The sequence below is a fragment of the Theropithecus gelada genome, chromosome 14 (genome assembly GCF_003255815.1).
Source record: "Theropithecus gelada isolate Dixy chromosome 14, Tgel_1.0, whole genome shotgun sequence".
Classification (NCBI taxonomy): domain Eukaryota; kingdom Metazoa; phylum Chordata; class Mammalia; order Primates; family Cercopithecidae; genus Theropithecus; species Theropithecus gelada.
The window spans coordinates 78,490,095-78,778,452 of NC_037682.1; the positions used below are offsets into that span (position 1 = coordinate 78,490,095).

The 288,358-nt window shown below is 41.9% G+C and overlaps 2 protein-coding genes across 6 annotated transcripts; one reads left to right on the top strand and one right to left on the bottom strand.

The window, feature by feature from the left end:
* The first annotated feature begins 7,252 nt into the window (after positions 1-7,252).
* LOC112606940 (protein tyrosine phosphatase type IVA 1-like) lies at positions 7,253-7,774 on the top strand. 3 transcript variants are annotated; one of them, XM_025357914.1, is made up of 2 exons: positions 7,253-7,588; positions 7,646-7,774. In XM_025357914.1, the coding sequence occupies exons 1-2, from the start codon at positions 7,253-7,255 to the stop codon at positions 7,772-7,774; spliced, it is 465 nt and encodes a 154-aa protein (XP_025213699.1). The 3 variants fall into 3 exon arrangements, with proteins under 3 accessions (XP_025213699.1, XP_025213697.1, XP_025213700.1); XM_025357915.1 differs by having other exon boundaries at positions 7,262-7,375; positions 7,445-7,774; XM_025357912.1 differs by having other exon boundaries at positions 7,253-7,774.
* A 6,984-nt stretch (positions 7,775-14,758) lies between these two features.
* ME3 (malic enzyme 3) lies at positions 14,759-232,470 on the bottom strand. 3 transcript variants are annotated; one of them, XM_025358506.1, is made up of 15 exons: positions 232,177-232,470; positions 231,614-231,811; positions 133,601-133,734; positions 130,470-130,619; positions 87,809-87,884; positions 76,943-77,104; positions 66,278-66,381; positions 37,960-38,069; positions 23,073-23,170; positions 22,659-22,772; positions 20,912-21,017; positions 19,817-19,959; positions 19,067-19,240; positions 16,464-16,562; positions 14,759-15,091 (listed from the first exon to the last, which is right to left on the bottom strand). In XM_025358506.1, the coding sequence occupies exons 2-15, from the start codon at positions 231,794-231,796 to the stop codon at positions 14,930-14,932; spliced, it is 1,815 nt and encodes a 604-aa protein (XP_025214291.1). In that variant the 5' UTR covers positions 231,797-231,811; positions 232,177-232,470; the 3' UTR covers positions 14,759-14,929. The 3 variants fall into 3 exon arrangements, with proteins under 3 accessions (XP_025214291.1, XP_025214292.1, XP_025214293.1); XM_025358507.1 differs by having other exon boundaries at positions 232,127-232,470; XM_025358508.1 differs by having other exon boundaries at positions 232,151-232,446.
* Between the last annotated feature and the right edge of the window lie 55,888 nt (positions 232,471-288,358).

Consider the following 288,358-nt stretch of genomic DNA (forward strand, 5'->3'; position numbering starts at 1 on the left):
TAGAGACATTGACACGTAAAGTGCTCATTATATTCACCACACTGTGCAACAGATCTCAAAACGATATCAAACTTGGCTGGGCGTGGTGGCTCACACCTGTAAACTCAGCACTTTGGGAGGCCAAGGCAGGCGGATCACCTGAGGTCAGGAGTTCAAGACCAGCCTAGACAACATGGTGAAACTCTGTCTCTACTAAAGATACAAAAAATTAGCTGGGCATTGTGGCACACACCTGTAGTCCCAGCTACTCAAGAAGCTGAGGCAGGAAAATCGCTTGAATCCAGGAGGCGGAGGTTGCAGTGAGCTGAGATCGTGCCACCACACTTCAACCTGAGTGACAGAGCAAGACTGTCTCACTCTCACACACACACACACACACACACACACAATCAAACTTATTTTTCCTATCTGAGGCTTTGTACACTTCAACTATCATCTCCCCATTCCTCCCATCCCCCACCCTCTGGGAACTATCATTCTACTCTCTGCTTATATGAGTTTTAGATTCCACATACGAGAAGATCTGGCATTTGTTTGTGTTTGGTGTACTTCACTTAGCATAATGTTCTCCAGTGCTATCCACAATACCTTTAGTTTTTATTTCTATGAGATCAACTTTTTTTTTGTTTTTTTTTGAGACAGAGTCTCGCTCTGTTGTCCAGGCTGGAGTGCAGTGGTGCAATCTTGGCTCACTGCAAGCTCTACCTCCTGGGTTCATGCCATTTTCCTGCCTCAGCCTCCCAAGTAGCTGGGACTACAGGCGCCCACCACCACGCCCGGCTCATTTTTTGTATTTTTAGTAGAGACAGGGTTTCACTGTGTTAGCCAGGATGGTCTCGATCTCCTGACCTCGTGATCTGCCTGCCTCAGCCTCCCAAAGTGCTGGGATTACAGGCATGAGCCACCATGCCCAGCCAAGATCAACTATTTTTTAGCTTCCACATATGAGTGAGAACATTCAGCGTTTAACTTTCTGTTCTTGGCTTACTTCACTAAATTCCAGTTCCATCCATGTTGCCATAAATGACAGCATTTCATTCTTTTTCATGGCTAAATATTATTCCATTATGTATATATAACACATTTTCTTTATTCATTCATCTATTGTTGGACACTTGGGTTGATTCCACATCCTGGCTATTGTGAATAGTGCTGCAAAGAACATCTCTTTTGACATATTCATATTTGACTTCAAATCTTTGGGACAAATAACAAGAAGTGAGAGTGCTGAGTCATATGGTAACTGGGGTCATATGGTAACTGTATTTTTAGTTTTTTGAGGAATCTTCATACAGTGTTTCATAATGGCTATACTAATTTATATTTCCCACCAACAGTGTACAAGGTTTTTCCCATATCTTAGCCAACACTTGTTATCTTTTCTTTTTGATAATAGCCTTTCTAATAGGTGTGAAGTCATAGCTCATTGTAGTTTTAATTTTCATCTCTCCAATGACTAGTGATGTTGAACATTTTTTCATGTATTTGTTAGCCATTCATATATCTTCCTTTGAGAAATGTTTATTCAGGTTCCTTGCCCATGTCTCTCTTTTTTTTTTTTTTTTTTAATAGAGTTGAGTTCCTTATATATTTTGGATATTAATCCCTTATCATATGTATGGGTTGCAAATATTTTTCTCCCAATCTGTAGGTTGTCTCTTCACTCTATTAATTGCTCTCTTTGTTGTGTAGGAATTTTTTATTTTGATGTAATCCCATTTGTTTACTGCATATGTTGCCTGTAGTTTTGGGTCAAACCTAAAAAATCATTGCCCAGACCAATGTCATGTAGTTTTCCCTGTGTCTTCTTCTAGTAGTTTTACAGTTTCCGGTTTTATGTTTATGTCTTTAATTCATTTTGGGTTGATTTTTGTATATGGTGTGAGATAAGGGTCCAATTTCATTCTCTTGTGTATGGATATCCAGTTTTCCCAGCACCATATATAGAATAGCCTGTCCTTTTCCCATTGTATATTCTTGGCACTTTTGGTGAGTATCAATTGACTGTAGATACATGGGTTCATTTCTGGGTTCTTTATTCTGTCCATTGGTTCGTATGTCTATTTTAATGCCAGTACCATGCTGTTCAGTTACCATCAGTTTGTAGTATAGTTTGAAATTAGGTAGTGTGATACCTCAAGCTTTGTTCTTTTTGGTCACAATTGCCTTGGCTATTTGTTTGTTTGTTTTGTAGTTCCGTATGAATTTTAGGATTCTTTTTTCTATATCTATGAAAAATAACATTGGAATTTTGATAGATATTGAACTGAAATCTGCAGATCATTCATGTAGTATGGACATTTTAACGATATTAATTCTTCCAGTCCATGAACATGGGATCTATTTCAATTTATTTGTCTTCTTCAATTTCTTTTGTTAATGTTTTATAGTTTTCTTTATATAAATCTTTTGCCTAATTGGTTAAACATATTCCTCAGTAATTTATTTCTAGTAGCAACTATAAATGATAGTTCTCTTGATTTCTTTTTTGGAAAGTTCCTTGTTAATGTAAAGAAATGTTACTGACTTTCGTGTGTTGATTTCGTGTCCTGCAAGTTTCCTGAATTTGTTGATCAATTCTAATGGCTTTTTGTTAGAATCTTAAGGGTTTTTTCTTTTTTTTTTTTTGTAGAAATGGGGGTCTCATTATGTTGACCAGGCTGGTTTCTAACTCCTGGCCTTAAGTGATCCTCCTGCCTTGGCTTCCCAAAGGGTTGGGATTACAGGCTTGAGCCACCACACTTGGCCTAAGGTTTTCTGTATGCAAAATTATGTTGTCAGCAAATAACAATAGTTTTATTTCTTCATTTCCTATTTGGATGTCTTTTCTTTCTTCTGCTTTATTGCTCTAAGGACTTTCAATATAACATTGAACAGAAGTGGCAAGAGTGTACATCCTTGGTCCAGATCTTAGAAGAAAGAGTTCCAAGTTTTTACTGTTGAGTATAATGTTAGCTGTAGGCTTATTATATATGGCCTTTGTTGTGCTGAAGTATATTCATTCTGCAATTAATTTGTTGAGTGTTTTTGTCATGAAAGGATGCTGAGTTTGTCAAATGCTTTTTCTGCATTTAATGAGATGGTCATATGATTTTTGTCCTTCATTCTGTTCATGTGATATCACATTTATTGATTTGAGAATATTGAACCATTCTTGCAACCCAGGGATAAATCCCACTTGATCATGGTGAATAATCCTATTAATGTGTTGTTGGATTTGGTTTGCTAGTATTTTGTTGAGGATTTTTGCATCTATGCTCATCAAGGATATTGGCCTGTAGTTTTCATTTCTTGTGATGTGCCTGTGTGGCTTTGGTATTAGGGTAATACTGGTCCTAAAAAGACCAGTATTGAAAGTATTATCTCCCATTCTTTTTGTTTGTTTGTTTTCGTTTTTGTTTTTGTTTTTGTTTTTTCCTGAGACAGTTTGTAGAGAATTGGTATTAGTTCTTCTTTAAATGTTTGGTAGAATTCAGCAGTGAAGCCATCTGTTCTTGGGCTTTTCTTTGGTGAGATACTTTTTACTACTGATTCAATTTCCTTACTCATTATTGGTTTGCTCAGATTTTTCTATTTCTTCATGATTCAGTCTTGGCAGTTTGTATGTGTGTAGGAATACATCCATTTCTTCTAGGGTACACAAGTTTTTGGTAAATAATTATTCATAATAGTCTCTCATGATCCATTGTACTTCTGTGTTGTCAACTGTAACATCTCTTTATTTCTGATTTTATTTGAATCTTTTCTCTTTTTCTTTTCTTGGTTAGTCTAGCTAAAGGCTGGTTGATTTTATCTTTTCAAAAAATGACCTTTTAGTTTCTTTTGTATCGTTTTTCTAATCTCCAGAGCAGAAATAAAATAGAGATTAGATTATTTCTGGTCTGATCTTTATTATCTCTTTCCTTCCACTAACCTGGGCTTAGGGTTTTTAAAAAAATTCCTTGAGGTGTAACTTTCAGTTATTTGTAATTTTCTTTCTTGGTGTAGGCATTTATTGCTATAAACTTTCCTCTTAGAACTGCTTTTGCTGCATTCCATAAAGTTTGGTATATTGTGTTTTTCTTTTTGTCTCAAGATATTTTTAGATTTCCCTTTTATTTTCTTCACTGGCACACTGATTGTTCATGAGCATGTTTAATTTCCATGTATTTGTGAATTTTCCAAAATTCCTCCTGTTAATGATTTCTAGTTTCATACCATTGTGAAACCTCTGGTATAACAAGGTAAAAACTAGAAAACCCCTGTATAACAAGGTAAAAACCTAATAGCATTGTGCATTGGTTGTTAGAAGAACAAGGTAGATTCCTTCTGGTAAGTTTACCATGGCACAGAGCGGAAAGCTTTTTGAGGAGGTGAAGCCCAAACTGAATTTTAAGGATAAACAGGAAAAAGCCAGGTGAAGAGAAGAAGGGGTCATGACAACAGATGTCAAGGCTGTGTGCTCCAGTCTATCAAGACTGAGATAGAGGCATGGTTATATGAATTATATGAATTATATAGACATAAGGTCTAAAATGTTTTCTATCATTCAACCGTTTTAAGAATCAAACTTTTTTATAGTCCTTCACTAAACAGCAGATTTCTGAGCAAGTCTTTCTAATTTGGATCTTCTTCAATGATCCTCATTGTTAACTACTATTCTTGTATTAGTCTAACTCTGTAATTAGCCCCAACTTGCTATCATCAAGTTCTGTCTTTTCCAGAAATACAGCACAGCCAGACCAATTAATGTATCAAAGGATTTCCTATTTCAGTGGTTTTCAATGTTTTGGGCAGTCATGGAGTCTTCTAAGAATCTGATGAAAAATATATACCCTTCTCCTAAAAACAGGTACATATTCCTATACAACATTCTGCACGCAGTTACAAGTTTCCTAGGCCCCCTGGACCACAGGCCAAGAATCCCTGTTCTAGATGGCTTTCCTTCACCATTTTTACAAGCTTAGGCTATCAAAAGTAAAGGATTTAATTTGCTCTTGAAACTTCCCTTTCACTTTTCTTTTTTGGCTTTTTCTCTCCTAAAATTCTGTTACTTTGCCTTGATTTTTACATAGTTTTGCTGGGTACACAATTCTATACTGACATTTTTTCTCAGCCCTCTGAAGATATTCTTATTCTCAGGTTTCTTCTCTAACAACTGTTAGAATTTTCTAAAATGTCTAGACTTTGCTTCCTGGCCTTCACATGGCCCCTTTCTTCCTTCCTTCAAAGGGCTGAGAGAAAATGTCAAGGTAGAATTGTGTACCCAGCAAAACTTTTAACAATGAAGGGAAAGTAAAAGAATTTTAGAAAAAAGCCAAAAAAGAAACCTAAAGAAAAAAACAAAATACGGTTTACTAACAATAAGGGAAATGGATTCAACAGTGAGAGATTTTCTAGCATATATAAAACATTTATCAAAGTTGATCAGATATTCAAAGGAACCTCCAAAAAAATGCTTCTGGATAAAAGAAAGTAACCTCAGAAAGAATCGAGCTGCAAGAAGGAATAGTGAGCAAAGAAACTGATAATATGAATAAACGTAAACAAACATTGATTTGTACAAACAATAACGTCCAATTTGTGGCGTTAAAAGATTAAGATGCTTGACAACGTTAATAGTTAAAGCATACTGAACTCCTTCAAGAGACAGGAAAAGATTCTGAACCATGTTTGACTTTTTCTAAGTTATTTAAGCACTAAAAGAACAGAAATAGGGTATATAATAGACCATATGTATTAGAGAGGCAGACTCCAGAGCCAAAATTCCGGGATTCAGATCTTAGCCTTGCAAAACTACCTATTGGGTACTATGCTCACTATCTGGGTGACAGAATCATCATTCATAATCTGGGTCACGCAATATACCCATGTAACAAATGTGCACGTGCACCCTCTGAATTTATAATAAAAGTAAAAATTAGGTTTTTTTAAAAGAGTCTCATCCCTGCCATTTACTAGCTGTGTGACCTTAGGCAAATTACCGTTCTATCCCTAGGTTTTTAAAGACAGGACAGTAGAAATGACACTAGTATCTAATTCATAGGGATTTTGTATTACATTTAGATTAAGCTTCGAACAGCGCTTACCCTAAAATAAGTGCTACGGAAGTATTAGCCCCAATGAAAACTTCCAAAAAGAGTAGAGGGAAAACCTTAATCCAAGACAAGTCAAGAAAGGGTAAAAAATATAGAAATATAGGTCAAATAGCACAAAATAAGAGGGCAAAAATGCATACGTGCTTTTTCAGCTAAAAAAGTTTGTCAGACTGGATTTATGCGGGAAAAAAAAGCGCCAAATATTATGTTGTTCCCAAGAGACACAAACATGAAACAGGTAGGAAAAGATACACTAGTCAGAGTCAACGGCTGGGAAATCTTCCGCAACCTTACCTTGTCTTCCTGCAGTTTCTGTCCAGCCTCTTCCACGCTTCCTATCCCACCACCCGCGCGTCGCTCCTCAGTCCCTCTCCTCTCCAGTGGGAGACAAGGAAACTCTGGATTCATCCAGCGCTTCTTCGCTTCAGCAACGGGCTCACGTCGGCGGCGGCAGTGATGACGTCCTCACTGGTCCGCCCAACCGCGATTAGTGAAGGGGTTCGCGCGTCGCGCGCCGTCTACGAAAGAGAGGGCTTGTGACGCAACGGCACCTCGGCGTGCGCGTGTTGGCTCAGTGGAGGCGCTCAGCTGGTCCTCCTAGAGTTTGGTATCCCACCGCAGCTTCACCGCGAAGACTGCGGCTGCTCCAGGCAGTGCTGCGGCCGCCGCGGGCCCAGCTGTATGGTTAGGCCACCATTGTTCTGAGTAAACATATTCCTTTCTGTGGTGTTCTTGATCGTGTGTTTATGGAGTTTCTGAAGGGCCCTGGAGATTACTGCCAGGTTCAGCACGACCTTTATGAGGACAAATGAATGGTGGAGAGAGTCGTTACTGCCCCACCAAGAAGTCCCCGCAAAGCAGGTCACCTGGACACAGAAGTGTAGAACTGAGATCATCAGAGCATTTTACAAGAGTTCTGACCTAGATGGGGTAACCCTTGGCACACTTCCTTTCCATTGGCTGAGAATTACTGAATTGAAGAACCGCGGCTTCTTGTTGGAAGGTTCATTTCATTTCCTGTCAGTATCAACTTCATATTCAAAGCTCTGTAAATTTCAAGTGGAGTATATTGGCATAGACTTCAGTTTCTTGACATCATTTCTGTATTCAAAAATTTTTAATTTTTTTCATAACTATATCAGTGTCTTTTTTTTTTTTTTTTTAACTAAATTAACATGGCTCCAATGAATCACCCAGCTCCAGTGGAAGTCACATACGGGAACATGAGATTTCTAATCATACACAACCCAACCAATTCGACCTTAAACAGATTTATAGAAGAACTTAAGAAATACGGGGTTACCACAATGGTAAGAGTATGTGAAACAACTTATGACCCTGCTCTTGTGGAGAAAGAAGGCATCCAGTTTCTGGATTGGCCTTTTGATGATGGTTCATCACCATCCAACCAGATTGTTGATGACTGGTTAAGTCTTGTAGACGTTAAGTTTCGTGAAGAACCTGGTTGTTGTATTGCCATTCACTGTGTTGCAGGTCTTGGGAGGACTCCGGTGCTTGTTGCTCTAGCATTAATTGAAAGTGGAATGAAAAACGAAGATGCAGTACAGTTTATAAGAGAAAAACGGCGCGGCGCTTTTAACAGCAAGCAACTTTTGTATTTGGAGAAATATCATTCTCAAATGCGGCTTTGCTTCAAAGACTCCACTGGTCACAGAAACAACTGTTGTATTCAATAAACCTGACTGCCTGATGCTATTGCCTTGAAAGTGGGACTTCAGACAAGACCTAATTTATTGTACATTTTAGCCAACATATGGGCTTAGTGAATAAGTCTGATGAAGCTTCCACAGGGATATTGAAAAGCCACGAATTTAACAGAAATGCAACTTCTATGTTTGGCTTAGTGCTATTCCCATGCCAGAAAAAATACATAAGAAATCTGCAGATTAGATGCCAAGATCCCCAGTACAAAATTTGTTTATTTTTAGTGTCATACAGAATTAAAACTCCAGGAACTATAACTTTATGTAGTTCATGCCTTATAGTCATATCAAACACTGCAAGTAGGGCCTATATGATTATTTGCCTGCTTCATGTTTACCATCCCACATGGGTCTCAGTATACATCAAGTTTGTCCAACAGGTGATTTTGTTGGAGTCTTTACACATCTTGTGATTATCTGATGTCTTTCTCTAATCTCATTTTGTTATGAAAACCTCCATTTTGAAAAATCAACGTCTGATTGAAAGTTCATGCAAAATCCACGTTGTACAGAAGCATATGTGTTGAATGTCTTCAGATAAAAAGGCCTTATCATTGATGTTTATGGTTGGGGTGTAACTTAACAGGGAGGGCCCTGAAGACAAAATGAGAGGAGACTATGAAATATTTCTAGTAAAATGTTGTTTTGATCTTGTGCAGAACATATGAACTAGGACTTTTAATTTAGTAAATGTGTTTTAAAAGGTAAATATGCATTGGTCCAAGGTAAATAGAGCAAATATGGACAGAATTACAAGGAAAATTGACAAGTTTACTATAGCAGTGGGAAATTTTATTGTCCCTCTTTCAGAAGCAGATCAAGTACACAAAATCAAGATTCTGGATATAGATCTACACAAAACAGTCAACAAACTCAATCCCATGAACATACAAAGGGCATTGCATCCAACACTGGGAGAATACGTATTTATGAGAGTACATGAACTATTACATTTGACCATATATTTGACTATAAACCCATTTCAGCACATTTTAAGCTATTTGAAAAATACAGAACACCTTTTATCACCACAATTCAATTAAATTAGGAAAGAAGTTAATATCCACACATCTGTAATTTTGAAAATCTCTCTAGAGCCTTCCACTTCTAAATAGGATGTAGTAGGTCATGGCAGCCTAAAACTTTTCCTGCAACAACTAGAAAAAGATGGAAAAATTATAAAGATCATATTTAAAGATATGTGAGAGCTATGAAAGCAATAAGGACTAGGTGAATGGGAATTCCAGAGAGGGAGGAGGCCTCCTGAGGTAAGTGACCATTTTATTTTCTAGGGACATTTACTGATTCTGGACATGGACTAATAAGGATCAAGCTTGGTCCATGAAGAGGGTCTGTCCTGAGGGAAAGGGAAACCCAGAAAAGCCTTTGGTGGTCACGTGGGGCTGGTGCAACAAATTGGAAAATTAAGAACTTTGGCCAGTTTCCTCTACCTGTTATAAGTTGAGTTCCCCAGGAAACAGACACTGAATCTGAGATTGGCATCCAAAGGATTACTAGGGTGTCTTCTCAGGGAACCACACCTATGGGGGAGCAAGAGAAATAGGATAGGGCATAAGAAGTTGAATGGTGATACATAGCAGTTGCAACAGTAGCCTCAGGCAGTCTCATAGGGAGCTCTGAGGATGGGATGGCTATTTAGAGGTGTTCTCAATTGAGGCTAGGAAGCTGGGCCTTTGGGCCCTTGAATCAACCAGTCATTGCCTGTAGGCTTCCCTTGGGGATGACGGCATAATCTTGGGTGAAGCATTCACCTTCTGTTGAGGGCAATGCCTAGAGAGCAATGCAGCTGTGGGCCCTCAGCTGATAATGGCATCTGGAGGAATGAGTGTTTCAGACCCAAGGCAGGATCTAGGTGGTGCAACCACAGCATCCCCTCTCTTAAATGATACTTGCTGAATACTGGGGCTATGTATGGGAGGCTGGGGAGTTAGAGTGAAGACTTAAAAGGCAAAGGAACTCCCCCTCAATCTAATAGTGCTTAGGAGACAAAGTTCTCCACATTCTTACCAACACATCTCTTTTTTATTATAGCCATTCTGGTGAGCGTAGTTATACCATTGTGGTTTTAATTTTCATATTACTAATAATGTTAAGCATTTTTTCATGTGCTTGTTAGCCATTCACCTATCTTTTTGGATAAAATGCTGATTTAAATATTTTCCTCATTTTAAAATTTGAATTGTCATCTTCTTATTAAGTTGAAGTAGTTCTTTATATATTCTGGATCCAATGTCTTTATCAGATGTATGATTTGCAATTATTTTCTCCCAGTCTGCTGCTTGTCTTTTTTCCTCCCCAAAAAAGTGTTTCAAAGTGCAAAATTTTAAATTTTAATGAAACACAATTTATTTCTTTCATGAATCATGCTTTTAAAGTTGTATCTCAGAACTCCCCTCAACCTAAGTCATAAAGATTTTCTGCTATATTTTCTCCTAGAAATTTTACAGTTTTAGCTCTCACATTTAGGTCTGTGATCCGTTTCAGGTTAGTTTTTGTTTGTTTTGAGATGTGTAAAGGTTAATTTTTGTGTTTAGTGTGAGGTGGCTAGGTTAACTTTATTTTGCATGTGGATATTCAATTGTTTCAGCACAATTTGTTCAAAAGACTCTCTTTTCCCCAATGAATTACCTTAGTAATTCTGATTAAAAGCCAATTTACGTAAATGTAAAAACTTATTTGTGAACTCTCAGTTCTGCTTCATTTATTTATATGACCACACAGTCTTTTTTTGGTATAAATTTAAGGTGTACAAGTGCAGTTTTGTTACATGCATATATTGCATAGTGGTGAAGTATGGGCTTTTAGTGTAATCATTACTCAAATAGTGCACATTATACCCATTAAGTAAATTCTTATGCCTCGCTCCTCTTCCACCCTCCCATCCTTCCAGGTCTCCAGTGAGATTCCACATTCTTTGTTCCTGTGTATGCGTTATTTAGTTCCCAATTATGAGAACATATGGCATTTCACTTTCTGTTTCTGAATTGTTTCACGTAAGGGCCTCCAGTTCTATTTATGTTACTGCAAAACACATGATTTTATTCCTTTTTTATGGCTGAATAGTATTCCATTGTACATATATATTCATTTTCTTCTCCATTTTCTTTATCCAACCATCGACTGATGGAAACTTAGATTGATTTCACGGCTCTGCTATTGGACCACACAGTCTTGATCATTGTATCTTTATGGAAGGTTCTTGACATTGAATAGGGCACTTTGTTCTTCTTTATACTTTTTTTTGACTATTTGAGATCCTTTACATTTCCGTATACATTTTAGAATCAGCCTGTAAGTTTCCACCAAAAAAGCCTACAAGGGTTTTGATAGGTATAGTGTTGACTTTATAGATCAATATGAAGAGAATTGCAATTTTGACAATATTAAGTCTTCGAATCCATGAACAAAGAATCTCTCTCAATTTATTTAGATCTTTAATTTCTATCAGCAATGTTTTGTAGTGTTCGGTATACTATACTTGCACTTCTAAAATTTATTCCTAAGTATCTTTTCTTTTTGATGCAGTTGTAAATGAAATTGTTTTCTTAATTTTATTTTTAGATCATTTGCTGCCAGCATATAGAAATACAACTGGTTTTTGTATGTTAACCTTGTGTTTGGTGACCTTTCAAAACTAATTTATTAGTTCCAGTAAACAGAGAGAGAGAGAGAGAGAGAGAGAGGAGAGAGAGAATGAATGAATGAATGAATGTGTATGTGTTCTTTAGCATTTTTTACATGCAGGATTAGGTCCTCTGTGAATCAAGGCAGTATTAACTCTGTTTCCAGTCTTGACACCTTTAGCTTCTCTTTCTTGCTTTGTTGCACTGGCTGAACACCCTCCGTGTTGACTAGAAGTGGTAAATACAACATCCTTGCCTTGTTCCAGATCTTAGGGAGAAAGTGTTCATTCTTTTACCATTAAATATTATCTTTGGCTCTTTATAGATGTCCTTTGTTGAGGATGTTCTTTTCTATTTCTACTTTGTTTAGAGTTTTTTCATAAACAGGCGTTGATGTTTTTCAAATGCTTTCTTCATATCTATTGGCATGATTGTATGATTTTTTGTCTTTCGTTCTATTAATATTATTGAACAACCATACTGAACAATTTTTGAATGTTAAAAAACTATATTTCTGAGGATAAAGCCCACTTGTTTGTTGTATGTAATTTTTAAATTTCATGTTGCTGAATTTGGTTTGCTAATATTTTGTTTAGGATTTTTGCATCTATATTCATGAAGGATATTGGCCTGTACTTTTCTTGTGCTACCTTTATCTGGCTTTGATATGGCAATACAAGTATCATAGAATGATTTGGGAAGTGTTCCCTCCCCTATTTTCTGAAAGAGTTTCTGAATAATTGGTGTTATTACTTAAGTATTTGATAAATTCCAGCAAATGAAGCCATCTGGACATGGCTTTTCTTGGGGGAAAGATTTTTTAATTACTAATTTCATTACTTATTATAGATATATTGATTTGTGCTCTAATCATTACTTGCTTTGAATTTTGTTTGCTGTCCCCCAACCCCAGTTTCTTAAGGAGGAAGTTTAAATTATTCACTTGAGACTTTTGTTCTTTCCTTTCTTTCTTTCTTTCTCTTCTGATATAGGAATTTGCATTAGTCAGGGTAACTCCAGAGAAACAGAATCAATAGGATCTTTCTCTCTCTCTCTGTTGATTTATTATAAGGAATTGGCTTGGCTCACATGATTATGGAAGCTGTCGAATTCTAAGATCTATAGGGTGAGTCAGCAAGCTGGAGACCTAGGAGAGATGATGGTATAGTTCCTGTCTAAACGCAGGAAAAAGCCAATATCCCAGTTAGAAGGGCATCAGGTAGGAGTAAGTCTCTCTTACTCAAGGGAGGGTCAATCCATTTTTTCTATTCAGGCCTTCAACTAATTGGATGAGGGCAATTAGTGGAGGGCAATCTACTTTACTTAGTTTAATGATTTAAATGTTAATCTCATCCAAAGATACCCTCACAGAAACACCCAGAATAACATTTGATCAAATATCTGGGCACCCTGTGGTGCCGTAAAATTAACCATGACAACCTTTAAAGCTATAAAGTTTCTTTCTAAATACTGCTTTAGCTATATCTTATTAATTTTCATATGATTTTAAAAATTCAGTTCAACATATATAACTTGGCTTGTGATTTCTTCTTTGATCTGTGGGTTATTTTGAAATGTACTGTTTTCCAGTATTTTGGAATTTCCCATAGTTTTCTGTTTATTGATTTCTAATTTAGTTATTGATTCTGTTACTCTATAGAGCCAATTGCATTTGAATTGTAAGGGTGAATGCTGTTTCCAGGCAGAAAGTTAGAGTGAACTAAAATTTAATCGGTAAAGAGGAAAAAGGGGAAGGGAAGGACTTCCCAGAAGGAGAGACCAAGCATGGATAATATCAGCACAGGCTTGAAAGCACATGTGCTTAGTGCTGGCAAGACGGTCAGTGTGGCTGGAACAAAGGAAGTGTAATTTGTATCTTCTTTCTTTTTGTCTTGTTTAGTATAGTGGAAGTTTGTTTATTTAATCATTTCAAAAAACCTATTTTGCTTTCACTGATTTTCTCTACGATCGCTTTTCTTTTCTACTATATTGATTATAAAGGATATGTAGCAGAGGTACAGAAGAAGTTGTGGGACATGATGTTAAAAGATAGTGCCAAAAATTCCATGGTGTTCAGATTCCAGCTTCGCTCTTCAAACTCTCTTCTGAATAGTTTTTCATTCTCTATGAGCCCAAGGATCGTAGAGGAGGGATGTTTTCTCAGGATATTCTTCATCAGCACCGAGGAAATATCAGCACCAAGGAAGTAGTTCTTGGAAGAATAAGACTTGAGCAAGAGGTGAGTGGTATCTCTGCTAATTACTCCTCTATAAGTCTAATAGTCCATCTAGTCTGTCCTTGAGAGTTGGTCATATAGGACCTATTCGTTGCTGGCAGTGGAGATCCTGAGGCTGAGGTGGCAGCAGGAGTAGGGCCCTAAGCATGATTTATTGATTCCTTTATTATACAATGAAATTAGAGGCTGGAAGCTGCCATCTCAACATGTCTTAACATCTTAGTAGTATCTAATTTCAGGGGGCTGCAAGCTCTCTCCCGCCCCCACCCCTATGATATGGGCTCTGCTGAACATGAGAGAGATGAAGGCTAGCACTGAACTTGGTCTAAGAAACACCCAGGATGGACTGATATTACTCACTAAGAAAACTGCTTTGGATTGCTCAACTACTTCAGAGAGTGAAGGATGGAAGCCAGAGTGTGTTCCAGAGCCAGGAAAATGAAATGAAGTCTTCCCTAGAACTCCCTGTGGTGCTCTTCCTCTCACTGCCTCTCTTCCTCCTCACTCCTTGGCAGGCTGACCATCCCCACCCACATTTCTCTGGTTTTCCTTTTAGAAAAAAGAATGTCTAAGACTCAGCAACCTAAGGGCAGTGACCTGAATAGTTAGCGAGCTGCCCCTAGCCACTCTTAATTTCACGCACTGCCGAGTCTTGAAGGGCGTGTGTTGCTGACATGGACTAAACTCCCTGATGGGTGGACTGTGCTTTCTGGCTAGTGGCTGTGCTCACATTATTCATCTCCCCATGACTCCCACCCATCTTTTCCTCTTGGGACTCAGTGCAAACACTGCTGTCCCTGAAGCCTTCTCTTACATTTCCATAGGAAGCATCCTCTCCCTTTTCTGACTGCCCTCAGTTTTTATCGGCTCTTCTTTCATGAACTTACCACTTTCTCCCTTATGGCAAAATGAATTGTGTCCAGTTTTCTCCACTAGAGCCAGAGCTCTGTAAAGGCAGGATTCTAGGTGAGATTCTGCATTTCCCGCAAGGCCTGGCCAATAGTTGGTGATTAATGGATGAAGAAATGCTTAGGAAGGAACTCAGAGGAGGGTTCAGAAAAGTGAACTCCCAGGGCCTTCAGAGACAAGGCTTTTATTCACTGTATGCCTTGGCATCTCCTCTCATACCAGAAAGTTTAAAAGAAAAAACACAGCGACAAGGATTCACTTGGGCCATTTTGGAACCCATTTATATTGTGGGTGTTACTCTGGGCTTCATCTAGCCCCATACCAGGCTCTGAGACTGCATCAGACCGTCTGAACATTCATGGCTTCCTTGGGCCAAGTATAGCTGTCCAGTGTAAAGGAGTCATAGTCTGGAGTGTAGACCAGGGATCTTACAAAAGCCTCCTTGTCCTTAGGCTCCGGGTAGTAGGAAGCCAGGTTGTGTTTGTACGCGTAGTCGAGAACCTAGAGAAAAACACGTTTGGCTAAGGAACCGGATCTAAGGGGAAACCTGCGTAAGGATCCTTGCTTGGGGTCATGCGGGAGGGGAATACACCTTAAGGAACCAGATTTGTTCCTTTCATGAGTATCACTCATGAAACAACTGGGTAGGAAGGATTTTAAGCTTTCTTTCTGAACAGGCAGCTTCAACATAGTGGAATAAATACTGAGCCAGGATCAAGAGGCTTCAGCATAAATTCTGCCTGCTTCCAAAGGCCTGTGGGTCCTCAGAGGTGATATTATCCTTGGTGAGCCTCAGTTTCCTCATCTGTAAAATGGGAGTAAAGAGACTTTTCTCTGGAGCAGTGTTGATAAAATTAGACGACAGGCAAATGTGTCCAGAACCTGACTTTTTTTTCCCACTAGAATATGGGTTAAATTGGATGAACAGCCTGGACACTGTTCTCTGGGTATTAGATTTGGCTTCAGGAGAATGTGAATCTAAATATCGCCCAAAGGAAGAAACTGACAGGGTGAAGCTGGACCCTGAGCTGGACTGTTAATCTTGAGGCTTGATTCTGAATTCTGACAACTTGTGAGTAGTGTGTGCTGTTGTACAATGCATTTTCTGAAATTATTTTTAAACTTATAGAAAATGTAAAACATGCACACTAATAGAAATAATAGTATGATAAACCCTCATGTATCTATTATCCAGCTTTAACAGTTATCAATGTTGGGCCAGTCTTTATTGCACCATGTTCTGATTCTTTGAAAACCCATCATCTCTGCACAGTTTTATAGTTTGGAATATTCCATGAAACTGATCACCCCATAGCCAGGCATTCTGAGAAAAAGGGGAAGAAAGAGATTTACCCTGGCCGAGAGAGCACTGGGTATGGAGCTTTTTCACTGTTCTCTGCCAATCTCCAGAATTCTGGGAGAGGAACTACTGGCCCTTTGAAGGAGGAGGAAACTGAGGCTCAGGGAAGTGAAGTGATTGGGCCAATGTTATACCATTGCTGATTGGCAGAGCTGGGACCCCAAAGTCTGAGCTTTTTCCATGATGCTATGCAAGCTGACCTTTCTTATAAATGGGCGCTTATGAGTCATTTCTAAAATATTCCCATATTCTGGTCCATGGACTTTGATGACCTTTCTGCTTAGTGTATTAGGGGAAATCCAGGAGCTTTCCCAGAACTGGCCTGGGTGGCTGTTTGGGGTGGAGCTCAAGCTGCAAACAAGAGTTTGTCACCCAGCCTCTGGGTTACGTGTAGTGCAGCTCAAGAAGATCCAATATCTCCACAGTTTCCATCCCCTTAACCCTCCTAAAGTCACAGACAGACAAAGTGTTTGAGCCTCACTACCCATATTACAGGGGTAGGATGCCCCTTACTTTGATGGCAATTCTCAAAGACACGTCTCGGATGGTGCTCAGTGGTGGGTACAGTCTCCCCTGGGACAGATGCTGCTCAGAGACTTCCTGGGCAATTTGCTGGGGAGAAGGAGAGAACGGAGAAGAATAAGCTGAGTCTCAGCCTTCCCAAAACAAGCCCAACCCGTTACCCTAGAGACTTACCCCACCCTGCATAGTTAGTCAAACACTGCAGTTCCAACTGTTGGCTCTGTTACCAGGGAAGCTTAATGCTTGGGCTTAAGAGAGGACACAGCCTTTCTGTACTGTAAGACTGGCTGAGGCTTAAAACAACATTAAGTGTCTCTGAATTCCAAAAGAAAATCACTAAAGCCAAGATGAATAAATTTGTGGCCTGCAAAGCAAAGGCTATGAGATCTCCTCTTGGCTGGTCCAGCCTGTTGCATGGGGATCCCTGGGTCCCTCGCTTCCTGGGTCCCAGCCTCCTTCCACGTGCTTGGTACCATCTTGAGTGACCATCTAGCCTATGTTATATCTTTTTGTTCAGTCTCCTGGAGCTCTTCCTTCCAGCCCTGGTCTCAGTCTGAGGAAGGCCTCTCCTCCAGTGAGTGACTGAGCCTCATACCTTATTGGAATAAATGTCCTAAGCACATCATCCTGAGAACAGAGCCTCCCATAGCTTCCCTTCCAGGTTCAGAGCTTGCCTCTGAGGGTTAAGCCTCATCTGCCACAGGCCCTCATCCTCCAGGCTAAGACGCTGGAGTTTGTTCAGCCTTGCAAATCAACCTCTTTAATGTGGTGGCTCTGAATCTACTCCCACCCAGTCTTCTGGTGTTAAATTTAAACTTGGGAAATGCCACTTGTGCTCTCTGAGAACTGTGTGTCTTAGAAGTGACAAGACTGAGAAGTTGGTCTCTCCTCAATGTTTTCAGATATGAGGGAAGTGAGCCTCCCCCTCTACCTCCTTCTCACACTTCCATCTTTCTTTTCCATTCATTCAGTCAAATGCTCACTGGTCATAGGTCAAACTTGACCTATTTTACAGAGTCGTTACAATGAAATGAGGTGGTGCATGCACATCTCCTTAAAGCCTATATTAATTGAAAATCAAATTCAACTTAAATTATCTTCACTAAAAATACCCTTTTCAGAAATATAACTTGCCAGGCCTTTGAAGACCGTAATGTGAGCTCCTATAGGGGAGGGGCTTTATCTTCCTCACAGTGGGTGATGATAAGTAGATCCAGGAGAGATTCCTGTATAATTGATGGACACTGTTCATGAAATGATGGAGCTGAACTGTCTCACTGTACTGGAGGTAGTGGGGCAGATGTGTGGATGTCTCATGGTATTGCACAGGAAGGGCTCTAGCAATTGTGTTTCTACTCAACAGGGGACGTTGCTTTCAGGCTGACTTCAAGCAGAAAGTGACTCTTTCCATCCAATGGGGGCTTCACACAGCTCTGCTCACAGCTACAGGACAAGAACACCCACCATAGCAATGAGAAGAAAAACAGAGTACTCAGACAAGATGAAGAGAGAACTGTAACACAAAGTCATAAGTAGTGTGCATGGGGCAGGGGGCAGCTGAAGAGCCTTTAGGAGACATTATTTGCACAGCCTTGGAGAGCCAGGTCTCAAAGACTAGACATAGTAAGAAGGGACCTGGTGCATGAGGTTAGCTCCCTGTGGGACTCACAGAAATGGATCCAGACAGGGCTGTGTGGAAGCCATACACATGTCTCATTGGCTTCAGGCTTTCACCAGTGCCTCAGTGAGGAGGAAATGCAGAAGGATGTTAGAAGTTACAGGAGAGCCTTTGGAGCTTGTTATGTGTAAATATGTTTAATATTTATATATGGCTTTGATTAGCTTAACCTCCCAACAGAGACATTTCTGTGCCTTGCTTTTGTCAGGGCGAGGATAAATGTCAGGTGCCTGGCACTTGGTAACCACCTGGTAATTTCAGCCACTGTAACTGTTATCAATAACCATTAGTGTGAATATAGGTTGTCATTCTTAATTAATTATTTCATGGTTTTCATCATGTCTAGTGAAGAACTCTTTTGTGCTCTTTTCTAGTAAAATACCTGGAACAGGTACATCTCCAACACTCATATCAGTGTTCAAGATCTGGGTCTTCCAAGGAGAAAAAACCAGGTATGACACCCACCCCCTCCCTCACAGAAAACTGTCCTAGTGGGGCTTACTCCCGCCAGTTACTCTAGTGATTTGATTAAGGCCTGTGGCTGGAAGAAGCCATCACCTATCATAGTCCACAAGCCCTCAGTTTTAGGTGGCTTTGATGGCATCTCCTCTGTCTAGGCATCTAGATGGCATTGCTAGGAGGCAGGGGGCAGAATGAGGCATGTCTCCTCCTCTGTTAGTGCCTCTTGCTAATACCCTTCACCACTATTCCTCATTCCCTGTCAAAAGCCCCATGTGTGATTGAAGAGGTCAAGCTTCAGGGTGGCCATGAGAGATGCTTGAGGTTTAAGCACTTTGGGAATCCACTGGCAACGTTGGGGCAGATGGGCAGAAGAGATAAGAGAGATTCAGTATAGGACCCAGTGTTAACCCACAAACCCTACTGCAAGCATTTGAAGGAGCAAGGACAGTGATACCTCTGCTGTCAGGAGGAAGATCTCATCTGGGATGTGCCGGATCCCGCCGGCGATGACTCCCAGTGCCACCCCAGGGAACACGTAAGCATTGTTTCCCTGCCCAGGAATGAAGGTCTTGCCATCTTCCAGAGTCACACTCTTAAAAGGACTTCCACTGGCAAAAATCCCCCGGCCCTGGAGGCAGGAAGAAAACCAGAGATGAACTTGGAGATTGGTTTGGGGTAATAATCGTGGCCCCCTATTCTTATTTTCCAAATGTTGGACCCTTCTTCATCCTCTCCCAAATGCCCAGCACCGTGCTGAGAACATGGCAGGTATTTAAAGCACATTTGTTCATTTGACCAGAAAGCTCAGCCCTCACCTGCTATTTAGCAGCCAAGAAACTGCTGAAAGGTGATGGTGTTCACAGTAACATTTTTGTCACCTCCTGGCAGGGCCAACCCAGGACATGACAGAATGTGGCCTAGAGTGTACAAGTGCCTCAGGTTCTGGGTTCTGGTCAAACCTCTGTGTTATTAAGAGTGAACCTTAAGCAGCATAGCACAAAGAGCTTGGGCTTTGGAGTCAGACCTGGGTTTGACAGCCAGCTCCACTCCTTATTAGTTCTGTGACCTTGGGCATGTTACTTCATCTTTCTGAAACTCAGTTTGCTCATCAGCAATGTACGAATATTTTTCACCCTCATGGGGTTACTCATAGTAATTGTTACTATGTCCTCTCAGCCGGGGGAAGGAAGGACTCCCCGCTGACCTCGGTGACCCGGTAGCACTTCTCAGCCGTGCACTCGGCCTTGCTGGTGGGGTTGCTCAGGGCAAAGATGATAGGGCGCTCGTGGAAGGAGGCCATGTCCCTCAGAATCTGCTCCGTGAAGGCTCCTGCGATGGCAGCAACACCTACAGGGAAAAGGGGGGTAGTGGGGATGCCTACTCTTTAAAAACAACCTATTCCTCTTCTGCCGGTGGTGGGGGGGGAACTAGGAACACCATGAAAGACTTGGTCTTGGGCCCAGCATTTGCCACAAGGACTGAGAGAGCAGAACGGAAAATAATCTTCCTGCTTGAGCTGCCTGAGACCTCCTTTTCATCTCTAAGGGACTACTGGTACACCTCAGGTCCCTGCCAGTTAAGCTGCTCCTGTGAAGGCATTCCTGGGCATTTCCATGGACAGTGAGCTGCTCCTCAGGACACAGGGAGATGCCAGGGTCTGCTTTGGGAGAGGAATGCCCATCTCATTGTGGTTAGAGAGACCAGGCTGGGTGTGGTGGCTCATGCCTGAAATCCTAGCACTTTGGGAGGCCGGGGGGCAGTGGGGCAGGGGCAGTTCACCTGAGGTCAGGAGTTTGAGACCAGCCTGGCCCAAATGGTGAAAACCAGTCTCTACTAAAAATACAAAAATTAGCTGGGCATGGTAGCGGGCACCTATAATGCCAGCTACTTTGGAGGCTGAGGCAGGAGAATCAGTTGAACCTAGGGGGCAGAGGTTGCAGTGACCTGAGATTGCACCATTGTGCTCCAGCCTGGATGAAAGAGCAAAACTCTGTCTCAAAAAAAAAAAAAAAAAGAAAAGAAAAAAAAAGAGAGAGAAAGAGAAAGAGAGAGACCAGCCTTGCACTTTTTCATTGTATTGTATATTTCTGCATCATTGAGCCCTAACTCTGGTGCCTTAGTTCTATGGTTTCTATATAGTAGCCACTCAATAACAGTTTGTGGCATTGAATTGCACTTGGGATAGGGGAAATAGCTGTTTCCATGGGTTACTTAGGCTTCCTGGCTGAGCTTCTGTCTCTCCATCTGCAAGTCAAGAGGGTTAGCTGGGCTGGGCAGTGGGTACCCTCCCTCCTCCTACCTATGATGGCTGTGGGCTTCACCAGCCTCACCACCTCCTCCAGGGAGTTCACTTCAGGATGGTCTTGGGCAAACATCTCCTTTTCATGGTTCAGGTGGCTCCTCCCCTATAGGAAAAGAACACAGAGCAGCTGTGGTCATGATGGCCTGTTGGGCAGGAGTACAGATGCATTTGGAAACTCTGAGAGCATTTCCTGCTGATCCCCATGCTTTGGTCTGAGCTGTCAGATGTTTTGGGGCCCATCTTCTTGACTACATTTCCTGGCAGAACCCATGGTGGGACCTAAGTGTGAGAGTGGGGTATGTGTGTGTGTGTGCACGTTTCTTTAACCCAAACCACATATGGAGAATCCATAAAGAATTTCTTTGAGCTGTTAGGATTCTGGCTTCCTGGGCCAGGAGAGAAAGGCTTTCGGGCAATGCCTGAGTCTCACCGAGACCCTTTGGCCCAAGGCACCCACCACCCAAGCTCAGTTGAGGGATGGGGACCTGTGCCACCCAGGGTCAGGGAGCTTATTTGAATATGCTTATAAAAGCCATTAATTCCTCTGTGAATAATACTAAACTAAGCTCCAGGAAGGTCTTAGAATGACTGGCCATGCCCAAACAGCTCCAGTTCTTCACATTTCTTCAAATGGAAGTGGGTGGGTGACAGGCTGGCATAAGTGCTGGTAAATGGGTTCAGATGCTTCTGATGACTTCTTTGGGTTAGCTGGCCTCATGGGAACCAGTGCAAAGATGTCAGCTTTGAGAGCTCCTTGGCTAGGGTTGAGCTTGATGGAGTGAGAAGAATGATGTTGAAAGATGGATAAGAGGGAAGAGTGGCAGTCTCTGGCAGCCTACACCTGTGGCCAGATTATGCTCTGGAAAGACGTGGGAGTAGGAAGAGGAATCTGCAAGGCTAAGTTCCTTCCAGAAGAAATCTGGCCCCATATGGAACAATAAGAAGGTCAGTTATGCTGAGGATCTCTGCCATTCTTGGTCAATGTCCTTATGTACTTCCCCTTTTCCCATCTCTGCCATAATTTTTTGTCTCTCACTGACACTCTATGTTAGTGAAATTCTGGGAATTAAAGCACCGAGTATAGCTCTAACGGAGGGGTCCTTCAGTTGTGTCTCTCAACACATGCTAGCTGGAAGCTGGACTATTTCTCTCTCATTCATTCTTTCATTCATGCCTCACACATTAATTATGCACTTACTATGTGCCAGGCATTGATATCAAGACTGTAGTCTAGTGGGGAAACTGGAAAGGGACAACTTCTGTACAGTGTGGTGAGTACAATGTATGGAGCATAGATGCAGGAAATAAGCTTTTTGGAGGAGGTAACATTTGAGCACTATCAGAAGATAAGGAGGAAACTGGGAAGGGGTTAAGGGTTGAGAGTTGGCATGTGGAAAAACGGAGGAAAGCAATTCAGGCAGAATAACAAGATGTGTAAAGATGTGAAAGACAGAGAGCAGGCTGCTTTTGGAAACTATGATTTAATGTGGCTGGAGGCTAGTGCAAGTCAGGAAGTGGTGGGGGACAAGACTAAAGGGGCACACATCTACACACTTGCACAAACTTTTGGACAGAAACAATTAAGGCTACTTAGGGATGAATCTTCTGCTTTGGAGTTTAGGCCATTGTCCTCGTTTTGCTCTCTATTCTGATTGAGCAGTTTACTTCTTGGGGACCTCTTCCAGTCCAGTTCCTGGAAGCTGTAAGGTGTCAGGAAACCTCCAGGTCTCCAGACTGACAGTACCTTGACAATGAGCCCTTTAGAGTCCACCATCCAGATCTTTCTTGTGGCCTCTGCCTTCGGTACACCTTCTTTCTCTAGGGCCATGACAAGGAGGTGGGCAATGCCCATAGCTGCCTGGAAGGTACCATAGGGTGGATGTTCAGACACAGGGCAAACAGCTGCTGAACATTTTTATCTGATGTCTCACCATAATGACCCCCTCTTCTTTCCCCCACCTCCATGACTCCCAGGAGGCCCAATTAAGTCCTTGTCTTGAGACACCCAATTGTCAGAGCCTAGGCAGCTGCAATGATCACAATATGTCTGTTCTGCTTCCTCTCTTCAGAACCCCAGAAGGCCTCCCTTTTTTGATATACTTCCATCCATTCTTATTCTCTTCCTGGAGCAACAAAAGAAACCCTTAATGCCACCTACCTCGCCTGCACCTTGGAAAACAAACACGTGATTGGAAAGCTTGTTCTTGGTGATTCGCAGAGCAGCCAGGATCCCTGCCACAGCAACGGAGGCTGTGCCTGAAACAGAGTGGCCTGAGATCAACCTCTGGCCACAGGCCCCCAGCTCCCAAGAGAAGACCCTTGGCAGAGTTCCCCACACCTTGGACCTGTGGAGGAACAGGCAACTTTTCTTAGCCCTTATGCCCTGTAGGCATGCAAGTTTTAGTGCAAATCCATGCTCTTTTTTGCAGATAACTTTTTTTGTTGTTGAAGTTGAGAAACAGCTCCTGGTTTGTTACTTGACCCCATAAGATGGGATCAGATAGCCAGGTGCTGCTACCACCATCATTCATAAAGAAAATGATAAATATAATGGAAGACAAAAAAAAGCACGAGCCTCTCAGAATTATATAAGGGCTAAATGCATAAAAACATTTAAAAAAATGAGAACACAACCTGGCCATGTGACATTAAATGACCATACGGCCTGAGCTGCGTATCTTATCCACCAAGTCATAAGGTTGGGTGTGTCTGGTCACACACCATCATCAAATGGCTTGAGTATGTCTGGAAGGAATAAGTAAGTCGTATGAGTAGGTGGCTCAGATTCATTTGAACCACTGCTACATGACTTTTCCCTGAATCCACATCTAAGGCCTCACTGGGGATTCCTTAAGAGTAGCTGACCAAGGAGAAAAAACTTGGGCTTGGTTTACAAGTTGTTGTGAATAATATGCTGATACCAACTAGAAGTGTAAGGTGGTGGCAGCTTCACAGCCCCAGTAAAAGGTAGCCTTCAAAGGTAATGGTGAAGGACAGTGGACATGACTTCATGTGGTAAATTTAGTTGTATGCTTTCGTCCAAGGGATGGTTAGCACAACATTGATTCATGAGCAGTTGCTAATGGTTTAGCTGGATGGTCAGGGACTTGGAAAGAACAAAATAGTAAGATTGGTGATAAGGAGGTCTGGGGAAAAGGTAGGTGATGGACCTCTTGGGATAGATACAGAGTAAGAGGATATTTGTGCCCCATGTGAGAGTTTATCAAAGGACATGATGAAAACAGTCTTTCAATAATCAGGTGAACAAAATGGCATGGCCTGGGTATGTTAGACAGCATCTTTCTTTAGTCACCCAGGGTTTGCTTAATGGACTTATGCATAAAACAGCCATGGTGGTAAGGATGGAGGCTATGCATGGGCTTCATCTTACCAAGCTGGCCTGTTACTGTTGAATGATTAACCTGTCAAACACAGAGAACAATGCTGAGCTCCTGATGGGCACCGTTCCCTGGGGGGACCATCCACCTGGTGGCAGGATGATTACACTAGACTGCTCCCATCATGGACAGGAAAGAAATCTGTCCTAACTGGAGCAGATATACATTCTGGATATGGATTTCTTTCCTTGTCTATAATGCTTCTGCCAGCACCATCATTTATGGATGTTTGAAATACCTGTTTGTCATCCAGATATATTACAGACAGCAAGGCTTTAATCAAGGAGTTTACTTCACAGTAAAAGATGGGCAGCTATATGCTCATGCTATGAAATTCACTGGTCTTAACTTGTGCTCAGCCACTCAGGAGCAGCAGGCTTAGTAGATCAGTAGAATGGCCTACTGAAGAATTACTTAAGACTTAAGTGGAAGCAACACCTTATGGAGATAATGAGCTTCTCTTTTATGGGATGCAATGCATGATGACTTAGCAAGCAAGACATTGTGTTTTTCTCTCATAGCCAAAATGTATGGGTCTAGAAATTGCGAGGTGGAAATGGGAGTGGCTCTTCTCACCATTTCACCTAATAATCCACATACAGAATTTTTGCTTCCTGTCTCTTTAATTTTGTGCCCTGCTGGATTGGAGGTCTTAGTTGCCAAGAAGGAAATACTTCCATTAGGATTTATGACATGGTTCTATTGAATTGGGAGTTGAAACAGCTCCCTGGCTAGCTGGGGCTCTTCATGCCGCTAAATAAGTGGGCAAAGAAGGGGATTACTTTTCTGGCTGTTGTGATTCATCTTGATAATCAAAGGGACAGTGAGGACAAGGAGGGCTATGTCTGAAGCCTAGGGGAGTCTTCTAGGGGAGTATCTTCATATTTCCATGCTCAATAGCAAATATTAATAAATATTATTGCAACTAAGGAGATTCAGGCCTATGGAGGATTCAGATCCTTCAGAAATGAAGGTTTGGGTCACTCTACTGGGTAAAGAATCCCGGCCACCTGAGGTCCTGTCTGAGGACAAGAAAACATGGAACGGAAGGTTGAAGAAAAAATTTACAAAAGTCATCTTTGACATCATGACTGGTTACAGAAACAAGGAATATAGCAGCCATGCATATTTTTCTTCCTTGATCATAATGTGACTATATGTAATGGTATACATGAGCTACTTTCTTCTCCCTTCTCCTCCCTATTATTTTATATAAGTTCTGTTGGAGGTTAATTCCACATGTTAGTCTTTAGATAACAGAGTTTTCAAATGTGACTGAATTTTATGAGCTATTAATTCTGCTTTGAGGTGGATAGCGTGACTATCTTCCAGAGCTGACTAAAATGTCTGTTGGGACATTGTCTATCCCCATGTCGGAGAGAAGGTGAGAATGTCTTCATTTGTTGGAAAACTAGTTAAATGTTGTGAGGCATTTTGTTAGAAGTTTTTTTTTTTTTTTTTAAATTTTAGACAGAATCTCACTCTGTCACCCAGGCTGAAGTGCAATGGCATGATCTCAGCTCACTGCAACCTCTGCCTCCTGGATTCAAGCAATTCTCCTGCCTCAGCCTTCCAAGTAGCTGGGATTACAGGCAGCCACCAACATGCCAAGCTAATTTTTTGTATTTTTAGTAAAGACAAGGTTTTGGCATGTTGGCCAGGCTGGTCTCAAACTCCTGACCTGAGGTGATCTGCCAGCCTTGACCTCCCAAACTGCTGGGATTACAGGCATCAGCCACCACACCTGGCCAGAGTTGTTTTTGTTATGTGGAAGTACATATGTGCCAGACAGTGTATGTGGATGCTGAATAGCCAGAAGGGTGGACTGTACCAATTATTGGGTAATTGTTTCTCAGCTTCTTTACACTGCTTTGTCTGCAAACCACTTTTCAGCTTTGCCAACTTGCTCTATGCTGGGCTCTGCCAATAGTAGGTGCTAGAGGGAGACAAAGGCTAGATGAGGGGGATAATGTGTTCCCCCCTCCCCCAGCATCATCCGTCTTGTTAGGATTGCAAGGTAAAATGTAGGACACTTTGTAAAATTTGATTTTTAGATAAACAACAAGTTTTTTTTAGTATAAGTATGTCCTATGCAATATGAGCATAAACACACTAAAAATTATTTGTTTCTATCACCGAAATTTAACTTGAGTGTTCTGCATTTGGTTTTGCTAAATCTGCCAGCCCCACAGCCTTAGTTCTTCAACTCCCCGGCAGCAGTTTGTTCTTGAAGCAGAAGTTGAACGCAGTTTGCAGTTTGGCCATCACTGAGAGAACTAGCCTCATAGCTGCCACTAAGTGGCACCAATGCCACTAACTGCCACCTCCTCTTTCCTTTGTTCCCTTAGCCTCAGGAGTCGTAGCAGGTCCTTAGTGTTTCTTTTTTGGCTTTTGAATTCTTTAATAGACAATTAACATTTTTAAAAATATTAAGTGTTCTCTGTTAAAGCAAGTGGTATAGACTGATACAGAGAGCTCACAATAAAGTAATCACAATCAGCAACGCTAAGCCCCCACGATGGTGAAACCAAACCAAAACAAAACAAAAGGAAATTAAAGTAGGACTATTTATGGCTTATTACATTTGGATAATTAAAAAAAAAGTTGTCATCTATGACTGGTGAGGGAGGAATGAAAAGTAAAATGTCCCAATATCCTTTGTGTTTTGAAGTGCTACAATCTTTTGTGGAGAACTGTTTCCCCATCTAGAGCAAAGGCATAAAATATATTTGCCCTTTGACCTTATACTTCTACTTTTGAGAATCTATATATGGAAAAATCCAAAATGTATATACTAGGATATTTATGACAGTGTTATTTTTAATACAGAATGGCTGGAAATAACCTACACATCTAACAAAGGAGTAATGATTAAGTAAAGTAGCCAGGGTAGACACAGTAGACTGTTTTATAGCTATTAAAAATGATCATCATGAATATTATGCAGCAACATGGAAAATGCTATGAAGCTAGTCACTAACATCAGATATTGTTCCAAGTACTTGATATGTCTTAACATGAAGACAGTTATTTATTTAATCCTCATTGTTGCCATCTTCATTTTACAGATTGGGAAAATAAGGTATGGTTTGCTGAACTGTACAAGATCATATAAGAGAGCCAGGATGTGAATCCAGGGACTCAAGCTCTAGGACCTGTGTGCTTAAGCACTAACCTATGTTCCATTGAGTTGGCTGGAAGGAAGAGAACATTAAATGGTATGCATGTGATGATTCTAATTGTAATGTATCACACACATAGAATCCAGAAGGAACTTACAAAATACTAATGGTTGCAGGGTGGGAGTATGAGTGAATTTTCTATATTCTCTGTTTCCAGTTTTCTAGGTGGCTTATTTTTTGCTAGCTCTGGGGTGGGCCTTCTCCTAGATTTATACTTGGCTCAGTGGCTGAGATGGGGGTACAGCAAACAGTTGGTGGCCAATAAGTGCACATTCATCATTGTGGACATCAGAAGGTGGGACTCTATGCAGGATCATACTTGTCAGAAGATGGGGTGCAGGCACCCCTATCTTCACACAGCTGTTACCTAGAGGGAGTGTTGAACTGTTGGCAGTGTCACAGGGACAGGGCTGAGGATACTGGGACTTCCTAACATCCTTCCCATGGTCCCAAAAGTATGCATTGTGCACCTTCTGAGGGCCTAGAAAGTGACAGGCACCATGCCAGGCACTGTGGAAGACGGAGATGAATCAGACATGATCCCTGCCATCAGGGAACTCCCAGTTTATGAAAATTTGGGCACAAAACAGTAGAACACAGTGGGTAGTCTGGGTAGTCAGAGATCACTGGAAATTGTTACATTCATTTATTTTTTGAGCATTAGTTATGAACCAGGCTCAGGTACTGAGGATACCATAGTAACAAAATAGACCAAGCTCATTTCTGTTTGTAAGGAAAGAAATTACTAAATGATTGCAAGTGTGATGGCTATTATAAAACAGTTGTTCATTACACACTTTTTGTTAGTTTATGTACAGAAAAGTAACTTATCAGTATCAACTTACCTCTGCAGTGCCTCCCCGTGTACTCCATGTACCAGTAGCATTATTCCTTGTTGCCTAAACATACCATGCATGTTTATGCTTATGTACATTTCCCTGCTATTCTCCCTATCTAGAAGACCCTTTTGCAGTTCATTATTCCTTAAGACTCAGCCCAAATGATCAGCAAGACATTCCTTGCTACCCCAGGCATCCTTAACCACCCCTCCTTTTCCCATATCTACTTTTTCATCTAACCTGAATGTAACCTGAATGAAGGTGGGCTGTATCATGGTGAGGCTCAGGACTGTACTGCATTCACAAGAAACACCAAGCTGACATCCAAGAAAGTATCAACAAGCAATTTAAATAAGTATTTAAATCACTTAAAGAGAGGGTGAGGAGAAATGAATTGTATTACCCTCTCCTGAAATCTCCACATCCCCTTTGTCCTTAATTTTCTCCAAAGTTCATTTATTATGTCGAACTCCCCATTTTCTCTGCCTCCCTGCAAATAACTCCATACTTCTTACTCTCTGCCCATAAAACCCTCTTTCATTTCAGTTCTACGGAGTCAGAATTTGTATTCGAAAAGATCTCCAGATGATTTGTATGCCATTCAAGTTTGAGATGCACTGAACTAGATGGCCTCTCTAGGTGAGGTACTAGTTTCCTGCCATTGGCTAGAGGGAGTTTTCTGCGCTTCGGAGTCTGTTTCAGGACAGCCTTTTGCCTCCCTGAAAGGAGGTGTTGCACAAAGCATATGCCACCAGATGGCGCCAAAGGCATTCCATCAGAGATGATCCCCCAGACACTACACTCTGGATGGGTCTTTTTCTTTTTGGATGTCAACTGTCTTCTGGGGTTATTTGCAGGTTGAATAACTGGGGTTACTCACAGAAATTCAGTGCTGGATGGGGATTGGAGATAATGGCATTTAACAGCTGTACAAATGAGGAAACTGACAGAGAAAGGTGGCTTGGCCCTGTCAGTCACCCAAAGCAGGGAGACCTGGGGGTTTCCTTCCTAGGTTTGCTTCCATCCCTTCCCGATCTCTGCTGCTCGGACAGCCCTTCCTGACTATAGTTGAAGGCAGCAGGAGCGGTGTTATGGGGTTTCTCTGGGGAAGGACGGAGCAGGGTGTTAGCAGAGGCAGAGGGAAGTGAACTTAGGCAGTAGATGTCAACATTCAGCTGTACCTCTGGAAGGGGAGGGGAACTCCAAACAATGGGAAATCTGATGGGAAACAGTCACACATTACAATAAAAGGATGCAAGGTCAGCTGCCATTTATTGATCACTCTTACTGTGGCCTTGGCTCTGTGCTGTGTGCTTACCAGCACAGCATTGGCTCAATTAATCTTCCCAACAACTCCATGAAGTAGGGACTACTGTGCTCCTATTTTTTGCCCTTAAAAGTGGAGAGTGAGGCTCAAAGGAAATAGAACTAATCAGGACAGAACTTCTGAATCCTATCACCACCAAGTCTTCAGACCCACTGCCTCCATGTCCACGTACTTGCCTTTCCCCATTACCATCGATGCCTCCCTGCTCCTAGCTAAAGCACCACTTGTCTACTGGATCCCATCATTCTTGCCTACTTTTCCTGTTATTCCCAGTCCTATTGCCTGCATATTCAATTTTGCCCTCTCTACTGTATCATTCTCATCAGCATACAAATACACTGTAAAACTTCCATCTTTAAAAAGCCCTCCCTTGGCCCTATGTGTCCCACCCTATTTCTCACTCTCCTTTATAGCCAAACTCTTCTAAAGAGCGGAATATATTAACTACATCTAGTTCCTTCCTCCTTGGTCCCCATGAAACCCAGTCCAATCAAATGACTGACCCACCTCTTGTCAGGGTCCCCAAGTACCTCCAGGTGACCAAATTCAGTAATCAGTTCTCAGCCTTCTTCTTTCTTGATCTCTTAGCAGCATTTGGTACTGTTGCCCATTCTTTCCTTTGGGAAACTATTTCTGCACTTGGCTTCTGGAACCCCACACTCATTGGGTACTTCACTGGCTAATTCTCCCTGCTCTCCTCCCTGGCATCCTGCTCTGAGGCCATCCTCTGAGGTAGCAAGCTGTTCTAACTACAGGCTAGAACTCAAGAGGAGAAACAGTGGTTCTTAAGCTCCAAATTACAAAGTTTGGCAAATAAAGTTATCTGCATTTTTGGGGTGCTCTTGGGCTGTGCACTAGGGATTTAAAACTGGAGAGAAAGCTACTTAGCTGTTTCAAGGTAAGCACTTTGAGAAGCCCATGGGTCCAGGGATATGCTGGAACATGGCTTGTGCCCATAAATGCCATGGGCAGCTGAAAGTGTGACTGGTTGTTCCTATTCATGATGAAAGAAAAAGTTTTCTTTTCAGAGGGAGCTTTCTATAATTACATTTCCTGCCAACTGAGTACTTGAGGTTGTAGGTTCAGGAAATAGCACAAAAGGACATGCTGAAAATGTAGTTTCTGCTTTTAATAGTCAGATTTGACAACGTTAAAGGAGTTTCCATGCTGAACAACAGATTATTGGAGGAAAGAATTTACTCTTTATCAGATAAGGGAAGACTTCTGACCCAGGCAGCAAGAAGGATAGAGTTAGGCTCTGTCAGGGTGTGGCCACGGTGGCTTTGGAGGTCTGGGTTCCTATTGGGACAGAACAACCTCTGCTATGAGGCCACACCTGCTTCCACGATCCATAAGAATTACATTTCTACGGTAGCTACTGCCATTCATTTATTCATTAGTATGTGCTGAGTGTTTGTTCTGGGCCTTCTCTGGACTAGGCTTTGAATAAATACAGACAAATAAAAGTCTTGTTCTCAAATAAAACTCTCAAGGAGTTGCCAGCACAAGTGTTCCAAAAATTCAGGTTCCCCTTTATTGGACACCAAGCAAAGGCCTTCTAGACTACTTCTCTGCAATTTCTGTGTCATAAGGGAATTTTCTGGAGCTCCTGGACTCTCTAGAGGGCAGTTCCCTGGCCCATGGAGAAGGTAGGGTTAGGCGTATTTTGCCACAATTTGGAAGGAACCCGAAGGAATAATGATCATCTTCTTGACTTCTCTGAAGTTTTGACTGTTGCAGCAGCTAACAGGGGAGGTCTCGGAGGAGCCAGATACACGAGATCCACATGAACTTCAGGACTAGGGACAGCCCTGGAAGTGAAGAACAGCCTCAGAACACAGGACTTAGTGAAAAGGAAGGCTTTGGGAACAGGGGAGAGAAAAGGTTAAAGAGACCAGGAGAAGTTTCACTGCAGGAGGAGAGATCAAGGAAAGGCCTAGAACTGCTACTCAGTGTGTGTAGTGGTGGTGGTGGGTGACAGAGAGGGCAGGTGACCCCCGACAGCTGGAAATAATCCCTGGCATCTTGTAAACAAGACAAACGAGCTGCACGAAGTCTTCAGAGATGAGCCATTCCTGCCTGTCTGCCTCTTCCTTATTGTGGCATCTGAAGCCTATGCAAAGTCCCCCACACCTTCCCGCTCCAACAAGGTCATCATCTTCCAGGGATGTATTTTGCATTTCTTGGCTGAGAGCCCCACCCCTCTCCCTGGGGAACTTTGAAGCATTCTGTAAAGTGGGTGACCACCATCCAGTGTCACTCCTAGATCCTGGGGAAGAGTGGGATCATTTAGAGTCTGTGGCTTAGCCCTGGGTGCATTATCCTGGGGAAAGTGAAATGAGCCTTTAGGGACAAACAGAAAGTAGTGAAGAACAGAAAGAGAATTCTAGGCAGAGGGACCAGCACATTCAAAATCATGGAGTTGGCAGAAAACTCACAGAAGAGTGACTAATACAATGGGCTGGAATAATAGGGTATATGGGGAAAAGGGGAGAAAAGTGAGGTGGCCTCTCTTCTCCCCAGAGTTCCCCAGTCCTGTGCTCACATGTGGCCCTCTCCTCACCTGCACCAAATTCTCTGCCTTAAGTCTCCTCTTTCCTTCTTCCCTCCCATACCTATGTGTCAGGAGCCTATTAGGCATCAGAGATTTTAGTAATAGGTACCATGAACTGAGTACTGCTACGTGCCTATCCCTATCTGTACATCACTGCAATCCTTACAACAATTCAGTGCCATAAATGGGTGCTGGAAATACTTATCAAGGAATTGGCATATACTACAACCAACCATAACAGATACTGGCCTTATAAAAGCACCCTGACCATTCTGGTGGTACTAGCTGATGAGCAGTTATGGCTGTTAAAACTGTTAAGTCCATTTTACAGATAAGGAAAGGAAGGCACTGAGAATTTCAGCCACTTGGCCAAAGCCACAAAACAGGAAAATGGGGATTCAGACCTAGGCTTGTCTTGGTGCAATGCCTGATTGTTAAGCATTGGGCTCACAGAGGGTGCTACTAGCCTAACATAACACACAGGAACCTTGATGTGCTGTCTGGCCTGGAGATTTAGCAGGATTGGTGGGCAAGGCAGGTCCAGTGAAGGCTGGCCAGGTGGAGGATGCTGCAGAGCTGAAGAGCCAGTGGGGCTTTCCTGGCTCCAGCCATGCTGTGTGGTCAGCTTGCACGTGGAGGCCAGAGACCCACAGAAACTGGGCCAGCAGCACCCTGGACCTGGCCCTTTGTGTGGCTCTTCCTCCTTCCCCTGTCCCCAGCGTGACCATTCCCACTTCCTTTCCCCTTCTAGGCCTTTCTTTCCTCCCTAAGAGCAGAGATGCTTCTCTGGTCCCAGCTGAAACAACAAAAGTCACCTGAGCCTCCGCCTTTTCCAAAATTCCTGAGAGGCTGCCAGCAACAAGTCAGTGCATTGGCGGCTCTGATCACCAAGGACCAGCCTGGGCCTGGGCCGAGGCTTTATGTGGGTCTGAGCTGGGGCGGGAGGCAAAGATGATCAGAAGCCCTGGCGATCTCTCTTTCCTTCAAGTACTGGGGCTCCAGAGGCCCAGCCCTGTGGGGTCAGTGATTCTGAGCACATGGTACAATGGGACTGGTTGGGAGACAGTCAAATAATGTGCCCTGGGCTCCTGATCTGCACCAGGCATGGCCCTGCCCTCTGGGAGGTCAGTAGAGTGGAGCTTTCGAGGATTTAATTCTATCTATCCACTGAGGATGTAAGGCTAGGCTGGTGTCAGAGTAGGTAGCATGACCCTAGTCTCATTTTCATGTGGGTCGCTCGGTTCCAGCCCCCTCCATGTGTGGTTCCCAAGAAGATTCTGAGAATCTGTCTCCAGCTCCTACGTGTGGTGTGATTTGGTTTCTGTTTATGACTGTGATTCCGCATTGCTTCCTCCTCCCTCCCACACTCCCTCTCGCCCCTTCACTCCCAACTTTCTGTGGTTCTGTGCATGGAGGTGCTCCTCTCCCATTATGAGCATGGCTTGTAGTCTTAAGTGGCATTGCTCCTTACTCTGTATTTGGAGATACAGGGGGACAATTCCAGCATGGGCTGTATCTTCCGTGTTGGCTCATTAGTACTGGAATTCCTTACTAGTCTTCTCATTGTCCATTTAACAATGAGAACACACATCACAGGCTTCTGGTCTGGACTCATCCCTAACCAGCTTGGGACCGTGGGTCTCATCTTCAGGTCTGCATTCTGTAGGAGTTAGAGGAAGGAATGGGAACGATAGGGAGGACAGGATGAGAGCAGCAGGATGCCAGGGAGCAGCAACACCCGCACTGTTCCAGCAGGGTCTGGAATTTCATCCTTAACGAGAAGATACCCTCCACCACCTCACACGTGCAGGAGCAACAGGCAGCCTGATGCCATGGAGAGAGTGAGAATTCCAAGTCAGACATAATGGGGTTCCAGTTCCAGCTTTGTGTCTGTCTGTGTGGCCGTGAGCAACCTTTAACCCCCAGGCTTCAGTTTCCTCATTAGTGACATGGGACAGCTGTGTTTGTCCCCCAGTGAGGGAGGGGGAGATGTTGCCAGACACTTGTAAGATAGTGAGGATGAAAAGCACTTTCAACCTAAAGTTCTATGTGCATACAAAATGTTACTTGGTACAGTTTGGGTCCCCTGGACGCAGATTCTGAGAAATACTGGAGTGTTCAGGATGTTTTTAGGAATTGCCCTTGTGGGAAGGAAGGGAAGGAAGCAGAATGGGTTGAGGGGAAGCTGAGCTGTGATGCAGGCCCCAAAGCCTCAGTCAACTCCATGGGGAGCTTGAGTTGTCCTGCACTGGGCTAAAATAGTTAAGCCTTTATATTCCCTCATCACTGGTGAGGCCAGCTCCTGGTGGGGTGGCGAGGTGGCTCTCTCTCTCTGAGGCTCTGCAGATTGTGCTGACAGCCTGCTGTCAGTCGGGCAACAAGTCTTTCCTTGAAGGAGGATCTGGGTGGTGCATGCCCATGCCCACCTCTTTATGGTTGTTAATGATATGGTCACACCTAAACATCAGGCTGAGCTGATCAAAGGCTGGTTCTTATAGGGCTCCTGCCATTCCAGCACTATTTGCCAGCTGTCCTCATGAGTTCTAGATTGAGGGCTTTAGTCTTGAATTTCTGACAAAAGAATGGTAAATCCCTCTTCTCTTTGCTCTGGGACCCAGAAAACTATCCCACTTGGTTTTGCCTGGGAGCAAAATTGACTGTGGAGGCAAGATGCAAAAACCAATGAATGTAAACAAATGAATTGATTTAATTAAAAACAAACAGCTCCCTGTGTCTGCATGTGGGGTTACACATGTGATTATGTATGAGCACGTGCAGAGGTGCATTTATGTGTGAGCACAATCAGTCGTTGAACAACATGGGGTTGAGCTGCGTGAGTCCACTTATATGCAGATTTTTTCAATACATATATTTTTAAAAATTTTGGAGGTTTCTAACAATTTGAAAAAACTCACAGATGAACTGTGTAGCCTAGAAATATCAAAAAAATTAAGAAGTATGTCATGCACACATAAAATAGCGGTAGATACTAGTCTATTTATGTGTTAATCCACTATTTTTATGTTATTAGTAAGCCTTCTGGTCAACAGTAGGCTCTTAGTAGCTAAGTTTCTGGAGAGGCAAAAGTTATGCATATTTTTGACTGTGTGGAGTGTTGGCACCTGTAACCATCACCTTGTTCAAGGGTCAGCTGTACATGAATGATGACCTGGACAACAGAGAGGCTGCAGGGGCAGGCATCCAGTGTAGACACACCCACATGAACAGGTGAGTGTGCTTATGAGGATGTCAGTTTGTGTGTGTAGACATCATTCGTATATTCTTTAAACATTTATTAGGTGTCTATCATGTAGCAAGCGCAGCGCTGGGAGTTGGGGAACAAGAATGGATAAGGCAATTGTTCCTGCCTCCAGAAGCTTATTATCTTCTGGGAAGGCAGACAATGCATTACAGGCTTTTGGGGTGCAATGAGGTAAGAGAACTGACAGAGGGGAACACCTGAGGGACACCCAAATCAGACTGATGGGCCTTCCCTGGGCAGGAGACCCTGGAGCTGAGTCTTTAAGGGTGAGTAGGAGTTACTCAGGTAAAGATGATGGGAAAGGGCGAGAAGGGCTTTCAAACACAGAAAGAAATGGCAGGTAAGGAGGTAAGAGGAGTAAAATAAAAGGAAGGGCAGAGAGCAGAGGAGAGATCCCGAAGTCTTATATTTTCATTGAAGGGGTGCGAACTTTCTCATGAAGAGAGGGTGGCATGGTGACTGATACTTTCATCTCCGAGGCACATTCTGGCAGCAGTGCAGGGGCGGATGGGGGCTGGGGGGCTGCAGGGCCTGGCTGTGTTCCTGTGCCTGTGTTTAGGAGGATGTATACACATGTGGCTGTCTGTGTGTCTATACAGCTGGAGGCTGTGCACCAGGTGTGCCGCCTGCATGGACTTGTTTTCCACTTCCACCCTCTGGCCTTGGCAGCCCGGTGGGCTCAGGGGACTGGCTGTCCTTCTGCTGATTCATGGGTGAATTCATGCTGGGGAGCCGGTCAGGGTCTAGCAGGCAGGTGCTTCCTCAGGGCCACAGGCACACTCCCACCTGCTGGTCTGACACTGAGGTAAATGAGGGCAGTGAGAAAATGCTTCCCTCTACCAGCGCATCTTCCTGGACTGCACAGTCCCATCTGTGCTGTGTCCTGGCTTATGTGGGTGAGGCTGGCCTAGCTCAGCCAATGCCTGTCCCAGGTCTATACAGCAGGGTAAAGGAGAGACAGAATGGAGACAGGCTGGCAGGGAGTGCCATGTCCCAGCTTTCTCCTTTTGTGTCTCCCCTCTCTCTGGATACCCACTCTTCAGGCACTGAAGTCATATATTTTAAACTCAATTTTCTAATAGTGTGTTCTAACTGTACTATCTTGCCTCTTGAAAATTTATGACAAATACAAAAAATCATCTATCACATTTCTTATACTTTGTAATATGGACCATAATGGGGAGAAAAAGGCAACTTAGTTTGTAATATAAGACCTGGGAATGGCATGGTGAATGGTTATAGACTGCAATTTAGAGTCTGAATGCCTGGGCTCAAATCTCAACTCTATGCTTAATGGCTATAAAAGTTACTTACTCTTTTTCTGTTTCAGTGTCTTCATTCATAAGACAGAGATGCTAATGTCTCATCGGTTTAAAAGTGTAGAGTGCTTAGAACAGAGCCCGATATACAATAACCATTCAGTGATTAATCTTAGCTATTATTACCTGAGTTTGAGTTCTCTGAGATCTATCCCTGACTCACTTGAAGAAAAGTTATGACCTCTTCAGGCCTCTGGAGAAGTCATCTGTAAAATGAGAAGTTGGCCAACCTTTAACAATCCAGGGCCAATACCTGTGTCTTGCCAACTTATTTCCACCTGACATGGATCTTTGGTTTAAAAAGATTGCTTTGCAAACTTCATTTGTTAAAAAATCATCAAGGTTTCTCTTGGACTTTACAAAATGCTAGGAACAGCTCACAATGCTCCTTCCTGTGCACTCCTAGATCAAGTGAGATGAATCCCTTTCCACTCCAGCTTCCGACACTGGTAACTCCACAGTAAGAAGCAAGCACCTTCAGATATTTCTGGGTCACAGAATAGATGACCAAAGGGAACCTGAACTAGAAGCTGCTTCATGTTGACTTTGGAAGGCTCTGGGTTCCTGGTGTCAGTGTCTCTCTCAGGGTCATTATGAGCAACAAACACTTCAGTCAAAACCAGAGAAGGAATTGTCCTGACTTCCCGACTGAGACACGCCTTATATTTGGAAAGCCTAAAAGCAAGTTATTATGGCTGAGGAAGGCCATTTTTATGGTGATTGATGCTTTGTCTGATGAGTTTTATGGGTTAGTACTTTCTATAGTATTCGCTTTGTAAATTTTCACCATGCTCTTTCAAGGCAGTTGTTATCCTCTCTATTGACTAGATGATGAAACTGTGGTCAGAGAATTGACTGGTTCACATTTAACTTGCTAGTAAATTACAATATTGTTTAGAATTTCTTACGTACATTAAATTACATAATTCTTACCTACCTCTGAAGTAGTAATGATCTTTATTTTGTAAAAAAGGAAACTGAATTCAAAGAATTAAGAATTAGCCAAGTAGGAGTTGAATCTAAGTTGAATGTTCTTTCTTCAACAGCTGCTGGCAGCAAACCAGCTATGAGGTGACAGCCCTTCCCCACCCCTTTGGCATCCCAGTGAGGTTTGAGAATATAAGGTAGTCCCCTGTGGCTTCATCAGGTGGGGTGGAAACCTACCTTGGATATCATCATTGAACATGCAGTACTTGTTGCGGTATTTGTTGAGCAGGCGGAAGGCATTGGCATTGGCAAAGTCTTCAAATTGGATGAGGCAATTTATTCCAAACCTGTGTGAAGGGAGAGGAAGAAACCCATGATTGCCTCCCTGAGGCAGATCCCTGACAGATCCCAGCTTGCACCGTGGGGTGGGGAGGAGCAGGCCAGGGGGTGGGAAGTGGCATGACTCCTTCATCTGTGTTTTTGCCACTGGACTCCTGGGCTTGGAGCTCTGCCTGCCCTATCATGGATGAGCATGGTGAAGGGAGAGAGTAGGACCCTGGGTTTGGTGGCCAGCCAAGCCAGCGTCACTGTAGCTAAGCTGTGCTGGTGGCTCCCATGGCTTCCATGACCAGCCCTGGGAGTGACAAGAGGGCCAAGGAGGGGCCTGCCCTCTCTGTAGCCTGTGGCCACCTGAGATCCCAGAAGAAAGCTCACTCCACATCCAAGTGCATGCAGACAGACCAGCTTCCCCACCACAAGTAGGTGGGGAGCCCCTGCATCCTCCAAATATCTCTCTTGCTGGACTCTGACACCTGGAGTTCCTCCAGTAGAGACTCCTCTGGCACCAGGCATTGTTCTCTGGTAAGATGAAAAGATGGTTAGGAAAGGCTACTACAATAAGACACTGTCATCTACTAACATCTTGGTGAAGTTGTTCTCCAACTTGCAGGTGTAGAAGAGTCAGTGACTGACCTTGTTTAAAAAGCAGGTCACCAGGCCCATCTCACAGAGTCTCACTCAGTGAGTGTGGGATGGGGTCAGGAACCTGCATTTTGAACAAACACCCCAGATGGTTCTGATTCTGAGAGCCCAGAGAACCCTGAGAAACAATGCCTTGTGGGTGAAGACAATGGCCATTAAGATGCTTGATATGCCTTATTTAAAATCCATGCTAGCATTGCCTCCTAGATTTTATGGCCTTCCCTTAAAAATGACTGAGTTCGTTAGAGTTTTGTAACCTATGTTTCCTTTTAACATTGCCTGAAAGGAAGCTGAGAGTGAAGTTTTTGCTCATTTGCAACAGGCCACCTCAGCCTGGGCTTCTGCACACAGATTTCCCCTTTACTCCATTCTTGCTCTTTGATCCTGGTGTTTGGTAGTTTTGTTTGTGTTTCTTAGTCTTTCTGGAAGCAAATGTAGTATGGATTATTAAAAACTACTTAATACATGGATAAAAATAGGCTTCATCTCATGGGTCAATTTGTGACTGAGTAACAGCATCTGAGGTCATGTCATCAAGAAAAAAAAGTCCTGATTGATCCATAAGAGGTGTCAGGGCATGTAACAGGTAGAAGTGGTCTGCCCTTCCAACTGAGTGTGACTTACAGGCTTGGAACCAGCTTGGGACCAGCTGTGGAAAGATTTATTACCTTGTTAGAGAGGGTGGGTGGGGCACATGCTCAGTGAGCTTCCTGTGCTCTCGGGGTATCTTTCTGATGAGGTTGGTGGCTATGAAGGCGTGAGGAGCACTGAAATGGCCCACAAAACATTTTTTCCAACCTTATAATTTTGTGCATGACTTACGCCATCCAGCAGAAATACCAATGGGTGGGCAAATATTTGTTCCTGTCATGGTCCTTCCAGAACCTTAGTTAGTCAAGGCTGTTGGTGGAAGGACTGGGAGATGGATTCACATTACAGGGGCGGAAACACAGGGGCAGTGACTTGCCACAGCCCAGTGCTTAGAGTGCTGGGCGTGGGTCAGAAGGCCATAGGCCAGACCTGGCTCTCCACATTCAACTGAGTTACCTGCACATGTCACTTCACCTCTCTATTCTACCTCAGTTTCCCATCCGTCAATGGGCACAACAATATCTGCCTGGCCAACATCTGTGAACTGTTGTGAGGGTTAAAAGCTGAGGGTAAAGTTTTCCTCCAGCTTTACTGAGGCATAATTAACAAATACAAATTGCATATATTTAAGGTATACAATGTGATGATTTGATATATGTGTACAATGTGAAATGATAACCACAACCATGCTAATTACCATATCCGTCACCTCACATAGTTACTATTTTGTGTGTGGTAAGAAAACTCAAGATCTACTTTCTTAGCAAATTTCGACTATACAATACAGTATTACTAACTGAAGCCTGAGGGTAATTTTTAGACCGTAAAATGCTAAACACAAATGCCATTCTGGCCACAATTCTTATTCACAATCACAGAATAAATGCTAATGGAGGTCGGGTGGGGGACTCACTGTGTCTCCCCACCCACCATCCAGCCCTCTTTTCCTTGCACTATGAATAGAAATGATAAATAAAACTTCCCATGCACAAATATAATGCCATGCTCACCAAGCCAAAATGTATTGTGAATTTCAAGTATTTGGACTGGGTGGGGAGGAACAGAATGTCTTTGGTTGCTGGTGACATTTTGCTATATATAATTTCTACAAGATTCCCAGTGTTGCCCCACAACTGGCCTGGAGCTAAAACGCTGAAAAGGTCAGACAACAAAACAATGTGATGAACGTTTTGTCTCTCTCTCTCTCTCTCTCAATCTCTCTCTCTCTCTGTGTGTGTGTGTGTGTGTGTGTGTGTCTGTCTCTCTCTCTCTCACATACACACACACACATGCACACCCCTTTAAGCAACACCACCATTCACTCACTGAGGTAAAAATAAGGCAACAATTATAAATAAATACCTTTGTTCAGTGCATGATTATTATTTATATTTAATTCAGTTTTAGATAAGAAACCCCCCCTCCCTTCCATGGAGCAATTTGATGGAATAGAGAATAAAACCTCATTAATTGAGGTCACTTTAATCCTAGCTTGGAATTGCATAAAAGACCATGTGAATCACCCATCCAATAATCTGGACTCAGAGTTCCTAGAACTCACTGGATTTAAGGACCCCCAGAACTCCTCTCTGTCTTAGGTACCCATCCCCTGGCTGCTTCCTGAACCTTTTATCACCAGGAACTACTCCTACTCTAGGATTTCACACTATCCCATCTCAGTCTCTGACCACAACCTTTCCTTCTATGTCCTTTCCTTCCACTGCACCTGCTGTTTGTCTGCACCAAGACCTCTAGGCCCTTCACCGTATTATTCTAGTCCCTCAGACTCTCCATTATGGCTTTTCATGAAACCAGACCACTACCCAGTCTGAGCCAAAGGTGGTTACTTCATGGTGCTACTGTCTTAGCACCATCCATTCAACCATCATCCACCTATTCATCTATCATCATCCAACCATCCATTATCCATCCATCCATCCATCCATCCATCCATCCATCCATCCATCCATTCATCATTCATTTAGCCATGCATCCATCCATCCATCCATCCATCCATTAACTCATCCATAAATTCATGCATCCAAAAACATTTATTGAGCACCTATGATGATCTGTACTATAGTTTAATGTTTTAGGAAGGGGTGGATCTATGAAAGAGTTGGTGGAAGCTTAGTGTTTGGAGTTTGCCTGCCAACTCTTAAACTAATTAAAAACCAATTAAGAACAGAAAATTTCAAAGTGGAAATTTAAATGGCTTAGTGGATAAAAAAACATTTTTCAGTTCATCCCTGTATATCCAAATACAGGTAATGAGCTTTCACTGTAACACTAATCTAAATGTTAATTATCAATTGCCTTACATATTCATTAAAATACTAACAACAACGATAAAAAAAAAAAAGCTAGCTTTTATCAAGTGTTTGTTACCTGCTGGGCACCATGCAGAGCTCTTTACATACATTATTTTAATTTATCTTCACATCACTTTATGATGTAGGTGCTGTTTCCAGAGAAGGCATCTAGAGCTACAGATTGCCAATTATTTGCCCACAGGCTATTTACTCTATTGTGCTTGGTAAGTGGTGGAGATAGAATTTAAATCTGGTTCTATCTGACTCAAGAACCAGCCTCAGTTTAATTTTAATAGCCTTACAGGTTCTTAAAAAAATAAAGCTAAATAGGTAATAAAGCTGGATTTCTTTCTCCACTGAGAAAGATCATAGGTGCGGTGAAGAAAACATTGACCAGGGAGACAGAGAAAACGCAGGCGTCTTGGCTGAGTCCCCTCTCTCTGTCTGGGTCTCAGTTTGCTGGTCTGAGAGCATTGGAGGAGTAGCACAACCTACTTAATATTTGGGACTGGAATTGAATACTAGAAGCTTCACTCAGATATTTCTACAAGTCCAGAGCAGGGAGGTCAGACATTTCTCTATGAGAGCAACATGTGAGGAACATATGGGGGGTCAGTGTCTTAGAGCCCTTTATGCTTACACAAACCGGACCAGCTGAGTGACCTGGGCGAGGCAGCCACCCTCCAGGTCATACTGTGGAACAGAGGCAGGACCCCTCCCAAGAAGTCCTGCTCTCAGCTCCCTCCTCAGGGCTCTGGGCAGCTTCCTGATTCTAGTGCTGGCAGCAGCCTGTCCTGTGAGACTTTCTGACTTTCTGTCCTGTGAGAAGCTCCCCCGTACCAAAGAGGGTCCTGCTCATCTGCCCCCGTTTTGCAATTTTGAACTCTTCACCCTCCAACCCTGGCAGGGGCCGAAGAACACTGATGCTTCTCCAGTGGAGAATTCCTGCAATGGAGAAAGAGGCACCTTCCCAAGCCACACAGATAGCTTCCTAGACTTCCCAACCCTGGGGGCTCAGCTGGGAAATGGCCTTGGAGCAGCCAGGGAAGGCATTCCAAAGCCAGGGCTCACTTAGAGACACAAGGCTAATGAGTGGATGTTTGATTCTTTTTTTCCTCAGTACTCAGGCAAGGGGAAGCCAGCAAACAGTGACCTGTGCCTGGGAGTCCTGGTGAGCTGTGTGTGACAGTGTGATGATACCCAGGCCACGACCAACAGTGCCAGCACTTGCCACCTGGGACACATCCTTCCATGGGTAGGAGGGTCTGAGGTGGCTGTTCTGCCCTTCTCCCCGACGTGTGAACCAAATGCAGAGTGAGGGATGTTGGTGGTGCAGAACATTCCAGGGACTGCAGACCTAGTTTCTCTTTTCCATAGGTCAGGACCTGCCATTTTTTCAAACACCTGGGTCTGACATCTTTCAGGCCTGAACAAACATGAGGGACTGGGAAGAACAGGTGAACTTGCTCAACCTGCCTCTAAATAGAATGACTAAAAGCTACCTCTCGTATTTCCATGGGAGTTCATTCTGCTCCCCTCCCCGCAGAAAAAACGCACATGCAAGACTTCCACAGCAGAGTGTTCAGTGAGATTATCAGTTGTCACCCAGTGGAAAACTATTTCTTCTTTTATTTCCTTCCAGGAACTAGATCTGACAGAATCATTAAAACTCTTGGTCTTTTTTTTTTTTTTTTTTTCTATTTTACATAGTCCATTAAACTCTAGTCCCTTGAGATGGTCACAGAGAGAGGTTCTGTGGTTAAGTAAATTTGGAAAACTCTGTGTGTTACACATAGTATATACAATGTATATTAAAAGCTCTGAGAAATCTTGCAGTAAGAAACCTTTTTAACCCAACATGTTCAACACTTATTTGACCAGAGACCTTACCCTATTGCATCCCACCCTCACCACCTATGGTGGAACACACTTTGGGAGACATGGCTCTGCAGGAAGAACTTTGTGCAGGTGGGACTGGGTGGATTCAGGGCAAGGCCATCCCTCCCCAGGATTACTGCCATTGCTGCTTCTGTCCAGAACCCTGCAGTGACTGATCTCATCTCCTTCAAGTTTATTTCCCCTCCCCCAATCCATCTTCCACATATTTCTAAACACAAGTTTATGTCGGCTACCTATTTTCTGAAAATCCTAAGAGGGCTTCCACTGCCTGTGGGGTTATATCCAAATTCCTTAGGTGGTGTTTGCTTTGGCCCCAGCTCTATTGCTGAACACCTACTCAGGTCTGCTGACACTCTAGGCACATTTTGATGCTTCTTAACCACTGTGGGCCCTTGCACGGTCCCCTGTCTTTGCTCAAGTTTCTGGTTCTTTCCATCTAGAAGGCCTCTTTTTGTCCAGGCCAACCCCTACTTAAACTGTAAGGCCCAGAACCAGTTTTTTTTTTTTTTTTTTTTTGAGACAGAATCTTGCTCTGTCACCAGGCTGGAGTGCAGTGGCGCAATCTTGGCTCGCTGCAACCGGCACATCCCGGGTTCAAGCAATTCCCCTGCCTCAGTCTCCTGAGTAGCTGGGACTACAGGTGCGCACCACCATGCCCAGCTAAGTTTTGTATTTTTAGTAGAGACGGGATTTCACCACGTTGGTCAGGATGGTCTTGATTTCTCGACCTCATGATCCACCCGCCTTAGCCTCCCAAAGTGCTGGGATTACAGATGTAGGCCCAGATCTTAAACTGTAACCTTTTCTAAGAAGGCTTCCTTGACATATCTCTTTCCCCACCCTTAAAATAGTGCTAATTCTTCTCTTCTCTGGGCTCCCACGATATTCTGGACACATCTGTAACAATATATGTCACATTGTATTACAACTATTTATTAACATTTCTGTTTCAATTCAAGAAATGTATTGGGCAAGTTATCTTCTTTGTGCCAGAAACTATACTAAGTATGACATAATAAAAATTCAATTCAACAAACGTTTTATTTTATTTTTTATTGCACTTTAAGTTCTAGGGTACATGTGCACAATGTGCAGGTTTGTTACATATGTATACATGTGCCATGTTGGTGTGCTGCACCCATTAACTCATCATTTACATTAAGTATATCTCCTAATGCTATCCGTCCCCACTACCCCCATCCCCACAATAGGACCCAGTGTGTGATGCTCCCCTTCCTGTGTCCAAGTGATCTCATTGTTTAATTCCCATCTATGAGTGAGAACATGCAGTATTTGGTTTTCTGTTCTTGTGACAGTTTGCTGAGAATGATGGTTTCTAGCTGTATCCATGTCCCTGCAAAGGACACGAACTCATCCTTTTTAATGGCTGCATAGTATTCCATGGTGTATATGTGCCATGTTTTCTTAATCCAGTCTGTCACTGATGGACATTTGGGTTGATTCCAAGTCTTTGCTATTGTGAATAGTGCCACAATAAACATACATGTGCATGTGTCTCTATAGCAGCATGACTTATAATCCTTTGGGTATATCCCCAGTAATGGGATGGCTGAGTCAAATGGTATTTCTAGTCTAGATCCTTGAGAATCGCCACACTGTTTTCCACAATGGTTGAACTAGTTTACAGTCCCACCAACAGTGTAAAAGTGCTCCTATTTCTCCACATCCTTTCCAGCACCTGTTGTTTCCTGATTTTTTAATGATTGCCATTCTAACTGGTGTGAGATGGTATCTCATTGTGGTTTTGATTTGCATTTCTCTGATGGCAAGTGATGATGAGCATTTTTTCAAGTGTCTGTTGGCTGTATGAATGTCTTCTTTTGAGAAGTGTCTGTTCATATCCTTTGCCCACTTTTTGATGGGGTTGTTTGTTTTTTTCTTGTAAATTTGATTGAGTTCTTCATAGGTTCTGGATATTAGCCCTTTGTCAGATGAGTAGATTGCAAAAATGTTCTCCCATTCTGTAGGTTGCCTGTTCACTCTGATGGTAGTTTCTTTTGCTGTGCAGAAGTTCTTTAGTTTAATTAGATCCCATTTGTCAATGTTGGCTTTTGTTGCCGTTGCTTTTGGTGTTTTAGACATGAAGTCCTTTCCCATGCCTATGTCCTGAATGGTATTACCTAGGTTTTCTTCTGGTTTTTATGGTTTTAGTTCTAACATTTAAGTCTCTAATTCATCTTGAATTAATTTTCGTATAAGGAGTAAGGAAAGGATCCAGTTTCAGCTTTCTACTTATGGCTAGCCAATTTTCCCAGCACCATTTATTAAATAGGGAATCCTTTCCCCATTTCTTGTTTTTGTCAGGTTTGTCAAAGATCAGATGGCTGTAGATGTGTGGTATTATTTCTGAGGGCTCTATTCTGTTCCATTGGTCTATATCTCTGTTTTGGTACCAGTATCATGCTGTTTTGGTTACTGTAGACTTGTAGTATAGTTTGAAGTCAGGGAGCGTGATGCCTCCAGCTTTGTTCTTTTGGCTTAGGATTGTCTTGGCAATGCGGGGTCTGTTTTGGTTCCACATGAACTTTAAAGCAGTTTTTTTCCAATTCTGTGAAGAAAGTCATTGGTAGCTCAATGGGAATGGCATTGAATCTATAAATTACCTTGGGCAGTATGACCATTTTCACAATATTGTTTCTTCCTATCCATGAGCATGGTACGTTCTTCTATTTGTTTGTGTCCTCTTTTATTTCACTGAGCAGTGGTTTGTAGTTCTCCTTGAAGAGATCCTTTACATCCCTTGTAAGTTGGATTCCTAGGTATTTTATTCTCTTTGAAGCTATTGTGAATGGGAGTTCATTCATGATTTGGCTCTCTGTTTGTCTGTTACTGGTGTATAAAAATGCTTGTGATTTTTGCACATTGATTTTATATCCTGAGACCTTGCTGAAGTTGCTTATCAGCTTAAGGAGATTTTGGGCTGAGACAATGGGGTTTTCTAAATACACAATCATGTCATCTGCAAACAGGGACAATTTGACTTCTTCTTTTCTTAACTGAATACCCTTTATTTCTTTCTCTTGCCTGATTGCCCTAGCCAGAACTTCCAACACTGTGTTGAATAGGAGTGGTGAGAGAGGGCATCCCTGTCTTGTTCCAGTTTTCAAAGGGAATGCTTCCAGTTTTTGCCCATTCAGTATGATATTAACTATGGGTTTGTCATAAATAGCTCTTATTATTTTGAGATACGTTCCGTCAATACCTAGTTTATTGAGAGTTTTTAGCATGAAGGGCTGTTGAATTTTGTTAAAGGCCTTTTCTGCATCTATTGAGATAATCATGTGGTGTTTGTCTTTGGTTCTGTATATATGCTGGATTACGTTTATTGATTTGCATATGTTGAACCAGCCTTGCATCCCAGGGATGAAGCCCACTTGATCATGGTGGATAAGCTTTTTGATGTGCTGCTGGATTCGGTTTGCCAGTTGTTTATTGAGGATTTTTGCATCGATGTTCATCAGGGATATTGGTCTAAAATTCTCTTTTTTTGTTGTATCTCTGTCAGGCTTTGGTATCAGGATGATGTTGGCCTAGTAAAACGAGTTAGGGAGGATTCCCTCTTTTTCTATTGATTGGAATAGTTTCAGAAGGAATGGTACCAACTCCTCCTCGTACCTCTGGTAGAATTCGCCTGTGAATCCGTCTGGTCCTGGACTTTTTTTCGTTGGTAGGCTATTAATTATTGCCTCAATTTCAGAGCCTGCTATTGGTCTATTCAGGGATTCAACTTCTTCCTGGTTTAGTCTTGGGACAGTGTAAGTGTCCAGGAAATTATCCATTTCTTCTAGGTTTTCTAGTTTATTTGCGTAGAGGTGTTTATAGTATTCTCTGATGGTAGTTTGTATTTCTGTGGGGTCGGTGGTGATATCCCCTTTCTCATTTTTTATTGCATCTATTTGATTTTTCTCTCTTTTCTTCTTTATTAGTCTTGCTAGCAGTCTATCAATTTTGTTGATCTTTTCAAAAAACCAGCTCCTGGATTCATTGATTTTTTTGGAGGGTTTTTTGTGTCTCTATCTCCTTCAGTTCTGCTCTGATCTTAGTTATTTCTTGCCTTCTGCTAGCTTTTGAATGTGTTTGCTCTTGCTTCTCTAGTTCTTTTAATTGTGATGTTAGGGTGTCAATTTTAGATCTTTCCTGCTTTCTCTTGTGGGCATTTAGTGCTATAAATTTCCCTCTACACACTGCTTTAAGTGTGTCCCAGAGATTCTGGTATGTTGTATCTTTGTTCTCATTGGTTTCAAAGAATATCTTTATTTCTGCCTTCATTTCATTATGTACCCAGTAGTCACTCAGGAGCAGGTTGTTCAGTTTACATGTAGTTGAGCAGTTTTGGTTGAGTTTCTTAGTCCCGAGTTCTAGTTTAATTGCACTGTGGTCTGAGAGACAGTTTGTTATAATTTCTGTTCTTTTACATTTGCTGAGGAGTGTTTTGCTTCCAACTATGTGGTCAATTTTGGAATAAGTGTGATGTGGTGCTGAGAAGAATGTATATTCTGTTGATTTGGGGTGGAGAGTTCTGTAGATGTCTATTAGGTCTGCTTGCTGCAGGGATGAGTTCAATTCCTGGATATCCTTGTTAACTTTCTGTCTCATTGATCTGTATAATGTTGACAGTGGGGTGTTAAAGTCTCTCATTATTATTGTATGGGAGTCTAAGTCTCTTTGTAAGTCTCTAAGGACTTGCTTTATGAATCTAGGTGCTTCTGTATTGGGTGCATATATATTTAGGATACTTAGCTCTTCCTGATGAACTGATCCCTTTACCATTATGTAATGGCCTTCTTCGTCTCTTTTGATCTTTGATGGTTTAAAGTCTGTTTTATCAGAGACTAGGATTGCAACCCCTGCTTTTTTTTTGTTCTCCATTTGCTTGGTAAATCTTCCTCCATCCCTTTATTTTGAGCCTATGTGTGTCTCTGCATGTGAGGTGGGTCTCCTGAATACAGCAAACTGATGGGTCTTGACTCTTTATCCAATTTGCCAGTCTGTGTCTTTTAATTGGACCATTTAGTCCATTTACATTTAAGGTTAATATTGTTATGTGTGAACTTTAACTAGTCATTATGATATTAGCTGGATTTGCTCGCTAGTTGATGCAGTTTCTTCCTAGCATTGATGGACTTTACATTTTGGCATGTTTTTGCAATGGCTGGTACCGGTTGTTCCTTTCCATGTTTAGTGCTTCCTTCAGGATCTCTTGTAGGGCAGGCCTGGTGGTGACAAAATCTCTAAGCATTTGCTTGTCCATAAAGGATTTTATTTCTCCTTCACTTATGAAACTTAGTTTGGCTGGATATGAAATTCTGGGTTGAAAATTCTTTTCTTTAAGAATGTTGAATATTGGCCCCCACTCTCTTCTGGCTTGGAGAGTTTCTGCCGAGAGATCTGCTGTTAGTCTGATGGGCTTCCCTTTGTGTGTAACCTGACCTTTCTCTCTGGCTGCCCTTAAGATTTTTTTCCTTCATTTCAACTTTGGTGAATCTGACAATTATGTGTCTTGGAGTTGCTCTTCTCGAAGAGTATCTTTGTGGCGTTCTCTGTATTTCCTGAATTTGCATGTTGGCTTGCCTTACTAGGTTGGAGAAGTTCTCCTGGATGATATCCTACAGAGTGTTTTCCAACTTGGTTCCATTTTCCCCATCACTTTCAGGCACACCAATCAGATGTAGATTTGGTCTTTTCACATAATCCCATACTTCTTAGAGGCTTTGTTCATTTCTTTTTACTCTTTTTTCTTCACACTTCTCTTCTCACTTCATTTCATTCATTTGATCTTCAATCGCTGATACTCTTTCTTCCAGTTGATCAGGTCAGTTACTGAAGCTTGTGCATTTGTCACGTATTTCTCGTGTTATGGTTCTCATCTCTATCAGTTCTTTTAAGGTCTTCTCTGCATTGATTATTCTAGTTATCCATTCATCCATTCTTTTTTCAAGGTTTTTGGTTTCTTTGAGTTGGTTACGTAGTTCCTCCTTTAGCTCTGAGAAGTTTGATCGACTGAAGCCTTCTTCTCTCAACTCGTCAAAGTCATTCTCCGTCCAGCTTTGTTCCATTGCTGGCAATGAGCTGCATTCCTTTGGAGGGGCAGATGTGCTCTGATTTTTTGAATTTCCAGCTTTTCTGCACTGCTTTTTCCCCATCTTTATGGTTTTATCTGCCTTTGGTCTTTGATGATGGTGACGTACTAATGGGGTTTTGGTGTGCGTGTCCTTTCTGTTTGTTAGTTTTCCTTCTAACAGTCAGGACCCTCAGCTGTAGGTCTGTTGGAGTTTGCTTGAGGTTCACTCCAGACTCTGTTTGCCTGGGTATCAGCAGCGGAGGCTGCAGAAGATAGAATATTGCTGCACAGTGAGTGTTGCTGTCTGATTCTTGCTCTGGAAGCTTCGTCTCAGGGGTGTACCCCACCATGTGAGGTGTGAGGTGTCAGTCTGCACCTAGTGGGGGATGTCTCCCAGTTAGGCTACTCAGGGGTCAGGGACCCACTTGAGCAGGCAGTCTGTCCATTCTCAGATCTCAACCTCCATGCTGGGAGATCCACTGCTCTCTTCAAAGCTATCAGACAGTAGCATTTACTTGTGCTGAAGTTTCTGCTGCTTTTTGTTTAGCTATGCCCTGTCCCCAGAGGAGGAGTCTACAGAGGCAGGCCGGCCTCCTTGAGCTGCGGTGGGTTCCACCCAATTTGAGCTTCCCGGTGGCTTTGTTTACCCATTTAAGCCTCAGCAATGGCGGGCGCCCCTCCCCCAGCCTTGCTGCTGCCTTGCAGTTGGATCTCAGACTGCTGTGCTAGCAATGAGGGAGGCTCCGTGGGCGTGGGACCCTCCGGGCCAGGTGTGGGATATAATCTCCTAGTGTGCCGTTTGCTAAGACCCTTGGTAAAGTGCAGTATTAGGGTGGAAGTTACCCGATTTTCCAGGTGTTGTGTGTCTCAGTTTCCCTTGGCTAGGAAAAGGGATTCCCTTCCTCCTTGCGCTTCCCAGGTGAGGCGATGCCTCACCCTGCTTCAGCTCTTGCTGGTCGGGCTGCACCAGGTGACCAGCACCGATTGTCCAGCACTCCCCAGTGAGTTGAACCCGGTACCTCAGTTGAAAATGCAGAAATCACCCGTCTTCTGTGTCACTCACGCTGGGAGCTGGAGGCTGGAGCTGTTCCTATTTGGCCATCTTGTATGCACCCTCAACAAACATTATGCTTGATGTGGTGCCACATACCAGTCATCCCTGCTACTCAAGAGGCTAAGGTGGAAAGACCATTTGAACCCAGAAGTTCAAGGCCAGCCTGGGTAACATAGTGAGACCCATCTCTTAGAAAAACAAAGCAAAACAAAACAAACATTTCAAAGTGTCCACTATGAACAAGGGACTGTACTACTCGCTAAAACCTCACATATTTCACAGTTGAATGGGGACACAAGAAAACAAAAAAGCAGTTGCAATACTCTGTGGCAGCAGTAATAATAAAGATATGTGCCAGGTACATGGGAATCCTCAAAGAGGGCAGGCAACTCTGCAGTGGGGAGAGGCAGTGAGGGCTTCACAGGGCAGGAGATTAGGAGGTGGGGCTTGAAGGAAGAGCAGAGGTTCCCAGACAGACTGTGAATGGGTGGGGATGGAAGGAGGGAGAACGGCATCTCAAGGAGAGGGAACAGCATATGCAAGAGGACTGACTATGGTGCCTTCCTGGAGGTGCAGGAAAACACAGAGTTGGATCTTGCCAGAGGAGGCTGAAGATGGGGAGAGATGAGCCTTGGTGGAATCCAGGAGCCACCCCTTTCCATGTCCATGTAAAGAGCCTAAGCAATCTGGAGGGCAAGGGGGACCGACTGAGGGCTTTAGACAGGAAGGTGGCATGTGTTTTAGGGAGTTCATTCTGGCAGCAGAGTGGATGATGGGATGGACAGCTGGGAGGACAGACTGGAGACAAGGAGGCATGGAACTGCAGTGAGAGATTGTGAAGTCCTGGTATTAATATAAGGCAATGTAGACACGTAGGCAGAGAAGCAGCTGGGTAAAAGATGTTAAGGAATTGAAAAGAGTAGCCTGGAGGAAAGGCAGAGTGTGGCAGAGCAGAGAGAACTTTGAGATCAAACAGGCGTGGCTCCATCACTTACTAAATGCATGACCTAAGGAAAGGTACTTGATACAAATTGCAGTCTTCACTGATAATAGTGGGCTAATAATACCTCTCTTGCAGTCCCGTTGTGCAAATTAAATGAGATAATGTATATAAAAATCCTGCGCACTGTAGGCACTGAGTCCACAGATGCAATGATTATTAAGGACAGGATTTAATAATAGGCCAGATGTAAAGATGAATGAGGAGGAGGAGCCCAGGAAGGGCAGAGGATAGAGGATGGAGTCCTTTACTTATCAAGGCTGGGGATAGGGAAAGAAAGGCAAACTTACTCGATAAGGCGGGGTTGGCACATGAAGAGTCCCAGGTTCTGTGGAATGTCCTAATGAACATGTTCATGAAGCACTGGGCTATACATGAGGTCAGGGGAGGGGAATAGGCAGCTCAGGGCACTGTGAGCAGTTGAAGCCATGGCACTGGATGAGGGTTCTCAGGCAGCACCTGTGCATGGAGCAGGGAGCAGGGCAAGGACACAACCCCGGGACACCCTGCATCCATGGAGCAGAGAGAGGCAGTGGAAGAAAGTCCAGCCATGGAGAGTGAGCAGGTTGGGCCTACACAGCAGCTGCTACCAGAGCCACACAATGGGCCGTGGTCAGGAGCATCAAATACTGCCAATATGTCAAGTGAAACAGGGACCACAAAGTGTCCATTGGAGTCATTGTTTAGAGGATCATTGGTGACCTTCACAGACCACTTTTGGTGGAGTGGAAGGGAGGAAACCATCTGGCATGGGGTTAAACTGAAAATGGAAGGGGAGGAAATGTCAGTCATCACAAATTTCAAGAAGCTTGGCTGTGAAGTAGGTAGGGTGACAGCCATTGGGGGAAGTGGGACTGAAGGGTGAATTTATTTTGGGGATGGGAGGTGTACATATGAGATACAAGAGTCAGGATGGAGGGGAGATGAGAGATGACAGGGCTGGCGAGATCCTGAGGAGCTGGGAGGAGGTAGGGGCTAGAGCGCAGTTAGAATGGGAAGAAGACACAGATACCATAGGACAGATAAAAGGCCATCACTGCGCAACTCTGCCACAGACTTTCATGAGGAGTGACTTATTCTACTGGGGGTGGGAATGAGAAGAGGGGGTCAGGGTTTGGGGAGGGATTCACAAGGATGACAGGGAATCTATTCCATGGGTGAAAAAGCTGGATACCGTGGATTGGAGAAAGAGGGAATACGGAGCCTGAGAAGGGCAAGTGGAATTGGGCATAATGGTTATCTTCAGTCATAGGAACGATCGTCTGTGGACAAGGACTTAAGCAGATTGATTTTGTATGGCTTTGAGGCAAAAGCAGAGCCAATGGGTGGAAGTCAGAAGGACACAGATTCCAGTGCCATATAAGGCAGCGATTTCAAACACTGGTTGGAAAGAGATTGCTGGTCACTGGAGGTGAGTCCATGGTCACCGGAGCTCCACTTGGCACGGAAGTCGTGGAAGGGATTTCAGCCCACGATGTGAGGGTGGACCGCCGAGGAGGCCCTTCCCTTCCCACCTCCCAGACTGGGAGATTCCCTGGTGTGCTGGGGTCTGGCAGCCAGACTGGCGGGCTCCTGTGACTGGGATTCTGGCCTAAGGGGGAAAACTCCCATTGACTCGCAACATAGTCACAGGAAGCAGTAACTTCTAAGGAAAAGTCCCGGGATAATGTGGCCATTCCTCAGTCACGGCTCTGACGGCAAGTCCTGGCCAGACAGAAAACACTCAGGAACAGCTTGGCTTTCCTCCTGATTTTCCCTGTTTGTCTGAGTTCCGGGGCAAGTACACCAAATGGCGCCAGAAATCTCAGTGCTGGGGAGGGGATGGTGGCTGACCTGCTGACCTCTCAACCTCCCAAAGGTCAGTGGCAGCAGAGAGGTTTTCCTCTAGGGCATGGCAACTCACTCCTTAACCTCCTGCTTATAAAGCCCATGCACTTTTCTTGGCCACCAACCCACTGGTCGGCTTGGGGGCTTCAGCATTTATGTCAGCCCATATTTGTCCTTAGATTGTGCATATCAGGTTGGCATGAGGCCACGGGTGTCCTCCATGAAGGTTCTTTGATTAATGAGGCCCACTCTGAGTGTTCTTTTCAGTTGCTAGTGCTTTCCTGGGAATAAAGTCATGACTTTTAAAGTCCAAGTAAATGTCTCAGATCTTTTGACCACCTTATGCCCTTTATCAGCCTTGATTAACACTGCAGGCAGGACCATTGGCTGCATACACATTAAATCTATGCAAACCCAGCCGTAATTATTTGGGAATTTCCCTTGTAGTTTATAAATTCCTTGACAGCAAAGTCTATTTCTGACTTCCTGCCATGTTCAATAAATGAGTGAATAAATTGATGGATGAATACGTGAATAAATAGGAAAACAAATAACTGAATGTGGTCTTAAATTATTTTTCTGGTGACTTTATGTGTCCATGTTATAATCACAGGGAAAATTGAATTCTTCAGGACAAGTCTTTTCTTTGTTGATAGAGTTTGGATTTGTGTTGCCACCTAACTCTCATATTGAAATGTAATTCCCAATGTTGGAGTTGGGGCCTGCGGGGAAGTGATTGGATTATGGGGGCAGAGTTCTCATGAATGGTTTAGCACCATCCCTCTGGGTACTGTCCTCGTGATAGTGAGTTGTCATGAGATCTGGTTGTTCAAAAGCGCATAGTACCTCCCCTCTCGCTCTCCTGTTTCTGTTTTCACCATGTGATATACCTTCTCCCGCTTTGCCTTCTGCCATTATTGTAAGCTTCCTGAGGCCTCCCTAGAAGCTGAGCAGATGTTGACACCATGCTTCCTGTAAAGCCTGCAGAACCATGAGCCAATTACACCTCTTTTCTTTGTAAATTACCCAGTCTCAGGTATTTCTTTATAATAATGTGAGAAGGAACTAATACATTTGTATTGGCCACATTGTGGGGCACAGGGAAGGCACATGATAAATATAGCCTGAATGAAAATTTGGAGGAAATTTCACGAATTACGTGAAGGAGGGCACATAATTGGATAGGTTTTCCTTAATTTCCCACAGCTTTTCTCATTATCTGGCCTTGGGGAAATAATGTTCTCTTTGAGTCTCAGTTTCCTCATCTAAAAAGTGAGGAAACTGAACCAAATGAGTGGATTGTTTCTTGCTCAGATATTCCAAGAATGCGAGATTCAAGTCCTAGGCTGAATCCAGTGGGAAAATGAGAATGCTGATACAGATTGAACCACAGAAGGCATTCCTAATTTTTAGTATATATATAAAGAAAACTGAGCAGTGACCCTCTATGCTGAGAGGGACTCAGAATGTGAACACCCCTGTGAAACATTGCAGTCAGGGCTTAGAGCTAACAGCTTTTCACAATCTTTTAAAATTAAAATAAAATCCTCAAACTTCCTTTGTAGTCTGGATGCTATGTGCCTAGGGGTTTTTCTTTGCGTCCGTTGTGTTAAAACCAACAGGAGAAGCTTGGAGCTACAGAGTCTCAGCTAAGCTTTTGGCAGGACACTTGGTTCTAACATCCTGTCTTGTACGGACTTCCACACTTGACCTTGCCTGCTGTGGAGATAGCTGCAGGCCTGAATGATGAGATGGAAACAACCCTGAAAATGAAAGGACATTCAAGGCTGGGGAAATAGCAAGCACGAAGCCTCTGCCACTGTAATAAAGACAACACATTTAAGGAGCAGCAGGAAGAGGGGTGGGAGTTGGAGCCATCAAAGGCATCCTTCCAGCTCTGAGGGCAAAGTACAAGGCTGCTATATGCGGAGCCTCTGAATAGGTCCGTATTAGTAGGTGATCTCAGAGCAATTTTGCAGCTTTCTGTTGGGCAAGCTTCTGTTTCTCATTTCTATACTGAGAAATGTGTCTCATGAAAAGATGTTTGGTTACTTGAGGGGGTGACTCCCTCTGAGTGGTGAGTTTGAAAGGCCCAAGTAACACTCAGCTTCAAACAGCTGCAAAACAATATAAGAACACCTCAACCCCAGGAACGCACGGACCATACTGCTCACCTCTATGTACACATGAATCCACACAACACCGCCCACTGGAGGAGGGAGAACCAAACTGAATAGGTGTATGTTGGGGGTGGGGATGAAGACCAAGCATTTACTAATTGCACATAGCAGGGATCTAAAATGGAAATGGATCACACCTAGGGCTGTTTTGTTTTTGTTTTTGTTTTTCCTTCCTAGGTTTAGCACTGGGGAAGAGAAGAAAGTAATATTGGAATGAAGGGGAGGGATGGGTGAGGGATTGCGGACAGCAGTGGTTGACGTGTGAATGGATATATTAACTCAAACATGAATGCAGGAATGTGGGCACACTGAAGCGCTGCCTAAAGGAGGGTGGCTTTGGAAACTGCCTAAATTAATAATAATAGCAAACATGATTTTTTTACTATCACTCAGGTGTATGTTAAACATTTTACATGGATGGCCTCATTTATCCATCATAAATGCTCTACCAGTCTTAAAAATGCATTTTAGAGAGGAGGAAACTGAGGCACAGATGAATTAAGTCGCTTGTTGAGAAGTGTGAGTAAGTAGCTTGTTAATAAAAGGTTGGAACTCAGGCAGTCTAGCTCTAGAATTCATGCTTTTAACAACTGCATTTAGTGGGTAGGGTCTTAATTAGAGTCCCCTTAGATGAGGTACTTGTTCTTTCAGTTTCTTCATCTCTTAAAATAAAGCGAATAATAGTACCCATCTCATACAGTTGTTGTGAGAATTAGACAAGTTAATATTGTGTGAAGTGCTTATATTAGTGTCTGCTTATGGTAAACAATTAAATAAATAAGGGTTATTATTGTTATTATTGGTACTTATTCATTAAGAGAAATCAGATCCCCACTCCCTGCCACCATAAGACCCTTATATTCCTTCATCTCTTCTGCCACAATCTAAAAGCTTCAGGTCTGGGAATGATTTTGTTCCTATTCTTGATACCAAGCGATAAAATCAGGCTGCTAAGAGAAAATGAAAAGGAAATAGCCAGCTAGTGTCGTTGAATCATATCCCCAGGCGGTGAGCTTCTTCCAGCACATTTTGGCCTCAGTCCTGAGCCAGACCTTAGCTAGTGAACTGCAAACTCACTCAATTATGCAGTCTGCTTGGTGCGATGGAAGTGAAAAGGTCCTAGAGAGTTGGGTGCTAGTATGCATTTTGATACAGTCTCCTAGCCTGTGACCCAGGACAGATTCCTTGCACACATAGGAGTTTGTCACCATGCAAAACCTGGCTCTTGTTCTGCTGAGAACATGGAGGAGTTTGACTGTCAACAATGAGCCATATCAGGCTGAAACTGGGAAACTATTCAGCTTCTTCAGGGTCAAGACAAGCCAGAATGAGTTCCAAAGTTCCTTCCTCTGTGCTTCCTCCGATGTGGTCAGATTCACAGCCTTCAGTCTATTCTAATTGGTAGCTAGCTTGGTGTGGACTTTTGACCACCCACCAATCAACCAACTCCCACCTTCACCATTTACTCCATGAGTAAAGCCACGCTTCCTAGGAACTACCATTGGTAGAGATGTTACTGAGTCATAGGACCTGAGGTAGGAATGATCTATAAAGGCCATCCATGCTGGTTCTTGAACCTTTCTACAACAGTCCAGACACATCTTTGCCCAATCTCTGCTCTGACAATGAAAGCCTAAAGACCAAAAAAAAAAAGTTTAAAGAAAAGCAATAGACCATTTGAGAAGCAGTGTCACAAAGCAGAGCATGATTAATTAGCAAATGAATTATACAGCCAGTAAGATTACAGTCAGGGCAAGAGTTTAAGGCCAGGCTGGTCAGAGTAGATTTCCCTAGGGAAGGCAGAATTTGAATTGGGGCATTGTTATGGGTTCTGCTTCTAATCTCTTCCCACATCTTGTCAATTTTAATACAATACTGTTGTTACTCAAGAACCTACCATGGCTCCCTGTTGCTCACTACATCAAGTCCCAATAGTGGATTGGTAATTTTCAAACATTTTTAGCAGAATAATTATTTAATAAAATATTGAGCAGAAACCAGATATAGAAGGCAATGAAAAACAATAAAGTGTTTCTTCAAGTGGTTTAAATTTTTTATGGTTGGTGGAAAGTATTTCATTTCTAGCACTCCTGATATGCTTCTTTGGAGTCCTGGGACCCAGGGAAGCTTGGTTGAAAAACCACTGGATTAGATGACTGTAGCTCTTCCCACTTTTGAGCTCTAATAATCATGACCTTTTGCCTGGATTTCAAGGCCTATCATAGTGTGATGGTTAATTTTAGGTGTCAACTTGGCTGGTTTAGGGGACACTTGCTGGTAAAGCATTATTTCTGGGTATGTCTGTGAGGGTGCTTCTGGAAGACACTGGCATTTGTATTAGTGAATTGAATAAGGAAGATTCACCCTCACCCAATATGGGCAGGCACCATCCAATTGATTGGTGACTCAGATAGAACAAAAAGGCAGAGGAAGGGTGAATTCGTTCTCTCTTCTGAATTTGGAACACCCATCTTCTCTGGCCCTTGGGCATCAGAACTCCAGACTCTTTAGCCTTCTGACTCCAGGATGTGCACCAATGACCCCACTTTGGATTTATACTGAGCTATGCCACCGGCTTCCCTGGTTCTCACTTGCAGATACCGTATCATGGGATTTCTTTGCCTCCATAATCATGTTAGCCAATTCTCATAATAAATCCACTCTCATCTATCTAAATACCTGATATCCGATTAGTTCTGTTACTCTGGAGAAACCTAAATAATAGATGTAGCCAGCACCATTCTTATTTAACCTTATTTCAAACCACTAAACATTCATCTCTAGTTGGGCCATTCTTCTAGATACTCATTGCCTTCCCTGCATATTCATTGCTTTTCTTGTGTTCTTGCTTTTCTCATGATATACCTTCTCTATGGAACATCATTTTTTCTCCTGCTGCTTACTTGAATTAGGCCCTAAATTTATACAACTTTCATTTCTTCCCAATCATCCCTGATTGCCCCATCTCTGAATTTCCATTGAACTGAGGGTCAACACCAAATAGTTGGGTACTTAACTCTTCCCTAATTATTTTCTATTCAAAAATGTCTTCTTGGAAGGATGGTAAGGTTGTTGAGGACACAGCTGATGTCATTTTTTTTTTCTTTTTTTTTGTGATGGAGTTGCACTCTGTCGCCCAGGCTGGAGTGTAGTGGTGCCATCTCGGCTCACTGCAACCTCCACCTCCTGGGTTCAAGCAATTCTTGTGCCTCAGTCTCCTGAGTAGCTGAGACTACAGGTGTATGCCACCATACCTGGCTAATTATTTTTTGTATTTTTGGTAAAGATGGGGTTTTGCCATGTTGGCCAGGCTGGTCTTGAACTCTTGACCTCAAGTGATGCACCTGCCTCAGCCTCCCAAATTGCTGGGATCATAGGCATGAGCCATCGTGCCTGGCCTAGCTGATGTCTTTTATTTTTTTTGAATCTCATTACAGTGCCTAGTAGAATGCTGGATATGTAGTCATTATTCAGAAGCACTGGAAATGTATGATCAGATACATGCTTTGTTAGTGCTGCTTCAAGCTTCTATGATGAGTTTTCTCACCTCAGTTATGAAAATAAAGTTAGTTCCCAGAGTTCTGGTTGTAGTACCTACTGTTTCTATCTCTTTGCTGGCAAAATGCATTCCCTCATGGGATAAGTATACCCTTTCCAGTTTGAAGAGTCAAATTCCCAAATAGGCATATTTTTTGGAAAGGTGATATGATTTGTGTACTTTCACAGGAAGCCTTTTAGAAGAAATTCCCCAAACAAGGCAGTCACCACTGTCTTTACCTAACTAATGAATTTGCCATCTCCCTCTTCCAAGCTCACTGTCCAGAAACTTCTCAAGCAGGAAGTTTCACTGTCATGAAGTCAAGGCACTTTGTGGGGAATCGGGCCCAGCATGTGCCTGCTTGTGGGGAAAGGCAGGCCTGATTCTTGCTCATGACGTGTCTTCGGGGCGGGGCTATCTGGATGTGTGAGTGCTTTCCCCACTTGTAGAACTGCAATTATTCTCCACATGAAAGCAGCTGAAATTCCTCAGGGCAAAGGCGATTCCAGCAGAAACAATGGGCACAGCCTTGCTTGGGAAGTTTCCAGACTAACAGGAAGCTGCCACAGCTGTAGGTAGGTGTATTGCAAGGTAGACCTCCATGGCAGGGTGAGCCCAGAGAACATGCTGGGTCTTTCCTAATGTAGGTCCCTGCTGATAAAACTGTGGAAAGTCTCCGTGTACTGGTCCTTACACCCTCACCTTGGGTTTCAGTCTGGCTCTGAAAGTGGGAGGAGCTGGGGCCACACAAGATGCCTTTTCTGGGGATGTGGTCCATTAGTTTCTCTTTTTATTTTATTTTCTTTAAGAGACGGGGTATCATTCTGTTGCCTACGCTGGAGTGCAGTGGTATCATCATAGCTCACTGCAGCTTTGAACCCCTGGGCTTAAGTGATCCTCTTGCTTCAGCTTTCTAAGTAGCTGGCAATAAAAGGGAGTGCCACCACACCCAGCTGATTTCTTTTTTCTTTATGTTTTTTGGAGAGACGGAGGTATCACTATGTTGCCTGGGCTGGTCTTGAACTCCTGGCCTCAAATAATCCTCCCACCTTGGCCCCCAAAAGTGCTGAGATTATAGGTGTGAGCCACTGCTCAGCCAAAGAGTTTCTCAAATTTCAGTCTTTGCACAGCCCTATGAGAATCATTAGGACAGCTTCAAAAATACAGATGTCCGGGTCTCAACCCAGGCCTTCTGTGGCATAGGAGCCTGAAGTCGGTATTCTTGACAAGTTTCCTTGATGACTCAGAAGCAAAGCCAGATTTAGGAACCATAGGTCAGTATTAGCATGCCTACTTTTATTAGACCCACTGCTTTGCCCCAGAGTGGATTGGGAGTGGGTGTGGGGGTGGAGTGTACCCAAGAGAGCATATTCCTGCATGTTTTTGTAACTCAGAAGAAGCAGCTGCAGCTTCATGTGGACTAAAATAGAGGCCTACTTTAGCTCTTGAAATATCCTGAACACCTGGAGAAAAATAACCCAGAGGCTCCTTTAGCCTTGGAGTTGCTATTTAGCTGTGGGAGTCGCAGGACCAGCCGGCATGAGTGTTCACAGAGTCACAGATACTTAGGTCACAAGGCTCCTCACAGCTCCAAGGAGGGTAAAGGATAGCACAGTGCTGCCACCCCTTATTCCCTGCTCAGGGCAGACATTGCTAATCAACCATGACACTCATCCCTGTTGAACCCAGAGAGGTTCAGAGTCCTAAGCAATCAGAGCTGGCACAAGGAATGAAACCTTTTACCCTCCTTGCCATTCTTACCAACAATATCCTAGTCTAGTCCTAAAATTTGTTGGGCACTTTGACTTGCAATTATCCATAGGACACAGTTCAGAAAACCATGGTGAGTCATATTCTTTTCTCTTCTCTTTGGGGAAACTCGATCATTCCCTTGATATTAATACTATCTACGGGTTGGCAACTCCCAACTTTATGTTTCTGCCCCAGAACTCTTCTTGAGCTCCAGACTTACATGGACACTTAGAGGCTAAGAAAGTGTAGAGTCTCAGGTTATCTAAACTTCAATAGATACATACGAAATATTTTTGACTATTTAGCTCTTTGAGAGGAGGACTGCTTATTTCTGTGTGTATTGCTCACTATGCCTGGCTTAGTGTCTGGTATACAGCAGGTACTAGGTAGATATGCTTATTGATTTTATACACCATTCCCCTGCTTATCTGCATAACTGAGTTATTCTTTTCTCATGCCCTCCTATAGTGAGGGCTGCCCCATTCCTTAACCCCCCCAGTCTAGATGGGGCGTGGCAGTCTCTGACACTGGTGGCCCCCAATGCACCATGCCTCCTAGTATTTATTTCCTTGTATAACCTCCTCCCTTGGAATCTAGTATGGACCTATGATTTTCTTCAACCAGTATAATGTGGTGGAAGTTAGACTGTGCCAGTTCCAGGTCTCATCCTTAAGAAGGCCTGGCAGCTTCCACTCTTGTGTTCTTAGGAACCCTAGACTGTCACATAAAAAGTTCAGCTATCCTGTGAAGAGAAGAGGCCATGTGAAAGAGAGACCCTAAGACTCAATGGAGAGACAGAGGAGCCCAACCTTTCCAGTGTCCAAGCTGAGCCCGCTCCCAGCTAGTTAGCCAGCTGAAAGCAGCAGTATGTGTGACTATTGGCAAGAACAGGAGAAGAACCACTCCAGCTGAGTCAGTTCAGCTTCCAAGAATCAAGAGCAAATAAAATGTTAAGCCACTAAGATTTGGGATGGTTTGTTATACAGCAAAAGAAACAGTAGATGTGTTCCTTGACACCACAGATCAAGAGGCAAGTGAACAGTCTTGGAATTTCATCTCCTTGTTTTTAGCTTTAACTCTGGTGCTCTGCTCTGCACAAAGGCCTGACAAGTAACAATTCCTTTGATCCCTGTAAATCTGATCAGGGTGCAGTAGAGACATCTAGTCATTTTGACAGCACATATATTTGAACAGAAACCTTTAGGGTAGCCCTCCAAATGTAAGGGTAGAAACAAGTGGGATGAGTAGCAGAGGAGAGATGGAATGGGAGGAGTCTCATTTAGGTTGACGTGACACAGAGAATGAATGCTGGAGCAAGCGGGGTTGGCTCCGGAAGGACAGGGATTCACATCAAGTGTGGAAGGTAACATTAAGGGGTGGGCCTGTGTTAACTGGCTCCAGATATCAGAGAGGCCCATGGCTGTCTGAATTTCTCTGAAAACTAGAACTTTCTACAAAGAGCACTAATAGTGAAATTGTGACTTCCAATATGGTATGTATCTCAGGGATTATGTGTGTGTGTGTGATTATGGTGAGAGGAGAGAAAGAGGGAGAGAGAATGAATAAATGCACGGAGATAAAAAAATGGAGAGACTGAAAAAAAAAAGAATTTTTCCTAGAGCTAAAAAGTAGATGACTTTTTAAAAAGTAAGCTTTTTTATTATTTCCCTTCTTTAACACTCTAATCTAATCAGCTTAAGAATCCCTGTATTTAGGGTTTGGGAACTAGGGAAGGAGCAGGTGGTTTCCTTTCCTGGTCTGCCTAAAGGTCAAAGCTGCTGATGACATCAAGCTTCTGTCCAGCCCAGGACATTTATCAGACAGAACTAGGGCTCCAGGTGCAAACTTAAAATACAGTCAATTCCCATCCATTCTACTGTAAGTAACAGAAATGAAAAATGTGAATGGAAGCTGTCAGGGAAAACTTGTGGCAGCAGGAGGTGGTGCTTGGGTACAATGCACCCATCCACTGCATGGCAGGAAGAGTGGGGCAGTCAGTCCTTGCCATCAGTCTTTGTCTCTGCTTTGAGAAGGACACTCCCAGCTGTCTGTTGCTGTGGTTCACAGACTTAAATTGAGATTCCTTCTGTCCTGGAAGGTTCTTCTCAGTGGCCAAGCTCCATGACAGGAACTGAGCCATAGTAAGTTTATTTCAGGCCAAAAAAATCTTAACATACACCCCATTAGTGGGTAGGGGTAGGAAGGTGGAGCTTTTTATTAGCAGGATGTTTGGACAGAGATGAAGATGTTGAAAGCAGGAGTCAACATTTCCCAAGGTTCTTTCTTAAAATACGTTGTGTTTGACTTTGGAACTCCTGACTCATCCCCAGGCCGGGCATTCTGTCCTGGAGCTACTGTATTCCCAAGAGTGCTTGGGCAGACCAGCTCATTCCTCACCTACAGTATCCACAGAAACATCTGCTATAGCTTATTAGAAAGTCAAAACAACCACCATCAATCCATCATCTTTTCTGTTTAAGGACACATTTCTGTTGGCTGACGCATGCCCCTCCCCAAGGATCCCCCCTCCCCACCCCAGACTGCCTGTGTGTGTCTGTAAAACTGTGAGCTGATTTTGATGATAATTTGCACAGCTTCTTACATCCTAGTTTATTTAACCTTCTCACACGAATAGCAATACTTTTCTTTGGGGAATCACAGAATGATTACTGACTCATTAGATAAGCAGTGAACCCTGGAAACAGGAAGCAAAAAGTGGGCTTTCAAAGCCAATTTCATTCCCTTCTCTTTTCATCCACAGGTGACACAGCATTGTAGAAAGAGTCTGTACTTGGAGTCAGTAGTCCTGGGTTCAGCTTGTAGTCCCGACAGGTACTGTGAGACCTGAGATAGCTAACTTGGCCTCTCTGAGTCTCAGTTTTCTCTTGCATAAAATGGGAATAATAATACCTATCCGGCTGGCTACAGAGGATTTTTTAAGAGGTTAGAATAGAATACTGGGGTGGGAAGGCACTTTAAAGAACATCTGATGCTTGAATTCCTTCCTACAATATCACCACAAATAAGCCATGCAACCTATCCTTGAACTCTTCTGTGACAGGGAACTCATTCCCACAGACGGTCCAGTGCAATGTGAGACAGCTCTGATTTATTTTGAGCTGAAAACTGCTTCCTTTAGCATTCCACCAATTGGTTCTTCTCCAAGTAAATATATACAAACAAGTCCAATTCTCTTCTGAAAGAAGAGCTTTTAGAATCTGGAGGTGCTAGCACGTCCCTGATATAGACAGAGCAGTCTCTGAGTCTTCTCTCTACCAGGCTCAGCTTTTGGTTCTCTTCACTATCATGGTTATTGCACGCTCCAGAGGCATTTTAGGTAATTTTTAAGCCTCAGTGTAGCTTCTCTAGCACTGGATGTGGTATTCAGGATTTCTGAAAGGGAGAGAATGAAGTGCGACATTCGTCTGCCTTGTCCTAGATGCTATGCTTCTATTAATGCAGCTGACCCTTGAATTTGCTTTATTTAGTGGCCACATCCCAATAGCAGCCCTTCCTCCATAATCTTAGCTGCAAACATCTAACTTTCTGATCACCACTTCCTTTCTTTCCAGCTTATTCCAGCTATCATCCAATTCAACAGTTTCTAAACCTCACCAGGACTTACTATCCATTGCTCACCCTTTCACTGTCCCTTGTCCCTCCCCTCTACCACATCTTCCCATTCTCTCCCCTTTTACCCAGCCTGGAGCTCATGACACAATTATAACCATTCCCTCTCAACTCCTTGCTCTTTCCCATTTTCTCTTGCCTGGCAAAATCCCCAACCCTGATTACACCCTGCTCTCTTTGTCTTCCTGCCCTTGGACCAAGACAGTTGAACTTGGCTTCAGAAAACACAGAAACAGGTTAACTAGCTTAAGTCAAATTCATAAACAGTAACCCCAAGGGGGCCCAGAGAGCTGCCTGGTGATCATGATCCAGCTTCCCAGTCCGGACATTCTCCCAGTCTCATAGATAACTAGGTCCCACTTCCTCTATCCTTAAACCTCCCCATCCTCACTCTATGCCAATGACCTTGTCTTCAAGCAGATGGGACTCCTCCCTCACTCCCACCACGCATCTACCCACCTGCCCCATCAGTGACCAGTACTCTGCCTTCCCTTTCTCCCTGTGGATGATTTTCTGTGCTCCCAGACTAAGCTCTTCAGGTGTGCACTGGATCCTTTTTCCTGCTTGCTTACTTAAGGACTTTTGCCCCCCATCCTACAGTCCACCATTCATTTCCTCTTGCGACGGGATCATTTCCACCTTATATAACCACAATATTATTTTGCTCTCATCTTAAAAAACAAAACACAACACCAAAAAAACTCTTTTCTTATCTCCAGATAAGGAAACTAGATAAAGAGACTCAGAAAAGTTTAGTAACCTGCCCAAGGTCACATATCTGAAAAGTGGAAGGGTCAGAGGTCAAATTACAGTTTGCCCACCCCTAAAGCCCACCCAGATGAGACTTTGTGCAGTTTATGGGCTCCAGCCCGCTGCTCTGGTTGGAGAGGCTGAGCTTGGGCAAGGGAGCACTTCGCCAAGGATGGGCAGGTCATCTCTGCCAAACCTGTGCAATCTTGGGGCAGCAAGAAGGCTGGAGCTTTGCAAGTGAGAAGGGAACCTGCTTTGTCTTCAGAGGCCCACTGAGCTGCTGAAACTCTGGCCTGATCAGCTTTTCTCTCAGAGTAAACATGGGTGCGTGAGGGCTGTCATCAGGCCTCCATTCCAGTGGCACGTCAGCCACAGCAGTGTGAGCGGGTGGCCACGATGGCAGACAGATGGGGCAGGCAAGCGGGGTGGAAGCTGCCAGCATTGTGGAGCTTCCCCAGTGAAGACATGACACCTCATAAATCTTGCAGGCCCAGAGCCCATGTGGTCTGCCACAGTGCCTCATTAACACTTCCTTGTTCTCACATAGAGGTGGAAAATAACCAAATGTGACAAGCTGTCTTCCAAAACCATTTCATCAGAAGGGCACACATCTTTCCTCCATCACTTGCAACAACCCTACTTGTGCTGAGAACCCTAAACAGCTCAGGCTAAGGGGTTTTTTCTCCTGGGAAAACGATACTTAACTACCTCCAGATCACAACCTTCAGCCATCAACTCTCTCATTCCCTCCCCTCTCTGCTCCCAGAGATTCTCTCAGAGAATGAGCCCATTTGGCTTCCAGTCTTATCACTCCAAGGGGTCAAGTTAGAATTTTCAGAATACCTGGGAAAGCATGCATCTACTGCCTTTGCTTTGTGTATCGGCCAAAACCAGTGTTGGCTTTAGTCATGGCATCTCTTAAAAGTCCTCTTTCAAAAGGGACAGACTGGTCCACTTACTTGTCTGTCACAGCCTGCATGAACTCGTCCAGCAAGTCATCGTACGCCTTCCCGCGCACACGCTGGTGTTTCAGGCCGATGTACAGAGGGTCTCTGAGCAGCTCCTGGAACAGACAGCACCCATTGACTAAGCCTACTCCCAGTGTTCCTGTTTTTTTTTTTTTTTTTTTTTTTCCCCAACAAGTATCCAGGATTATTGGGAAGAACCAGAAGGTGGGAGGAGAGGGAGGAGTAGGAAGCTGACTGGATCTTCACCCCCGAAGGTGTCATTTCTGAAAGGGTCTGGAGGCTAAGCCAGTGATTGAGGTTGGACCCTCAGATGATCCTCATTTGGAAACCATGGATGCTTTGAACCAGGCAAGCCTCTCTCAGACACAGTCTTTCAACCTCCGTCTACAGGCTTTAGGGTTATTTCAGGATTTCTCAACAGTGGCATTACTGACATTTTGGCTGGGATAATTCTTTAACGTGAGGCCTGATGTGCACACTGTAGGATATTTATCAGCATCTCTGGCCTCTGGCCACTAGATGCCAGTGACACTCGCAGTTGTGGCCATCAAAAATGACGTCAAGGCCTGATGTGGTGGCTCACGCCTGTAATCTCAGCACTTTGGGAGGCCAAGGTGGAAGGATTGCTTGAGCCCAGGAGTTTGAGGCTGTCCTGGCCAACACAGTGAGACCCCATCTCTACAAAAAATTTTAAAAAGTTAGCTGGGCATGGTGGTGTGTGCCTTTGGTCCCAGCTTCTCAGGAGGCTGAGGTGGGAGGGTCACTTGACCTTGGGAGGTCAAGGCTGCAGTGAGCCATGATTGTGCCACTGCACTCTAGCCGGGGCAACAGATTGAGACCCTTTCTCAAACAAACAAACAAACAAACAAACACAAAAACAAAAAAGAAAAAATGAATGTTTTGAGACATTGCCAAAGGTCTTCTTAGGGACAAAACTGTCACTGGTTGAAAACCACTGTAGCTGACTTCAGGCAGCATCTGCATTGAAATATTGGGTCGCATCCAGAGTCCCTGGTCTGGACTCGTTAGAAAACCAACCCACCCTCCTTTCCTTTCCATTCCTCTCTTTTCCTCTCCCTTCTTCTCTTCTTTACTTCTCTCCCTCCCTCCTTGAAATCTTACTGAATACTTACCATGTGCCTCACATTGTACTGGGCCCTGGGGATACAAGCATAGAATGAAACAACCAGGAATTTCAATTCAATAGAGATGGTCACCTTAACACCTAGCCTGTGTTCAGGGCCCCTCCACCTGACCTTCTGCAGCTCTTTCCATCACAGCAGTCATATGCTATTGGGTTATCTGTGTCTGCATTGGTGTGAATGACCACTCCTGCTGGCCGACTTGCCACATCTTCCATTCCTCCCACCCCTACACAGAGTCAGTGGACTCATTCATGCATGACATATTTATTTCTCATCTACTATTGCTGACACTGGACCCAGTGGGGGATTTGTAGAGGAGCAAGAAATGGTTGTTGCCTTGTAGGTGCTGACAGGTGGCTGCTGAGTAAACAAACACATTCTATTGCAGGGCAGAGTGGCACTGTTTTGGGACAAAGTATGGCACATGGAGGGACAGTGATGAGTGAAGAAATTCCCCTTGGGGGTCAGATTGGGATTGTGTCATGGAGAAAATGGTCAGGTAGGAAGAGATAGGCAGATTTCAGCAGGTGGGCCTCAAGGCTGAGAAGTCAGCACAAAGAAAAGTTGAGGGCTGGAGGCAAGAGGAGGAAATACTTGGTGTGTTTGGGAAATGGGAGGTAATTCCATGTGTTAGAGTTTCCTGGAATTATCTACTTTTTTGTCTAACTCACCAAAAATATAAATTCCTAGAGGACAAGGTTTTGTGTTATCTTCATCTCCATCTGAACTGCTGCTGCACACAAAGATACAAAGATAAGGACCAGTGGGCCTACACTCTGACCCTCAGCCCTTGGGGGCTTACAGTCAAGTCTCACCTCCATCACTGTGAGCTGTGTGACTTTGGGCAAGTCATGGGGCCTCTTGATGCCTTATTCTCATCTATCAAGTGGGGATAAAATATGGGCTGCATGGGGATGATTGTGATGATCAAGTGGAAAAATATATATGAAAGAGCTTGGTGAATTATAATATATGCTATAAAACAGTGGTAGCAATTTTAGCTTTCACAGTGCCTCCAATGTGGCACGTACTGCCCTGAGTGCTTTACTTAACCCAGTGAGGACGTATCAGCCATGGAGATGTGTGGCTCCGAACTATCTTAAGGGAACCTGCTGACGGAGGGCAATTGGTGGACAGCCTTCAGCTTGTACACTCTCCTTGGATTGCTTAATGATTGAGCATGGAGGGGGGCTGGGGGAAACCATTCCTGCCTAACTGAGACTCTGCTGGGGCAGGAACTTCCCATTGGCCTGAGGGAGCTGGGGAGACTCTCCCTGGGCTCTCTTACTCAGTCCTCACTCCCTCCTGCCCTCCCTTCACAGGTGTCTGACCTGTACTACAGTCTGAAGGCCCCACTCCCTCCCCCTTTATTCTTCACAGGTGTCTACCCAGCACCTCTCTCACACATCTATTTCCCCCATTTTTAAAGAGGCAACAAGACTCAGAGAGGTGAAGCAGCCTGCTTAAGACCTTGGACTCGTAAGTGCAGGCGTCAGGATTCAAAGCTAGGCTGTTGGGTCCAGAGTCTATGGTCTTAAGCACTCAGTCGTGCTGCATGGGTGGCTCTTCTGCATACCAACAAGAATCAATTTTTCTTTTTAAGGACACTGCTCTGGGTCCATACTGCTTTGATATCACTGTAGTAGGTGTGGGGGAGGGTGTAGTTTAAGGGACAGAAAAGAACAGGAAATATCTGTTAATCCTTCACCCCAAATCTTGGGTACACATAAGATCTGAGGTGGATTTAGCACTTTGTCAAAGATACCACAGGTTTACGTTTAGAAAGATGGTGGATCCTGGCCTCCTCTCTCCCTCTCCTAATCCCCTGGATTGGACACCCTTGAAACTGTTTAGGATTCTTCACTGGTAGCGGTATGTGCATGTGTGTGTCAGTGGGGGGGACCTAAAGGGTGAAAGTGGTGTATACATGGTGCCCACCCTTCCACATGCTACCTTCAAAGTGACCATCAAAAGCCACTTAGAAGCATCAAACATCCAGAAAGAAGAAATGATAAATGATAGTAGAGTAACAGGATGAACAGCTGGGCAGTAATTAAAATTGGTGGTTTTAAGACTTTGCAATCACCTGGACAAATTCGTAAGAGATTATTTAAAGTGGAAAAAGCAGGATACAAAATTACACAGATATCATAATTATAACTCTCTGAAACACACACATACAGAGCTTAGAAGGACATACATAAAAAATGACTGAAAATAGTGTTACTCTTGGCACTGGCAGAAAACATTCACTTTGCCAGTTCTTACAAAGATTAAAAGGGTCCGTGGTGAGTTATAATTTGGAATGTTGCCAACTCACAGATTTGAATCTTAGTGCATCAGGCAGCATAGAGTGAATTTCTCAATCCTGCATATGCAGTTTCTAGGGTAAGTTAAGTTCCCCAGTGGTGCTAAGGGATTTTTAGATTTTCAAAAAATTTCTCAGTATACTGCAGTAAAGATCAAAGGTCAACCATAATGAGATACTGCTGAGATACAAGAGCAACTATAAAAAGCTTTTTAAAAGTCCTTATATTTTGCTTCCATAATAAAATGTTCTATGTCTCAGATACTTTAACCACAAAACATGAAAAAAGTTCCCTTATGGATATGACATTAAAAAATAGCTTATGTTTATATAGAGCTCTCAAGTAATGCACTAATTCGTTCCTTCTAATAGTCTGACCTCTTCTCATCCCATTTTAGAGGAAGTTGGAGTTCAAGGGTTTAAATAAACTGCCCAAGCTCACAGAGCCAGAAAGTAGCTATGCTGAGATTGAGCTTTGTCTGGGTCTCATGATGAAGCGTCCTCTTTGTCCCATCCCTTGGCATTGTGGGGGCCAGGGAGCCAGGGAGCCAAGGGGCAGCTCCTTACCCTCTGCCTGGTCCTCCTGGAAGAGGTCAGTAGTGGCTGGGAAGGTCCAGGCTCTTGACCTGCAGACCAGGCTGGGGAACGGGGAGAGCTGGAATGAATTCAGAGGAAAGGCTGTGTCCACATCTCTAGTCAACTGGTTCTCCTTTAGCAGGAGTGGAAATGGCTTCTCTAAAAGAGTAGTGGGCAGAGCTCCCACGGCTGACTTGGCACAACATGGAACAAACAGCCCACATTCTGCTCTGTATCCGCCAACTGATTCAGACATAAGAATGCCTGCCAGTAAGGGGTAGGAGTAGTAACTTGCCTGGACCCCCTCCTTGCAGCCCTCCTCTATCTTGACTTCTTCATATGATTTAGAAGAGAAGAGAATATTTCATCAGATAGTATTGCCAGATAAAATATGGGATGCCCAGTTAAATTTGAATTTCAGACAGGCAATAATTAAAAAGAAATGTTTAGAATTAAGTGTGACCTATGTATTACGTGGAACACACTTACGCTAAAAAAAAGTTGAATTGCTTATCTGAAATTTAAATGTCACTGGTGTCCAGTATTTTTATTTGCTAAATCTGGTAACCCTATCAATAGAGGCAGAGGAATCTTCAAGTTTGGAGGCAACATGCCGTGGGGGAAAGGACGCTGCTGGACCTGGTGGCTGTGGTCAGGATGCTCCCCTCTGAGCGTCCTCGGTAGGGCCCAAAGGGGCTCTAGGCTTTCAAATCAGATAGATCTGGGTTTGAATTGAGGCTTTGTCACTTGACTAGCTCTGTGGCTTTGGGGAAGGTATTTAACTTTTCTCTGCTCTCTGTTAAATGGGGATAATAATGATTTCTATCACACAATGCAAGCTCTTTGAGCTCCTCATTCATCTGCATCTCCCCAGCTAATTGTACAGTGATGGAACACATAAGCCCTTGAGAAGCATTTAGTGATATGATTGCCAGAGTCCTGGGACTGGGCTAAGGAGATGCTGAATTAAAAACTAGGAAGGTCTTAGAAATAACTTGGTTCAGCTTCCTCCAAATGAGTTTTTGAAAGTTGGAAAGAATAAACGAGCTGCCCAAAGTCACAAAACACATTGGTGGAAACGACACAGCAGAAATCATGGTTTCTAGACCAGGACTCTTCCCAGGGTGGGAACCAGGTTTATTCACTTCCAAACTTTAGTGTTCAGCAGGGTGCCTGGCACCTAAATATTGAGTGATGAAATCTTTCCCCTCTGTTAGTTACTAAGTCCCCTTTGGAACCAAGTAAGTCAATGATTATAATTTTAGGTGAAGGCCTTTATTCAAAGTGGGTGAAGCAGAACTTTCTCCTCTGCCATGGGAGTTAGAGGGTTGAATGTGCTCTCTGTGGCTATTTGCCCAGCTCTGCCTCCCGTAAGGTTTGTCTTGGAGACAAAATGTCATGGAAAACGAAACAGTTTCCTCCTCTTCACTGCCCATATCAGTGAGCATTGCATTTCAGCTGGAAGACAGATAAACCTCCTGATTGAAAAAATATTTATCTTGCATAGCAACAGGCATGCTGTGATGTTACTCAGGGAACCTGGGGGTCTGGGAGGTCACGGGATTGGATTCATGATGTGGGCACAGCATGCTTTCTCCTCACAGTGGCAGTCCCACCTACCACTCATTCCTTGGGAAGCTCAGCTAAGCCTGGGGTAAGCTACAAAGATCCTAGCAAGGGTATCCTCATAGGTTACACATGTGTAGAGAGTGATCTCTATGATGGCACCACATGGTGAAGGCTAAATAATGATAATCTTGCAAGGTAGAAGAAACCCTGCAACACCCAGCCTGGTTGTCAACTCCATGCTTCCTTGGCAATCCAATAACACCCAAAGCAGTATTTACCAGGCTCTGCTGATGCTCTGCTCCCATGTTTGTTCCCCTAAGCAGACATGACTCCCCTCCCTCCTCCCATTCTTCAGTTCCAGAAGATCACACAGCATCTCCTTCTGAGGTGAATTCATAGAGGCTCAAGACTTCTGCCAGGAGAAGACCTCCAAGGCTCAGCAGGGTCATTTTAAAGCCAAGCCCCATCCCCCGGGATTCCCCGACCCTGCCTTAGCACAGGGTGGGATGAGTGCTGGGTTTAGAGTCAAACCTTGGGGAAGCACTTTCTGCTCTGCGTCTCTTTTCCCATGTAAAACAAGGGGGTTGAACAAGATGGTACTCAGGCGCCTTCTAACCTGAATAGTCTGTGACTGGCTGCGTATGGATGAAACAAAATAAATCCAATTCACACGCAGCCACGATGGAAGGTTGAGCAGGCACTCCCTCCCCCTACCCCCTTGGAACTTAATCATGGGATGTCCTTTCTTCATGGGATCACGGCCCCATGTATTTATTTTTCCAAATCTCCTTGTTGTCGGCAGGTAAAAGTGACGCAGAGTTTCAGGGCTGTGGACAGCAGATGTTTTCCTTCAACAGGAAACCTGGACGGGTGTTGTCTTTGACTGTGATTAAAGCTCCTGTTGCCTCAGGAGTTTTTATGGAGACATACACACAGATGGTCAAGTTATTCTGACACTAAAAACCCCCATGACAGCTTCCTCCCTGCGTGGACATGTGAGATGAAAATGGTAAAAGGCCAAGCTTCCCTCTGTTACATCTCAGGCTTGCTCTGAGCAAAAGGTGTGCCCTGGGACTTCTTGGGGGAATGTCTTGCAAATGGATTCATTGAAAAAAAAAAAAGGAACTGTAGTTGGGAGATCACATAGTAAATCCATTTGGAAAGAGAAAAATCACCATCTTGCTAATGTTGGTCACTTTATAACTTTGAAAATTTTGTGTCCTGAGTTTCCTCAAATGGGTCTGGAGGGGGGCCCACCATGCCCTGGAGGGAATGGTGTAAACAGTATTGCTATCCTCTGACTTGATTCTGAATGTCCGTGGGATCCTGCCTGTGTGAAACACCCATTCTCGGCCCCCATTTCCCAGTCTATAATGCAAACACCAGACCCCTTGGAGCAGTGCACCATGTTGGGCAAGGCAGCTGTGGAGCCAGACAGCTGGGTTCCAATCCCAGCTCTGACACTTAGAGCTGTGGGACCTGAGGTAAGTAGTTGACATGTTTCAGTCTCAGTTTCCTTATCTGAAAATGGGGAGAATAATATACTGGGGAAGAACGGCTTCCTCTCACCCGCGGGGCACATACAGAGGGCAGATCAGGGCATGTTCCCTCCTCCCAGATGGGGGTACTCTGGTCCCTCCCTGACATAAGATGCAGACCCAAGGGAGGTTCTCTCCCCTCCACATCCAGGAGGGAGAGGTGATTCTAGAGGCCTAAAGCACCAGAAGAAGTAGACGCTTTGAGTGGATGTGACACACGACTCATTCAAGTGACCAATTAGGTGACAGTGTTGAAACACTGACAAGTAGAATATTCTATTCAGGCTGACCCGCATTTATCTCCTTCAGGCTCAGCAGGGTGCCTGACACCCACTAAACACTCAATAAACTTTTATTAACTAAGGCAAAGTGTTCACAAAAGAATCTTAATTGAAGAAATTAGAACAAAATTACATTATGATTACACCTAGGTAATAACTACCTTTATGTATAGGCATAGAAAAATATTGAGAAGAAACACAAATGCAGCATTGTGGGAGAAATACCATTTCCTTTTTCTTTAAAATTTTGAATAATGTTCTAAATTTATTTTAGCAATAAAAATTCTGAAAATCAAGAAAAAAAATCTTTACTTATAAAGCAACAGAAACTAGGCACAGGTGTAACATGGGGAACGGAGCACAAACTTGGATTTGGCTCCTAGCCCTGCATCTTCTAGCAGATCTTCTTGGGCAAATAAAACTCTCTGGACCTCAGTTTCCTATGCTGTAAAAAACAGGGTAATGACAGATACTCCACTCACAGGGTTATTGCAAGGCTTAAACTGAGTGGTCCATAAAAAGGGCCTGATCCACAATTACTGCTACCTTCCAGTCATTTTTTTCTGGTGGGTTTGTTACAAGTTAGAGCCAGCTCTAAACTTCAGCATATCATTGCTGTGTGCTGGACCTTCAATGACAAAAGGATCCCAATGCATCAGCACAGCCAGCACCCTTCCAGTGGATGCAGTGGCCTCAGAATCAGACTCAATCTGTTCTAATTCTTGCCTAAAGCCAGCTTGTAGAAGGAATGAAGGTCTCAATTAAATCCAGTTGGAACACAGCAGGAGGTGTTCGAGAGGAAGAATAAAGCAAAGTTTGCTGCACTCATCCACGTCTGCAAAGAAGCATTCTGTGAGGCCAAAAGAATTTCAGCAAAACTCAGATATCTGGCTGGGGGTAGGGCATCACTGTGCAGAGCAAAACTTGAAGACTGGTTTTGATGAGCAGCTGTAAAGCATGTATCCTGATCCAACCTCCTGTCTCCTGAGCTGGTGAGGAGACACATGGAGACCAGGCAGTTTTAGAGGTTGAAGGATGCTTAGTAACTTTCTGGTCTAGTCTCTCAATAAACTGAAAGGGAATTAAGTCTAAGGAGGTGCAGTGACTTATCTGGCTCATCATGGTACTGGAACCAAGGTCCCTGGCTTGTCATGGTACTGGAACCAAGGTCCCTGGCTCGTCATGGTACTGGGAACCAAGGTCCCAAACCAATAGTTTTCCCACTTTCTTGCCCTCCCTCATCTCATTCCCACCCCCAGGATTTCCCAGCAAGGTCTGCCCATCATTCCATCATTTGATCGTATCTGCAGATGAAGTCTGAATAAGCATCATTCCTTACTAGGATCTAAAGTGCTTGCTTTTGTTTGAAATGCGGATGCCTGGGCTGGGCATGGTGGCTCATGTCTGCAATCCCAGCATTTTGGGAGGCCGAGGCCAGCAGATCACTTGAGGTCAGGAGTTTGAGACCAGCCTGGCCAACATGGTGAAACCCCATCTCTACTAAAAATACAAAAATTAGCTGAGCCTGGTGGCGCATGCCTGTAATCCCTGCTACTCAGGAGGCTGAGACAGGAGAATTGCTTGAACCAGGAAAGCAGAGGTTACAGCGAGCCAAGATCACACCACTGCATTCTAGCCTGGGCAACACAGAGAGAGTCCGTCTCAAAAAAAGAAAAGAAATGGGGATGCACTGTGTTTAGGGAAGAGGAAGGCCATGTAAAGAGTCTTGGCAAATTTTCTTAAGAGAGATCACTGCAGAATGCAAATAAGAATAACTTTTTGACAATGTGAATCAAGAATTTAAAAAATGACCATTCCTTTTGCTTCAATACTTACATTTCTAGAAATTTATCCTAAGGAAATACTCAAAGATAGTAACAAAGACTCATCTGCAAAAATGGGTTTCAGAGCACAATTTATATTTTAAAAAGACTAGAAACAACCTAAGTGCCCAACTGTGGGGGTTTTCTTATGTAAATTATGATACACCAGGTAGCTATTAAACAGACACTATGGAAGAATGGTTAATGACCTGAAAGAAAACTCATGACAGATAATTAAATTTGAAAAAGAAATATAAAATACTGTATATATAATAAGAACACAACTTTTGTTTTATAAGTTCATGGGGAAAAAAAAAGGCTGGGAGAAAATATACCAATGTATAAACAACGATTAGCACTTGTTGTGTGGCTGATACCTTATTTTTAACACTTCTCTGAATTGTCTCTATTTATTTATTTGTTTATTTATTTATTTATTTAAGACAGAGTCTTGCTCTGTCACCCAGGCTGGAGTGCAGTGGTGTGATCTCAGCTCACTGCAAGCTCTGCTTCCCAGGTTCTCCTGGGATTCTCCTGTCTCAGCCTCCCCGGTAGCTGGGATTACAGGTGTGTGCCACCACACCCAGCTAATTTTTGTATTTTTAGTAGAGATGGGATTTCACCATGTTGGTCAGGCTGGTCTCAAACTCCTGGCCTCAGGTGATCCCGCCCCGATCAGCCTCCCAAAGTGCTGGGAATACAGGCGTGAGTGACTGTGCCTGGCCTCAATTTTGAAAAGATGAACATGCACTGATCTCAAAGATAAATATCATTAAGAGGGAATCCTTGGATATTTTTTCATGTTTTCTGACACAGAGACAGACCTGCGAATCACAGACGTGCCCATGATGGTTCCCAGAGCAGAGAAACTCTTGGCTGGGGCCTGAACTCCTTAAACCACAAACTGCTAGGAATCGTGCAGATGGATCTCACCTATAGCTTGACTCGGTTTCTCTCAGTGGGTTTGCAGGACACTAATCTGTCTGAGTCAGACATTTTGGCCCCTGGTACTTTGAATTCTAATCCTTCCACTGGGGCAGACTGCCTTGAAAATGCTAAAAAACACAGCCCAGGGGTCACTCCCACCTCAAGGGAAATGGAAACTGCATGGGGTAATGGGGGTCAAAGAGGAAGGAAGCCGAGGCAGGGGTCATTGTGGGTCTAGAGGGCCTCATAGAGGTAGAGGATCAAGGGGACCCAGGAGTGGGAGAGGGAACAGAATGGAGCTAGGGGTGGGCAACCAGGGAAGAAGGTCCTGTACTCCACAACTGTGTAGGAGGAGTGCCCTGGTCAAGGAGATGCCAAGAAAGAAATGGCCCATTGCTGTGTAGATATAACCACCCACAAACATGCTCCTCACCCTGTCCCAGTTGCCACCTTCTGGCCCCAGAGCTTCTGGCCTGGGCAGTGTGTTACCTCATTGTTGGTGCCAACATCCAGCAGCACAGGGAGGCACTGCTGTGGGTTCACTCCTCCGCACGCTGTGTACAGGGCCAGCTTGCCCACAGGGATGCCCATGCCGTAGCAGCCCAGGTCTCCCAGGCCCAGGATGCGCTCCCCATCAGTCACCACCACGGCCTGAAAAACAGCAGGGCACCATCAATCAGGGACAGCACTTCCAAGGACAGAGTGCTCATTTTAGCAGCCCCAGCCCATCAGGCTTGGCGACTGGATGCCCACCGACTTTGCCGGTGTGGAAGAGTTTGTCTGGGATAAGGCCAGAGCATTTATTCACCTGTGGGTGGCTGGTCCTTCCTGGCAGGCTGGTGAGAAACCTTACTGAGAGGAGATGACAGAAAGATGCCTGCCTTGCATTCTGAGCTTCAGGTGGGGGCTGCAGAAACAGCTAGAGGGAAACCACATCAAGTCACTTCACTCTTCCTCAAGGAAACTAAACAGACACTCTCAGCCTGAGACTTGGGGTGGTGGGGAGGGAAGGGCATAATTAAAGGAGAAAATGAAAAATAAGTGTTCGTGCTGCTGCTACAGCTCCAGGATTTAGAGGCTAATCTAAATGCTCTCCGACCTACTCCTGGATTATGAAAAATCCGATTTGCAAAGAACAGGACTCCTTGTGACATCTTCTAGGATCATTATTGCACACGAAATCAGGAAGAGTTTCAAGCTGCACTGGGATTTACCTTTTGCATTTGGCAAAGAATTGCTGATGTACTAGATGTCGTGCTACTTCAAGGCTTACCTACTGTGAATTAATAGATGTGAATGAAGCTGATGGTGATGAGAGGAATAATTGTATTATTATAATGGTTATTCTTTTATTCATGTAATGCATATTTATGAAGCACCTACTTTGCATAAGACACTGACAAATTCTGGGGGAGCTTCAGTTTGCACATCTACAAAAACAAATATGCATGGACCCAGTCCTTAAAGGATTAATGGGCCAAAGGAGAGATGGAATGTGTATATTAATAATCGTGATTCTGGGAGGGAAGCCGGACAGCAGCAGAATAGCATACAGGGTGGCAGAGATTAGAAGATGGGAAGGTAACCCTTCATGGGTGAAGGGACACACATGCCCTACCTTGGACAGGTGGAGATTGTGGGGCATGGGTCGGGAGAAGGGCATTTGATACAAAAGAAAGTTAAAATCCAGGGTGGAGGTGCTGGGGGTGGGGAGAATGTAGGGTGTGTTTGGGGAACGAGGAGGTGTAGGTTGCAGGAAGGGAAAGAATGGAAAGTCAGGCAGGAGTCAGACTGTGAAAGGCCTTGAATGTCTGGCCAAAGAAAGCCCCTCAGGGTAACGGTGAAGTTGTTTGTAGGCCACTCTCACCTGCTCACCAGCGCCAGCTCTCTCTATCTCTAAAACAGTTAAGTTTATAGGTCCCTCATCCCTTCATTGGAACCTGGCTTTGGATCTACTCTAGGCTACAGGTGTCCTGATGGGCACCATAGGGTTTGGTTAAATCCATGAAGGTACATTGCTGGGCACTAGGGGTAAAGAGATGAAGACCCATTCTTTCCCTGGAAGAGTTTATGATCTGGTAACCAAAGGGCTTATGGTTTCTTCTCACTTCTATTCTCTCTTTTAGTGGAAATGGGTGTAGACAGTTTTAAAAACACTCCTCTGCTTCTGGAAAGGGGTCTCTGGAGAGTACAAGAGATCCATGAAAATCATGATATTCTCCCTTAGATTGCTCGACTGCCTCTTTGGAGAGTGCTCACAGACTGCATCTCATGTGACCCTCCCTATAACTTGAGCAGGTAGGTGGATCTGAGGCTGTTATCTCTGCTTCACAGGTGAGCAAACAGAAACCTTTATTTCCTCCATATATTTGTTAAGTGTCGGCCACATGCCAGGCACTGGCTGGATGTTTCCACATCAGTTATCTTAAAAGATTAGGTGACTTAGCAAGGTCATCTTGCTAGTGAATGTGACAGGGCAAGGTTCCTGGTTCAGGGCTCCTTCTACCACCCCAACTGGCTGGGGTAAAGTGCCTGTGATCTTGGCAAAGTCCTGCCCTGCTTTGGCGCCACCCTCTCTGCAACCTGCATCTGACCTCCTCTTGGTAGCTCTCCCTGTTGGAGACTATGCCCTCATGCTGCCCCTGGGTGTCCAAACTCTGGGCATTTCTCTATCGTCTCTCCTAATTAGAGCTTCCTTATTATGGTTCCCATTCTCTCAGAATCCTTCTCTGTGCTGAAGGGGCAGTGAGTGACATGAAGTTAAACGGAGGAAATCTGCTACTCCAGGCTGTTATCCCCACAACCCTAGGATGGTGACAGGGCTCTGCAGTGGCACTCTCCTAGCCTGGACATGCCCCAGGGCATTCTACTGCATGCCCAGCTCCTCTGAATGAGTGTCTCACCTCCATCTACTGTCCACCCACAATCTTAGCACGGTTATAGTTGAGTTATTGCAACAGTTTCACAACGAGACTGCTTGCCTCTCACCTTCCTTCCTTCCATTCTCTCCTGCTAACCAATGTCGGATTCATTGTGTCAAAAGCCCATTTTCATTATGCCATTCCCAGGCTCAAAGACCTTTAGTGACTTTGAACTGTCCGTAGAATAGAGTCCAAAATACTTAACTCTTTAATGATCTGAATCCAACTGACCTTCTGAAACTTATTTCCTGCTACACATCTGTACACAATTGCCTTCTCTGGCTGTGCTGGCCTTCTCATTCTTCCCAGACACACTCGGAATTTGCCTACCACCTGTCCATCTCAACCTGTCTATTCCTTTCTCCTGGAGGGTTGTTCTCCCCATTCTTCAGCAGCATAAATTCTGCTCATTATAATCTACTGAAATTTCTCCTTCCCCTGAATTGCCATATCTACCACATACCCTTCCTGTCCGTTTGCCTGCCTTTCGCAAGCATGTGTTAAGGACCCACTGCCTGCCAAGACCTGCACAAGGTGTTATTTAATCCTTTGATGGTGAAAGCAGCTGGGTTGTTATTAACTTTGTTTTAAAATGCACATTTTATCTCACCAAACAGCCTTAGTGGTTAATGGCAGGTCCTTTGGAATCTGATAACCAGTTTTTGAATCTAGGATCCTTGATGATGTGCCATGTGTAATTTTAGATAAATAGATAACTATTCTGAGCTTCAATTCTCCATAAAATGGGTATAATAATAATAATACTTAACTCCTCAGGTTGTTGTAATGATGAAATATAATAATATATGTCTCATTTTAACCTGGTGCCTTGTATAAAGTAAGAATGATGAATAAATGGTTGCTGCTCTTATGATTGTAATGATGATGATTATTTAGGGCAAAGATTATATCTCAGACTTTGAAATTATTTCTGATCTCTCCAGTTTAACATTAAACACAGAAAGACCATGCAATAATTATCTGTTAAATGAATGAATGAAAAAGAAACCAAGGGGAGACCATGGCAAATGCAACATTTAAGAAAGTCTGGCCATGTGAAACTTAACAGCTTTAACCTTGGCATCCTCATCCATTGCTATGGCTCCTACTGTCCTCTCTAAGTAGATGACACCTATAGATAACTGTCTGCTGGACATTGCCACTCAAATGTCCAGTACTCTTCCCAAATCCCACAATTCCCTAACCAAAGGAATCCTCTTTTCCCTCTTACTCCTTTTGATCCTTTTTACTCTGCTGTCCTCCTGCTCTGTTACCCTGTATCTTCCAAGTTCAAAAACATCCAGTCTTCTTTGATTCTTCTCTGTTAGTCAACCACAGCCAATTGGTCACCAAGTTCTGCTGATTGTGCCTGCTCCCTATTTTAAACATCTGTTCCATTATCTTCATATTATTGCTACTGCCTCGGATCGGATCATCCATCTTCACTTGAGCCACTACAGTGTTCTCCTGACTCCAGTTCTCCTGACTGGTCTCTCTACTGGATTTTCCCCATTCCATTTCATTTTTTCCGAAGCACACCCAGATATATCACTTTTTTTGCCCCCAGATCTCTAATGGTTCCCAATGTCTGTAAAACAAAGCCCAAACATCTTAGACTGGCACCTAAAGCCTTCCATGGGCTAGGCGCAAGCTGCCCTTTGAATTTCCCCTTTATTCTTTCCATGCTCCATCCAAACTGAAATATTTCCAATTTTGCACAAGGCTTGTACTTTCTTGGATACATGCTATTTTACTTCTCAATTTCTTTATCTCCTTGATACAAATCTTACCACCCTTGCGTGTTTCAAGGAACAGTTCAAAAAGCATTTCCTTCCATGAAGCTTCCCTTCTGAATTTTATCACTTCCTTCTCTGAATTCCCACAGCATTTTCCTCACCTACAAAACCTATCATTCTCTTCCTTGTATTACAGTTGTACATTTCCTTGTGCTTCACAGTAGCTTGAAGTTCTTCTGGGGCCAGTAATGGGTTGTGTCATCTTTGATTCATCAGCACTTAACTTGGTGTCTATAATGTGATACGCACTCACACATGGCGGGCAATGTGATAGATCCAACAGAGAGAACAAAGTGTCTTCGGCACTGAACAGAGTTCAGACCTGCTGTGGATTAACAAGTTCAGAGAGAAGACACTGCACCTTGGTTTTCATAACATCAATGGACCTTATGCTGGGAGCCACTAGTTCTGTAAATTGTCAAAAGGCTGAGGGCAAACCTGGGCAGCATCCTTGAGCTTCAAAGCCAAGCAACCTTTTCTAGAACAACAGAATCCCGTTTTCCTTGTTTGGAAGAGTTTTATAATTCATAACTCCCCTGTCTCTCTATGACTATGGGGAGGTTTGGGGAATGCTGTGCCATATTCTTCCTTTGCCCACCTGCCTCAGACCTAAGGCCTTTTCTGAATTATTGCCCACACCCTTTAGTTTGGGTGGACCCAATGGGACTGACCCAAGACTGACCTGATGATCAAATGTCTTGCTTGCTCTGGAGCTTCCTTGGACTTGTAGCTATAGTCATAGCTACAAGCGTTGCCCACAGCACTGTTTATACAACCCTCTTCTTCCTCTTCCTTTTGTTTCATCCTTCCTTCTCATCTTTCCTTTTATCCTCCTCCTCCTCCTCTTCTTCTTCTGCTTCTCCCTCTCTCTCTTTCCACAACAAAAATAATGCAGACTTCTTAGTTTCAAATCTTGGTTCCATCCCTCCCTTGCAAAGAACCTAACCTCTCAGCTTCCTTGTCTAGAAAATGGGGATAACAATAGTCCCTACCTCTTACGGGGTTGCCATGAAAACCAATGAGTTAATCTATGTAGAGCACTTGGCATCATACCTCATGAGATGGATACGATCATGTGCTGCCCAGATCCTCCTGCAGGAATGAAAGAGTTATTTTCCCAGCTGTATCCTTGGATATCAGCCCACTTAGGGGAATTTCCTCTACTGAAAAGAGCCACCTTGCCCAAAGCCACACCTCCTTCCAAGGGCAGCCCAATACAGGAATCTAAAGGTCCACTCCGCTGCCTCACTTCTGGATGCCTTTGAAGGGCCATCCCAGCTCCAGAGCCTCGTCAGGGGCTCAGCGGAACCTTGCTTGAGATCTTACTGCAGCCCAACCTCTCCTTCTGCTCTATCCTGTTTCCTTCCTTCCCACAAGTGTTGACCGACACAAGAGCACCCCCGAATACGTCTCTGAGACTGTTTTTCAGGAATTCTAACCTGAAAATAAGCACAGAGTGGGCTTTAACACGAAGTGGGCCAATGCATGGTAGGTAGGCACTTGGCATGAGCAATCTGCTCTAAGTGTAAAAACCTAAGTGCCTGTTTACAGAGGATGTACCCAGTAGCAGAGGAGGATCCCTTGGCTCTCAGCACCTCCTCCCGCGAAGCTCCTGGGACTTCGGTGAGGGAGAGATTTAGGAGCTTGGGAAAACTGTTAGGGAGGAGGCTATTCTCAGCTGGACCTTCCTATAGGCTCCAGGCAGTGGCCAGTGTGGGAAAGAGTCAGAAAAGCAGTTCTCACTCCTTTTTGTGATTTACGCTGGACAGCTCAAGGCAGCCTGGCCTGGCCCGCCCCCTCCTTCCTGAAAAGCAAGGCCCACAAAACTTCGTGGTCTCCCCAGCCCTGGGCTTTGGCCCCATTTCCCTCGCAGCCTACTTTTCTTACACTGTAGTTTTCAACTCTACTTTCTTGCTGGGAAACCATAGAAAGTCATTTTTTACATTCTGAGTCGATTCAGAAGCTCCTCTAAACCACTCCTCTTCTTTAGGCAAGCAGCTAGCAACAGGTCTAAAGATACGTATACCTTGAAAAACTCTGTCTCCCCGACTTAGCAGATGCTAGAGAAGTGATTTAGGACCACAGCTCTGGGCTGGGCACCAACACTTAATTGTGGGTAACCTCAGACAAGTCACTTAACCTCAGCTTGCTCATCTGACAAAAGACACAACCCTATACAGTCTTTGTTTTTTTTATTTTTATTTTTGAGACAGGATATCACTTTCTCACCCAGACTGAAATGCAATGGCCCGATCTCCACTCACTGCAACCTCTGCCTCCCAGGCTCAAGTGATTCTCCTGCCTCAGCCTCCCGAGAAGCTGGGACTACAGGTGCGTGCCACCACGCCCAACTATTTGTATTTTTAGAAGAGACAGGGTTTCACCATGTTGACCAATCAGGCTGGTCTTCAACTGCTGACCTCAGGTGATCTGCCCACCTCAGCCTCCCAAAGTGCTGGGATTACAGGCATGAGCCACCATGCCCGGCCCTTTGTTGTTTGTTTGTTTTTTAGACAGAGTCTTGCTCTGTTGCCCAGGATGGAGTACAGTGGCACAAGGCTTACTGCAACCTCCACCTTCTGGGTTCAAGTGATTCTCCTGCCTCAGCCTCCTGAATAGTTGGGACTACAGGTGCCTGCCACCATGCCTAACTCATTTTTGTGTTTTTAGTAGACATGAGGTTTCACCATGTTGGCCAGGCTGGTCTCAAACACCTGACCTCAAGTGATCCGCCTGCCTCAGCCTCCCAAAGTGCTGGGATTACAGGCGTGAACCACGCCCACCCGGTCTCACTCCTACACATTCTTCAGGACCCACATTGAGAGTTTCAGATGTCCTTAGTCCAACTTCTCCCAGTGACTGTGGGAATAGAATGGAGTAGTGAAGGAGAGGTCCTGCATCAGTTCCCAAGTGCTATGAAAGAATAATGAGCAGAGATTCCCTACCTAGGTAGGGAGACTGCCTCTCCACTTGCTAAAATAACTGGAAAATACACATCAGAAAATAAGAAAGACTGTGGCTTGGAAGTTCTAAACCTTTGAAAGGGCACCCTGGGGGTGGGGGGAGAGGAACCTCCAGATAAAGGCCAGTGAGTAGGGCAAGGAGGGGTCCGGGGTAAGCCACAGGCAGTCCAATCAGCTCCAGTGGACCTATTTACATGCCAAACTACAGGCCCAATATTCAGAGCTCCTGGCTTTTCCAGAGAAGCCAGAAATCCAAGTCCTTGGATATATATTTCTCATGAAATCTCCTGATTTAAAAATGTTGCCTACAAATTCAAAATGTTAGAAAACCACTAAGAGCCAAATCAAATATGTCTAGGGGTCAAATCGTTTCATTGCTCATTTGTGGCCTGTGATTCCCAGGTAAGGCAGCCCCCTCAGGCCCTGCTTGCACTGCTGTTTGGGCTACAGCTGCCTCCACTACCTCCAGTGATGACAGTATCCATTCAAGTGCCCTTCGATGTGTATAGACTTTATCATAGTTAATCCTCACAATAGGAAAGCAAAGCTCAGAGAGAATATCGGCACACGCAGCAGGTAAGTGAAGCTTCAAGGCCAGAATCCGGGGCTGTCTTATTGCAAAGCCTGGTCTGATTCCCCTACCCAGTCACTGGGACTGATCTCCAGGTTTCTTCAAAGTGAGACAGGAATAAAGGATGGAGGTGGTCCCAGGCACTCACCTGTGTACTCTGCGGTACCATAGGGTGGGGGGGCAGCCAGTCACCTGTCTGCTCCTTGTCCTCTGGGGTCCTCTGTTTGGCAGCACAGATGCAGTGTACTGTCATTGTTTCTGGATCAGTCTTTCTAACTAGACTTTGAGCCCCTTGAGTATGGGCCCATATACATTCTCTGTATCTGAACCTCCAGGGAGCTCTTCCAGAGTAGATGTTTTCTAAAAGATGGTTGAATGCAACTGAATTCAGTATCACGGGCCCAGATCTGCTCAGGCAACTTAACATTCTCCTTAGAGGCTCTGGATGTCTCTCTTATTTGGAGACTGCTGGAGTCCTACCTCTTCCAGGATGCTCAAAGCCCTGTTTCTCTTCCTCTAAAATCACAACAGTTGTGGTCACCATCTCTTTGGCAATTAGCGTTCAGTATTTAGAAGGTTCTCAAAATATGTTATTAAGTCAATAGCTATTTAGCTCCTAAGGTTCTATTTTGAATTTACAGCTTGGTTTCTTAACCACAATACGAGGCAATTTGAGGGCAGGGTCCATGTTTTTCTCATTTTGCATCCCTCACAGCAAGGCCCTTGATACAGTTGTGCTCTGATAAGAGGAACAATTGAAACCTGAAATCCAGTCCATGATCCCCTCACCAAGTCCCTGTGTCAGCTTGGAGGAAAGGGTGCCTTTTTGTTAAACAGAGGTATCTTTTCATCATTCTTTCTAGTTCCTCATAATTTGCACAAAAGCACCGAATATATTAGTGGAGAACCTCCCAGCACAGTATCTGTGACATGGAAGATGCTCAGTATGTCTATCAGCTGAATTCATTCAACTCTGTAGGCATCTACTGAGTGCCTCCTATGTCCAAGGTTTCCCCATGGTTGAACTGTCCAGGAAAGTGAGTGAAAGAGGTAACTTTACAGGACCCCAACAGCATATCCACTAAGATTAGTCCATCCAGTAAGCTGGCTTCCCTTAATGTCCTCAAGGTTTTATTATAGATTCATGCTAGACATGCTCTGGAAATTCGCTTCTCTGGGCCTGGGACCAAAAGCTGCAGGGCCTGCAGGACATATAACTGAAGTTGAAGCAGATAAGCAGGAGGGAGAAGCACAAGGCAAAATGATACTCAGACACAGACGCAAAAAACGAGCGAGGATTAAAGTCCCAGGGCCTTGGCTGTGGCTTGAGCCTGGCTCCTGAGGGCCAAGGTTCTATCCCCAACCTGGTCTGTTTTTAAATAATATCATTCCCTGGAGAGAGCCAGGAGTGGGTGAGACACAAAGAGAGGTAGATAGAAAGAAGCTGTATTTGGTGTCCAGTGGAGAAGGGTGGAGGGGCTCAGGGAATGGGCAGGGAAAATGAGAGAGAGGTACATGGTTCTCTCGTTGGCAGCAGAGACACAGTGTACTGTCATTGTTTCTGGATGAGGCTTTCTAACTAGACTTCGAGCTCCTCAAGTATGGACCTGTATACCTTCTCTGTATCTGAATCTCCGGGGAGCTCTTCCAGAGTAGATGTGTTGGAGTACCACAGCCTCCCAGGCAAGGCAGGGTGATGTGAGCACTCATTGGCCCTGAGAGTTCCTTGTACTATACTTGGTCAGCACCAACACCTCCCCAGCTCAGGTGCCAAAAATGCCCTCACCCACCAGCCAGTGGATGTTCTGCATTTTTGCCTCACCCATTTTGTTTCAGAAGCAACAATGATCTTAGATACCAGAACCCCTCAAACTCCTCCATAGATATCTCTATAGCAGGAGATCTGGGGATTTAGCCAGAGGCTAATACATTTCTACAAATTTGCATGTTTTATATATAAAAATTAACATCACTAGGCATGGTGGCTCATGCCTGTAATCCCAGGACTTTGGGAGGCCTCAATGGACAGATCATTTGAGCCCAGAAGTTCAAGGCCAGCCAGGGCAACATGGTAAAACCCCATCTCTGCAAAAACAAAAAACAAACAAAAAAAACCACAAAAAAACCACAAAAAATTACCCAGGCACAGTGGCCCATGCCTGTAGTCCCAACTATGGGGGAGGCTGAGGTGGGAGGATCACCTGAGCCCAGGAGATTGAGGTTGCAATAATCCATGACTGCACTCCAGTCTGGACAACAGAGTGATACTCTGTCTCAAAAAAAAAAAAAAAAAAAAAAAAAAAATTAAGGCAACTTTTGCATTCTATAATGTATATTGTTTGGTATATAGAAATGTTTTCTTCTTAAATTTTTGAGTAAAATGGATGCTCCTGGAAGAAGTGGCAGGTTTATTTTGTCATTCTACATTTATGTCCCACATCCCCACCCCCCACTGCTGTGTACACCCGGGGTACACGTACCCAAATGTGAAGATATTGTCCATCATAGGCTTTTACTCTTGGTGCAGAATGTCCTCACTCCACAGCCTTGTCTCTCCACTACCTAACTGTCCACAGCCTACCCCTAAATTCAAGGCCTAGCTCCACTGTCACTTCCCCCATGAAGTCATCCCAGAATCTCCTCAAGCTAAAAATCATCATTGCCTCTAGAAGAACACCCTCAGTTCTTTTCGTGTACTTTATTTATCTCTGGACAAGTACCACCTTGTTAGCCTTTTGTGCCTTTGGCTTATTTTCCGCATAACATGTCAGCTACTTGAGAAGAGGGTCTATGCCTGATTTCTCTCTGTGTCTACTATGGAAACTGGCACCATATATTTAGCAGGGACTCAACACATGCTGAACATATCTTCAGACTAATAATCACAATAATGAAGGGCAATGTCACATGGATGCCTGGTTCATGCAAACCTCTGCTCTGTGGTGTGTTTGTACTTGGCTATAACAGGTCTGTGGCTTAGGAATGGGTGGTAGTATGCTGCCTTCAGTGTCATAATGGCTCATTTTATAGCTGGAAATGACTCTGGTTCAGGCTGGAAGGATTCACCCAACAATGATTAAATAGCAATGAAAACGGGATCATACCTTAATATTGTCTTCTGGCCAAGAGTTCAGCATTGTTGCAAGATGGCCCTTGTCATGAATGGTGATGAACAGTCCACTAAAAGAAACAAAACATGTACACACAGAGAAACCAGGCAGTCAGACTAGAAACTGAGCAAAGTCCATAGTACTAGGTAGTCTCCTGCCCAGAGCCCCAGCAGTTTAGAGGGTCATCCTCAGGTTTTCTTCCAATTGCTTCTCTCCACAGGGCAAGGAGTCCATGGGGCCAAGGGGTGTGCCTGCCTGGAGCCTGTGCTCCCCAGAGTCTGTGCCCTTCTTTCTTTCCTCTAGACCAATACCCAGGATACCAGAATTCCCTGACCGAATGGCCCCAAGGCTGATTCCAGGGACTGGAAGAGGGACAGCCTCTTCTCCAGGTCCCTTCTCCCAAGTACAGACCACACTGCAGTGGCTGGATCCCTAGGGCTGAGTCCATGACTGAAACTTGGACGTGTGAGTTGGGATGTTCAGACACATGTGCATGAGGTTCTTGCAGTGGGGGATGGAGTTGGGGATAGGAAGAGAGGTGAGTGACAGTCCTGAGCTACTCCATCATCACACACACGCACGCACGCGCGCACGAAGGCAATGGGGGTTGGCCAAGAGCAGACAGATACTGGAGGGGAATCAAGCTTTGAAAGCAGGAATTATACCTTTTGGGATCTGCAAGTTTGCAGCTTTTTGCCTGAAGGCAGTCCAATCTGCAGGCAACTTGGGGCAGCAGAGGCCAAAGTCTTAATAGCTAGAGGTATCAGATAATAGAGCTGGGGCTAGAAGAGAAGCCAGGAAATGAAGAGGGGGTGGATTCTGGAAGGGGACAAGCCACAGAAAGGATAAACTCCCAAATCTACCCAAATTATTGGCTGACCACTAAACTATGTACACACAGGGGGACTGGCAAAAAATAAGTACAGCTGGAATCTGAAAGAACCAAGCAGAAATTTCAGTTATTGCTGATTAGGAGAGACAGAGTTGGGAATTTGAGTCCAGCCAAATCAACTCCCTCCTAGAACAAACATTACTCATCTGAGAAATAAAACAGAATCCAGAGTCCATAGAATCTAGGGTACATTGAAGTCCATTATAATATTCTGCTTACTTAAATATGTTAGAAATTTTCCATAATAAAAAAATTAAAACAAAATAAAACAACTACAAAAACACCACTGAACCCCAAACTGTTCCTGGCCTCCATATTTCTTGCCAGGACTGTTCTTTCAGTCTCCTCCCTTCCATTGCCAAACTTCCTAAAAGTATTGCCTACACTAACTGCTTCCATTTGTTCCTCTCCCATTCATGCCTCAACCCACTGCAGCGTATCTTGTCTCAACATCATGCTGCCAAAACTGCTCTTGCAAAGGCTACCAATGACCTTCATATTCCTAAATGCAATGGACACTCATCAGTCCCCATTTCCTTTGTCTTCTTGGTAGCATCCAACACTTTTCATCACTCCCCTACCCAACTTTTGTCTTTTGTGACTCCATTTTCTTTGAGTTTTCCTCCTACTTCTCTGCTGCTCCTTCTCAGTCTCTTATGTTGGGTAAGTCATCCAGCCATTATGCATTAAAGTTCCTCAAAAATCTGTACTATCCCACTTTTTTTCTTACTCTTATTCTTTCTATTTGTGATCTTATCAATACCCAAGGCTTTTGGCCAATGACTCTCAAATATCTATAGATCAGCGTTTCTCACCTTTGGCACTATTGACATTTTGGGTTGGATAATTCTTTGCTGTGAAGGGTGTGGTTGTCCTGTACATTGCAGCATGTTGGCAACATCCTTGGCCTCTACTTTCCAGATACCAGTAGCACCTCTCACTACATTGTGACAACCAAGAATATCTCCAGACATTGGCAAATGTCCCCTGGAGGAAAAAAATTATCCCTGATTTTAGAGCCACTGCACTAGACCTTTTATTTAACTGCCTACCTGACATTTCCCTGTGCATACCTCAAAGGTACTTCAAACTTAGCATGTACCAAAACAAATTTATCATCTAATCTTCCATCATTACGACTCAAATACAAGACAAAACAAAGACTCAAGACAAAACTGATTCTCTTTCCTACTCCCTTTCTCAGTGAATATTTCCCCTTACATATCTAATTTAACAATTCCAACCCCTTGAAATCATCCTTGATGGTCTCCTCCCTTTGTTTATACAACCCATTGCCAAGTTCTTCATTTGTACTTTCTCAATAACTCCTGGTTCAAACACTGCTTTCATCAGTAACACTACCTCCTTTATCCAGGTTTCCAATATCTGTTGCCTGAAGTGCTGCAATAACTTTGTAACATCCACTCTTGCCTCTCTCCTATTTTCTATATGCTAGTGAGAGTGATGTTCTTGAAATCAATGACTCATTGTTTTACTTCTTGTGCTAAAAATAGAATAAAGACCAAAGTCCTCAACATGCCTACAGAATCTTGTCTGGCTCTTGCCAACTTCCTTACTTCATCTTGTTCCACTCCTCTTCTCCCTCCACGTTCTTCAGCCACAGTGGTCTTTTTCCATTCCTTTATGTGCCATGTTCTTCCTACCCCAGTGCTACTTTGAAATCACCTTTGCAAAGATTATGACAGTGAGAGAAATCTAGCATGGCTGTCTTCATTTTGCTTCTAGTCTTGCAGGCTGGCTGTCCTCACTGATTATTGGGCGTGGGGCCAGGCTAACCATGGGAGGAATTTGGTTTCTAATTTAACTTTGAAGCAAGTGTGATAATAGTGTTTCCCTGAAACTGATCCCTTCTGTGTTCAGTTTTGTGGGCTGAAACTGCCTTTGTAAGACTAAGGAAAGGCCACAAGATTAGGATTATGGAAAGGGCCTGACCTCTGCTAAAACGTAGGCATAGTTTCTATAATCCCTTACTGCTCAGCAGCCATGTGGCTTGAGGTCACAGATTTTTGACTTCCCTAATTGTTTCTATAGATAACATCACTATTGCAGGACCTAAGATTGGTCTTTTGAGATGTTTTCCAGATTTTTGTATTCTGGCAACCAACTGACCCCACCAAGACCCATGACTTACGACTCAAATGGTCCTGTGGCCCCTACCCAGAGGTGGGCTCAGTGCACAAGAACCATTTTCCACACTCTTATCATTCCGTCCCCCCAGTCAATCAGCAGTGCCCATTCGCTAGCCTCCTGCCCACCGAATTATCCATAAAATCCCTAGCTTCTGAGTTCTCAGGAGGCTGAGTCACTCCCTCCTCTCAGCTGCCTTGTGTTAATTAAACCCTTCCTTTACTGCAATACCATGGTCTTCGTGAATTGCTTTTGTCTGTACAGTGGGCAAGAAGAACCCTTTGGGCAATTACAAGTTCACATACCATTCCTTCTGCCTAATACACATGCTTCTCCTCACTCTTTAGTTAATTCATACTCATGCTCTCGATAACTTCCAATTCAAAGTAGAGGCTCTCTGCTATATGCTCTTACAGTATTCCATCCCTACATAAACAAACTTATCACATTTATTTGTGTGGCTATTTGATTAATAATCCCCATCCCATTCATTAGACTGAACTTCAGAGGGCAAAGTGTGCATCTATTTTGGTTGTTATTGTTTACCACTGTTATCCCTAAGCTTAGTCCATAATAGATACTCAATGCACAATTTCTGAAGAAATGGAAAATGAATACATGAATGATGATAATGATAGCTGAGGGATGAGGATGAAAAGTGTTGAATAAAGCTGGAAGAGAGTTGGAACAAAGGCAACTTGTGTGTGTGCTATGTTGTATCATGTTCAAGGGATTGTGTGGGTTGTGCTGTTGCCTGTGGCTTAGAAGAGGAAAATGAACACGTGGAGATGGTGGATGAATGAGGAAAGAGAAAAACACCAGAATTTAAGACTTGGGGAGTGCAAGGCTCCATGTATCACACTGAAGTGGGCCAAGGTAGGTATTTGAATTAACTTACTCATAAAGTTTGAGAGCAAGGTCCAGGTGAAGGGTACCAGAATATGCCATCCTAAAATGCGCCTGTTTGACCTGTAGATGATTTTGAGCTAAAGACCATCTAGAATAACCAGAGGCAGGAAAAGCTCTAAAAAAAAAGGGCACGAGTTTTTCTTTTGTAAAGGAAATTTACTTTGATAAAGGAAATCTCCACTTGCAGAGATGTCTGCTTCTCCCTTACCAGGAAGAGGAAGACTCTTAACAACTCCTATCAATGGAGAAGGCAAACAAAGGGGTAAGATCCATGCACTATTTTAGACCTTACCAAAGCTCTGGTGTGGTTAATTAAACACAGGATAGGTGTGAATACTTAAATTATCTATGTACATTAAAATAGGCCCTCTTTGTTGAAGATAAGGAGAGGGAGGAGGGACACTTAAAATGAACATTTTTACATTTAAATTAGAGCTACTAAAATTTCAAAGGACTCTTTTTTCTTTTCCTACATGTACAATTTCATGCTCTGCACTGCAAAAATAACACCTTTTGAAATGCATTAAGAGTTTTTAACCACTTCTTAAAGTGCTTTCCCCTCTATTGCCTAAACTGTGGCTAGCTACAAAGGATTTTGAAAGGATTGCTCTGGCTGGGGATTTTGAGATGTCCAAATCTTTATTTTATTTATAAAATAAATAAATGTCCAAATAGATGTCCAAAGACTTTATTTTATAAATAAGGACATTAAAGTCCAGAGAGGTGAAGTGACTTGTCCAAGGTCACACAGCTCATAAGCAGCTGGGTCTGCCTGAAGCAGGATCCTGAGCCCGATGCACTTTCCACTAATGCAGAATATTGGTTTTCTCAAGGATGTAGTTCTTGACCGAGACCTAGAGGAGGGAAGTGTGCCAAACAGAAGCACTTTGGGGTCCCTAATAGTTTTCTTTGATGTATATTGAGGAAGTAAAATGTGCAGGGCTAGGGATTATTATGATAAGCAGATGTATTGCAGGTCCCAGCCAGAACCCTGCCCATCCTTCCATTTCCTGGCAGTACTGCATCTAAAGCAGCTCAAAGAAGATACAGTACCCCCCGGGAAGAACACCTCTTCAATGACCTCAACAATGTATTTACAGATTTAGCCTATTTTCACTCAGAGGCTACCATTTTCTCCAGCAGTAACTAGTGATGGGGTTGGTTCTTATCTGTTTCCATGATGATATAGTGGTTTTGGGTCCCCATCCAAATCTCATCTTGAATTGTAATCTCCATGTGTCAAGGGAGGAACCTGTAATCCCCACGTGTGGAGAGAAGGAGGTGAATGAATTATGGGGGCAGTTTCCTACATGCTGTTCTTGTGATAGTGAGTGAGTTCTCATGAGATCTGATAGTTTAATAAGCATCTGGCATTTCCCCTGCTTGCACTTCTCTCTCCTGCCGCCTTGTGAAGAAGGTGCCTGCTTCCCCTTTGCCTTCTGCCATGATTATAAGTTTCCTGAGGCCTCCCCAGCTATGCAGAACTGCAAGTCAATTAAATCTCTTTTCTTTATAAATTACCCAGCCTCTGCTATTTCTTTATAGCAGCATGAGAACAGACTGATACACATGAGATTCTGATCACCTGAGGAATGCACTCAGCCCTCTGCATTGCTTCTTAGTGGCTTCAGGAAGAACATTTAGGTGCCTCAGGGGGTGCTCCTACCTAGGCCTGCTTAGTTTCACCGTAAGATCTCAGACCCTGAGACAGGAGTCCCTGAGGCTGGAATGGGGATTTTCAAATGATTTCCCATCATATAAAGCACTGAAAAGTGATGAGGCTTCAAACAATTCAAGTGGTGGTTCACAGAAATGTTAGAGAGAATGTAGCATAGACTAGGAGTTTAATGTATATGCTTTGCAAATGCAGGCTCGAAGCCCAGCTCTGTTACTTCTTAGCTACATGGCTATGAATAAGTTACTTCCCTTCCTCAAGCTTCAGTTCCTCATGTGTAAAATGGAAGTGACACCACCTGCACCATACACTTGTTACAATGATTAAATAAGACAATGTAACTTTAAAGAATATGTTACAGTGCTGCTGGCCCATAGTAAATACTTAACAAATGGTAGCTCTTAATGTTGTTGATCTTAGCACAGAGGTTAGAAGTGTGGGCTCGGGAGTCAGGTCGCCTGGGCTCAAATGCTGGCAAAATGTCCAGAGAGATATTTGGCTTATAGTAAGTGTTTGGTAAATGTTTGTAAATAATTATAAATTAGCGTTTTAGCTAGAATCATCCATTTCAATATGCATGTTTGTCAGGAGTCATGATGAATAGTTATACGTGTTACTGAAATAAGAAGACAGTTGTAAATAAAGTATAGCAGGTAGAAAATCTTTCAATAAAGTATAGCAGGTAGAAAATCTTTCAGGTGACTGAGTAAGAACAAAATAGAAGGATCTTTGGTGATACACAATTGGGACTAATTTTCCATATTACCCGAAAAAGCTAATATTCAATGAGAAAGAGATCAAGGGAAAACATGTCACAGAAAGGCAATATTTATGTTTATTTAATGAGCTTTCTTGAGTATCTCTGTTCCAGGGACACTGGCAGGCCCTTTATGTACATTGTCATAATGCTCATGCAACACTATCCAGAGGACATCACCATCATTTTACAGATGAGATTAAGAGGTGGATCTGTGAAGGTGGAGGTGAGATTAGAACACAGGTCTCTTGGATCCCTGAAACATGGCCCCTATAGGTGTGTGACTTGGGACTAGTCACTTTACCTGTCTGTGCCTTAGTTTTCTCATCAGTAAAATGGGGACAATGGTTTCTCCATTACAGGAATGACTGTGAGAATCAAACAAGGCAAGTTTGCAAAATCCCTGCACGCTGTAAAACCCTGTAGACACGTGAATCTTAATATTTGTCTAACCTTGTCCAGTATGGTAAGTCTGAAGAGGGTGTTAGAGTGAGGCTCCCTAAGATCCCGCTGCTACGGTTTCCTGGCAGCTATTTACGGATGATTGGGTTAGTGATTTAGGTGCCAAGGAGCTCTCTGTATTCCACAGCTGGGTCTGTGTCAGTCTTCTCTCCTTGAGAATGAGTCAAAACCCCTGGGAATGAATGATGTCCTGTGAGGCGCTGCCTTTGACAGCTAATGTGACATGTTTAAAGTGGTATTATCCTGCTCTGAGGCACAATGGGAGGCAGGAAGGTGGGAAGACACAGGAAGCCACGGGCCTGGATCTGCAGAGGTGCAGACACATTTCCAGCTTTTGAGCAAATTATAGGCTGCCCAGGGATCCCAAAGCACTAAACATCCTGCAGTGAGTTACTGCAACCTGAACACTCATCAAGGCTAATGACTCCTCTGAGTCATTAGAACACAACTTCTTTTGCTACTCCTGGAGCTGAGAATATGGCCATCTGGAATAGAAGCAGTCATGGAAATCTTGCTTTTAATAGCCATTAACTGGAACAGGACAAAAACAAAAATAATTTTAGCTACTGATTACTTCTCCCAAGTTTTTCCTGTTTACTTCAGGGAATCAATTTTGGAACCTGAGGGATGGAAAAATATATAGTGAATATGGCATGCTGCCTACCTATGGAATCCAAGGTTTAAACAAATGGATGTCTTGTTTTACATAAAATATAGTTTTTTTCCTGAAAAGTTGTGAGTAAATAAACTCTCTCTCTCTCTCTCTGTATATGTATGTTTTGAGAGACAGTGTCTCGCTCTGTCACCCAGGTTGGAGTGCAGTGGCATGATCTCTGCTCACTGCAACCTCTGCCTCCTGGATTCAAGTGATTCTCCTGCCTCAGCTTCCCAAGTAGCTGGGACTACAAGCATGTGCCACTATGCCCAGCTAATTTTTGTATTTTTAGTAGAGATGGGATTTCACTGTATGTTGGCCAGGCTGGTCTTGAACTCCTGACCTCAAGTGATCCACCCACCTCAGCCTCCCAAAGTGCTGGGATTACAGGCGTGAGCCACCGCGCCTGGCCTAATATCTATATCTAAAATTATATTGTATGTGTACTCAGGAGGTTGCTGTTTAAAGGGAAGCTACAGGGAATTGCTCAGGAACATACATCACTGTCCCCTGATTCATGGCTTTCACATTTGGACTTTCCTATTTTCGTTTCCAAGAAAGACCACAGGTTCTCTCTTAGCCGGTGCTTGGTCATCAGGGCCCATTGACAAAAGGAGTGTTCAGAGAAGGGGCATAGCTTCTGCTGCATGGAGCTTTGGGTTAAGTATGCAGAGAGGGAAGGGAATGGTCATTCAACAAAAATTGCACTGAGTACCTGATCTACTCCTTCAAATACTTAATTCATTTGGTCTGAAAGACATATATGTTATGGGCTGTTCATCCTGGAACAGGGTTGGAACTTCTTTCTGTCCATTTGTGGAAGCAATTCATTCTGTTCTCTAAATATATTCTGTTCTCTCTTGCAGGCACAAGGCAGGGTGCCCTTCCATGATTTGTTGAAATAAAGCACAGCCTGGTGACCTGAGTTGGCCAATAAAATGCAACCTGACCCCTCTGGGTGTGAGTGTTTCAGAGTCAGTGTGATTTACCATCTTCTCTTTTTCTTTTTGCCACATAACCTGTAGAGTTCCAGATAAGACTACTTCATTAGCCTGCATCCAGTGTGAGGGTGACACAGAGCACAGCTCCTAGATGTGGGGGTCAGACATGCATGGGGCAGAGCACAGAATAAACTGTGCTTTAGGCATTGAGATTTTAGGGTTGTTTGTTTCCCAGCATGATATGGCCAGGAAACAATTTGTTTGTTCAATAAAAATGTCCAGAGATGCTCACTTCCACTTTAATCAGAGCTCCAACCTGTCGACAGGTTGAAAGTGGAAGTGAGAGAACCCCCTTTTTGAGGGACTTTGCACTGCTTTTCATCTCAGCAGCCACTGTTCTTTCAACAGACCTCTGGCAATGAGAGCAAAGGAAAAGTACTTCTTGTGGGAAATGATGCTATGACACTGGCAGATAGTAATTGCTATTTAGGAAATTATATCTCTGATGCATATGTCCTCCCACTAGACTCATGTTCCATGAGGGCAGGACGACATTTGTTTCCAGGGCCTAGCGTAGCACCAGGCACATGGCAGGTACTCTATAAGCGACGTATGTGTTAGGTATGGTGAGTTGTTCAGAATATGGGTGCTGGAAGGAGGCAGAGCTGGGTCTTTATTTTGACAGTTGTAAACTAGACATATAATAATGTTTACTTCGAAGTATGTCCCTGACGATTAAATAAAAGAATATATATCAGGAACATGGCCTAGGGCTTAGCATGTGGTAAATGCTCCAAAAGTGGTAGCTGATATTGGTTACTTATGGTAGAGAGTGGGAAAATACCCAAACCTTTTCTGAGGGAGAAAAATTTCCAGCCATTTGAGTTATATCCCTCAAGAAAATATGTTGAAATCTGAAGTTGTGAAGGCTGTCCCATCCCCAAATATGCCATCTTGTGAATCGATTATTTAGAGTTGATAACACTTGGAGAAATTGTAGTTTCAGAAAGGGAGAGCTGACCTGTCTTTTCCTGCATGCAGCCTATGACAAAGATTCCTCTGGGAGGGGTAACCTCTCCATACCAGGGGAGAAAATGCCCTTATCATGAGAGACTGGGAAATGGAGGCTGCGATCAACTTAAATAAACGTACTTAACAAAGTAACGCTTATCATCGTCCACCTGTTTTACATTCCCCATGTATCTCCCAGTGACTCCCCTAAGACATTTGCTCCCCCAGCCAGATTTTCTTTGTACTGTCATTTCTTCTCGAATTTATCATTCTTCGTCCAAAATGCACAAAAGCATCTTGCTTTGGCCAATTCTACAGACTTCACTCTCTTAAGAAGTCCCTGTATAGGTAAAATTAACACGATTTGTATATTTTTCTCTTGCTTATCTGCCTGGTGTCAATTTGACTTCTAGAACCAGCTGAAGAGCCCACTGAAAGCTATAGGAGGGTGATAGAGGTGATCTCCAGCTCCGCACAAATTCTAATGTCGGGTGCCTGTGACCCTATTTGGAAAAGGGTCTTTGCAGATGTGGTCAAGTTAAGATGAAGTTATTAGTGTGGGCCCTAATCTAAAAGCACTGGTATCCTTATAATAAGAGGAGAAGACAGGGACATGCAGGGAGAAATACCCATGGGATGATAGAAGCAGAGATTGGAGTGATGCATCCAGAGGTCAGGAATGCCAAGGATTGCCAGCAAATAACAGAAGCTAGAAGGGGCAGCAAGGAGGGTACCCGACGAGCGTCAGAGGGAGCACGACCTGCTGACATCTGATTTTGGATTTCTTGCCACCAGAACTATGAGAAAATAAATGTCTGTTGCTTTAAGCCATCCAATTTGTAGTATTTTGTTACCTACAGTAGCCCTAGCAAGCAAATATGCCAACCATCCAATTTTTGTGTAGTAGCCATGAGTAGCGGCGATATCACAATTCCTTCCCTGTACATTTCTTAAAGCTCAAAGTCTACTGGAATTTCATCAGGGCAAGTATAGGTGAAGTTTCCTCCGTCCGACAAAGGCATGCAAATTACATCACTATCTCCAGCTTCCATCAGGAGCCAGAAAATTCCTCTTGAATGTTTGAATTCAGTTACACGAGAGAGAAAGAAAAACAAAGATAATGTTCACTTAGGAGAATGTTATTTCTTGAGAAAAAGAATCTTAACCCTTATCTCGGCCTGTAGAAGAGTGATTCTTGGAAATTTCCTAAAATAGAATTGAAAAAAAGAACCCTCAACAACACCCACTCAAGTAGACAATGTTCATTTAGGCTTCTTGGCACCAAGTCCAACAATAAAGGGCTTAATTAAAACAGAGTCAGCGATGTTAGGCAAACCACTGCAGTTGGGCTCAGGAGGAGGGATATGCACTGTCGACTCTAACAAAGGCTCGCTGTTGCCAACAAAACCACCATTCCACACATTTTTTGGCAGGAAGGGAACCTGTCCTCTGAGAACCTGCAAGAGGCTATTTTTAGAGTTCAGTTGTAGTCTTCCAGAGTCAACAGTACAGCAAGAAAACATAGGTAGGTCTAAGAAGCCCAGGAAGCAGATCTAAGAAATCCTCGAAGGCTCTGTAGGACTGGAGGGCAGAACTGGAGAGACTCAAGTGAGGTAACTGTCCATGCCTTGGAAGAGCTTTAAAATCCCACTTTTCACTGCTTTCTGTGGAATGTCCTCAGGGAAGTATGACTGAAGTGCGGGATGGGGTGGCCACAGCCAACTCAACATGTTAATGGTAGGTCATTCGTAATCCTTCTTTGGTGTTATTTTTATCCTGAAGAATATTTTGATTATTTGAACCCACTGAACAACCATAGCTAACATCCCGTACCTTGGAAAGCCCATCCTGTTTGCCTCTGAGGTGGGAGGTTACAGAGGGAGTGGCTATGTCCCCCCCCCAGCCCCATGGAGTCCCCCTTTCCTTCTGATCCTCCCAGATAACCAGTGGATGTGGAGTGCTCCTGATTTTATAGCCCAGGTGTAAAGGTGTGGGCCCTGACATCTGTCCATGTGACTCCATCAGTGGGACCTCCCTGGAATGGGTGGGAGTTCCTCAATTTCCCACACTTGAGATTAACAAGTGCCTAGGCCCTGTACTGACTTCATGCATTCTGCTTTGCGCCAGGCACTGTGCTGAGCACATGGAAAACAAGTATGAGGGAGACTTTATCTCTGATCCAGAGGGGTTTTCTGATCCAGTCAGATCAGAAACAAACAACAAACAAAAAACCCCCAAAAACCTTACAATGGGGTATGACAGAAATATTATTTGAAGACCGAGGAGAATTAGAGAACAAGCAGGCCCAGAATGGCTAATTCACAGAGTGAGAGAGCTGCAGAGCTGGGCCTAGAGTCCCTTCTAGGGCCCCTTGGCCCTCCCCTTTCTCTGCTTCCCTCTTGTTCCTGCAGGATGATTTTCCTCCAGTGGACTCCAAGCTCAGAAGGGCAGGAACTGTACCCTCCACTTCCGTTGATTGCATGGGTCCCCTAATGCAGCCCTGCAAACATAGTGTCTACTTCAGAAAGGGATTTCTGCATAGATGGTCAATTCCTTTCTCTGAATGTGGGAGTGGAGCATTTAGGACAAGCTCAATGTAAGTTTTTCTACGACTGTATCTAACTATGTGAGTTTGGAAAAGTTACCAGACCTCTCTGAGCCTGTTCCTCAGTCGGTAAGATGAAGAAGGTAGATCATATAACTTCCAAAACTTTAGAGTTCCATGACTATAATCTAGCAAGGCACACAGTTATCTGTGACTTGGAGCTAGACAGACCTGGGTTCAAAGCCCAGACCCAACCCTTATTTGTTGTGCAACCTTGGCAAATTATTTAACTCCACCAAATCTCCATTGTTCATTATTAAATGGAGCTGTAATCATTAAATCTATTTCACTAAGCTGGTATGAGCATTAAATAAAATAATACATGTACAAAGTCAGTCGTAAAAGAGCCTCTCTATAAATTTTAAGGTGGAATTTAAGAAATGTTTGTCAAAGGTATGAATGTCACTGCCTCTCCAAGAGACACAGAATTTCATGCAATGGTTCATGGACAGGGCAACCACATACTTTGGTTCCCCTGTGTCTTGACACAATTATTAACACAATTATTATTTATTTTCCTTTTCACTCTCAAAAACTCATTGATCTGTAGAGCCAGTCTACTAATTTCAAAACTACATTTGCTAGGTGCCTACTATAGAAAGTCAAGCTCATTCTCTTAGTGGCATTATTTTGAGTTCTTTCCCTGTGTAGTCATTAATTAAAATCCTGGTAACAACACAAAGCTTCTGTGAAGTGGCTTACAGTTGGCCATCCATATCCACAGGTTCTACATCTTGGATTCAACCTACCATGGATTGAAAATATCAGGAAAAAAGTCCGGGCATTGTGGCTCACACCTGCAATCCCAGCACTTTGGGAGGCCGAGGTGGGTAGACCACCTGAGGTCGGGAGTTTGAGACAAGCCTGACCAACATGGCAAAACCCCACCTCTACTAAAAATACAAAAATTAGCTGGGTGTGGTGGCGGGTGCCTGTAGTCCCAGCTACTTGGGAGGCTGAGGCAGGAGAATTGCTTGAACCCAGGAGGCGGAGGTTGCAGTGAGCTGAGACCACGTCATTGCATTCCAGCCTGGGTGACAGAACAAGACTCTGTCTCAAACAAACAAACAAACAAAAGAAAACAGATTAAGAAAAAAAGTCCAAATATAAAAAACACAATGATAAAAAATAACACAAATTAAAAATGTAGTGTAAAGACTATTTTTTTCTTTTTTTTTTAACATTATATGTTAAAGGCTATATGTGCAGAATGTATTGTTACATAGGTATACATGTGCCATGGTGGTTTGCTGCACCTATCAACCTGTCATCTAGGTTTTAAGCCCTGCATGCATTAGGTATTTGTCCTAATGCTCTCCTTTCCCTTACCCACCCCTCACCCCCTGACAGGCCCTGGTGTGTGTTATTCCCCTCCCTATGTCCATGTGTTCTCATTGTTCAACTCTCACATAAGAGCAAGAACATGTAGAGTTTGGTTTTCTGTTTCTGTGTTTGCTGAGAATGATGGGTTCCAGCTTCATCCATGTCCCTGCAAAGGATACAAGCTCATTCTTTTTTATGGCTGCATAGTATTCCATGGTGTACATGTACCACATTTTCTTTATCCAGTCTATTATTGATGGGCATTTGGATTGGTTCCAAGTCTTGTACAACTATTTACATAGAATTTACATTGTGTTAGGTATTGTAAGTAAGCTAGAGATGATTTAAAGTATATTGTAGGATATGTATGTTATGGGCGAATACCATACCATTTTATATCAGGGATTTGAGCATCTGTGGATTTTGGTATCCAGTGGGGAAGGAGGTCCAGGAGGTTGACTATATATTACCTACAGTCTTTTGCTCTTCATGACTTTTTGGTAGTCTACAATTCACTCTTTGCCAGACTCTCTGGAGAAAGACTTAAAGGTGTTAAACCAGCAAACCTCAGGCCTGGTCTTGGCTCCTTGAAGGCCTGATCTTTGGACTGAGGCAAGTCATGTCATTATTGCCTTAGTTACCATATGTAAAAAGTAAGAAAGAAAAAAAAAAGAAGCCAACACTTATTTAGCTCCTATTGGGAACATTTTATAAATGCGACACCATTTACTTACTGCCACAAGTCCGGGAATTATAGGTTGTTGTTCCCATTTACACCTGAGATTAGTGAAGCTCAATAAGATGAGGTAATATCACTGAGATAAGTTGCCAAAGTAGTAAGGGAAAGCAGGTAAGAAACCATTGTGCCTTCCTGCCTTTCTTGTTGGAGTTTCAGGTGATGATTGTAAAACACTAAGCCCTGTAGAAGACAGGCTTCTATTAACACAGAAAAAAACTGAAATAGGTTTATAATTGTTTGTACTCTTTTTTTCTTCCTGGAATTTGCAAATCTCAGATATTGCTCTAGCCTCTTTGTTGATTATGAGATTTTTTTTTGGCAGAAAATAATTGTTCGAGTTGAGTTCCAAGGGTTAAAAGAGTTTCTCCTTCTATTCTCCTTGAATAAGAAGAATCCTGATAAGGTGTGCAAATGGTTGAAGAAGTATAAGTGCAATTTTCACTAAAAATCCTGAGTACCTGGAAAAGCTGATGAAGAAGGCCTTGAACCTCCATCACATCATTAGCTGACTGAACATTTTATAATCAGGAGGGAAAAAAAGGCCAAATAGCAGGAAATTTCAGCTGAAATTGACACCTCTGTCCAAATAGAAAATCACTTCAGAATCTGAAAATCCTAATTCCACAAGTCACGGATGCTTCCAATTAGAACAGAGATGGTTAATGTAGTTTCAGCTGTTACTTAAAATATTAAAATGTGCCAAGAAACTCAGAGAGTTGGTACAAAGAAGTTTCTTTTTCTACTAAAATATTTACTCCTTCAGAAATAATAATCAGAGGCTTTAGGCCCCTTTCCCTGAAAAGTCACACTTAACACTCTTCACTTTCTTTTATGGCTGTGAACATGGCACAGACCCACACATGCCTCCACTTTATAAAACAAACACCTTCCTGACGTCTAGAAGGCCTCTAGTGAATCTGGGTCTCTGGGCAGTAAGTTTTTTGGAATGTGTCTCTGTTCTAATACAAACATTTGATATCCAAAGCAAATAATCATCAAACCCGCGATTCTGAAATTACTGTCCCCCTGACTCAGAGGCACAGCCAATGAGTCACTTATTTACATGTAAGTACAAGATAGGGAGAGAAAAACATCCTATCTGCTTGTTTTTCCAAAGCAGGTTTGAGAAGTAGTCACATGTTTTTTCCCACTGAATCATAAATCTGCAGCCTCAGTTTAAGAAATAGGCTAGGAGCTCAGAACCCTATGAAGATACACCAAGATAATAGTCCCCTATGCCAAGGACAAGCTGAAATTGTAAAAGCTCAAATCCATTTTATACTAGCATTTATGAGGCAATTCTATGGACAGGCATCTGAGTCCTATCCTGAAGTAATTTGTAAGCAGAAGACCCCACCCACTTTAATTTACCAGATAAACATTTCTGGAGCTATCATCGCATATTAGTCATGAAAGCTGGAATTTAATAAGAGAGAACAGAATGCAGTTTTCAAAGTGCACAAAAGTTCACTGGGAAAACATATGCTTAAACTTCAGGGACCATGATCCCTGGAAGCAAATGGAAGAGACAGCTAAGTGCCTGGAATTAGATGTCTGAAAGAACTACTCATCAGATGCAATTAAGCAGGGGGAAGGGGAGAAGCACACATTTGACCTAATGTGTTGTTTTGACTAAGTTCAGCCTCCAAACTACAAATCCCTTGAAAGGAAGGAATCTCAGAACATTCAAGATCAGAAATGTTAAAGGCCAAAAAAGTATTTGCTTTGAAATGATTGAGAAAAGATGTGTGTGTTTCTGGTCAGGCATAAGTTCCAGTGAGACCCACTCCAAGTTTCAAAACATTGATGTTATTGAGAAGCCTAAGAGCAGAGGTTCAGACAGACTTAGACCCAAATTCTAGGTCATTTGGTTAGTAGTGACCTTGATAAATGACTACAGTTGAGCCTGTTTTCTCATCTGTAAAATAGGGGTAATGAAATGTTTCCAATAAAGTAGTGACAATTAAAAGATAATATATGAAAAGCAGTGAGCACAATGCCTGATACATTTGGATTAAAATACCTAATTCTTTGAAGAAAGTTTCTAACAGAAACTTTTGATGTTGACAGAAAACCATCAAAGCACAACAGCAAGAGAGGAAGAAAGGAATAGAGGATCCACAAAACAACCAGGAAACCATTAACAAAATAGCAGTAGTGAGTCCTTACTTACCAATAATTACTTTGAATGTAAATGAATTAAATTCTCCTATCAAAAGGCAATAGAGTGGCTAAATGGTTTAAAAAAAAAACAAAAAAAACCCAACTATATTTTGCCTACGAGAGATTCAGTTCACCTTTAAGAACGCACAGAGGCTGGGTGTGGTGGTGTGGTGGCTTATGCCTGTAATCCCAGCACTTTGGGAGGCCAAGGTGGGTGGATCAACTGAGGTCAGGAGTTCGAGACCAGCCTGACCAATATGGTGAACCCTGTCTCTATTAAAATACAAAAATTAGCCAGGCGTGATGTCAGGCACATATAATCTCAGTTACCGAAGGAGAATGAAGTAAGAGAATTGCTTGAACACGGGAGGCAGAGGTTGCAGTGAGCCAAGATTGTACCATTGTACTCCAGCCTGGGCAACAAGGGCAAAACTCTGTCTCAAAAAACAAACAAACAAAAAAAACAACGGAGACTGAAAGTGGAAGGATGGAAAAAGATATTCCATGCAAACGTAAACCAAAGAAGAACATGGGTTAGTTATATCAGACAAAATAGATATTAAGTCAAAAACTTAATATGTAAAAAAGAGACAAAGATCATTATATAATGATAAAGGAGTCAATTCATCAAGAATATATAACTTCTATAAATATATTTGCACCTAATCTTGGAGAACTTAAATACATAAAGTAAATATTAAAATATCTGAAGGGTGAGATAGACTGCAATACAATAATAGCAGAAGACCTCAATATCCAACTTTCAATAATAGATGGATCAGACAGACAGAAAATAAATAAGAAAACATTCGACTTCAACTACACTTTGAACAAAATGGATCTACAGACATATACAGAATATTTCTTTCAACAGCAACAGAATATACATTCTTCTCCAATGCACACATAACATTCTCCTGGATAGATCATATATTAGGCCACAAAACAAGTCTTAACAAATTTAAGGATGTTGAAATCCTATCTATGGAAAGTATCTTTTCTAATCACTATGATATAAAACTAGAAATCAGTAACAGGAGGAATTTTGGAAAATTCAAATATGTGGAAATTAAACAACGAACTCTGAACAACCCTTTGGTCAAAGAAGAAATTCAAAAAGGAAATTTAAAAATACCTTGAGATAAATGAAACTGGAAACATAGCATAACGTAACTTATGAGATGCAATAAAAGCAATTCTAAGAGGAAGGTTTATAGCAATAAACTCCTACATCAGAAAAGAAGAAAGGGGCCTGGCACGGTGGCTTACACCTGTAACCCCAGCATTTTGGGAGGCCAAGGTGGGTGGATCACCTGAGGTCAGGAGGTCCAGACCAGCCTGGCCAACATGGCAAAACCCCATCTCTACTAAAAAATTAGCTGGGCATGGTTGCAGGCTCCTGTAATCCCGGCTACTCAGGAGGCTGAGGTGGGAGAATCGTTTGAATCCAGGAGGCAGAGGTTGCAGTGAGCTGGGATCGTATCACTGCACTCCAGCCTGGGTGACAGAGCAAGATGGGGTCTCCAAAAAAAAAAAAAAAAAAAAACTCGCAAAGCAGTAACCTAATCTTATACCTCAAGGAACTAGAAAAAGAAGAATAAACTGAGCCCAAAGTTAGCATAAGGAAGGAAATAACAAAGATCAGAACAGAAGTAAAGACTAGAAAAATAATAGAAAAAATCAACAAAACTGAGAGTTGGGTTTTTTGAAAAGATAAGCAAAATTGACAAACCCTTAGCTATACTATGAAAAAAAAAGAGAAGACTCAAAATCAGAAATGAAAGAGAAGATATTATGACTGATACTACAGAAATACAAAAGATCATAAAAGACTGTTATGAACAATTATATATCAAATAATTGGATAACCTACAAGAAACAGATGAATTCTTGGCAACATATTACCTGCCAGGACTGAATCATGAAGAAATAGAAAATATGAACAGATCTAAGAGTGAGTAAGGATATGGAATCTGTGATCAAAAGTCACCCATCAAAGAAAAACCCAGGACCAGATAGCTTCACTGCTGAATTCTACCAAATATTTAAAGAAGAGCTAATAACAGTCTTTCTCAAATTCTTCCAAAAAGAGGAGGAAATACTTCCAAACTCATTTACAAGGCCAGCATTACTTTGATACTAAAGCCAGACAAGGACACTACAAAGAAAAGAAGACTATAGGCTAATATCTTTGATGAACACAGATATAAAAATCTTCAACAAAATACAGTCACAATGGATATATGTTTTGGAAAATACATCATTAGACAATTTCATCATTGTGTGCAGTTACCATAAAGTGCACTTACACAAACCTAGATGGTATAGGCTATTACACACTTATGCTACGTGGTATAGCCTATTACACACCTAGGCTACGTGGTATAGCCTATTACACACCTAGGCTACGTGATATAGCCTATTGCTCCTAGGCTGCAAACATGTACAGCATGTTACTGTACTGACTACTATATGTAATTGTAACAAAATAGTAAATATTTGTGTATCTGAACACCCAAACATTAAAAAAGTATGGTAAAAATGTGGCACATATATATAAAATGGTGCACCTGTATAGGGCACCTACAATGAATGAAATTTGCAGAGCTGGAAGTTGCCCTGGGTGAGTCAGTAAGTGAGAGGTGAGTGAATATGAAGGCCTAGGACATTATTGTATACTACTGTAGACTTTATAACACTGTATACTTAGGCTACACTAAGTTTTTCCAAAACAATTTTCTTTAATAATAAATTAACCTTAGCTTACTGTAACTTTTCTACTTTATACAGTTTTAAGTTAATTTTTTTCTTTTTGACACTTTTAAAATAACACTTAGCTTAGGCTGGGCGAGGTGACTCACCCCTGTAATCCCAGCACTGTGGGAGGCTGAGGCTCACAGATCACCTGAAGTCAGGCGTTCGAGACCAGCCTGGCCAACATGGCGAAACCCCTCCTCTACTAAAAATACAAAAATTAGTGGGACAGGGTGGCGCAAGCCTGTAATCCCAGCTACTCAGGAGACTGAGGTAGGAGAATTGCTTGAACTCGGGAGGTGGAGGTTGCAGTGAGCCGAGATCATGCCATTACACTCCAGCCTGGGCAACAGAGCAAGACTCCATCTCAAAATAATAATAATAATAATAATAATAATAATAATAATAACACTTAGCTTAAAAGACACACTGCACAGCTGTGCAAATATATTTTCTTTCCTTATATCCCTATTCTATAAGCTTTTTTCTATTTAATTTTCTTCTACTTTTTAAATGTTTTTTTTTTTTTTTCCTGTTAAAAATGAAGACACAAACATATACATTAGCCCAGGCCTACACAAGGTCAGGATCATCAATATCGCTATCTTCTTTTTTTTTTTTTTTTTTTTTTTTTTGAGACGGAGTCTCTCTCTGTCCCCCAGGCTGGAGTGCAGTGGCGCGATCTCGGCTCACTGCAAGCTCCGCCTCGGCTCACTGCAAGCTCCGCCTCCCGGGTTCACGCCATTCTCCTGCCTCAGGCTCCCGAGTAGCTGGGACTACAGGCACCCGCCACCACACCCGGCTAATTTTTTGTATTTTTAGTAGAGACTGGGTTTCACCGTGGTCTCAATCTCCTGACCTTGTGATCCGCCCGCCTCGGTCTCCCAATGTGCTGGGATTACAGGCGTGCGCCACCGCGCCAGGCCAATATCGCTATCTTCTAACTCTATACCTTGTCCCACTGAAAGGCGTTCAGGGGCAATAATATGCACGGAGCTGCCATCTCCTATGATAACAATGGCTTCTTCTGAAATGCCCTCTGAAGCATCTACCTGAGGCTGTTTTACAGCTAACTTTTTTTTTTTTTAATAAGTAAAAGGAGTACACTTTAAAATAATGATATAGTTTAGTATAGTAAATAAACCAATAACAGAGTTGTTTATCATTATCAGATATTATGTTTTGTACATAATTGTTTGGGCTGTATTTTATATGATTAGAAACACACTGGATTTATGTCAGCATCACCACAAACACATGAGTAATGCTTCGTGCTGTGGCATCACTAGGTGGTAGGAATTTTTCAGCTCCATTATAATCTTATGGGACAACTATTGTATATGTGATCCTTCATTGACCAAAACATTGTTATGTGGTGTATGACTGTACTAGCAAATCAAATTCAGCAGTGCATTAAAAGGATCATTCGCCATGATGAAATGGGATTTATCCCTGAGATGCAAGGATGGTACAACATAGGTAAATCAATTAATGTGATTCACCATATTAACAGAAAGAAGGACAAAACACATATGATCATCTCAATAGATACAGAAAAAGCATTTGAGAAAATTCAACATTTTTTCACCATTAAAACCGTCAACAAATTAGGTATAGAAGGGATGTTCCTCAACACAATAAAAATTATATGCTAGCATCATACTGTACTAAAGACCCATGGCTAACATCATACTCAATGGTGAGAAGTTGAAAGCTTTTCCTCTAAGATCAAGAACAAGACAAGGATGCCCACTCTTACTTCTATTCAACATTGTGCTGGAAGTCCTAGCCAGAACAATTAGGCAAGGGGGGAAAAAAAAAGCATCCAAATAGGAAAGGAAGAAGTGAAATTGTCTCTCTTTGCTGACAATATCATCTTATACATGGAAAACCTTAATGATTCTGTTAAAAAACTGTTTGATAAATTCACTAAAGTTACAGGACACAAAATAAACACAAAATCTGTAGTAGTGTTTCTATACACTAACAATGAACTGTCCAGAAAACAAATTAAGAAAACAATCCCATTTATAATATCATAAAAAATGCTTAAGGAATAAACTTAAACAAGGAGGTGAAAGATCTGTATACTGAAAATTATGAAACATTGATGGAAGATAACACAAATAAATGAATGCCCATCACATTTATTAGCTTGGTGCAAAAGTAATTGTGGCTTTTGCCATTACTTTAATGGCAAAAGGAGTACGCTCTAAAATAATGATATAGCATAGTATAGTAAATAAACTAATAACAGAGTTGTTTATCATTATCAGATATATATTGTACATAATTGTATGTGCTACATTTCATATCACTGGAAATGCATTATAGCAAAAAACACAATTACTTTGGCACCAACCTAATAGTAAATATTCAGTAAATAAAGCTATTTTTACTTTTATTCCATATAAACTATCTTAGATAATTCTTCACATCCCAGGTGTCTCATTAGTAGAGGAATATAATGAATAAGGCTTAAAAAAGGTTGACCTGATCTAAATTATGTGGGTATGAGCAATATGCTTGCAATATTACTACTCTTTTTTTGGTATTAGAACACCTTAGGTCTATACTGCCAAACCCTAAACTCTTCAATGACAGAAATGTCAAATAAGGATCTCATTCTTAATCTGTGCAAGAGACTGTGACAATATTGGTGCCACTCTGAACAATTTATGCTGTAATGCTGAGAAACACAACAAGCGCATTCTTTTGTTTCTCTTGGCTGTGTAAGCTAAAGCACTGGTTTATGAATTATTAAAGTCTTCTATGTAAAAGGTACCCTTTTAAGCACTTGGGACATTTATTTATTTTGATGAAAAAAAAAGAGACAAAAGTTCCTGCCCTCATGTAACTTATATCCACTCCATTTATTTATTTATTCATTCATCTTACCATATGGCAAATGCCATAGTAGGATTATGAAAAGGAAAAGACAAAGATACAAAGAGGAATATGATACACTGTCTGATAAGCTCCTTGTCTGACAAAGCAGACAGTGACAGAGTAGATCTGTAAATAGCTACTGTATTATAATACAGCATCTCTACAATGGAGTATTAGCAAATGGCACCATGAACAGACATAGAAGAGCGAGCAAAGTATTCTCCGAGGGAGGGAGGACGAACAGAGACTAAGGAGGTGGCAAGAGATGAGGACATTTGAGGAAGGTTAAACAGGGTTTGTCAGTTGGGGAGAGTGGAGAAAGGGCATCAGGCAAAGCAAACAACTGCTGGGTTCTATCAGTTAATCAATTAATGAAGTATATGGTAGAATGTAAAATCAAAAGAAGGTACAAAGTATAAACTAAAGTCGCTTATTTGGGAAACAACTCTTATCGATCACCAACTAATTAAGCTCTGCCTTTGTCTTTTTTTTTTTTAAAGTAGGCCTTAGTAGAGAACAGCCTTTATCCTCCCTAAGTTTTTCCACAAGAGAATAGTTGAGTGGACTTCCACTTGGGTTTGCTCTCTGATGCTTTGTGTTTTCCCAGGGTAATGTTTAAGAAAATATGGCCCATCTGTTAGCTGTGTGGAGAGTAAGCTTCCTGCAGGATAATACGTTGTAAGTAGTTTTAAATGGAGAATCTTGGGCCCTACTCCTGACACAATGAATCAGAATTGGCAAGAGGGCTAGAGTCTGTAATTTTTCATGAGTGGATTCTTAATGGAGGTTTAAAACCACTGGCCTAGGCAGAGATTTACTCTCAAACACTGCCTTCTCAGTTCAATAATCAAAATCATTTACCTATTTATCTTAATTATTTTAGCCAGCATTTTACCTGTATTTGTTCTGCTATTACTTGAATTCAAGCTTCCTGCATCTTCTTTGTCTAGCAAAATGTAATTTTCTCTGCTCCTTACTACCTGTTACCTCCACTCCCACCCCCTTACAATCCAAGGAGGTTCACTCAACTTCATCTATTCTTCTAGTTAGTAAAAATGTTACCATGACAACGTCACATCTATGTCCTCCACTTGGCTGCACATGAGAAGCACGGATTGACTTACCCAGGGTCCATCCTGCAGCGGCAGGCCAGGAAAATCTATGGAACCTCATTTGTGATGAGGATTGGACATTGTTATTAATTTTCCAGAACCAAGGATTCTGGAAGTGTAGGACATAATCTCATTTCACTCTAGCTATTGATTTCTCCCCAGCTGATAGGCTGGATTTGGGGATAAAGTTACTTTGCAAATAATGGATAAAGTCTATCCTTTATCCTGGTAACAGAAACTTTTTGAAACTACTTTTATCTACCCATCCTAGCATTTAAATCCAATTAAGTTTCAGAAACATTTACTGAGTGCCCACTAAGCCCTACCCAAGTCTTCTTGCTGAAGATCCTTAAAGGAATCAAACCCGTTTTTACATTCATTTTTAAAAAAATTTAACAGGCAATGCATTTTAAACAAAGTTACAGAGTTAGAGCTCTGTCTTTAAGTAAGGAGCCATGGATAATAGACGCTCACTCCTTTAGGATTCTATCGGAAGTCATCAGAAAAATAAAACTCAGAATTTCTTCTATCTATCCATTACTCCTTCCATCCATCCTTCCTTCCATCTGACAAGAACTGTGTGGAAGGCCCTGTGCTAGATGCTGGGTATAAAATGATGAGCAAACAAATTTGTCTCCTGACCACTGGAAGTTTATAGCTTAGTAGCAGAAAAAGTGCTGGAGGCAAACAGAAATTCCAACCCTAGGTTCAGCTCTCTCTCTATTTGTACAGGTTGGGGGAGTCAGTGAATTTCCTGAATTCTCTGTTTCCTTGTGTGGTAGGGGGCTGCCTTGTCTGTTGCAGAGGGCAGTTGGCAGGATTGCATTTGAGTTCACCCTAACAGTTTGAAGTGCTACATAAATATAATAATTGCAAATTAAGTTTGATTTAAATAGTGGAGAGAATAACTATCACGTGCACAATGGAGAGAAGTAAAACTTTTGAAATAAGAGGGAGGACACCTGAATTCTAGTCCTATCATTTCCACTGACTTGTGCCTGTGCCCTGCCCATGGGGCAAGGAGCCATTTCTCCCCTTGGCCTTGATTTGAGCTGATTGATTTATAGCTTCATGAACCTCTCAGTGTATGCTATTAGGAAAGGCAAACCTGCAGAAATGCAGAGCTCAAGTGTCTCTTAAAAGCTAATCAATTCCATCTGTTCCCATGTCAGGCTTCCTGAAGAGATCTTTCTTTTCAAAGGTCTCTTAGGAGGCAAATATCTCAGCCTGTCTTGGAACCCAGTGCAGGGAGTTGTCTAGGAGTGTTCAGGAGTGGGCTGCAGGGGCACACAGGTAACATCTGTGTTGGCTAGAGTGCTCCACAAGCTGTGCAGGGAGGTTTCAAAATGTGGAGGCCATTAAACATCCTGACACCCACTCAAGGGGGCATCATGGGAGCAGGAGCTCCATGAAGTTTTTGGTGTGTACTTAAAAGGCTCTGCCTATGCAGGTCTGAAGAACCTGCCCAAGGTGCAAGCCCTGGCTTTCTTGCTGAGGCTGTTTAACATGGCACCTCGATGTGGCATGGAAATTCACAAACCCATTTCACTCCATTTCCCTGCAAGGGACTCTAGCCCTGAGACTGATACACATGGACTCCTTCAGATACCTGTTGCTGATTTCATTCACTTTAGGAATGTGTTTGTTTCTTGTGTTTGTTTGGGGAGGAGGAGCATATTTATGGAGACACACATAATTCAGAAATGCTGAGTTTTAACAATATAGGACTGAGGGATTTCAATATGGAACAAGGAAAGTCCTTGGAATAGAATAGATTCAGATTCGAATCCTGCCACTTGCTTGTCATATGGCCTTAGGTGATAATAAAGACAACTTTATTATCTTTTACTGAGTAATGGCCACTCAATAAAAGGAGGTGGTAGTAGTTGTTATAATCATTGTTCCATTTCTGGAGCCCAAGCTCAACTTCCCACAACTGTCAGTCCACCACAACACAGTTCGCAATCTGACAATTCTTCCTCTCACTTTCACCTTCACATCCAGCTCACCCCCACATACCACAGACTCCTCTTTCTTGGCCTCTCGGATTTCCACCTCTCATTTCCACACCTGGGAACCCATCAGGCTCTTCCCTCCTCATACTTCAGTTAGTACTCTAGTTCCCAGTGGACTCTCCTCTTTAGTCCTCTTGAGAATTAACCTCCTCAAAACTTGCTTTCAAATTACAGCCTACCCCACTGGAAAGTGCATCATGATCCCTGATCCAATCCAAACTCCTCACTTTGCCCTACATCCGGCCTTACCTTCCCTACCCTGGCTAGTGGAGCCATTACCCAGGAAATGTCCAGGGAAGAAGAGGGGCTTTCTTGTGATGAAGAAAGCTTTTCCCAGAAGTCCTCTGGCAAATCACTCTCACATTTCTTTGGCCAGAATTCGGTTATATATCTACACCTAAAGTAATCACTGACAAGAGACCACAACACTATGATGGCTGGGATTTGAGACCTAAGGTTGATTCTGGGAAGGGCCAAGACTTCTCTCAAAGTGCATGACCATTTGGAGGAAGATGGATAACTGAAAAAATTGGCATTGTTAATAAGGAGGAAGGGGCAACCAGCAGTGTCCCTTACACTCCCAATCCTGAGAGTCTATGATTCTTGGCTTGTTCCAGCCTATAGCCTTGCCCATGCATTTTCTCCTGCTTGGAACTCATCCAGTAAATCTTTGTATGTCAGAGACTCTGCTGGGCCATCTTCCCAATGTGAATCAAAATCCTTCTCTCAAGGTTCAGATCAAGAACCAACAATTCAATGGAGGGATTTCCTCCCAAAATGAATTACCTCATTACTTGCAAAGTAAACTTGACAACCCATGCCACACTTCACACATTGGCTTATATTGGCTTAGAATTTTCTCAGTTGAGCTGTAAACTCCTTAAAAACAGAGACCATCAATGAATATCCTTATTTCATTTGGATCATACATGTGCTTGTGGTGGCCAACCACAAAGACGGTGCTTAACCAATGCTTGTTGAATTTAATAAGAAGACAGTCTCTATGGTCTTTCTCTGGTAGGTGCTTGAAGACATCATGCTTAGCACCATGGCAGATATAGCTCCTCCTCTCCTATAGCTTGTATTTCAGGAGACGAGATCACATACACTGTGTGAAGCTGCAGAAGTCCATCTTCCACCACCCACATTATTCTTTGTCCTTTTAGTCTTTTCATATGTCCCCATCAGTAATCTTCTGGACTACGGCTGTCCAACCTTTTGGCTTCACTGAGTCACATTGAAAAGAGAAGAATTATCTTGGGCCCCAAATAAAATATAGTAACACTAAAGATAGCTGATGAGCTTAAAAAAAAAAATCTGGACAATGCTGACAACACCTCACTAGAGTACTCTGCCTGAGCCTTGTTTCCATCTCCGGCAAGCTATATGGTAAAGATATCTGATAGCGATAACTTAAGCATACCCTGAATGACTCAGTATGGCAGATGCACCTGAATGTCTGTTCTGAGCTAGGGAATCTGGAAGTGGCCAATCTGGAGATTCATTCCTTGTCTATAAGGAACATCTGAGCCCCTGTCTTGTCTCGTGGAACACAGGCCATACAGGGAATAGAGGCCCCAAGTTCTGGGTTGAATGATGGTTGCCAGGTGGAAGTTGTTAGGGAAATGTGGTTAAGTGAAAATGCTACATAAACTGCATGCTTTTTTGTTGTTGTTGTTGCAAGCGGTTGCAGTTCTACTGTTCAGCCTGCCACCACTGGAACAGTGGTTCTCCTATCCAGCCTACTGCTACTGGACACTCTCTCTTATATGTAAGCCCCATGTCTTGACCCAAGGCTCTGGGTCTCTTCTTCGGCCTCGTGAACCTGATGCCACCCCTAGTGGAGTGGATAGGGGTTTGGTATGATACACCCCAGATAGGACCTTCTTGATCTATTCCTTCATATCCCTCTATAAAACAAAACCAGTCCTTCCTAAATCCAAATCCCTATGGGCTTGGGAAATGCTGGATTAATAGTCTATAAGAAATCAGTTCATAGATAAATATTTCAATGTTACCACTCCAGAGCACAAAGGAAATTTGCAAGGGAAATTTATAGTAGGTACAATGGATTAACACAAGGACATGAAAATAATAATGCATTTTAAGGGCTGGTCAGCTGAGGTCCTGGCAAGGCAACCTTCACTTTTCAATGACCCTTTACTCTTCCTCTACCCCTGCTTGCAGCTTCTCTTAAGAAGCTGCTATCAAAGTGGCTGGCAAGATGGCCAAACAGGAACAGCTCCAGTCTGCAGCTCCCAGTGAGATCAATGCAGAAGGCGGGTGATTTCTGCATTTCCAACTGAGATACCTGGCTAACCTCATTGGGACTGGTTAGACAGTGGGTGCAGCCCATGGAGATGAGCTGAAGCAGGGTGGGGCGTCACCTCACCCAAAAAGTGCAAGGGGTCAGGGAACTCCCTCCCCTAGCCAAGGGAAGCCATGAGGCAATGTGCCATGAGGAACAATGCACTGTGGCCCAGATACTATGCTTTTCCCCACTGTCTTCACAACCTTCAGACCAGGAGATTCCTTCCGGTGCCTATGCCACCAGGGCCCTGGGTTTCAAGCACAAAACTGGACGACTGTTTAGGCAGACACCGAGCTAGCTGCAGGTGTTTTTTTTTTCACACCCCAGTGGCGCCTGGAACACCAGCGAGAGAGAACTGTTCAGTCGCCTGGAAAAGGGGCTGAAGCCAGGAAGCCAAGTGGTCTATCTCAGTGGATCCCATCCCCACAGAGCCCAGCAAGCTAACATCCACGGGCTTGAAATTCTCACTGCCAGCACAGCAGTCTGAAGTCAACCTGGGACACTTGAGCTTGGTGGGGCGTGGGGCGTCTGCCATTACTGAGGCTTGAGTAGGTGGTTTTCCCCTCACAGTGTAAACAAAGCTGCTGGGAAGTTCGGACTGAGTGGAGACCACTGCAGCACTGCAAAGCCACTGTAGCCAGACTGCCTCTCTAGATTCCTCTTCTCTGGGCAGGGCATCTCTGAAAGAAAGGCAGCAGCCCCAGTCAGGGGCTTATAGATAAAACTCCCATCTCCCTGGGACAGAGCACCTCAGGGAAGGGGCAGCTGTGGGCACAGCTTCAGCAGACTTAAATGTTCCTGCCTGCTGGATCTGAAGACAGCAGCAAATCTCCCAGCACAGTGCTCGAGCTCTGCTAAGGAAAAGACTGCCTCCTCAAGTGGGTCCCTGACCCCTCATGCCTCCTGACTGGGAGACACCTCCCAGCAGGGGTCAACAGACACCTCATACAGGAGAGCTCTGGCTGGCATCTGGTGGGTGCCCCTCTGGGACGAAGCTTCCAGAGGAAGGGGCAGGCAGCAATCTTTGCTGGTCTGCAGCCTCCACTGGTGATACCCAGGCAAACAGGGTCTGGAGTGGACCTCCAGCAAACTCTAGCAGACCTGCAGCAGAGGAGCCTGACTGGTAGAAGGAAAACAAATAAACAGAAAGGAATAGCATCAACATAAACAAAAAGGATGTCCACACAGAAACCCCATCTGAAGGTCACCAAAATCAAAGACCAAAGGTAGAAAAATCCACGAAGATGAGGAAAAACCAGCACAAAAACGCTGAAAATTCCAAAAGCCAGAATGCCTCTTCTCCTCCAAAGGATCACAACTCCTTGCCAGCAAGGAAACAAAACTAGACAGAGAATGAGTTTGATTAATTGACAGAAGTAGGCTTCAGAAGGTGAGTAATAACAAACTCCTCTGAGCTAAAGAAGCATGCTCTATCCCAATGCAAGGAAGCTAAGAACCTTGAAAAAAAGTTAGATGAATTGCTAACTAGAATAACCGTTTAGAGAAGAACATAAATGACCTGATGGAGCTGAAACACACACCATGAGAACTTCGTGAACAATACACAAGTATCAATAGCAATAGAATTGATCAAGCAGAAGAAAGGATATCAAAGATTGAAGATCAACTTAATGAAAAAAGATGTGATGACAAGATTAGAGAAAAAATAATGAAAAGGAATGAAGAAAGCCTCCAAGAAACATGGGATATGTGAAAAGACCAAACCTATGTTTGATTGGTGTACCTGAAAGTGATGAGGAGAATGGAATCAAGTTGGAAAACACTCTTCAGGATGTTATCTAGGAGAACTTTCCAAACCTAGCAATGCAGGCCAACTTTCAAATTCAGGAAATATACAGAACACTACAAAGATACTCCTCGAGAAGAGCAACCCCAAGACACATAATCATCAGATTCACCAAGGTTGAAATGAAGGAAAAAATGTTAAGGGCAGCCAGAGAGAAAGGTCGGGTTACCCATAAAGGGAAGCCCATCAGACTAACAGTGGATCTTTCTGCAGAAGCCCTACAAGCCAGAAGAGAATGGGAGCCAATATTCAACATTCTTAAAGAAAACATTTTCCAATACAGAATGTCATATCCAGCCAAACTAAGCTTCATAAGTGAAGGAGAAATAAAATCCTTTACAGACAAGCAAATGCTGAGAGTTTTTGTCACCACTAGGCCTGCCTTACAAGAGCTCCTGAAGGAAGCACTAAATATGGAAATTAAAAACAGGTACCAACCACTGCACAAACATACCAAAATGTAAAGTCCATCGACATTATGAACAAACTGCATCAACTAATGGGCAAAATAACCAGCTAGCATCATAATGACAGGATCAGATTCACACATAACCATATTAATCTTAAATGTAAATGGGCTAAATGCCCCAATTAAAAGACACAGACTGACAAATTGGATAAAGAGTCAAGACCCATCAGTGTGCTGTATCCAGGAGACCCATCTCACATGCAAAGATGCACATAGGCTCAAAATAAAGGGATGGAGGAAGATTTACCAAGCAAATTGAAAGCAAAAAAGCAGGGGTTGCAATCCTAGTCTCTGATAAAACAGACTTTAAACCTAGAAAGATCAAAAAAGACAAAGAAGGGCATTGCATAATGGTAAAGGGGATTGATGCAACGAGAAGAGCTAACTATCCTAAATATATATGCACCCAATACAGGAGCACCCAGATTCATAAAGCAAGTTCTTAGAGACCTACAAAGAGACTTAGACTCCCACACAATAATAGTGGGAGACTTTAACACCCCACTGTCATATTAGACAGATCAACGAGACATAAAATTAATAAGGATATTCAGAACTTGAACTCAGCTCTGGACCAAGTGGAGCTAATAGACATCTACAGAACTCTCCACCCTAAATCAATAGAATATACATTCTTCTCAGCACCACATTGCACTTATTCTAAAATCGACCACATAATTGGAAGTAAAACACTCCTCAGCAAATGCAAGAGAACTGGAACAATAACAGTCTCTCAGACCACAGTGCAGTCAAATTAGAACTCAGGATTAAGAAGCTCACTCAAAACTGCACAACTACATGTAAACTGAACAACTTGCTCCTGAATGACTACTGGGTAAATAACAAAATAAAGGCAGAAATAAATAAGTTCTTTGAAATCATGAGAACAAAGACACAATGTACCAGAATCTCTCGGACACAGCTAAAGCAGTGTTTAGAGGGAAACTTATAGCACTAAATGCCCACATGGAAAGCAGGTGATATCTAAAATTAACACCCTAATATCACAATTAAAAGAACTAGAGAAGCAAGAGCAAACAAATTCAAAAGCTAACAGAAGATAAGAAATAACTAAGATCAGAGCAGAACTGAAGGAGATAGAGACACAAAATACCATTAAAAAAAAAATCAGTGAATCCAGGAGCTGGTTTTTTGAAAACGTTAACAAAATAAATACACTGCTAGGCAGACTAATAAAGAAGAAAAGAGAGAAGAATCAAATAGACACAATAAAAAATGATGAAGGAGATATCACCACTGATTCCACAGAAGTACAAACTACCATCAGAGTACTATAAACACATCTACACAAATAAACTAGAAAGTCTAGAAGAAATTCATAAATTCCTGAACACATACACCCTTTTCCCAAGACTAGACAAGGAAGAAGTCCAATCCCTGAATAGACCAATAATAAGTTCTGAAATTAAGGCACTAATTAATAGCCTACCAACCAAAAACAGCCTGGGACCAGACAGATTCACAGCCAAATTCTACCAGAGGTACAAAGAGGAAATGGTACCATTCGTTCTGAAACTATTCCAAACAATAGAAAAAGAGGGATTTCTCCCTAACTCATTTTATTAGGCCAGCATCATCCTGATACCAAAACTTGGCAAAGACACAACAACAAAAAAAAGACATTTTCAGGCCAATATCCCTGATGAACATCGATGCGAAAATCCTCAGTAAAATACTGGCAAACCAAATCCAGCAGCACATCAAGAAGCTTATCCACCATGATCAAGTTGGCTTCATCCCAGGGATGCAAGACTGGTTCAACATATACAAATCAATAAACGTAATCCACCACATAAACAGAACCAATGACAAAAACCACATGATTATCTCATAGATGTAGAAAAGGCCTTCGATAAAATTCAACACCGCTTCCTGTTAAAAACCCTCAATGAACTATCGATGGAACGTATCTCAAAATGATAAGAGCTATTTATGACAAACCCACAGCCAATATCATACTGAATGAGCAAAAGCTGGAAGCATTCCCTTTGAAAACCAGCACAAGACAAGGATGCCCTCTTTCATCACTCCTATTCAACATACTGTTGGAAGTTCTGGCCAGGGCAATCAGGCAAGAGAAAGAAATAAAGGGTATTCAAATCGGAAGAGAGGAAGTCAGATTGTCTCTGTTTGCAAATAACATGGTGTATATTTAGAAAACTCCATCATCTCAGTCCAAAATCTCCTTAAGCTGATAAGCAACTTCAGCAAAGTGTGAGGATACAAAATCAGTGTGCAAAAACAGGAAGCATTCCTATACACCAATAATAAACAAACAGAAAGCCAAATCATGAGTGAACTCCCATTCACAATTGCTACAAAGAGAATAAAATACCTAGAAATACAACTTACAAGGGATGTGAAGGACCCATTCAAGGGGAACTACAAACCACTGCTCAAGGAAATGAGACAAGACACAAACAAATGGAAAAACATTCCATGCTCATGGATAGGAAGAATCAGTATTGTGAAAATGGCCATACTGCCCAAAGTAGTTTACAGGTTCAATGTTATCCCCATCAAGCTACCATTGACTTTTTTCACAGAATTAGAAAAAAACTACTTTAAATTTCATATGGAACCAAAAAAGAGCCCACATAGCCAAGACAATCCTAAGCAAAAAGAACAAAGCTGGAGGCATCATGCTACCTGACTTGAAATACTACAAGACTTCAGTAACCAAAATAGCATGGTACTGGTACTAAAACAGACATATAGGCCAATGGAACAGAACAGAGGCCTCAGAAATAATGCCACACATCTACAACCCTCTGATCTTTGACAAACCTGACAAAAACAAGCAATAGGGAAAGGATTCCTTATTTAATAAATGGTGTTGGGAAAACTGGCTAGCCATATGCAGAAAACTGAAACTGGACCCCTTCCTTACACCTTATACAAAAATTTACTCAAGATGGATTAAAGACTTAAATACAAGACCTAAAACCATAAAAACTCTAGAAGAAAACCTAGGCAATACCATTCAGGACACAGGCAAGGACAAAGACTTCATCACTAAAACACCAAAAGCAGTGGCAACAAAAGCCAAAATTGATAACCAGGATGTAGTTAAACTAAAAAGCTTCTGCACCGCCAAAAAAACTATCATCAGAGTGAACAGACAACCTACAGAATGGGAGAAAAATTTTGCAATCTATCCATCTGACAAAGGGCTAATATCCAGAATCTACAAAGAACTTAAACAAATTTACAAGAAGAAAACAGACAACCCCATCAAAAAGTGGGTGACAGATATGAACAGACACTTCTCAAAAGAAGACATTAATGCCACCAACAAAAATATGAAAAAAAGCTCATCATCTCTGGTCATTAGATAAATGCAAATCAAAACCACAATGAGATACCATCTCACACCAGTTAGAATGGTGATCATTAAAAAGTCAGGAAACAACAGATGCTGGAGGATGTGGAGAAATAGGAACACTTTTACACTGTTGGTGGGAGTGTAAATTAGTTCAACCATTGCGGAAGACAGTGTGGCGATTCCTCAAGGATCTAGAACCAGAAATACAATTTGACCCAGCAATCCCATTACTGGGTATATACCCAAAGGATTATAAATCATTCCAGCATAAAGACACATGCATGCATGTGTTTATTGCAGCACTATTCACTATAGCAAAGACTTGGAACCAATCCAAATGCCCATCAATGATAGACTGGATAAAGAAAATGTGACACATATACACCATGGAATACTATGCAGCCATAAAAAAGGATAAGTTCATGTTCTTTGCAGGGACATGGGTGAAGCTGGAAATTATCATTTTCAGCATACTAACACAGGCACAGAAAATGAAACACTGCATGTTTTCACTTATAAGTGAGAGTTTAACAATGAGAACACATGGACACAGGGAGGGGAACATCACACACTGGGGCCTGTCAGGGGATGGAGGGCTGCGGGAGGGATAACATTAGGAGAAATACCTAATGTAGATGATGGGTTGATGGGTGCAGTAAACCACCATGGCATATATATACCTATTAACAAACCTGCACGTTCTGCACATGTATCCCAGAACTTAAAGTATAATAAAATAAAATAAAAATAAATTAAATAATTCAAAACAAAACAACAAAAAAAGAAGCCACTCTTTTTAGACGAAACTCAGTGTGAGCAAACGGAACACTTAGTGCATTTTATAGGTCAATGGAAGATGAAGGTTATCTGAGGAATGGTCCACTCAACTCCTGCTTGCATGTACGTATTTCCTTGTCAGGGCTAGGAAATTCTCCCCACCTATCCTTTTGATCACCATGGCTGTGATTGCCAGGGACAAAGGAGGAAAAGGACAGAGCCAGATAAAAAAGAAACAAAAGTCAGTTTGTTTAAATTGCCAGGGAATAATGCCTTTGGCTAAAGGAAGTCAACCCAGAACATCCTGTTCTAGTTAATAAAGTGCATCTGTCTCCCATTTAAGTAAGGAAAACAATCTCTGCATTTGTGGGGGCTGCTCAGACATTGCCACCTTCACTCCCACCCAAACTCGCGGATGGCTGAGGAGTGTCTGTCCTTTCCCGAGAGCAAGCTGCTCCTTCTGAATATTAAAGTCCCAGGCAGGTCACATGCATTTAAGCACAAACTCACTTTTTCAGATGCAAATCTCAAAGCTTTCACTAAAAAAAATAAGCTAATTCCCTCCGTGATTGAAATCTGTATAATTTAGACACAAAAATAAATGTTCCTTCTCTCCTCTACCTCTGTTCCAAAGTATTTCAGCAATGTGGGATCTAGATACAATTCACTTACTCCATGTGACATTCATGTCAAATAACAGCTGAACAACCTTATGCTTTGGAAGGACTCCTTCTCCTGCCACCTTCCTAAGATCTATTCCGGCATCGATTCCCAAGTCATGGCATCAAATAATCCATGACAGATTCTGGATTGCCCAGCTGGTCTGTCTGGGAAGGTGCCCATTTGTGAATCAGAGCTCTCAGCAAAAAAAAAAAAAAAAAAAAAAAAAAAGACACTTCTGCAGATAAGCCTGCAAGCTTTTTCTTGTCAGAAAATGAAAAGTATGTGTTTTCATTTACTTTTGCATTTTCCTCCCTTAAATGCCAGAAACCTCAGAGGCAAATTTGTAGCCACGGTGCTCCAATCTGCAAGAAAAATGAAAGACTGCGAGGGTTGGAAGGAGCCCTGAGATCACCTACCAACATCGTCACTTTATAGATGAGGAAAGTGAGGTCCAGAAAGGGGGAGGATTATAGGTCATGCTGCTAGTTCATGACAGGAACCCATATTTCATGACTCCCAGCTCCATCTACTAATGTACAGTGGACCATGGAAATATCTACTACTCCTACCTCCTTCTGATGGTCTCTGTTCACTTTGCAGTGAGCTGCCTTTCATCATCCTTTCGTCTGGTGGTTCTCAAAGTGTGGTCCCTGGCCAGAAGCATCAACATAACCTGGACCTTGTTGATACATAAATTCTCTGGTCTCCTCCCAGACTTGCTCACTCTGTTTTAACAAGCCCTCCAGGTGAATTTAATGCTCACTAAAGTTGAGATACTTACTTAAACCTGTTAGCTCCATCCAGCCTATTCACCAGGGATCAGATCCATCTGATTTCATAGCTCTTTTTCAGTTTGGCTGTTCTAGTTACCTAAGGCAGAAGTTTACTTAAGTTACCTCTGGAGAAAGAGTGCCTATTGTAAAGTTTTGGACAGGAACTGGAATGGAAAGCTGTCATGAACTGAGGCAGCTCGAGGGACCACTCTCTGTGTTTTTCCCTGTTTCTCTCCCATCTGCTCTTATCTCCTCTCTCCAAAATATTCCTTTACTTCCAGCTCTATTATTTTCTGTTTCTTCTTAGCTGGCTTTTGCCATTGGCCTACCACAACCTAACTCTAAAGTCTAAACCACGGTATCCTTTTTGCTTTAATTTTTCTTCCCAAGTGGAAAATTCTTTCTATATGACTTCTATCATGTCTCATTTCAAATTCCTGCAAAGGACATTAACTGGCCCAGTGCATCTCTTGAGCCAGGCCACATTGGTCACACGGTTACCTAAATGATTAACCACCCTTGAGCCAGATGTTTGCTCCTATCTAATCAATTATTGCCATCACATGAGTGGGCAGCTATTACCATTACAAAGTAGGTGATTACGTGGGGGAATCAAGAGAATAAGAGTGAAACTTGGAAGTGAGACTTCTGTGTAGTGATAGGAACTTGTGTACTGAGAGGAAATTGGGGGAGAGAGGAGGATGGCAGATGTAGAACTCCCCCACCAACCCTGTGAATGAGATGAGGGAACTTGGGTGGTGGGGCTGAACAATTTGGCTTACTGAAGGTTGAGTTGGAAACGAAGGTTCTGTTATCTTATTATGACCTCAACCTTCAAGAGTACTTCCAGGTTGGGATGGGCTGGAATATACGGGATGCAGTTTATCAACTCCCTAAAAGTCACAGAAGATTCAAGCTGTAAGGAATTTCAGGGAACACCCAGCTCAGCAGTTCTCAGCCCTGGCTGCCCATTAGAGTCCTCTGAAGAGCTTCTGAAAACCAGAGATGCCTGGGCCCCACTTCAGGGATTCTGATTTACAGCTCCCTAGACACTTCAAGTGCACAGCCAGGACTGAGAATTGGTGCTCTAACTAGACCCTCTTAATTTTACAGGTGGGGAAACTTAGGTTTGGCTGCATAATATTACCATGGATCACTTAAAGATCTATTTCTAACTTGGTTATAGAGTTTGGGTTACTAGATCATAAAATGTTAGAGCTAGAGGAGATCATGGAAGCCATGCGCAGAACCCTACCACTGTTACTAGAGGCTAATGAGCTAAGTGACTTGCCTAAGGAGTTGTAGCCAGAAAGGGGATGGTTGAGGGGTAGAACCCAGATCTCCTGACTCCCAATCCAGTGCTCTCCCTATAACAGCCAAGGACAAGGGACTAAAAGAGCCAGATGAGACATTAACCAGAACCGGCTGCAGGCCTTGCACACACTCTACTCAAGAAAGCCTTTCCAGCAGCATAGCTGAAAGTCTGGCAGCAGAGTCTGGGTGGAATTGGAATGTCAAGCAGTCTTGGCCAAAGGAATCAGTGCTTTGGTGCCCTGAGATTGGTCAGGAGGCTGGTTTGATGATGCTAGTCCTTGCTTTCTGCTTGCCTCCCTGTTGTCCTGGGAGTATGTGTGTGTGTTTGTGCATATTCCCAATCAATGGACAGCTGGGTTGGAACTGTGTTGTGATGTGCTCAAAAACCATGCCCTGGGTGTCAGGGATCTCTCTATTTACTGGGGCAAGGTTGTCTTTGTTTTCCAGAGTGGCTTTGGTCAAAGTGTTGACATTCATTGGTCTTGCGTAGAGTTGGAAATGGGCTCCAGTGGGTATTTAGGAAGCAGAGGCATGTGATTCGTGTCCCAGGGGTCGCTCTGGGTATATGTGCACATGCATGTGCACTTGAGGGTTGCTGGTGGAGGTGGTTGAAGACAAGAAGTTTCCAATGCAAGAAAATGAAGCATACCAGACATATTGAGCAGGAAGCAGGAAACTCCAAGGAGGTAAATGTGAACCTTAACCATATCCTCTTACAGGTATGGGGTAAGGGGGAAGAAGAGATGAAAAAGTAATACCCCTGCTTTAAGCTTATGAGGAACTTTACAATTGATAAAGCATGTTCACATGCGTTTAGCCCTTCTGATCCTCATAATGATCCCACAAGGTGGATAGTTCCTGTGATCCAAACTTGCAGTGGAGTAGCTAGGCTCCAAGACCACATGATATTTAGATGAGGGGGCTGAACCACTACCTCTGACTCCAGCCCAAGTGCTCTGTCCACCATGGTATGCTATGCCTTCCAAGTGTGAGTGTGTGTGTGTGCACACATGTGTGTGCCCCTCCTGGGTGCAGACCTGTCTGGCAAGGGAGTTTAAGTGAAGGCCAGAATGAGGTGTCATGTTTACCAGGGCCAAGCAGAAACTGGACTATGAATTCAGGAATATAACACAGGAAATTGGCTCTGGGTCAGCTGTGATTGTCTTAGATAAGTTAGCTTTCATTTTCATCTCAGTGAAATAATAAGCACCTCGAGGGGTTGCTGTAGGGCTCAACAATAATGCACACAAAATAGCTAGACCATGTCCCTCCCATGAGAAGTACATGCATTCAATAAATGGTAACTATTAATATCCTGTATATATGTTATTGGCCAGTGTGCAGAAGACCACCTGTTTGCAGATAAGAAAGACAGCAGCTTGGCTCAGGGCCAAGGGTTGCTGGCTTTGTCCAAATACATCTTCAGGTACTTTCCGCAGAGCCTCCGACTATATAAAACCAAGTCCCACTTCCCAGCCTCACCTTTCTAACTCATCACAGCCCGATCTCTAATTCCTCACACATACTTACTAATGATTTGCTAGTTAAGTGCAAGTACAGATGATTTCAGGTCTGAATCAAACAACAGAGTGTGGCAGTACTTCAGAGGACTGGGGTGGCCTCAGCAGGTTTACAGTGTGTATTCTTCGGTGGGGTGACTGAGTAGATGACAACTCCTGGGGGTCCTGGGTCAAGCAGATCACAGCTGCTGAGCTCTTACTAGCGCCAGGCCCTTTACATTTGGAATCTCACTGAATCTTCCCAAGCAGACATGTGAATAGGTGTTATTTCCATTTTACATATGAGGAGGCTGAGGAGGTGCTAAATTAATTGCCAAAAGTCATCAGGAGCTGAGATTCAAGGCCAAGACTGCCTGGCTTCAAAGTCTGTGCTGCTTCTACTACCTACAACCCAGCCCTCTGACAAAGACTCTCCTTCGACCAAAACTTTAGTTGGGCTCCTGAGTCTCCTCTGACTAGGTCAGACATTGGGCTTCCCTCCCTGTCCTTGTAGAATCCAGTTTGAGCAAGAATCTTGCTAAGTCGTTTTGGCTAAAATCTTCCACCTACCTTTGGTAACTCGCCACCCTTGTTATCTCAGGACTCTGGCCTGCCTTCAGCAATAATCCCATCCTATCAATTTAACCGGAAACCCCCTATTCTTGATGTTTCCTCCTAGTAATTTTCCAAGCACTGCCCCCCATGCTGTTCCTGGGTTATAAATCCCCATTTGTCCTTATTGGAGTCAGAGTTGAGCCCAATCTCTCTCCCTCACTGCAAGACTCCTCTGTGATAGTTATATGTCTATCGTAGTCCCCTGCTCTCCAGCTCCTGAATAAAGTCTGCCTTACCATCTTTAACAAGTGTCATAATGTTTTCTTTCAGATCTCCATCACCCATACAGGTTAGACCTATACCAAAGCCGGGAAATGTTAGGTTTACAGGCGGGTGCAGCACATTGCTTGGAGCCCAAGAGGATAAGGCGTGTGAAGACAGGGCTGGTCAAGAGTGATGTGGCCTGGGAAAGGGAGAGTATTCACTGACACTGGACCCCATATTGGCTTCCTCCCCACCCTCTTCCTCTGGGTTGTGTTCTATCTCAGCCTCCACCCAGCCTCACCTCTGGCTTTCACCTCTTCCAGCTCACACACTAGTGACTGACCTTCAAGGGGCATTCCCCTAAGCCAGGCCTATGGAGGCGCATGCAGAGAATGTGTCAGGTGAGAGGCAGGATGAGGCAGAGGAGGCTCCACCGGAGCCCAGAACCTTCTGTGGTGCCTATCTGCCGAGGGACGCTCAGGTGCCCGGAGATACTCTTTCCCTGGTTGTGAGGTGATGCAGAGCCCCAGGCAGGTTGATGGCTCCATTTTAGCATCGGCTGGATGTAATTAGCTTTGGTGGGGGGCCAGACACTTTTACAGAGGACTTCATTGTTCTTGGGAACCTGGAGGAGTGTTTATCATTTCAGAAACTGAGAAGGCGCTGGCTCTCTCCCTCTCAGCCTCGGGACTGTCCTCCCTTCAGATGCTAATCCACAAAGTAAGTCCAAGCCAGGTCTCAGATGAAGTTCAGGGCTTGGGCGGAGCCCAGACTTTTATTTCTCTCAGGAACAAGGCAGGTGTGGAATCCATACCTGGAAAGCAGCCAGATGGAAACCTAGAGCAACAACTCAGAATGTCACATGTCAAATAACTTAATTGGGTAATCATCTGAAGAAGGGTTTGTGCACAACATATTCGGGAAGTCTGAACCAAGAGTGTGAGGGACTAATTCAAGAAGACGGTTAAGTCCGCCCAAGCCTGCCTCAAGCTCACCCAGCTGCAGGCCCTGGGACCTCGCTGGATCAATTCCTCCCAGGAGAGCTCTAGAAATGGTATCTAGCAATCCCCACCTGAGACCCCTGGGCAGTCAAACATGCCTGGAGCTGCAACGATATCCCACCCAGAATGCCCACCAGCTGTGCACAGTCCTAAACTATAAGAGTCAGTGTAATGTGGTGGTTGCCTGTCTACACTTTGGTTCAGATTGGGTTGGGCCCTGGCTTTGCTGGTTATAAACTATATGTGACTTTGGGTAAGTTATTTTCCTGTGCCTCAGTTTTCCCATCTGCAATTGAGATAAAAATAGGGCCTACCTCCTAGGGAGGTTGTAATAATTAAATGAGTTAAGATATGTAAATTCAGTCCTGGTGGTTTCCCTGGATTCTGGAGTGGCCTCTGGAGGCAAATTCTACTTTCACAAGCCTGTTGCATATGCAAGGTCCTGACACTGATACTAGTTTATCTGGAACCAACTGAAGCCACTACAATCTAGTTTCCATAGGAGCTTATGGAGTGAGGGCTTCCACACATCCTGGCAATAGGGGCCAGGGTGGGATAGACTTGAATTTCCATAAGACCTTAGTCAGGGGAGATGGTTAATCTTGCCTTAGGGGGATAAAGGTCCTCTTCAGGAAAAAGCTGGTTCTGGAAAAGCAAAATTGTGTATGTTTGCATAATCTTGGGTTCGGTTTCCTTCTGAAGTTAAAAGTGTTAGTTTGTTACATGTTCAATGATTCTACTTTCTTGGTAAATATTTAAACATGCAATGTATAATATGACTCTACATCTGTTAATCCTTTCTCCTTTCTACAATAGTTACTGAAGAGAAACAGTCACTGACATTTATCTGGTTCCAATTTTCTGCCAGGTACCTGATCCACGCTTCTCATTTTACCCTCATAATGATTGAAGTAGGTAGTATTGTTACCTCGATTTCATAAATGTGGAAATTAAGGCAGAGAGAAGATAAGAAAATCACCCAGGGTCAAGGAGATTAAAATTCGGGGCTGACTGCAAAGAACTAATTCTTCACAGTGAATACACAGCATTACTTTCCCAACTGAGTGACAATTACTTGCCAAGTATTGGTCTAGTATACACAACTGATCCATCATGTTTCTTGTCCCTTCAAGAAGTTCGTATTCTAGTAGAAGAGAGTTATATACAAACAATAACTAAAAACATGAAAAACAAAAAAGAAAACTATGGGATAGAAGAAGTATGTGTAATGGATTTTGAGGAGGCCAAAAAAGGGGTGATCAGTTCAGCTTGAGGGTATAGGGGAGGGCTCCATGGAGAAGTTGACCCTTGGGGTGGGCCTTGAAGGATAACCTGAATTGTGATGAGTGGAGACCAAGGAAAGGGGAGATGCAGGAGTTTGAGGCAGACAAGACCATATGTGCATAGGCATGGAGAAGAACATCGGTGTACTTGGGCATGGAGAACAGATCAGAGTAGCTAGAACATTGAATTTTGGAGCTGGGCTGTGACAGGCTTAGATCTATCAAAGTGTTGGTCTTGATTCTTTAAGCCCTAGGGAGCTGCTAAATGCCTCAGATGAAATGCCATGAGCTGATCTGTACAGAAAAGATCATTTCTGCATAGGAACAGGGAAGTACATACAGTCCTGCATCCTTCAGAAATGTACCATCAGCTCCTAATGTCTCTGTCACTATTGGTTTCGGGAATGGGAATAAGACAACAGGAGTCTCTTTCCTGTTGAAAGAAGCATGTTGAAGACCAGAACTGCTATGGGGCCCTGGCATAGTGGGCCTCTATAGGTTTGCAAAAGCTTAGCTGTTCTGAGTGATGAGGACGTGTCTGCTGCAACAGCCAGACGCACCACCATCAGGATGAGGTTTGATGTGCTGTCCTTTGCCAATGGTAACAGTGGGACCCAGAAAGAAACAGGACCGGCATTGGGAACACACTGTAACCATCTTGCAATATTCAACCCAAATGCTGGCTACAAAACTAGAAGATTGTTTTTCTAAATTAAAGCCGTTTTGAATTCATGATTACATGTTCCCCATATAATGTGTGATTTACAAACACTGACTTATAAATTCTACATAAATGTAAATTACACATCTGTGCACAGTATGTTACATATTTGAACGTAGACTAGAACAATGTTCCATTACATATAATAAACCAGGTAGCTCTTTTAACATTAGTGCTAGAACTATGTATTTATGATTATAAGGCAACTTCCCCTGAGGACCCTACCATTTTTTCTTTTTTTTAAACATATATTCTGAAGTCATTATGAAAAAAAAACTGATTGCTTTAGAAAACTGCTCAAAATTCTTTGGCTTTGAAAGAAAACGGAGTGCCAAAATTTTGTCTAATAAAATGACATTTAAAGTAGAATCTGAGTCAAGCCTGAAGGAAGATATGCTGGTTTTTCGAGACAGCAAAAAAATTCAGTCTTTGGTATCCAACACTCCATTATTCATTGGCCTGAATTGGCAGGAGAGCTGTTGGTACTTTGGAGATGACCAGAGAGGGCGAGAGAAGTGATAGGTTGATAATGAGAGAAATACAACCTGAACTCTCTCAGGTCAACTCTGAGCATGCTGGGCATTTATTATTTGAAAGTGAAGAAGATTCGATATCCCCTTGCTAGCTACTCTTTCCGCTCATTTATCTGCTTACGGGGTCATTTTCCTGAGCAAATGCTTCAAATCAAATGTCTTTTTGTTGGACCACTGACCCAACCAGGAGTTAGCCTCCAGGGTCCCAATACATGCATGAACGGTGGAAAGAATTTATTCCCCTCTATGAGGCAGCCCCTCCCGGAGCCCTCACTCCACGGGGGCTCACCGGGGCCTGCGGAAGGTGAGGCCATAGTGCTGACAGGCCAGCCCCACGGTGGGTGTGTACACGATAGGCATGAACTTCTCCACATCTGAAGTCAGCACTCGGTAGAAGAGCTTCTCGTTCCGGTCTTGGAGTGTCATGAGAATGATGTACCTTGGAAAGGGAGAGAAAAAGCAAGCTGACATGGGGTAGCAGCAGGCCCTGATGCCTCTGTGGCGTGGTGCAAAGACCCAGGGCTCCCGCTCCTGCCCAGCTACAAGGGCACCTTCATGGGCAAGCCATCTGCCCTGAGCATGAGCTTCAACAGCTACGAAATGTGAAGATGACCTGCTTGTGGTGCTTATTATTATACATGGTGAAGGTACGGTTCTAAATATTTTACAACAACTCCTTTAAAACCTCCGATGGCTTGTGAAGTAGGGATTATAATTCTTGCTATTTTAGAGGCAAGGAGACTAATGTAGAGAGAAACTGACTCACCCCAGGTCCATGGCAGGGTGGGAATTTGAATCTAAGCAGTCTGACTCTGGAATCTGTGCTCTCAACCATTGTTCAAGATACTTATGAACATTAATGAAATAACAATAGCATAGTAACATTCTGGGGGTGGGGTAGGGTAAAGGAAAATCCTGGGCATGTAAGCACTCTATGAACTGGCCTCTCCTACCACACTGGGCTGGTTCCTGTCACAAATTGTGATTTGTAAAAAGAATCTCTCTTTTACCTGATCCCTGAAACCTGAAATCACTAAGCCAGGAAAAGAGCCTTCCATTCAGACTCCTAAGAATGCAAAAACCTCTGTGAGAGAAAACCTAGGGGTTGAAATTCACAATTAAGTGTGACTGCTAATATCACAACCTTTCTGGATAATAATCTTGGGGAGAGTAGCAAGGTACTTGATGCTCTGGCATCGGGAGGGATGGGAGAAATGCTCTAACAGGGGGAAAACATCTGTGGTCTGGTGAAATGATCACTGGGCATGACATCAGGATCCTGGGTTTGAATCCCAGCTCTGCCATTTATTAGCTGTGTGAACTTGGGAAAGTCTTGTGTGACCTCTTGGGTCTCAGCCTTCTCCTCTCTACCAAAGGAATTGGTCCTTTGGTGGAAAACTAAAAACTGTGCTCTGGAAGGTGTTTCTAGCAAGAGAGGACTGATACTCAGGAAGAGCCAGGATCTCAACCCATTGCCAGTGTGGGATTCTGTTACCCAATAGCCATTTGTGCACATCTTTTCTCAGTTCTACCTTCAGTTATGTCAAACTGGTAAGCTGAAACTAGCCATCATACAAGTATTTACACTATGGAATCTGGCGGATGCCATAATTTCCTAGCCCATTCCTCACCCCACACAGAGAACCAGTTATTAAAGATTTACCAGCACACCACTGCCCTTACTCGAAAGAAGATGAGTTTTCTTAGCATGTCCCCAAGCACCCTGTAAAATGAGGGACTCCTGGAAATAAGCGGGTCTAGGTGGTCAAGCAGCATCAGGGATGAGCCTCTAGAACTCCCAGGAATGGGCACACTCTTTTGTCCCCGAGCCTGGAATGTTTCCCCAGATCTATTAGTGAGGCCCATCTAGCTGGAAATAACTGGGGAGGGAAGGATTTTTGAATTTAACGTTTAGAGCTTAATATCTGTAGGAAGAGGATTTCACTTTGGACTTGATTTCTTCTTTATACATTTAACAAAAGGAGAAGGTTCAGATTATTCAAATTTAGGGCGTGTCTCATCCTGTTAGTTGAATTCACTGTGTCATTTCTGGCTTGCTCTTCAGAGTGACTTAGCTAGACCCAATTAGAGTTAGATAAAAAAGAGGGAGAGGATATTTGGCCTGACTACAGTATGGCCTTGGAGTTAATGTGACTAACATCCTTTGAGTTTAGAGCTTTGGGAGTAGGGGTGGAGGTATGAGCAGAGGCTTCCGTGCTCATCACCACTCAGAAGCAATGGATGGTATAAGGGAAACAGAGGAATATGAGTGCAGGGTGACCCTGGCATGCTGCTGAGCTCTGCCCCTAGGGGGACAGCCACACCCTCAAGGACCCAAAGTCTTGGCCAGTTTGTTCTATAGATTGAACTGGCCGAGTTCTAGAGTTTGTTTGTTCTAAGAGGGGGATTCCTTATCTTCTTCCTACGTTTATGCTAGAGCCAATAACAAGGTGACATATTTACTTGACAAACGCTGACATACTACCTACTATGTGCCAGGCACTGTTCTAAGCACAACACAAATACTAAGGCATTTAATCCTCGTAACAACCCTATGAGTTTTCCCTATGGTACTCATTGTACTAATGGGAAAAGACCCATAGAGGCTAAGTAACTTTTGCTATTAAGAGGTAGAATATGGATTTGAACTCGGTCTAGTACTAGAGTCTAGTCTTGTAGCCACTGGTCTCTGCTGCGTCTTAGCTGTGGCATACCAGAGAAATGAAAAGCATAGACTCTGGAGCCAGGTCTCTGTGTTCAAATTCCAGCTGTGCCCATTTATAGCCATGCGACCTGCAAAGTGACTCCCTTGTTTAGTAAAGCTGATAAAGTTGACCCCATGATTCCCCATTGGCTCTTTATGTCTGGATCTCTATTGGAGGAGAACTCAGAGAGGAGGCAGGGTTATTAACTGTTGCCCATAGCCTCCAACAAATGACATCTAGGCCTATCCTAAGGTGTCCCCTGTCCATTTCCCTCTCCCCCACCACGTCCCCCTAATTCCAGGAACCCAAGGTACGTACCACTTCCTTAACATGCCTGTCTCTACGTCTTTGCTCCACTTCGTCCCTCTCAGTGAAACATTCTCCCTGAACCCCACTGCTGTCTGCTGAAGTCTTATCAGTGCTTCTTATGCTGACTCAGCTTCTACCACTTCCCAGAGGCCCTTCCAGACTCCACTGGTTGGAATGCAGTTTCCCTTTCCAGTTCCCCCAGGACATGTCGGCTGTGTCTCAGTCGTAACAAGCCTTGTCTCTCAGGGAGACTATGAATCCTTTAGAAGGTAGGGCTGAGTCTGGGATTTCTTTGGGGTCTCAGCCTTTTTTAGCTGGAGAGTTTCCAGAAAACCCTCTGTGAAGCATAGGAAACAGACAGCTCAGCCCAAGGACCAGGCAGAGAGAACAGACGCTAGGTACTGACTTGTCCAGGTCACTCTGCTGCCGCTCATAATATCTCATGATTCGGAGGAGCTGGACATCCTGACTCAGAAAGCAGGGTGGGATTAAGCCGTGGATTCCAAGCTGCAGTCTTTCTTCAAGGGTAAAGGCCATCCCCTGGCAAGAACAAGAAAAAAACACCCACACATAAGTGCATACACAGGAAACAAAGGAACAAAAGGGGTCCCACCCACAGACAGGTAAAAGTCAGTGTGACTCAGTAGAAAGGTCCCTCAACTCAAATCCCACCTCTGCTATTTAAGTAGGAGGGTCATCTTGTGCCGGTTACTTTGACACTTCTGAACTTCAGCTTCCTCATTGGAAAAAATGGGGAAACTGTATCATCAGGGTTTTTCTGTTTTGTTTTTTTTGTTGTTGTTGTTGTTGTTTTGTTTTTATATACATATGTTTTATTTTATTTTTTAGAACAGTGATATGGTTTGTCTGTGTGTCCCCACCCAAATCTTATCTTGAATTGTAATCCAAATTCATAGTCCCCATGTGTTGAGGGAGGGACCTGATGGGAGGTGATTGGATCACGGGGGCTGTTTTCCCCATGCTATTCTTGTGGTAGTGAGTGAGTTCTAATGAGATCTGGTTGTTCAATAAGTGTCTGGTGCTTCCCCCTTTTCTCTCTCTCCTGCCGCCATGTAAGATGTGCCTGCTTCCCCTTCACTTTCTATCATGATTGTAAGTTTCATGAGGCCTCATCAGCCATGTGGAACTCGGAGTCAATTAAGCCTCTTTTGTTTGCAAATTACCCAGTCTCAGGTAATATCTTTATAGCAGTGTAAAAATGGACTAATACAAACAGTATTTACAGAAAAACTGAGAAGATAGTATAGAGTTCCCATATACCCCCTTAACCAGTGTCCCTGATTATTAACATTTGACATTAGTATTATACTTTCATTAGACTCAATGAACCAGTAATGATCCATTATTATTAACTAAAGCCTTCAGTTTATTCAGATTTTTTAAAGTTTTTATCTAATACATATACAGATATATATAAATATATGTGTGTGTGTATATATATAAAAATATGTGTGTGTGTGTGTGTATATATATATATATATATATATATATATATAAAATTCCAGGACCCCATCCAGGATCCTATATTAAGTTTAGTCATCATGTCTCCTTAGGCTCCTCTTGGCTTTGACAGTTTCCCAGATGTCCCTTGTTTTTGACAACCTTGACAGTTTGGAGAAGCCCTTGTCAGGTATTTTGCACATACTCCTCTACTGGAACTTGTCTGATGTTTTTCTCATGGTTGGATTGTGGTCATGGGTTTTTGGAAGGAAGATCACAGAAGTAGAGTGCCATTTTCATCACATCAGACCATGGGTACATATAATAAATGTGATTATCACTGTTGATATGAACCTCGATGAGTGGCCAAAAGTCATGCTTGTCAGGTTTCTCCACTCTAAAGTTACTCCTAGCCTTGGCCATTGGGAGTGTTTTCGGTTGGCTCTTGCATTTCTTTGACATACTACCCATAATGTAACGGTAGTGGGTTGGTTGTTTTTTTTGTTTTTGTTTTTGTTTTGAAATTCCTTACTTTCTGGCATTACAAGATGCTCCAGGTTCATCTTGTACCTTGCCAGCTGTGGTCCTAGACTAACCCATTTCTCCAAGGATCCCCAATTCCTTTTTCAGAGCATGGTTATTAGAAGGCAAGATTTGGGCACTATTTACTACTTGTGTCCCTTGCTTATTTCTAGTCCCTGTCAGTTAACAGAGCAAGGAAATATACATGTGTATATTAAAACTGGAGTATAACCACATATCTATAAAGTTTTCTATATTTAACCATTTGAACCTGTATTAAGCTGAACATAAGTTCATACTAATGTCTCCAATGTGAATTCATTACCACATGGATCATTTTAACCCCATCACCTTGCTAAACTGTGAATTCCCACTCCAACAATAAAAAGTTTGGCTTTGACCATCTCCCATTTATGTACTTAATTGCTTAATTTCAGTATACCCATATAGCAGTGTCAAAATTGTTAACCTGGACCACTGTGGGAAACAACTTTATAAATTAGAGTACAGTGGTTATGTGCAGTTCTTTTTGCCTTCATTCTAACAGACTCCACTCATTTCCAAAGTTACTTTAGTCAAAACTTTTTCCCTCTACTCTCTTCACTGAGACTGTTACATACATCTGTAATACAATTAGATTCTCCTGTCATAGTCTGCATTCCTTTCTGGAATCCCCCAACCTATTAAATAATTTTTTAAAAATCTGGACACATTAAGGTTCATTCTTTATGCTGTAAAGTTCTATGGGTTTTGACAAATGCATGTCATGCATCCACCACTACAATATCATACAAAATAGTTTCACTGCTCTAAAAATTCCTTGGGCTTTACTTGTTCATCTCTCTTTCCTCCCCCAAACCTCTGGTGACCACTGACCTTCTTTACCGACTCTACAGTTTCATCTTTTCTAGAATGTCATACAACTGGAACCATAAAGTATGTAACTTTTTCAGACTGGCTTCTTTTACTTAAAAATATGCACCTAGAGTTCATTCATGTATTTTCATCACTTGATAACTCATTTATTATCATTGAATAACATTCCACTGTACATTTATACCATAGTTTGTTTCTCCACTTATTGAAGAAAGCTTGGTTGCTTCCAGCTTTTGGTGATTATAAATAAAGTTGCTGTAAATATTTCTGTGCAGGTTTTTATGTGAACATACGTTTTTAAATCAGTTGGATAAATATGTTGGAGTGCAACTGCTGGATCATATGATAAAACTATGCTTAGCTTTGTAAGAAACTGCCAAACTTTTCTAAAGTGGCTGTACCATTTTGCATTCCTGCTAGAAGTGAATGAGAGTTTCTGTTGCTCTACATCCTCTCCAGCAACTGGTATTGTCAGTTTTTTGGATTTTAGTTGTTCTAATAGGTGTACAGTGATATGTCATTATTGCTTTAATTAGCAATCCTCTATTGACATATAATGCTGAGTATCTTTTCTTTTTTTCTCTTAAATTTCAGTCTTTATTTTAGATACAGGGGTACATGTACAGGTTTGTTACACAGGAATATTGCATGATGCTGAGGTTTAGGGTAGAGATCCTATCACCCAGGTAGTGTGTATAGTACCTGATATGTAGGTTTTCAACCTCCAGTATCCTCCTTTCTCCCCCATCTAGTAGTCTGCACTGCTATTCTTCCCATGTTTAAGTCCATGTGTGCTCAATATTTAGCTCCCACTTGTAAATGAGAACATGTGGTATTTGGTTTTCTATTCCTGCATTAATTCACTAAGGATTATGGCCTCCAACTGCATTCATGTTGCTGCAAAAAAACATGACTTCACTCTTTTTTAAGGCTGCATAGTACTCCATGGTATATATGTACCACATTTTCTTCATCCACTCTATCATTGATGGGCACCTGAGTTGATCCCATGTTTTTGCTATCATGAATAGCACAGAGATGAACATACAAGTTCATGTGTCTTTTTGGTAGAATGATTTATTTTCCTTTGGGCATATACTCAGTAATGGGATAGCTGGGTCCAATGGTAGCTCTGTTTTAAGTTTGAGAAATCTCTGGACTGCTTTCCATAGTGGCTGGACTAATTTACACTACATTTACATTTACAGTGTATAAGCATTCTCTTTTCTCATCAGCCTCTCCAGTATCTGTTGTTTATTGACTTTTTGATATTAAGCCATGCTGACTGGTGTGAGATGGTATCTCATTGTGGTTTTAATTCGCATTTCTCTGATAGTCAGTGATGTTGAGCATTTTTTCATGTTTTTTGGATACTTGTATGTCTTCTTGTATGTTTTTGCTGCAGTTGCTTTTGAGGACTTAGTCAAACATTCTTTGCTAAGGTTGACATTGAAAAGAGTATTTCTTATGTTGTCTTCTAGGATTTTTTTTATAGTTTGATGTCTTATATTTAAATCTTTGATGTACTAAGTTAATTTTTATATATGGTAAAAAGAAGAGTTCCAGTTTTAATCTTCTGCATATGGCTAGCCAGTTAGACCAGCACCATTTATTGAATAGGGATCCCTTTCCCCATTACTTGTCTTTGTCAGCCTTGTTGATGATCAGATGGTTATACGTGTATGGCTTTATTTCTGAGTTTTCTATTCTGTTCCATTGGTCTCCAAGTCTGTTTTTGTACCATGCTGTTTTGGTTACTACAGCTTTATAGCATCGTTTGAAGTCAGGCAGTATGATGCTTCCAAATTTGCTGTTTTAGCTTAGGATTGCTTGGCTAGTTGGGCTCTTTTTTCTTCCACATGAATTTTAGAATAGCTTTTCTAGTTCTGTGAAGAATGACATTGGCAGCTTAATAGGAATAGCATTGAACTTGTACATTGCTTTGGGCAGTGTGGCCATTTTTACAATACTGATTCTTCCAATCCATTAGCATGAACTGATTTTCCATTTATTTGTGTTGTCTCTGATTTCTTTCAGCAGGGTTTTCTAGTTCTCCTGGTAGAGATCTTGCTTTTCCTTGGTTAGCTGTATTCCTAGGTATTTCATACATTTATTTTCTATCTGTATATCTTCTTTGGTAAAGTCAGTAGGGAAATGCAAATCAAAGCCACAGTATGATACACTTTACCACTTTACACCCACTAGAATGGCTGAAATTAAAATATACATGTACACACACACACACACACACACACACCCCAGGAAACAAGTGTTGGTGAACATGTGGAGAAATGAAAACTCTGGCTGGTACATTGCTGGTGAGAATGTATAATATTGCAGCCTGTATGGAAATTGTAGTGGTGCTCAAAAAGCTAAACGTAGAATTACCGTATGACCCAGCAATTCTGCTCCTAGGCGTATACCCAAAGGAATTGAAAGCATGGACTTGAACAAATAATTATATGTCAATGTTCATTGCAGCATTATTTACCATAGCCAAAAAGTGGAAATAACCCAGGTATTCATCAACATATGAATGGATGAACAAAATGTATATACATGCAATGAAAATTTATTCAGCTATAAAAAGGAATGAAGTTCTGCTCTGTGCTACTTCATGGATGAACCTTGAAAACACTATGCTAAGTTAGATAAGCCAGACACAAAAGGGCAAATATTGTGTGATTCTACTTATATGAAATGTCTGGAACAGGAAAATTCATAAAGACAGAAAGTAGCTTTGAAGTTACCATGGACTTGAAGTAAGGGAAGTGATGGCTATTGATGATTGGTTAGAGTTTCTGTTTGAAGTGAGAAAAAGTTTTAAAAATGGATAATGGTGATGGTTTTACAACATTGTGAAAGTACTTAGTGCCACTTAATTGTACAATTAAAATTGTCAAAATGGCTAATTTTATGTTATATATATTTTACTACAGCTTACAAAACTACTAAGATAATATATCCCAAACTGTTGAATTATACAACCTTAAATGGGTGAATTGTATGGTATATAAATTTATTTCAAAAAAAATTTTTTTAAATAGTTCTTTGCATGTTTTGAATATAAGCCTTTTACTGGACATGTATTATGTAATTTTTTTCCTAGTCTGTGGCTTGTCTTTTCATTCTCTTGGCAGTGTCTTTCACAGACCAGCATTTTCTAGTTGAATGCTGGGGAGAGAGATGGGGAATAAGATGTCATGGAGTCTCTGACCTGGTCACAGTCAAGCCCTGGAGAGACAATGTTTGCTGGAAGAAGTTGCAGGAACTGTTCTCATAAAAGACACTGTCAGAAAGGGACATAAGCTGCCCCACCCTTATCCCAAGATGAGATGGTGCAAAACATGGTGAAAAACAGATACTTTTTCTGTGTAGAACTCAGGGTGGCCCTGCTGGAGTGAGGGCTGCCCTGGCACTGGAGCTCCTGGACACACTCAGCTTTCTCATGGGAGGCGCTAGCAACACTGATAGTGATCCCCTGAGTGGCTCCATGGGCGGCAGACGTCAAGAAGGAAGAGGCCAGAATCCCCATGGGGGGATTGCACAGGCCTGCTAATGTGACCCCTGTTGAATTCAAGGCTGATCATAGCTGGGGCAACTCTGGTTAAGTCTTTTATCTATACTGAGTCCCAAATAATGCAAGTTTCCTCCTAAAAGTGAAGAAAATTGTGCGGGTGATAAACGAGACCTCAATTATGCTGTTGACAGGCAGCTCCCCGCAGATTTCCTTGGGGAGAGGAAACCCACAAAGGTAGGGAGCATCAGAGCTCCCTTCATTCCTCTGCCACCTCAAAATGATTTCATCCAAAATTATTACAAGCCCTTTGATAGGGAATTACTAACCATAGGGAGATTCAAACCCATATATTGATTATCCTCACCTTAGAGGTGTTGCTATCATCAGCTCTAAAGAAGACTTTAATGAATATCTAATCTTATTCTAACTTTCCTTACAACCACATTGTGAGGAAGATTTTACAACCTTCCCTTTACAGTTGAGAAGGCTAAACAAGAGAGGTTACATAATGTTCCTGAAGTTCCATGGCTATTACTTCATACTCTATTGCTTCTTAAACCAGGAGGCATTTTATAATCAATAAGTATATTTGGTGTGATAATTTTTTTCCTGATGATTTTCTTTGACTAGAGGTATGTGATAAAACCATTTGTATTCTTGCCACTATAGTGCACATCCTCCCAGGACTTTGGTGAGACGGACCTCAGAAAATGTGATGGGGTGTCAGGGGAGTTGTGTGAAAGGAATGGATAAAAAAAGAAAGAGAGTGACCGGGTGCAGTGGCTCACACCTGTAATCCCAGCAGTTTGGGAGGCTGAGGCAGGTGGATCACCTGAGGTTGGGAGTTCAAGACCAGCCTGACCAACATGGAGAAACCCCATCTCTACTAAAAACACAAAATTAGTCAGGCATGATGGTGCATGCCTGTAATCCCAGCTACTCAGAAGGCTGAGGCAGGAGAATTGCATGAACCTGGGAGGCGGAAGTTGCAGTGAGCTGAGATCACGCCATTGCACTCCAGCCTGGGCAACAAGAGTGAAACTCTGTCTCAAAAAAAAAAAAAAAAAGAGAGACAGAGAAAAAAAGAGTGAATGAAAGACTCCTTGACTACTCCCAATTTCCTCTTTATTTTGTAATTTTGGATCTTTAAAACTTTGAATACTGGACTTCTTTTGTGTTTTTACAAAGTAATAAGGACAACTTACGATAGAAGAGTGCAGGAGACTGCGCACTTTCACCAAATGCCTTTAGGCAGGTGACTGTTCACTGCCTCAGTAAAGACTATGATCACCTTTCCTTGGCCCAGAGCATCCTAGGGAAGCCCAGGTATCTAATTATGACATCATCTTTGTTAACGATCACCGTGGCTTTTAACAACTGTCCACTTCTCTCTACAAGGAGAAATGTTTTTCTTGGCTGACTGCCGCCAACTTCTTTTTTATTTGAGGAAAAGGGATGACTGTTTAGCGACTGGTAATTTCAGGGATTACAAAATAATACTTCTTGAAGCTACTTTTCATCCTGAAGCTAATAATAAGGCAACCTCAGATTTACAAGTCTGCAAAGCAGAAATGCAGGCACTGTAGTTGCACCACGGCCTCCAACATAGGACAAGCACAAGACAGTTCACTAGGGCTTAAGGGGGAAGTGTGAGAACTTACATTTCTCTACAAAAGAAATGAACTTTGGTAATCGGCACTCAGGTGCTTGTTCTGTGTATGTAAAAAAGTCATAGGGTATATGAGGGGTCCGAAGGTAAGAATAGGGACTGTACAACATGTACAAGTGGGAGGAGTTGAGAAGTTACAGTTTCTGTGTGTCTAGTAAATAGAGTTACAGATTATATTATCTAGTTTTAACAAAACTCTCAATATAGGATAGGCGGCTTTTGAAAAATGGCTGACTCTCACAGTGATATTTTAACCTCATACGCTTGTGGAATTCAGCGAGGACATGCTGGTAGGGACCTGCCTATTGTTACTAGTTTTAAATGTCTCATCTGTTACGGTGCCACTGCTCTGACCTCTCCAAGTCAGGTGTAGTCCCCACCTGCTCTGGATTCTCCCAGGGAAACTTTGGATCTCCTCAAGATCTAACAACCAATGGGTTAATGTCTGGAATAGTAGGAGGCCTCGAGACCCTTCCCTAGCACTAAAGACCTGTGACCATTTTGACTGGTCAGTGCTTATGCTGAATCATTTTAAATCTTTTAACTATCACTCCTGACTTTACCTATTTCATCAGCTTTCCTGAATGATCATTTCTGGTTCAGCTACTGAACTCTACCCATGGGCTTGGCCCTGCCCAAGTTACCAGGATGAAATTTACTGGCATCGGAGAGAGGATATTTCAATAGCTCCCACCATCAAATGGCAGGGCGCAAAGGCAGCAAGCCCCTTAGATGGTGCTTCTGTCCCAGCCTCCTGCTGTTCAGATGCCCGGGCTTCCCAGTGCCCATTCCTTATGTCTGAGTTTGTCCAGGGTTCAGTCTCCCAGTACTGCTTTGTGATCTGCCTAGTGCCTCTAGACCCAGAGTCCTACCGTGTACCTGACAATCTCTTCTCGTTCATTCAACAAACATCCATGAGCTCCTACTTTAGGCCAGGTCTGCCATGTTATACACCGGGGATTGTTGAACAGAACAGGTCCTGGTCACTGCCCTCAAGCGTCTACTAGAGGAGACATGTGGGTTAACATACAATAGCAATCCTGGGCCTCTGCCTTGGGCAAGCTGCTTCTCTCACTTATTAAATGAAGTGCTGCCCATTTCATGTGTTGTGGGATTAAATGAAATAATGCAGGTAACATGCTTAGCACAGATATTGGCACATAGGAAGTGCTCAGTGAACACCAGCAGTTCTCCTTATTACTATTAGTATTGTGTTCACGGGACAGGGTAGCATAAGAGAACTCATGAGCAGATGCTGGAGAGGAGCCCTGAAGGATGGTCCAGAGCTAGTCTGGCAGAAGGGGCTGTAAGCCAGGAGCTGAAGTGACATCACCATATCACAACGTAACTGCTTGTCCATGGGCTCAGCCACCATGTCGGCCTTTGTGGCCCTATGTGTTCTCCCCACACGCATTCTGGCTGTTGTGCTTTGACTCACACCAGCACCCCTGTTCCCCATTCTCTGACTGCTTCCTCCTCCCCTGCTTCCAATCCACAGTCAACCACCTGCAACCTCCAGGAGGCCTCCCTGCCTCCACCGTTCCACACAGCTCTCCCCCTTCTCTCAGAGTAGTGTCACACAGTTTAGCACATGCAATGTGTCTCCTATTTGATTTCTTGAGTTGTAACCACTAGATAATAAACTCAGGGTGGTGGGGAGGCAGATGCTTTGAAGAAGCTAATGCAAGGTTATTGCAAATAATATTATCATTATCCATAATAACAATGATGACCTTTTATTGGACACTCACTAGGTTGGGTCAGGCACTGAGACAGATACTTTACACTCACCATGTCCTCTCGTCCTCTGACTTTGGCAGGAAGGCATGATGATTATTATCCCCACTTTGTGGACTAGGAAACTGAGGTTAGAGGGGTAAGTAACTTGCCCAAGGTCACACAGCAAGCTGGTGGGAAAACCAGGAGTAGAACCCAGGCCTAAATATTTCCAAAGTTCTGAGTCTTTCCTCTGAGCTAATCAACAGCTTCAAGACTTGAAAGATTGTAAAAGTTGTTGACTGAGTTGGGTTTTTTTGATTAGGGATGTGATTATTTTTACCTACAGAGTCAGGTATCTTAGATTCCAGCTACTGTTGAGCATTCCTCTGTATTTGCCTCAGATCAGTTAGCCTATCTGCAGACAGGTATGCCTGCACCTCTGAGTTCATGCACTTGGCCCACGGCACACACACAGCCATGTTTCCTTTTACCAGCATCGTTACTGGAAGGAAGGATTAGCAGACACTGTATAACAGTAAATGTTTTCTGTTCCATACATCATTACGTCATGCTCTGAACTGACTGTTTATGCTATAACTGGCTTCCTCCATCAATCAACCATGGCAGCATAGAGGGTAGAGCTGTGGGCAATTAGCTCTGAGACTGTACAATTTAAGCTGATGAGCTATTAGGGGACCAGAAGGAATTTCCTCCTCCTTGGGCATATTCCTTCTTGACTTTATTTGTTTGGGATTTTTATGAGTTAGGGTGATGTGGATTCTGGTTGGAGACAGGAAGTGGGATTACTGAGGCTGCTGTTCTCTGCACTGAACCCCAGCTTTATGAGGGCCCCTGAGCACACTCCTGCGATGGATATATGGGGATCTTAGAAACACAGCATTGGGAAGTCTCCGCAGACACAGACCTGAGAATGGCCTTCCTTACAGAAATATTTCTGTGATCAGGTGCAATGTTACAGATCCAGAAACACATCATAAATTCCTAAGAGGGGAGTGAAGGATACGCTGCTCATTACTGCCCAGAACCAACCCTAAACCAGCCTATATCTCAAAGACTGGGCTCTGATGCCATGGGCTGGACTGCCTGCAACCTTCCATGTGTGACATACATAGAAGTTCTTGTTCTGGTTGGGAGATAAGATTCAATTTTCCTTCCATGGGATTCAGCCAGTACATGGAGGTGCTGTGCTCACACAGCCAGCATGGGGGAGTGGGAAGGGAACTGGACAACAAAGGTTCTACATTCAGTTCTTCCCCTGGCTGTGTGATACTAGAGAAATCACTTGACTTCTCTGACTCTGCTGCCTTTACTTGGGTCATTGTGTCAAAGGAGAATGTTAAAATTCTGTGAATTCAAAGATGGGGTTTTAAAAAGTTTTTAAAAGGCTGTGCGTATTGCAGTTTTAAATCTTTTTAGGTTAAAGGTTATAAGCAATTTGGCAATTGCACTTCAGAGTCCCTTCCTGACTCTTTTCCCTGCAAGACAGTAAGTTTTTTGAGGTCAGGGACTCTGTCTCAATGAACTGCATGTTCCTTTTGCCTCACACAGTAACTGATACAGGATAAGTATTCAATAAATAAGTGGATGGATGGATTCATTCATTTCTTCAACAAAAAAGTATTAAGTGTCTTCTGTGTGCTTGGTCCTATTTTAGATCCTGTGGAACCAGCAGTGGAAAGATATAGAAAGTTCCAGTTCTCTGTAGGCTCTAGGTGAGCCATTCCTATAACTAGTTTATGGCAGCCTGCCCTCACTACACCACACTGTGGCTATTGAGCACTTGAAATGTGGCCAGTACAACTGAGAAATTGAATTTTGTATTTCCTTTAATTTTAATTAATTTAAATATAAAGAGTCACATACTGTATTGGACAGTGCAGATCTTTCCCACACTGGGGATCACTCCCAGCCTGGCCTAATGGAAAGCATGGGAACTGTGGACTCAGAATCCTGACTTTGGGTCCAGCTCTGGCCACGTGGTGGAGACACCCTGATCTACCTTGATGCAGAGTGATGGTTTGTTGTGTGGAGTAGGCTGGGGAGGGCAGGGTAAATAGGAGTTAGAGATGAATGTCATGCAACGGAAAGGTGGGAGCTTGGCAGGGAAGAGCCCTAAGGGCCTGTGACCACACCTAGGAGGCAGCAGGCAGGAGAGGCCTTCAGAGGAGCTTAGGATCTTCATTCTGGCCAGCCCAGCTCCTCCAGAGAAGGGACGTTTAATGATGTGAGGCTAAGGGGAAACTTCAGAAGAGGCAGCACAACTTTCACAGTGAGTGATTTTAAAAGTCAAGGATGAGGAAACAACTTAACACAAAATGACTGAATGTAAAATAGAATCAAATAAAATCCAAGGGACAGGAATTCCTATAACAGGTGGAACGAAGAATGAATCTTTCTTCCCAGAAGCCCTCGTGGGTATATACTGGAAACAACTAGTACATGTCACAGATGGGTTTTGTTGCATCCAGTAAAGCTCTGAAATAGTCTACAACCTGGTGTATGAAGGCTCTTATTTGTGGGCAGCCCTGGATAAAATAACTAAAGGGATTTTTTTTTTAAACCTCTGGGATACATGTGTAGAGTGTGCAGGTTTGTTACATAGGTATACATGTGGCATGGTTGTTTGCTGCACCTATCAACCCATCATCTAGGCTTCAAGCCCCGGACGCATTAGGTATTTCTCCTAATGCTCTCCCTTCCCTTGCCTCCCACCACCCAACAGGCCTTGGTGTATGTCGTTCCCCTCCCTGTGTCCATGTGTTCTCATTGTTCAACTCCCACTTATGAGGGAAAACATGCGGTGTTTGGTTTACTGTTCCTGTGTTAGTTTGCTGAGGATGATGGCTTCCAGCTTCATCCATGTCTCTGCAAAGGATGTGATCTCATTTTTTTATGGCTGCACGGTATTCCATCATATATATCTACCACATTTTCTTTATCCAGTCTATCACTGATGAGCATTTGGGTTGGCTCCATGCCTTTGCTATTGTAAATGGTGCTACCATAAACATATGTGTTCATGTGTCTTTATAGTAGAATGATTTACATTCCGTTGGGTATATACCAGTAATGGGATTGCTGGGTCAAATGATATTTCTGGTTCTAGATCCTTGAGGAATTGCCACACTGTCTTCCACAACGGTTGAACTAATTTACAATCCCACCAACAGTGTAAAAGTGTTCCTGTTTCTCCACAGCCTCTCCATCATCTATTGTTTTCTGACATTTTAATAGTTGCCATTCTGACTGGCATGAGATGATATCTCATAGAGATGATTTGCATTTCTCTAATGATCAGTGATGTTTAGCTTTTTCTCATATGTTTGTTGGCCGCATAAATGTCTTCTTTTGAGAAGTGTCTGTTCATATCCTTTGCCCACTTTTTAATGGGGTTGGTAGTTTTTCTCTTGTAATTTTGATTAAGTTCCTTGTAGATTCTGGATATTAAACCTTGGTCAGATGGATAAATTGCAAAAATTTCCTCCCATTCTGTAGGTTGCCTATTCACTCTGATGCCAGTTTCTTTTGCTGTCCAGAAGCTCTTTAGTTTAATTAGATCCCATTTGTCAATTCTGACTTTTGTTGCAATTGCTTTTGGTGTTTTAGTCATAAAGTCTTTGCCCATGCCTATGTCCTGAATGGTATTGCCTAGGTTTTCTTCTAGAGTTTTTATAGTTTTGGGTTTTACATTTTAGTCTTTATTTTTTTTGGTGTATATGAATGCTTGTGATTTTTGCACATTGATTTTGGATCCTGAGACTTTGCTAAAGTTGCTTATCAGCTTAAGGAGCTTTTGGTCTGACACACTGAAGTGTTCTAAATATAGAATCATGTCATCTGCAAACAGAGACAATTTGACTTCCTGTCTTCTTATCTGAATATACTTTATTTCTTTCTCTTGTCTGATTGCCCTGGCCAGAACTTCTAATACTATGTTGAATAGGAGTGGAGAGAGAGACCGTCCTTGTCCTGTGTCAGTTTTCAAAGGGAATGCTTCCAGGTTTTGCCCATTCGGTATGATATTGGCTATGGGTTTGTCATAAATAGCTCTTATTTTGAGATATGTTCCATCAATACCTAGTTTATTGAGTGTTTTTAACATAAAAGGATGTTGAATTTTATTGAAGGCCTTTTCTGCATCGATTAGATAATCATATGGTTTTTGAAGTTCTCATGCTGTGTTTTCCAGCTCCATCAGGTCATTTATATTCCTCTCTAAACCGGTTATTCTAGTTAGCAGGTCCTGGAACATTTTATCAAAGTTCTTAGCTTCTTTCCTTTGGGTTAGAACATGCACCTTTAGCTCAGAGGTGTTTGTTATTACCCACCTTCTGAAGCCTACTTCTGTCAATTCGTCAATCTCTTTCTTCATCCAGTTTTGTGCCCTAGCTGGAGAGGTGTTGAGATCATTTGGAGGAGAAGAGGCATTTTGGCATTTGGAATTTTCAGCTTTTTGCCCTGGTTTTTCCTCATCTTCATGGATTTATCTACCTTTGATCTTTGAGGCTGATGACCTTTGGATGGGGTATTTGTTGGTGGGGGTCTTTTTTGTTGATGTTGTTGTTGTCTTTGCTTTCTGTTTGTTTATTTTTCTTCTAACACTCAGGCTCCTCTTCTGCAGGTCTCCTGCAGTTTGCTGGAGATCCACTCCAAGCCCTGTTCACCTGGGTATCACCAGTGGAGGTTGCAGATCAGCAAAGATTGCTGCCTGCTCCTTCCTCTGGAAGCTTTGTCCCAGAGGGGCACTGGCCTGATGCCAGCCAGAGCTCTTTTTCTGGTGGAGCTCCTATGTGACATATGACTACGGAATAGTCATAAGTCACAGCAGTCCAGACAACTGCAAGGCTTCCCATGTGGAGGCTTGCTTCTGTAACCTGAGACAAGACTCAGTACGTCAACTTTCTCATAGTCGCTCTTAAAAGGAAGGGGTGGGAAAGTTTTAAAAGTCAATAAAACTCTGTAAAACAGCTGCTGACGAAGTTTTCTTTATAAGCCTCTGAGTTTCAAAGGAGGTACCACTTTAAAAAGCCTTCTATGTGAAGGTATCTGAAAGTTCCAAGGCTGTTCACTCCATTTTCTGTGAGCACTGGCAGCATGCAACCCTGACAGGGTGTCCAGCCTGGGCAGGGGCCAACTTGTTCTCAGATGCAGCAAGGTGTGGGTATGGACACAGCCTGCTTTCAATGTGTGTGAAGCAGTCATAGTAAAAAGGCATCACTCTCTGCCCTTGAAACATATCTCAAGGTCTTCATACAGCTTCTTCTAACATTTAAAAAATGTGCTTCTAATAACTGTTGTGCCAATGCGTTAAACAGCCATTGGAGATAAAACCCTTTGGAAAATGTGCTCCGAGGTCAACTCCCCATGCTTGCTGTCACCTCCATCCCAGGTAAACTTCTGGTTCCAAGTTTCTAGGATAAATGTGGCAAAGATGTAGAGGGTCTACATTAGCTAATGTTCTTACCCTTTTGTCACATTACAAAAGGGAGTTATTTCTATAGACCTTGGTTTTACCTGTTTGGGAAATGGGAATAATATGTACCTCATCTACTTCACAGAGATGTAGATGATTCAGCAAGGCTAATGTGCAAGGAAGTGATTTGGAATATAAATATTAAAGGTATTAACAGTGATAGTAATAACTAATGTAGCATCATTGCCCCTTTCTCTGAGGTAAGAATAAACTTGGGACTGTTGGCAATCATTTCTGAGAGGCCTCGGTTGCCTTTTAGAGGAGACAGAGATGAAGTGGATCATGTGCTCCCCACCAGGTTGGGTGCAGTGACTCACGCTCCCTCAGAGCTTCATGCACACCTCTACCAGGCTTCAACGTATTGCCTTGCAACTATCTATTCGTGAATCTGTTCTCCGTGAAGACAGGGCCATGACTTGGTCTTATTCATTTTTGCAACCCCAATACAATGCTAGTACGTAGGTACTTTATAGCATGTGTTAAATAAATGAACAAATGAATGAAAGTCTGTGAGTTCCACTTTATCAAGAAAGTTGGTGTAGAGGGCCCTTAGTGGTTCATAAAGTGGAGTGTGAAATTGTGAATAAGAGCTGGGCTTCAGAATCATGCAGTTCTGGGTCTGAAAGTCTGCAACTTCTAGCTTTGTGATGTTGGGCATATCATTTAACTCTTGAACAGCAGTTTGCTCATCGACAAAGCTGGAATAATAATACGTGACTCAAATGCTAATTTATGATGATTATATGTAATCAGATATGCGAAGTCTCCAGCACTAAGTACTCAGTGAGTGGTAGGTAACTAACATCATTATTTGTTCCTTAAAAATAAAGGAGAGGATATAATTAATTCTCTGTGAGAAGCTTAGAGGAAAGTGGATGGGGGAGGAGGGTAACCAAGGCTTTTTGGAGGAGGTGACAGGAGGTAACTAAAGAGAGGAGGCCAAGAGAAGCTGCCACACACATCTTAATGGTAGTAACGTGCACTGCCGCCTCCCCTCTGCCTCAGTGCACTTCAAACCTTTGGAGGTGAGGGGAGGAGGCCAAGGTAGAGAGAGGAACAGTGTCCATCCCCAGCACCCCGCCTCTCCTGTCCACTCTGCTTCCATTCACCCTGCCCTCCTGGGGCCTTCTGCAGCTGAAATCTCAGAGTGGTGCTCACGAGAACCACTTCTTCCACGTGCTGCCTGCCTGAGCAAGCTCAGATCAGCTCTTGCACTGTCCCCTGCAGTACTGACTTATTTGCTGGTCCCATTTCCTTCCTTTATGTGCCCTTCCTGGAGATACTGGTAAGAGCCTTTCTGTCCTCTCTGGTTTGCTGCACCACTGTTGCGTGCCCCTCAGTGTGGGCCCAGCCTGAAGTCCCCCTCAGCTACATTTCTTGCTGTGTGCTTCTTCATTCAGGGCTCACATTTGGTTCTGCCTGGCAGGCTAAGGGCCCCAGCCTGGCAGATAAACCATCAGAAGCACTTGAAAGCATCCCCAGAAACTGGTAGTTACGCTGGGGAATCAGAGAACGTATATCTTTTTAAATTCCCTTAGTTGGCTCTGATTCTATTCAGATTTGGAAACCTGCTAGGCTGCATCTTTTCTTTACCTGAACATTAAGCTCATTATGCTCCAAACCTAATTCTGCCATCTTTCCTTTCAAATAATCAGCCAAGTCCCCTAGATTCCTGCTGTGGAAGAAGCAGAATGGAAAGCTTCTTATCCCACCACTCTTTGGGCAGGATTTCCCCCTCCCCTGTTCCCATTCTAAAGCCTGTTTTCACCTTCAATGGACACAACTGTGCTTTAGGACACAAGCAAATTACCCAATATCATTTAGAGAAACAAGGTTACTCAGACAGCACTGAGTCCATTTTGATCCAGGTCATTGCCAAAGAGATTGCACAGATAGGGGATAAGAAAAGCAAAGCTGAGGAGGGCCTTGGGGCCACATGCACATACCTGCTAGGGTCCTCACAGTACCCTGCTGAATGAGAATGAGAAGACTGCCAATCCCAACCTTGGATTTCTGGAGGTTCAGGCTGCTTTCCTAAACACTGTCTTCCTCCATGGAAGAGTGAAAGTTCTGTAGCCTGTTTATTCATTCACTTGTTTGTTCAACAAATGTCGGTTGCCTCCTCCGTGCTGGGTGCCTTACCACTACTTTCCTCACACAGCTCCTAAAACCTCACTTGGCACAGTGTTGGTATTAAGTTCGTGCCTCCTGCAGCATATTAACCAAAACGAAGAATTTCCCATTCCTGGGGAAATGAAAGGAATCATAACTTTTTTAAAAAAGAGCTCATTTTTTTATTCTATGTTATTTACTTAAGTGCTTTATAAAAATAAAATTCATTACACAAGTGTCTATATGCCTTGCCCAATATCTTTGCCAATGATAAATAATATCTTGCATATTTTTACTGCTTCATTGTTTCTAAATGCTCTCATATGGCTTACGTCATTTGATCCTAGACAGGCTGGTTTTATTATCCCCATTTATAGGAGAATATACTGAGGCTTAGATGGGTCAATGACTTGTCAAGGGTGTGTGGCTAGTAAATGCCATACAAATACATGCGAGAATAATGGCTATTTCAATTGTTTTGAAAGACTAGTTTTTGCAAAGTTGTTAGGTAAGAACCAGCATGGAAGGGATTCAATTTCTCTTCAAGAGAAATTCCATATCTACTCCTGAAATACTTGGTGACCTTAGGATTTTGTCCATCCCGACTGAACAAGGGAACAGAGGTGGATAGTTGGAAAGATTATGAATCACTCTCTTGGCAAAATTCCCTGTTAGTCTGAATGTTTCATGACCCTCTCCTCCCAAGAGACTATTATTTAAAATTTAAATAGTATTGTTCTTGGCACCCTAATGGCCCTCTGAGTCAGCTGGACCTCAACAGGGTAATAGCAGAGGAAGGTTACAGGCAGGGAAGCAGCTGAGAACAAGGGAAGTAGCCTCTTTCCTGCAGCAACACAACAGCACTTTGATGGGCTCAGTTTGGGAGGACTGGGTCAAAAGATGAACTATGACCAGAAGGAAGAAAACAAACAGACACACTTTGGGAGGGTCTCAGAATAGGCACTGTACATGCACTCCTGATGCGTGTGAATAAATGGGCGGGGTGCCAGAACTGGACACGAGACAACCAAGGACAAGCTCATCTGACAGGGCAATTGTCTAGCAGAAGGCTGTTAACCTGTTCCAGCCCTAATATGAACCAAATCCTCATTCTCCTGGGCTTCAGTCTCAACTCTGCCACCTAATCAGGTGAACCAGGAAGGAAGTCATTTTTCCCTGAAGAACGTGGACCACTGTGGTGCACAGGAGATCACAGCGATCAGTCACCCTCTCTGTCTTGACACCAAGAAGCAGGAGTTCCAAAATCCAGAGGCCATTTTGGACTGAGTTTATAACAACTGTTTATACTTCACTGCTTTGTTAGGGTCTACAAAGCAGTTTTATTTGCTATGATAGTAGTTCTGAAACTTTGCTACTCATTAGAACCACTGCCCTATGTGGTAGCTGTGAAAGTATCATTCCCATTTTGCAGATAGGAAAGTTGAGGCTAAGAGAATTTGATGATTTGCCTAAAATCATGGCCCTAGCAAGTTCCAGAAATGAGACTTGAATTTGGAGTTCTATTTCACCTTGTTGGCTCATTAATTCATTCATATTAAATGAAATATTCATTTAACAAGTATGTTTTGAGTAGCAGGTATGTACTAGGCATTAGATATACATTAAGAGACTAAATATATGTAGCCCCTGACTTCACTGAGTTTCGGTCTAATGATCTTTCCATTTGAACCAGTATTCTTTATACTCTTTCATATTTCAGAATTAATTTCAAATTATGTAGGCTGGGTTAGTGCCCAGCAGGCTCAATGCTCAGCAGAATAGCACAAGTGGGACATTTACTAGAGTTCAGGTGTGCAGGTCCAAACTGCAGTGGGCCACAGAGAAGGGAGATCAGGCCTTGAAGGTGGTGTTCCTGGCTTCAAATAGTGTCTCTGCTCCAACTGGCCATGTGATCACGAGGAACTTTCTAAAGTTCTCTCTCTGTTCTCAGTGTCCTCAGTGAGGGACTGAAGATTGTAATAGCCAAGCTCCCTGAGTATCATGTGTCTGGCTACTGGCTGGCACATCTGAGGCACTCACTAAACACAGCTGTGACCAGGTCATTACTAGATGCTGAGTACTGTGGAGAACAACCGATTCATGAACCTGGTGTTTCTGAGAGGCACAGCAGCCTAGGGATGTCCTTAGAATTTCTTGCCCTGTTTATTCCTCCTCCTTTAATCTCTATCCTCAATCCATTCTATTCATTTTCCTTAATAATCACAGTTTGGGTACCACTTATTTGGAATTTAAGGATAGGTGGTTGATAAATTTTAGCTGGTGATAGTGACTTAATGCAGATCTAAAATTAATAGAGAAACTCACAGGTGACTGGATTTCAAGTTAGAAGTTCAACTACTGGGAATGCTTTTTGAATGGCATTTCCATTTTTTATTAGACTTATATTAAAAGAAAGTGAAACGAAAATATGGAACCTTGGAACTTCAAAGCTTTTGAGTTTTCCTTCTTTCCTGTGCTTAGCTGATACAATCAACATTGAGTTGTTTTCTTTGTCCCTTTCTGAGATAGAATCTAATTCTTGCACTTACGAATTTGAGAATCTTTAAAAATATTTTCTCATTTCATGAATATGATTAGCTCTAGAATCTATATGTTTAGGGGCTACATGCACCTTGTCAAATTGCTCTTTTCCATTCTCAGTTTCCGGAAAGGTCATTGGAATTCCTGTAAGTGTGGTGCTGCTGTTCTAGATTGACATTGTCGACCCTGAAGGAAGTGATGTTGACGTTCACAGAGACCTGCAGAGTGACCTCTCCTCCAAATGCCTCAAAATAAATGATGGCATGCCTGAGACTACATTTAGTGCCATTTGGCTACCAGGTTCTTCTAAAACCTATATCTTGTGGTAAGTAAAGTCAATATTTAAAGTCTCTTTTTAATTACCTACTAATAGCTTGTTCTAAATTAATGCTGATTGACTAAATGCATGACTGAATGATTGATTGGGTCATCATTGAATAGTGTGGAAATTTTAATTTGTTTTTATAGATGAATGCTCAATTTGTGGGTCTGTATTTTATAACTTAAATTAATAAAGATATTAACACTATTCTTCAGTCTTACTATCAAATACTCTTGTGGTAGGTATAGAATGAACTAAGGCACTATTTCAGTTTTGTTCTTCTGCCATATCCCTGGGAAATAGGAAACCTACCCAAACCTACCCATACAGTTAATAAGTAGTAGAGCTGGAATGTAAATCCAGGTGTGTGTGCCTCTGACCACTGCCATCCATACTGGCCACTGAAGTCCATTTGTGTAAAATAATCATTATTTTGCACAAATTTTAAGCACTGCATTCTTTGTTGTGATTTTGGACATTTTGCAACCACCTTTGTCAGCCACACTAGAGACAAGGTTTGATCAGTCTACCAAAGTAGGTGTTTCCTGGTCAGCCTTATCCCACAATATCCCAGCTTTTAACCTTGGACACCTTCCCTAGAGGAAAAGGGGGAAGCACACAACAACATTTAAGTGTTCTCTTCCAAAAGGTGGGAACGACAAAGTCTGGGAGTTGAAGTGAAATATTCTCCCCAGGGGAATAAAATACAGCAGTGTTTGTCAAACTCAATCCAACTCTGGCTGTGAAATAGTAAGGAGAAACCAACATCTAAAAAAATAATATAGACTTAAGTAGAAAATATCAGGTTGCCTCACATTTAATAAAAGTACTGTTTTGCTAAACTTTGGCTTAATTGCATATGTATGTGTGTATATACACATGCATCCATGTGTAATATGTATGTGTGTGTACCAGCTTGTGGTATAAAGTGTACTTTTAATGATAGGTTGTGATTTAAACATTTTGAGGAATACTGTAGCATAGGATAATGATTATGAGTGATGGATCAGACTGCCAACGTTTGAATGTCAACTCTGACCCTTACTAGGTGCATGGCCTAGGTAGGTATATTTTAACTTTTCAAGTTTCAGTTTTCTCTCCTAGGAAAAAAAATAACTCATAATGTGTGTAAAGTGTGCAACAGAGTACCTGATGCTTAGAAAGGACTCACTAAATTAATGTCAACTATTGCGTTTTAGTGAAGCAGTTTGGGCAAAAAGTTGATGGCAAGCAAGAGCAATGCTTTGCATTATGGCCTCAGAATCATTTTAATTCCAGATGCATACATTTATCTGCTTGCTGGCCATCCTCACATACATGTCTCAGAGGCATGTCAAACACCACATGCCCCAAACCAAACTCATCTTAAGCGCTCCTGCATTCCCTACTCAACGATGGTACCACCAGCTACCCAGTAACCCAATGAAAACTGGAGAGTCACCCTGGATTCCTCACCACTCAACCTATATATGCAGTCAAGTCATTAATAAGTTCAGTGATTTTCTCTCTCCTGCATAGTTCTAATTTCCTCCTCTGTTATCCATCCTCCTCATAATCCCTGTTCTTTCCAATATTGAAATCACACCTTGTCTGTTATTAAACTAAAATCCTGCAACTCCTGAATTCTAGTCTTCACTCCCACTGTTCTGCCCCTGGAATACACATTTTAGAACTTCTGCCAGACTGCCATTTTCCAAAAACCAAATCTGATCATTTTCTTGCTAACTCAAAACATCTTTAGCAAAGCCTGCAAGGCTCTTCACAAGCTGTGCATCATTTTTGGCTTTGCCACCAGCCACTCTTCCACAGGTGGCCTTTAATATAGCAAACGATACCGTTCCCAGAAGCAGCAGGCATTTTCATAGCTCTTTGTGTGCATGTGGTAGTTCCTCTGTTGGGAATGGCCTTCTGTGCCCATCTGCTAATCAGTATAGTGGATTAGAGGATGAAGAAGACATTGATTCAAACTTACATTTAAAATTAAAAATTCAGTGTGCATCAGGAGCACCTTAGTTGGTGGGTTAAAATCCAAGTCCTTGGCCCCTACCTGTAAATGTTGATTCCAGGGCTTTTTGCCTGCACCCCTGGTGATTATGAGAAACTGCACCAGAAGAAAGATAAAAGTTCTGTACAAATGGCAATCCTTAACACACATGCAGGAGTAGAGGTGACAACCTTGTCCTTGGGAAATATCTCAATAGAAATTCAATTTGGAGCATTTCCTAAGGGGAGTGGATAAGTGCTGACTTATTAGTAAAGATAGGTCTTTTTAAATGAGTAGCAATGACAAGAAGGAAAAATACTGCTACTTAATGTAATTATCTATTAATGTTATTGCCTTAAAATATAAAAACTGCATAGTGCTAAAGTACAATGATGGCACTGATCCGACACTGTTGTAGTGAGATCTCTTTACCCTAGTTGAAAACCCCACAGGAGTCCTGTCACTGGCTAACTTTATAACAAAGAGAAAATCAGTTGCCTCACCTACAGACAACACAGAGGCCCAGTTGTTTCCACCGAGTCTGAAACAAAAGGCTTTCTCTGTATTTTCCACAGTAAGAAAAAAAAAAAAAAAAGACGATGAACAGAAGCTTCACGTTAAGTATCTGGGCATTAGTGGCAGTTAAAACTTGGTGAGAAACCAAGATCAGAGGCTGGCTTTTTATTGGGAACAAATTTCTAAAGCATTTTTATGGCTGAAAGTTAATGCAAACCAGATAACCCAAGGCTTACAGATAAGGATCTTAGAAAGGGTTATCTGTCTCTTTTGAGCTGTCCACCATCAGACCCACCCTGCTTACTCAGCCTAATCATTCATTCATTCGTTCATTCATTCATTCATTCATTCCCTCTTTCATTTAATGAGCACAGACTGTGTGATATACATAGTGCTAGGTACAGGTGGAAGGAAAGATGATGAAGCTTAAATTTCACATTCCATTAGGGGGAATTGACACAGAAGATATTAGGTTGATGCAAAAGTAATTGTGGGGTTTGCCATTAAAAGTAATGCAAAAACTGCAATTACTTTTGCACCAACCTAATACAATCTGCAGTGATTTGTCATTCAAACAAAAATGGTCATCAAACAAAATGATGCTATTCATTCCTCAAAAATTTGTAGAGCACCTACTTTGTATAATGAAGTATGTCTGGCAGTGGTTGTTAGCTGGGAAAAACAAAGGTTCATTTTCTAATAGTAAAGACAGCTATTAAATAAATAATCACCCAATTAATTAATTCATTCAAAGAAATACTACAAAGCAGGTGCAGAGGATGCTATTAAAGGACATAAGGAACTCCAGGAGTCCTGATGTCATTTTTTTGTGTTGGGAATGGTATGTGATTAGAAGAGACTTCTCTGAGGAAGCAATATCCAAAATGAGATATGACAGATAAATAAAGAGTTAATTGTCTTCAACAATGGTATTGAGAAAACTGTATATCCACATGTAAAATAATGAAATTAAGCCTTATCTTATATTCAAAAATGGATTATAGACTTAAAATGTAAGACCTGAAACTACAAAACTCCTAGAAGTAAACATAGGGGAAAACTTTATGACATTGGACTTGGCAATGATTTTATAGATACAATATCAAAAGCACAGGCAAGAACAGTAAAAATAAAGAAGTGGGACCGTATCAAACTAAAATGCCTCTGCACAGCAACGAATACAATTCACAGCATGAAAATGCAACCTTACAGAATGGGAAAAAGTATTTGGAAATCATATATTTGATAAGGGGTTAATTTCCAAAATATATAAGGAACTCTTACAACTCAATGGCAACCCCCCCACCCAATAACCTGATTATAAAATGGGCTAAGGACCTGAATAGACATGTTCCCAGAGAAGACGCAAATATCCAACAGGTATATGAAAAGATGCTCAACATCACTAATCATTAGGGAAATGCAAATTAAAACCACAACGTGATATTACCTCACCTCTGTTAGAGCGGATATTATCAAAACAAAAGGTAACAAGTGTTGCTGAGGCTATGGAAAAAATGAAACCCTTGTACACTGTTGATAGGAGTGTAAAATGGTAGTAACCACCATGGAAAACAGTATGGAGGTTCCTTGAAAAATCAAAAATGGAACTACCATATGATCCAGCAATGCCACTTCTGAGTATTTAACCAGAATAATTAAAATCAAGATCTCAAAGAGATATTAGCACTATTCACAACAGCCAAGATGTGGAAAGGATCTAAATGTCCCTTGACAGATAAATGGAGGAAAAAAGGGCTTATACATAAAATGGAATATTATTCAGCCTTAAAAATATGGAATGGCTGCAATATACAACAATATGGATGAATCTTGAGGACATTATGCTAAACGCAATGATCCAATCACAGAAGGACAAATACTGTATGATTCCACTTATATGAGATATCTAAAATAATCCTACTCACAGAAGCAAATAATCAAATGGTGGTTTCCAGGGATTAGGGGTAGGTGGAAATGGGAAGTTTCTAATCAATGGGTATGCAATTTCAGTTATGAAAAATGAAGTTCTAGAGATCTGCTATATAACATTGTGTCTACAGATAACAATACTATATTATACACTTAAAAATCTGTTAAGAGGGTAGAGCTCATGGCAAATGTTCTCACCACAGTGAAAAAAAAAACTGTGATAAAGACTAATAAAATATCTTCAAACAAAACAACAAAAAAGTTAATTAGGTCAAGTGGTGGTGCTCGAGGTGGGGGTGGGGTTGAGCAACTTTCTAGGCAAAGAAACACCTCGTTCAATGCTTGGAAAAGGGAAGGTGCACAGACAGGACCAAGACCGTGCAGTGTGTAGGTGACTTTGCTGAGGACTTAGGTTTTCAGCCTCAGGGCAATGAGAAACTACTGAAATTTTTGAACAGAAGAGGCATAATTAAATCTGTGTTCTCTAGAAAAGATCATTTTGGCTGCAGTGAGGAGAATTTTTGGAAGAGTCCAAGAATGTGCTGATAAATTAGGAGTTTCATGCAATGGTCCAGTTAAAAAGCAATGGTAGCTTGTGCTAGGATGGTGGAATGCAGATGGAGAGAAGGAGGATAAGAGATACATGCGGGGAAAAATGCACAGGATCTGGTGATAGATGAGATTTGGGGGTCAAGTGAGGGAAAGGGGTCAGGGATCACTGCCATCACAACTGGGTGAATGGTTGTGGGGTTCACTGAAAAGCGACACTAATGCGAGGACCAGGACTGGTTTTGGGTGGGAGTGGAAGGAGAGGAGCTCATCTCAAGTTTTACTTTATTGAGTTTTCCTTTGAGACATTTATCTGCAGGTGTCAGTGGACAGTTGCATATCTATAAGTCTGGGTCTTAGAGGGTAAAGAAATAAGTTGAAAATGGTGAACAAAAAGATGGCAATTGAAACCGTAATGGGGATGTATGTGTTACTCTATGGAGAGAGCTTAGGTCAAAAACAGAGCCTGGCCTGAGCTTTGAGAAGCTCCAGCTTTTGAAGGCTGGATAAAGGAGGAGACTGAGATGGAACAGCGGACAGGAAGAAGAAGAACGATAAGATGGGTTATCGCCAGGTTACAAAGGAGGATGTGTTTCAGGAAGGAAGGTGTGACCAACACTGCTGAGTTGCTCTGAAAGGTCAAATCATTCGGATGACTGAAAATCATCTACTGGATTTGGAAAAGTGAGGTTCTCCGTAACCCAGTGAAGAGTTGATGGAGTTATACTGGAGTGGTTTGAGGAAAGTTGTGACAAAATGGAAACAGCAAATGCACAAAACTTTTTCAAAAAGCTTGGCTACTAAAGGGGGTGGTTTAAGGTGGAGATATATGAGCATGTTTAAATGCTTATGGGATGGAATCCTCACAGGTATAGGAGCAAACAGTTTATGGTGTTGTCAGGAAAAGTGGGAATGATGGCCTATGGAACCCAAGCTGGGTTGGATTAGGTTAGTGGATAGGAACAATGGCTGGAGTAAGTGAATGGGAAAAGGTAAAGTGGAGGGCTGAGTAGGATTGGAGACTGTGGGGGTTCTGAGGGCACAGCTGACCCAGCAGCATCTCTGGTCGACACTGTGTTGTTAGAATCACTGATTTCTGACGTGGAATTTCACAAGATGCCAAGGTCCATCTGGGAGAAGCTGAGGAAAGGTATTCCAGTTAGTCAAGACTAGGGTGTTGGAGGAGCCAACATATTGATGCTGAAGTCACCCAGGGTGATGGCAAGACTGGGTGGAGAAGGTCTATAAGCTGGTGCCAAAGTCCTGAAAAATTGAAAGGTGGCAAATGACAGTGATGAAAAGGACAAAAGGTCAATATCTCTAAATGGCACAACTCTTCAAATAGGGCAGAAATACAGAGTTTGTTGTGGTGGTAGCTGTTTTTCTAAATAAGAGGATGGGGGAATACAGCTCTGAAAATGGTTTTAGGGAAAGAAAGGATACCTAGCTGTGTCCTGACTTGGGAGTTGAAGAGTGAAACGATAACCTCCATATGAAAGGGGTTTGGATGAAGCAGTCACTCAGGGTAAGGGTAGGTTTTAGTTGATAGACAGAGTTGGATAGAACTTGTGAAAATAACTGAAGATATAACAGAAAGGTGTTCCTAAAAGCCAAGTAAAATGGGGTGGAGAATGGAAGTGGCAAGGATGTGCAGATCTGAATGTCTGACAGAGAAATAGATGCAAATAAAGAATGAGTCAAGAGTGTGAAGAATGGGACTAACTGCTTAGGGTTACAAAGGAGGTAGATGGAAAGGTTTTGCAAAGGAGGTCTTAGCTGAGCTGAGATCAAGTAGAAGTTCTGCTGATGAGCAAAGGAGGAGAAAAGCATCCAGGTAGAAGAATCAGTAGGCACAAAGATGCGGAGGCCCAGGAGGCATGAGGCTTGAGGCCAGTGCAGTTTGCTTCAGCATGGCTGCTCTGCAGACTCCCAGAGGACCAGTGGTAAAGGAGGAGGTCTTTCCCTGAGACCATATTCATCAGGCCTGGGCAGGCATGATGCAGGCAGGCACAGGTCAAGGAGAGCTTTGGTGTCCAGCTGGGGAGCCTTGTGGCTTTGGGGTGGACTTTTAAGCAGGACCGAGATGTGATTGTCATTGTTCCAGATGGGTGGGTCTCTTCGCTTTCCTCATGGCCCCACCATGCTGTGCTCACACGATCGCTGTGATGTGCAACCCTCTGGGTAAATCTTACCCATCCCTGAGGCCTAACTCAAGTCTTATCCCTAGAATAAAGCCCTTCATGACTACTGTAGCCCACACCTTCCTCATTTCCCCCAAATGTTTTTATTCTTCCAGTTAGTATCACAATTCAAAAGAAAGACAGTGGAAAAAGTTGTCATTCATGGTTTGTGTTAGCAAGCATCCTCCCCACCTAGCTAGAGAGAAACCTGGTAGGACATAAAATTACTATAATTAAGGGAGAATAACCGATCTCTCTCATTTAGTAAGATAACAGAACACAAATTGAGTTACTCTTAGAACAACAGAAAATAAAGGATTTCCTTCTTTTTTCTGTTTCACTGCCAAAAATGAGTGCCTTCTGGCTCAAGTATAAATAAGGGTTCTGTTTGAAAGTCCTGGATGAATACTGTCTCAGTTAATGTCTGGATGTGTGGCCTTAAGCAAGTTACTCAACTTCTTAGAACCTCAATTTTCTCATCTGTAAAATGGGCTAATAATACTAATTCCACAAGGTCACCAGAAGATCATACAAAGTCATTTGGGTATTTATACATCATATTAATTGTATGCCTTACTATGTGCCAGGCATTGTGCTAGGAGCTAAGCTGTGGCATGCACAAGATAGGCACAGTCTTGCCCTCCTGGAGCTTATAGACCAGAGGGAGAGAGAGACAAACAGTTTCACAATTAATTGGCAGTATCATAGTGTAGAAAGCCTGGCAACAATACACCTTTAATATCCATTAGTCCCCTTCTGTTCTTAAGTTCTCTCAAACTACTATAAGAAGTAATAACAATAATATAACAAGTAATATAAAAAGCTGTTTGCTAACACACATTAATTACTTAATTTTCAGAGGCTCTCACACTCTAAGTGGGGCCTATCTCAGGCTCACACAAATACAGATGATGTGCTGAGGAAACTATGGAAAGGTGACTAAATTCATGTCCTACCAAGGCTCCTAAGTCAAAGGAGACCCCATAGAAAATGCCATATTTCAACCCCAATACGTTTGGCTCACTAGAGCAGAAAGGGCAACACAGCAAGCTGCAGGGTGAGCCATTGTTTCAGGACTCAGGCTGTGGAGGAAAAACAGCTGCCTCAAGTGGAGCCTTGGAACGCGGCTACTGAATGCAGAGGCCTAACCCGCTCCATAGGCTGTCCATCCACTAAAGTATGAAGGGCAGGGGAGGGCCCTTTCCCCTATTAATGGGCTCAATTCATTTCTAGTGAAAGAAAGCCTGGGTTTCCCTAAGGTTTACTCATGAGTGACAACATTATTTAAAGATCTCTGGGCACAATGCCTTTCCTAACTCCCCAGAGCCTGAGACAAAAGAGTTGGGCTGAGGCGCTGGCCCTGCTCATTGTGAGGTGGCAGCTGTGTGTCCCCAATGCTGGAGAGAGATTTCCTCCCCCTGTCCTCCCTCACCTCCCAGGGTCTGCTCCATGCACCCTGCACCACTGGGGATAACGGCTGAGCTGGAAGGCCCTTAATAGAAAAGCTTCCTCTTTTATTCCTTTAGCAGCAGCAGGGTGGGGAAGAAATCTCATTGGCCTGGGAATCCAGGCAACCTCATTTTGGGTGCAGACTGGAGAATCAATTGACCTTTCCTTTCATGGTAAACTTGCTGCCACCTGCACAGCCCCGGAGCTCTAAAAATATTTATCAGATTTACTGCAAGTGTTTGTTTACAAGTCTGTCTCCCCATTTAAACTCTTAGGTTTCCTCAGGGCAGGTACTATGTCTTATTTATTTTTACCTTAGTGCCTGGCTTGTAGTAGGAGCTAAATAAATGGGGGTGGGGTTGTGGGAGGGAGAGGGAGAAAGAAAGAGAGAGAACATATGAATGAATGATGAATGAATGAATGAATGAATATCAGTCCTCAACTTGATTAGGAGATGCCAACCAAGGACATTAAGACCCTAGCGTATCCTCAGAGATTCTACAGAGGTGTCAAGTGGGGAGTGGGAAAAGGCATGTCAGGAAAACAGAGGCCTGTCTTACTTCCCCAACTGTGGTTTAACCCAGCTTTTATGATATTAATCTGTCTTAGACATTGGTCTCTCTATTTGAGATTTTGTTTTAATAAAAGATTCTGTGACCAAGAGAACTATTTGAAAAATCTATTGGGCTAGATTTTCCCCCCCGCCTTAGGTCTCTTCCAACTGGGATGTTTTCTGTGATGGGCAAGTACATGTACGGCTTCTGTGTTTGACCACTATTGGAAAACATTTCTGCATCTTATTCTGATGAAGCATGACACAAATAAGGGGCCTACTTGTAAATATCCACATGTTCTCCTTGGACCAGAGCTCCAACAGCTGCTGCCTGACACCTGCATGTCCTGGTGTTGTTAAGTGTGCACTGCCCTACATCACAGTGATGGGATGTGGGGACTTTTGAGGTGAGTGGTGTTTTTAGCCTCTATCTCCAGCTCTGTTTTCTCACATTTAATTTTAATATAACTTACTCAGCACTTTATATCTCTTCTGCTGACTCTCCCAAACCAGGCAAGAGAGTCGGCCCATGGAGGACTAAAGCGTTGCCACAGATGGGTTGGTCATAGACAGTATCAAAGGGGAGTTTGTTACTCAAGTTTGCAAAGGACGTTATTAGACAACCCAACAATCCCACAGCAGCATGGTCATGCAGAGACTTCCATGACTTCATCTATCTACTTATGCTGCACCTACCTACCCAGCATCTACTATGTGGGGCTAACTGTGGCACTGAAGATACAGACATGAGAAAGAGAGAGTGCCTTTGTTAAGGAGCTCACATCCCAGTGAGAAAGCAAGGTTAAGAAAGTGATACAATTTAAGATGATAAGCACAGACACAGAAATGTGTCACATGCTATGGGACTGCAGAGAAGGGAGAGAATAGTTCTCCCTGTGGGCTGGGAGGAGCAGTGGGGAAAGCTTCATAGAAAAGTACCTTTTCAATTAGGCTTTAATTTTGGACAGTTCTCCAAAGCTGGAGGTGGGAGAAGGGAAGTAGGACAGGCATGGAGGCACCAGCCACAGAGCACCTCAAGGCAGAGGAGATTTGAGTGCTGTGCTATCTGGGAGGTGAGGCTGATAGGACAACTGTGCATCAGGCAGGGAAGCTGGAGGGGTAGGTCGGACCAGAATGACATGGGTCCTGAATGCTTTGTTAATTACATTACTTTGGAGGCAGTGGGGAGCCACTGAAGGGCAACACAGCAAGGTTTTAAAGGTTTTAAAGCATGGCCTCCTGTGCCATGCTAAGCAACAGCTAATAATACTGATGGCAATGGTGAAGGCTGTCAAGCAGGCAAGGATTTTTCCAGTTTTCCCTTTGATGAGCCCACTAGCACTGTGAGGCAGCGATAAGGTGCTGCCATAGTCCATGTGAAGGAAGAAGATGCTCTACCAGTGCAAATGGAGTAGAGGTGAAAAGATAGATTCAAGGTACATTTCAGAGAAAGAGAAAACAAGACAAGATTCCTTCTTGTGTGTTGGGCGACATGGGGAAGGCAGAAGACATGCAAGCCTTGGACGTTTCAAACCTAGGGGGCTAGAGCTGGTCCCATTTATGTTCCTAAGCACTGCTTTGGCATTTATGCTGGAATCCTAAGGGTCAATAAGATATTTCTCCTTTTGTAGGGGTCAGATTAGCTGCCATAGCTCTGGAGGAGTTGCTGACATCAGCCCTTAGGGTTTGGAATATGGCAATACTACTTTATCTGGATTCTCCACAGGCCCCTGTTATGGGCTGAATTGGGTCCTCCCAAAATTCATGAGATGAAGTGCTTGCCCCTAGTACCTCACAATGTGACTGTATTTAGAGATAAGTCATTTAAAAAGGCAGATGCATTAAAATGGGGTTGTTAGAGTAGACCTAAATCCAATATAATGGGTGTCATAGCAATAGGTGATTAGAACATAGACAACACAGACAGAGGGACAAGGACCATGTGAGGTCACAGCAGGAAGGTGGCCATCTGCAAGCCAAGGAGAGAGGCTTCAGGAGAAACCAAACCTGTCAGTATCTTGATCTTGGAGATTGTATTACTCTGTTCTCCTGCTGCTGATAAGGATATACCTGAGACTGGGCAATTTACAAAAGAAAGAGGTTTAATGGACTTACAGTTCCACATGGCTGGGGAGGCCTCACAGTCATGGTAGAAGGCAAGGAGGAGCAAGTCACATTTTATGTGGATAACAACAGGCAAAAAGAGCTTGTGGGGGAAACTCCCCTTTTTAAAAACCATCAGATTTCGTGAGACTTACTTGCTATCACGAGAACAGCATGAGAAAGACCTGCTCCCGTGATTCAGTTACCTCCCACTAGGTCCCTCCCACTACACGTGGGAATTCCAGATGAGATTTGGGTGGGGACACAGCCAAACCTTATCAGACATCTAGAGTCCAGAACTGTGAGAAAATAAATTTCTATTGTTTAAGCCACCCAGTCTGTAGTGTTCTGTTATAGGAGCCTGAGCAAACTAATATACTTCCTATGAAGAAAATCTCACATGAAGTCCAAGCCTGCCTGGTCCAGGAGATAAAAGGCACCACTTGGGAACTGGGATTTTTTTTTTTTTTTTTTTTTAATGGAGTCTTGCTGTGTCGCCCAGGCTGGAGTACAATGGCACGATCTCGGCTCACTGCGAGCTCTGCCTCCCGGGTTCATGCCATTCTCCTGCCTCCTGAGGAACTGGGACTACAGGCGCCCACCACCATGCCCGGCTAATTTTATTTTTGTATTTTTAGTAGAGACAGAGTTTCACCATGTTAGCCAGGATGGTCTCGATCTCCAGACCTCATGATCCGCTGACCTCGGCCTCCCAAAGTGCTGGGAATTCAGGTGTGAGCCACCACACCCGGCCAATACATTCTTTGTTCTAATTGCTCCAGCTAGTCCAGCTTCTCCTCTAACCTACTCTAGCATTACAGACATGAACACGATGACAATGATGGGCAGGTGTGTTGGGAATTCAATCACTTGAACAAGAATGTCCCCGGGTTATAACATTCAGGCTGCTGCTTTTTTTTCCTAAAGCACCAGTCAATTAGTTCACAAAGCTCCCAATAACTCAGCTCTCACCACTTGCTCAAAGCCAGTTTCTTAGGCCTTGAGGGGGGAAAATACCCTATTTAAACTCAAACGACTATTGAGCTTTGCTGACAAAATACCACTTGGAAGAATAATGTAAATGGAATCCATCTTCAAGGAAGCAAAGGTCAAGGAGCACTTCACAAAACCCATGTTTCTCTAGCCACAGTGACTTCATTACTACATCTGAGGGGAGAGAAGTGTGAGCTTAATTAGGTAAACATAGAGACAGTGTTTGGGAATCTCATTGTAACCAGTGGGAAGGCAAGGTTTTCATAGACAATTGCTGGATGTGATTAGGTGGGTCTCCAGATCTGAGATTAAATCCTTTATCTAAGGGTTACTACTTAAGCCAGCAAAAAGGAGCATTTTACCCAATTCCCACTCAGATTTAGAGATGCCAAGTTTCCCCTGTTTCTGACTAGCAACAACAGAAGAAATTAAAACAGCTCAATCTGGAATATCCCAGGAACCCCCAAATTCAGCAAGATTTGGGGAATATACCACCTAGTCACTCCTCCAGAAAGGGGCACAGTGATGGGGGACAGCACAGAACTCAGGCGTCAAACACACTGCATTTGAGTCCTGGCTCCATGAGTTACTAAGTGTGTGACCATGGGCCATTTATTTAACCTTCCATGGGCCTCAGCTCCCTTATCTATTAACCTGGTGAAATGCAGACCCCTCTGCATAGGGTTACAAGGTTTCAGCATGACTGTGTATGAAAAGAGAACAAAGAAGCTTCATGGAGATGACTGTGGCCTCGGCTCACTGCCAGGAAAATGACTCATTTCTGTATGCCAGGGTTATAGTTCACTGTTACCCTGACAAATGAATGTGGAAGACCCATGATTTCCTCCACCCTCCTTCACTCACATAGTAAAAGTTAGCTACTGCCTGCAACATACCAGGCACTGTACCACATGAAACTATAGGCTCCTCCTCCAGGAACTGACAAAGTCATTCGCAACCTGTTGGAATTTTAACACCTGTCATAAAAGGATCTCATGATGCTTTGGATACTTTCTCAAAAGCTGTCACGTGCTGCAAGAGTAGTAAGGACAGCAACAGCTATCATTTCGTACTTGGGTTTCATGTTTAATATTTTGTAAAACAATACCTTCACATGTATCATAAGAGCCCCACAAAGGCTCCAGAACCTCAACATACAACCAGTAAGTTGCAAAACTGGATCACAAGCCCGGCCTCCATCTCCCTAAGTTCAGTAGGAATTTTCTGATACATTTTCTCCCAAGTTTGAAAGTAATATATGCTTATTACGCACAGAAAAGTTGGAAAAAAAATAACCACATCTTGGCCGGGCGTGGTGGCTCATGCCTGTAATCCCAGCACTTTGGGAGGCCAAGGCAGGCAGATCACAAGGTCAGGAGATCGAGACCATCCTGGCTAACATGGTGAAACCCTGTCTCTACTAAAAATACAAAAACCCTGTCTCTACTAAAAAAATGCTGGCGGGTGCCTGTAATCCCAGCTACTCGGGAGGCTGAGGCAGGAGAATGGTGGGAACCCGGGAGGTGGAGCTTGCAGTGAGCCGAGATCGCGCCACGGCACTCCAGCCTGGGCAACAGAGCAAGACTCTGTCTAAAAAAAAAAAAAAAAAAAAAAAACCACAAAAAAACAAAACAAAACAAAACAAAAACACATCTTATTTTCATCACCCAGAGATAGCCACTGTATCATTTTGTTTTGTTCTATTTTCTTCCAATCTTTTTTCTATGCTTCAAAAGATTTTATTTAAACAAACTTGAGATCATATTAAGTATAAAATGTTATACTCTTTTTTTCCCCACTAAAAATGTTATGATTAGCATTTTCCCACATACTAAAACTTCAGCCTAAAATGTTATTAAAAAACAGAAAAACACAGCATGCTCTATCTAATAATTCCTGTTTTATGTAATTGTTTCCAAACTTCAACAATTATGAATTGTGCTGTAATGAGCACAAAACTTTTTGTTTCTGATTTTTCTTTAGATTGAACTGTAAGTGTACTTAAGAGACTGATGACTCATTCATTCATTCAACAAATATTTAATAAGCACCCACTAGGTGTTGGACACCATTATAAACTGACGATACAGTAATAAGGAAACAAAGTAAAAAAAAACAGACAAGATATCCCTGCCTTCATGAATCTTACATTCTAGAGAGATATCAACAATTTTAAGTATCTTTAGGCATATTGTCAAATCACTTTTAGAAAGGTGGAGCTATTTTATAACTCTACTATCAGTACATAAGTAGCTGTCTTACTACATTTTCACCAATACTGAGTATTATGATTTAAATATTTTTACAAATGTGTAACATTTAATAAAAATATTGCATTCATTAGAGATTTTTCTCCTTTGCTCTCTACCCCCATATATTCACCTCTTCATAAAATACAAGTACACTGAAGAGACATTTAAGTTCTTATCCAAAGTTGGTCTCCTGGCTGGACATAATGACTCACACCTGTAATCCCAGCACTTTGGGAGGCCAAGGTGTGTGGAGTACTTGAACCCAGGAGTTTGAGACCAGCCTGGGCAACATAAAAAGACCCCGTCTCTACAAAATAATAATAAAAAAATCAGCCAGGTGTGGTGATGCACGCTTGTAGTCCCAGCTACTTGGAAGGCTGAGATGGGAGGATCACTTGAGCCCGAGAGGTCAACGCTGTAGTGAGCTGTGATTGCACCACTGACAGAGCAAGACCCTTTCTCAAAGAACAATACAAAAAACACAAACAACAAAAAAACCAAAGTGTGCTCTCCAAATGTCAAATTTCAAAGGATTTTTCCTGCCTGCAGTGAGAAAATAATCCCAGCCCCAAAGCAGGGATGGCAAGAGTGGAAATGCCTCTGATACTTTGCAAGGTAGCCCTTGAAGGTAGCAAAAAATAATGATAACAAATCCGTGCCTTGTTAGGGCCTGATATGTCTGGGGACTGAGTCATCAATGAGTTTCTCCAATCAAATGCCAGACTTCTGTGGGGGATGAGCTAGGACAAGCCAGGTGGGGACTCTGCAGGGGTGGTAAGGTCAGGATCAAATGAGGCTCTTTCATGAAAGCTCCTGGTCAACTATAGAGCATTAACAATAAAGGGAGCTTTGCTCTTTTTTAATGGAGGCCTTTGGAGGATGTTGAGGACTTTGACAGGGGCTTATAATAAGAAAAAGGGGATAAGTATATGTATGGAAATATAAAAATAAGTAAATAAAATATTAATAAATAAAATAGGTAAAAATATGTATTTAACGTTTTTGGGGTGTTATCACATGTTAGCAATTTTCAGAATATTCTATTTTACATATATACATGTACATACATACATATATATATATACAGAGAGAGAGAGAGACAGAGAGAGCTTATTATGTATCAGTCACTGGTCCAAGCACTTTGACTTATGTAACCATAATTGGCTTATAAGGTAAATACTAGCATTCTCTCCATTTGACAGATGAAGAAACTGAAGCATAGAGTTAAGTACTTAAAAAACCAGGATCTGATCCCAATTAGTTTGCTTTTAGAGTCTGTGCTCTTAAACACTACCCTGTAAGAAGGAAACTGACGATCAGATCGAGTAAGTGCGTGCCGTGGTACGAAAGGTCAGGCAAGAAGGATTGATTGAGTGTCTGCTATAAATCAGGCACCGTGCTGGCTCAAGGTCACAAAGCTCATGAGGGGAAGTGCTGGGAACTGGGATCTGGCTCAAGATCTGCCTGACTCCAGGCCCTCACGACTTCTATTACACTCTGCTTAAAGGGAAATGCTTCTGCATATGGGTTGATGTGTAAGAGGCTAGGCTGGCACAGGGTGCAGTGCTCTTGGAACAAAATGCCACAGCGAGAAGAACAGAAGCTCCCAGGTATGCTGTTATGGGAAAAGTAATTGTGTTAGAGGGCGCCTCTGGGTGGGCCCCTCACCATACCTTCTCGGCCTCAGATACTCTAATATGGTCTAGGTGATTCAGAATTTACCTTTTGGGTTCAGATGCCTCCATGCAATAAACAACAGTCTTTAGAAATTCCAAGAAGTGTTCTCACAATCCCAGGCTTTGGAATTAGAATTTGTTGAACTTTCAGTTATTAAAAATTCTTTTATATTTTTCCCTTGACAACTCACACTGTACTTCAGACTGCTTTGATAGTTCCCTTAGCAGTTGACTTCGTATTTCAAAACCTATGAAATTATATATTTGAAGGGATTATTCATGTTTTTCCAATGGAAAGCATACATACTCCATAATGCTTTAATAATGATAACCAGATGGATATAGGGGTCTTTGACAAGGTTTTTCTTTAGCTAATTTGAGAACATACTGAATTTCAGTCTCTTTTGACTAGTGAAAAAAATGGGCAGAATGTAAAGCGCCCTGTAAATTTCCTACTTGTACAATTTTAATACTTTCATCATGGTCAGATGAAATGTAATTAAAGCTAACTGTCTCCTCCCTCTATTTTCAAAGTACAGGTTTCAGGCTTTTCCAGTGAAGCCCAGGAAAATGTTTAACCAGGAGTACTGGATACTCCTAAGTAGTTCCCACTCAAAATTCTGCCAGAATTACTTCCCAATCAGTGCTTATGCCTTGACCTCCTTCTCCCTTACTCTCAAAGGAGCCCTTGAGACTTTAAGAAGACTTCTCACCTTCATGTAGAATCGTGAGGAGCTAGGGCTGGAAGGGACCTTAAGGATCACCTGGTCTACCTCTTTCACGTTATAGATAAAGAAACTGAAATTTCAGAAAGGTTCAATGACTTGGCCAAGGTCACATAGGTAAGAAGTGACAAGGATTAGACTTGAACCTTATTCCATGTGTAACTCATTATATCACTTGGCCTCCCTTCTGCTCTCCTTTTCTGTTATTTCCCTCTTTTTTCTTTAGGTTTTTCATTTTCCCCGTCAGAACCAGGTCATAGATGATGATGGGATGGGCCAAACCAAAGTGGACCAGGTTGTGGAGAACATCAAATTCAGCGAAGGAAAGCAGATCATAGACGGAAGCCTCTGGTAACAGGCAGCCGGAACAAGTCTGGCTGAGAAATCCAGCAAAAGGCAGAGGCCCTGGTTAGACAGATGGCACAGGCAGAGCAGGGAATCTGACATCAGGTCATGGAAGTGCTGTAAGCAGATTAGGTAACAGCAGGTAGCAGGGCCCCAGACTTGTGAATGACATTTCAGCAGCAGGACTCCACTTCATAAGAACTAAGGTGCGTTGCCAAGGCAGGGATATGATTGCAGGGTCCCCAGGGACCTGGAATCAAAATCTGGAGCTCAGTTCCAAGGAACACGTTCCAAAGTCACAGCAGAACCAGCAATGAGCTTCTGGTCCAGAGTTCCTTACATTATCTCAGAGCAATGTGGTAGAGACATTTAGCAGCTTAACAAATAGTCCATATACTTCCACACATCTCCCACCCTCTCTTGTAGCTGGATTGGGGCCATGTGACTATTTTTGGTCAAAGGACTTTGAGAGGAAGTAGAAACCATGACAACCAAACCTCTTTTTGTTGGAAAGGGAAGGAGGAACACTAGAAGTCTTTGGGAACAAGCCTGTTGTTAGCTCCTTGTCCCTCTCACCCCAACTCTGTGAAGTATGCTCTCTGGAGCATGTGCAGCTTTAGACACAGCATGACCTTTTTACCTGTTAATACCTACATGGGAAATGCCTTTGAGCAAGAAAGTATATCTTGCTACTGTTGACAAAAAGAATCAAATTCTTTAAAATATTTGAAGAGATTTATTCTGAGCCAAATATGAGTGACCACGGCCCGTGACAGGGCCCTCAGGAGATCCTGAAAACATGTGCCCAAAGTGGTTGGGGTGCAGCTTGGTTTTATACATTTTAGGGAGACATGAGACATCTCTTATATGTATCTTATATGTATTTGATTGATGTCTCATGTCTAAATCTATAGGGAGATTTAGAATGTCTTTAACTGACAATTGGTTGAAAGAGTTATCAATAGAAAGGAATGTCTGGGTGGCGATAAGAAGTTCTAGAGACCAAAGTTTCATTATGCAGATGAAGTCTCCAGACTTCAGAGAGAACAGGCTCTAAATGTTTCTTATCAGGTTTAAGGTCTGTGTTGCTGTTAAAACTGGAGGGGTAAAATGAGGTGTGTCCAGCCCCCATTTCTTGTTGGGTCGTGAATCAGTCTTTCAGGTTAAATTTTAGAATGCCCTGGTCAAGGAGGGAGTCCATTCAGATGGTTGTGGGGTGAGGTGGAGGGCTTCAAATTTTATTTTTGGTTTTCACTGTACCAATATGATTTTCAATCTACACTACCGGTTCCTCCTCAGGGCATCTGCACATGCTATTCACAATTAGAATGTTGAATGTGCTTCTGAGTCATGGGGCCTTTGACTTAAGAACCTGTGACCAGGTATTGGTCCTGAAAAGCATTTTAGGGGTGTCATATAGAAAAAATTACTCTGGTTTTAGAAGACTCTTGTTGGGGGCTCAGTTTTGCCACCAAAAATGGCTTAATTTAGCATAAGGCCAGTCTCTCTGGACATTAGCTATCTCATATATTCAGAGTCCCTTCTAGCCATGACAATCTATGATCTGGCATTTTCTGTATGAACAAGTATTTTTTGTTGAATTACATTGAAGTCAATGATCCTTAAAATAGTCATTAATCATTGAAGTTTTTTATTTTAGGCTCTGTTTAACTTTATTATTTAAAATCTTTGTAACAACCCTTTAAAATAGATTTATTAAAAATCACACCCATTTTACAAATGGAATGGACAAGTAACTTCCCTGAGTCACACAGTCAGAGGGGGAAGGGCTAGAGCTCAAACCCAGACAGCCCGATTCCAAACACCAGTTTTGTTTTGTTTTTTCACTTCAAATCCCTGCCTCCAGGACACTCTTTCAATTATTTTCTATTCTCTAAGTTTGCCTACCCCCAACCTCACCCCAAGTCCCATGGGTCTCTCACAAGTGCCCAGAAAAATCTGACTATTTCTCCATTCCAGCCATTTTCTAAGAGCTTCTGGAGCCTGTGTGCATCCCTTCTAGTGAAGGATCTGGGAGTTCACCCTGTGTTGCAGAGAGAAGACTCCACCCCTCCTCCCTCCCCGAAGCTACCACAGCTTACAACAACATCATGTGACCCTTACATAGCAATGGTCAATTTATCCATTGATCTCTACTATATAATGGGATTCTGACAGCAATTCCATAAGTTGGGTGAGGATTAACTATAAATGAGGATACTGAGGCTCGGAGAGGTCACCTGTGATGGTCACGTACCTGGCTCCAAGTACACTATTTCCCTCCAGGGCCTTTGCCATGCTGTGTTGAGCTGCAATTGGGGAAAAATCTCAGGGACATGCCTCATCAGGGTTGTCTGTTGTGGACAGCAAAGGGATAGGTGCATTTCTGGCCACTTATAGCCACACACACAAGTGCCTCTTAGAACACTGGCCCTGACCCTAAAGAATCAATTAGTGGTCTGCCTCCAGTTAAGCTATTTTCAGGGCCCTTTTGGTGCTCTCACATTCCACCAGGAGTCCCCCTTGGCCCCATGAGCTTGACAGTCTTCCAAAATATTTCTAACAACCCCAGTGAGTGATGTTCACCAGATGCTGCTCAGGCCTCATGTTCTTACATGGGTATAATGGGAAAATCATTACATACTGGGAAGCGACCAATAGTCCATGGTGCTTATGACTCTCCCCATACAGAAAAGTGTGGAGGAATTTCAGTGGAGGAATGTGGTGTCTTTGGTTGGTTGATTGGTTTTGATTTAGATGTTATTTGTCTTGAAAAGCTGGCTGTGGGTTAACTAATGCTTACCCTTCCTGTTTTAATCATTCGTACCTCTTTTTCTAATCCATGTGTCACCAGGAAAAAGAAATGTAAATATGTGAGGTTGCTGTTTTCAGGATTCAATGCCAAAGCAGGCTTTGCCTGAAAACCAACAACAAGCACCAAAAAGAGGAGATAGGGTTACATTTCTTGTAAACCAACAGCCTGATTTTCATTGACACATCGCGGGTTTTGTTATTGTTGTTGTTACTGTTGTTGATCTGGATAGAGGTACAGGCTTATTTTCATAGCTGAGTTTATGACTAAGTGCAGCACTGCTTCCTGAAACAACTTGCTGAATAAATTCCATCAGCTTAACATATTCACAGCCATTAAGAAATCTAGCAATCTATTCTCCCCTCTGAATGATCTTTCTAAATTTGCAAATGTGATGGTGCTACTTCTTATTTGGGATATCCTGGACGTAACTGGGATACTTCAGACATACTGGCGGGGCTGAACTTTAACTCCTCTCATCCTTCAGTGTTCTCAGGCATACAAAATTTTCCCTAACCCCTTTCTCTTTCCCTTTTCCCACCATACACATTGTTGGGCATTCCTTCCTCTCTGATTCATAGCTCCATACACGTACAATGAGTTGAGAGACGTAGGTTTTTTTTTCTTTTTTTAATTTCCGGGGGAAAATCTCCAAATAGAGCCAAGTGACTATCATCAGAAAAAAGGCAAACTAGGAGAGTAAGGCCTTCCTGTAAAGTCTTGCAGAATCTTAGAGTGGGAGGGGACTTAAGAGGGTAGGTACTTCCCACTCCCTTCTGCAATCTCTTTAATAGATTTTTTTTTTCCAGCTTCCAATAGAGCACATCTAGAGAGAGGGAAGTCAGTGTTTTTTTTTTTTAAAGAAATATATATATATATATATATATATATTGAGCAAAAGTTGGTCTCACAGTGAACTCTACTTATATGTCCTTGGTCGGCCTCTGGAGCCATGCAGAATATGTCTACTCCCCATTCTACATGATGGCCCTTCAGATATTAGAGGAGGGCACCCATCTGCCTTTTGACCTTCAGAAAGAGAATGGGGCCCTGGAATCATTCTTTCTGGCCTGTTGGGACACTGATCACGCAATGACTGTCCCCGGGCACCAAAAGTACCTATCAGGCATTTCCCACATGCTTGGCACCAGGCTGTTGTTTGGGGAGAAAGTAAATACATTTTATTTCAGGATTGATTAACTTAAACATAAGCAGTATACTCCTTAATATAAAGTTACAATGCAAAAGAAACCAAAAAACAAAGCTAAAAAAACCCAGAAGGTAATTCTTAGAGAGAAGGGAAGGTTCCAAATATTTTTAAATGGATCTAGCAGATTAAAGTTCAGCTGTAGCTCATTATTTGTGAAATGTTATTCCTGTTTCTTGCAGCAGCCAAGAAATACGGCCGTATAGCTCTTGAGTCCACGCACGCTTGCTTGCTTAATTTAGAAAAAATTCCGAGGAGGGGCCACTGTGGGGAGCTGGAGACCACTCTGTAATGAAGCCCAGTTCTACTAAAAGGAAGTATGCATGAGATGGAAGCAATGTGGGCAATGTTGAATCGATTTGGGGAAATGATCCCAGAATTTTTCTCTGAGGATGCACTCACAATAGTGGATAGTGATGTTTTCAGGTGTGATTTAAATGCCATTTTGCTCAGTCAGAGCAATGGACTCAAATTCCCTCTCAACTCCCTCTAGAGGCTAAAATGTGCAGCTGCTGGCAAAACCTGTGGGCTTGGAAGCCGGCCCATGTCCAGAGGGCAGTCAAGATGAATACAAGCAGTTAATCGGTTCTTTCTGTCAATTAGAGCAAAATCTGTTGGCTGAAAAAATTAAAAATAAAGTAAAACTTTACTATTCTCTAAATACAGTAAGGCTGAGATAAAATACATTGTGAATATACATTCATATGGAAGAAGTAGTAACTGGTATATCAGATAATTAATTGGTATATCAGATAATTCACTGGTAAGTCTCGGTGCAATGAAGAAAGCAAAAATTCCATAATGACTTCCCAGATATGCTTACTTCTAAAAAGGCACATATTTTTTGGGATAATGGATAGAAATTGACATGATCATGATTATAGCCACCAATTATTGAGCTCTTATGTATCAGGCACTGTGTAAACACTTTATTGGCATTTTTCTCATGTAATCTTCAAAAATCCCTTTTAGATAGATTCTATAGTTAGCACCATTTTACAGACCAGGAAGCAAGAACTTACAGAAGTTAATTCCTTCATACAAGGTCATACAGCTGATATGCAGTGATGCCTGGATTTGAACTCAGGTTTATTCTCTTAAACACAATAAAATAGTGTTTTCTCACCAGAGGTACAGGACTCAGCAAGATTAATGAGTAGTCCCAGGTACCCAACTAGTAAGTGGTACCATTAACGTGTGGTTGATTGAGACTGTATATACAGTGCCTGGTCCGTCATGAGTATTCAGTGAAAATCAAGTCCCTTACCCTCTGAAATGACCACAGTTCTGACTACATGTGTCCTGAGTGTGTCTTCCAGAGCAGAAAAATTCCTGGGAGATAGCCTGTGCCATTTAATCTTAGCATTCTGTCACCTAGACCTGTACACTGCCTATACTGGTTGCCAAATGAATATTTGCTCAATGAATCAGTGAATGATTGAATTAGGCCTCTCTTCAAGGAGCTTACAATCTGCTAGGAATGATAAGTGTGCACATACGTATGCATGCACACACACACCCCCCTAACCAAATCCTAGTATAGTACTAGTCAGAAGTGAGTGAAAACATACTGAAGAACATATATCAGCAATTCTGCACTCTTAAGCCAGAAAACTTGCCCATGTATACAAAGACATGTACAAGAATATTGATTACAAAATTGTAATAGCAAAAATTGGGAACAACTTAAATGTTCTTCAACACAGTCATGGAGAAGTACGTTTCAGTTTACTGATATGATGGAATGCTAAATAAATGGTCTAAAACCAAATGTATAAAATGCATAACTCTAGAAGCACAATAAGCAAAATTATATATAAATATAATGATAATAATAGCTAACACTTATTCAACACATTATGCACCAAGCATTTCTTTATGTGTGCTGCATTTGTTAACCCATTTAGTCCTCACAACCCTTCAAGGGTATAAACTATCATCAGACCCATCCTAGAAGTGAGGAAGTTGAGGAAGGCGACATACATTTGGTGTAATGTCTAAAACGTTTAAACATATGCAAAAAGGCTATAGTTTAAGAATTCCTCCATGTGTAGCAGAAGTGTAAAAACATGGAAGAGGATCATTAAACACCAAATTTATGACAGTGATTACATTAGCGGTGCTGAAAGGAAGAGGAACATGACCAGAGAGGTGAATAGAGGGGACAGCAGATGTATTTATAATGTTTCATTTAAAAAATTGGATGATTGGTATATGAGTATTTTTCATATTATCTTTTATTTTTTCCTGTGTCTGAAATACTTTATAATGAAGTGATTTGCAGCCAGAAACTAAATACCTCGAGACCTCAAAGGAAAGCACCATTACTCCTGATATTTCATGGAGAAAGGGGCATTTAAGTTGAGCCTAGATATTATGGGCAGGACAGTGCTAAAAATTTAGCAAACGTGGAAATCGGTGCATATGCCATGGGAGTGATGCCGTGCACAAAGATAGAAAGTGCAGCAGAAGGAAATTCCACTTTCCATTCCAAGGGCCCTGGGAAGCCCAGCCTGAGGGACTCACATCCCTCGCTGCTCAGGGTGGCTGTGCATGCATGAATCTATTGGCATCCTGTAGTTCTCTTTTGGGCTGTTGTGGGGGCGGTACTCTTGTCTGCTACTCAAAGGCAGATTGCTGCAATGTGGGGTGGCAGGGGACAGGGTCTGTGCTCACAAGCACAAACAATAACTGACAGAGTATTTGCTTTTGAGTTTTGGGAGAAACAATGAGGACTTGTTGCAACTCAAGACTCAGTCAGTGACTGGCTGACAACAAATAGGTGAAAAGTGTTTTGCTGAACAAAACAGCACCAACTGTTGGCCAGAAAAGCCAGGCACAGTGGACGACTGCAGACGATCCCGTTGTCAGGCAGCTGTAGCACTGGGGTCTGGACAGTCCCAAACTCCAGATATCGCTTCGAGCCAACCTGACTTCCCAGACACAGTTCTGAATTTGGGTCTCAACCTCATATATGTGTGAATATTATTTAGCCCTAAAGAGAGAGAAATCTTGCCATTTGCCATAACATGGATGAACCTGGAGGACATTAAGCTAAGTGAAATAAGCCAGACATAGAAAGACAAATGCTGCACGATCTCAGTTACTTGAGGAATCTAAACAAGTTAAACTCATAACAGAAAACAGAATTGTGGTTGCCAGGGCCTGGGGTGTGGGGAAATGGGGAGATGTTGGTCAAAGGGTATAAACTTTTAATTATGAATAAAGCCTCTCCTTACGGCAGACACTTGTAAACAAAAAGAGAAAAAAAGATGCGTAAGTTCTGAAGATCTAATGTACCGTATGGTGACTATAGTTAATAAGAATTGTATACTTGAAATTTGCTAAGACAGTAGATCTTAAGTGTTCTCAACACAAAAAAAAGGTGGTCTGCTGCACCTATTAACCCGTCATCTATATTTTAAGCCCTGCATGCTTAGGTATTTGTCCTAATGCTCTCCCTCCCCTTGCCCCCTGCCCCCATGACAGGCCCTGGTGTGTGATGTTTCACTCCCTGTGTCTATGTGTTCTCATTGTTCAACTCCAGCTTATGAGTGAGAACATGCAGTGTTTGGTTTTCTGTACCTGTGTTAGTTTGCTGAGAATGATGGCTTCCAACTTCATCCATATCCCTGCAAAGAACATGAACTCATTCTTTTTCATGGCTGCATAATATTCCATGGTATATATGTACCACATTTTCTTCATCCAGTCTATTATTGATGAGCATTTGGGTTGGTTCCAAATCTTTGCTATTGAAAATAGTGCTGCAATAAACATATGTGTGCACGTGTCTTTATAGTAGAATGATTTATATTCCTTTGGATATATATCCAGTAATGGGATTGCTGGGTCAAATGGTATTTCTTGTTCTAGATCCTCGAGGAATCGCCATACTGTCTTCACAATGGTTAAACTAATTTACATTCCCACCAACAGTGTAAAGTGTTCCTATTTCTCCACAGCCTCACAACCATCTATTATTTCCTGGCTTTTTAATAATTGCCATTCTGACTGGCGTGAGATGGTATCTCCTTGTGGTTTTGATTTGCATTTCTCTGATCATCAGCGATGTTTAGCTTTTTTTTCGTATGATTGTTGGCCATGTAAATGTCTTCTTTTGAGAAGTGTCTGTTCATATCCTTTGCCCACTTTTTGATGGTGTGGTTTTTTTCTTGTAAATTTGTTTAAGTTCCTTGTAAATTCTGGATATTAGACCTTTGTCAGACAGGTAGATTGCAAAAATCTTCTCCCATTCTGTAGGTTTCCTGTTCACTCTGACGCCAGTTTCTTTCGCTGTGCAGAAGCTCTTTAGTTTAATTAGATCCAATTTGTCAATTTTAGCTTATGTTGCAATTGCTTTTGGTGTTTCCGTCATGAAGTCTTTGCCCATGCCTATGTCCTGAATGGTATTGTCTAGATTTTCTTCCAGGGTTTTTATGGTTTTAGGTTTTGCATTTAAGTCTTTAATCAATCTTGAGTTCATTTTTGTAAGGTGAAAGGAAGGGGTCCAGTTTCAGTTTTCTGTATATGGCTAGCCAGTTTTCCCAGCACCATTTACTGAATAGGAGATCCTTTCCCCACTGCTTATTTTTGTCAGGTTTGTCAAAGATCAGATGGTTGTAGAGGTGTGGTGTTATTTCTGAGGTCTCTGTTCTGTTCCATTGATCTATATGTCCCTTCATGTTAAAAACTCTGAATAAACTAAGTATTGATGGAACATATCTCAAAATAATAAGAGGTATTTATGGCAAACCCACAGCCAATATCATATTGAATGGGCAAAAGCTGGAAGCATTCCCTTTGAAAACTGGCACAAGACAAGGATGCCCTCTCTCACCACTCCTATTCAACATAGTATTGGAAGTTCTGGCCAGGGCATCAGGCAAGAGAAAGAAATAAAGCGTATTTAAATAGGAAGAGAGGAAGCCAAATTGTCTCTATTTGCAGATGACATGATTTTATATTTAGAAAACCCCATCATCTCAGCCCCAAAACTTAAACTTATAAGCAACTTCAGCAAAGTCTCAGGATACAAAACCAATGTGCAAAAATCACAACCATTTCTTTACATCAACAGTAGACAGCAAATAGCCAAATCATGAATGAAATCCCAGTCACCATTGCTACAAAGAGAATAAAATACCTAGGAATACAGCTAACAAGGGATGTGAAGGATATTTTCAAGGAGGACTACAGACCACTGCTCAAGGAAATAAGAGAGGACATTAAAAAATGGAGAAACATTCCATCCTCATCGGCAGGAAGAATCAATATCGTGAAAATGGTCATACTGCCCAAAGTAATTCATAGATTCAATGCTACACCCATCAAACTACCATTGATATTCTCCCCAGAATTAGAAAAAAACTACTTTAAATTTCATATGGAACCAATAGAGAGCCTGTATAGTCAAGACAATCCTAAGCAAAAAGAACAAAGCTGGTGGTATCACCCTATGTGACTTCAAACTATACTACAAGGCTACAGCAACCAAAACAGCATGGTACTGGTACCAAAACAGACATATGCTCAGCACTTTGAATCAGAATCTCACATCATCTTCCCAGGACCTCTAAAAAGGAACCGGAGAAGACAGAGCTTAAATGATTTGCCCCAGTCACTTATTGCCTCAGCTAATACAGAGTGTGGAGCTGGCATTCAAACTCATGTCTGGCTGACTCCAAAGACTATTACAGCACTGGAGACTGCAAAGTACATTAAGAATGTATTTTCACTACTTATGTAGAAATTATAAACTCATTTCAGCCAGTTAAAACATCCCCTCTTGAACTGACCTGATTTGGAGTTAACTTAAACCCAAAATACACAGGATGAATTTTGCCTTTGCTGTGAGTCCAGAACCCCTCTTTGCTCCATCTGAGCAGACTGGGGATCTGTTTTCCTTTCTGTCTGGGCCCTCAATGGGTCAAACAGACACCAACCCCTTCTCAAAGCAGGCACAACCTTCTCTGAGGGACCCAGGTCTCCAAATTCCCAGGGTGGCGCCTTATCTTCGACCTCAGTTCCTTGTCTTTTCAGCTTCTTAGCAACAGGCACCAACCAGGTGCCTATGGATTTTTTTTCGTAGTCTCTCAAAGCTAAGTCCTCATACACCAAATATTCACTTGATTTGCCAAACATTTCCCTGAGTTAAGTGTTTTGGAAATTAAGCTTTTCAATATCTTCTCTGTATCCCCCTAGCCTATAAACAGGTCCAACCACTTCTCTGATACTGGTATTATTTTTCATATTGTATTGCATATTAAGAGCTTGGTACTCCCAGCTCCATACCACTTACCCACTTCCAATAAATTAATGAGCTGCTTTTTAACGAAATGTCTAACATACTAAACCATGTCACATGTGGCCATGAGACGACTTTTAGAGTTTTCGGCCATAAGAATACACACATTCTGGCAGAACCAAATCCTTTTTTAAAAAAAATATGATGGAGTATGAAAAACCAAGAGCTGTAGACTTTGGCTGGAGGTCCTTTTGGGACTTTTTATTACTTTCAGAAATCAAAACAGGAATTTATGAACTATTCTTCCATAGGTACAAATCTCAGTGAGCTTCTAGCCACTTCTGGACCCTACACATATTTTTCAAGGCCACAATTTGAGAAGCTTTAGCCTCTGGATAATTGGAATTATGGAATTTTTGAGTTGGAGGTTACCCAAGAAATCATCTAGTACAGGATTCTGAAATGCCTGGTGAGTAAGGATTAACTATTCAATCATGAATGGCACTTTACATATATTAACTTATTTTGTCCTCCCCCAATTCTCATAACATACATTCTGGTATTATTCCCATTTTATGGATGAAGAAATGGAGAAACAGAGAATTAAGTAACCTGTCCAAGACTCAACGTCAGGTAGTAACACTCCACTTAACCACATCTCTACACTGCATCTTGATCAAGGTAGAAATACAGGCCTCAAGGTGAGATGACTTATTCCAGATCACAGAGCTAGTAAGAGTTCACCTCTGTCTGAGTCTGCACCTTGCTTTCAGAAAGCTATTGAGGAGGTACTTCATTACTACTTACCCCATATACATGGGGGTGTTAGTGGTGGTGTGAGGTAAGTAGTAGTGAAGCACCTCCTTCCTCTTCTCAACTTCCCATACCCAGAATCTCAGCACGCTGACCTTGAGAGTGCTATGGCTTGGGGGTTGGGGCTGGGGGACAGAGTGAAACCTAAGCCACGGGTTTTGCTCCTAAAGATTTTCTTGTGTAACCACTTCTTAAAGTCACAAAATATTCTTGCAGTGATTTCAGAGCATACTTCTTTGAAAAGATTAAAACCCATCACTAACAACAACAACAACAAAAACCTTCATAAACATCCTAATTGCATAGAATGCATGGATAAGCAGAAGGAAGTAAAACTTAGTCTCACCACCAAAGCACAACCACTATTGACATTTTGGTATATGTTCTTCTTGTCACTTTAAGACAGCACATATATTGTTAGTTGTGACTATAAACAAAAAGCAATGTTATATCCTGCTTTTTCCACTAAATATTGTCCGCATTATGACCCACCTTTGGTAAATATCTTTTTTTAAGTTTGTATAATATACCATGATGAGGGATATGCCATAATTTACTTAATTATTCCTTTATTGTTAGGCATTTGTGCTATTTTCTAAATGTTTCATTATCATAAATAGCTGTAAAGAACTTTTATGAATAAAGCTTTTATGATATTTAGGCTTCCTTATCTTGGACACATTTTCAACATGAAAATACTGGAATTTCTCTTCACTGGAAACATCACTTTATGAGGAACTTGTCAGTGCTGATGTTAATTCTTAAACTGTTAACTGTCTATATGGAAATAAGCAAGTCATTTTGGGATTTTAAATTATATTGTCTTCTTAAATGAACTATTTTTTCCCTAAATCATACCAGTATTATAGTTCATTCTTTGGTAGAATGACAAATAGAATTACCCTGCCCACTAATAGCACAGGCACATCTGAAAGTCACACAGCATCAGAAAGTGGTAAAGAATAAGAATTCTACCTTTGTGACAGTCCTTTAAAAAACTCATAACCCCAGTCTAATAATGAGGAAAATATCATATAAACCTAGTTGGGGGACATTCTAAAAGATGCCTAGCCAGTGCCCTTCAGGACTGTCAAGGTCATGAAAAATAAGGAAAGATTGAGACACTGTCATAAACCAGAGGAGATGGGGAGACATGGCAGCCAAATGGAATGTGGTACCTTGGATTGGATCCTAGAACAGAAAAGGGACACCAATAGAAAAACTGGTGAAATCCAAAGAAAGTCTGGAGTTTAGTTCATAGTCATGTAGCAATATTAATTTATTAGTTTTGATAAATGTTAAATGATAAAACCATGGAAATGTTAACAATGTGGGAAAACTGGGTAAGGGGTGTACATGAACTCTTGTACTAGCTTTGCAACTTTTCTATACAACTAAAATACTCCAAAATAGAAGTTTAGTTTTTAAAAAAAAAAAAAAAGATGAAGAACAAAGGATCTGGAGCCAGTCTGATTTGGTTTTCAGTTCTGGGTCTGGCATTTATTACTGCTGAGTGGCCTTGGACAAATTATTTCCTTGAGCTTTAGTTCATCTAGTATATACATAAAAAATTACCTACTACAGGGGATTGTAGGTTTTGAAAATAATAATGCAGTTAAAGCACTGAGCATTATTCCTGACACAAGGTGAGCACTCAACAAATGTAAGCCATATGTTTATTTTGTTTAGTTTGAAGGTTCTTCTTTCCAATTTTTAGTTTCCTCTAAGGTAACTAAGAATTTTATAAAACAAATGCACAACTATGTAAAAAGTAGAAAATTAAAGTCTCATTTAAAAGTTAAACTCAATATAAAGAAGGAAAACTGTTGCATGAATCTGGAAACGATAACTGATGTGGGCTTTGGGGTCATTGCTCTTGTTTTCTATGTTTTAGGTTGTTTCCTAAGGGTAGGTATACTGAGAAGATGCAAGATTTTGAAGAGACTCTACATTTTAGCACAGATTGCCCAAAATAACCAACTTACAAATGCCCACTGTAAGACATGGGAATTTTTTCATTTGAGCTGCTTAGAAAAACAATCTTGTAGAGAATTGAAAATGGTCTGTGCTTGGCCTCTACCCAAAGGCAAATTATTTTAGTATGAAAGTCTAAGGAAAATAATTTAACCACAAGCAATGTGAAGAGGAAAGGAAAAATAACCAAAGGATAAAGAAAAATATACTCTGGCTCTTTCATATATAAAATTTCTTTTTTGGGTGCTAAACCGCAGCACAGATGTGAAACCTTATCTACAAGTTAGGGTCTAAATGACAAAGGAAAAATAAATAATCCAAAAATCTAAAAACTATTTTGAGATGACATTAAACTGCAGTCAAAAACTATAAATGAGCATGGCCAAAATCTATTATTCAATATTGGACCTGGAGTCTCGGACCTGAGTTCAAATTCACTTACAAGATGTAGGATCATGGCTGGGCACAGTGGCTCATGCCATCGCTCTGGGAGACCAAGGTGGGCAGATTTCCTGAGTCCAGGAGTTCCAGACCAGCCTGGGCAACATAGCAAAACCCCATCTGTACTAAAAATACAACAAATTAGCTGGGCATGGTGGCACGCACCTTTAATCCCAGCTACTTGGGAGGCTGAGGTGAGAGAATAACCTGAGCCTGGGAGGTGGAGGCTGCAGTGAGCTGAGATTGTTCCACTGCACTCCTACCTTGTCTCAAAAAAAAAAAAAAAAAAAAAAAAAAAAAAAGTAGGATCATAAACTACCTAACATGAATCACCTAGCTTCAGTTTTCTTACTCCAAAAATTGTGGTAATATTCACATCAAAAATTCTTATAGAGCTAATACAAGGATTAAATGACATAATGTCTATGAAAAACACCTTCCACAGATGTCACATATAGGAAGCAATGAAGAAATATTAGCTAAGTCAAAATCTAAACATACACAGCCTAGAGCTGGTCACATATATAACATTGTTGCTGATATAGTTTGGATAGTCGTCCCTGCCCAAATGTCATGTTGAACTGTAATCCTCAATGTTGGAGGTGGGGCCTGGTGCAAGGTGTTTAGGTTATGGGGCAGATCCCTCATGGCTTGGCGCTGTCCTCATGATAGTAAATGAGTTATCATGAGATCTTGTCTTTTTTTTTTTTTTTTTTTTTTGAGATGGAGTCTCACTCTGTTGCCCAGGCTGGAGTGCAATGGCATGATCTTGGCTCACGCAACCTCCACCTCCTTGGTTCAAGCGATTCTCCTGCCTCAGCCTCCCGAGTAGCTGGGATTACAGGCACATGCCACCACACCCAGCTAAGTTTTGTATTTTCAGTAGAGACGGGGTTTGACCATGTTGGTCAGGCTGTTCTCAAACTCCTGACCCTGTGATATGCCCGCCTCGGCCTCCCAAAGTGCTGGGATTATAGGTATGACCACCACGCCTGGCCGAGATCTGGTCATTTCCAAGTGTGTGGCATCTTCTTTCCCCAACCCACCATTGCTCTTGCTAAGCCCCCACTTTGCCTTCCACCATGAGTAGAAGCTCCGTGAGGCCTCCCCAGAAGCAGATGTCAGCACTATGCTTCCTGTACAGCTTACAGAACCATGAGCTAATTAAACCTCTTTTCTTATAAATTACCCAGTCTCAGGTATTTCTTTATAGCAGTGCAAGAACAGCCTAATACAGTTTATAATGTTAAATATGCAATCTTGTTGGTGAAAAATACTATTAATGTGAGAAATTATAGAATACTGAAATCATATAATAAAGTACTAAATTGAGGGTTAAAAATAAGGTACTAATTAACTTCAGTTTTCTTCTGGCTGCCAAATTTGATCTTACTTGTTGATATGGTGTGGCTGTGTCCCCACCCAAATCTCATCTTGAATTGTAGCTCCCATAATTCCCACATGTTGTGGGAGGCACCTGGTGGGAGATAATTGAATCACAGGGGCGGTTTCCCCTATACTGTTCTCGTGGTAATGAATAAGTCTCACGAGATCTGATGGTTTTATAAGGGGAAACCCCTTTTGCTTGGTTCTCATTCTTTCTTGCCCTCTGCCATTAAGAAATGCTTTTGCCTTCTGCCATGACTGCGAGGCCTCCCCAGCCACGTGGAACTGTGAGTCCATTAAACCTCTTTTTCTTTATAAATTACCCCGTCTTGGGTATGTCTTTATCAGGTACATGAAAACAGACTAATACACTTGTCAACATGATACCTTTTATAAGTGAAAATAAGGAAGGGCTTGGATTAAATATTATACATTAATTAGGGCAGCAAATTCATCCCTTAAGTGTGAGCCTGATTAACTTATTAATGTTCTTCCAACTATGGGATTCACAGTAATTCACAGCTACAAACCATTTATCCAGGGAATAAGCTCTTCCATACAAGTAAATTTTCCAGTGTAATTATCTTACCCTGTTCAGTGCTAAAATGTCAATATTTTTTGGACAAAAATAAAAAATAAAAAGTTAGTTACATTATCTGTTTCATATTCTAGATTACAAACACAAATCCTATTTTCCCTTAAATCTCTACACTTAGCACAGTGCCTGGCATGTACTAGATGTTCAAAAAACATTTTATTAAACTGAAGTATATGACATATATCCCTACTTTCTTAAACAGAGTTAATGAATATGATCCTATCTTATCAATGACTATAATAATTATTCTTAACTCAATAACTATATATCATTTCAGGTGAGTGAAGTCCTTTGGGCAATTTGCCTTCATGAAATGGTCTCAGACATGTGATATTTTAATTTTTCCAGCTTGCTTTTAAAGTTTTCTATCTCTTCTTTTATTGAAAAGACATCAGTGATCACTGCTGTTGTCACATTGCCTCCTTTGAGGGTCTACTCTTTTCTAATATGTTGTATATTGGGAACTCAGAGAATCAACTTGTTAGGATGACATCTAAAAATAAGAGTGATATGCAAGGGGCTTTGGAGTTAGTATGTGAAATCAGATCTTTGGATTAAAACTGCAGCACTATGCTATATGATCACAGAGAAAATGTCAACCACATGTAAGGGAACAATCATTAAAGGGAGTTTATCTCACGTTCATTTGCACGTTTGTTCTGAAGCTTACAAAGGGGTTACCTTTATGCCTTCAAGAAGATACCGGCACCTCTACCAGGTAGCCCATTTTGAGGAGTTAATTTCAGCTATTTGTGTGCCTTAATATCATACATCTTTTTTTGATCAAATATTTTAAAATTCAGACATTTTGCTAATTCAGCCAATCTCTCTGTCCTCTAGGGCCTCAATCCAGTTTCCTGAGGTTTTTAAGAAATGGGCTCCATCTGACCTAGGCCCACTTGTCTTGGTGCATTTTCCCAGCAGAGCATGAGGTTTCTCATGCTTGTGATTGGTTAACTAATACAAGACCGCCCAGGCTCCTGACCAGGCCTCCACCAAAGTAAGGTCTGGGTTTGGATCCAGGGGACAAATGATGTTGAGGGAACTCTTCCAAGCCTCACGATAAAGTGTCCAGACCAAAATGTTTCAGTTTTGAGTCCAGATCAGAAAATTAAAATCCACCTATTCCTGCCATCTCCAAATTTTGCCAGAATTGCTTTGGGAAAATTGTTTGCCAACTTGAAATATTTATTTCCTGTCCTGACACAATGTTCTTTGAGGTAATAAGAGGTAATAAAGTCACTCTTTTCAACAATTTCAGTCCAGGTCTAAGGCCAGTAAGAAAACATTGTTTTTATTGGCATAGAATTCATGGATTTAAGAACAATTAAAGTCAGCTGCATCATAGTTTTTAAAGTTTTTTCCGCCTTAGTCTTGGCTAATTTGTTAGCATGATTCTCAGAATTCTTAAACAAAAATGCAGAACTCTGAATTATTTACAATTGGCCTGAGAATGTCTCTTGAGTAATCATCAGGCCAGGACTGGTTTCATCACTTCAAAAAGTTTTTTTTTTCTCTCTCTAAAGTTAAATCAGGAGTCTTTCTTTTCTTTCTCTCCTTCCATTCTTTTTCTTTCCTTCATTCCTTTCTTTCTCTCCTACAAATTCCTCAACTTTAAACTTGATTTTGTGAATAGGGTTGTATTCAAATTCAAGCTGACTTAAAATATAAGTTTAAGGCAAAGTTAGTCTAACCTCAGCATAATTTGATAATGAAGATCTAGTGGGCTTTCAGGAGAAATAACATTCAAATCATAATTACAATTGAGGTTGGAATAATGGGGAGAGGGAAGGCCTGAGTGAGATTTGAAATAAATCAGAATATAAAAATATGTCTTAAATGCACTTTTATATAAATGAAAATGAACCCTGTAAAGCAGAATGTGAAATTACTTTTTCCTTTAAGAGAGTTGTTTATTTTTAGAGCTTCCAGGAGCTTTATGGATTATCTCTAGTCCAGAGATAACAGGAAAGTTTCAACTTCCAGCGTTGTTAGTGGGTGCCTAGGGCTCTATGTTAAATATTGTATTGGGTAGCCTCATCAGGCCTCAGCGAGAAGGGTCATGATTGATTAATGATGTTTGCCATGGCCAGGTGAGAATGTAGGTGGTGCAGGACTTGTGGAAGGATATGTGTGGAGGGACACGTTCCAGATACCTTTCACAGATCTGGTCTAAACTACAATCTTGACAGCGGTAAAATCTTAGACTGCAGAGAAATTGTCTGCCAATAGTCACATGGATAGGTTGTGCCACAGCTAAAACAAAAGCTGTGCATGCGGATTCTCATTTTACACCTCCCTATCAATGGGAGTCATTTAAAAATACACTACATGGTTCAGACACTGCCATATCCCTGATATATCTACAGGGATTGTGGGAGGGCATTAAAAAAAAAAAAAAAGTTGTTTGCTGCTCACTCAGTGCTCTCTTGAGATGAGAGTACCTAATAGTGTCTGTTAAAACAGGTGGCTTTCTGGTAGATCTGATAGATTACTGATTCAGTCAAAGGTGAGGCCTCAGCAACTATATTTTTATCAAGAGCTCAGAAGGTCTGTGGACCACAGTTGAAAAACCCTGAGACAATATCTTGTTTCTTCCTGACAGTTATGTTCCCTGGTTTTCCCACTTCACACTGTCCTTTTTACCACCTCTTCTGTCTATGGATCTTTTTCTCCTGTGCATATTTTTTGATGTTTTCTTGTTTCTTCTCCAACTTTTTGGTGCAGCTTCTCTTATTCCTGACTCTGGCTGCCATCATTGGCTGATGAAAGAGTTCCTTTTATTTATTTGGTGAATTGATCCATCAAGATTGTCTTCAAAACTTTGAAGACAATCTTTGAAGACAAGTTTTGTCTTTGAAGTTTTCACCTATTCCCAACCACTCCCCCTGGAAGCTTGTTTCCTGTACTGTTAAGAGCATGGACCCTGAAGGCAGACTACCTGAATTCAAACCCTACCTCCACCTCTTATTGGCAGAGTGACCTTGTGTAAATGACATCACTTCTGTGTCTCAGTTAACACATCTGTAAAATGGAAATCGTATCTACCTGTGATGGTTAGTTTTATGTGCCAACTTGACTGAGTCAGGGAATACCCAGACAGCTGGTAAAACATTATTTCTGAGTGTCTATGAGGGTGTGTCTGGAAGAGATTAGCATTTGAATCAGTAGAATGAGTCAAGAAGTTCTGCGTAGTCTCATCTGGAATCATCCAATCCATTGAGGGCTCACTTAAATAGAATAAAAAGGCAGAGGAAGGGTGCATTGTCACTCTGCTCTTGAGCCCGGACATCCATCTTCTCCTGCCCTTGGATATCAGAGCTCCTGGTTCTTGGGTCTTCAGACTCTGGGACTTACACCCTGGCTCCCCTCTTTCTCAGGCCTTTGAACTCAGACTGAATCACACCACTGGCTTACCTGGTGCTCCAACTTGCAGATGGTATATTGTTGTGTTCTTTTCGGCTTCTGTAATTGCGTGAGCAAATTCCTATAATAAATCTCCTCTTGCATATCTGTATATGTCCTGTTGGTTTTGTTTCTTTGGAGAACACTGACTAATATACTACCACATGATTGTTATGAAGATTAATTTAAATGAGTTAACAAAAGTTAAAGTGCTTAGAACAGGGTGTGGTATATTAAGGTGTTATGTAAGTTGTTGCTATTATTATTATTTTTGGCTTCATACTGTTTAAGGCTACCAGACAGTGGAGAATAAAATAACCAAGGCATTGTTATAGAAATAGCAATGTTATAGAAATTACAACTTAATCCAAGGCTCAATCAACCAATCATTTCACAGGTACCTCTGAGGGCCTTTCCAGTTCAGCAGCAAGCAGTAATGAAATGTTCTGTGTGTGTGCAGGTGTGTTGTAGAACATACTTTTCCCCTCTGGAGATTATGAATGCCTTTACTTAATAGAGTAGACGTCTTCTGGAGTGTCTGCTCAGATCAAAATCACACCTCCCCACCCGCCCACACACACATGCCCACTCCCTCTCCAGCAGGCTTGATGTACAATGTGACCCCTTCCCTCCAGCTGCTGACTAAACCAGGAGTAGCCACCTAACTCCAGCTGGGCCAATCCATTCTTTCCCTTATGGTTTATTTTTGAGACCAGGAGTTTATACCTCTGAGGTCGGAAGTTGAATATAAATTTTGGGAGCTCTGGGGCAGCCATGTTCCCCACGATGCTGGGAAGTCGAAGCTGGCTTATCGACCGTAAGAAAGAAGCTGGACGATTCTGAGGGCTTCTCAGCCCTGAGTTCAGTAGTCCCCTGAGCCTGCCTGAATTCCACTAACTGGCTCTTGTCAGACACCCCTATAACCTCCTATTCTCTATTTCTCTTAATCTAGATACGTTTGTTTTTGTTTAAACCGGCAGAGATTTAGCATTTACTTTCGCTAGCAGTTGCTGTGAAATTTGTGGATTCTCTGACAAATCACCTCCAAGCCGACAAACAGAATCAAATAAAAACAATATGTTTACCGTATAAATATAGATTTGAGAACACTCCTCTATTCTCCTTACTCCCAATGCCCCACTCAACCAGATTACTGCCGTAGGCCATACCTCATGCAGAGTTTCTGGAGTGGCTGCTATTTATAGGAACATCTGAGATAACTGGTCACAGAAAATCGCCTAAGATTGATTTTGTTGATTTAAAAACAGCCTATGTGGAAAACTTAGCTGATTACATTGAGTGATTCAATTTTATTAGCTGGTTAATAGGTAAACTGCATGAATAAATGTTTTGCGAAACATACCATTCTTCTGCTTTTCTCTGTTATTCCCATCTGGTTCCTCCACACTTCTCCTCTGGCATCAGATAGTGGGAGAGAAAGGGCAAATGGGCTGCTCTAAGGACCAGATCACAGAGGGTCTCATGTACCATTGTCAGGACATTGGCTTTACTTGGAGAACAGTATTGCAAAAGCCACAGAGAAAAGAGAAAATGCAGTATGTGGAGCCCTGCAAGTATTTGGACTATGTGTAGAGAGATGAGACCAGAGAGGTAGATAGGAGTTGGAAAATGACAGGCTTAGGAGAAAGGACATTGTCCTGAAGTAACAGAATACCATTTAGTCATGTTCAAATTTGCTAGAAGAAACACTTCTGTTTTCAGTATTTTTAATTAAATATTTTTCTTTAGTATTCTCATTATAAGAAATCCAAATAGTTAAACAGTACGTAGAATAAAAAATAGAAGTGTTCTTACGCCCATTGCCAAACTCCTCACCAGACATTAACTATCGTTTACAAAGTATATCTGAGAAAGCTTGGGTAGAAGATCCAGCACCCTGGGTTTGGTGACCATAGTTACAGAGTACAGGTATTGTTTCCATGCATCAAGATCCAAGAATGAAGAAGCATAGCTGATCATACATCCTAGAGAACTCAAAGACCCCGAGGAACATCAACATTTGTTCAAAATACAGGAACAGTGATGAATTTGCAGTGCCTCAATTACATAATCAGGAACCTCCCATATCAGCGGCTAGAAAGAACTCGTCTGCCAGCTCATGACTAGGGAGAATATGGGCTCTGGAGTCAAAGAGACCTGGGTTTGAATCCCAGCTCTTACAGGTAACTGTTGGCTTAACCTTTCTGTAACTCAGATTCCTTCTCCATGTATTCAACCATGCAATAAATATTTATCCACAGCCTTCTAAGTGTCAGACTTTGTGCCAGGCACAGAGGATCAGCAGAAAGAAACCCAGTCACTGCCGTCACGAAGCCAGCCTAATGAGAGAGACAGACATTGAGTCAGAATTCACAAATTAATGTAAAACTGAAATTAAGAGGCTCTATAGTATAGAATTAAGAGCACAGAGCCTGAAACAAGATTGTCTGAGTTCAAGGTCTGGTTCTTCCACTTTCTACCTCAGCATAACTTTGAGTAAGTAGGTATTTCCCTCTCTGTGTCTCTGTATCGTTATCTGTAAAATGGGGATAATATGAGTATATACCTCCACAGGGTTTTTACAGGATTAAATCTTGAAAAGTGCCTAGAATTGTGCTGGTACGTATTGTGCTATATAAGTATTCATCTTTATTTTCACTAATTATAGTAAATGATATGGAGAAAAGATATACAGTGCAATATAGATATGATAGAGGGGACTGACTACATCAGGAAGTTCAGGGAAGGCTTCCTGTGCCCGTTATTAAATTATTGTCTCATTGCTCCAAACCTACTCCTCTATTGTCTGTGTTGCAATGTTGGGGCTGGAACCCTGTAAACCACATCGCAAACTGCCTTTATGCTTGGCTCTGCCAAGAGAGTACAATAGAGAGAGACCAAAAGCCTGGAAAAGAAAGAAGAAACTGGCTCCTTTCTGTCTACTTCCTGAGAGATTTCTGTGGCATCCTCTACCTGTGAGTGGCACCCAGGGAATGCTTCTTCACCTGGGAAGTAGCAGTTCCCTCCTGTGGCAACAGCTCAGTGTAGTGAGCAGTTTTTCTGCTATTTGTAAAACCAGCCTCATCGCACCCTATCTCCTAGACACCTGCACCAGCCAGTTGGTACCCTCTCCTCAGAAGTCTGGGTCTCAGACCTCTTGCCCTCTTCTCTAATTTTCTGCCTTTTAGTAATTCCAACTTTTGTCCCTGTAGACCTAAAGGTGGTAGGTACTTCCTAGAGTTGCTATCCCTGTGATACCTTAGAGCAAAGACTGTCAAACTTTTTCTGTAAAGGGCCAGATAGTGAATATTTCAAACTTGGTGGGCCACATAAAAACTTCGTTGCATTTTCTTTCTAACAAGCTTTATAAAGGTAAAACCCATTCTTAGCTCACCAGTCATACAAATAGGCCATGAACTGAATTTGGCCCATGGGCCACAGTTTGCCAATCTCAGGTTAGAGTTTTCCTTTTTCTTCTGTTACCTGGCCAACAACTTTGCACTTGTTTAATCATTCATTATATTATATCCCCTCTGTTTCAAATAGCTGGTGTGGTTTTTGTCTCCTGCCTAGACCCTGACTGGCGTATTTTCCTTGGGATCTGAAGGAAGAGTTGGAACTAAGTAGGTAAAGGGTGATAGGAGAATTTGGATGTGGAAAGAGGGAGAAGGGTTTCCCAAAAGAGGAAAGTAGGTGCATAAATGCCCTGCAGTGGAAAGAAGCAAGGCTCACTTAAGAACTGCTGTGGTCAGAGCAGACAGAACCACAGGCAGTATGGTTAGCCCATGCAAGACCTTGGAGACAATGTTAGAGATTTGGCTTTCTATTCTAAAAGCTCTGGAAAGTCGAGAAGGGTTTTAAGAACATGGGTTATAGGCTCCTATTTATATTTTGAAAATATCTTCATGGGTAAAATAGAGTGTGGCAAGGATTAAATGATCTAACATTTAGAAAACAACTTGTATAAATCTAATAGATGCTCAAGAAATCTCAATTTCTCATTTTTATCTCCTTTCTGTACCATGGCTATAAGGACTGTTGCTGGATTTCTGACAAAATTGCAACCAAATTTGCTTGCCCTTTGTGGTTTTCAACTTTGGCTTTTCAAAGTTGGCTTTTTCAAATAGTGAAAGTCTTTCTATCCATATGCATACAAATATTAAGTGTATTTTCTTTATTCTTGTCTTGCCCAAGACCATGAATATAATTTTTCAATCAGACACACAATGAAGTTACCAAGATTCTGAGAATCATGTACACACCCATTTGGCAAGCACAGTCTTGGCAGCTTTTCTGCTGATTTATGAAGTCTGCCCACTCTCCTTACTCTGAAGGATTCAGTATCAACCTCAAAATCACAACCCTCAGGACCCAATGAATATCCTTAAGGCCCCTCTGCCAAGGCCATCTCACTGGCAGATTTAATGTGCAGCAGAAGCCTTCATACTTGTACTAAAGAAAAAGCACAGGAAGCTGAATGTGGGGCAAGAGGCCTGTGGGCTCGCAAGGAAAGGGTGGCTTCAGTTACACCACGTATAAGCAATTCCCAGTTTCAGATGTAAAAGCAGAATGGCTTCTGGAATCAATTAAGATGAAAATATCACCCTTTCCAGGATGTCTATGCTTCCAGCTGAAGTCCCCCCACCCTCCATGTCCAGTCACTATGTGTGCGGTCCTGTGCTACACGGCCTGAGAGAATACAAAGAAGAACAGCAACAGGTCCTGCCCCCCAGTGCAGATGATTCAATGGGGAAGACGCTAGACATCTTTTGGGTGCTTGCATCTCAAACTCTGAGGGAACTTATACTCTGTCTGGAGAGTTAAGATTTAAGTTCATAAAATAATTACATGCCAGTATATAGGAGTCAATCCTTTGGCTCCCACTGTGAGACACAGTCAGTGTGGCGTGTGGCTCCCAGCCTTGGCTGAGCTCCCTTGCCTGCCTCCATCTCCAGCCTCCTCCCAATACTTCGGGAGACACTGGAGCCCGTTCTGGGCCCTACTCCTGGGGCAGCAGATGTTTAAGCAGCTCCATCTCCCCCATCGAAGATGTTATTTCTGTCTTTCCTAAGCAGTTGTTCTCAGTTTTGGCTGCATATTTGCGTTACTTGGGGAGCTTTTAAAAATTCTGATGCCTAGGCCATAAGCTAGACTGATTTGTTCAGAATCTCTGCAGGTGAGACGGCCATTAGTATTTTTTAAAATTTCTCAAATGACTGTAAAGTGCAGTCAAGGCTGAGAATCAGTGTCCTACAGTGGCTCTATCCTCGTAGACTATTTGATACTAAAGTCTATTTTCTGATCTAGACATCAGTCTTACCTGGAAGCTCTTAATAATGTTTCTGTTCCTGCCTAGGAACTCTGCTCCTTTCTAGGTAATGGGTTAGGTAACCACGTCAGAAAATGGAAATACAGACTTTAGATTCATGCAGATCACAGTTGCAACTCTTGCACTGGGTAGGCCTTGACTCAATTATGGGGCCTGTGAGCTTCCGTTTCATAGTCCTACTTCCAGAAAAGTCTATAAGGAAGAAGGAGAAACTTCACATGGAGAGAAACCTCTAAATCTAGTATTGACAAGCAAGGGATGGAAAAATCAAAGATAAAGAAAGTGCTGTGCTTGTCAGCTGATTCTCCCAAAGCACAGAACTAGTCTGCTCGTCTTCCTCGCGGTCTTGCATTAACAATTCCAATTAAACAGGGTCTGCAAAGAGAGGCCTGGGAGCTACATGCATGCCCCTTGTTCCTGCAAAACCTAATGGTGATACAGAGAATTCAATGGGTCTGACTGATGATTTGTCTTTTGGGGAAAGAAAACCCAGGCCTGGAAACTGGAACCCTGCTATCTTTCTCACCAGGTCATGAGAATGTCTAGCATCTCGAGTTCATGTCCTTGAACTTGTATTCCTTTGTCATAACATTCAGAGCAGCTGGACTATTCCCAGAGGCATGGCTTTGTCTGTGGGGTTTCAAAACACATTTCGAGAGAAAGATGCAGGGTTCGCACTCATTTATTTGTTTTCCTAAAGAAGCCCTTAACTTAAAAACAGTTTTTAAAAACAGAGAAACAATCTCTTTTGCTGAAGAAGGGAGGTTGACTAAATATGTTTTGGGTAAGACCCTCCCCCTCCCCCGTGGGTAAAGGACACATTTCCTCCCACCAGGAACTGGTATACTTATACTGGTTACAACTCCCTTCATCACTTGGAGCCTGAGGCACTGTATGAAGATAAAACTACTTGAAGTTTTACTCTCTGAGAGAAAACATATCAGCCAGTCTACGCTGTCCTCCAATATTAAAGTCAACTCTTCCTGTCTTGGGTATCTTCTGTGTCTTGGTGTCCCATTGTTTGTTTCCAGAGTTCAAGAGTAGCCCTGCGGACACAGGCCAAGGGTATTTGAGGCTTTGAGCAAAGCAGTCATTCTTATCTAATGAGGCAGCTTACAGAACTTACCCTGCTAGCTGGGCTTACTACCACCCACCCGCTACTGCCAGGTGCCTCACTAGCAGCTTAGATGGCTGAGAACTTGTGATTGAAGTTGGATGTAAATAACAGTCTAAATGTGCACTGTTGAGGTTTCATTCTGCTATACCTGCACCATGACAGTGAGGCGGTATGAAGCATGCAGAAGAGGAAACTGAGTCTGAATAATGCCTACACAAGCACTTGCTTCAGAACTGTAGACCTGGAGGAACTTCGGAGGTTCTGCAGTGATTTACTTGCCACCAACAATGGAGATCTACATCCCCTGATGAACCTTTTGTTGTTTTGATCTATTTTACATACAATATGTCCCCCCCCCCAGAAATGTTCTTTTGAAGAAGAGAGTTCAAGGCCATGCTAATAACATATGAGCTAAAGGTTTGAGTTACCTCTATTATCAATAAAGGGAAAAAGCAAGCAGCAGAAGCGTTCATTTCTGGTCACGAGGCCCCGACTGACAGCACTTGTTTGAAGTATTTTCCGAATGCAGCTGGACTCGGCAGGCTCCAACTCCAGTGACATCTCTGGGGGCCTGACACCTGAGTGGGTTTGGTCTCCAGAGCCTCTCCTGTATCCTTCATGATGTTATGGATTGTGCTGTCTCTGGGTTTCCACGAAACAGAGCACCGGGAATGTGTTCCTGGCCTTTTCTTTGCTACAGAGTTTAAACAGCCACAAGTGCTTTACACACAAGCTTCCAAACCCAAAAGCAACATCATAATTTTAGGTAAAAACCAAACCTCCTGCAGTGTTTGCCTCAAACAAGTCCAACTGCCAAGAGAAATCAAAAGGATGAAGCAGATTTGATCAAATCAGGCCTGTGGTCTGGAGACAACACACTCTTCGGCATCTTCTCGGAATACCAACCCCCAGTGTCTCCTCAGAAGCTGTTGTTATTCTTGAACGACCACGTTACTAAGTGTGAGTAGAACGTTAGAAACCTGAGTCAGGACTTTCAAAGGCTGAGGCCAGTGCCCGTGCAGTGCCGCACGGAGTGTGCAGGCAGTGGGGAGTCAGTGAAGGTTTGAAAGGGAGCCATAGCTAATCAGGAGCCCCTGAGGAAACCTGGAAAGGAGCAGGGTGAGAGAGGGTCGGTGGTTAGATGGTGTTTGTGGAAGTCTCATTTCCGATGGAGGCGGCAGGGATGGCGGGAAGGACGTAAATGGGGGAGGGCTGGGGTGGGAGGACCAACCGAGTCACAGATGAGCCCAGGTCTGGGACCTGAGGCCCTGGGAAACATGAGGTTGGAGGAACTGCTGGATTAGGGGAAGGATGCTATGTACTGAATTGCAGATGTTAGGTTGAACAAAATCTCTCTTAACAAGCAGTTACAAAATAGTGGTCATGGAGCTTGACCTGAAGAGCTATAGCCAGTAAGTTCCAAAACTTGGATTGAACACAGGGATTTCCAATTTTGAAGCCCAGTGGTCACAGTCCCGTACTCTCCTGCCTCCCCCTTCTCTGCACATTAATGTCTTGGTGAGATGTAGCTCATTAGGAGGGTTAGATAAGTTACAGATCTAAGTTGGGGTCTTCCAAAGCTAAGGTCAGTCCACCTACAAAATTGCCTGTAACTTGTAGGCAGTGACAAGAATGTGAGAGAACTAGTGCCAAACTCATAAGAAAACCGTGGGCAATGAAGGGGTTTTAGTGGTTCCCAAATCCAAATACGTATCAGAATCTCCTTGGTGAACTTAAAAAAAAAATTTCTTAGCTTCTTCTCCGACCTAATAGATCAGACTGACTTGTTTATAAAACTCCTCAGATAATTCTGATGCATCTAGAGCCATGGGCATAACAAAGACAATTTGAGTGAAGCTTTAAAAATAACAGGCAATAATAATAACAGGCATGGCACATTGGATGCCTACCGCCTGCCAGGCATTGTTCTGATAGCTATAAATTATTATTTTGAGATCGAGTTTTACTCTTGTCACCCAGGCTGGAGTATAGTGGCACAATCTCAGCTCACTGCAACCTCTGCCTCTCGGGTTCAAGCAATTCTCCTGACTCAGCCTCCTGAATAGCGGGGATTACAGGCGCCCACCACCATGACTGGCTAAGTTTTGTATTTTTAGTAGAGAGAGAGTTTCATCATGTTGGCCAGGCTGGTCTCGAACTCCTGACCTCAGGTGATCCTCCTGCCTCAGCCTCCCAAAGGGCTGGGATTACAGGTGTGAGCCAACACGCCCAGCCAAATTATTTTATTTCACCTATATGAAGAAGACTGCAGATGAAGAAACTGAGGCTTAAAGAGGCTAAGTACCTTGCCCATGGCCACATAGTGGTTGTGATTCCAGCTCAGACCTGCCTGACTCCAACAGCATAGTGGTGTGGACTGGAGACCTCTAGAAGTGATGTGTTCAAGGACTGCTGGGTGCAAGAGAGTACAGCCTGAGCAGAGGGACTCTGGGAGAGCGGCTTCACAGGGGCCTCACAGTTTGCTGGGGAAGTAGTGGGGAACTGCCTGATCCGAGAGCCTAAATGGGGGAGTGACGAAGGGAGACAAAATGGCCGAGGGGAGCCGGGTAGCTCTGGAAGCCAGGTATCTCAGACTCGCTTCCCTGTGCCTGCTTCTTCCTGTTCCTCACACTACAGCCAAGAAGATATGTTCTTTTACTTTAGCAGGGTTTCCTGAAAAGAACATGGACTTGGGAATTAGTCCTCAGAATTCCAGTCCTGACTGTACTGCTGAAGACCCTGCCGCCTTCAGACATTAGTATCCATGTCTGCAAAATGAGGAACAGCCCTGGACATCATCCTCAGGCCCCTCCAGCACTGCATACACCGATTCTCTGGCCATGTGTTGGAGAACCTGCCATATGTGTGACAGCCTGTGTTGCGAAGGAGGGGACAGACGAGGCCACAGGGGCAGAACTGCGCTCCAGAGACCTTGGGTGGGCCCAGGTGTGGTGAGTGGTAGTGAAGGCCATGGTTTCCTTCAGGGCAACCCAGGGTGCTCTGCAGTCACATGAATCTCTCCGGGGCACTGGTCCTCCATGGAAGCCCCAGGCCCTGGGGCAGGGCTGTATGGACAGGAAACATACAGTGAGGAAGGGCTTTCAGAATCCGCATCCCTCAGTCCTCATGCATGAGTCAGCCACCATGGCTGGATGGTAGCACTTAGTCACTCTCCTCCCGAGCACCGCACAGCCCCTCTGCCCAGGAACACAGAGTCAGGATGTCGAGGGTTCCCACAGAAAACTGCTGTGGGTCTGATACGCATTTCAGTAATGACCACTGAGTCACCATCCAGCATTGTGTGGCCAGGCTGAGGGTTTGGTTGCTTATTCTCTAGCCACAGAAGCTCCTCTCTGTAAAGTCCAAGGCCACATTATAGTCTCCAAGCAGCTCATTCACCCACAAGAGAGATGTGACCAAGGACATAAGCACAGTGACAGACTGACATTTAGTCACTTACTATTTGCTAGGTAGTTTCCTGGGCTTTGTGTGTTTTGATTCATTAACTCTCCTTTGCAGATCAGGAAACCGAGTACAACATGCTTACATAATTGGCCCAAGGGTGCCACAGTCTAGGGAGGCAAAGCCAGAATCTGAACGCAGTTAATGCTGCTTCTAGAGCCCGTGCTGTTAAATGCCACATTCCACTGCGCACATTAAAATAGCTGGAAAGTAAGGGCATGGTGGAGGAATGTAATAAGAGAAATGAAAAGGTGCTAGACAGGACACTTAGGGACATTGAGACTTGATTGGTATGAGACGGGTGGTTGTGAGGGAGAGGAAGATACTCTCATGGGTGTCTTGGCTGCAAATCCAGGTTGCTCTCAAACCCAAATGCATGCTGTTCTATAGGCCAGAGGTCAACAGAAGACGATGCTAGAGGGGCCCAGAGGAAGAGGAGAGTATGTCCATCAGATGCAATCACGAAGGGCTTCACAAACAGAAGCATCTACCATAGACCTCATGGGGTCTTTTGGGGAGGTTATCATGGTGATGCTGTGAGGTTACATGTCCACCATCTAGAGGGGAAACCTGGGCTCAAAGCAGTTAAATGACAGGCCCACCATCAGTGGCAGAGCCGAGATGAGAGTAGGGTGACTGGCTCACAGTCCCGTGCTGATTCTGCCATGATGGTGCCTTTGGAGTCCAGATAGGAGGAAATAAAAGGAACCAGAATTTCCTTCTTGTAATTATCTCCCTTAACCTTGATATGTTCCATTAACTTAGTCCCCAAATCCCTCCCAAAATACACCCCCCTCTCCTTCCATTCCAACAAATAGCCATCTTGGGCATAAGGAAGGGAAGAAGGAAGAAAAAAAGGAGAAGGAAAAGTAGAGGGAGGAGAGATAGGGAAACCTGAGAGGGGTATTCAGGGAGGCCTCCATCTGGTCAGTCAGAAGTGGGGGCCCTGATTTAAATCCCCCTCCCAAATGGACTGGGTTGTATGGAGCCAGAGCCGGGGTTCATGTCTCTACATGGGTGCCATGTAGAGTGGTATGATGTTCCCAACCTCCTTCCTGACATCCGGACTGTGAGTAGAATGTCAGCTAATGGTCAGCGTGCCCGTGGGACAGCTTCTTAAACTCTAGACTTCCCAGTTTTCTTAGCTCACAATCAGATCATGAGATTGTCTTTCTTACTGTCGCTCAGCTTACCTGTCTCTCAGCAAAGCCATGGATTTGGTTTGAAATAAATTATCATGCTGCCAAAAGAAAATCATCCAAAAAACAAAGAATGACTGGTAGCATTTTAGTCGTGTACCTGGGGCACTGTCTACTATGAATGAAAGCTCATGTTAGAGACAGTATCACATTCCCGTGCTAGAAAATGGTTCTGGGGTTTTTTTGTTTGTTTTGTGTTTTATTCTGAAAATAAAACATCATAGATAGCAGCTGGTTTGTCCATTGTCTTCTTTCTTGAAAACCTTATGGCAGGTTCCTTTGAACACTATCCTTGGCTTCTCTGTTAGGGCAAACTGAAACTGTGATTGATGATAATAAACAATAAAATTTAATTTAAACAGGATTATCCATTTTTATTGACTTATGATTGTGAGAATACAATAACAACAACAAACAGAACCTCCACATGACAATTCTTGAGGGGTGAAATTGTATCTTTGCTCCATTCTAGATATCATCAGCCACCATTAAAAAAATTAGGAACAGGCTGGACATGCTGGCTCACGCCTGTAATCTCAGAACTTTGGAAGGCCAAGGCAGATGGATTGTTTGAGCCCAGGAGTTCCAGACCAGCCTGGGCAACATGATGAAATCTCATCTCTACAATAATTAGCCAGGTGTGGTGGTGCACACCTGTAGTCACAGCTACTCGGGAGGCTGAAGCGGGAGGATCACTTGAGTCTGGGCCCTATAAGAAGAGGATTGGGTGATTGGCTCTATAAGAAGAGGGAAGGACATCAAAGCTTTCTCTCTCCACCCACATACACTGCGGGAGGGCCATGTGAGGACGCAGTGAGAAGGTGGATGTCCACAAGGCAGGAAGAGGGCCCTCACCAGAAACTAACCACGATGGTACCCCAAGCCTGGACTTCCAGCCTCCAGAACTGTGAGAATAAGCCACCCAGTCTATGGTATTTTGTTATGATAGCCTGCTGTGGTTTGAATGTGTCCCCCAAATTTCATGTATTGGAAACTTACTTACCTCCATTGTAATGGTATTTAAAGGTGGGACCATTAAGAGATGATTAGAGCCCTAAAGAATAGATGAATGCCATTATCTTGGGTGTGGGTTAGTTATCTCAGGAGTAGGTTTCTAAAGAAAGGATGAGTTCTACTTTATTTCCTGTCTCTGTCTTGCAGGCTTGCTATCGCCAGATTCCAGAACCATGTTCTTGGACTTCCCAGCTCCAGAGCTGTGAGGAAATACCTTTTTTTTCTTTATAAATTACCTGGTCTGTGATATTCTGTTACAGCAGCAGCAAATGGATTAACACAGCCTATGCCATTTTCCAGAACAACTCAGTGATGTTGATACTCATCTTGCAGATGAGGAAACAGACTTAGGGAAGTTGAGGGATAAGCACAGTCTGGTTAAATGGCAGAGCCAGAACTGGAATCCTGGTCTTTTGGCTTGATAATTTCTTTGCCTGGTTCTTCTGGGGCTGCTTTGTTTAACCTAGTCCCCATATCCTGGGAAGTTTTGGGCTAAAGCTCACACATTTTCAGGGGAGATGGTAGAGATCATTTACCAGCCTACAAGGGTCCTAGAAAGAAATCTGGACCCTGTGGAAGCCTGAAGCTTCTGAAGGGTTGGTTGAAGGAATAGGAGGCAATTCAGTGTAGTGGGAAATGTGCTGGGGGCAGGGTGGGGGATGTCTGGTTTGAGACTTTCTGGGTTAAATCCTCTGTGAGAGCTTAGGGATGCCTATTATATTCTCTGAACCCAGTTTTTTTGTGTGTGTCTGTTTGTTTTAATCTATATGAGACTAACTAAGGTATTTGCCCCTTGGAGCTTTTATAGAGTCTTTAAAATGAGATAACATCTGTGAAGTGCTTTTAGGACACTGCCTGGCATAAATACTCATAAAGAGAGGGACTGAGGTCATGGCCAGGTCTGGAGAGTAGTGGCTGAGCACTGCCCGACTACTGCAAGCAACGCTGGTTCAGGAGAAGCATCACTTGGTGCACGTCCAGAGTGACAACACTCCCTATGCCCAGACACACATGACAGCCTGCAGCGCATGTATAGCCCTCATTCCTGACTTACTTCTCTAACAACCTGGTGATGTTTCAGATGGAGAAAGTGAGATCCGGAGAGGACAAAGCAGTCCAGTAGAACATGCACAAGTTTTGGAATCGGAGCTGCATTTGTACTCTGGCTTTTCTATTTGCTGTGTGTGATCTTGAACAAGTTACTTAACTTCTCAAATCCTCAGTTTCTTCATCCTAAAAAAGAGAATTGATAAATGATTATCTAAAAGGGTGTTATGGGAATTAAAAGAGAAATATATGTGAAGGTGTTCCTAAGAAGGTTAGTTTCTGTTTTTCCTTAAGTGCTTTGCTTATAGTCACACAGCAGCTGAGAAGTAGCAGAGTAGGGTCTAAAAGCTAGGCTTTAGGATGCTGTGAGGCCACAGGAGTAGAATTACAGAGAAAGTGAGAAGCCAAAGATCTGGACAAGGGTGTGTTAAGAATCTACTGTTTGCATGCCTTCATTCTTGAATCTATGTAAGAGTAAAAGAAGCAAAAAATGGCGAAAAAAATGAGCAAATCAGTAATGGTACCTGTATCCAGAATCCCCAATTAGTTTCAAGACTAACAGTGGCTGGGTCTTATACATAACTAATATCTATACATGTACATTCAGGGAGTTTTCATTAACTCTTTCAGTTAACAAACACTATGAAGCATCTACCATGTGTGTGAAGCACCAAGCCAGGTTCTTAGGGTTACAAAAACGGACAGAACAGTCACTGTCCTTGGGAGATCCTATTATAGTACCGAAAGTAAAACTTAAGCAACAATAACAACAACAACAAAACAAAAAGCAAAACTCATTACAGGAGTGTGATAAATGCCATGGCAGTGGAATAAACACCCAGACACAATGAGAAAGCCCATATTTGGTCTAGAGCTCTCAGGGAAGATTTCCATGGGAACTGACGTTAGAGCCATCAGGGCTAAGAGAAGCAAGGGAGCAGGCGGCACAAAGATGTGGAACAAGAGAGCCTGGTGCACACTTGGGAGTGGTGAGTCTGGTGTAGCAGGCATGGCACAGACTAGGTAGTAGGGATGATGAGGCTTGATTGAGACATCCCTCGAGAAGGCCCTTGTGTATTGTGCTAAGGAGTTTAACTTTGTGCTGTAGGTGGGAAGAAGCACAGGAAGCTTTTTAAGAAAGGGAGTTCATGTATTACCAATTTCATCTGGTAGAGGTTGATGAAGTTGAACTGGGAGTAGGAGAAATTGGAGATAAGGAAATCAATACGGAGACCACAGAAATGTCCGGATGAGATCCTGAACTATGCACACACAGAAAAATAGTCACTGATGATTACAGTGCACGGGCTTGATATGTAGAAATAATATATCTATGAATTTATGCAAATATATGAATATATATGTGCAGACATGCTCATGCATACACACACATAAGGAAGCTGATTCTGTCTTTACTATGGCACCTGGGTATGAAACTCACATGGCTCCCAGCTTCCCACAGGAGCCCCCCAGGCCTGGCTGTGCCTCCCAACATGCTGTCTTAGAAATGGTGTACCCTCTGACTTTTCTGTTGTGGTAAACCCAAGTGGCTTTCCATTTCCAGGCTAACCTCAAAGCTAGAGTTTGAGGTGATTAAATACTGCCTGTGAGGTTGTGGTACTGGAAACTTCTTCCCAAATGATGTAAGTACAGGGAGTGCAGCATGCCTGGGTATACGCACAGCACATCCGGGGCCGTGCAGTGCAAGAGCAACACACCTGCATTCATTTCTGTAATCAGACCTTTAAATTACATAACAATTACAGCTACAGGGAAAGGAAATCAGCATTTACTATTGATTTTTCGTATACAAATCCAAAAAAAAAATCACAACCACAGTACACACTTAAATAAATAAGTAGTACTTAATGTGTCTTTGTTAAAATAAAAGCTCCTGCTCAGAAAAGGACGAAAACTCATGTGAAGTGTAGGGTGAGGGTGGATGACACATTATCTTTCAAGTTTCTAGAACTCTTACTAATATGACATCATCGCTAGTAAAGGGTAAGGGAGCTTAAACTAGCATTTACTGGGGGCCTACAATATGTCAGATATTGTGTTAAACAAGCACTTTAAATAGCTATAATATCTCTTTTAATCCTCAAAACAACCTTAGGAGGTTAGAACTGTTATCCTCTTTCTATAGATAGCAAACTTCAGGAAAGCTAGATCAAGTAGCCTTCCCAAGATCACACTGCTAGTAAGTGGCAGGGTCAGGATGTAAATCCATATCCCTTGAGTTCCTAAGCCTGAGCTCCTTCCACTTTACTCTCCCACTTAACTCCTCACCAAAATGTGAACCACTGTACTTCCAAACCTGTCTGGAAAGCCCTGCCAGAAGTCACTGTCATCGTGTCCATTCTATGTCTAGAGAATGTTAGATTGGAAGGAGCCTTGGGTGATCAACTATAATAGCCCAGAAACAGAAGTTTGCAGGTAACACAGATGAGAAGCAGAGCCTCTCACTCTATATTAATGTCTTCTCTCTCCGTGGCAAATGTTCTTATTACTATATCTATCTGAGATCTCCTGTCTTAGGAATTAATGGTTTCCCACAAAAGTTTGCTGTTATTATTATTGTTTTAATCACAAGATTTATATTCTTGCCTGTCTGAAAAGGAGCTAGAGGAGTAATGCCTTTTCCTTTAGCAGATTTATTCAGTGGAAATGCATGAGCTGAGTCTCCCTAATGTACATAATGTGCTTCCAGAAGATCCTATAAGAGAATGAAAAAGAAGTGATTCAATCACAGCAAAATGGTTGTATTTACAATTAGTGCTCAGTTTCTTGAAACACAAACCTCCCACCCAAATATTCATCCAAAGGATAAACATCTCCCCCACACGTTGCCATAACTAGTTCCTGCTGGCACAAAAACATACATCTAAGCATCCGTATCCAGGATATAAAATGATGCCTTCCAAAGCAAGGGTTCAGAGGACGCCCTTGTGTAGTGGTGCCTCTCCTAGAATTCTGGATCTAAGCTTTATATTGGGTCTGGATTCAAAGCTAATTCTCTCTCAAATGAGAATATAATTCATAAACTCAGTTGTGTTGATCTCGATGATATCTTGAACAGAAATGCTTCCTATTTTCTATAAACTGAGATACTAAATGGAATAAAAATGAAGTAGAAAACTTCAAGGTAAAAGAAACCTGAATAACCTTTCAAATTAGGCTATAATCATAGTTTTGCTTTAAGGGTTACATGGTTCAAAGTCTCTAAGAAGGGCAGATAATTGGGACACAGTCTTCCAACTATGTTTGGCATGAGTGGGTGACTGGGGGCAGGATGTATGAGACAATTGAGTGAGCAGAGCTGATGAGAATCAAAGCCCACCTCTGGGCATGTGATATCAACATCTTCTATTGAGCAGAGAGTGGGGGTGAGACCAGAATTGACCTTTGGCCTCAAGGCCAAACTTTAGCCACCCTATAGCTAAGGGGCTTCTGTCCCAGCTTCTACCATTCTCCTATTAGTAAGCAGGAGGTACAATTAAATAACCATTTGAGAGGTCCCTGATATAGGAAGAAGAAACAACAAAAATAAGACTGCATGACAATCTTTTGGAGCTTAGGCCAAACTCCTGCAAGGCCATCTTCTGGTACATAGGATGCTGCAATCAGAGAGTTCAAGCTTGGTGGAGATCCACAGAACACATTAGCTTCTAGCACAAAAGGCCAGCAAAGTATGGAAAGAAAGAGAATATACGGTTTCCCAAGGCTAGACGGCCTCTGATTTTTATTTCTATGGACCTCGGTGGCCCTGAAGTCCTTCAAGCTGCAGCTGCACAGGGTGATTCTACCATGGTCTGTGAAGGTAAGTGGCTGTGGTCCCAGTATTTGAACAACAGCTTTAGGACATGACTAACACGCGCTCAGAACCCCACCTGGGTCCACAGGTTCTCACACGGACTGAACAGGCCTTAGCCATCTGGCCTGGTTGTTTTCAAGATGCACCTAAACAATAATGTCCAATGGGTATTCAGCAGTCACTCATTCTGATCCTGAACTATCTCACTTTGCCTATTGCAGATCTTGATCCTTATTCCTCTCTCTCATCACCTCTCTTCCTATGTGCCATGTTATACCTTCAGTTATGCCCTCCATGATACAGAATCCAATTCCTGGCCTCTCCCACTGGCCCACCTATCCATTCAGTTTCTTTTCTCTCCTCCCTGATTCAGTGTTTCCCTACTGATATACCTAGGAGACTTACCTCTATCTTAGCCCAGCTCCCAGGATCTCATCTCCAGGATGTTGCCCTTTCCCCATCTCCCCAGAGGGAAAGATGGGGAAGAAGGTGTTCCCAACTTCCCAGAGGCCAACATCATCATGTTCAACAACTGGGGAGCAAGCAAAGCACACATATAACCTGCTCTCAATTTCACTGGGAGGTCAATGAAAGGCACATGTGAGTAGATCTAAAAAAAAATGAATGCATAATATATATTTAAATTAAGTATAGTTTTTACTAACCCTTATGCAATTCTCTGGGCTAAATACCATGTCCTGACCCCAAGTAGAAAAGGACAAAATAGGAGAAAAGTCTTCTTCTAACCCACTTGAAAAGAAAAAAAAAACAGAAAACAGCAGCAAAATTAACAAAATAACTCAAGACAGAAATGGAATTATACATCAAAAATCAAAGGAAAGTACCACAGAAAAGGTTATTTGACCAAAGATGTTAATGAAGCACTTCCTCTCTGAGTGGGTTATTTCAGAGGCAAAGCCAATGAAATAAATGCTTCCTCATGGAAAGCAAGGACCCAAGAGTCTCTCAGATCTATAAACCATCAGCTAACTGGATGCAAATGTGTTTACAGCCTGACTTCTTTGAAGCTACAATATTAAGAAATGTTTACAGTGTTAGACTCCATTATAAAAATTTGTTCTTTTGAAGAGGAAGTGAATTAAAGAAAACCACTATAGTTATACTACACAGAGTAAGTTATACAGGATCAAAGACTTGGAAAACTCATGGTGTAAAACCAAAGATCTTTTACAATTGTGCAAGAACTACAAGACTTCTAGTCTCCCAAGGATTTTTCATTCTGGAAAACTTGTTTTCCTCATTGGACTTTCTATGATGTCTGTAGCATCATGGTTAGAGTCATACCATGTGACAAATGACCTTGTCCAGATGATACCAAAAAAATGTCAAAAAATAAGAGCTGGCTTACAATGGTATTTTTGTTCCTGATGCTATTAAAACTTCACCTCTTTTTTTTAAAAAAAACTTTAAACAGCTTTTTACTTGGACAAGTGGCTGATACTGGATCAAACTAGCCAAGAAAATCATTCCTGCAAGCTTCTGATTTTCTATTTTTATTCCCCAGGAATCATGGTTCATAAAGACAAACTAAGACTTGGAAAAGAGAAAGGCAAGCTAAAATTCAACCCAATGGAGAAAGTGACAACACTTAGCCCATGGAGGGCCAAATTTGTGAAACGTTCATGTTGCATAAACTCCAAATCCTGTCTTTATTCCACCCTAAGTCTTCTAAAAAACTAGAGCCAAGGAAATTCTCATCTAGAAAATATACTTTCTGAACTACAAACATTACTTCCATTTTTAGTATAGGAAGTTATTGGTTTTCCATGGGACTAAGAAAAAGAAGGAAGTCTCTTGAGCTTTTACAGGTGTGAAAATAGAGTCCCACCCATGTGTTTGTGATTGTGGGCAGTGATGCCAACTACTGCATGGGAGGCTGATCGATGCCCACAAAATGACAAAAATGCCATCTCATGCAACAGTGTACTCAGCAAATTGGTGCTTTCCATCTATTTTGGGAGATAAAATTACAACCAGAGTGTTGCTTTATGAAAACAGAACCAGAGCAAAGATGGTTAAAGATCAATGACCCCAATATTCACAATAAAATTCTTAAAATAAAAATTTGCCATGTGTGGTGGCATGTGCCTTTGGTCCCAGCTACTTGGGAGACTGAAGTGGGAATGGATCCCTTATACCTGGGAGGCAGAGGCTACAGTGAGTCGTGATCGTGCCACTTGCACTCCAGCCTGGGTGGCAGAGCGAGACCCTGTCTTATAAAATAAAATCAAATAAAAAGGGCTCAAGTATGTAATTCCTCACATATTCCTCAGTCTCAAAGTACTCCTTCATGAATTTCATGTTTTGAAAAATCCTGCATTTATTAATAGTTATTTTCCAGTGTTTAAGACACATACAACTGCCAACCAGAACTTTTGATACTCGCGTGAGATAACCAGTATTAATAGTTTTATTTTGTTTAATTCTAGGCAAAGACAGGAATGTGATATCTTGGTTAAGCTGTGTAAATTTATGATGGATAAATGTAAGGTTTCCATTAGCTTTTTTGGCATGTTGACAATAACTCTTGGACTCCTGTTACTGCTATTATAGAGCTCAAGGAATTCTGAAAAGAACCCAGTCTTTTGCTTCCTTAGGACTCTCATGTCTGCGTTTGCTTCACTATTGGTCATACAAGGTCCTCATCTCCCTCAGAGACTGAATTCTTTCTTCACTAGTCTCCCAGACTCTGTTTCTGTCTCCTACCTGGGGCCAGATGATCTGTCTAAAGTTCAAATCCTATAGTGTCACTCTTCAGTGTTCATCTTCAGAACTAAGGTTCAACTCTTCATGTAGGCAAACAGCAGCCCCCACCCCACCCCCATGACTTTCCCTCCTGCCCCGTCCTTCCACACACTCTGTGCTCCATTCAGAACCACCCACAAATCCTTTCAAACCATACCGCTTTGCTGTATTTGCTTGGAACATCTTTCCCCCATCTTCTCTTTCCAGGAAATCCCAATCTTTTAGGTCTTAGCCCTGACACACCAAGAAAAAGTAATCACCCTTGGAAAGAGGTTACAGCAACCTTCCTTTTCACCTGGTGCAACACATTATTTATGTAATTTAAGATCAAAGGCCAGCTACTTTAAGAAACCTTCTTACCCTTCTTTCTCCCCACGAATGCAAAACTTGGACAAATTATTAATAACATACTTTTAATATAATATGAAACCTACTATATTGCTTTACTCTTATGGGCTTGCTATTCTGTCTCTTCTTTGCACTCTAGGTTCCTTGAGAGCAAGGACCATGAACCCAGCACAGTGCCTGGAACACAGTACGTGCTCCACAAGTGTTTATTGAATAAGTCAGTGAATGGTCTCAGGGAATCTGGAATTGAGGCTTGCTGATGCCCCTTACTGTCTGGGAGACCATGGGCAACTCAGCCCTCTGGGTCCCAGCATCGTGCCCTGTATAACAAAGGTAGTAACACCTGCCTCCCAAGCTTTTTGTGGGGATCAGATGAGATGACCAATCAGGAGCACTTTATAAAGGTAAAACAAAAATATTTGATTTCTTTATTATTATGAAGAATGCTGAGGAAGCATGGAAAGTAACTGCAATAAGCAGTGGTGGTGACTGTGAGGGGTGTGGAGGGCAGAGGGCGGAACACACAGACCGGGTTCTGGTGAATCCCAAGAACACAGTGGGCAGCCCCAGTTGCTCTACCTTCTAACTCTATTTCTAATCTGACAGCTCCTGCTTCTCCCTGACCCCTCCATCCCAGCACCCATCTTCTCCTGCTCCAATGACTGCACTGACCTCTAACTGGTCTTGCTGCTTCCACTCTTTCCCTCCTCCAATCTATTCTCTATACAGCAGCCAGAGAGATCTTTTACTAATGTAAGTCAGAAGCACTTCCTTGCTTAGAACCACTTAACAGTCATCACACACCGGGGCCTGTTGTGGGGTGGTGGGGAGAAGGGGAGGGATAGCATTAGGAGATATACCTAATGTAAATGACGAGTTAATGGATACAGCACACCAACATGGCACATGTATACACATGTAACAAACCTGCAATGTTGTGCACATGTACCCTAGAACTTAAAAATAAATAAATACGTAATTTTTAAAAATAGTGTCCTGCTTTACAGAGGATGAAACCCAGCCCACATACGCAGACTCCCAGGCCTGGGACAATCAGACCCTGAGCTCTTTCCACTCTGATATTATGCAATTTCCCTTTACTAATCACACTCCTATTAGACTGTCTATTGTCAGCTCCCAGAACCTTCCATGCCAAGCTATTTGTGGTCTCCAGACTCTACGTGATATGAGCTGTTCCTTCTGCCCCAAACAGTCTTACTGTGACTTCTCCCGTGGCTGGCTCTTTCTTTAGGTCTCCTCTTAAATATCACTTCCTTAAGAGGTCCTCTGTTGATTCCCTGTTATTCTCTTACACATACTCTATTTATTTATTTATTCCCTACCACCAATAACCATCTTTAGGATTCCCGGGCAAGATGGCCAAATAGGAACTGCTCCAGTCTGCAGCTTCCAGTGAGACCAATGCAGAAGGTGGGTGATTTCTGCATTTCCAACTGAGGTACCTGGCTTATCTCACTAGGACTTATTAGACAGTGGGTGCAGCCCATGGAGACCGAGCTGAAGCAGGGTGGGGCGTTGCCTCACCTGGGAAGTGCAAGGGGTCGGGGAAATCCCTCCCCTAGCCAAGGGAAGCCATGAGGGACTGTGCCATGATGGATGAAGGTATGTGGCCCAGATACTACGCTTTTCCCACTGTCTTCACAACCCACAGACCAGGAGATTCTCTCAGGTGTCTACACCACCAGGGCCCTGGGTTTCAAGCACAAAGCCAGGTGGCCATTTGGGCAGACACCAAGCTAGCTGCAGGATTATTTTTCTTTCTTTTTTTTTTTTGTAACCTAGTGGTGCCTGGAACGCCAGCGATACAGAACTGTTCACTGCCCTGGAAAGGGGGTTGAAGCCAGGGAGCCAAGTGGTCTAGCTCAGCGGATCCCACCCCCATGGAACCCAGCAAGCTAAGATTCACTGGCTTGAAATTCTCACTGCCAGCACAGCAGTCTGAAGTCAACCTGGGACACTCCAGCTTGGTGGGGGGAGGGGTGTCCACTATTACTGAGGCTTGAGTAGGCTATTTTCCCCTCACAGTGTAAACAAAGCCACCACAGCTCACTATAGCCAGACTCTCCAGATTTCTCCCCTCTGGGCAGGGCATCTCTGAGAAAAAGTCAGCAGCCCAGTCAGGGGCTTATAGATAAAACTCCCATCTCCCTGGGACAGAGCATCTGAAGGAAAGTGTGGCTGTGGGTGCAGCTTCAGAAGATTTAAATGTTCCTGCCTGCTGGCTCTGAAGAGAGCAGCAGACCTCCCAGCACAGCGCTCCAGCTCTGCTAAGGGACAGGCTGCCTCCTCAAGTGGGTCCCTGACCCCCATGCCTCCTGATGGAGAGACACCTTCCAGCAGGGGTCAACAGACACCTCATACAGGAGAGCACCAGCTGGCATCTGGGAGGTGTCCCTCTGTGACGAAGCTTCCAGAGGAAGAACAGGCAGCAATCTTTGCTGTTCTGCAGCCTCTGCTAGTGATACCCAGGCAAACAGGGTCTGGAGTGGCCCTCCAGGAAACTCCAGCAGACCTGAAGAAGAGGGGCCTGACTGTTAGAAGGAAAACTAACAAACAAGAAGCAATAGCATCAACATCAACAAAAAGGACAACCACTCAAAAACCCCATCTGAAGGTCACCAAAATCAAAGACCAAAGGTAGACAAATCCACAAAAATGAGGAAAAACCAGGGCAAAAAGACTGAAAATTCCAAAAACCGGAATGCTGCTTCTCTTCAAAAAGATCACAACTCCTTGCCAGCAAGGAAACAAAACTGGACAGAGAATGAGTTTGACGAATTGACAGAAGTAGGCTTCAGAAGGTGGGTAATAACAAACTCCTCCAAGCTAAAGGCGCATGTTCTAACCTAATGCAAGGAAGCTAAGAACCTTGATAAAAGGTTACAGGAACTGCTAACTAGAATAACCAGTTTACAGAAGAATATAAATGACCTAATGGAGCTGAAAAACACAGCACGAGAATTTCATGAAACGTACACAAGTATCAATAGTGAAATCAATCAAGTGGAAGAAAGGATATCAGAGACTGTAGATTAACTTAATAAAACAAAGCATGAAGACAAGATTAGAGGAAAAAAATGAAAAAGAATGAACAAAACCTCCAAGAAATATGGGACTATGTGAAGAGACTAAACCTACAATCGGCGTACCTGAAAGTGACGAGGAGAATGGAACCAAGTTGGAAAACACACTTCAGGATATTATCCAGGAGAACTTCCCCAACTTAGAAAGACAGGCCAACATTCAAATTCGGAAATACAGAGGACACCACAGAGATAATCCTTGAGAACAGCAACCCCAAGACACATAATCATCAGATTCACCAAGGTTGAAATCAAGGAAAAAATGTTAAGGGCAGCCAGAGAGAAAGGTTGGGTTACTCATAAAGGGAAGCCCATCAGACTAACAGTGGATCTCTCTGCAGAAACCCTACAAGTCAAAAGATAGTGAGGGCCAACATTCAACATTCTTAAAGAAAAGAATTCTCAACTCAGAATTTCATATCTAGCCAACCAAGGTTCATAAGTGAGGGAGAAATAAAATCCTTTATAGACAAACAAATGCTGAGGGATTTTGTCACTACCAGGCTTGCCTTACAAGAGCTCCTGAAGGAAGCATTAAATACAGAAAGGAAAAACTGGTACCAGCCCCTGCAAAAACATACCAAAATGTAAAGACCATTGACACTATGAAGAAACTGCATCAACTAATGGGCAAAATAATCAGCTAGCATCATAATGACAGGATCAGATTCACACATAACAATATTAACTTTAAATGTAAATGAGCTAAATGCCCCAATTAAAAGACACAGACTGGCAAATTGGATAAAGAGTCAAGACCCATTGGTGTGCTGTATTCAGGAGAACCCATCTCACATGCAAAGACACACATAGGCTCAAAATAAAGGGATGGAGGAAGATTTATCAAGCAAGTGCAAAGCAAAAGAAAGTAAGGATTGCAATCCTAGCCTCTGATAAAACAGACTTTAAACCAACAAAGATCAAAAAAGACAAAGAAGGGCATTGAATAATGTAAATGGATCAATGCAACAAGAAGAGCTAACTATCCTAAATATATACGTACCCAGTACAGGAGCACCCAGATTCATAAAGCAAGTTCTTAGAGACCTACAAAGAGACTTAGATTCCCACACAATAATAGTGGGAGACTTTGACACCCCACTGTCAATATTAGACAGATCAACAAGACATAAAATTAACAAGGATATTCAGGACTTGAACTCAGCTCTGGACCAAGCAGACCTAATAGACATCTACAGAACTCTCCACCCCAAATCAACAGAATATACATTCTTCTCAGGACCACATTGCACTTATTCTAAAATTGACCACATAATTGGAAGTAAAACACTCCTCAGCAAATGCATCAGAATGGAAATAATAACAAACTGTCTCTCAGACCACAATGCAATCAAATTAGAAATTAGGATTAAGAAACTCAGTCCAAACCACAGAACTACGTGGAAACAGAACAATGTACTCCTGAATGACTACTGGGTAAATAACGGAACTAAGGCAGAAATCAGGAAGTTCTTTGAAACCAGTGAGAACAAAGACATAACATACCAGAATCTATGGGACACAGCTAAAGCAGTGTTAAGAGGAAAATGTATAGCACTAAATGCCCACATCAGAAAGCTGGAAAGATCTCAAATCGACACCCTAAAATCACAATTTAAAGACCTAGAGAAGCAAAAGCAAACAAATTCAAAAGCTAGCAGAAGACAAGAAATAACTAAGATAAGAGCAGAACTGAAGGAGATAGAGACACGAAAAACCTTTCAAAAAAAAAAAAAAATCAATGAATCCAGGAACTGGCTCTTTGAAAAGATTAGCAAAATAGATGGACTACTAGCTAGATTAATAAAGAAGAAAAGAGAGAAGACTCAAATAGACACACAAAAAAAATGATAAAGGAGATATCACTACTGATCCCACAGAAATATAAACTACCATCAGGGAATACTATAAACACCTTTATGCATATAAACTAGAAAATCCAGAAAACAAAAAAAAGAATAAATTCCTGGACACATATGCCCTCCCAGAAGTCAAATCAATGATTAGACCAATAACCAGGTAGAAGTTGAATCCCTGATTAGACCAATAACAAGTTCTGAAATTGAGACAGTAATTAATAGCCTACCAACCAAGAAAAGCCCAGGACCAGACAGATTCACAGCCAAATTCTAAGAGGAGCTGGTACCATTGCTTCTAAAATGATTCCAAGCAACAGAAAAAGAAGGACTCTGCCCTAACTGTTTTCATGAGGCCAGCATCATTGTGATACCAAAACCTGGCAGAGACACAACAAAAAAAGAAAATTTCAGGCCAATATCCCTGATGAACATCGATGCGAAAATTCTTAATTAAATACTGGCAAACTGAATCTAGCAGCACACTAAAAAGCTTATCCACCACCATCAAGTCAGCTTCATCCCTGGGATGCAAGCCTGGTTCAACATACACAAATCAATAAGTTATTCAGCACATAAACAGAACCAAAGACAAAAACCACATGATTATCTCAATAGATGCAGAAAAGGCCTTTGATAAAATTCAACACATCTTTCATACTAAAAACACTCCATAAACTATGTATTGATGGAACATATCTCAAAATAATGAGTTACTTATGACAAACCCATAGCCAATATCATACTGAATGGGCAAAAGCTGGAATCATTTCCTTTGAAAACTGGCACAAGACAAGGATGCCCTCTCTCACCACTCCTATTCAACATAATATTGAAAGTTCTGGCCAGGGCAATCTGGCAAGAGAAAGAAATAAAGTGTATTCAAATAGGAAGAGAGGAAGTCAAATTGTCTCTGTTTACTGATGACATGATTGTATATTTAGAAAACCTCATCATCTCAACCCAAAAACTCCTTAAGCTAATAAGCCACTTCAGCAAAGTCTCGGGATACAAAATCAATGTGCAAAAATCACAAGCATTCATATACACCAATAATAGACAGAGAGCCAAATAATGAGTGAACTCCCATTGACCGTTCCTACAAAGGGAATAAAATATCTACAAATATAACTTACAAGGGATGTGAAGGACTCCTTCAAGGAGAACTACAAACCACTGCTTAAGGAAATAAGAGAAGACACAAACAAATTGAAAAACATTTCATGCTCCTGGATAGGAACAATTAATGTTGTGAAAACGGCCATACTGCCCAAAGTAATTTATAGATTCAATGCTATCCCCATCAAACTACCACTGACTTTCTTCACAGAATTAGAAAAAAACTACTTTAAATTTCATATGGAACCAGAAAAGAGCCCACATAGCCAAGACAATCCCAAGCAAAAAGAACAAAGTTGGAGGCATTATGCTACCTGACTTCAAGCTACACTACAAGGCTACAGTAACCAAAACAGCTTGGTACTGGTACCAAAACAGATATATAGACCAATGGAACAGAACAGAGACCTCAGAAATAATACCACACATCTAAAACTATCTGATCTTTGACAAACTTGACGAAAACAAGCAATGGGGAAAGGATTCCCTATTTAATAAATGGTGTTGGGGAAACTGGGTAGCCATATGCAGAAAACTGAAACTGGATCCCTTCCTTTTATCTTATACAAAAATTAACTCTAGATGGATTAAATATTTAAACATAAGACTAAAACCATAAAAACCCTAGAAGAAAACCTAGGCAATACCATTCAGGACATATGTATGGGCAAAGACTTCATGACTAAAGCACCAAAAGCAATGGCAACAAAAGCCAAAATTGACAAATGGGATCTAATTAAACTAAAGAACTTCTGCACAGCAAAAGAAACTACCATCAGAGTGAACAGACATCCTATAGAATGGGAGAAAATTTTTGCAATCTATCAATCTGACAAAGGGCTAATATCTAGAATCTACAAGGAAGTTAAACAAATTTACAAGGAAAAAACAACCCCATCAAAAAGTGGGCAAAGGATATGAACAAACACTTCTCAGAAGAAGACATTAATGCAGCCAATAAACATATGAAAAAAAACCTTATCATCACTGGTCGTTAGAGAAATGTAAATCAAAACTAAAATATCGTCTCATGCCAGTTAGAATAGTGATCATTAAAAAGTCAGGAAACAACAGATGCTGGAGAGGATGTGGAGAAAAAGGAATACTTTTACACTGTTGGTGGGAGTGTAAATTAATTCAACCATTGTGGAAGACAGTGTGGGATTCCTCAAGGATCTAGAATTAGAAATACCATTTGACCCATCCATGCCATTACTGGGTATATACCCAAAGGATTATAAATCATTCTGCTATAAAGACACATGCAAACTATGTTTATTGCAGCACTATTCACAATAGCAAAGACTTGGAACCAACCCAAATGCCCATCAATGATAGGTTGGATAAAGAAAATATGGCACATACACACCATTGAATACTATGAGCCATAAAAAGAATGAATTCATGTTATTTGCAGGGACATGGATGAAGCTGGAAGTCATCATTCTCAGCAAACTAACACAGGAACAGAAAACCAAACACCGCATGTTCTCACTCATAAGTGAGAGTTGAACAATGAGGACACATGGACACAAGGAGGGGAATATCACACATTGGGGCCTGTCAGTGGGGGGTGGGAGCAAGGGGAGGGATAGCATTAGGAGAAATACCTAATGTAGATGATGGGTTGATGGGTGCAGCAAACCACCATGGCACATGTATACCTATGTAACAAAACTGCACATTCTGCACACGTATCCCAGAACTTCAGAATAATAATAATAATAATAATGATAAAAGATAATGCTGATCTGCCGTTCCCAATTACATGCTGGCCACAGTATTAACTTGTGGTCAAACTAGAAGAAAGACTCCTGAGGTACCATTTTCCTTTGGAAAAAATAATAATAACCATTTTATAATGTTGTTTGTTCACTTATTTATTATCTGTCTTTCTCACTAGATTGTACACTGAACAATAAGAAGAATCATAGCTGGCAAGCTTATGATGTTATTCTCGATACCTCACAGCACCTAGAAGATAGCAGGTGCTCAATAAACATTGGTTGGATGATTGGATGGACAAGGATTCAGGGGTGAAAGTAAAGAAGACATGAGTTCTAGGACAGGAAGCAGAATAATGTAAGATGAATAGGTCTTAGGTTGGCAACCCTTGGCATCTTAGGGGTACCATGAAGAACCTCAGGATATGCCTCATATATGAGGCAGTCTATAAGGAAGAAGAGGCCATGAAAACAGGAGATGGGAGAGACACCGGCAAAGTTTACCTTCCTTACAAATCTTTTTTTAAATTTTTGAGACAGAGTCTCATGTTTTTGCCCAGGCTGGAGTGCAGTGGCGCGATCTTGGCTTACTGCAACCTCCGCCTCCCAAGTTCAAGTGATTCTCCTGCGTCAGCCACCTGAGTAGCTAGGATTACAGGCATGCTCCACCAGCTCAATTAATTTTTGTATTTTTAGTAGAGATGGAGTTTCATCATGTTGTCTAGCCTGGTCTCTAACTCCAGAGCTCAAGTGATCCACCCACCTCGGCCTCCCAAAATGCTTGGATTATAGGCATGAGCCACCGCACCCAGCCTGCAATTTTTCCTCTGCTTGCAAATAATATATGTAACACACCTATAAGAGTAACTGGCACAGTAGGCATTATATAAGTGATTGTTATTTTTAATGTGATTGTGCCAGTAATTTTGAGCCCCAGAGGAGGCAGCTGACTCTTTGTCCAGTTGACAGTAGTAGATCACAGAACACTGAATAGCTCAGTCAACAAGAGAGCAGCTTGGGCCCTCCAGTCCTGCAGTCAAGGCCAGTTACCAGAGGCAGGACTGCCCCTCTGCTTGGCAGGCCCTCGCTCCTGGCACCACCTGGCCAGCTGCCCCACTGGCACCCATGTCATCACCTCCCACAAGCATGGCTAGGCATCTCCCGAGGCTTCTCAGATGTTAGGAGAAACTGCTGCCAGCTCTGGGAGTGTGAGAATGGGGGAAATCATTCAGCTCTGATGGGTGGATTTAAAAGTCTGTTTCTAAAAATGGCTATTAATAGGTTTTTCTCTACACCAACCATCCCTACTCCTGTTTCATCAACAGCAACTGCATTGCTATTCACTGTCCTTGTGACCTCAAGTGATTTTACCAGTCAAAACAAATACCTACTGCCTAGAATAGACCAAAAATAAAAGAGATAAGAAAGGAGAGTATGACATGAGGGCTAAGCTTTCTGTCAGTTTGTGGCATGTTTTCAAGATCATGTTACTGCAAAGAAATACATAAAATTCAAAAGGAGGGTGGTAACTGGGAACTCATACAGTCATCAAAAATGGACACACAAGAGTGACAGCAGGAGCTACCTCAACAGACGCTTAGGTTTGCAACATACAACATTGTTTAATATTAAAGCACTTCATCTGTATTGTTTAATATTCAAGTTTTTCTATGGAGAGACTCAAAAGCCCTCTGCCTAAGTTGACTGAGGCTGATTCAAGACCCTATTTCAGGATGGCAGGCAAAGAGCTACCTTTCAAAGATGGTAGGTATAAGAGACAGACATCACTCAAGGAGGGAGTTACCCTCTACCACTTACTTCCTAGACAGGACATCAACCCCTCAGGGCCTCTGAAAACTTATGTAGAATAGTGATAAAATGCTAGGATATTACCTGCCCAAAGCCTAAAGCCTAGTCAAGATGACCGTTTTGTCTTCTGCGGGGATGATCATCTTGTGTTCCAACAGAGGAGAAAAGTTTGGTTCACGCTGCGTATGCAAGTATTTATTAACTACCCGTAGCAGTGTGGATGGAGACTATCTTAAAACTTCCTGCCCAATCTAACTGCTAGCTGGGTGAAGTTGGCCCAGCCATGCCCTATTTAGCTGGCTATGAAACAACATTTTAACTTTTATCCTAAATTACCATAATAGACATTCTCTTAACTTGCTGTCTCACTGTCAGAATCTCATGAGACTGGAAGCATTATAATAATGACAGGCAGGTAAGTAGATAGAGACATAGATGATAGCTGAATGGATGGATGGATGGATGGATCGATAGATAGATCCAAATTTAGCTGGATCTATTTTTTTAAAGTTAGTTTTTAAACATTGGTTAGAATGTGCCAAAATGCTGGGACAAAATCCTGAGACTACTGATGATATCCACTATCCTCAACACCAGCTTCAACTTCCAGAACTACTAGCTCTTTAAATGACACTTGAATTTCTGCTGCTAGTGACATTTTAATTTAAGCTTCTCTCAGGCAAATGTCTGGATTATCCAGGCTTAAGCTCTATCCAGTACTGGGAAATCATCACTGAAGTCTCCACCCAGTCTGCCTCTTCTGACTCACTCCTCTCCGTCAAGTCTGCCAAAATTAGATGTAGCCCATGGCCGTGGAGAATGAGTTTGATCCTTCAGTCTTTCCCTCTCCTTCTGGACTGGATGTTCTCAGGGGGCATGTAGCAGATCTAAACTCTATCACATCTGTGACTTCTGCAGCCCACACAGGGCTTCACAATGTGTTAGGAATGGAACAGAAGCTTTAGGATGTGGATTAATCAAGAACTAATTGGACACTTACCATCTGCTTTACATACATTACTTAATCATTATAGCAACTTGTCAAGTAGATATGTTTTACTGTCATCCCTTTCACGAACAAGGAAATGGAGGTTCAGAGAAATATCCCATATCTAGTGAATGGCAGGGCTGGGATTGGAATCTTGGATTTTTCTGACTCGAAATCCCTCGATTTTTAGCCAGTGAGCTCTGCTGCCTAATACCTGGTCACAGCTATGCCCCTTGAGGGGGTCACACAAAATTGATTCTAGCTGACTACTTTCCTTTCCTCCCCAAATCCTCTAACCTGTTGCAAGTTACAACAGGTCTAAATTTAACGTCTTTAAAGCAGCCCAAGGATGAGACTTGATAATCTCATCACAAAGATGCTATTCTTTAGACGAAGTGCACCTGGCATAGCATCAGAGCAGAAAACTCTCTTAAAGAAATGTATCTCCAAAATTTGTATGATAAAACAAAAGATTTTTGTGGCTTTCAGAATTCTCCAAGCCCTATGGAGTGATCTAAAAGTGTCAGGTCAAGATTTTCACCATCTTTTCAAAACAGCTGACAGATGGGGCTGGTGTATCATCAGTCTTCATCACATAGTTTCTGATACATCAAGGAGAAGGGGATGTAGAAGTAATTCATGTAACTAATTTTTATTGAGGTTATACTATGAGGAAGACATTGCATGCTGGCTATGAGATGCCCAAGACAGTATCCTGGATCTGAAGAAAACACATGCACCTGATGGCGATACATGTGCGAATAAGTGTACACCGAGGCCAAATGTGGAAAGAGCCATGACTACTACAGATGCTAAATGTCAAAGGAATGTAGAGGATGAATGAGTCACTTCCATGTGGCATTATTGAGGAGGCCATCATAGCGGAGGTGACCCTGGAGATGCCGAACCCTGAAACATGCCAAAGTTTTTAAGTGGACCCAGTGTAGATGGGGCACCCAGGCATTGTACAACATAAAAGTGAAGGAAAGAACAAGACCAAAGAGCATGTCAAAGTACTGGAGAGATGTCTTTAATTCTATTTGTAGAATTAGAAATGTCATATTATTCAGTTCTCTGAAGATGAGGTCTCTTACAGGGTACATGTCTATTGCTCAATTTCTGCACATTCAGCTACAAAAGTAATGGGTGACTATACTCAGAGACAATGCCATTCTCTCTCATGATCTGACCTAAATAGCTTCTCCTCCACCATCTTCATCTACCACCTCTGACACTTCCATGGGTGTCAGCTTTGCCAACACTGCCATTGGAAGTGTTTCTGCCCCTCTCTTCCATGCTTCCATAGTCCTTGTATGAATGCACCTCTTGTTACATCTACCCGCTGAATTAGAACTGCCCCTTACTAACTGGTCCTCACCCGTACCCTTCCTACACTATAAGCTCCTTCAAGGCAGAGAATTGTATTATATTGACCACAGTGTCTCCACTGCCTAAAACTAAACAGGAACTCAGAAAATGACTACTGAAGAAATTAAACAACCAAATGAGTCTTGGGAGAATTACACAAATTTAGAGGGTGAGAAAAAGGCATCCAGTGATCTTTAAAGTTCTCTCCAGCTCTAAGAATCTACAATTCTAACAGAGCCAGTGGAAGTGAAAAAAGCTAGTCAGAAGCCCACAGTAGGGAGCAGGGAATACCCTAGGTATTTCTCTGGAAAGACCACAGCACATCAGACTTCATGCACTAGTCTCAAGCCAGAGGGAACCTGCACACTAGAAGTGCTAGTGCAGCCTAGGGATGCGCCCTAAAATCAGATGGCCTGGGTTCAAGACTCAGTTCTGCCACTATGAGTTGTATGACCTAGGACAAGTTAGCTAACCTTATGTCTCAGTTTTCTCCTCTGTAATATAAGAACAATAACAGTGTCTGAGGGCTGAGGTGGGAGGATCACTTGAGGCCAGGAGTTCAAGACCAGCCTGGCCAATATAACGAGAACTTGTCTCTACAAAAAATTAATTTTTTAAATTATCTGAGCATGGTAGCTTGCCCCTGCAGTCCCAGCTACTTGGGTGGCTGAGGTGGGAGGGTCGCTTGAGCCCAAGAGTTCGAGGCTGCAGTGAACTGTGATTGTGCCACTGCACTCCAGCCTGGGTGACAGAGCAAGACCCTGTCTCTAAAAAAGTAAAAATGGAAATAAAATTTAAAACAGGAATAATATAATAACAGTGTCTACCTCAAAATGTTGTAGTATTGAATTAAATGGGTTAACATATATAAACTGCTTAGAACAATTCCTGGCACACTGTATGACCTAAAAATATTAGCTGTTATTACTTGACTTCCCTCCATAATGTTACCAAAGAAAACTCAGTATAATAGGAATCTGGATTGGAATCTTCAACACCTCTGTCAAAACCAGAGAAAGAGGAATGGAGAATGTCTATTTTCATTGGAACCCTAGCTCCACTGTACACTTGGCAATCCCTCTCCTGTTGGGGAAGTCCCTGGGCAGCCTTATAATTCAGAAGCTAAGCCAATTTGTAGAGATGTGGACTCCCTCCTTCAGTTTTCTAAAAGAGCAAAGCAAAATAGAACAAAACAAAGGAAGCAACAGAGCCTGCCTTCTCCAGAATTCCACACCACAGGGGAAGATGTTTCAGGACCAATTAAGTAATGGACTTCATGTAGCTCACTACCAAACGACGACACAGAATCCAGACAATGCTTTTAAAAAATAATAATCTCACGTTGCTTATCATTCAACTGTATCTTCTACAATCCCTCTAGTTTTCAAGAATCACTTTTAGAAAGCCAATGCAGCTCTGACTTTCTCTTATTCAAGTTTCTCAAAAGCTGTGGATCTTTCCATCAAAAATCCCTCTCCTCAAATGACTGGGTGCATTTTACTCTTTACTGTGTCCTTTTGGTAGGAATTGTGTTTTAACCGGGCTGCATGGCAACCTTTCAGATACAAAATGAATACATGCTTTTAACCACTGACCTCGGCACCCCCAACTGTAGGATATCCATCACATTTTCATCACAATCATAGAGCATCTTTTGTGCTCTACATCAGAGAGGCAGTTGGACACCATCCCAAAGGATTTCCCGATATACTTTCTACACATCAAAGTGAAGGTTTTTGAAACTCACTGTAATCCATGACTTTGCAAACAAAAGTGCTGCACATTAGAGATCCTTTTGCAACGGCCATAGAAACCAAAAGGCCTTTCCCCCTCCTCTCACTATAATATTGACATTTGGAAAGAAGAGAGTAGATGATAAAAGAAAACTTTGGTAGAAATGACAAAAATGTGAAGTAAAATAAGGCCATAAACCTCAGAGTCCACAAAGGCCAAGAGAAATTGGAAACAGGGAGACTAGAGATGATCCTGAAAAAAGTGTCCAAAATTATGCCATATATAGAGCCCAGACTTAGACTGACTTAAGATGGGCAAAACACATATTTCTGTATGGGATTTGCCCTTCAGCGCTGCTGCTGACGTAATCTAGATATTGCTGTTTACAATTGCCATTAGAACAGGCAGCAGGCTCCTCTGTTAACATTTTGTTATTACATTTTGTTATTACTTTATTGCCTCTTGAAGATAACTAATAATAAAAGCTTGAAAGGAGACTACTTCTGAGGGATCTCCACCTATATATTACAGATGGGCCAGCTTCCCAAAGTTGGTCTGAATATTATTTACTTGACTCTAGAAACAATTTCCAACAGAAACTGTAACCTAAAATTGAAAAGAAGATGGAACATTAAAGGACAAGTACATAAGGAGGAAATAAATCTCCCATAATCTCACTGACGTAACACAATCATGTTCACACATTTACTTCCAAGCCCTTTAATATTTCTATCATTTTACAATAACATTCATGAGTATACAGTCCACTTAGTATTTTGCAATTTGAATTAAGCATTCATTAACATAAGCCAATGTTTCTAAAGTCTTAATAATGATTACACAAATGCTTACTTAACACAAGACATACTTTCTCTGGAGGATGATTCAGTTATTTACAACATGCCTATGAGAAAACACTTTCTGAGTGTCATCTTCAGGTTCCAGGAAAAGCAAATCTCCCTCTTGTGTTCCTGGCACCCCATTCCATACTTCCTTGATTTTCGGACCCCTGGGAGAAAAGGCTCTGAGTGGTTTCCTTTGACTTTTATAGGGGTCCTACAGAACAGTGGAAATACAGAAATTCTGAGTGGGAATGAAGTCTCCAAGGATTCAGAGTGGAGGGTGGGAGTTCCAGGAAGTTAGAGATGCTGACAGATGCTGGGGTCTCCTACCTCTGGTCTATTTCCTAAACATCTCCTTTTGTGTTTTCCGTGGGCTCAAGAATTGTCCCTGTCCACCTCTGGTTCCAAGGCACCACCTGTGTCTTCTGAATAGGAGCTCCTTCTTCCCTGGGCTCTGCTTAAAGCTGGAGATAAATAGAGTTAACATCTCTGTGCTGTGCTCCTCCAGCACTTCATTCTGTAGTGGGCCTCTGGGCACCCAAAGGGCTGATGTAAGATGTATACACACTCCAGATGGGCATGTCAGCACCACAGATGGGGACATTGGGGGACAAGAGTCACCAGGGTGAAAGAAGGGGCTCTGGCAAAAGGAAAGGTGAAAGGAAGAGATGAGAGGAGGGAGCCTCAGCAGACGTCTCTTTGAATGACTCACTCATTCACTAACTGCTTAAGAGCACCACCTAAGTACCCGTGATATATCAATGAACAAATAGACAAAGTCCCTGACTAAGTGGATCTTAAATCACAGTAGGAATGAACAGACAATAAGCAATAGACATACCAAGTATGGGGGAAAGTAGGATGTGTAAGGGGAACAAGAAGGTTGAAAGGGCTGTTCATGACTTCCCATGTGTCAGTCAAAGCAGCTCCCATTGAGAAAGTGAGAAACCTTGAAAAAGGGAGGGAGTTAACTATGTGGCTATGGAGGGGTGGTGTGCTCTAGGAAGGAGGACCAGCCAGTGCAAAGTCTGGGTAGGAGCACAACTGACTGAGGAGGCCAATGGGGTTGGGGCAGTGAGTGACGCACAGAAGTGTAGCAAGAAATGAAGTTAGAGAGCGTCAATGTGAAAGGCATCATCTAGACTTGGATGTGGCCAGGTTTTGAGCAAAGAGTGACATGTGGAAACTTAGTTTTAAAAAAATCACCGTGGCCATTGTGTTGAAAATAAAAGGAGCTAAAGGGAAAGAAAGGAGACCAGCCAGGAGGCTGCTGCAGGCATTAATCAGAGAGATGCTGGTGGTTTCAATCAGTGGGGACCCATGGTGAACAGGGGCTGGATTCCAGATTTAGTCTGAAGACAGAGCAACAGGATTTTCTGGTGGATTCCATAAGGGGTCTGAAAGAAAGAGAGTGGTCAAGGATAGGACCAAGATCTTAGCATCTCAAGATATGGTTAACAGACACAGGAGAAGACTGAAGAAGACTGGAAACTGGGAGATCAATTCAGAGGTTCTTGCATAATCTAGATATGAGATGGCAAAGGAGTGAAAAAGGGTGATGGTAGTGGGGATATAGAGAAACATAAATTTTTAAAGGCTGGGGTAAAATTGACAGAGTAAAACAATGAAAGCTTCATATCAACATTTTGTGGTAGTATCTTCAATTTCCATTTTCCCTTTATTTAATAATGTAGAATTTTTAGCTGAATACATGGGTACCCAGCCAAAGATTACATTTTCCATGTTCTCTTGCAGCTAAATGTAGCATATGACCAACTTCTGGCCAACTGAATGTAAGTGGAAGTGATATTTATAACTTCCAAGTTGTGCCCTTAAAAGGGATTTCCCCTTCCCAATTGACTTCTGCGTGGAATTGATAGCAGAGGTGAGACCTGTCATCCTGGACTTTGAAATGTAAAATGCATACTGGATGGCAGAGAAACAAAGTCAAACCACACATCAACTCACGATTGCTTGCCCAGACTTGTTCATAACAGAGAAATATACTTCTATCTTGTTTAAGCCTCTGTATCTGGGGTTCACATTGTTGTCACTGCCTAACCTGTAGCAAGTAATAAACATTCTTTGAGCTGTTCTAAAAACAAAACCCCAATACCAATACTTACCAATCCTGTGAAGTTAGGACAGTATTCAACAGAGTAAAGTTTAATTTCAACCTGCCTCTGCTAGTTTGTTCCAACATATCTGAACAGTATTTGAGCTTCAATGCCCTGAGTCATTAATGGCACAAGCTCAAATCTAGAGTAAATTGCCACTTATGGAGCTAATATTTACCCAATAATCCACTGCTTCTCTCAACTGGGAGGCACAATTCTACATCATATCTGAAGCTGAGGTCTCAAGAAGATATATTATGTAATCTGCCTTCCAGGCAAAAAACAGCATCACCAATAAACTTCTAATTATCCATACAACCCACTTACCATCTCCTGAATGATTGATGAGCCAAACCTCATCAATTATCCATGATATTTGATGTTCCATGATATTCCATGTTACCCATGATAACAACCTCCCCTTATCCAAAGGAGACAAGATCAAGTTCTAAGCTAGCAGAGAACAAAATCATATACTTTATTCAAAGGCAAATCCTAGCTGTGTGGGAGTCTAATAAATCATCATTGAATACAGAAGGGATTCAGCTGAAACCTGTGCAGTCTCAGATGTACAGCCAACACTGCAGCACTGTGCATCAAGCCTTTGCAGGTTTACTGCTCTAAATATATCAAGTCCACCTGGGAAGGCCATCACCCATGGTGCCTTGCAGTCTCTGAGGCCCTACTACATGAAATGTCCTGGTTCATAATCACAGTGATTTCACTAAGCACACTTTCCATTCATTCTTTCCCTGACTATCAAGCTCAAGAGATCAAAAAACTGCAGAGAAGCAGGTGAAGGATCAGTGGAATTTCATAGCAAAAAAATCACTGCTGGCACACGGATCAAAGGGGGAAGATTGGTGTGTTCTGGAAAATAACGCACCCCTTCAGTTAAATGACCTGAAGTCTGGGAAGATGAGAGTCAAGTGGGTGCATTTCCTCCAAAATGGGCCGTATGTAGGCATCTATTTAGGCAGCAAGATCTTTGGGCTGTAAAGTAGTGACATTAAGATTAATAAAGTTGAGAGGAAAGGGGCCATGACATGACTGAAATCACTTAAAGAACAAATATTTATTGAGCATTTCAAGTCAGACAGAGAGAATGCCACATGACAAGACAGAGTCTCTGTCCTCATGGTCTAGTGTGGAAGACAAACCAGCAAGCCATTGTAGTAGTGTGCTCAGTGCCAGAAGGAAACAGTGTGATAAGAAAAATAGGAGGGGACTCAGATCTAATTTGGCAAGTGGGGAACAGGACAGCTCTTCCTAAAAGATGCTATAGGTAAATGGAGGTCAGAAATATGTTGATGGCCCATCAACACGTTGCTACACTTACAGAATGGGGATGGCATCTTCCTATGAAGGTATCCCTGTGAAATGGGGCTGATAGTTGCCTATTTAATGCGAGTAAAAGATGGCTCATATAACCAAAGATTTACTCTGTTGCCAAATCCGTATGGACAATAGAAGAGGTTATTACATAAATTTTAGAAGAAAGGTAGAATATCAGTCTTAAAAAGAAAATAGAAGCTCATGGGTAGTTAATTTGCATCATTTGGAAAATCTAGACTCCTTGAGGGAGTTTGGAATCATCTAGTATCAGTTCTGTCACCATCAGGAATATGCCTAAATCAGTCTACGTGGTTGTGAATTGTCATCATTATTCAGTAGACTCAAATATAGCAGGCAGGTTGCCTGTGTCCACTTCTATGACCAATGATATTCTCTGTGGAGTTGCTTGGCTTCTTCCTTGGCTTGTCTTTTCTTTGGAAAATGAGAATGTTGGATGAGAACAATGATTTTCAAAAACTTTTTGTTACTACAATCCACAGTAAAATAGTCATTTTACATGCTGACCTGATAAAATATCCATCTTTACTAATTTCAATGCATTTGCTATTTTTCTATTTCATTCTAATACATTTCTTTTTAAAAAATTGCTGGTAGATCCACTAAGCTAATTTCATGTCTCATAGTTTGTAACTTATAGTCTGAACAATTCCAGACTAGATCATCCTTGAGGGGCCTTCCTACCCCAATTATGGAAATCATCCTCATTATCACCTAATACCTACCACACAGGGGCTGTCTCCTATGATCCTTAAAGCAGTAGTGTAACACGGACAGAGGAGCTTACGAGATTCATCACAGATCCCGCGGCCAGAGCATGACACAGCTGGTACCAGAACCCAGTGAATGCACAATAGCAGCAATGCTTGCCCTGGTTGGCACCTCTTCTCTCAGAGAATTCCACCTCCTGACCACCCTGTCATACAGCTGCAACTTAAATGCCACTCCTAATCTGTCGAAATGAGATGCAAATCTAGTGAACACATTCCAAGAATTTAATGTTAATTTTTATATTAATGCCCTTGCTGGATCTTTTAGGCACTACCCCATGCCAAACGCAGGTGGATGAAACTCATTCCCTGGCCTGGAAGGGCTCTCCTTCTAACAGAAAAAAATCCACCCACAGACCTGAACACTAAGCATGGCACTGAAGACTCTTTCAAAACTGCACTTCCATTTTGCTTCCTCAGTAATAAGCTCATTGTTCTATTTAAGCTCAGCACTATCTTCCCACCTGGCTGATGGAAAATACCAAGGCTCAAGCCTTCCGTGGAGACTCTCTGAGCACTGGAGACCAACAGAACAGCCAGAGGGTGGCACTCCAGCGGGAAGAGAAGGGCACTCACAGCACCTCCCAGGAAGCACTCCCTCTGTTGCTCCCCTTCTGTCCCTAAAGGGTAAGTGAATAGGGAATGCCAACAGGCTGTCAGCCTCCTTCTACATACCCTTCTCATTCTAGACAAGCATCAACTGACTTCAGGAATATATAAAAGACGTTGTTTAACATCATGGAAAGGTCAGGTCGCTAGATTTATGGATAACACCTGTATTAGTCTGTTCTCATACTGCCGTGAAGAAATACCCAAGACTGGGTAATTGATAAGGAAAGAGGTTTGATCGACTCACAGTTCCACATGGCCGGAAAGGTCTCAATAAACTTACAATCCTGGCAGAAGGTACCTCTCCACAGGGTGGTAGGAGAGAGAATGAGTGCCAGCAGGGGAAATGTGCCAGGCACTTATAAAACCATCAGATCTCAAGAGAACTCACTCATTATCACGAGAACAGCATGGGGGAAACCACCCCCGAGATTCAATTACCTCCTACAGGGTTCCTTCAACAACACGTGGGGATTATGGGGATTACAATTCAAGTTGAGATTTGGATGGAGACACAGCCAAACCATATCAACAACTTATTTATAGTACTTGGGAGAAAAAAATTTATATCAGAAGCAAACGACAGGGGCAAGAGTGATTTCAGGGGACCAAAACCTAAGTTTTAAAGAAAGACTTAAAGATCTTCCTTCATTTTCTTAACTACTCACAAAGCAATAAGCGCTGGTTAGTAACATGCCAGTACTTCTAAGGCAATTATTTTCACAATGATTGGAACCTGTAGTGGAAATTTATTGTTTTGCTTTCCACATCCATTCCTCCTCTTTCTGCTGACAGTATCCATATTTACTGTGAGGATCTATATTCCCTTTATTCCAAGCCAGATGGTGTGGGTGGCCCTACCTTAAACCCTATTTTAACTCCAGGGGTGGGCTCTGACTGGCTTTAATTACTGGTGATTGGTTTTGGTTGGGGACTGGGAAGAGAGTCTAATCAGAGTCAATAAGGCAGAAGGATTCGCTTTCTGAGGCGTCAAAGAGTCTTTTCTCTTCCACAAGAGCTACCAGAAAAGAGTATCTTTCTATTCCTGGATGATGTGGTGTGAGAACAGGAGATGGAGGACTGTGGCAACAACGAGGTGAGAGACTTCACTGGATAGAGCTTGAGGATGAAGCTGACCTTGCAGAGGCAGAGTAGAGAGCCAGAGAGAATCTGCATCTTGAGCAACGCCATCTGGGCTTCTGGTTCAAGCCCTGCCTGCAACCATTCCTCTAGATTCTTTAAAGGAGCCTTTGTGGGCTTAAGCCAGTTTGTATTTTCTAATGCTTACTAGCGAAGTAATTCAAGGTGATAACAAATACCTTGAACACTTTGGAAAGTGGTAGTGTCCAAAAAATTTAAGGTTTCTTTTGGAAAGAGCAGGAGTCCAATGTGATAGAGGTTGATTTTTTTTTTTTTCCTTAGCTGCTTCTATTAATTCTGCAGGAAACAATCACAATACTTCACATTATATAGTTGCTCCTACTTCTCAAAAACATATTTTCCACACAGATTTCCTCACCTGAATTTCACAATCCAGAGTCAGAGCAATTATAAAACATTTTTTATTTTGCAGTAATTGTTATTCATCACTTTATACAGTTTAAAATATGATTTCAAGTTCAGTGATTCATTTTATTGTCACAATAACCAAATGAGATAGAAATGTTGAGTCTATCATATCTATTTTAGGCTGGAGAAAGTTGAGCCTCAGATAAGTTCAATGAGATGTGTGAGTTAATTTGAGGAGGTAGGGGAAGACAGGACTTACATCTCAGTCTCTTGCTTCTATTTCTCTCACCCAATCCTCTAAACCAAATATACTAAACTCTATTCCCAGAAACAAATACAAAAGGGCTAGCGGTGGGTTGAACTTGACCAAAGCATTGGAAATCTGGATTCCAGTGGCAGAGCCAGAACTAACTAGCTGGTGACCTTGGGCAAGTTTCCTTTGTCTTGTTTTTTGTAAAAGAAGAGGTTTAAACTAGGATCTCTAATGCTCCTGCAAGCTCTAAAATTTCTGTAAGTCTAGAGTTTTCCGTCCTTTCTCTCAAATTAATTTTTTTCCCAGAATAATAATCACAACCTTATTTATTCTCCCACTGGGTACCAGGCACTGTGCTAAGGTACCCCTATTTTCTACTCCCTTTTTCTCTTTAGATCTCATGACATTCCTGAGACAATTATATCTCTTTTACAGATAAGGAAACCTGGACTCATGTAGGTTAAATGAACTGCCCCAGACCAGCAAAATTAGTAAGCATCAAGCGGAGAGCTGACCGCAGGTCAGACTGACCGCGAGGATCTAAACCTGGTCTATGTTGTTATTGCAGAAGAAATCAGGCTCCCTGCATTACTGGTCGCCTCTCTCCGCGCATAAAAGGGAGAGGAGGGACAAGAAAGCCAAACCAAGTCACAACAAGCCCCTGCAAGGCAAAAACAGAAAAACCGCTGGAAGGGCTCCCGGGAGGATCCTTTCCAGGTCCAGGGGGCGGGGCGCAATTTTCCGGCAGCCACGGGACCGCAACGCGGGCAGTCCTGCCCTCGGGCCCATTACCTTGTTAAGATGAGGGTTCCTGGTGACATCGTATCCGCGCTTCTTCAGGGGCACAGGGCGCGCCGGGCCGGGCTTGGAGTGGCAGCCTTGGGCGGGCGTGGAGGGTGCCCAGCGCGGGAGGGCGCCGCAGGCCCGGCCCGGCCAGGGAGCCAGCCGCGTGCCTGTCCCCAGCGCGGCGCCCATGGTCCTTGTGCAGACCTGGCACGGGAGATAAAGCAAGGTCAGGGCCTCCTTCCAGCTAGCCAGGACCCACGCGCGCTGCGGGGCACCGGGCCTGATCCGGGGACGCCCCTTCTGGGAGAGGGCAGGGGCTCCCAAAGGGTTAAAGGCTCCAGCCCCCGCCACTCCTCGGCTGCCACCTGGTCGGCTCCGTGCGGTGCGCCAGGCCTAGCCAAGAGCCAAGCAAAGCGAAACCAAGCCCTGGAAGCAGATCCGGTGCGGGTGACAGCCGGCGCCACCCCCGCCCTCATCCCTGTGAAAAAGAGGCGACTGCGCGGCGAGGGGTCCCCGAACCCTCAATCCCGCGTGGTGGCTTGCCTGGGTTCCCTCCTTCCCTGGCCCACCTGCGCAGCTCCGGGAGCTGAGGTCTACGCGGTCCCGCTGCGGAGCAGGCGGTGAGTCCTCTCCCGCCAATGGGTGGACCGCGCTGGCTGCCGCGAGCTCGCGGAGCTGGTGCGTTCCTGAAAGAGCGGTCCTACAACCTTTGTTCTCAGTGCCTGGCTTCCCCTGAGGACGCGCGTGGGGCGCCTCAGCACTGCGTGCACGTGGTTGTCCCCAGTGACAAGCAGCAGCTCAGAAGGCCCGCCTGAGACTCTCCATCTTGGCAAGACTAAATACACAGAGGGGGATTTGCGTTTGCGTTTAGGGGTCAGCATACCCTCGCACTCTCCCAACACTGGGGGAAGGGCGTGCCTTCAGGATTTGGAGTCGAAATCCTCAGGCATTCGGTGCTCAGAGCTGCCTTGTGCTGTCCGATACAATGATATAATAGCCATTCGCCACGTGTGGCTATGTAAATGTAAATAAATTAAATAGAATAAAATTTAACATCCAGTTCTGCAGTCACACGAGCCACATTTCAAGTTCAAGAGCCACTTGTATGCAGATACAGAACATTTCTGTTTTTGCAGATACTTCTATTGAGCATCGTTGATATAGGAGCCACAGTTACTAAGAGGACTCCTGAGGACCCCATGGAGCTTGCCATGGGTTATTGGGGCCAGACAGGGATCTTGGGGTCCATCTAGCCCCAAACTTAATTTTATACTTTCTCCACACAGTAGTCAGGAGATTCCTTTTAAAGCAAACAGTTTGTTGTGTGTGGAATAAAATCCAAACTTTCGGGACCTGCAAGATCTCCCATAAACTGGCTCCTGCCAACTTCTTCAAACTTACCCTACTCTACTCTTTCCTTCTCACTGATCTCTGGCCATACTTCCTCCTCCCTGTGTCTCCACCCCACTCGGTTCCCTCCCACTGCAGGGCCTTTGCACTTGCTCTTGCCTCTCCTTGGAAGGCTCATCCTCCAGCCTTCCGAACCACTGCTTCATTCCCACCTCTCAGTTCTCCACTAAGTTGTCAACTCGAAGGCCTTTCCTCTATTCCATCCAATGTCAGCCTGCACTAGGAACTACAGAGTGAAGGGGTTTTTCTCTTTAGAGAACTTAACAGTCAGTAGTGCACTTGTTTTTCTGATTGTTTACTGACTGTCTCCTGTCTAGAATGTAAGCTTCATGAGGTGAGGCTCTTTGCCTGTGAACCTGTGTGTCCTCACTGCCGAGCTCACTGCCTGGTATGTAGTTGCACTATAAATAGTTACTGGGTGAACTGAGGGAAGTGACAGCCACTTTCATAAGGATCGTGAACCCTGAGACTTACTGACAAGACAGGTGGCACGGTGCTCTGCTGATGCCCCTTCAAAGCTCCCCGTGCCGGCATTAGCCCCGTTGTAAGTACCCAGCAGACATCATGGCACATAATGTGCTAAGGACTGCTCCTGCTTGAGTTGAGGATTCCCTCATCCCTTCAGGAATAATTGTCTCCTGCAGTCTCTCCCCTCCCTGTGTAATATCCAATTTTCAACTTGAATGATCTACATAAAATAGTTCTTTCCAAAACAGAATTACAATTATCTGGTAGGAAATAAGGATGGGGCAAAAATACAGCTTTCCAGGCCCCATCCATGAAGATTCTCATCCAGTAGGGTTTACATCCCTGAAGTCAGGTTTACTCTTGGACTGTATATTTACATAAGCTTGTAAATGATTTTTTCTGCCTTAAACCAGTTTGTGTCAGATGTGGGATTGTGAGCAACCGATAGTATTAACTAAATCCTTTCAACACTATTTTTATACTGGCACTTATTCCCACCAGTCAAATAACATCTTTGGGGGGCAGAGATCATGTGTGTTCCCACCTTTGGTATCTAGTGCACACAAATAATTGGAAGCTGATTGTTGAACCAGTTTGCCTTTGCTGAATACAATGACCTTTCCCTCCCCTGGAGGGTATTTAATAGGTAACTTTAGTCATCTGACACCAGGATGTAAACAACAAAGGTTTCCAAACAAGCAAATATAATTTTTATAGCATCAATTCACTAAAGCTTGTACAGTTTACATATAAAAGGCTCTCACATGTCCTCACCTGTGGCCTATATTCTCTTAACCAAGGCATAATTCTACAACGTTGTTTTGTGTGTGTGTGTGTTTTCTTTGGTGACAGGAAAGGAAAGGTTCAAGGCAGGTCCACCAGGAACAGTGACAGAAGGCAGTAGCAAGAGGAGGTGGCTTCTCAGTTTCATAGAGTTGTCCAGGGACCCACGTTTTCTCTTTTGCTGCTGGGCTCTTCTTTATGTGTTGCTTGCATCTACACAGCACTAATATCAGGTTAGCATCCCAGCCATGGAAAGGGGGAACAAGGAAACAGAGGGAAAGCAAATCTATTTTTTTTTTAAATTGAGACAGGGTCTCACTGTGTTATTTAGGCTGGTCTTGAACTCCTGGGCTCAAGCAATCCTCCTGCCTCGGCCTCCCAAAGTGCTGGGATTACAGGTGTGAACCTCCGTGCCTGGCCAAAGCAATTCTATTTTATGGAAGTGACATGAAAGTTGTATATAGTTCTTCTACTCACATTCCATTGGTAAAAACTAAGTCACACATTCACATCAAGCTACAGGGAGGGCCGGAAAATATTGTTTGTAGTAGGAAAGGCATGTATGTGCTCTACTAATGCTCAGTGGGGAGTCTATTACTAAAAGGAAGAAGAGGAGAATGGTTCCTAGGGACCACTAACTAGAAGTCTAAATATAATACTCATTTTCTGTTGAAGTGCTTAGCCCGTAGTGGGTGCTCAGAAACTGTGAGCTGTTATTATTGGCACGTGTGGTTTCCATCTCTGCTTTCGTGGCAACTTCCTTACTTTTAGAGCTGAATATAGGATTTCAGAGACCAGGTTCAGAACCATGGAAACACTCCAGAACTTTTTCCAACTCCATACAACTCTGACTTCCTTAGCCAGCCAGGAAGTTGGCTTGTGATCTGGTAATCTGGTCCAGCACTATACAGAACTAATGGGTCTCCATAATTTGTCTTGGCCTCTCTCCCTTCATATCCCATTTACTGGCTTCTGCCATCGTTGTAATGATGCTTCTTGGGATGGCAGAGAAGGAATCGCATTCCATCCCCTCCAGCCAATGATTCTATATTCCAGGTATAGTTAATACTTTTGCTTTTCCATTGTGATTACAGATTTAAATATCTACTTGTTTCCCTACTAGATTGTGAATTCCTTGAGGACTAGAACCACCATTTATAATTCTTTGCAGCTCCAGTACCTGGAAAAGTGCCTGGCACTGAGAATTAACTCAGTTTGTTGAATTAAATATAATTATGGTTCAAATTTGTGCATAACCTTCCAAGAAGTGGAATTGAAACTAAATTTGGTACATTGTTAAAAGGGCACAAAGTGGCTTCAAGTTAGATTTTTAACTCAGTCAGCTATCTTAAAACAAGATATCTTATCTTCTAAAAGCAGATAATGACCTTACACGTGGATTTTAAAAAGGAGGTGAATATAAAATTCATTATTTTTCAGTTAATCCCATTGCTTCACAAACTTACTCATAACATTCTACACAACATTTAATGTTCATGATTGCCCCAAATAACTCTTTAAATTCATGTTGCTGCTAGTAATATTTGTAAACACTTCAACTCTATTATTATTATTATTATTATTTGCAGCAAAGGAGAATTATGGGGATCATTTATTTCTTCCTAGTCTGCATACTCATCACTCTGCTTATGTGTCCTGAACTCTGGGCCTTTGCTCAGCAGTTTCCTCTGCTTCCAGCATCTGCCAGTTGAAGCCCTGTCTGTCCTTTACAATTCCACTCAAACACTACCTCCTCCAACGAGCCTCCCCAGAGTCCCAACCAGCAGCTTACTCTCCCTCCTAGATGCCCACAAACTCTGCTATTTGTATCTCTCCTATTTACTTTTATTGCACTTTTGAAAATCTCTCCTATTGGGCAAAAAGGCTCATAGAGGTGAACAGCTTTAAATCCAGATGGTCGGGACTCCACCAGTGAGTGACTTTGAGCATTTTATGTGACCTCTTTAAGCCTCACCATCCTCATGGATAAAACTGAGATCCTAACATCACTTCTCACATTGTTTTTTGCAGGATTTATTTATTTAAAATGCATTATAATACACACTTACCACCTACATGCCGGGCACTGTTCTAAGCACTTTATAAATGCTAAGTCATTTACCCTCATGAGTTATTATGCCATTGTGCTCAGCTCCAGATCTACCTTTTTCTACTCTGGCTTATAGCTGAAGCTTGGGGCCTGCAAACCAGTTCTTTGGCAGCAGGGTTCCTGTTGATTTCTGCCAATAGGGGGCACTAGAGGGAGACTGAGTGCGGGAGAGAGGAAATTTTCTCCTTTCTGTTGGCTTGCTGTTGGCTCCTTGCAGCATCCCCCCAGTAACAGCCATTTACCTGGCATCAGCCATAGGGCCCAGCCTCCAGCCCCCAGCCCCCTTTCACAGGCTTCCCAGGCTTCTGCAGACTTAGCAGCAAGTCTTTTTCACTTCAGGTCCAGATTCTGATGGTCCAACCACTTCCCTTTGTTCCTCCAGCCCTGGGGATGGAAACTGCGTCCTCAGGTTACCACCTGTGATTGCCTCAGCACTCCTTTTCTTCTCTTCCAGCCCTCCAGCACCTGGGAAACCAGTTCTTTATATCAACTTCCTCTTGTTGAGATACACTTTGTGTGGTTCTGTCTCCTCAACTGGACCCATCTGTTATAGATCAGTACCATTATTATCCTCATTTTACAAATAAACAAAATCCAGGAAAGTTAAATAACTCACCTGAAGTGGGCTGGGATTTAAACCCGGGCTCAGGTGCCATGGTAGTCCCAGGACACTAGGGGCTCGTGTTTGTAAAGTGCTTGGTCAGGCCTGCTGCATGGCCAGCACTCAATGAACAGTGGTTGTCTGATCTCCAATCATCATCCTCATCACCACTCTTCAGCCTTTCATCCTACCCAACACCTAGGACAGGGTGTGTGCAATCAATGCCTACTAAATTGAGTCTGATTACCTAAATATGGGAGGACTGTGGCATAGAAGGGGCTTGAGTTAGAAAAGGGCATGGAGGAGACAATGGGGCCGCGAAGCTTCTACATCCTGTCCTTCTGACTCTTCCTTTGCAGTTGTTTCCAAGGTAACTGATTCTCCCTCTCTTCTTGACCCTCTCCCCACCTCCCTGCCATGCTTTCCCTGTCCTATGCTTTGGCGTCTTCTGTTTTTCTATTTATTAAGTAAGAATAAACAATTCTCCGACATTCTGAAAATATCAAAAGCAAAAACAAAAAGGCCATTTTGTTGGGTAGCAGAAAACATGTTTCTTATTTCTCTGTTGCATTACATTCTATTTCCCTATTCTTCTGTTGCATTGTTATAATTTTTAATACCCAATTTTAATAAGAAAATATTTTTTAAATATACCACATTCCTAATGGAGGTGGTCCACGGGGTTCAGTTATCCCTGCAGAGTGTTATCACAAAATCACCTTGAATTGTTTGTTTATAAACTAGTTCAGGCTTCTGTTCAAGTCGTGGTTGCACCAAACATAATTGCTTCCAGAGAGAAGGATACAATAGACTGCATTACCCCTCAGACGCCCTGACTGATTCTCATTTAGTCTGAAGCTAACTCTTAAGGCCCACTTATGTTCCTAGCCTGGCCAGCTCTTATTTTCGTGGCTGCTTTAGTCACAATTTACAATCCATTTTAGACATGCCCCCCACTTCTACTGCGTTGTAGAAGTTCCAAGAAGGAAATATTATCCTCAATCAGAGTGACCAGGGAGAGAACTAGTAACCAGTACTTTTGGTGTATTTTCCAGGCCTCCACATTTCCCAGAAGTTATTTTAAAAAATCTATTTTCTGTCCCTCTTGAAACACTCTATTCAAGAACTCAGTCCTCTGATAGCCACCGCACCATTTCTTCATTATGCCCTGGGTTCCTTGGCCTCCTCCTGCCTCACACAAAAGTTAGACAAAAAGGCAACTGTTAGAAAAAGGCAAGATGCAGAAACAGAAAGCCATGGCAGCAGCTGCTGAGCTAAGCAGCTGATAAGGGGGAACAAATTTGTGCCCTTAGTGTTTGAAGGTCAGGGCGGTGGCCCAGCAGGATAGGGGTAGAGCTTTTTGTTCACGGTGTGATTTGCCCATCTGGCCCATTCAGCATCCCCTGGACAAGATGACCCCTGCCACCAGCTTCACTAGCTCTTCCATGGGCTCCAAGCTTGTTAAGCTGTAATGAGCATATCCTTGAGTTTCCTAATTAACTTTGCAATAGTCCTGACACACTTCCATAATGGGAAACAAAAATATTAATAGTTTTCCCTGTTGACAGTCATTTCTTGGTGGGACAAAAATCATCGGTGATCTGGAGGAATCCTGGGGTTCTTACTAGGATTTATTTTTGATTTAAGTGTTTTCAAACTGTGTTTTCTATGTGTATAATTGGTGAGATGAAGACAGGCTGTTCCCAGTGCATTTGGGTTCTCTTCATCTCTTTATCACCTCAATTGGTTTTTGTTTTCCATTCTCACAGATTTAGCCACTTGACTCCCCCTCTCAGTCTGCATTTAGCCTCCCATCCCTTGGCCTGATTCACTGAGGAGTCCCCCAAAGAGATGCAGTTTGTTTCCTTTGCGTATTCACAGGTTTTGAGCTTCAGCTTGTGTAGTTTGTTATTGTAATGGATGTTATCTGTGTCATCAGGCAGCCCACAGAGCAGGCATTCACTCAGCTGTGGAACGGAGCAAAGATTTTGACCACAAAGCTAATGTTTTTCCCTCCAGGTCATACCAATTGTTCACCAGAGGCACCTTATTTTCAGGGATACTTGTGCTTCTAAGAGCAGGTGGGTTTAGTTCTCCTTAGCTTGAATTTTGGGTTTAGTATCAAATCTAAAAGACTGACTCACTAAGGCTAAAAAGCGGAGACTGACTAAGCAGCATACAGGTGATACGGAGTGGAGAGATATCTTTTTGCTTTTCAGGCATTGTAATTAGCTACACACTTTATTTACTAATTTATTTGTGTTTTTTACAGGCTTGACACTGCTGTTGCAAAGCAGATTTTGAGATCTGAGCTCCAGCAGCATGTTATTTAACACTTTGATTTGCACAAGGCTATAAACCCAAGGTTGCCATTTAAGGTTGTCGGCTCAGATTTTTTCCAGTATAATTTTCATGTTCTGGCCAGGCAAGGTGGCTCACACTTGTAATCCCAGCACTTTGGGAGGCCAAGACAGGTGGATCACTTGAGTTCAGGAGTTTGAGACCAGCCTGGGCAAAACCCCATCTCTACAAAAAATACGTCTGCAGTCCCAGCTATTCAGGAGGCTGAGGTGGGAGGATCCCTTGAGCCTGGGAGACAGAGGTTGCAGGGACCAAGATCACACCACCACACTGAAGCCTGGGTGACAGAGTGAGACCCTGTCTCAAAACAAACAAATAAATAATTTTATGTTCTTTGTATAGTAGCTAGGAGCTTTCTCTTTAAAGTCAGATACATCTGGGTCTAGATCCCAACTCTGCCACTCACTAGCTGTGTGATCCTGGGAGATTTACTTGATTTCTCTGAAGCTTAGTTTTCTTATCTATAAAATGAAGATAACAATAATAGTGTTTAGTTCATAAGGTGGTTGTGAGGATTAAGTGCCTGGCACATAGCAGATCTTTAGTAAATATTAAATATTACTATTGCAATACCTCTTCTGTATTCCCACAAAACAGTTCCGGACATGTAATAATTGCTGAATAAACATTGATTAAAATGCACGTAAGTGAATTTTCAAAGGCCCAGGCTTCAAAGGCTTAATGTGAAATCTCTCTAAGGCAGGTTAATGCCCAGAGGTAGAGGCTGAATATTCAGAGTTTCCTTATATTTAAATTATCACAATGCATGTGGTTTAGACACACACACACAGAGGTTTAGCTACAATGTCAGGCTCTATTAAAATGGAAGCCAGGTGAAGGTCCTGTGGGCCCCACTCATCTCACATTTCAGGTAGGTTTACTTGCACTACTGGCCTTTATTAGTTCTACCTCTACCACCTATCAAATACCAGGACCTCAGATCACCCCAATTTTGTGCATATCTGGGAGTCCACCTAGCAGATAGGCAAGTTTTCTATATATTTTATGAGCTACAGGTGTAGCTCCTCTGCTCCCCTTTTGCTCACTGGGGCTGTGGTCACCTCTTTCAGCCCCCGGCACTGCTGGAACTCAGCTCAGATTCCCACTTATGGCCCTGGCCACCGTAACTTCTGCAGCCCTCTGGATAGCTGCTTCCCAGCTGGTGCTGCTTGAAATTCTGCTGTTTCTATAATACCTCTCTCTGCATTTCTGTGGTTTCTCACTCTTTCTCTCCTGATGTTGCAGGGTAAGGTAGAGAGAAAAGTCAAGAACTCCTTGAAACACGGTCCCTTTAGATTTACTACCCTCTCAGAAGAGGGCAGATCTCCAGCAGAACGGCATGGGCCTCTACAGATTCCATTGTTATATCTTTTTCTTATGGGAGCACACAATGGTCCTGGGGAAAGACCAGACCAAAGTGGATTCCAGGACAACTTCATACCATATTGTGAACTTCTGCTTTCTCCAGGACCTGCTTCTAATGCTAGCCTATCCTGCAAACATTTTTTGCTTACTATGTTTTTTTCTGGAGAAGAGATATTCTCCATCTCTGCATTCAAGCTTCTGTAGGCCCATCAGGTTTGGAAGACATACATGTCGGTCAATTGTAACGAGGCTCAAGTTCCTCTTCAAAAGGCTCCAAGGCTCCCTGTAAATCAACGATGTACCCAGATGGCTCCGTAGATATCCCTGACTACCCTGACACATTTAAGATGTTTGTCTGCTCCGGGCACATGGTGGACCTCTGGAGGAAGCTATGTAATTCAGAAGATATCCATCCAAATTCAGAAGATATCCATCTGAGATACTCTGCCTCATATCTTTAAAAACATTTCATTTAACAAGATGTATGTGACAGAGATGAGGAGAGGAATGGAGTTTCTTCACAAATCAGAAGTATTGAATTTGAGCTTTCTGAAATTCCTGCTAATTACAGGGTATATGAAATTACATAATTCTAAAGTTGGAAGGGATCTAGGTTTTATAATATATCAGTGATGCTGCCAAGAATAGCGACTTTGCTCCCTGAGAGGTTTTCCAGAGGCAGGGAGGCTCAGCAAGCCAGCAGTGGAGGGATACCTAATGAAATAGGGGAAAACCCCTTCCTTTCAGGAAGAAAACCATTAAAAAAGGATGATTGCACTTGGCAGCCATATTTTTACCCTCTTATTTTTCAGCTTTTATCAAGGCTCATGTTAAAAAAAGACATTTTCTCCTTTATAAGAAAAATGTGAGAGACGATTGATAAACAGCCCATATTCTGAGTACTAGAGCTACCATAAAGGGAAAGTTCATGGCAATTAATAGATTCTAAGAATTTTTTTATCTAATCACAAGAACCGACAAGCTCTAGCCAAGTCAAGAAGATAAAAATCTTAGAGAAAATAAGAAAGGATTAAAAATAAATGAGAATAAGTAGAAAAGCTATCAAATTGAAACAGTATGTTTGCATTTGTAAAATCTTACTTACTATTCTATATAGAGAGTATGACAGGATATTGAATGGGATTTTTCTTATTATCTCAGGATTTCAGCTAAAGCTCCAAGCTAAGGTCAATAGGTGGTGCCCCACATTCTATAAAGAAACCAAGGAGACACCAGATATGGCCTCCAGTACTTTAAGGAGTGGCCAAAGGGATCCTCCAACTCTCACCCCCACCACCCCATGAGTAGAAGGCCATACCCACGGCTGAGGAGAGTGTGTAGACAAAGAACGAAGCCTCCAAGGGGGTCACACATGGAGATGAGGTCTGCTGTAAGAGAGCACCTGGTGTCTCAGTCTCTGGCTTGAGGCTTAGCGAGCTGCCCAATTTGGGAGGGCCACCAGGGTGGACTGCCATGAGGCAGCTCATGAGAGAGGCTGAACCATGGCCCCGGAGGTAGAGGATTCTGTAGGCAAAGGCGGACTAGAGAAGTCAGTGACTATGGGAGGAAAGAGCAGTTTCATGGTGGAGTGACCACCTCCTCTTCACATTGGCTAGGGTGAGTGGAGATCCTTGAAAGCCAGGGAATACCACAGAAAGTAGCTGAGTCATGTGAGGGTCTTGTACCCATGAGGGGGCCTGTTTGGGGGAGGAAGTTGTAGCAGTAAGAGGCTGTGGAACTTGTCACCCCAGCTAGACCTGAGCAAAGGGTCACAAGAGGCCATCCGGGGAGCTGTTTACCTAGGCCAGGCCCCTTCAAGGGCATCCAAGAAAACCTGCTCTTGCACCCAACAACATAGCCAGCTTTGGGACACTTGCCCACGGGGAATTGGCAGCCATGAGAGAACTATAAAGAGCACAATCTAAATGAAAAGGATTTTTGCCCTTTAGCCTCTTAAATTAATTTCCTAGGGCTGCTATAACAAATTATTAGAAACTTGGTGGCTTCAAACATCAGAAATGTATTTTCACACAATTCTGGAGGCCATTCAAGGTGTCAGCCGGACTGTTTCTCTCTCTCTCTCTCTCTCTCTCTCTCTCTCTCTCTCTCTCTCTCTGTCAGGCCTCTAGGGGACAATCTGTTCCTCGCCTCTTCCAGCTTTTGATGACTCCAGGTATGTGTTGGCTTGTGGCAGCACCCATCCAAATGATCTCCACAGTCACATTGCCTCTTCCTCTTCTCTGAGTGCTTCTCTTCTCTATGTTTCTTATAATAAATCCCTATATTTAGGACCCTCCTGGATGATCCAGGATAATCTCAACTCAAGATCTTTAACTTCATTACCTCTGTAAAGATCTGTGTTTTCAAATATATTCACAATCACAGTTCTAGGAATTAAGATGTGGACAGATATTTTTGGAGGTTACAATTCAACTGCCTACATTCCCATCCCCCTTTCCTCCTCCAACCATGCAGGAATCAGAATTAGCAGGATGAGGGGAAAGAGGAAGGAAGCACAGACTGTGCCCCTACCTCACTCCTATGGAGGTTCCTCATTCCATGGGAAGCAGGCCCAAGCTTGGGAGAAGAAGCTCTGAAATGAATGAAATTGGAACTTTACATTGTACCTCACTAAACTTTCAAACTGAACTTTGAAGTTTTGAGATCTGCCTGAGATTTTCTCAATAGTCATGAAGGGGAGACTGGACCAAGCATAACTGAAGGCAGTGATGGGAAAGGATAAGACAGACATTTCCTGTTGTATTCCATTGAGTTCAGTATATTCAATAAACTAGTGACACTAATATTAGTTAATAGCTCATTCTTTTCTAATATGAGAGATCTGGTGTTTTTTTTTCATAAGAAAAGCACAATTTAGAGGCAAAGCATGCTAATATGTGTTTTCAGTGAACATCACATTAGGAAAGGACTAGGTGTTTGGAACAAATATCTATGGAAATCTAAACTATAAAATTGTATTAAATGCCAATCAATGAAGTGAGAAGAGTAAGAATGCGGTTCTTTTAATAGCAGATACTCTTGTCCACCTGCCTGACCACCAATTTCAGATGTGGACTGATAAGGAAAGTATAGTGGAACTATTACCTACCTCAGTCCATCAAAATTCCAGTAATGCAGACTCAAATCACCTCAAACTTGCAAGAGCTCTGTCACATTGCTGGCTACATTGAGTTATTAATGGAAGCCCAAAGGTCAGATGAATAGCTAATGAGGCAGCTGTCTATTTGAATAATTGACAATCTTTTTTTGGGATTACAAAAACTTTAAACCTAAATACCTCTATGTTCTTTTATTTCTTTTAACTGTAATTTTGTTTATTTCATCTCATGTTTTCAGCTTGTTGCAATCTTTATAATATTGACTTTGTAATCCAATGTGTCGGTGGTCCCTCCGAGTTTTACATCGTACACATTTGGTAAACTGGCCTTCTGGGACTGCATTACCAGGAACTTTGGAGACAGGACACGGTCAAAGGCAGTTGGTACAGTATTCAGTCAGCCAAAATATCAATACTGGGAAGCCCTCATTTAGTAAATTTTGCAGCATTGGACTCTTTAGAGAAAGAGAAACACTAATAAAATAAGCTAATATAGAAGTCAGTAAGAAAAAAACTACATAGTAAGGATGGACTCGGTTGCATTCTACCTAATCTTTCCTTTCCCTTATGCCCCTACAGTAGTTATAGGTCTGCAAAGGGAGAATTCCTCTTTACTTTAATAACTTTTAATCATTAAAAGGAAAAAATAAAAGAGTGTATAAATCTATTTTCAACAAGATGTGAAACCCCTCAAAAATCCATTTAACCTCGAGTTAACTGGAGAATAGGGTCATCTGTCCAGATAACCCTATTATCTGATTTTTGGTATAAATAAGCTATTCTTTTCTATGCATTAAAGGATGGTTGGAGGTATCGTGGAAGGGGGGTTGTAGGGCAGGGATAATTTAGTAGAAGGAAGAACTGACAAGAGAAGTAAATATTAAAACATGAAGTTCAGAGATCAAGGAACTCTGAGCACAGGCATCTTAGTTAGATGTAGCTCATGGACCAGATAGCATCCTTCTGAGTGAGAATTTTAGCCAAAACAAAAAATGCTATCTAATTAGATGACACATCTGAACTAGAAAGACAGAGTTCTATAATTCCCTGTTCGACTCTCCCATTGTGTGGAAGTGTCACCCCAGCAGGCATGGATCAATTTATTAATCATTAGGAAGAAAGCGAATGCTATTGTCTAACTTGGAGGTGTTAAGGTTTATTTCCATTAATGCTCTGTTATAATACCAGGGCTTTAAAAAGGATTACTGAGTACAAGAAACATAGATTTAAAGTAAGTTTTCCTATGCATGTGTCTAATGCTTGGATCACATTCAATAATCCATGTCAGGCATGGATCGTCTTGATTTACCGTCGTTATTGGTGGATTATGTATATACATGAAAACCCTTGGATGCTTCTGCGCTGGATATCCTGAGAGTGCCTGGGATCCTGGACCACATAGCCTCTTCCAGGCAGTCATGGTTCCTTGGGAAGCCCAAAGCAAATTTGATCATAATCCTGCCTGGCTCATTAGGGCCAGAACATGATAAATCCCAACAGGCAAATATACCTAAATGCTAAAATTAATAAAGCAGAAAAGATGAGCATATAATGACTCCTAACTCTAAAACTTTGATTGCTGCAATGGAAGGCACTGTGGGTTTTTCTATGCTGAAAAACCATGGACAACAATGATCTCTTAAGAGGTTCAAGGAGTTAGTTGGTTTTTAGGATACTTTAAAAGCTTAGGATGAAAGAAAACAAACCTTAATACTGGAAATATATATGTGTGTATGTGTGTATATATATATATACACGCATACATATATGAGAGGTTCAAGGAGTTAGTTGGTTTTTAGGATACTTTAAAAGCTTAGGATGAAAGAAACCAAACCTTAATACTGGAGATATATATATGTGTGTGTGTGTGTGTGTGTATATACACATATACACAGATACATATATGTATATATACACTTACATATGTGTGTGTATACATATATGTATATATACATATATCTGTGTATAGATTACACAGATATCCAATATTAAGGTTTGGTTTCTTTCAATTATATATGATAACATATTATATATAATATATATAGTTTATTTATATATTATATATTATATCATATATCATATATATTTATATATTTATATATTATGATATGTGATATATAATATACTATAATGAATATTATATTATGATATATATTTTATAACAAATATAATATAATATAATATTTAATTATACAATATATATTATATCATGTATCATATATCATATATATTATATATAATATATATTTTATATATATATAATTTGTTTATTGAGACAGTCACTCTTGCCTAGAGTGACACTGCACTGGAGTGCAGTGGTGTGATGTCAGCTCGCTTCAACCTCTGCCTTCCAGGTTCAAGCAATTCTCCTGCCTCAGCCTCGCGAGTAGCTGGGATTACAGACACACACAACCACGACCAGCTAATTTTTGTATTTTTAGTAGAGATGAGGTTTTGCCATGTTGGCCAGACTGGTCTCAAGCTCCTGACCTTAAGTGATCCACTCACCTTGGCTTCTCAAAGTGCTGAGATCACAGACATGAGCCACCATACCCAGCCAATACTGGATATATGTAACTCAAGTTTATCTATATTATATTATTATGGATTTATATTTTTGGGTGATTAATTTTTTCACCTTTAAATCTTGTGCCCTTCCTGTGTTCAGACCCACCTCTGACACTGGTTATCTACAGAGTAAGGTTACTGCAGCAGAAACAAAAAGAAAATCAAGAGAATTGGTTCTTATCTATAAAGCCTAATGAGATTACTGCTTATTTCTTGGGGCAAATATAAACCATTTTACTTTGGAGCCAGGGTATTGAAAAGCTAACAGACGTGTGTGTGTGTTTGTGTGTGTGTGTGTGTACAAATAAATGGCATATAAACAAGTTACGTATTATTTTTATTGGTTTTATTATAGGTATAACTCTTTTATTGGCAACCCAAAGTAGTAGGTGCCTTAGAAATAGGCAGGAGTTACAGAATAAGAAATAAAATATACTCATTTACTTGCTTTGGCATTAACAATTTCATAGTTATCTTTTAAGATGTCTGCAATTTAGATTCATCAGAAAAAGGTATGTTGAAAACTGAGTTTCGTGGAATCTCTTCTCTGAGGCGGAACACCCAGAATGCATTGATGCTGTGCTCTCCAACTTTGTCACTGAGGATTGCTGTTCTAGGTTTTTCTCTTGCTCCTCCTTGCTTTTGCTTAAGCAGTTGCCTTCTCCTGGAGCACCCTTTACTCACCAATGTCTAAACCATTAACATTCTCTAAGGCCTAGTTCATGTGCCCCCTTACCCTGCAAGCTTTGCCTAATACGTCTTTCCTCTCAGAACTCTCACATCACTCAAGGTATTGGTCTACACTTCAAGTGAGTAAGTTCCCAAATCTTCCTCCTCCTACCCCCAAACAAGACCTCCTGAACAAGCCCTCTTTTCTCTTCTATGAATTCCACGTTTTGAAAAAGTATGTTACTCAAGTAACAGCTTAATTAAGAACACATTTATTAAGAAAAATTTCATCTATTCGATCAGTGCTTTTTGTTTGGGCAGTTATTGTGTGACTATCAATAATGTCATTTTTATTTAGTATTATGAATTGGATAATCACATGAGTCTCTGTCATAGATGTGGCACTAATTATAATAATGAGGGAAACGTTAAGTCAGCAGTCAGTGGCCTAACTCCAGCTGTTGTGCTGAACTTGCGTCCAAGGTCATGCCTGTTCTGGACATAGTCCATTGGAATACTGAAACCGCAAATGTCAATCTGTAAAATTATGTCACCCACCGACTGTCTCCTCGAAATTTCAAAGATGTCATTGACAAACAATCAAAGCTACTAATGACCATGAGCTAAGTAGTGTTAACACAGAGTTGATATTATTTCAGCCTAAAGAAATTTGACCTTTTGTTTTAGCTGGTGTGACGCTTTCAGTTTCTGCAAAGCTGAAAAAGCTTTTGAACCTAAAGTCTTCTAAAAGCTCAGGTTCTGGAGAGACCAAGGTGAGAATGAGAAACCTTTATTGTAAGTCTCCCTGATTCTGTTACCAAATCTTAGCTGTTTTCAACACTGTTGTAATTTCAAAGGTTCTGGTTCCAGGAAACATTGCTCATAGGTGACTGTCTAAAATGTCAACTAGTAACTGTCAAAGGAAAAACTTAGAGTGAACTTTAGTGTCATGCATTCCCAAACATTGACTTGGCTGAGTTTGAAAGGAACACACTTCTTATCTTTAGTGTCATGGAAACAATCATTAAAGAGAGAATTATAAGAGTAATAACTTATTGTAGTCCTACTGTGTGTGCCAGGCACTGAATGAGACATTTCACAACTGTTATCTCTGTTCCTCCAACAGTTTTGTAGAGTGGGTCCTATCATCTCACGTTATCTCCATAACATACATGGATTTATATTTTTGGGCGATTAATTTTTTCACCTTTAAATCTGGTGCCCTTCCTGTGTTCAGACCCACCTTTGACACTGGTTATCCACAGAGTAAGGTTACTGCAGCAGAAACAAAAAGAGAATCAAGAGAATTGGTTCTTATCTATAAAGCCTAAACAATAGGCTTGAAGAATACTTTCAAAGTAAATTTTGACCCACAACAGAAAACATATAAATTCCTGGACTAATGGTCTAAAGAAAGAAAGACAAGCAATTCCCAATTTCATATTTTTAAAATAAAGACCTTCCCTGTTTCTAGTTTACTTATGTCTAAAGTACAGCTTTTTGGGTCCCCAACTGAGAGCCTGGGATATCTACTAGTGCCCCCCCCTCCTCAGAGGGCCCTGAACTCTGATTTTTATCTTCAAAACGTGGTGTGAAGGAAAAGCTCATCTAGACATCTAAGCCTTGTAACCCTTGCTTCCCATTCGGGGCCACTTAGGGCTGGCAGATGACTCATGGTCTCACTTCACTGCACTTTCCTTCCTCAAGGTTCTTGGTCTCTATATTTACATGCCTTTGTGTCTTAGCTCAGCCTGCTATAACAAGAATATCATAGGCTGAGTGGCTTAAGCAACAAACATTTATTTCTCACAGTTCTGGAGGCTTGAAGTCTGAGATCAGGGTGCCAGCATGATTTGGCTCTTGGCAAGGGCCATCTTCCTCATGGGGGCCACCCTCTCATTGTGTCATCACATGGTGAAGAAGGAGAGAGCGAGGAAAGAGTGAGCTCTCTCCTGTCTCTTCTTATGAGGGCAGTAGCCCCTTCGTGAAGGCTCCCCCTTCATGACCTAATCACCTCCCAGAGGCCCTGCCTCCTAATACCATCACATTAAGGGTTGGGGTTTCAACATATGAATTTTGGGAATACACAAGCATTCGGTGTCTAGCACTGGGTAACTCTAAACTCTGCCTTTTAAATGCTATCTGCAAATGACTGTCGCTGCTCTGCTCAGCTGCTGCTTTCTGCTTTTCTGCTTGGTTTTTTCCACACCTCACTGCTTTCGAATGAGTAAATGCCTCACAGGAAACACAGGGTGGAATGTGCTCACCGCAGGCTTTCCCTTCTCTATGGGACCTCAGCTCTGGGACCTTAATCCTGGCTCCTGTGTAGAGCTCAGATGCCTTCAAACAGATTTGTATTTTATTTTTTAAAATTTATCTAGCTCTTACAGTTGTTCCTTAGTGGGAAGTTTGGTTGGGTTCAGTGTTATAGTCAGAAATGGAAGTGAGAATAGTGACTGGAAGAGATGGTGTTTTGAAAATAGGTCTTCAGCACCCCTATGCAGTCTTTATGCCCCTCTCCCCACCGTGTTCCTTAGTGAGCAGCAGAATGTTTGCCCTTGTGCTGGGATCAGTGTGGAGGTGGCAGCAGCTGCTGGCAGACCCGGAGATCTGGCCATCTAAAGGGAAGGATACAATAGCAGGGGATGACCAAGGACCACGTGCCCTGAGCCTGCGCCCCTCACACACTTCAAGGCCTTGTCTCTCCTTAAACTCAACATAGAGAAAGAAGAGGAGGAGTGGAGGGTGGGAAACCTGCACTGACTGAATTTACTCTGAATCGACTGAAGACTCTGTTCTTATCATCAGGCCAAAAGGGGACTCAAGACAGAACTTTAAAAAAATTATATAATGTAAAATTTATCATTTTAACCATTAAAAAAGACAGAACTTACATTCAGTCATAGAAAATTAAAGATGATTTTTGCACATCTGAGTTTGGGACCCATGGAGGTCATTCCTGCCTATGGGTCATACTATATTACTCTGTGACTTGCTTAACAATATATCACATAAATTTTCCCCAGACAATATATGTAAATCTTCCATTTTCATTTAATAGATGCATAGTATTCCCTAGTGAGGTCGGATTTAATTTATTCCTCCATTCTACTATTAATAGGTACCTAGGAGTGTTTTTATTGCTTTCCATTATTAACTACATTATCACGTTGAGATACTTTTCTTAATGAATGACAAAAATCCTAGGAATGCAAGTGCTGATTTAAAATATATCCACATTTAAAATTTTTATAGATTCTGCCCAAATGCTTTCCTCAAAATTACAGCAATTTACATTCTCACTAATGGTACATAAAAACGTCCCTCTTTCCATACCCATAAAACACTGATGCTATCAGTTGTACTCTTTTTGTTAATTGAATGAAAAACAACAATACTTCATTATTGTCTTAATTTTTACTTTCCTGACCACTAGTGAGAGTGAGAATCTTTTTATATTTGTATTGTCTATTCATAATTTCTTTTCTAAAAACTGATTGTTTCTATCATCCATATTTATACTGGGTTATCTTTTTTAAACAATTTATAGATATCCTTTGTATTGGAGGTCTATTATCCCCTTTTCTGCTATATAATAATTCTAATGGCTAATATTCATTGAGTGCTTATATTTCTTATCCTGGACTTAATGCTTTAAAAACCCTCTCATTAAGTCTTTAGAAAAGGCTCATGTTATTACTGCACTCACTAGAAGGGCTGAAATAAAGACAGTTGGTAATACCAAGCATAGGCAAAGAAGTGAAACAATTGAGACTTACATATTGTTGGTGGAAATACAAAATGGTACAACCATTTTGGAAAACAGTTTGACAGTTTCTTATATAGTTAAACATACATGTATTGTATGATCCAGCAATCCTACTCCTAGATATTTATTCTTGATAAATAAAAACATATATCCACAAATATATTTACTTTGAATGTTCATAACAGACTTATTCAAAAGAATAAAATAGCTGAAAATTGGAAAGAACCCAAATATGGTTTTGATTTTGACTTTATCAAATTCTTCTTTTATTACTAAGAGTCTTTACCTTATCCAGGTGATTCCTGTTTTGTTTGGTACATAAGGGTTTGTGGCAGTTATAGTTTCCTTCTGTCATTCAAAATATCCTGTTCTGAGGCAACCTACAGAAAGGGAGAAAATTTTTGCAATCTACCTATCTGACAAAGGGCTAATATCCAGAATCTGCAAGGAACTGAGACAAATTTACAAGAAAAAATCAAACAATCCCATCAAAAAGTGGGCGAAGGATATGAACAGATACTTCTCAAAAGAAGACATTTATGCAGCCAACAGACACATGGAAAAATGCTCATCATCACTGGCCATCAGAGAAATGCAAATCAAAACCATATTGAGATACCATCTCACACCAGTTAGAATGGTGATCATTAAGAAGTCAGGAACCAACAGGTGCTGGAGAGGATGTGGAGAAATAGGAACACTTTTACACTGTTGGTGGGACTGTAAACTAGTTCAACCATTGTGGAAGACAGTGTGACGATTCCTCAAAGATCTAGAACTAGAAATATCATTTGACCCAGCCATCCCATCCCATCCCAGTGTATACCCAAAGGATTATAAATCACGCTGCTATACAGACACATGCACACGTACGTTTATTGCGGCACTATTCACAATAGCAAAGACTTGGAACCAACCCAAATGACCATCAGTGATAGACTGGATTAAGAAAATGTGGCACATATACACCATGGAATACTATGCAGCCATAAAAAAGGATGAGTTCATGTCCTTTGTAGGGACATGGATGAAGCTAGAAACCATCATTTTCAGCAAACTATCGCAAGGACAGAAAACCAAACACCGCATGTTCTCACTCATAGGTGAGAACTGAACAATGAGAATACTTGGACACAGAAAGGGGAATATCATACACCAGGGCCTGTCATGGGGTTGGGGGAGGTGGGAGGGATAGTATTAGGAGATACACCTAATGTCAATGACGAGTTAATGGGTGCAGCACACCAACACGGCACGTGTATACATATGTAACCTGCATATTGTGCACATGTACCCTAGAACTTAAGTATAATAAAAAAAAAAATACTGTTCTAATTAAGCCTTTTGCTCTGAATTCTACTTCATCTGATGTTAATTTTGCCCCCTTACTGTTGTTTGGTTTTCATATGTCTCATATATATGAACTTTTTCAACATTTCTTTGACAGAACTAATACAAAGTTGATATTCACTGAGGTACCTATATCAGTACATGTCTGAAGTCTATCGATGGACATGTAAGTATATTAGTTGAGTTTCTGTCAGTTTCAACCAAGAGTTGGATGAAGACTTTTTTTTTTTTTTTTGTTAGACTGAGTCTCACTCTTTCGCCCAGGCTGCAGTGCAGTGGTGTGATTTCAGCTCACAGCAAGCTCTGCCTCCTGGGTTCATGCCATTCTCCTGTATCAGCCTCTCGAGTAGCTGGGACTACAGGCGCCCGCCACAGGTTGTATACCTTTTTAATCACTGCATGACTTTAAAACTTTTTGTACTCTCTTTGCATTCATAAGTGGAAGATTCTTAGATTATAGTCCTTTTGTCTAAATTATTAATATTGTTCTAGCTACTGTATGTTGCAAATAACAAATTCAACACTAATCTATTTTTTTGCAATTTACTTTTAGAAGTTGTAGTCCAAAGTCTTATTGACTTATGTTCCCCCATGAAGCATACCAGGATTTTGTTACTGGCATCCAGAATTTTATTTAAACAGAGACCTACCAACCAATGAATAATGAAATTTTCATTTTCATGATGACTTTTAATATTTTAATAGCTTAACAATTGATTCAAACAACTGACATGTCACAGTAGGTAATATGTATCTGGAGAGGTGAGAAAAGAAATTACTAACTGAAGTAATTATGGGAAGTCTTGTGGGGAGGTTGAAGTCTGAGTCGAGGTGGATGAGACTTCAATAAACAGAGGGAAGTAAGATAGGAGATTCCAGTTAGAATGTTCAGCATAAGCAGATTTATAAAGGCTAAACATTGAAGAGTGTTTAGAAAATGGAAAGGAGGCTACTGGAGTTGAATAAAGGGTAAAGAGAAACAAGGTGAGAAAATATTCTGGGATCAGATGGCAAAAGACCTGGAATGCCTCGCTGAAGAGTATGAAGTTTACTTTTTATGCAGAGGGAAGCCTGGGAAGGTTTGTGGCAGTGGAGTAGAAAGAGAATCACAGATTGGGCTACTTCTCTGACCCGGGAGAGATACAACGAGACCCTGTGCATGGCATTGGCAATAGGATTGAAGATGTGTGGACCACTGCAAGAGCCATTTCAGATGGAGAATCCCTGACGACCATTAGGATGTGGAGAATGAGAAGAGTGAGAAGTTGAAAATAGCTTTGACTTTTTGATCCTGGGAGGATGATGGCTCATGATGTTTGCTTCTAGCTATAGGCTAGAATTTGTGTTTTCTACGAAAGATGGTTTTAGAGTCTCATGGAAAGGTCTATATAGGTACTCTGAAATATTACTGTGTACTTCAAAGAACAGACCCTTGGGTACAAGCTTCAGGGCTGCCATCAAGTTCTAGCAACTTTCTGATCATACCAGAGGTTTGAGTCAGAATTTCTAGGTCATATTTTAGTTGGGAGGGAGACATAATGATAAAAGCAAATCGCTGAGCCAAGAATGAACTGAGAAAGAAAATTTAATTGCGGTTATTTGTAAGGAATAGTATTCCTATTCAAATTTTTAAAATAATTTTACATTTACAAGCTAGTACAGAGACTTCCCATATACTCTTCACCTAACTTTTTGTAATGTTAATATCACCTATAGACTGTATTCAAATGTCACTGGTTTTTCCAATAGTATATTCTCTTTCTGTGTAAGGATTCCATCCACGATACCACATTGCATTTTGTTATCATGTCTCTTTAGTCTCCTCTGACTTGTAGTAGTTTCTCTTTCTTTGTTTCTGATGACATTGACAGTTTTCAAGAGTACTAGTCAGCTATTTTGAGGAATGTCCCTCAATTTAGGTATGTCTAATATTCTCCTCATATTTAGACCATGAACTCTAAGTTTATTGGAAACAATAACACAAGGTGAGGTACTCTTCTCAACCCATCGTAACAAGGGTATGTGACATCGTTACTCATCACGGGTGGTGTTAACTTTGATCATTTGGCTAAGCTGGTGTCTGCCACATTTCTCTGTTGTAAAGTTACTATTTTTTCCCTTTCCATAAGCTAGTCTTTGGATATGAGTCACTAAGTGCCCCCTATTCTCAAGTGGGGAGGAATTAAGCTCCATGCCCTTGAGAGGGAAATGGCTCCATATATTTTTTGCAACTCTGGACCAGGCGCCGTGGCTGATGCCTGTAATCCCAGCACTTTGGGAGGCGGGGGTAGGTGGATCACTTGAGGTCAGGAGTTCGACATCAGCCTGGCTAACATGCCAAAACCCCGTCTTTACTAAAAATACAAAAATTAGCCAGGCATGGTGGCAGGCACCTGTAATCCCAGCTACTCAGGAGGCTGAGGCAGGAAAATCCCTTGAACCCGGGAGGCGGAGGTTGCAGTGAGCTGAGATTACACCATTGCACTCCAGCTTGGGCAACAAGAGTGAAAAAAACTCTGTAATCCCCACCTCCTCCGTTTCTATATTTATTTCAAATAGCGACAATTGTGTTACTGATGTGATAGGGGCCTTCTGTGGGGCCTTCGATTTCAAGTGTGTTGGATGAGTGTGAATAATTGCTCCAGTTCCTTTGGGATTGGAATAGCAATAAAGATATTTGCCTGGCTGCCAAATCCTCATGTGTCTTCAGAAAGTGAATTTTAGGGTTATCTTTCTCATGGAAGGGAAGCACAGCAGATGTTTTTAGGGAGGAATATATTTTCCACTTTGACACTCCATGATAATATGAAAATACTACAGAGATAACTCAGAAATATCTCTGAACAAGACTTTTATGGCTTTGGAGGTTCCTGCTTTTTGTTTTCTGTAGGAGACTCTCATATTGTGGTAGATGTTACGAAGGGAAACCTAGGCTGTCTATCGTTTTAGCCAAATGGAGTTCACCATAGAGTTTGATGGAATTCTGCCTCTAATTATTTTGCTTGCATGGAAAATCAGAGTAATAAACATGGCAGTAAAGAGTGCCGTGAGTAGGAACTTCCAACTAAGTGGCAGTCTGGAGGCCTGGGAATGAATTGTTTTTCTAAAACTGCTATCTGCTTGACCCATTGTATATTAAATCATATGAGTTAGCAATAACAGTTTCCTTTTTTATAATAGGTGTATTTGCACTTCCATAAATTCCGGTATAAAAGCTCAGATGTGGAATCTGGCTAGCCTGCAAATCTATATTAGAGTTTAAATTCCTAATATTTTTATTGTTTAATGCATAACACCCTCAGGTTTTCAGGACTGCAGCACGAGCAATGCGGTTGCATAACATCGAAACCCAGTAACCTTCATATCAGAACTTTGCCTATTTATCCAACTTTATCTTGAGCTTGCAGCCTTTGATAAATGGAGTGATATACACTGTTAGTTTATATACATCCATTCATTCATTGTTTATTAAATATCCTTTGTGCCTTGTCCTATGTTAGACTTCGTATACATTGTCTCATTTAGTCCTGAAAATAATCTTCGGGTTTGGTAGTTATCTCCATTTTACAGATGAAGAAAAGGAGGCTCTGAGAGGTAAGATACTTGCTAGCATAGTTCTGTCTCTCTTTCTCTGTCTCCTAAGAACTAACTCCACATCTAAAAAAGCTGGTCTCTGAAAGAGATTTTTTGGACAGAACCTCATTATTGATTGGGGCCAGCAACGAATATATCACCCAAGCTGAGCCAAACAAATTTTTTTTCTCCTAGAAATATGAAGCTGGAATTCAGACATTGCAAGTCCCTGCTTATGGCTGAAACATATAGGCTTGACAGGCTTGGAGAAGTAGATTCTGATAATGCGGTTGGAGAAGCATCAGAGGCAGAGAATATGAGAGTGAAGCAGCTGCAAAGAGAAGCAGGGGTGAGAGGTGTCATGACAGCCTTGCAGATCCTAATTTATGGCCCTTTTGAGCTCTAGCTGTATTTCTACCATGAATTCCACAAGGTAGTCCTATAATAATTTCCCCCATTTTAGCATAAGCTAGCTAAAGTTGATTATTTGCAATTAAGAAGTATTAATTAATACAACTAATATATGGCAGAATTTGAACCCAGCTATAATTCAAGGTTATGTTTGTAGCTACTACACTATATTACCTTTCTAAAGACTTGCTTAACTCATGCACAGTGTTCTGGGTAAAGATATGAGAATCACACTAATGGCCATTTATCATTAATTTATTTCAATGATAAAGGAAATATGTCACCAATTTATATACCCACTCATGTACAGATAGAAAGAAGCAAGGCAATTGAACAAATTTTGTGGTGGGCTCACTGGCTCATCAGGAACTCTTTGCTGTATTAACAACCCTACTGTCATTATCATCATCATCACATTGAAAAAGCTAGACTGTATGGGACTATATACCCTGGAAGATCTCCAGTTATTCTGCAAATCACATATCTGGTTTTAGACCACTGACATGCAGTTACTTCAGGACTGTGTCAGACACCATAGTGTGTTCACCAAACCTGATCCTCTTTCCTGGACACAGAGATTTGCTACATTTCCCAGACACTCTTGAAATTAATGAGGTCATGAGACCAGATTCTACCTAATAGAATATGAGCAGAAATGATCTGAGCTACTTGCAGGCCTGGCCCATAAAAACACCTAATTGCCATCCTCTGTGCTCTTCCCTCAGGTCAACAATCTTGGAAGCCACATATTGAAGCTGGAGGAGCTCCAAAGTAGAAGGAGCCTGAGTTCCTGAATTACTACTTAGAACCTACCTTTAAGTAGAAACACTCATGTATGGGAGCAAGAGGTACATTTCAATTTTGTTAAGCTATTAATTTTTTGGAGTTTATATGTTACAGCAGCTGGCATTACCATAACAGGGATCATCTCCCCCATTTACGATTAATTAGCACACGTCCCAAAGCAGGAGAGCTTCATTAATGGATACATCTTATTAAAAAAGAAAGTTCTTCACTGCTAACAGGTCATGTTTAGAATTTTCCTTTTAAGTCTTGATTCTATGCCAGGCCTGCCAGGGAAATAGGATGACTCTGCTTGATTAACATTCTGAGAATTTGGAGTTATGAAAGAGACCAGTGTTTCCAGTCTTTAATTGATGAATCACATTTCCAGCTATTAGCCTGGCCAAAAAAAAAATTATTCCTCAGTTCCTAGCAGACCCTGTCACCATAGAAGAGAAACTCCCCCATGCCAGGACCCCGACTAGTTGTTTTAGGGTGAGTTTTCTTCAAAGGAGTTCAGATCATAAATAGTTAAGCAGAGATAGCTTAATGTGATCAGTGCCCAACAAATCCTCAGATGGGGAGAGTGGAGCAATTCTGTGGCTAATCCGTTTAATTATGTAGACCAACCCTTTAGATAGTTTAAGCCACATAATGGATTATTGTTGCTATTATTGTTATTAATGTACATTTTACACATTAAGGACCCATGAGCTCAAATGGAGTAGGCTGTCAATCTAGCAAGAAACACCCCTTTCTTCTCTATCTACTGTCCCCTAAATCTGGAGTTAGAATATACCTGACTGGTTCCCTGCACAGCACCAACTCATGGGAAAATGCGTATCTCTCTGCTTTACTCCATCCTGATGTCCTTGGTCTGGGCAGGAAACCCCAAACAAAATGGGGAGAAACCATGGGTCTTACACATTGGAATACAGTGGCTGGGCGAGGTGGCTCATGCCTTTAATCCCAACACTTTGGGAGGCCGAGGCAGGGGGGATCACTTGAGGTCGGAAGATCAAGACCAGCCTGACCAACATGGTGACACTCTGTCTCTACTAAAAATACAAAATTAGCCAGGCATGGTGGTGTGAGCCTGTAATCTCAGCTACTGGGTAGGCTGAGGCAGGAAAATCACTTGAACCCAGGAGGCAGAGGTTGCAGTGAGCCAAGATCGCGCTACTGCACTCCAGTGTGGGTGACAGAGTGAGACCCAGCCTCAAATAACAAACAAACAAAACAAAACAAACAAAAAATTGGAATACAGTATGTTAAGTGACACTGGATGGCCAAGACTGAAGCAGACCTAGAATGAGAGTCTAGTTGACCTGGAGTGGCAGGGATCTGGAGTAAAAACCTGGGAGCATAGTTCAGTAGCCGTTGTTCCAATGCAGGTGGTTAATCTGACTATTCTAAGCTGAGGCAAAAGAGGAGAAATCCAGGAAGGTCTACAAGCAGACTTCAAGGACAGACAGGGAGTTGTGGATGCAAGGAAGTGGACAGGAAGCCCATTCCTGCGGTATAGCCTCCTTGGCTTCCTCAGCACCCTGTGCAGACCCCTGTTCTAGCTTTTATCTTAAAGTGCTATGACTGTTGCTGTTTCCCTCTGGAGATTGTGAGCTCTGTGAGGGCCAGAACCACAGCTTTTGTGGAAGTCAATTTTAAAATACGTTGATTGCTGGTGCAAAACAACCCGATGGAGGAAGAAAGATGGTCTTTTCAACAAATGGTGCTGGAACAATTGGATATCCTTGGGCAAAGAAAATGAACTCAATCTAAAACTCGCATCATATGGAAAAATTAATTCAAAAATGGATCATGGATTTACATGTAGAATACAAAACTATACAACTTTTGAAAAAAAAATAAAAGAACATCTTCAGGACCTAGGGCTAGGTGAAGAGTTATAAGACATGACACCAAAAGCACAATTCATAATGGAAAAATGAATGTAACTTCATGAAAATTAGAAACCTCAGTTTTCAAAAGACACTCTTAACAGAAAATAAGAAAACATGCTAGAGAGTGGAAGAAAATGTTTATAAATCACCTGACAAAGACCTTATATTTTGAAATGTAAAAAATCTCTAAAACTCAACAGTAAAACAAACAATCCAATTATGAAGTGAAATAAAAGAGATATGGACAGCCAAAGAAGCATATGAAAAGATTGTCAACATCATTAGTCATTAGGGAAATGCAAATTAAATGACAATGAGATATCACTACAAACCTACAAGAACAGCTAAAATAAAAAATAGTGATTTTACCGAATGCTGGAAAAGATCGAGAGACTGGCTCTGTCATTCATTGATTGTGAGAATGTAGATCTGTCATTCATTCATTGTGAGAATGTAGAGTAACACAGCCACTCTGGAGAATAGTTTTGCTGTTTCTTACAAAACGAACACATACTTGCCATACAACCTAGCGGCTGCATTCTTTGGCATTTATCCCAGAGAAATATAAACTTGATGTTCACACAAAATCCTATATACAAATGTACATAGCAGAAAACTGGAAAATAAAACCCAAGTGCCATTCCATGAGTGAATGGTTCAACAAACTCGGGTACATCTATACCTTGTCATACTAGTCAGCAATAAGAAAATAATGAACTATTGATACATGCAACAAGTTGGTATGGAATTCAAGAGAAATCCGGGGAACTATGGGACCCTACACTGAGGCATCATGTAATTTGACATCTTTAAGGAAGTGATGTTTAAGACTTACCTTCCTTTGCACTCCCAGTACCTAACAAAGTGCCTACCTTCTCTGTTAAATGAATGAATGAGGTGGGAGGCAAGGGAAACTTCAAGACAAGTAGCAGGAGCAACACTTTACTGTGACAGAGAACTACTGCCATGTCATTTCACATTCCCTAAGCCAGGGCACTGATTGCAGTGCTTGCAGCTACATGCAAATATGGATTACAGGATTCACCTGTAAAAGTTAAGACCCAGTACACAGTAGGGCCGGGAGCCAGGTCGGGAATGCAGAACAACTATCTTTGACATTGTTTTCTGTGTTACACTTTTCGCATTTTTTATACTTTACTATTATTTCTAACAGCCATTTCCAAACAATCAGTGCTTGCTAATATTGACCCACATTACATCGTCAAATTTTTGTCCATAAATTATTTGATTGTGTGTGTGTGTGTACATGTAAATCTTTCCTAGCTAGCTGGGCTGGAACCCTCTTGCGGGCAGAAGGTATTTTTTAATGCTTCTTTACACGGAGTTTCTGTTATGGTGCTTTCTGTAAAAACAGACACACACATTTAAACTGGACCACACTTTAGATGTTCATCCCCCTTCTCCTCCTACTCATTTTACAAATGATGAAACCAAAGCCCAGAGCCAGGAAATGTCACTATTGTTCACTCTCTTATGTAATGTTTTCATGTGTACATTGGTTTCAAATCGTGGACTATGAAGGTTTTTGTGTCAGAGAATATTAGACCTGAAAGGTGTCTTTAAGGCCAAGGTCACACAGGTAATTGATGACAGAGCCAGGAAAAGAATGGCCTCCCAACTCCCAGTCTGGTACTTCTTCTGTGACCAGAGGCTTTTTCTGTGGGTGTTTCTAGTCACTGTTGATTGATCGATTGGTAGTAATCTGTTTACAATGAGTGATCATTGTTCCTGGCAAGACAAACGTCCTGCCCCAAATAGGAAACTCTTAATGCAGTCACCTGAAAGCCGCTTGTTGACTTATCAAGTTCAAGTGTTTCTTACTTCTGATGGATATCTTCAGAAGGACATTTGCAGGTTTAATGGGCCTGTGCTATTTGTTCTCTTTGCTCTTAACACCCAGGCAGGTTTCGGCAGCAATCATTCCTGGGATTACTGGCTTCCAGGACTCTGGACTGGCACATTCTGAAATCCGTGTATGTGCATGTCCATGTCCCTGGCCTCATGTCAGGTGGCATATAGGGCTCCCCTGCTGTGGGAACAAAGACTGAAGGCTTCTTAAACTTACATTTACCAATGTGCCCTGCCCCACGTACCCCACCATGACATTTTCCCTGGAGGTTTGGTTTCCAGGTTTTAATGGTGATAAAAGAAGAGAGGCTAAGTACTTACAGGATTTAGATGTGCCAAACTTTCACTGATGCCGAGATGCTTTTACTCAAATTAATTTTCCATCTGCCTGAAACTTAAAGCTTTTCCTTCCTGGATCAAGCTCTGTACCATGGTACTTACAGTAAAAGATAGGTTCAATTAAAATAAAAAATTAAACATTAAAAGGGTGGTGGTGGTGGTGGTGGTGGTGGGCTGTGTGTGTGTGTTTGTTATGAATAGTGAGTTAATATGATGAGAATAATCCGAAGCAACTATGTATTGACTAATGTGTGTAAACAGTTCATTTTAGCAAATTAATCAGGTGTGAAACTGTTAAATTATTAGACGAGTTAGTCAAGAAATATAAAATCTCAAATTGACATTATATTTTTAGCTCTCAAATTGATGTGGTGTTTTTCTTTGCACTGGTGTCAGAACAAACAAAATGAATTTCAAATGTAAACCTTTTATCCAATACCCCACCCAAGAAAGCATTGCTGCTTGCTGGATCAGCTTCTAGTGGGAGGTGGGAGGGGAATTGGGGTAGTGACAGAACAGGTAAAAGAAAGAAACCAGAGAGATTAAATTGATACATAGCATAGAATTATGATAGAGAGAAGAGAGGCGATATCAGAGCCTAAATAGACTGAACTGTGGGAAATTTTAGAGAACCTGGAGTGGGAGAGGAGAAATACTTTAGAGCAGATACCACATACATGTTAAAAGTGCATGGGATGGAAAATGAGAATGTCAAGTCATTTTTGTTTTGCATTAGTGCTTCCCATTTGGTGCTCTTTAAGAGACGTCAATAAAAATGTAGATTTCTCTTTGATTATTTTAGATGAAGGATTAAACTTCTTTCAATGTGAAACCATGTAAAGATGGAGTCAGTAGGTAGTTGAGACATACATGGTTTATATATTGATTAGTAAGTGGTACTCATTTTCAACATTAGTTATCATGTATACACCCATATGCTTTCATATGCACATACATCATGTAGCCTGATCAGTTACCTACAGATGCTTTCTGATATTCAAGAAGAACTGACAAGTGAAAGTGATTGTATTGGAACAAGTGCATCTTCTCTATTGGAAGAAAAAAATCAAAATACCACCTCTAGACAATCTCAGCAAACAAAAGACAACCTTCTTATATAATATCAAGGGTGAAGATAGGATATTTATAACAAATGGATAGACTTAGGGAACCTCAGATAGAGAAAACATTTAAGTCACAAACATGGACCTTGTAACTCATTTGATACTCTTTTGAGAACAAGAAGTGTGACACTACATTTACATATAATTAGTACAACAAGAATTCTCTATTTCATAAATTTGGTTACTTATGCCTTTAGAAAGTTCTACAGCAGTGCTCTTAATCATTGGTTTGTTCAAGACATCTTTGAGATTCAGATGAAAGCTATGGACCCATCCTAGATAAAAAGCATGTACATAACAAAAACATACCATTTGCAATTTTACAGGTTCATGGATCCTCTTCTAGCTGGCTTAAAACCTCCTACATCATTCTAGAACATCAAAAGCCTGTCACAGAGATGCCCTTGCCCTGTCATGAGACATAAGCTGGCAAAGCAAGGCAATTCTTCTTTCCTTATAATGATGTTACTATACACAAGACACAAAAGAAAGTTCTTGGGTAAAAATACTGCTCACCCAGTTCTCACAAATGTTACTGTAACGTGTAAAATAAGGATCAGTTTTTCAGTAGTATAGCATATTGAGCCAAAAATAGACTTCTTTTCACTCCTAAATAATTGAAAAAGGAAAACATGCAGTCCTTGTCTATCCTTACACGCAAAGAGGAAGAACGCCAAAAATCATGAAATAACGTTGGTATATCTTTAGAGCAGCAATTAATTATTTCACTGAAGCCTTTAAATGCATATCTCTTTGTTCCATTGCCTTAGGGAACACTTAAGCAAACTCTAGCAAATCAACAGCAGGATTAGATTTTTCCAGCTAAAATTAACATAGAAGTTTTCTAATGGAAAAATGTTTGTCTTCATAAACTTGAAATTTATAGTTCTAGTTTTGGAATGCACTTACTGAGTTCAATCATGGAGTCATGACTGTAATTTGTTGTTTTGTGTACCTACTGGCTTTGCTACCACAAAATATGTGTTATAGGCTTTAAATGGAATACTATATATAAAGCTTTTAGCGCAGGATTGCTCATTCAGAAAGACCTTAATAAATAGCCATGTTAAGAGGCTCTCCTAAGGTGGCAATATTGCAGGTCAGGCAAGTCCCAAAATTGGGGATCCACTTGGGAAGATTCTTGGTTTTACACAGGAAGAAATTCAAGAGCGAGCAGGTGGAGGAAAAAGCCAGCTTTACTGAGGCAGCAGTGTTACAGCTCCATGGCTGCGCCTGCAGAGCAGGGCTACCCCACAAGCAGTGTGTTGAGAGTAGCAGCTCAGCGGCAGTTCTGCAATCACGTTTATACCCACTTTTAATTACATGCAAATTAAGGGACAAGTGATTCAGAAATTTCTATAAAAAGGGTGGTAACTTCCAGATCATCACCATGGAAAGGGGTGGTAACTTCTGCGTGCTGCTATGGGAATGGTAAACTGTCACTGGTGGGTGTGTCTTACAGAGAGGTGCTTTCCCCTCCTCCCTGTTTCCCAAGTCTTCAATCTTGTCCAGAAGGGAGCCCTGCCTCCTACCTCAGCAGGACCCTTTTTTTGCTGCTGCTCTGCAGATGATTTTTGGAGGTTTAGCTCCCCAGTGCAGTCTTTGACCCATGGCTAAAGAGAAAAAAAGCACTAGCATATTGGTTAATTATTTGTTGAGTTTGTTGTACCCAATTTTCAAATGCTCAATGGTTGATCCAGGCTGTTTGGCATCCTTTCCCTCCCTTCTGGAATAACACCCCTTCCAGTAAGTCTTTTTCTGAATCTGTGAGTCTGCCCACTAAGTCTTTTTCTTCACTGTGGCTTTTTTCACTGTAAGTTCATTTGGCTAGTCCTAGGGCCCCAAGCCTAGCGCCAATTGTATCTAGTACTCACTTAAAGTATTTTGTCCAGTGTTGGCTTTTCCACTATGCAAGTTGCTACCATTATATATAATTGCCTGTGTGTAATTTGGATTTCTATTTTTTATCCAGATATGTTGCATTGTACAAGATAAAGTTATGTGAGTATAGATAACTCCTAAATATACCTTAGTCTGAATGTGTTAAAGAACTTCCTGGAGTCGCCCTTGGCAAATGTCAGGGGTTTCATTTTGGCGCATATGATCCCACCAGGTTACTCTGAGGCTCATGTTACTCTTGCTTTGTCATTAAGATTGGCCATGGTTGAATTATTCCAACCCATTATATCTAATCACAGGGTGGTTGGGTAAAGCCTCTTTGACCTCACTCCATCATAAACTCCCTTAGCACTCTGTACTTTTCCTTCACAGCACTTTACCTCCTTGAAGTCATTTAATTTGTTATTGTATATATAATAGTTTGTTTAAGGCCTTTCACCACTGCTAGACTAATCTTGGTGAGGATAGGGATTGTGTAGGTAACTGTAGCCTCAGGGTTTAGTAAAGTACCTGAAGCAAAGTAAATGCCCAACAAATACAAGGTGATTGATTAACTAATTGATTTATGTTTTCATGTGAAGAAATAGTGAAGAGAGTTGGTGGCATTGACCATCACAGGAGTATCCTGCCATTTTGTAGACCATGTCTGTAAAATCTGCAATGATCTTTCATTTATCTTCCATCAACTCCTAAAATCCAACTACTTAGATGATTAGGCACACATATATGCTTTCCACAAGGAGGGTTTGTAGGATCTCTGTGCCTAAATACCATAATCTTGTCCCTATCAATTTTTTGGCTACTTTATTCAAATGATCTTTTCAAAAGAGCACTGTCCCTCTCTTCCCCTGTATTTACAAGAGTGTCCATCATCTGCTGTAATTAGTTCCAAGGCTTTGGGGATTTTTATTTCTATATTTTAATTCTTCCAACCCAGCAGAACACTAAAAACAAATGTATAGCCCTTTGCTTTGGTGAAAACTGTGAGGTGGAAGAACGTTGGTGATGCTTCGTCCTGACCCCACCCTATCATCCGTCTCCGTTTTCTGGGCTTACTCTCTCTCCCCACTTGGATCATCTTCTCCACTCCCACCCGTAGATGACCAGCTTCTTCTTTCTAAACCTTGCGTCTGTCCTCTTTCCACATCCCCTATTTTAGCTCCTCATCTAGAGCTCTCTACTCTGGGGAGCTCCAACATCCAAAGCTGTCCGTGGTCACTAAGCATGAACATGTTGCCCATCTCAGGGTGACATCTTTGCAATTCTGTGAGGCTTCAGATGGACACAATTTAATCCAAACAACTCACTCCACTGGTTGGGGTGTCAGTTGTTTTTTTCTAGGAAAAAAGAAAAGAAATATGGAGACTGTTGAGGCCCTGTGGGATCAGGAGGGAATAAAGAAACATCACACTTTCAAATGTGAAAACTATGCTCAGCTGAATGCGATCCAGGGAACCCTCTCTGGTTTATAACCTGTCAGAGGCCACTGTGGCTTTCAATATATTATTAAAACCCAACAGTAACAACACAGCAATTGTTTAGAATTTTTTAGACCAATAAAAGATATTTGGTGGCAGAGTATCTTATCACTGACATTGTTTGGAATTTTCTAGGCTTGACAATAATGAAATGCAGGTCAATATTTATTCAGTTTTATTATTTTGAAATTCTCTACCGACGCTGCACCTCTCCTTGCTGCCACCCAGAGCAGATCACTCCACTGTTGTTGCTGGGTGTTTAATACAGATAAGTTCAGATCCACACAGTGTCATTTTCTGTGTAATCTTGAACGGATATTTTTAAAAGTTAATTTTCATAATTATTGTGTGCTTACAATGTGCTGAGACAGACACTGAAGGCTTTGAGTGCTTTGCATACACTGCCTCATATGATCCTTACAACAACCTTATTAGGTGGGCAGTTTCATTTGCTCTAGTGTGTAGATGAGGAAATTGGGACTCAGAGAAGCTAAATAATTTGCTAGGTATTGCCTTGATGAGAAAGTTGCAGAACTGAGACTGGAATTCAGGACTGTTTGACTTCAAATCTTAGGCATTTAGTTCAACCTGCTCAAGCATCACTTTTGTCATCTGTGCATGCAGATAATAATGTCTATGTCATGTATACTTCTGTCTTACCTGGCCCCACTTTTTACCCCACCTTCATTTCCAGATTGTCCCCATCTCCATTTATCCCTCTCCTATTAACTTTTCTAGACTCAGCTTATTCACAGGAATCATTTCTCCACCCCTTCCCTTGCCAGTACCCAAGACTGGGCTAAGCTGCCCCCTATATTGTGTTCCCATAGTCTCCTGCAAAAAACTGTAGTCCAGCACCTACAAGCCCAATGGAAATGGTCTATGTGCCTGTCTCCCCAGGCATCCTGCATGCTTTTGGGGGCACTTTGTCTTCAATTGTATGCCACAATGTATAGCATTGTGCTTGGAACATAGATAAAGCTCAAGAAATGTTTCAGAACAATTTAGAAAAACTGGATCTCAGAGCTGGCAGGACACCTGAAAATCAATTAGCTCACACACTCATCATATGATTGGCTCCCTCTACAATGTGTTGCTCCTCTTCTCCCGGAGACTCATTACTTCTCAAGGCAGACCAATGGGCAGGTAGGGCTATGAGACACAGTGCTTTGTACATTGATCTTCACCTTGTCTCTTTGTACCCTATAGAATTAGCCTTTTTGTACTATTGACCATTCATGTGATGGGCATTTTCCAGTCTTGCCGACAAATGTATTTCACCAATCCCTAAATGATGCCATTTTCCATTTTAGTAAATAGAAAACCAAGAGGATTAAAGACCCTCTATCTTAAAAACCAACTGGCAACACTCAAGATTTCAGTACCAATTAATCAACAATCCACTGAAAAAGCCACCTGTGTATTATAAGATTTATTAGTTTGCATGGATAAGAAGATCATGGGGGTAGTGTATGTGGGTAAACAGGAGGAGAAGTCCCTCCTCCTAATTTATAGAGCCCCTATTGGAGGCAATCTTTACCTAAGGAAGTACCTTTAACAGTTGGTACCATGGAGTTCCCCTGGGCCAAGTGGTCCCAAGTTGTTATAAGTCCAGATTGCATTAGGCTGAGTTTTCCTTAGTCCAGAGCAGGCCACTTGAGCATTGCCTGTTGAGCTCACTTTAAGAGTGCCTTAATTTGATAATTATCTTTTTGTTTTTGACTCAGCTGGGATGAATGACAACATTCAAGATATTTACATTTTAGATGCCAAATTGTGATATGGACAAAGCCCTCTCCAAATGGCTTTCACTGTCCCAATTATAGGCTATGTCAAAATTAGTTCAAGTGTTTGAAGAAGGCAGATATGCGTCTCCCAGTTTCTTCCCTATACTTCTCCAGGGAACCAGATGTTCAAGCTAATAAACCCCTGGATCTGATCAGCAGACTTTCTTCAGTTTCATCTTCTTTCCCCTTCACTGTCATGTTTGCTTTGCTGTGTTTGCCATTAGAGCTCTGTGTATTGAGCAAACTTTTTAGCCTGTGTGTGCCTGCAGATGTATTTGCCCTGCTCTGTTTCATCCTGAAGGACTGTTTACATTCTAGCCTTCAGCACATTTTGGAGACTAGAAAAAGATGTAAGCCCTGAGCCTCTGGGTTACAGAAGCTGGTACTTTTTGTGGTCAGAAAATACAGCAATTCTTATGTCCCAGAGCCAGAATAAGAACATCTCTTGGATTTGCAACATTGTCTTCTCCTAGAGGGCAACAAGAAACCCTGAGACGCTGGCGTAAAATGCTTTTTCAAAATAACCATAATAAATAAGCCTCACCAATCCCAAAGTTAAAGAGCTCATCAAAGCTCGTAGAACTTCTTCTGTCACCATGCAAGCTAGGCTCCTGGTTCTGCAGCTTACTTGTTGCGATTCCTGGGAAAGTTCCTGAATCTCTCTGTGCTTCAGTTTTTTCATCTCTAAAATGCTTCTGATGATACTCACTTTTTGGGCTGCTATGATTAGCAAATAAACCAATAAAGATACAGCACTTAGCAGAGCCCCCTGGCACTTAGTAAATACTTAACGAAGCATAATCATTATTATATTGTTATTGGCTGTGTTATTTCTAATTTAAAATCGTTCCTTCACATTGAAGTTATTTTCTTTCTGATATTCTCCTTCTATAGCATTGATAAGCTGGCTATTTAAAATATAAAATCTTTATTGTACTGTAAAAGACACTGGTGTTATAATTTTGACAATTACAAACTCTGGATAAAATACTTCCTAAAACAACTGTATAAAGGTCCCAGAGAGTTAAACAAACAAACAAACAACAATAACAACAACAACAAACACCTGGTATAAATTGGAGACAGTTTGGCCCTTGAAAGAAGGAACCACATTGGGTGAGATCCAAATTTGGTGATATTCCACCTGAAGACATTCCCTTATCTCTACAGCATTCAGAGGATACAGCTCCAGCAGAAAGGCACAGTCTTACTGGCCTTAAAAATCAGATGACAGAGTTCAGGGCTTCCACAGTAGCAAGAAATTGAGGTCAGAAATCCTAGAAGGAAGGAGCCACAGAAATGGCTCCCCAAATAAAATGCCCTCAAATCCTCAGCTCGCCTCTGACACGAATGTTTAGAGAAAAGCACCAAGTTGTGCGGAGGGGCAAATAATAGCTGGAGAGCCAAAAGGGCTCAACGGAGGTTTTAGCAACTGCCTGCCACAAGACAGATTTTGGAGTTTGAGTTCCACAATGTTAAAGAGGCATGGCAGAAAGCTTGGGTTGTCCATCAGAATCTCAGAAAGGCAGTGGTTTGGAATAAAGTTCATGTGCCAGGAGGACTAAGGGAACTGACCTAGGACTAAGTGCAGAACCAAAACAGACATGCTCTAACAAAGACCAAAACCAAAACTTCACAATGCCAAGGCGAACTACTGGTAATTTAAGTTTTTGCCAGAACAAAACACTCTTCAGAAGGAGATAATAAAGGCTGGGCACAGTGGCTCACACCTGTGATACCAGTGCTTTGGAAAGCTGCATCAGGAAGATCATTAAGGCGAGGAGTTTGAGACCAGCCTGTGTAACATAGACTCTTTCTCTACAAAATATTTAAAAATTTTCCAGGTGTAGTGGTGTGCACCTGTAGCCCCAGCTACCTGCAAGGCTGAGGTGGGAGGATCACTTGAGCCCAGGAGTTCAAGGCTACAGTGAGCTATAATCATGCAACTGCACTCCAGCCTAGGCAACAGAGCAAGACCCTGTCCCTTAAAAAAAAAAAAAAAAAAAAAAAAAAAAAAGGAAAGAGATAATAAAGCCCAGAACCTCTATGACATATTATCCACATTGACCAGTGTACATTAAAAATTAGACATGTGAAAACAAAACAGGGAAATGTGACCCATAGTAAACTGAGGAATCAGCAAATAGAAACCAACCTAAGAGGATTCCTATGTTGAAATAAGTGAATAAGGACTTTAAAGATGTTTTTATGAATACATTCAGGGAACTTAAAAATTACCATAATCAATAAATAGAAGAGAAATCTTAGCAGAGACATAGAAACTAAAAAGAAAAAAATGAAAATTCTATAACTGCAAAGAAGACTATCTCAGATTTTAAGATTCACAGGATGAGCGTAATAGTTGAATAAAGAGTTAGTAAACTTTTAGTTAGATCAATAGAAATAATTGAATCTGAAGAATAAAGTTAAAACAGAATAGGCATAAGCAGAATCTCAGTAAGATGTGAAACAGTATCAATCAGATAATTAAAAACACATTGACTGAGACATGTCCAGAATAGGCAAATTTATAGAGAGACAAAGTAGAGTAGTGGTTGCCTACAGCTGGAATGTGGAGAAGAGGAACAGGGAGTGGCTGCTAACAGGTACAGGATCTCTTTTGGGAGTAATTAAAATGTTATAAAATAAGTGTGGCGATCATTGTACAAATCTGTAAGTAGATAAAAACCATTCAATTGTACATTTTAAGTAGGTGAATTGTTTAGTACATAAACCAAATCTTTATAAAGCTCTTAAAAAAATACTGGCTGAAATTTTTACACATTTTGTCAGCCATAGACCCAGAAAGCTCAGCAAACCTCAAGCAGGATATACAAAGAAAGCACTGTTGAAAATAAAAGATAAACAGAAAATTCTAACATGACAAAAGAGAGAGAGAAAAGACATATATAGGAAACCAATAATATGAATGAGTTGACTCAGATCAGAATCAGTGAAGGTCAGAAGAGAATAGAATGACTGAAAAGAAAGCTGAATTTTACAAAATACAGACAGTCCTTGACTTATGATGGTTTGACTTAGGATTTTTCAATTTTATGATGGTACGAAAGTGATATGCATTCAGCAGAAACTGTACTTCATGTACCCATACAACCATTCTGTTTTTTACTTTCAGTACAATATTCCATAAATTACATGAGATATTCAATACCTTATTATAAAATTGGCTTTGCGTTGAATGATTTTTCCCAGCTGTAGACCAATGTGAATGTTCTGAGCATGTTTAAGGTAGGCTAGTCTATGCTGTGATGTTAGGCAGATTAGGTGCATTTGAATGCATTTTCAATTTATGGTATTTTAAATTTGCAATGGGATTATCAGGATGTTACTCCAAGATGCTCCTCCAAGGTGAGGAGCATCTGTGTTTTAGTCAGTGAAAATGTCTGGCAAAACTGAAGGTAAAATAAATACAGTTAGTCACACTTCACTTGCACTATAAGAAATTCTAAAGAAAATTTTTCAAATTGAAGGAGTATAATAACAAATTTGTATCTACAGGAAGGAATAAAGAGCAAAGAAATGATAAACAAATGGTTTAAAGTGCTTACTTAAACTCTTTAAAAGTTATTTGACAGTTTAAGGAGAAATAATACAAACTAACGTGGGATTTAAAGCATGTATAGACATAGAACACATAACAATAGTACAAAGACAAGAGAGGATATAAACAAAATTATACCGTTGTTAAGTGTCTAATATGTGAAGTGGGATAATATTAATTCAAGAAAGATAGTGACAAAATGCTGCATATTGCAGTTCCTAGAGCAGTCATTTAAAAAAAAATACAAAAAGGAATAGCTAAAATCCAATTAAAGAGTTAGAATGAAATACTAAAAAACATTGAATGAACCCAAAATAAAAACGGAAGGAAAAAAACCTAGGAAAGGAAAAACAAATAGAAATATTACAACCAAATCATAGCAATAATTACATTAAAGATAAATGAACTAGATTATTAAAATAAAAGGAAGAGATTGCCAGATCTAAAAAGAAGCTAGGTCCAACTTCATACAGTTTACAAGAACTTATGTTAAATATAAAGACTCAAACAGATTAAAAGCAAAAATGGAAAAAGATGTACCATGCAAACACTGCATTAGTTCGTTTTCATGCTGCAATGAAGAAATACCCAAGACTGGATAAATTATAAAGGTGGAGGTATAACTGACTCACAGTTCAGCATGGCTGGGGAGGCCTCAGGAAACTTGTAATCATGGCGGAAGGGGAAGCAAATACGTCCTTCTTCACATGGCAGCAGGAGAGAGAAGCACCAAGTGAAGCGGGGAAAAGCCCCTCACAAAACCATAAGATCTCATGAGAATTCACCTGTTATCATGAGAACAGCATGAGGGAACTGCCCCCATGATCTAATCACCTCCCACGAGGTCCCTCCTCCAACACGTGGGAATTACAATTTGAATTATAATTCAAGATGAGATTTGGATAGGAACACAGAGCTAAACCCTATCAAACACCAATCATAAGATATTCAGTGTGTCTGTAGTAATCTCAAAGTAAGTATCTAGATAAGGAATAATATCAACATTAAAGAAGTCTTTTAATAAAGATGAAAGGATTTCACCTAATAACAGATTTTCAAACTACATGCATTAAAACTGACAGAAATAAGGGATAAATAAATCCAAAATTATAGATGGAAATTTTAACATTTCACTATGAATAATTGATGGAGCAAGTAGACAAATCCATGTAAATCTAACCATTAATTCCAGAATACACACTCTTTTCAATGGGACAGGAAATTCACCAAAATAGGCTATGTTCTGGGCTATAAAACAAGTCTCAATAAATTTTGAAAGACTGAAATCATACTAACTATGAGTTATCTGACCACAATGGAATAAACAATAAAATTTCAATTTAAAATATCTAGAAAAATCTCCAATTATTTGGAAATAAATTAATAATCTTCTGAATAGCTCATGATTCAAAGGATAAATCACATGAGAAATTTGGAAATATTTCAAAATGAATAATAAAAATGTAGTCTATCCAAATTTATGAGACGCAGTTAAATCAGTACTTAGAGGGACATTTATAGTTTAAATACTTTTTTAAGAGAGAGAGACAGAGAGAAAGAGAGAAGGAGGGCTAGAGGAAGGACGAAAATCAATGCTATAACTTCTCATCTTAAATAGCTGGAAAATGAAAAGCAAATTAAACCCAAAGTACATGGAAGAAAGGATATGATACATACGAGTAGAAACAAAGTAAAAAAAAAAAAAAAAGCCATAAGTTTGTTCTGTAAAAAGATGAATAAAATTACTAAACTTTTACCTGGACTGGTTTTTTAAAAAAGTGGAGGGAGAAGGAGGGAAATCACAAATTACCAATTTCAGTAATGAAAAAAGGGATATATGCAGATCCTACAGTTATTAAAGAAATATTACAAAAGCTTTATGTCACTTAATTTGACAGTGAAAAATTTTCCTAGAAAGCATGATTTACCAAAAGGTACTTTTTGAAATGGTAAAAAATTGTTAATAGCCCTATATCTGTGAAAAAAAATGCATAATTAAAAATCTTCTACAGGCTGAGCCTGTAGATAAAGCAGGCAGATAGCTTGAGCCCAGGAGTTCAAGACCAGCTTGGACAACATGATGAAATCCTGTCTCCATTAAAAAATGAATAACTAAAAACCTTCTACAAAGAAAATTTGAGGTCCAAATTGCTTCACCAGTGAGTTGTATCAAACATTTAAAGGGAAATAATAGTAATCTTACACATTCCTTTTTAGAAAATGGAAAAATAATTTCCAGTTTAAGAGGGCAGATGGCCTTGATACCAAAACATTTCATTTTCAAAAAAATCTAAAAATCAGTATACCTTATGAATGTACATAAAAACATGTCTAATAAAATATTTCCAAATAAAACCCAGCAAATAATACATTATAACAAAAATAGGATTTATCTCAGAAATGTAAGGGTAGTTTAACATTAAAAAATCAATTATTTTAATTAACCAGACTAAGAAGATAAAGGAGGAAAAGCATATGATTAACAAAATAGATGTCAAAAAAGTTTTTGACAAAATCCAGCATTCATTTATTTTTAAAAGGGTTGGCAAAATAGGAAGAAGCCTAAATGCTAAAATAGGAAGGGCGTCCTAAATGCCCTTTAAGATGATAAAAGGCATTTATGAAGAAATCTTACGTTTAACATAATTCTTAATAGTAAAGTACTAAATGTTTTTTCCCTGCAATGAAAGACAAAGTAAGGATGTCTGCTCTTATCACTTCTGTATGACATTTAGAAGGAATTAGCCAGTGCCATAGGCAAGAAAAAGAAGTCATGAAGATTGATACGAACAAAGTAAAATCGTCTTTCTTCACAGACAACATGATTGCTTGCATGGAAAATCCTAAGGAATGATCCCCTCCCATTGTTCCTGGTAGTGTGCTGGGCACAGGGATAACCTCTGACCATATCACATATAAGGCCTGCCCCTCAAAACTCAGTCTTGTAGTGGATAGGCAGTTATGATAGAGTGCGACCAATGTTGTGAAGGAGGAAAGACAACAGGCCACGGAAGTGAAAGATCAAAAACAAAGAGCAAGAAGAAGATCCAGTTTTTAATACTGGTGAACCCAATTAAAATTCATGAAAAGTCCTGAATATACTTTCACATCTTAAAATACTGTGAATATATGTGTACAGTGTTCAGATTATTCTCCTATTACTGAGTAATGAAGAGAACTGAAAGAGTGTGGGGTGGGGTCAAATACAATGGCTGCTTTTCTGTGTACCTTCTATTGTGATTTCATAGGTAACTCCTTTCACTCCTCCATCCCTACCCTGCCTACATGATAACTGATCGCAAAGGCAAAGTAGAAAAGTCACTGGACTCCTACAGCCTGGAAGCTTAATGGTTCACACAGAAAGTATCAGAAGTCTGTTCTTCTGCTCAAGGCGTGATTCTTTTTTTTTTTTTTTTTTTTCTTGAGACGGGATCTTGCTCTGTTTCTGTCTCCCAAACTGGAGTGCAGTGGCAAAATCATGGCTCACTGCACCCTCAAACTCCCTGGCTCAAGGGATCCTCCTGCCTCAGCCTCCCGAGTAGGCGGGACTACAGGTGCACACCACCACATCTGGCTAATTTTTTTGTTGATGGGGTCTTGCTATGTTGCCCAGGCTGGTCTCAAACTCCTGCGCTTAAGTGATTCTCCTGCCTCAGCCTCTCAAAGTGCTGGGATTATGGGCATGAGCCACTATGCCCAGCCTAGGATTCTTTTTTATCTCAGTTTCTAAGCACTAGAAACCATTCCTTCCTCACACTCTTCTCTTCCATGACTACCAGAGTGTGAAGCATGGAACAAAGTGCTTGTTGAGTCAGAATATACTGCCCAACCAGCTCTCAAGGCAAAGAGAGGGTGTATGAGAAGCTAATCTTCAAATGAGAGGTGGAGACCCAGCTGGCAGCCAGCATGGTGCAGAGTGTTGGAGGCAAGAAGCAGCATCTCAGACTAGCAAGAGGCAAGGGCAGGTAGCCCACCCACCGTGAACGCATCACCAGTCTTGAGCAACTCTAGAAGAGAAACCTGAACACATCGGAACTCAAACTAACTGATAATGAACTGGTTTTCATTACTTCCTGAGTGATCAGGAGGTAGAATTGTCTCTTACAACCCAATGTATACCATTCTCAGTTGTCTATTCAAGGATTTCTTAGTGAGCTCCATGGTAAAATACATCTACTTCTTAAAAAAAAAAAAAAGTAAAGAATCTGTAACAACCAACTAAACTAATAAGTGGATTTAGCAATGCTGTAGGTTACAAAGTCAATATACTTATACTTCTTATATACTATCAACAAGCAATTAAAATATTTTACAAGTTTATTTATAACAACATCAAACATGCAAAATACTTGGGAATAAATGAAAACTGAAATACTTGGGAATAAATGAAAATACAATACAGATACACTGAAAGCTACAAAATATTGCAGAGGAAAACAAAAGAAGGCTCCAATACTAGAAAAGACATACAATGTTCATAGATCTGGATGAAATTTGAAAAATACTAATCTAAGTTAATCTTCTTATAGATTAAGAGAGTAAGACATAGAGCTTTTACATGACTTGCCCGTCACTCAACTCAATGAGGACAGGACTAGAGGTTTAAAGGAAGTGGGTAGAGGTGTAAAGGATGTGGGGAGAGTTTAGGTATCCCTTGCAAGAAAGCAGAAACACAGGAAAGCATTGCACAGTAATACTGAGGCCCAGCTGAGGTCAGAGGTTGTGAATTTCTCATCGCACTAGCAAAATGATAAGCCTGCTGGGATGTTGAAGGCACAGCAGGAGAGCTGTTAGTGATTCATCTGAAGGAAAAGTTTGCTCTGGTAAAGAATGAGGCCTTGAGGTGGGCTAGAAGGACCTGAGTTCCTGATAGGGCCAAAGAGAAGGCATGGAGAAGAAAGAGGATGGGAAAACCAAAGGAATCAACTGTGGTGGTCAGAGCTTCGTCTAATAAAGAATCCATTATTATAACTGCTGTGTTTCCTAAAGCAAGATTTTTGATGATGACTAAAATTTTAAATGATTTGATGCGTAATTCTATCTACCTGAAGAATATAATAAGAGCAATCCTTTCTTCCTATTCTAGTTAGTAGATTTTTTTTTTTTTCAATGTATGTAAGTAGACCCAACTCAAAAGTACATTGGATAGGGGTTAAAAGCACAAGACCTGAAGTTATGCTATCTGGAGCTGTATTTTTTAATAAGTCCTCATCTCTTGTTACTTAGAGCTCTTATTTGTAAATGGGTGTAATGATGGTACCTGCCTCATAGGGTTATTGTGAAGTTCAAATGAATTAACACTATTAATGATACCAGGCTTTGCAATGTGTTTGATTTAGATGCTAAAGACTATTTATTGGTTCCATATTTCAATAATTCACTGAGGAGAAAAGTGAGGGAGGTAAGCATAGAATCTGTGAAATCAAAATGCCTTTCTAGAGCAAGACAATCAGGTTCCATAGTGAAACAAGACTCTTAAAAATATGCTTACACCAGGCACAGTGGCCCATCCCTGTAATCCCAGCAGTTTGGGAGGTGGAGGCAGGAGGATCACTTGAGCCCGGGAATTCGATACCAGCCTGGGCAACACAGTGAGACCCTATCTCTACAAAAAATAAAAAAATTAGCCAAGTGTGGTGGTGCATGCCTGTGGTCCCAGCTACTCAGAAGATTGAGGTGGAAAGATTGCTGGAGTCTGGGAGGTCGAGGCTGTAGTAAGCTATGATTGTGCCAATGCACTCCAACCTAGGTGACAGAGAGAGATTCTGTCTCAAAAAAGCAAAATAAAATATATATACTTGGACAGTTTTTTAACCCTCAGACTTCATTTCAAGGTTGAAATTGCTTGATACAACTGTAACAGATGTTGTAGTTAAGCTCCCATGTTTCTTGTAACTCCTGAATTCTTTCTGATAAACCTGGCATGATATTAGCTGGAGTCTGACTGACATGTGAGGCTTGGGAACACAGGATTCCTTGATATATAAAAGACCCTTAGATCAAGGGGTAGTTCTTAATTCATGCCTGCTATTATTATTCTTATCTGACTTATACATGATCCCTTACCAGCAATGAGAGATCGTTTATACAAAGAGGAAAGAGGAGTACTTTGGTTTCTATTCTGTGTCTTTATTATTGAATACTAATGCATATTGAAAATATTTAAATAAAAAAATACAGTGTTTGCCTTCAAGAAGTTTTAACTTAGCTGGACAATTTCATGCAGTAATGAACATATTTCCTCCATGTTTTCAGAAATGGAAGGTAGGGAGAAGGACACCAACAGAGCAATGGATGAGAAATGAATGCAAAAATTAGAGGAAGACCCCTACTCCTGTCCCCCAATTTGCAGTGAGGGTAGAGGGACCCAGAAAGGAAAATCCCAGGACAGGGAATCCATATTCAAGACTGTGCATCCTTTTCCTAGGTCTGTCTCTAGGGCATGAATAAATTGAATGTACACATGAATCTATTTCTGTCATATTTAGGGCCACAATATATGGAGAGTTGGCTTGTTTTTCTAACTTAACTGACTTTGTTTAAAGACCCTTGCTCAGAGAAGAGTTCTCAATCGAAGTAGCCATGCTCCATTCCCTATGGGAGGCCATCCAACTCTGGGGCTGAACTTTGAACATGGCACCAGTACACAAAAGGCTCTGCGAGTCCACCCCTGTGTTTTCAAGGCGATGCCTGGGTGGTTGGTCCATCATGAGTGGGTAACTTAGTGGGTCTTCAGAATTTTACTATACATCTTGAATGGCATATGGCAGGGCAGCCTTTCCAGCTGAGGTGTCATAACATAGAAGTGGATTGTGGTCACCACAATTAATGTATTAGAAATAATAGATAGATAAGCAATGTTGGCAAGTTATTTTCTTGAAGATATATTACAGTATTAAATGGGTACAGAGTTTCAGCTTTGCAAGGTGAAAAGAGTTCTGGAGATGGATCGTGGTAATGGTTGCACGATAATGTGAATGCACTTAATACCATCACCAAACTGTTCATTTTAAAATGGTTAAGATGGTAAACTTTATCTTATGTGTATTTTAACACAATTTAATATATATAACAGTAGATTTCAGTTTCCAACTATAATAATGTCAGTGTCATGCAATTGTCTACTGATAGCCTTTCTTGTGGGATTGTGTCTTAGTTAGCATGTGAGGAATTGTGTGTAACCCTGGACATACCCATGGGAGTGTAGGGGTGAAAAAGTAATACCTCTTCTCATTCATCACAAGGGTCACAGCCAACTCTCCTATAATAAAAGACAGATTAGCAAGGGAAAAACGTAACAAATTTATTTAATCAACATTTTACGTGAGAGGGGAACCTTCAGAAATGAAGATGCAAAGACCCGGAGAAAACTGTATTTAATGTTTGGTTAACACTGTGTAGAAATGAGATTGGACAAAAAGTACACACAAATGGCAATAAACTGAAGGGGAAATCCAGCAAGGCCTGTTTGTTCAGATTCTTTTCAGCCTCTCTGTGTAGCATTCCTTCCTCCTGGTATAGGACAGGACACCTGTAACATGAGGGTTTTCAGGGAAGAAGACAGAAGGACAGAGAGTGACATTTCCAGGTTTTATGGCTTTCTTTGGGGAAGAGGAATTCTTGTTTCTATGAGCTGCTTTGAAGGAGAAATAGGTGAAGAAGAAAAGAGAGCAGGAAAAGGTCAGAGAGAACTTCTTGCCTCGGAGGGCCTCCCATTTTCCTTCAGTGCAAAGTACTCAGCATGCCAAAGCTCTGTGCTTTGGGGAATCATGGTCTGAGCCCCAACAGGATTGTGTCACACATTGGGAATAATTCATCATAGTCTGTTAATAAACAGCCATGGCCTTGGGTAAGTTATTTGACCCATTTTATCCCCCAATTTCTCATTTGTTTGTAAAAAAGAGACATCATACGGGTAACCTGACTAAACCTAACATAGTATGTAGTGAGGCAGTTTGATGTTAGTTTTCTTCCTTCTGGAAATATCACAGAAACAAGTGAAAAAGATGATTAAAATTCACAGGAGACCCACTAAAGGGAATAAATAATCTTGCGAATACTTAAAACTTTATGTAACCCAAATGTCCTCAGTTCCACCAACCCGAGGGAATGAATAAGTTATTAATACCCAAATTTTGCAATCTCACAGCCCCACCTGCAGGATCTCAACTCTTCCTCAAAGAGCCTGTTAACTATGTGATGGAGTCCCTGTGTCTTACCAGTACTCAGGAATAGGTCCAAACGTGTACCACTGCCTCAGCCTCCTTGTTAATGTTCATTGTCCCAAAGCACCTGAATTTCTCCACCACTGCCAATGCCTTCCCTGACAACGTTGTTTCTCTGTCTGCCTCTCCCTTCCCAAACCCCAAATCCCTGGTGTGTTGTTGTCTCACTGTATCAGAGTTATGTGTTGTGGATTATACAGAAATGGAAAAGGAGCCCTTGTACCATTATTTTTTCACACCTTGTTCATCCTCTGGATGACATGAAAGCTAGTGGGACATAAAAACAGCTTCTGTCAAGACCAGATTAAACAACAGATCCTGTGCTAACCCCTCTCCTGCACCACCATTACCCTGCCTCCACCCATCCATCCATCCAATCATCCACTGATCCATCCACACATCCATCCATCCATCCATCCGTCCGTCCGTCTGTCCATCCATCCAACCATCCATCCGTATATCCAACTATCTATCTATCTATCTATCTATCTATCTATCTATCTATCCATCCATCCATCCATCCATCCATCCATCCATCCTCTCATCCATTCCAAGGTACTTCCTAGTCCCCTGCCATCCACATACAAGACATCCTTCTCTCCCATTTCTCTGTGTTCCCTTAGCCCTTATAAATATTTTGCTACTCAAAATGCTCTTAATATTGAACATATGTATCAGGTATCTTACTATTATTAATATGTGCTTTACTTATATTATTTCTTGTAACTTTACAACACTTTGAGGTAAGTACTAGCCTTAATCTCTCTCATTGGACAGATGAGGAAATGGTCATATAGATATTAAGCAGTTAGCTCAAGGTCACACTGATGATTAATAACAACTAGGATTTGAACCTGGATTTCATGCCATCCTCTCTAAATCTAGAGCCCTTAATTTAGGAAAGGAAAAAAAAATATTACCATGTAGAATAACTACATTTTTATATTTTACTCTCCTCCAAGCCATGAGCTCATTTAATTTAACTCAATCCTATTCATTTCTATAGATCCTTTTTAAGCACCTCTCAGAGTCAGATTCTCTCCTGAAGACTCCCTGTAAGGCAGAACCTCTTTCCTAGGCTTCCGTGTAGCCCCAGCCAGTGCTTGGAACCTGTATTCAACTGTCATTCATCAGTCAGAGGCAATGATGACTAAGCACATACAATGCCAACCAAAATTCCTAGACGAAGAAGAAAGTCAAATAGGAGTGAAGATATCAAGTAAATTAGCAAATTACTATTTCCCGCAAACATTCTTTCCCTGCCAGTCATGGGAGGTCTCCTCCTTCTTAATAAGGATTAATCCTGTTTTCTTTGGTGGGAGAGAGAAACATGCTTCTTATATATCATTTTTTTCCCTCTAAATTCAACACAGCGTTGGATTCCAAGTTGGCCATCTAAACTTCTGCAAGCGCCAACAGCACAATCTGTCCTCAAGGTAAATCACTGCCTTTAAGCCAGAACTTGAGCTGATTAACACAACTGCATGTGGGGGCATGCCTGACACCCCAAGACAAAGCAGCTTACTCTGCACAGTAGGAAGACCTTGGAGACTTTTCTGGTGGCTCTGAAGGCTTGTGCAGGTCCACAGCTCTCACAGGCCATGAAAGGAATGGTGGTGTTTTTCTGAGGACTAACAACCCTCCTAGAGAAGAGACTTGCATCCCAAGGTCCCTGTGATACTCAAGAAACACATTCTTCTTGGCCACTTGCATGGATCCAAACTTTGGTACCCAAAAGAGTTGGATAAAGTTGATGCTAAAGAATACCTGAATGGGCTGCATCCTGTGAAACATGCTAACAAAACAAATCCCAGTGTCTTCACAGCACAGATACCCAAGAAGACTCCAAATGTTTCCCTCCCTCCAATGATGAAGCTCTGGTTAGAAGTAGATTTACCAGGAAGCCAATAAAATCTGAGCTCCAGGGACACTCACTTATATGGACCCCTTCTAAGGTTCTGCCTCTGTTTTCAACTTGTAACTTTGTATTCATTTTCTTTATAAGTTTCCCTCCTCCCCCTCATCCCTGCCCCCAGTTGTAAAATCATCAGGCTCCACAGAACTTGGATCTGTCCCAGGTCTGGGCAGAATTTTTCTGCATAGAAATCAATATTGGACTTGGAGGATTGTGGCTCCATCTCTCCAGATGATCCCAGAGTTAATGATTTAAATCCATCTCTTGCCTCCTGTATCTTTATCCTCTTTGGTGTCTCTGACACTGATTTCAGGAACCATCTACCAGTGCTCCCAAGAGTGGAAATGAGTACCAGGCAGTAGGGCTCTTTCCCACACTGAATGGTCAGCTGAGGAATGAATTTCTTGTCATCTCCTCAGTAAAGGGACTTTCCTAAACCTCTCTTTGTCATCACCTGGTACCCTAAAGTCATCCCAGACATATTAGAAAAGAACCATGGTGGTAGAGAAGGATTCTGTATATACTTTTAACTCTGCCTGGACTTCCAGAATTTCTATAAAATTCCTACTATTCATCCCTTAAGAACCAGCTTCTGTACCTTGGAGGGTGTAGGGACTGGAAAGTGGGATACCTTTCTTCACCCATGATAAGGACCACAGCCATTACCCCTGTAGCAAAAGAGAGGTTAAAAAGAGAAAAGCATAACACATGTATTTAATCACAGTTTTATGTGTCATGGGAGCCTTCAGAAATGAAGACGCAAAGACCTGGAGAAAACTGTCCATTCTTATGCTTAGGTTTGATGAAGAATGGTCAACCATGTAGAAATGTGATTGGGCAAAAGGATATGATCTAACAGAAATAGACTTAGGGGGAGGTGGGAAACTCAGCAAGGGCTGTCCAGATTTTTCTTGGCCTCTCTGGGTAGCATTCATTTCTCTGTGGCATGGGGCAGGACCTGTCTGGAATGATGGTCTTTAAGGGAGAAGGGACGGAGAACTCTTTCCATCTTTTGTAGCTTGCTTTGCAGAAGAGGAGTTCTAGTTTCCATGACCCATCTTGGGAAGAAGAATTCTGATTTCAATGATTTGCTTTGGAAGAGAAAGAAGAGTGGGAGGCAGGAGGGCAGGCAAAGGTCAGAAAGATGCTTCTGAGGCCTTCCAATCTCCTTTAGTTCCAAGAACTCAGCATGCCAAAGCGCCATACTTTAGGGTACTGTTTCCCAAGCCTTAACAAGGGAAAGAAGTACATTTTGTTTATCTGTGTATCATTAGTATCTGCCATTTTTAAAGGCACTCAGTCAATCTTGACCACATAAACAAATGAATTAATCAGTGAAATGTGAGATGAAACATTAGGAAAGGAGAATGAACTGGATGTGAGTAGAGACGAAAAAGTAAAAAGCTAGGACATGTAAACAAATTTTTGAGCTGTATAAACAAAACTAAAGCAACCGTTAAACAGATACAATTCCCTCTTTTGATTTATAAAAACATCACACAGGTTTCTCATGAAAATTGGTTAGGAAATGTAATTAGAACCCTTAAGGGAGGCAACCACACTGAGTCATTTCTCTTAATTTGGCAACCACACAGTCATTTCTCTTAATTTGTAGCTTTTCATCTGCTCAGGGGGTTTCAGTGTAGAAAGGAAACTTTGCAGGTAGGGAAAAGTCAATATTGACCTAGAGAGAGGCTTATGTATTTTCTTGTGCTGGAAATTTGTCCAATCACTTTTAATTAATAGGTAAGGCTAAAGCTTTGAGCATTAGTTTAAATAATTTGCTTAAATAAAACTATAGCTAGCTTAACATAAACATCAACAGAATAGAGCTTGCTTTTATTTTCCTTTTTATCTTCTTTTCCTCCTGTAACACAGGAAAAGCATATCAAATTATTATCTCCATTTTATACGTAATAAAAATTTCCTATAAATTTTGTGCACAAATATGATCACATCTCCTATTTTTACAATTCATACTTTGAGATCCACTTGTCTTACTAGCTGGAAATCTAATTCCCCCAATTGATCTTATTTATAGAGACTTTTGTACTGTAGAAGGACTGTGTCATTCTAACTTCCATAACCAAGAGGAATAGAACTGGAGTTTGATCTAATCCAACCAGCAGAAGAAAAAAGAAAGAAATGAAAATTTTTTCAATAATTTAATTAAAGCAGAAAAGAGAAACTGAAAACAAAAAACAACTTAAATAGAAAACAAAAATACAAAAAATAAATCCCAATATATTTGTAATGGCAATAAAGATGAATGGATTAACTTTTTCGAGTAGAAGACAAAGACTGTCAGCCTGGTTTTTAAGAATGTCCAAAGACACTCCTAAATTAAACAAAAACAAGATCAATTTAAAAGTTAGAAATGTTAAGAAACAAACCAGACAAATGCTAACAAAATGAAAGCAAGTCATAAAAGCATTAATACCAGACAAAGCACATTTCAAGAGTAAAAGATGTTAATGCCAAAAAAAGATGTTTTAAACTCGCTAAAGGTACAATTCACCAGGAAGATATAAGAGGCATCAACTTGTATGTACATAAAACCATAACTTCAAAATATATGAAGAAAAAAATTATAAAGTAATTATTGACAAATTCAAAATAATACAGGAGGAAGTTAACATATTGTCTTAGAAATAGGCAAGTCAAAAAGCCAAAAAAAAAGTAAGAATGAACATGATCTGAACAACACTATTAACAATCTTGATCATATATATAAAGAGAGAGAGGAAGAAAGAGTCAGAGACAGAGAAAGAACTCACCATCTTATATAGGAAACTACACATTCCTTTCAAAAGCATGTGGATCATTTACAAATATAGGATATAAATTTGGCCACAAAAAATTCAATAAATTTCCAAAATAGAATAATACCTACTACATTCTCTGGCCACAGTGTAATAGTACTTATTAGCAACAGAAAGATAGTCATCCACAAGAAAATCAAACTAATTCTATTCTTAAACAACTGAGATTAAAAAGAGAATTAGAAGCAAATTATAAACTGTTTATAAGTAAATAATTATTATACTACATATCAAAGTTTGTGAAATGTTGCCATAGCAAAACTCAAAAGAAAAATTAGGGTGGGCGTGGTGGCTCACGCCTGTAATCCCAGCACTTTGGGAGGCCAAGGCAGGCAGATCACAAGGTCAGGAATTAGAGACCAGCCAGTTCAAGACCAGCCTGGCCAACATGGTGAAATCCCATCTCTACTAAAAATACAAAAATTAGCTAGGTGTGGTGGCGCATGCATCTAATCCCAGCTACTCGGGAAGCTGAGGCAAGTGAATTCCTTGAACCCGGGAGGCAGAGGTTGCAGTGAGCTGAGATTGTGCCACTGCACTCCAGGCTGGGTGACAGAGCAAGACTCCATCTCGAAAAAATTTAAAAAAAATTAAAGCCTTAAATAGATTGTATCAATAAAAATTACCTAGGCTGGGGCTTGTGAAATTTTTCTCTAAAACCATAGATAGTTAATATTTTAGTATTTGCAGACCATATAGTCTCTATCACATTTACTGAACTAACTCTGCCGTTATACAGTAGTCACCTCTTATCCACAGTTTTGCTTCCCATAGTTTCAGTTGTCTGTGGTCAAATGAGGTATGAAAATATTGAATGAAAAGTTCTAGTCATAAACAATTCATAAATTTTAAATTGCTCACCTTTCTGAGTAGCATGATGAAAGCTCGTCCTGTTCCACTCTGCACACCAAGATGTCAATCATCCTTTTGTCCAGCACATCCATGCTGTAGACACTACATGGCCATTAATTACTTAGTAGCCTTTTTTATTATCAGATTGATAACACAGAGCTTGTGTTCAAGTAACCTTTGTTTTTACTTAATAATGGCTCCAATGCACAAGAATAGTGATACCGATAGTTCTGATAAGCCAAAGAGAAACAGTGAAATGCTTCCTTTAAGTCAAAAGGTGAAAGTTCTTGATTTAAGAGAGAGCAAAAAAAACTTTTATTAGCATATATCATTATAATTATTCTATTTGATTATTAGTTATTGTTAATCTCTTACTGTGCCAGATTATAAATTAAACTTTATCTTACATATGTATGTACAGAATAGGAATAAAACATAGCATATGTAGGGTTTGGTACTATTTATGGTTTCAGGCATCCAGTGGAGGTCTCGGAATGTATACCAAGGATAAGTGAAGACTACTGTAGTTTGAAAGCAGCCATAGACAATAGGCAAAGGAATGAGAATGATTGTGTTCTAATAAAACTTTATTTACAAAACCAGTGGCAAGCAGGATTAGGTCCAAGAGCCAGAGTTTGTCTCTTTTCTAGGGTATGCTGAGGTAACAAAGAACCTGAAAAAATTTAGTTGCTTATACAAATAAGGATTTAGTTTTCACTCACTCCCACGACTCTACTCATAACAGTCATCCTCACTCTGGGACCCAGGCCAATAGAGCAGGAATCACTCGAAACATTGCCAACAGTAGTGGCAAGAAAAAGTACAACTGGCTCATACATTTCTGCCTAGAAATGACACAATGTCATCTCTTCTTGCATTTATGGACCAAAACCAATTACATGGGCAAAACTAACTTAAGAGAGCAGGGAAATTTAATTATCCCAAAGAAGAGAAATAGGTATTAGTGAATAGTAATACTCTCCCATATGTTTATATTAAAACAGTTCTTTTCTGAAGATTCCAATATTATCTTCCCTTCCATTATGGGTTGAATTGTGTTCCCTCAAATTTCATATGTTCAAGTCTTAACCTCCAGCACCTCAGAATGTGACCTTATTTGGAAATGGGTCTTTCCAGAGGTAATCAAGTTAATGTGAGGTCATTAGGGTAGGCTGTAATCCAGTATGACTAGGGTCCTTATAAAAACGGAACATTTAGAAACAGAGACACACATAGAGGGAAGACAGTGTGATGCGTTCTAAGAAGAAGATGACCATCTATAAGCCAACAAGAGTGGCTTGGAACAGATTCTTCCCTCACGAGCCTCAGAAGGAACCAACCCTGCTAGCATCTTGATTTCTAGAGAACTTCTCGCCCCTAGAACTGTGAGAAAAATGTCTGCTGTTGAGCCACCCATCTGAGGTACTTTCTTACAGCAGCCCTAGCAAACTAATACACCTTCAAAGGGAGACTCACAGGGTACCCTATACCTACTTCTTTGTTAGAGGCTGTCCTCCGGGAGTCCAAAGTGGTTTTCTGATGAGGATGCAAAGGCGTAAGAATGATACAATGGACTTCGGGGACTCAGGGGGAAAAGGTGGGAAGTGGGTGAGGGATAAAAGACTACAAGTGGGGTTCAGTGTATCCTGCTTGGGTCATGGGTGCACCAAAATCTCACAAATCATCACTAAAGAACTTACTCATGTAACCAATTACCACCTACAGTTCACAAAGCTATGGAAATTTTTTAAAAAATTTAAAGTGCTTTTATGGTAGTTTCTTTGCTCAAGAATGGGGAGAAAACATATCTTTGGTCTTTGGTGGACCATCCTGCTACTAAAGATGAGTCCAACTGGAAAGTTAAGTCTCTGACTTGGGTAACATGGCTATGGTAGAGATAGGACTAGCACAGGAAGCCTTTGACCTCTGATGATGAACAAGCCCTTTCATTAGCACCAACGAGTCACCACAGCTCTAACTGCTTTACAAGTGTTTTTTCACTTAATCCTCATATCAACCTTATGCAGGAGATACTATTATTTCACTTTCTTTCCATTTTAAATCAAGTAAAATGAGACCAAGAGCTGCTAAGTAGCCCACTAAGGGTCCCAGAGCTAGAAAGTTGGACAGAAAGAATTCAAACCAGGTAATATGTGAAGACTACACCAGAATGACTCCCTCCTCTGGAATCCCATGTGCACCTTACTCACATTCTGGTTCTGTCTTTCACCACTCTCTTGTGGGTAGGTGTCCTGGTGGCTTTCCTGCCTATAATGTTACTTAGTCATCTGAATTTCCTGTGTCAGGTACAGTGCCTGATACAGAGTGGTCACCCAACCAGTGTGTTAAATGAATGAAGAATGAATGAATTGTGTCTTCACTGCAGGGATAGTGATTTTGGTGGATAGTCAGATGGAGTCAGGTTGAAGGGCACCTAAAGCTTAATCCCTGCCTGTGAGTCCTTATGTGCCTTTGGGCAAATCTCTTACTTTCTACATGAAGGTTTTCTCCTTGGCATGAGTGAAACTTTCATATCTTCCCACATGCATTATGGATTCATTCACGAATTAGTAGTGTGCATTAACACTATAAGTGCTGTACTTCTGCTTAAGATATGCCCCACAGGCAAGAGAGAGATCCATCCCTTTCACAGCAGCTTCAACTTCCAGGCTACTCTGGGGTTTCTAAATCACTTCGATGTACTTGGAATGTGTTGAAGAGTTAATGAAAGCACTGAAATAGGCAACCAAAGTGCCCTTCTACCTGTGTCCTAGTTCTTTTTTTTTTTTTTTTGTCTTGGATTTTTCCCAAGTTTCTTAAAGGGACAAATGGTTGACAGCCACATGTATAAGCAAGGGCCTCTGCTTAAGAAGCAGGACCCAGCTCATTTCTGTCTGTGACTTGATGTATGACTTTGGGCAATGTGCTGTCCTTCCCTGTTCATCCGTTTCCTTATCTAGAAAATCAAAAAATTGCCCTGCATGACTTCTCTTTCTGCTATAATATTCTTTGATGCAACACTGGACAAGATGCTATGTGTGGAGCTCTGCACCGGAAGCTGCAGATACAGCAGTGAGTGGAGGATCAGGGTCTGGGTCTGTAAACACTGAGAGCTTGAGCACTGGGCCAGTGCTCCAATGAAGCCAGAGGCCTCATGGGTCCTGACACAGCTGGGGATGGGTGAGTACTTTAGTGGGGCATGAGGTGAAGGGCAGGAAACAAGGCTAAGAAATAGCAGGGGAGGGGGTGCTTCTGTACCTCATGAGGAATTTAGACTCCATCCTGTATTCCTGTTACCCCAACTTTGTTCCTTTTTGTCCCACCATCACTGTTTTAGCCAACTCTGTGCTATGGTGGTTAACAGCAGGGCCACCAGGGCTGCCAGTCCAAGTTTGCATCTGTGCTTTGCTGCTTACTGGCAGCGTGACCTTAGGAAAATTACCTAACCTCTCTGTGCCTCAATTCTTCATTGCAGAATGGAGATGATATCTCACAGAAATGTTATAAAGGCTCAATGTGTTACTACATGTCAAGTGCTTACAAACAGTGCCTGGCACCTAAAAAGAATTCAAAAACCTTTGGCTGGTATCTTTATACCTGTGTACCATTGGAAGTGATGTTTTAATATATGGTTTAGAA

Coding starts and splice junctions, on each gene's coding strand:
- LOC112606940 (XM_025357912.1), top strand. CDS start 7,253: ATGGCTCCAATGAATCACCCAGCTCCAGTGGAAGTCACATACGGGAAC.
- ME3 (XM_025358506.1), bottom strand. CDS start 231,796: ATGGGCGCCGCGCTGGGGACAGGCACGCGGCTGGCTCCCTGGCCGGGC. Junction 133,735..231,613: donor GGAACCCTCATCTTAACAAG/GTAATGGGCCCG, acceptor TGTTCTTGCCAG/GGGATGGCCTTTACCCTTGA. Junction 87,885..130,469: donor CTCACCTTCCGCAGGCCCCG/GTGAGCCCCCGT, acceptor TGTTTCTTTTAG/TGGACTGTTCATCACCATTC.